At 38.3% G+C, this 208,123-nt stretch overlaps 1 protein-coding gene and 1 long non-coding RNA gene across 2 annotated transcripts; one reads left to right on the plus strand and one right to left on the minus strand.

Moving 5' to 3' along the window:
- Positions 1-3,981: 3,981 nt before the first annotated feature.
- LOC130427737 (uncharacterized) lies at positions 3,982-16,656 on the plus strand. Its single transcript, XR_008907342.1, has 3 exons — positions 3,982-4,084; positions 12,637-12,814; positions 15,955-16,656. It is a non-coding gene; the product is annotated as an uncharacterized LOC130427737 (long non-coding RNA).
- A 22,134-nt stretch (positions 16,657-38,790) lies between these two features.
- Positions 38,791-197,861, minus strand: ncam2 (neural cell adhesion molecule 2). Its single transcript, XM_056755379.1, has 18 exons — positions 197,596-197,861; positions 93,671-93,745; positions 87,161-87,367; positions 83,189-83,332; positions 82,528-82,654; positions 79,246-79,253; positions 77,303-77,420; positions 74,172-74,332; positions 70,942-71,087; positions 68,509-68,659; positions 66,896-67,083; positions 66,147-66,243; positions 60,800-60,973; positions 59,462-59,581; positions 59,193-59,314; positions 52,464-52,638; positions 42,621-42,828; positions 38,791-40,870 (listed from the first exon to the last, which is right to left on the minus strand). Exons 1-18 carry the CDS (start codon positions 197,645-197,647, stop codon positions 40,756-40,758), a joined length of 2,388 nt encoding a protein of 795 aa, XP_056611357.1. The 5' UTR covers positions 197,648-197,861; the 3' UTR covers positions 38,791-40,755.
- Between the last annotated feature and the right edge of the window lie 10,262 nt (positions 197,862-208,123).

Genomic DNA, 208,123 nt, shown 5'->3' on the forward strand with positions numbered 1-208,123 from the left:
AGCTATCTAGGGCTTTATTTAGTAGTCAGTTAAACTTCAAAAACAAATTATTTAGATATCAAAAAATATAGGACTATTCAAAACACTTTATTTTATGATCTACAGTGAATACAGCTTCCTTACCAATTATTTACTAATGTTTACTTTTGAACTTCCGAATTGGATGTAAATGGACACTTCCTTTTTTTATTGAGGTCAACAATTCAACTCTACCTAAGTGTACCAAAGTAAAGCGACGTTACACGAATATCAGTCTAAGAACAATTAAGAAAGATTTTGTTCTTACAAAAGGTTAAAGGTTACAGTTAATAGTACTTATAATACAGATAGTATAAGTACAATAATATCTTCGATTTAAAAAAGACAGTACAGCCCTGAGATGACAGAAGTTGACAGAAAGCACAGGTTCCCAAACTTTCAGGCCGCGAACCCCAAAATGACAGTGCCGGCTATTCGAGACTCCCACTATCCGTGGAGGAGGCTAAAGCATACAAATACATTTAGTAATACATAAACCATGAGCTATTATTACAGATGGTCAAATTTCAACAAACTGAGTGATTCTAGTGCTGATGGTTTTCGTCTTTAAGCAAACGCCGGTCTCTTTTCGTGGTTGAGGATGATGGCCTTTCTGTCTACGGCGCTCTCCGCTGGCCTCCCTGCGTTGTCCTTGGTGGATTAACCAAAGTTTAATTTCGACAAATAATCGAGTGGGAGCAGATTCCAAAGCATGATGGCTTTTTTTTTGCATGGTTCTAACTTAAATACTATTTTTATGTTGTGTTACACTTATTGATTAAATACCCTATTCCTAATAAAAAAAGATTTCTGGAAATCATCTTGCAACCCCACCCTCGTGGCCTTGAGACCCCCCGGGGGATCCGACTCCTACTTTGGGAACCCCTGGTTTAAAGCAGATTCACTAGGGAATACAATAAAATGCAGGTGGTTTTATCTAATCTCTTAACTTGCCAGAGTGAAATATGACAACAATCATAACAGGCATTCAGGGTTTTTTTCCGATTGAAAGGTTAGGTTGTAAAATGAAAGGTATTTACTGTTAAATTTTTTTGGACAAGGAATATAGTTAATATTTGACAACAGTGAATTTTTGTTGGCATGTACAATAAATGATTAACGTGGGACAGTCAAAATATTCACACGTCAGTTGAAACATTTTTTGTGAATCGAATGTACAGTTTTGCCTCAAGCTATTTACGAACAGTTAATCGATAAAATAGTTTGGATTTTCTTGGAATAGTTTGGTGCCAAGTGGTCCAGTGGACTGTGCGCACCTACATGTTGAGCAGCAGCACTTTGAATCCTTGCTCATGGTCCTATCCCGGCTTCCGATTCCCTTTCTCTCATCCCATAATTTCCTGTCAAACTTTCCTATCCATATAAAAAAATATTTTGGATTTCTAAAACACACAACGACAGATTTTGACCAGGCAAAAGACTAAACATCTCAACAGAAAGTTCTGGAAAACATAATTTGTCCTTGAGGGAGGAGAAAAACATTTCATTTGGAAAGTCCCACGCTGACGTCAGTGGAACAAAACATGGTCATGTGATGTCATGTATGCTGGTTTAACACCATAATGAAATGCAACATTGGCAAAATAGTACACAGTCATGTATTTGATATATTCTCAAAAACATTTTTTAATCAAACATACAATGTTTTCATCTATTTTTCGTAGAGCTACTATTAAATAGTTTATCTATGATATAATGTGAACACTAAGGAATTAGGTGAAAGGTGAACTTTCTTTAAAAAAAGTGTTGGACAATTGTTTGCTTTAAACAAATCCCTTTAAACCTCTCAATAGAGTCATACAACATTTAAATGTAATCTTGCAGTTCGTTAAAGGGATAGATCCCTCAAAAATGAGAAGCTTTTTCTCACTGTTCTTATACTAAAACTCCTAGAGAATAATACCAATAATGCAGTGACAAAAATGATTATACAAAGTGTGATTTTGTTTTGAAAGAATAATTGATGATTGCTTCAACCTATTGTTTATGACCCCAAAATACCTCAAACTTGATGTTGAAATAGAGTGGAAAATAAACTGCCATTTACATCGTAAGGTGAAACTCCCGGAGATTACATGAGACTAAAGTATTCAGGAAGTTAATAGAGCGAGACAGAAAAACAGGACATGCAAAACCACAGCATAATTTGGCACAGTGATTATGAGCTTGAGAGGTATCTGTAAAACAAGCTGTGTAACATTTCATGTGACAGATGCTCTTTTTTGAGAGTTTCTAAACTCAAATGCTAATAAATAGGTTAAGGTTAAAACTGTGAAGCATGATAGCCTATCTGCTTATCCCACACTACAAAACATAACAAAATAATAACAAATATATTATGTGCATTCTGCAATAGTTTTGGAAACTCGTAGCTCTAGATTACAAGGTCATCAAAAATGAGTTTTTTTTCTAAAAGTAAAATCAATTTTGTTTCATTGTGTGCATGGCAGATGTTGAAAGATTGGTCGGATTTTCTAAACTGTAGGTGAATGGCTGCATCATATACATATAACGAAACAATGGATGAGGCCTCTCAGAATTTGACTGTCATGTAAATTAAGTGAATAACACCCATGTCCATATATCCTATATGTTTTCCGTACATCACTGTTGTTTAGATGTTCACTCTCCTCTTCCTCGGTTCGCCTCTAAGGGTCTCTCTAAGACCTTGAAATCTGTTTTCTAAACCCACCACTCAAATCAAGGGGGGAAATAAAGGCATCGTATGTTTGGACGAACAAAAAACACTTTCATGATTGATTTCTTTTTTTAAATGAACAAAGTGACAAATCGCTACCCTTTAAAAGATCATATTAGAGTGAGGCTGTTTCATTAAAAATAATATAAAAATCCGAGATGCACATTGAGTGATGATCAAATAAAACCCTAATGCAAGTTTCCGTTAAAAGTAAGCATTACATCATGCCTCTTAAGTTTTTAAATGAAATAGTGATGGTTACAATATAATGTGAGACATCTGTGAACACAATAGGACATGTTTACGCATCGCCTGACATCACTTTAAAGAAAATTCCAAAGAAGATTTAGAAAGAAGACATTTCATCATTTGTTAACCTATTGATTGACAGTTCCACTATATAATTTCTTTACGGTTAAATAAAGTGTTCATTTCTATTTAATTAAATTGTCCTTTCAAAATATATTTTTTAACATTTTCATAAGGTTTTACTCTAAACTGAAATTACTAACAATACAGTCAAAGTTTCATTTCTGTCAGTTTATGTTTATATAAACAAGTCAGATTTGGTTCAGATTGTGTAGAAATACAATAATGAAATATTGTGAAATTAATTAATGCTCACTTTCATTATACTTTTGTTATTTCAGAGTGCATTTCTCATTTTCATCTGTTGTTGTGCTTTATAATATCATCATACTTTAACATACTTTAAAGGGATACTCCACCCCAAAAATGTATATTTTGTATAAATTTCTTTGTTCTGTTGAACCCAAAGAAGTATATTTGGAAAAATGTTAGCAACTGACATTTCTGGGACATCATTGACTACTATAGTTGGAAAAATACAAAGTAGTCAAAGGTTCCCTAGAATGGTTTTGCTTTCCTCAATTCTTCAAAATTCTCACTTTGTGTTCAACAGAACAGCATTATAAATATATATTTTATTTAGACTATGGTGTCAATGACAGAAATGTCAGTTGCTAACATTCTTCCAAATATATTCATAAGCACAAAAATTCCTGTAAGTATAATATTTTGACCACAATCAAACAATTCTTACGGTCAAGATTCCTAAAGACTTTGGAGTCTATGTGCCATAAAAGATTTGGCATTATTTGCCCAAACTACCTTCAGCTTCTAGCATTACACTCAAGTATGCCAGTTATCTGAGAAATCACATGAGTGTTGGTAGGTCCTTCTGGTTTTGCAGGTAATGGCTTGCCCTTTCTGGTATATACACCAGGGACCGTACATGGGAACCGCACCCGGCTGCCAATGTCTGGGATGCTTCTTGAGCGCTTAACATACAACACAGGAATGGACCTTGCTCTTTACGATCTATGTGTGAGTTGTTTTACAGCCTAATGAAAGAGACATTAATGAGTCCGTGTGAAGTTACTAGTGTCACTTCTTTCACACAAAACTTTCTGCTGTTTCTTTGCTTTTAGTGGTAAGAGTAAATGTCTTAAGTGTTTTATGAAGTGCCGATATTGAACTTACTACCTGGCAGAGATCTTTCAAATTACTAAGCACAGCTCTGTATTTTTATAGTTATGGTAGCAAAAGGTCTACCTGGCTGGATGGTTATCGGCCTCTCTTTAGAGGAGAAATGATGGGTGAAAACATTGTATTCTTGTGGAGAGAGCAAGCCTTTCCTATGTGAAGAACCAGGACCCAAGACAGTTTGATTGCCCACAGGTTAAATAGCAATTTATCTCAAAAGCTTCTCTCCAAATTTCTAAATAGACACGATTATTGACAAACTTTAAGAGTGTTGAAGTATGAAATAATTTGGATAGTACAGTTTAGACAATTTAGTCTGGGAAGAAGTTCATATTGAAATATGTATCTTTTGATTGCAGATTGTGGTGTCTGCTATGTGAAACTGGTTTTAAATGAATTTACTTTTTCATATAGGGAGATGTTTGTTGGAATTGAAAGTTGGAATGTTTTGGAATAATGCTTTTGTTTCTCGCAAATATTTACGTGACCCCTGTGAAAAGCTTTTACATTATGTGGGCTTTGGCATTCTTTGAGGAAATTCAGTCCTTCCCACATTTTTATGTGGTTTGGGCACAGGTTTGAAAGAATCAGATTGCATGGTGTTGAAGTATAAGGGCGAGACAAAATAAATATCTGCAGCGTCACACACTGCTGTGATTGTGTTTTGAGTTAAAGATGTTGACACAATATTGATCACAACAGAATCTTTGTAATATTGTAATTATTAAAGACTTTACCCTTTAAAAAATACTAATATAAACAATTTATCAACGTATTTTCTATTTTTCTACTTACTTTGTAGAATGGTACAGCCCCAGTGACAGCTTTTGTATCCTTTTTCAGTATCATTTCATTCTTATGTGAAGGCACGGATTAAGAATCCAAAGGCCCCTGCGCACAAGTGTCTTGTGGATCTCTGCCCCCCCCCCCCCATACACACACATGCGCACAAAAACTTTTGAATTATAGGGTACTATGTGTAGGAAACAGATCGGTTTTATACAGGATTACATTGACAGGTTACAAACTATGAACACAACCTTGAAGGACAATATCAACACCTGCACACATCCTTCATCATACAGGATTTACACCACATGATTGCAACAATGCTTTCCTGGACCAGCAGCAACAATATTAAGACATTTCCTTGCATAATGTAACTCACTGTCATATGCAAGCAGCACACACTACCACACCTCAGTCAATCAGATTCTTCCATAATTCGCACACAAACAAGCCGGATTCACAAAACTTCTCTGCACCTTTGTTCGTGCTCTGTATAATTCAGGTGTTTGTTTGTTCACTGCATTTGGGTGATAAATGTTATAAAAACGGTGGATATAACGTTGGATTTGGAGATCGTTTGAAACTGATATATGGCGCTAAAACATGCCGGACATAGCCGAATGCGGTGAGTGAAACTGGTGTCTGTGTTTTGTTGACAATGGGTGCGCACGTGATTTGGTTCAGCCTACCCCTCCCCCCGCACGCGCCGTATATGTTTTCGGAAAAAATCGTAAAGCTGTATCTATCTTTTATAAATGTGATCAAACTAAATACTCTTCGAAGATAGAATATGAGATTGGCAGAAACTCCGTGTGTTACGGCCGTTTTAAAGTAAATCTGTACATGTGTATGTTCACCTAGTTACAGTCATCCTCAATTGGAGGACCGCCGGACCTTAGCTTCATTCTACCATGACCGCGAGACATATACACATTTAAAACTTTTGACTATTTTCATTGAGCCTCTTTTACACAACGGAGAATCACATCAGACGCGCTCTAAAGAACAATAATGTAATTGATCGTTTGCCGCTCTATCCTCTCATATCTTTTCTAGCGACAAACGCGCTTCATTTTAACAATTTCCGCCCCGCTCGCGCTGCTTCTCTGCCGCCAAGGCGCGAACATGAAGAGCAGCAGACACGTGCTTATTAAACAACAGCATTACAGTTACGCAGAGCAGGTAAATGGACACACAGCAGTTCCCTTTCTGTCGGTCTCTCGACGTTGTGTCGAGAACGACAGATGGGGTTCGCCCTTGAGAACCAATCAACTCTGACTACTATAGAAAAAGGCCAATGAAATTTGGCGAATGCAATTTGCATGCCGGGCTCCGCCCCCGGAAATCCGGTATAAAAGGAGGCCGGCGTGCAGCATTCACTTACCTTTTGTTCTTCAGAGCCATCGCTCATGAGTACAACTCAGGATTCAATCCTCTACAACTACACGCTGGTGCTACGACGTGTTACAGCGGATCGTCCCTTCCTGCAGCGACCTTCCCCTGGGCGTCTCGGCGGTTCCGGAGGTGTTAGAGATTTTTTCTAAAAGTCCTTTTCAGGACTGACTGAGCATTCTCCAGCGCGGCATGTCCCGCTGTTCTCTTGGGTGCGGCACCCTCATCGAGGAGGGGGATGGACACGATCGCTGCATTAGGTGTCTGGGCGTCCAGCACACTGAAGCAGCGTTCGTTGACACATCTGCCTGCACTGCGGGCAGATTGTCATTCAGAAGTTGCGGTCACGGGTGGCTGTCTTCCTACGGGAACCAGCCACCATTTCGTCTGCTACCCGGGCTGTGACATCTGTGGCTACGGCCCCGATGACCACCCACGTTAGCAGCGTTAGTGATACGGGGAACTCTGCGAACGTAAACCCGCCAGCCAAGTGCTCACTGGCCGAACGCACCCCGATTCGCTCTTCTGAACGTTCCCCAACCGGCGGTGGCATACCGTCCGGATCCTCACGCACACACTCGGAAACGATGTGTGACGTAGATGAGATGTCGCTCGCAGCATCGGAGGGAGACTGGCATCCGACTCTGCCGAATCCAAACTCCACCCCCAGCGGTCGAGTTCAGGAGGAAGCAGAAGTGATGTCATCCGTGCTAACCCGGGGATGCGTGGTTCCCGAGGTCGGTGCGCGGTGCAAACCGCGCCCACCCCGGGTGCCATGTTTTTCCCGGAGGTGCATGAGGAGCTGTGTAAAACTTGGAACGCTCCACTCACGGACCGTTCCAGTGAAACCAGCTCCGGCTCCCTTACTTCCCTCGATGGTGAGGCAGCCAAGGACTGCGTCGAGATCCCCCGGGTGGAACGTCCGCCTGCGGTGCACCTGTGCCGCGGACGGCTACCACCTGGGGGGGGATCGACCACTCCTACCGTCCAAAGCACGTAAGACTTCGACATCACTGGTGTCGAAAGCTTGCGATGTTGCGGGCCAGGCTGCCTCCTCTCTCTATGCCTTGGCCATCCTGCAGGTCCGCCAGGCCAGGGCGTTGAGAGGGCTCCACGAGGGTAAGGCCGACCCGGGTATAATGCAGGATCTCCGTGCCACCGCTGACAGCGCTCTACGGGCGACTAAGGCGGCGGCACGGGCCCTGGGTCGGACGATGTCCACGGTAGTGGTCCAGGAGAGACACCCCCGGCTATACCTTGTGCAGAAGAGTGACAGCAAGGAAGTCCGCTTTCTTGATGCACTCATCTCGCAGGGTGGGTTGTTGGTAACACCGTCGAGGACTGCGCTCAGCAGTTTTTTGACGGCGAAGCAGACAGTGGCAATTAACCACATTTTTTTCACGCCGCGACTCGGCCGCCTACAGGCCTCCGAGATCTCACGTGACGTCTGCTTCCCTGCAACCCAGGACCCTTTCGACATCGGCTCCGGTTCCTGTGCCCCCACAGGCGGCACCCCGGAAGCAGAGGTCGAGGGGGAAACCTCCACCCCGTCAGCAACCTCCTCGTGAGAAGGGACACTGACGGGAAGACCCCAGGGAGAACAACATCGGGCCCGAACCTTCACAGCCACGGCTCTGATCGGTCGGTACGGGACGACTCCTGCCTCGTCACCAAAGCCGGGCCCTTGTTAGGGCTTGGCGCCCACTTACTCAGTGAGTTTTCTGTTCTCCCCGGGTTTACTTGCAGCCGATCGCACACTCCACTGGACTGTGCTCGGCGAACCGACCTCACACCCTGGCGAGGCGTGAGGTCGTACACATACGACAGCCGTCACCACTCTCAAACCGACAGTGCGTGCCGTTGTCCCGCCAGGCAGGTAAGCAGGCGGAGCAAAAACCTTCCCTCCGGGGACTCCCCGCGACATGGTTAGCTCCGCCAGCCGACGAACCACCCCCCGTGGGAATGATGAAGCAGACCGTCCCCTTGGTCACCCTGTCACAGTCCCTGGGAGCTCGAGAGCTGCCCACACTGTCTCGCTGGCTAATGAGGGCGGTCCGTCTTGGTTACTCGATCCAGTTCGCCAGAGACTCACCCAAGTTTCGGGGCATCATCTCTCCCTCTGTCAGAGGCAGGGACGCCTCCGTACTTCGGGTAGAGGTCACCACCCTTCTGGCAAAACAGGCATCGAGTTCGTCCCTCAAAACCAAGATGTTCAGTGGGTCACCACCCACACTTCATCGTTCCCAAGAAAGACGGCGGGTTGCCCCCAAAGGCTGCGTACCCTGAACAGAGCACCTTCACAAGCTGCCATTCAGGGTGCTCACACAGAGGCGCGTCCTGACATCTATGAGGTGTCAGGATTGGTTCGTGGCAATCGACCTGAAGGACGCTTACTTTCATGTCTCGATCCTCCTCGACACCGGCCGTTCCCACGGTTCGCGTGCGAGAGGCGGGCATATCAGTACAGAGTCCTCCCTTTCGGTCTGTCCCTGACCGCCCTTTCTCCCTGAGAGGAGGAAGGCGAGCGGGTACTAAACTATCTCAGCGACTGGCCTATCTTAGCACACTCGCGAGATCTGTTATGTACACAAAGGGACCTGGTGCTCCGGCACCTTGGTCGATTGGGACTCCAGGTCAACCAAGAGAGGGGCAAGCTCTCCCCAGTGCAGAGCATCCTCTTTCTCGGTATGGAACTCAGCTCTGTCACCATGTCGGCACACCTGTCCGCAGTTGTGCCCAACCAGTGTTGAACTGTCTGAAATGAACATTTTAGGCAGACAGCGGTCCCCCTGAAACAATTCAGAGGCTCCTGGGACACATGGCGTCCTCGCGGGTTAATACCCCTCGAGTTGATGCACATGACACCGCTCCAACACTGGTTTCAGAGTCGAGTTCCGAGGAGAGCGTGGCACACCGGCAGCAGGCGCATGGTGATGCCGCCCTGCTGCCGACGCACCATAACCCCTAGTCTTTATGACTTTTTCGACGGACTCAGGTCCCTTTGAGCAGGTTATGAGGCAGGTCGTGGTGACGACTGAAGTCTCCCTGCAGGGGTGCGGTGTAGTGTGCAACGAGCACGCAGGTGGGGTGTTGGACGAACCCCCGCCTGCGCTGGCATATCAATTGCCAAGAGTTGTGGGCTATGCTACTTGCACTGAGCAGGCTACGGCCTCTCGTGCGAGACATGCACGTGCTGTTCCGAGGACAGCACTATAGCTGTAGCGAATACAGATCGTCAGGGTGGCGTTCGCACACAGCAGCTAAACACAACTTGCTCGACGCCTCCTCCGGTGGAGTCAACAGGTGACTCGTTCCCTGCAGGCCACACACCCCGGGCAAACTGAACTAGACAGCCGACGTGCTTTCTCGCCAGTTTATGCCTCGTGGAGAGTGGCGACTCCACCCCCGTGCAGTCCAGCTCATTTGGAGGCTGTTCGGGTAGGCCCAGGTAAAACCTGTTCACCTCCCGTAACACCACCATTTGCCCGCTTGATAGTCCCTGCCCTCGGCACGGATATCCTTGCGCACAGCTGGCCGCGGGATGGGCGGAAGCACACCTTCCCCCCCCAGGAGCCTTCTTGTACAGACTCTGTGCAAGGTCAGGGAGCAGGAGCACCAAGTGTTATTGGTTACACCACACCGGTCTAACCGCACTTGGCCTCAGAGCCGATGCTCTGGACAGCGACTCCCCCTGAACCATTCCCCTGACAGAGGACCTGCTCTCTCAGGGGAAGGACACGTTCTGGCATCCCAGATCAGACCTCTGGAACACCCATGTCTGGTCTCTAGACGGGACGAGAAGATCCTAAGATGGCTACTCCCCCTATACGGCTGAGACCATCACCCAGGCTAGGGCCCCATCTACTAGGCGGTTACACGCCTCTAGACGGTGCCTCTTCTCGTCCTGGTGTCTTTCTCAACGAGAAAGACCCACTGAGGTGCTTGATCAGGATTGTGTTCCCCTCCTCACGAGACTGGAGACTAACATCTCCCTTCCACACTGAAAGTGTATGTAGTCGCTATTGCCACTCATCACGACTCAGTCGGTGGAAAGTTTCTAGGGCAACACGACCTGGTCACCAGGTTCCTAAGCAGCGAGAGGGCGGAATCCGCCTCATCTTCGCTCCATACCCTCTTGGGACCCTAAGTGGTCCTGGGGAGCCTCAGGGCCCCCCAAAGAGCCCCTCTGAGGTTCCGATCTTCCTCATAGAGTAAGACGGCCCTCCTGACGGCGCTCACTTCCTTCAACAGGGTAGGGGACCACCGAGCATCCTCCGTGTCCCTGGATTGCCTTAAACTCGGCCCTGGAAACTCTCACGTTATCTTGAGACCCAGGCCCGGATGCGTGCCCAAGAAGTTCCCACTACTCCCTCCGGGGCCAAGTGGTGAACTTGCAGGCGCTCCCCATAGGGGAGGAAGACCCAACCCGATTAGTGTTGTGTCCAGTACGTACTGGACCGCACGCAGAGCTCTGAAGCTCTGACCAGCTCCGTGTCTGTTGGAGGACAGCAGAAGGGGAAGGCTGTCTCCAAACAGAGGCTGGCGCACTGGGTCGTGGACGCCGTTACGACGGCATTCCGATCTCAGAATCTCCCATGCCCATTGGCAGTGAGGGCTCACTCCACACGGAGTTTAGCCACCTCCTGGACACTGGCAGAAGCGCCTCTCTAGCAGACATCTGTAGAGCTGCGGGTTGGGCTATGCCCAAACACCTTCGCAAGGGTTAACAACCTTCGCGTAAACCCGGTGTCAGCCCACGTCCTGCGTGGCGACATGTAGGACTGGCATCCGGGGGGGCGTATGCCTGCGAAAGCACCTTTCCACCCTCTAACAGGTTGGGTCAGTGTGCTATTTACCTTTTCTTCTTACCCGAACACATCGCTAAGAAACTGGTACCTCACCAGCCTCCCTTCTTACCCAGACACTGGTTAAGAATAGGCATTCCATCCATCACCAAACAAGCACCCCCTGGGGGCTGGCTGGGCAGAGCAGCCTTCCCCCTTAGGCCGGGATACCATGTGAGCTATCACAGATAGCTCTAACCGGACCTAGTGCTACCGGACGTCTGTAACACCCCCTCCGTGGGCTGTTCCGTCTGATGTATCCTCATGAGAATGGTTCCCACTCCTGGTAACCCATGAGCTTCCCCAGGTGGGCCTCCACCTCGCGGTTAACTACTCAGTCCGCACGTTCCATGCGTTCTCCTCCAAGGACGAGACCATACCTATATCCACCATATTCCTCCCCACGGGTAGGAGGTGGCCTCTGTAGCGCTTCTCTGATTAAGAGTCGCGCTTACCCGGTGTAAACTGATCTGGACGGCCTCTCGCCTATAGAGAGCTAAGGCCCCGTCCGTGAAAGTTACCGGTCAGGGCTGTACCCATCTTTCTCCAAGAAAGCTCTGGAACCCCCCGACCACCACACTGGAAGGTTACAGTCTCACGAAAGCTTCGAGATGACACGCCCAGGCTTGTTACCGTCGCTTCGCTAGAGATTGTGACGCGATACAGCGTTGTGGCGTTTTCCATAGGCAACCCCATCTGTCGTTCTCGACACAACGTCGAGAGACCGACAGAAAGGGAACGTCTTGGTTACGTATGTAACCTCAGTTCCCTGATGGAGGGAACGAGACGTTGTGTCCCTTATGCCACGAACACGTATCGTATTCTGCTGCAGTTTGAGAGGTCTCAGGCTCTTCAGAACAAAGGTAAGTGAATGCTGCACGCCGGCCTCCTTTTATACCGGATTTCCGGGGGCGGAGCCCGGCATGCAAATTGCATTCGCCAAATTTCATTGGCCTTTTTCTATAGTAGTCAGAGTTGATTGGTTCTCAAGGGCGAACCCCATCTGTCGTTCTCGACACAACGTCTCGTTCCCTCCATCAGGGAACTGAGGTTACATACGTAACCAAGACGTATCTGTCACTCTGTTAACTGTTTGATATATGTTTCCGACCTTTTAACCAGATTTGTGATATTCTATTAGCATTAGCATTAGCACCTGCTGTTATGCTGCATTACCCACATGTTTACAATAACGTGTTATTGCCCCACTACATAATTCTTATCTGCACTGGTTGGGTTACTATTAATGTTAAGGGCGCAGACTTGTCTACTCAGTATTTGCATTTATTTGCATATATTTGTTAATTATCTCAGTTTTAATGGTTCTCGGAATATGGTTGTATTTATGTTTCTTTGTTGTTCATTTAGAACATTATTACAGATCATTGCCTAGAAAAATTGGTGCAGATAACAACCCAAAGACAGAGAAATATCGTTGTGAAGAATCTCTTCTCCAATCACCGATTCTCTGACCGGAATCCTGTCCACATTTTGCCGCCTGAACCAGTGTAATATAAAGTGGTTGTGTAACTCTGCTACAAAGGTGGTAAGTAGCCTATATACATATATTACGACATCATGATATTTGTGTGTATGTAAACATTTTGCAATGTATGTAAATCCCTGTGGATGATCTAATAATGAAGGCTAAATATTGGTAAAGTATGGCGGTTAGACCAGATGGGATTTTTTAACTGGGGGTTCAAGCTGTCAGCAAATTATTTTATTTATTATTTATTGGGCTAATGGTTTGCACTAAAAAGCCACTGGAGGATTCTTATTTGATATTATGGATAAACAATAATGAAGGAAGCCTACCTGATTAACACTAGCAAACGCATGATCAAACTGTTATTTGTCTAGTATGCCAATCACACATCAAAACTTCATGCCTTACCTTCTGCAAAATATGTTTTATTTAAACATAAATCAGTAAATTTGCCTCTGTCAACTTATACAGTACATTGGGCTAGAGGAAATTGTTATGCCAGGACCTTAATATAGTCTTGCAAGTCCAGATAAAACATTGACGATAAATTGTTTGATTGAGCCAACCATTCTTTCTGTGTTAATTCGCTATTTGCCTCTGTCCACTCACCTAATTGCATAGTCATGCTCTACACGTTTAGCTATGTTTGCTAAGTGCAAAAGACTAGCTATACAAAAAAATAACAAAAGTAATCTGCCACATCTTGGAAAAGTCAACAGGCATAGGATACTTTCATTGTTTGGTTTTTTTTTGTCTCTTCATTGCAGTCAATTTTTTCAGACCAGAAAAATCATCAGAACAGTCATAGACGATGGCATTTGATCACAATGGTTACCGCTTGTACAGGCACAATTGAGTCAGCTTACAGCTCCTCATAGGACACACGGGGCGTGGTCAGGAGTCAGGGCAGGCTAGCAGCAGCACACAGAGAGCACAGAGAGAACGTAAACGTCGGTGGCAGCACCATCTTGTGTGTTTATTGACAACAGAACAGCATGTAGTGAGAACGTGGGTACAAAGTAATTGTGACCGGGACATTATTATCGTGTGTCAGCCTGTTTCTGCCCCGACCCGATTCTGAAGCAGTGACGGCAATATAATTATGGAGCAGGGGTCTGTTCGCGACCACTTACGGCGGCACGCGTCTATTTTTGCGGCGCTGTTCGCTCTCAATTAAAGCAACAGTGCATACTTTATGGACAAAATCAACATGGATTGACAGGAAAAAGTAACAATTTTACCTTTAAAGCATGTAAGTGGTGTATAATGTGTTTTTAACTGCAAATTAATGATTGAGGAAGTAATTTGCCATTGCAAACAATCCAAACAAACAGCAGGACAACAAGAACAACAACCAAACAGTATGCAGAAGGATATGCTTCTTAGCTTACTGTTCTTAGTTTCAGCGTGTTGGTTTTGTATCATTCTTCTTTCGACAATGGCACACTGCTAACTTTCTGTGTGTGTATTGACCCCTAGTGGACAGGTACACTTTTTTCGCACGTGCGCTGTTGTATGCGGTACGTCCGCGCGGTCTCAAAAAATTGGACGGGGTGTGATGAAAATTGCGTCTTGCGGATGGACGGACCATACTTCGGCCTTAATGTACATAGCAAAAAACCCTAATCAATTCTCAGTTTTACCGATGTTTGTTGCCTTTCGTAGGGACAGTGAGGGAGACGGATCGGGTCACTGAGGGGATCATGAGGGGATCATGTCCCCCTAGTCTCAGCCTCAGACATCATGCCCACAGACCGTTGGCTTAACTTTTCTGGAAACACTAAACATGACGCGCAACAAAACAAAACGTGATTGGTTGCTTTACCTGTCAGTCATATGGCCTCTTGGGCGGGCCTTGGCCAAAGAAAGCGGCGATAAGTTGCTTCAAGGTCTGATATTCCCACATAGCAACTGCTCAAAACAAATCATTCTGACAGGTAGTTTAATATTCCAAATAAATTAAATACATATCATCATTCAGTCATTTTTTTGCGTACTTTATTATAGTTACCTGTTTGGCCTTGGGTCAACCTTATGTAACTTTATCAGTTTACTGTAAACTATGTAAACTTGAGTCTGATGCCCTGGGGCTAGTGCAGCAAATCAAATGAGACACTTCCCTACAGACAGCATTAATGTATGTTATGCAAAATATTCTCAAAGGCCCTCTGTTCTAATGTGCTCACTTCACATTGTGGAATGTCTGCCGAAACTCAACAAAACAGAGTGATGACTTGCATTGCACTGGTCAGCTGATCAATCGCCTGTAAGGTTTTCAGAAGCATTATATAAGAGTGTAAATGTTTTGAGGAAGTTCGATTTGGGTAGTTAGATCTGATCACAAGAGATCAAGTTTCATAGGAAAGTCCTGGTGGTAAAAAAATCTTAAAAGACAATAAATAGGGGAACCAACAGGGACTGAAAGAGTATCAGCATGTATATAGCAGTATGATGAAGACAATAAGCCTCCTCATTGTGTTCATTAATAGGTTAAAGGTTATGTTTGCATCCTAACAACTCAATGACAGAAACATTCCCATCGGACACCTCATGTTTCATCTTGTCCATGTTATGTAAAATGACTCTTCTTCTTTCGTTACCTGAAATTAACTCACAATACATGTAGTCATAAGTCTTCAGAACAGTGACACAGTAGCCCTAATGAAATGTTATAAGCTTTTCAAAATAAATGTTGAAGTTTGTCTTATTTAAGGTATGACTCTTGTCCAACGGAGACTGTGGTACACAAAAGCCCCAATAGAGTTAACAATACTAAAGACTTCAGGCAGTGTGTCTGGAAAAAAGAAGAAAAACCTTTTATAGCAAGTCGTCAAAATGTTCGCAACATGTTATTGGTCTCAGCAGTTAAGTCACTGGGATCATGAATCTCAGGGCTTCGCATTAAAACTAGAAAGTGTTTTATAGGTTGCTGTAAGAAAGAAGTTATACGAAACAACTTTTTTGTAAGTGTAGCTCTGGCCCAACATTTTGATCTCAAGAGTATGCTTTGCCTATTCTTATCTGATTCAAAATGTCAAACCACTCCCTTTAAAAAGCATAGTTTGCTTCCTGATATTACTGACTTTGGTTATAACAAACTGTGTGTGTTTGGGAAATGCTTAATTGTAGCCTTTGTGATGGATGCTCAGCGAGGGTCTTTGCCATGCAGCCTGGGTAACCTTTTGCTCCATTTCCAGGAGGCCTTGAGAAAGAATCAGCAGTAGGCGTCGAATCGTGAGCTCTGTTTGATTTCCGACAACAGAAAACAGAACAACAACAAGTTTTGAGAGATTAACCCTGTCAAACACAGTTAGAGTGCAGGCCTGCTCTCATCTCTCTGCTTCTGTCCAATTACACAAGCATGCTCCTAATGCAGAGGGAACTAATGGAATTGTTGCGATGATGATGAATGGTGGATGGTGAGGAAGGACAGATGGGAACGTAATTACTAACGTTTGGGGATCCACCAAAAAGGCAAGTTCAAGGAACCATGGCAACATCATCCGTCATATGCTAGACAACCAATAGAAATCAGATCACTTTCCATTTTTATCCCTCAGTGTACTTTTATCTTTAAGTTGAAGGCGAAGTTTGTCATTTATGCAGCACTAGTGGCACTGAACAGAATTGCAGTTGCATGTTTTTTGAGCGACCAGACTGGGGAAGATACAGCCCTAAATGGGAAATTTTGTCAGCACCACTATCGTAAAAGATTTGAACAATAGCAATATTTAAGGTTGGCAGAATGAAACTTTTCTGGCCAAACTCTATGCCTGTCCATGCAGCCTTGCACAAACAGAGCAGGAGTGCAGCAGCAATAATATCCCCGCACATTGACATTGATCAATTTTCAAAACAGGGATATATCTCCCCAATGCACTATGAATGTGATATGAAAAATTAATATACTAAAGGGACATCATCTAATCTGGAGGATCCACACCTGTAAAAATCAGGATTCATACAGGATGAAATTAAAGTTTACCTGGTCGATGTTACCAGATGATGAGAAGTTGGGGATGGTGGTGTTTTTTTTTGAGAGTGGCATGATTAAAACATGTGAGTGCTATAAGAAGGCAACTAAAATGAGACACAGTCTGGTATGTGTTGTTTCACTATTGGTTGACACTGATAAACTGCACCTGATGTCGTAAACTGAGCAAGCTTGACTAACATGGCTTGCCAGAGCTGATGCTATATGCTTGATACTGATCTCCTTTGGCAAAGAAGTGACAACATGATGACATATTGGTCCTGTGTCAGCCACCGTAGTGCTTCGAAAGGGAAAGGGGACGCGGTGGAGTGAGCTGTTGGTAACAGAAACCAACAGGAAAGCTGTTGGTTGCTTCCCTGTAGCTTAGTGATAAGAGCACTGCGTTGTGGGTTCGATCCCAGGGGATTGCAAATACTTATGTATAAATGTATAGGATAATGCAATGTAAGTCGCTTTGGATAAAAGCGTCTGCCAAATCCGTAAATGTAAATTGCTAAATCTTAGACACTGGACCTTTAACACTGGCATAAATTTAGAGCGAACAACCACATGTTTGAAAAATCAATTCGATATCAGAACTTATTGTATGATACATAAAAGACATAGATTATGATTATTATTATTTATGCAAAATGATATATAATTGGCTTTCTGTCTTTTGTCTAAAAACCTTGATCGCAGCAACTAGCTAACATGTTGACTACTGACATAACAAACAAATGAACAAACAAAAACAATAACAAGCTTGGGTAAATATATGACCACTATGAATGTGTGTTTCCTGTTTCCATTCAAGATTTAGCAACAACATGTGATAGCTTTCAACAGCACAGTGAGATGTAACGAATACCGCAGCTGTAAAAACCTCTAAAAATACCCAGGAATTACAGAGATGACCTCAGATAATCCCTTGAAACTAGATTTGTATCACACCTTGAAAACGTATTTTCTTTGCCAAGATTTGCAGCCTTTTTCACCTCAACATTCTATTTAACGTCCACTGATTAAAAGTGTCTCCTAGCGCTGTTCAATCAGGACCAGGACACAGAAACACTGTCTGAATAACTTCTTGAGAAACTGTGTTTCAACCCCTAATCACAATTCAGCCTCCTTGTACTATAGACAGATTTGACTCACAAGGACTTATAAAAATCATTTAATTATTCGAAATCAATTGAAATCTGCGAGTGTTGTGCCGCAGCGTTGCCAAAATATGAAGAATTCTATCGGGAAATTATATAAAATTTATCTCATGCTTTTCAGATGTAGTTAAGACTTTCCGAAAAAAATTCTTGAAGTGCTTTTAAAACTCTTATAATATAATACGTATTACAGAATCTCATTTCAAAAATGTAAGTGTTTTGCGCTGTGGCACATTTTGCTAAATATTATGAATTTGTACGATCTCATTCATACATATTAGTATGATTGGCTATCGTGCCAGTGACGTTAGGGGCGGGGCTTCAGTATGTCTTTTTTGTGCGTTAATTTTTTTCACAAACCAGGGGCACGTTCATGCTCAAACGTGTGCGAAACGTTTTGCTATGGGTTTGAATGACGTGTTTCCTTGGAACGGTTTGCAATGGGGTTTGAGATATGCTTTCTCTTGTTTGGTGGGTGTGTCAAGATTGTCAACCCAATCAGCAGCAACATGCATATATTACCATATACGCAGTATTAAAGAGACAGCTTGCTGTAAAGTCGTTTCCAAATGTGTTCGCTTGCAGCTTAGTATACGCAACAATTGAAGATATTTGCAGACATGTACAGTATTTTGCAGTATTAAACACGTATTCATACCGAATTCAGGAAAGTCTTCAAAAAGAACACAAAGAACACCAATCTCATATCAATCTTGAGTGCCTATACAGTAGTATTGCATATGTCATATCTTCGAAGAAAATTTAGTTTGATCACATTTATAAAAGCGAGATACAGCTATATGATTTCAAGAAAAACAAGAGCTGCTAGAGGTGCGACTAGTGGGGAGAGTGGGATTATTTCGACATTGTTTATGCCAGTCGAATCAAACCTTGACCACACAAGTGGCCTTTCAGTGCTATAATGTAGCTGACCAATGAAATCGAAGCACAGACATTGAAGGGTTTGTAATTTGGGATAAAATCACGTCTTTTTTACTAGTAATCATGCGTCTAAACCGTGATCACCTCCATCAGATAAACATTCTCTTTGAGATTCATCAAAAGTGTCACAGTTCACAGTCATTGTAGCAACAGGTGCCTGTTGCATCACCATACATTCTTTTCTTTGGGTTTCACACCATTATTTGCACGCACATGTACGGACTGAATGCACTCGAAGGCACACTTTTTTTTTTAATCGGTCTTGGATGTTTCTTTTTTGCGCTCATTGATTATTATAGTTAACTAAAACCATTAAAACATTTCTGTTTATTGAAATCAAATCAAATTAAATATTATTATTTAACTGTAAATAATCAAAAATAAATTGATTTGAGGCACTAAATTATTAACGAAAATAAATATAAACTGATAAACTAATTAAAAGTTCTTATTAAACTATGCGACCTAAAATGGTTGAAATTGAGAACCCAACGGTTGATTCTGTCCACATTTTACACACATCCAGGGGATAAAAACATTCCAGAATTTATCTTTGAATAAAGATATTAAATGCTTGTTCGTGTTCTGTTTAAAACATCATGCCCATTATTTGAACTCCACAATTACCTCCGGGAAGATGTGAATGATAAAGTCATTCAGCAAAGTTGATAACAGAACAAGCGTACCTACAGTACTTATCTCAAAACATCAAGAAAACAACTGGCCTCTTGTGTTCTAATGGATTTATTTATATGCAAATTGTGGATTTGCAAATTGCTACAAAATGGTTTGTGAAAATATGCTGACCTGACATGTGCATGTTTTAACTTTCTGTTTCAAACGGTAATCTCTGAATGTACTTCAGGTTGATCACTTCCAGATGTATATGCATTATGGAATTTCAAAACATATCTTTCACTGGGATATTTCAACACCTAATACCATTTATTTAATCAGAATATGCCTATTGATGTCATATACAAAGATCACACAATAATAATCAACATCATAAAAGTAAATAAGCAAGAATATAAAAGCCAATGCGATCTATATTCTTGTGGCTACGAGGTTCACAAATCTGTAATTGTGGCAGTTTTGTTTATCTTTAGGGCCCTTTTTCTATTTCAGTACGTGGGGCTCCTGGCTTTGCAAATGCCAGTCAGTTTAAGGGGTGCTATTCCTTTAGGAGAGGTTGATGGGATTGTTCCCCTGCTTTGCACTGACCCTGAGGCTGAGGACGTTAGCACTGCAGTGCAGCCACATCCATCTCTGTCATTCCACTACTGAGAGCGCTCAGGGCAGCGAGAGCTCCAGGCTGTCAGGTTATAACTCCATACCTCAAACCTTAAATAGATCTCTATCTCACACAACCTCTCCCCATCTAAACAAGTCTAACCTCCCCTCACCTAGAAAGCCTTGTAGAATGTTGATGTTGATATTGATCGAGAACACTTCGTAATCTGTCCGTTTAAATCAGTTGCCTTTAGTCTAAACTCAAACTCGTAACTTTAGTCTTGTTATTATAGGGAATGGTTGAAAGCTGATGTTTGAATTGCAAAATGAAAGGGTCTATACAACGCTTTTTACAAAAGACCCAGTAGACCAGAACAACAACAAAAAAGAAAAACGTTGACATATTGAAACTTTTGGAGTCACAACTTTGCAGACTAATCCAAAAGGACCATCTTGAAATAGTACACAAGCAAATTTAGTTTTCTCTTTATTTGGTATTTAGATTTAGTTATTTATTTTGGTTTAACAACCGGCTGACTGTCTGTGCGTTATACCCAACTGTAGAGATAGCACTATTTTAATCTTGCTATAAGTGTAATGTTATAAACGGAATGCTAGTTTAAGGTATAATGAGGGTGGTCCATATCCGCTCTGTCTGACACAATTCCTTGTACACATCTAAATAGCCGCATGCAATGCATCACACCCACAATTCTGCTAAATGATTACTAACAAGAGCTTCTAATGTAGGCCGTCACCAGAGGAGAATGTGTGTTGTAAGCGAAAGTGTGATGCTACACACTTGATCATTTATCACTTACTGGCAAGTAAACATGTCACTTGAATACATTTTTGCAGAGACACATTGCCGTGAATGCAGGAGGTAGGCTACAATACAAGCCTGAAGTCATACAGATACACCATTCTGACCCCATTGATTGATACGAAACGATACTAAAACTCGGGTCCTTTCTTATGAAAAAAATGGGCAGGGGTGTAAGGATGTGTCTTGTCAGTTGGGATGGAGGTAAACTTTAAAGTTAAATTCATCCATCCAGCGGACTCCCAGTGAAAGAGAGGACCACTATTTCTAAAGTGGTCTAATCCTTCTCCCATGCCGCTAAAGGATAAAAGCAGAACGTATGATGAATGGGAAAAGCGCCCTTGTTGAAAATAAGCAGGTGACATAGAAAAGAATGATGGGAAAAGAGGTTACACACCATGGGTTCAGTGATGCATCAGGAACGTGGGAATATCTGTTCATGGCAGTGATGGTTAAGGGATGTGATGGCTAACTGATATCACAGCTAATGTGAACTTGTGACAGACAAGCACTTTTTACATAGTTTATATTTAAATGCGTGATACTAGGGGAAATTCCCAAATATGAATAACTTCTCTCTCAAGTGGTTTGTGTCTATAGTTTTAAATAACACTTCTTGTTTTACCTGTTGTTTCACTTCACATTGACATAGACAACAACAGTGTGCCCTTTTCACTCACCTAAATTTTTAATGCAAAACAATAGAAATAGCTCCTTCTAAGGTAATAAAAACATAATGCTTCATTATGTAGGGTCTTTATACACCTCTGAAGACATAGTTATTTATCTTATATTGCATTTCTGTCAACAGAATCCTCCAAAAAATTACACACTGGACCTTTAAATGTAACCTTTCACAGAATAATTGTTCTCTTTGAAGTAGACTCAAGCTGACATTTTTCATAGGTTATGTTTTTTAAATCGGGTTGAAATCAAACATCTTTAAGTTGTTTCATCAAGATTTTGTTTATTTATGATATATGAAAAAAAACAGAGGAGTGCGTGCTGTTGAGCAATGGATGGCTCTCATTTTCTCATAGGGAAATTTCCTTTTATGTGTAACTGAAAAGCAACAAGCAGGCTACAATAGTGTATCTTGCATAACAAGAAAGTCATGGTTCATGTGCCAAGATTTTGTGTGCAAACACGCAAACAAAATGTGACAGTGATTATAAAGCAACCGAAAAAAGGCACGAGAGCATTTTCAAGGTATGAGGCAAAACTATAGAACATGATCCACAAATGCTTCCTAGACCTGTTCTTGCTGTCCAATGTAAAACCAGCTGAATAAAAACCGGTTTATGAGAGAGCATCCAATAGGAAGAAGGCAGACACATTATTTTTTTCCTTCAGGAAGCCTATTTAAAATGGTTTAACTTGTTTGTTTTGCCACTTGCTCATGTTTAGGCTTTAAATGTGGTTTGGATGCACAGATCACATCACATAACTGATGTAATCTTTAGTGTAATATAAGACATTGGCTAGTAACGATCAAAGGGGGAACGGCTCCAATCTGAATCAAATCTGGAATTGCTTTTTGCCCTTGCTTGAAATTTTGTTGACCTACAACATCAAAGGACATAACACTACAGCAAGCTAATTCATCTCTGGAAAAAATCGACATCAACATGCTGCCGAAGAGCCCCCCCCAAAGAAAAACTAGAATAAAACTAGCCAAAAATAGATTAAACGCTTGCTCTCTCCAAGTTCTAGCCCAACACTCAGCTGTGTGCTTAATGAAAATCATTTTGGCAGATGTGCGGAAGACCCCCACAGACCACCAAACTCAAGGTCTGTTCGGACATAAGACCACACGTGCGGATGATAGAGCAGTAGATGCGTGCCAAACGTTAAGCAGTTGGCGATGACTTAGCCATAACTTGTCCCTGTTGAATATGTGTCACGGCACTGATGGCAGAAAGCCACTGCTCGCTGAAACTGTGTGTTCCTGCCTCATGGTATTATGCTCAATAACAATGCTCATTAATCCACTCAACAATTGAATGAGTTCTTGCCAAAAAACATGATACTTTTGATATTCAGTATACAGATACATGCTTTCTTTCTGCATGGAGGGAATGAATGCGTCATGATGGGATGTCCATTCACTTGAACTAAAGAAAAGAAACAAGCTCTCTGTAAAAGCCAAATAGACATGCAATGCTTTGATGTCTCACTCAAGAATGTTGCAAACCATTTAACTACATGCATTGTTTATACAGACAAACTGCAGTGTATAAAACACCCTGTTCCAGCCAAGAAGTCAACTCGGTTTTAGCGGCAACAACATAAGCAAACATTATTTAGGCCAAACTTAACTTTCAGTAGACCTCCGCAAAGAATCAATAATTATATTAATTAATACAATTAATATACTTTACAATACATTTTTTATATAAATGAATAGTAAATTAAATACAAAATCAGATGTTTCCCAGCCAATAGACAGACCGAAAGTTAACTTTGTGTCATGCATGTGCGTCTGATGAAACCATCTGTAATACCTAATAGGGCTGTCATGATAACCAATTTTCACTACACAATTATTGCGCCCCCAAAATCCTCATAACAAGATTATCTCTATATTTATCCAAATGTTTATAAAAAGAAATAAATGATGCCATCCGTGAAATTCATTTTTTGGGTGTTTTGTTCGTTTTTTGGTCAATAAATCACACTTAAAGGAGGCATGAATTAAAATCACAATTTTAACCAGAGCTTTTGTTAAATAAGAGGGAATCGTATTCATGCGAACATCACATAAGTGTCAGAACTGTTAACTTGCTACTGAGATTACATCTGTTATTGACACCATGCCCAGCGAACGAGGTTAAACACGGAGGTTAAAAACCACCTTCATAGAAAAATATCAACGACTACTTCTCTAGCCCCGCCCACTGGTTCGCGCATGACAGAACCCGTGGCGCGGAACCACATAAAGCGAGCAAGCAATAAACAAACATGCCATTAAACGTTAGCTAAATATTGTGCAATACCTGGTTCTGGAAGAATACAGTCGCAGCATAACCTTCCTTCGGATTCCGATATAAGAATGTGGGGTTAAAGTTTATTTTTACAGAATGGTGCAGCAATCTTATGGTAGTAAAACATTTTTGTTCTATGCGTCACTATTGTTTTGTTAGAGATCGCTTGATGTGCCCTGAGCACTATTCGCACGAAATTAGTATTACCTGGGGACCTCTAGTCATTTGTATTAGTGCATAGGTTGTCTGTGATCTTAAGCCCGTGCGAATCGCCATCTCTGGCATTTGGTGGGCTCATAAATAATTTTTCAAGGTTTAATACACTGTTTGCTAATAATTGAGGCTGATCTGAAGTGTTTTGGTATTATTTCAGGTGCTGGGAGGTATCCTTAAATCTCCCGTTTGTTAATTTATCAACAAAACTCTTGTATGATCATATATCATTAAACGCAATACAAGTATAGGATATACAAACTGTACGCAAACCCTTGCCATCACATCCTGGAAGTTAGTGAGTAAAATAATGCAGTGCGAATGCATCACATGAAATACTGATGTGGGGAGGTCATTTATAAATCACAGGAGGTCTTCAGATAATACTGATGCCCTGCGAAAACTGTGAATGGTGCTTATGTGTAATGTGGCCTCAGAACCTGGGTAGAAAATAGCCTATTACTTATTGATTTTGATGTTTTAGGATGTAACAACCCCGCAAACGTCATAAGTAGACCTCATGTTACAGTATAAAACAATAGCAAGCACAGATCATCACACCATGAAAATACATGTGAGTGAATGAAGGCAGAAAGCAAACGTTTTTAAGCATTTTAACTATTATGGAGAATTTTTTTAATAGGTGCTGAATAGTTTACGATATTACGATATGTATAGAATTAACATGATTTTGATAATTGTGTTTTTTTATATCCTGGATTATTGTCAATGCCGGTATATTGTGAAACCCCCAATTACTTATGTATTAAAAACTTGCTTGACTAGGACTAAGCACTGCAATATGATGCATTATCTTAAGAAAAGTAACCCCCTGTCTAAACAAATCTTGAGATAAGCACATGCACAGTTTAGTCAGAATTTGAGTAAAACTGAGTCCATTCTACAGGTGGAGATTTTGTGCACGTCGACCTCGATCCATATCTCAATCCAGCTTTTTGAAAAAATAAAAGGGGTGTAACATCATGAATGTGCAGTCAAATAAAAAACAACTGGGTCATGTTATCGGATCACGGCTTAGTATAATCCATGTAACAAAGCCTTCTCCAAATGGGCGTGACTATTTCGGATACTAATAAAGGGTTTTCTCGAATGGTCCGGGTAAGTGGAGCACAATTTCTTGCTCATCCATTGTTCTGCTTAATGGAGGTTATGAATAATATACCATTTCATGCTTTCAATTACCCATGCTGTTTTAAGAGGAATAAATGAGAATTTTAACTGCGACTTCATGATCGTTTCAGACTTTACCATATTTACACACTGTAATCACCTGTCAGTCTTCTGCCCTGTCGCCATGGAAACCAAGTCACCCACATGTCTGGTCACCGTGGATACTTGAGACAGTATGTGCTCAAGCGTTGTGCTTGGGGCTTAGGGAAAAACAGAAGCGAGATTTCAGAGCGGGTTTGTCCTTTACCGAGTTCATCAGATTTCTGAGGAGAACAAAGCAAATTTATATGTGACTGGGGCGTGAAACCTCTGGCCAGACTCATTTCCTAGAGGGATTGTGAATTGGATTAAAAGTTTAAATTTGTGTCAAATTTATTGCTGCAATTTTCATTAAAGCTAAATAACACTGCTTTGTTGTGGTATCAGTAAATTAACCTTCTGTCAGTTGGTTAACTTACCAATTTGTAAGGGTTACACTAACACACTGAATCTTTGTCAGGGCAAGACAGCAACAGACATGTGATTAGAGTAAGCATTTGTAAAAGTAAGGGTGGTTTTTCACTAGATAGTATAAGTGTGACTCCATTGAAACTTTCATGAGAGGGGAAAACTAGGGAAATTTCCAGGTTGTGTTGACCTTTCTGTTGTGTTCTGCAAAATTAAAACTCTTCCCTTTTCTTAAGTACATTTAAAATAGCGGACGAACTAAATGAAACAAAGTTTTAAAAATCTCAAAGAACCCCCCATTAAAAAGAGTCTAATATGATCAAACACAAAGTGCAGTTCAAGACTGTAAGCATCCTTAAAAACCTTAAAAACACACACCCATTGTTTACTTGGTAGAAAGACAGTGTTGTGCTTTACTATGGGAGAACAAATCTATGTCATAAATTTAAATTTCTCAAAGTCACCTGACATACATCATAAGTCACAACAAAGGCTGCAGCCCTCAAATTGTGTGAAATCAGATAAATATATTTTTTTTAAATACAAGATACTGAGCAACAATACACATGAATAAAGAAGAACAAAACCTTTAAAGTCACTTCCCTTATAATGGTACCACAACTGTGAACCACTATGTTCATTTTTATCCAAAAATGTCATGGGTTCTCATTGTTCTGTAAACACTATTTCAAGAAGCAAATTGTCTGTGATCTTCATGCTTTGTTAATAAATCCATGTGTATGAAGAGCAGCGTATTAACTTTAATGGCACGTTTCAACTTTCCCAAAGCTGCATTTATCCACACACATATATAGTTGATGTCCCTGATCATAGTTGTGCTAATTTACACCATCATTCTACACATTAACATCAGCCTGAATTAAGCCATAGAGAAATCTGTGATGGTTTAAATGTAAATGAAAGATGAGGAAAATCAATGAATCTAAAAGGCCTAATTTACTATTAGCACTCAAATAAGATTTGTTTTAAAGATTGCACTAGATTCTTCTGTCACCACAAAGTTAAGTCTGTCCTATTATTGATCAACCGTTTCAGAGAGGAAGAGCGAAAGCGAGAGAGCGAGAACATGCCTTTTCTAGCCCTGAGATCTGAATGAGAACATTTGCTGGATGAATAAAAAATGAGATATAACACATATCTTTCATATTACTGTGAATGATAAGAGGGTGCTAGAAAGCTCCTTGAAACCTGTGAAAGTCCTCTTGTAAAAGTAGATAGCCACATGCTACATCAACTGTTTAAAGAGACAATATCTTTTAAATATATTTGACCATGCCTACAAAAAGCAAAAACAGCATATATACAGCATTAGAGCATAACACACACTTAATACAGAAAAATGTCCTCGAAAACAAAAATAGTCTGCATACATACAGCCACTGAAAAAAGTGACCATTTCAAAGAACATTTTCAATTTTTTTTAATTTGATATTTATTGTTTTACTCCTAACTTCTAGCAATATTTCTCCCAAATAAAAATATTTTTTGCTTTTATTTGCAGAAAATGAAACCTGGAGAAACAGGTCAAAATAACAGAAAGATGCTCTGAATTTTTCAGACCTCAAATACTTGATTTTTTTACGTAATAACCTTGATTTTTATTACAGTTTTCATTTTTATTGTCATGCTTTCCTTCTTTCACATTACTGTTGGATGACTAGATTACCCTGAGGTTTGATTTTGTTCAACAGACACTGAACTGGAATGGCCACAATACATCTAGAAATGCTGATTAAATACAAATTTCTCTATAAAACTAAGTCTCTAATTTTTCCCGCTGTTGTGTGTTTGTAATATATATAAGAAAATAATAAGTAAAATATATATATTTAAAAGATGCTCACCTAGCTTTTAGCAGATATTTGAAAAAAGTAAACCAATTTATTTTCCACACAGCATTAGGTAAAAGAGACAAACCAGACCATTGGGTTAAATTAGGCAAAAAATGTTTGCATGTGACCTAACATTATGTTGAAACAACCCAGCATGGATTAATATATAAAGGTAATTTGCCCTTTTTGATCCAACCCTGGGCTGAATACAACACAGGATAGAATGAACATCTGTAGGATTTCTAATTTCACTTTAATTTTGCTTACCAATTTTACTCCCCAACATTCCAAATTATAGGCCTACATTGAAAACAGGACATTGGCTTTTTTTTGATCTGACACAAAAAAGCAAAAAGGTCCTTTCTGATTACAAGATCATGACTCATGGCATAAGTTAATGATGGAGGTCAGGGTGGCAAGAGTTCCCCGACAGCACTGTTTCTGCCCCACTACCCTTATTTCTTCTCTCTGCCTCTCTTTGAGTGGGTGTGTATAATTGCAAAATGTCAGCGGGAACGGCTGTAGCGGTGCTTTGGGTTTACAGCAAGGCGGCTGCCCAGACTTGGTACATTCAGAAACAGCTGGTGCCGTCCATCCAGCCCAGGCAAGAGCAGGTGGGCCTGTCACGACTGACCGCCCCATCCGTGACCCAGCCTCCACCATACGGCCCACAGCAGCCAGAACTGAGCCCATGCCAGAACCATGTCACTCAAAAAGATGAAAATAAAATGGAAGATTTGGTAGCCCAATGCACTGTAGAGGTGGAGCAGATGTTTCCTGTAGCTTCTGATGAGAAGGAAGGAGTCTGAACCTTTAACGTTCCCTAAGGTTTATGCTTTCCAAACAGACTTCAGGATGTAAAGGTTAAATCATATGCTGGAATACAAAAGTAGGAGAAAAACATAAGGATTTTGGTGTATTTGTAGACAAACAAACAAAATGCCCCCATTGACTTCCATTGCATGACTTAAAACCACTGAGACGTTTCTCAAAATATCTTAACTTGTGTAAATGAGTCATATACAGGTTTTGAATGACATGAGAGTGAATAAATGACAAAATTGTATTTTAGGGTGAACTATCCCTTTAAATAATATGATAAAGTTCCCATGCTCCAGAACCATCTTATAATCAAATGTTCAGGATGGATGCACTATACCATCATTTTATTGCTACTTCATTAAATAAAGTGCTACAAGTGCTTCATTACTGAACAGGTAGGGTTGTAAAATACTAGATGCATCTTGTATTAAGGGTGCCTAATCATGCGTAAAATAAGGCTCTCAATTGGCCACACTCTTAATAAAGTCTTAAGTAATGTATCAGTAATGGTCTCTAAAGCAGCCTCCTTGATTGATGTACACCATCCCCAAGAGTGTTCCAGATTAATGGATTTACTTCTGTCCAAATTGCTCTCAAGTGTCCCTGAACTGAACAAACTGCCTAGATGAGTGTCCACTCTCTCATCGGGACAAGACATAATTCGAACCATTTCACACACTGCCTAGATCACATCTGTGTTGAGAGATCTGAATGTCCGTGTACTTTCTGCCAGCCACAGAAAAACGTTTAGAGCAACGGTTATGACTGAGTTTAAAAGCATAATTGATGGAGTCTGGAACAGTGTTTGCAGCGTTTTATGAACTGAAAGCATCTTTCTGATGGAAGTGGAATAACAGTGATAACAGTGATAACATCAGATAAGATTATAAGCACCTTTCAGTTGTCAAAATGGACCCATCTAAGATGTATCCCTTTACAAGGCCGGGGACACAGTGTGCCTCTGGGTGTTAGTCAAAATGTTTATTGTGCAATCACCAGCAAACACACACACACCCATCCACACACACATACACACACACACACACGCACGCACGCACACACACACACACACACACACCCACACACACACACACACACACACACACACACACACACTTTTGCAGTGTAAAGAAACATACTTATGATTCTTTCATTTGTATTGGCTTTAGCCAACTAGTTAAACTAATTATGTAATAAACAGTTTTTTGATAGTTTTGTTGTAAACAACTGTCCTTGCAATCTTCAATCAAAATGTAAAAAATGTACTTCCCCTTTATAGCATTCGCAAAAAAATTTTTTACTAACCAAAGCCAACATAATTGATAGTCAATTTCCAATTAAATATGTAATGAAATATTATGTGTGTTAGTATTTAATTGAAAATCTGAAAAATGGCCTATAGTGCATTCCAGTCAATCATGTCAAAAGGCTAATTATAAAAAAAACAGTCAGGAAAACTGTAAGAATACTTTGAAGTTTGTTTTTACGTTTTCACATGAGGTGCCTCAATGCTAATCTCACTGGGGTCACGATGGGCATGATACAAAATAATGCAGATGTCCCATGTTCAACTTCAAGTGTTGTTGTAGACATTTATAGGAGGTTGGAATTTCAGATATCCCAGTTGAAACGCTGCATAAGGGCTCCTTCCCTGTAGTTTGACATGGTACTGGCAACATGTGAGGTGTGCTGGTATGCAAAAAACATGTGAAGGTATGCTAAAGATTGAAAAAAAAGAAGTACCAGCACTGTGAACCGATGCGTACTGGCCCACTTCAAGCACTGTGTGTAAAGTAATTTTGATGGTTTAATGCTCTTAAACCACAAGAAATGATGCGGCCACTCTTTTTCTTCTTTTAAGTGAACACACATGTGAAGTAGCAATTAAAGTGAATATATCTTTGTACTGTGTACTGTTCATTTGAGAGATGCATTTTTTTTTAAAGAATGCCACACAACATGTTGACAGCAGTCAGATGAATTTATGGGAACGTACTACACGCACAGCATTTTTCAACAGTAAATGATAAGGAAAGTATTTTAAATGTGATCAGCCTTCTTGTTTTGCTGTTTTAACTATAAAGTATCATATTTCTTTTAAATGCTCTCTTCAGCAAAATAGAACAGCAATCACTTCTGGGGTTTCACATATGTTACACTTGGTTTCCACTGGTCAAGCAATTATTTGTATTTACGGTTCTTAACTATAATGAAATAACATTTTATGTGAGAGACAAGAATGACATCAGTATGTGTGATACATCTGGGAGATTTTGTGTAATGAAAGTGTCTGGACATCTGCATGAAGCACACTTGAAACTAAAATTTCAAAACACGTCAGTTCTTTCCCACATTGGATTTTACAGGGAATTTATTGTTCCCATGCATTCAATAATGTTCCAAAATTAGTACATGTGACTCCAAAGACATCAATATTATCAGTATAAAGCGTCCTTCAGATGTCTACATACACTATAACTTTATCACACTTTACAATTACTCCGGGTCTTTGAAGCTTCCTGAGACATAAAGAGGATTCAAATGTTATAGCATTTTTTTACCTATCGTCTTGGTTCAGCAGCCAACAGAAAACATTTATGGCGAAACAGGTTTCATGCTATGACAGACCAACTATTTTAAGAAGCACATTAAGTGCAGAAGGAACACCATTTACTGTAAGGAAACAAAAGAAAATATTTTTTTATCATAGCTTCATACACAGTACACAGGTATGAGCACAACTTCTTCCCATCTCCCGTTTATTGATGTTCTCTGTTAAGATCAATGAGGGATGTTTCTTAGAAACCTCAGACAGTAGAAAAGGCTGAACCGTGCACCATGGAACACATCTAACCTCGCTAAAGGCCTCATTTATTTGATTTATTGACTGTGTCACTTAGAAAGTGGAAATGACAGAGTCTGGCAAGCAATTACCAGGCACAGAAAAGTACCATCATCCCAAACTGTATGAGCAAACCCTCACCCCAGGCTAAAGCTATAACCATAGCGCTTTAATACCAGACCTTTATCCTAAACATGTATCTCATAAATTTAATGCACAAGACTGCAAGTAATAACTTGCATATGGCCATAACGACCAACCGCAATTTCATCAGACTTTATTGGTTTTAAAATGCAATCTCCCGAATGACCCGAGTAGGAACCACCTGCGCTTATTACAAACCACTGCAACTGCAGTCACGTCACCGGTATCTTGCCCTGTAGGGAAGGCGACATGTGTTTCATAATCGCAAACACGATTGCGAGTCAGACAGCTTATATCGCTCGCAGTTTCCCTGCGCCATCACTCAGCCCGTGACTGCACCACACAGGCACAATCAGATCTAATTAACGTATGCAGATTTCTTCATTAAAAACAGGCAGTCGCTAATGAGCTGTTGTATTCCTGATAGCGGGGGGCGTCTGGATGCCCGCGAATGAGGACGACCTCTGAAATCCTCCTGGAATTCAGCTGTGAGCGCCCATTAGGGCCCGCGCGGGCCTCTAAACCACTGATGGCACCGGACGTACTGACTGCGTTTGCTGCTGCAACAAACGAGCCGGTGAATTATTATTGTCGTGTACTAGGTAGAATCCTTTGGGCCTAGGATATAAAACGGCCATTTAACACTTCAACACAAGTGAAAAATTGAATTGTAAATGTCATCTCAAAAAGCTACAAAATAGGTCGGAACACACCAAATCACTTGATCTCCGTAGGAAAATATCAGAAAATACCAGAAAACTAGCGACTAATTTGCGATGCACACTTGACATATTGTTCACGGAGCCCAGCAGGGATCTATATATTTGTGTTCTTTCATATCATCCGGCTCGTTTCGTGTTCCATGTATATTCATAAAGCCTGAAATCCACCATAAGGTTATTATCCATAAATGTCAGCCGATAATTAATTAGTGCTGTCTTCTTGCTGCTCCCCGTGTCTCATTAGCAAAGCATGGCCGACTAACTCCATTCATATTCATACCAAAAATATACAGGCCTGCTCTTTCTCTGTCAGAGAACAAGCACATTTCTGTGGTGACGCAAATAAGTGAAGGACAGATTTGGGTCTAGGGTGGACGTTTTCAATTTCTGCACTTGATGCCACTTTTGTGACCCTTAGGGTGTGCTCACATTTGCCATGTTTGGTTTGATTAAAACGAACTCGGGGGCAATTGCACTGTTTGTGCAGTTTATTTGTGTAAGTGCGATCGCAGCCGTCCTAACCCTGGTGCACACCAAACAAGCGGACCAAGACCGCTGAAAAGATGGGTTTCGGTCCACTTTTACACAAACTCTGGCACGGTTGGATTGAAATATGAACGCAACACAGACCAAAGGCATTGAACCGAACCCAAAAACAGGAAGTGATAACAAGATACGACCCAAAAATCAAGTGATTTGATAATAAAAAAGGAGTGTTTATTAGAACTGTGCTTGGTCCAGACCAAGATAACCGAGCTACAAATATGAATGCACCCTTAGAATGATAGTTCACCCAAAAAAATTGATATAATAATTTATTGTTTGTCATTTAAAAATCTGTATGAATTTGTTCAGCATGAAATCCTAAAACGAACATAATGATATATTTTGGAAACCGAAGAACGGTGTTACCCATTCACTTCTATTGTATGGACACAAAACCGATCAATGGGAACCGCCGTTGTTTGGTAAGCAACTTTCTTCAAACAGTCTTCTTTTGTGTTCTGCTGAAGAAGGAAAGCCATACAGGTTTTTAATGACAAGAGAGTGAGTAAATGATGAAAGAATTAAAAAATTTGGTTGAACAAGGCTATCCCTAGAAGTCATGACATATATCCAAGTGAAACAACTTCTGAAATGACAGAAAACTGTAGAGTGGGATATCATTTGTCTAGTGAGAACTGATTTGATTGTTGAAAGTTGCTTACAAAATGGAGGCAGATTTGAAGGGGCTTGTTCGACTTGATGCAGGGCCGCAAGATCTGATAGGCGGATGAGATCAAAGTACCGCAAGAACAATTCGAAACCAAACCTTTTTATGGTTTTTCTAATTGTTCTCGCTGTACTTTGATCTGCCTGTCGGATCATGCAGCGACGCATCAAATCGAACAAGCATAATATCTGTTTGCAGTCATTCAGTCAGTTGAAGCCTTCCACCATTCCTCGTGAATGGAAAGTAAGAGAGGTCGTTTCCAAGGAGGGAGGTAGGAAGTTACCGCTTTTGATGAGAGATGAGGTCACATAAATTAAAAAAAGAATGAAGTGCATAGATAGGCCAAGTCATTTATAAAAGACACAATAATATTTCACAAAAAACAGTTGTCAATTTCATGTTGATTTTCAAGTGTAACTGTTTGGATTGGAGAGGTTGGTTTTGTGTTTGAGTAATCATTGCTTTTGAATGGAACCAGAGGGACAATTAGGTACCAATTTTCCAGTCTTCAGCAAATTGATTGTTTAAGCTACTCTGGAGGTTTGCTCCATTAAGCCTGTATTAGACTCTCTGGTGTTTTCTAGTCCATGTCCCATGTTAATAAAAACGCAATCATTATTTTTTGCATATCGGACCTTCTGATTAGACTCTAGCAGTCCTGTTGCAATCAAACTATTAGACCCACTACACAAAACAGATAATTATGCAAATAAACCGGCGAACATGTGTTGACATAAATCTGATTGCTCGGTCTGATTAAGTGGGAGAGACTTTCATTATTTTCTGCCCTTCATGTTGATGAGATCATAGTGAGCTTCTGAATGCAATAGGTCCTGACGGACAGCTTACTTCAATCATGCACTCCATTAGCGCTTACCCCAGGGCTTGTGTTTAACGGACGCTTGCTGACATTTAGAGGGCACCTACCAGGCCTCAATGAAAAGACAGCATTCTCTTTGAGGTGTGACCTTTGAATATGAGGCAAATGTAAAAGCTCAGTGGACTCACCTCATTCATGAGACTGGACTTGAAAATGTAGCATTGCAAGTTTGTTCAGTCTTCGTCTCGATGGTTTTTAAAGGTGAGGGTTTTTAAATGCTCCACCAGGGATATTCAATCGCCAATATAAAGCAAGATACTACTCGAAGATGCACAAAGTTCTTTTACTTACAGTGTACGTGAGATGTACACATGAGTTCATCCAAAATGATGATATTTTGTGGAATGCTGGTAACCAAACAACATCGTAACCCATTTACTTCCATTTTATGAACACAAAACCACTGAGACATTTCTCAAATTATCTTCTTTTGTATTCCACAGAAGCAACGACATGAGAGTAAAAAAATTATTGGGTCGAACTTTGGTAGCATCAGTTTCTTTAATACATAGTCAGAAGGAGAGTGTGAGCCGTACAAACACAATGCGAGGGATGAGAGAGAGAGGCAGAGAGGAAGAGAAGAACATCCCAATCTGTTTGTGAAAGCTGTGTTCTTGTTCCTGGCTAAAACGCTCATCCTGGCAGCCTGTGAGGCATTAACCGAGCACAGCCCTTGACACGCCTCTCCATCTCTTTAATAATTAAGCATTTATCTCAGTGTGTCCCTAAGGCGCACCTTATCACAGGTGAGAGGGGCGCCAAACAACCCACGGCATCATGGGAGATTCTGAGAGTGGATAGATTAGGAAGGAGGAGCACCTGCCAACAGGCTTACTGCAGGATTTACTCATTGAAGTCTGCAAGGACTCTTGCAACGCTTCACATGCCCACCACTTTCAAAATACGCGTGGCACTTTCGCGTGATAGCACAAGAGTTTGTTGTACCTCATGCACAATTATAAGCATGCAATGACAAAATGTTTCATTAACAAGAGCATGCAAACTTGTGTGTTCAAAATGTTATATTTTATCTACTGTATGTACTGTTACTTACATCTTGAACATAATTATTGCTTCACATTTAGATTAACATATATGAATTTGACAGACGCTTTTAAGACGACTTACATTTCATTTTACTATACATTTGTATTTGAGTATGTGCAATTCCTGGGATCCAACCCATTGACATTTCTAGTCTCATGCTTTAACCACTAAGCTACAGGAAAGCTTCGGATATCATGTTTAAGTTAATTTTTTCTTTCAGTTGTGACATGTTTTATCATTCACAGTAATCCTCACTGACAATAATAAGCCATTCTGTCATACTATTGCTAAAACAGAACAAACCACTTGCTTATTAAGATGTCTTTATGGTGTCATTTACAGTTTTTCTCGATTGCTAACACACAACACATGAAACAATTCACCATTTTGTGACAGCTAAAAACACATTCTCAGAACATTACACCAACTTGTACAAACCCCACACACAAACAGCCTCAATTTGCAAAGGTTTGACCATGTTCCCATTCAGAAAACACACAATAGAATGAACTGAAGGGTCAAGATGAATACTCAAATAGCACACATTTGTCCATCAGTAAACATTCAGTAGCAAAACTGATGACACAACAATCAGATAACAGGTAATTGTGCATCCTAGAATCATCTACTGGGCTTTATACTACTGTTTTGTTTCCATTATCTTCTCTGTAAGTCGCTTTGGATAGAAGCAACTTCTAAATGCCTGAATGTAAATGTTACTTGTGCAGTTGTGTACTGTATTGTGTTGCATGACCAGTTCTTACTGTTCTTTGGTTTTTATTAACTTTTTAGAGCTAGGGCTTGTGTGTCATATCTGGCGGAAATGTTAGTTTTGTGTGAATGGTTTTGAGAAGAGAGCTTCATTTTGACCTGAAAATAGGATTTTTGTGGGAATTGTGTGAGATAGATTTGTGCTGTTTTGAGAATACGAGTCATAATTTCAAGAAATGTGTTTAAGCAATCGAGAAAATCTGTAATGGCCATTCAACAGTCAACACTAGCTCATAGCAAATTGTAAATATGTTATATTTAGGAAATTGCTGGCTAATTTGTTTGAATTTGTACAATCTCACTAATTTGCTTTGTGTTTTTGCTTTTTTGTGTTTTGGTCTGGACCTTTATCCTCTCTTTAACTACTAATTGCAAATTTCAGAATTCCTAAAAAATCAGAACCCCCTTCAATAGTTATGTATTTCATTTAAGATCGGGTTTAGCCTTCCATAAATGTTAAGAGTCGATGCTACACACCCAAAAAGGAACAATGTTTCAGCATTTACTCATGTCATTTTAAACCTTTCTGACTTTCTTTCTTCCACACAAAACAATAGAAGATACGAAGAACGTAGCTAACCAGACAACATTGGACCCTATTGACTTCCATTGAATGGACACAAAACCAATGAGACATTTCTCTAAATATCTTCTTTTGTGTTCCACAGAAAAAGAGTTTTGAACCAGATTAATTTAAAAATGTAATTATATATTTTTTACTTAATTTCAAACATAATTATGTAAAGTATCACTTTATTGGGCTAATCAGATCCGGCAAGGCCGTAATTAAAGCTAAAAAAATCATTTTAGACATCAGAAGCACACAGGGCTATGTCCAAACTGTTATGAAGAACTCTACCGAGGCATGTCTGAGACTGAAACACATTAATAATAGAGGCAATAACAACAGCATCAGCTAAAATGAAACGCAGTCCAAATAAACACGATAATCTCGCTATAATGCCCCTGCTGCCAGAAATGAGTTGACAGTTGTCTTGAAATTAACAGAAACAATTTGAGGGGATGTCAAACTTTAATGCTGCAGGATTAGTGTAGGGCCACAGAAAAGCATTCCAAATGATGCCATTGTGAGTCCATCAACTCCTGTCTAAAAGGATATCAGTGGAAATGACACGGCCTAACTATTTAAATCAAATGACTCATTTCCATGTTTGCATTAAAAAAGTTTAAGCGGAAAAGCATTGCAATCTTAAGGGATTCTGTTTTTAATGATAAAAATATAAATGATAAATAATAATTAAAAATACACCATATTGTTGTTGTCCTTCCGAAACCTCAGAAGTCCAAATACAAGTAATTTTGTATTCAAGTTTTCAAGTAATGGAAAACACACTGTACTTTTTAAATCATTAAATAAGTTGACAAGTACTTTTTTTATTGCTTAGATAATTGCAAAAATCAAGTGAAATACATAAGGGTAACTAATATTAATGATATATTACCAAAAAAATATGAAATATGGAGAGACAAGGTTTCAGATGGCCAACAGCGATTTTGTTTTTGTCCCTACAATACCACAAACCATGCTGCTTTTCAGTTTTCATTCTTTACATCGAGTCAAGAGGTCAGTGCGTGACATTTACATTCTCCATTTGTCAAAGGTTTTTCGCTGCGCAAAGTCAAACTTGAGCTTTGGTACGCAGTGAAAATCCCGAAGCATGGCATCTAATGTGAACACAATTTAAGACTCACGTATAACTTCCCCTTTAAACCAGTTTTCAGTTTCATTACAATAGTGAAAGGAGATGGTTTGAGTCCATGAAGCTGCCCATAAACTTCCTCATCCGGCTTGCTTCCGGCCCATTCCAAGAATCCTGGCAGAGGTCATATACAGTTCTCGGCTGTGCGATACCAATGACCCGCTAGGTCCCAGGATGTGGTATTTAACTAACCTCTGAATTGACAAGCACATCACACTAAAGCATAGAGAGGAAAAAGTAACTAACTTTCCCAAATTAACCATAAAGTGTCACATATGCCCTTGCACAGGGCTGGCTGCATATCAAAGGTGCCTTGGGCTGAACTTCATTATATCCACTCATTAATCAAACCAGACCCATTTAGGAAAAGCCTGAGAGGGTTGTGTGAACCATTAAGATGGAACGTGTATTCTGCACCCTGAAAACTGTTCTCAGTTGGGCTGCTATTATCCACTACGCTCTCCCTTCACCTTGATTACAGACCATTTGTGTTCAGCGGATACACTAAACCAAGGACACTAATGCCTGGGTGACTCTTTGGTCCTTCCCAGTACTAACACTTTGAGGTGCGGCACAGATTTCTTTCAATCACTGTGAGATATGCCTTCTTGTGCTCTCTGTTTTAGACATCGACTGCTGGACAAAGACAGGAATCCACTGGACAAACTACATCTCTCTTAGAACACATTGAGTTTTGTTGCTAAGCAATCTGCATTACATGACATGTAAAATATAGGACACACAAATATTGTCTTAAATATGCATTTTAATTAGATATGACTATTTTTACTTAAATAATTTATGGAATGTAATAAGTTTTGCTTCTAATTTACATATCCCTCACTTCATCCACCATCTCCTAAGGATACATGAAATTCTGGCAGAGAATTTGGCCCGGCGAAGGTTTCTTTAATTAGGCTGCCTACCTTTTGAGACAGCCGTCAAATCATAAATATGCCTGAGCTGCTTAAAAATCCCTTGACTTTCATGACTTGGTATTGAAACACAGCCAATGACTCGAAACTTGAAAAGCGTCTGCTTTGCTTTAAAAAAAGCCCAAATGCCTTAGACTTTTATATTGGGACACTTTTATTTACAGAAGAAAAATTACACTGGATTACAAGATTTCCACATTCTTACATACAGCTGGGTTTATGGAGCGCTCCCTTTAGACTGTTGAAAAGAAATGGGCAACATTCCACAATGTTCTATTGCGCCGAGTGTGGACAGCCGGATGTGTACGAAACACGATGATGAAATAATGCAAACATTGCTGAGCCGATTGGAAAAAATTGCTTGTCCAAAGTGACAATGTTATGTTGCACAGTAAGCTAAAAACATGGTATTCATTCTCAAACTTTGACAGGTAAAATTAGAGTGTATCTTTAGCCGTAACACATCTTTATTGCATTACTGCCAAACAAACAGTACGGATCTCTGATCTACTGCATAACACAATCCGTCTAAACAGGCTGTATTTGACGCATTTGAGTCTATGTAAAGTTAGGCATGGCTCCATCCAAATTGTTGCACAATATATTTGGATTGATGATAAAGTATACCTCTTTTCTTATGCAGATGTGCAGTATGAATATATTTCTTGCCAAACTACAACAGTTTAGCATTGTCCTTTGACCTTTGATTCATTGACAACAACCACAAAGACAATTTACACAGTTGCCTCAAACATGTTGAATTTAACCGTCTATTTTCTTGGTACCTGGAGCACAGCTATTTGCTTTTGTTTTTTCCAGCTTATGAATTTGTCAGCTCCTCAGCTCCCATGTCCTCATGGGATAGCGAAATGTTCATCAGAATATTAGCGGATGCACCGCAACAACCCTTTGTACTCATTTCATGTACTACTCTTCCTCATGACTTCCCTTAGCTCTCAATGCATCAGCGGTCATATAACGTACATCTCTGAAAAAATTTGCCTGTTTTGTTGTGGATAAACATAATTTGTATTCAGTCATGTGCGACACGAAGACGGAACTTTGAACGATTCATTATTTTTTCCATCTTGTTAAATGTTCCAAAGAAATTATAACGAGTATATTTACACTGTTGCACTTCAATAGGTATTTTCATATTTCCATAATCCTTTGTATCAATACTTGGCAACCTCAACTTTCCCTACACGTCACTGTTTATCGTTCTATACGCCATGCTCGCACACACAGCCATAACAAAACACACGTTCAGATGCACGCAATCACACAAGCTTTCATAAATAAACACGCACTTTAAACAACAAAAGAGCCTTTCTCATGATATCTTGACAGATGGCACATGATGGTCCTTTGATTTTAATTAAAGTATCGAAAACATGAACGTTTTTTAAGCCACATAAACACCTGAAATCTGTGAGATGTTATCATTCTGTTGAAGGCCAAAGATTGTGTCTCGATACTTGACTCCCCCAACCCACCCACTGACCTTATTCAGTTTGGGGTCATGTGTCTCTGATTTTATCTCAGCTACTGAGCAGTCAGTCATTTCTGATCTGTCACATTTGGGTGAGAGGGGCCTTGGTAAAAGGCTAGAAATGAAACACATTACACTTACCCACAACGACAACACAGAGACCGCAAAAAAAGTTGTGTGGTATGATGCATTCTCTTTGCATGAAAAGCTATGTATATGCGCAACCACGCCACGGCTGAACTCCAAAGAAAGTGAATAAGAGACCGAGAGATAAAGACAGCGTAGACTCAACCTCTTCAAGTAACAAAGAATCAAACAGTAAAGCAACCGCAAAGCCTCGAAATAAACAGAAACAAGCGAGAACAAGCACAAATAAACAGGAGCTTGTCTGGTGGGCGACAATCTCCCCAAAAAATGTTTCACAAAGCAGTTATCGTGTGGCCTCTTCTGATTCTCCGACAAAGAGTCTCTAACAAAGGATCTTACAATTGGTTGGCGTGTTCTTGCTTGTATTCTTGTTAGTTTGCTTGCTATTGGTCTCAGGGTGGCACATTTTGTATGTTCTTAAAGTGTGCGACAGGGCTCCATTATGCTTTACTGTCCCCCTGTGTCATGTGAAGGCTGTTGTCGCCGTGAATCTTGATCTCGATCGTGTCCGCCTTCAAGTTCTCCTTGCCGTTTTCCTCTTTCAGAGGCAATTTCCTGCGGGGAGGTAAACAAAGATGACGGCGTGCATGGCTGTTAGTTTGACAGAATGCACATTTCAGTCAAAAGCACATTCGGCATAAACAACAGGTAGGGTGTTGTGTGGGTCCCTTGAGTTAAACCAGGCACTTAATGTCACACTGGGTTTATAAATTTGAGCTACATTTGTGTGACCCATAAGGCCCTGCGAACGTTCGAGCGCATCTCACTGTGGATTATCTTAAAGCCCTCAGAATGGCCCTTCATCACAGAACATGGCGCTGGAACTGCCTCTCTTCACAGGGATCATCATCACTCTAATAAGGTTATTACAGTCTCGACTCGGGCCATTGGGAAGACATGGGGAGCATATCGGAAACCAGCTATGCCTTATTGTGTGGTACAGTGGTACATCAAAAGCGCCGAACAAAGCAATGCTGCTTGGACAATCTTAGCTTTGGATATCTTTGAACTTTATGCCCAATAAACCTAGCAGGATTTATCTTATTGTGGCTTGGAAGGACTCACACTGGAAGTGTAGAATTAGAGATCAGTCAGGCGAGGCAAAGTATAAACTTGGAGCCTGAACTATGTCAGAAACGCTGACAAAAAAACTAGATTGCGTGAGACTAATGGGTCACCAGGGTTCAGTGCTATCAGATTACTTACAGTTACATAAAGCGATCTGATATCATAGGTACTAATTTGACAAACATGCCTCTAGAATAAATAATATTCTACTGTTGCCCTGTCACGCCCACATCTTTTTATTAGCTTGTTTGTTTCAGGCCGACTTGGAGAGTTTTGCAGCGCTTTAAAGTTGCAGTATGAGTAATCACTTGTGTTGTTTTCAATCATTTAAATCAATGTTTTTCAAGTATTTTTAGAATAGGCCTATCTAACATGTCAAATCAGAATATCTAATTTCTATAGTCAACACTCCCTCTAATGTTTTCTGATGCATGCATATGGGCTGCGACAAACATACACATAATAGCTTATTTTGATTAATGTAAATATTTCTTTGAAAATCATAAAGCTTTAAGACGCAACTCAATCAGAGTCTATTGCAGCTTTGTGGAAAAAACTATTATAAAATATAAGAAAAAGGTTAACATTTTAAGTGCACTGTTCATATAAAAAATTTGTAGTCCAATTCATAAGCAAAGCCACATCTTTAGCTTGTGTTTATGAGATTTCTGAGATGTTTTTGGGGCAGTTTCCCGGACAAGGATTATCTTAAATGAGGACTAGCCTTAGTTAAATTGGGATATTTAAGTCATTTAAAAAACATATTTTACAAACAACTTTAAAATCCTGCATCTTAAGACAAAACAAATGCACTCATGTATTTTAAGTTATGTCAGTGCAAGTTGTTTTCAATCAAGACACCTCTAAACATTTAAGTAAGTCTATGACAAGGCTTAAGCTCTGTCTGGGAAACCGCCCCATAGTGTTTGGAATGTGATTTAGAAAACGTGCATGTGCAAGTTTTAACCACATTAGAAAACATTTAGGGAACAATTTAAATTATTAAATGATTTATTAAATTATATTTTAAATAATACATATTAAAATGATATGAAACATTTACAAATTAATATAAATGCTTATATTTGTAAATCATTTAAATGTTTAAAATAAAACAATCTTTTTCTTCTAATTTTAAAAGAATATTACTGCACATAAATTGTGTTCCACATTTTGAGAGCAACTGATGATAGAAACACAGATAACAAATGTGACCTGACACCGGATGGATACTCACAGGTATGCAGCCTTGCCCTCCTCCAGCTCTTTGCTCTTGCCGCTTGTGGCCGTCTTTTTACTGCAGAGTTTGCGAGTGATGCACATGAGCAGGCCGCACTGGCGCAAGAAGAAGCAGCTGACGTCCACGAGCACAAGCAGCAGCAGCAGGCCAGCTAACCCGAGCCCAACCACTGCACCCAGGCCCAGGCCGCTGAACAGCGAATCTGCTGAGACACGATGCACACATAACCATCACTTAAGGGCCCTGGCAACACATGGCACATAGTTTCTGAAGCCCTTTATTGGAGATATACACACAACAAATTGCACTTTTGTGCATACACAATAGATTGCATGGATTACGTTCAATTGCCACACTACATTTAAACTGGGTTAATGTTTTTAAGCCCTGAAAAAATGCCAGTTTTAACATCTGCTTCTTTGCAGGGCTGATGCTGAAGTTGAATGGTTTACTTTGCTTCATTTAATACTTATTTGCTTTGTTGTGCACTCTCAGACACTTTTGCTTAGTGTCTGAGGGGAACTATTGACCTCAAAAATGTTGTCGAATGACAGAACATGCATTACCAGGAGTGATGAAAGAATTATTTTTATACCGTCGTAATTTTTCTTTAGATTTAAGAAAGCCAGTGCAGATTTATGTTGCGTCATTTTCACATATGAACAAACAGGTCGCAAGTGCAATGCATGCAGTGCTCCAATGTTTTTAACCTCATAAATATGCAAATAAGAACCTTAACCCAGGGTTTACAAAAACAAGTACAGCGCAAAATGTCAAAACCTGTCTACCCAGGATTAATTACTAACCCAGGATAAGATATAAGGGGAGTGGTACAATGACCCTGAAAAACAATTTCAAGTGTGAAAATCTCAAAAGGATCAAAATTAACCATAGAGCGGATATAATGCTGATCTATTTGTTTTCTTTGCGTTTTCAGATTATAACATAATAAAAACATTATACAACATCACCTTTAAATAAACCAATAAGCACAAAAACAACCTCCTCAGGCTCTAATTAATGAAAAAAATCTCTTCTGCACGCGCAAATGTTCTGTTCTTTGAAACAGCAGCCTTGAGTTAGAAGCTTCGAGTGCTTCAATGCAATGTTTTGTCATTGCCGAAAGCCTCCGGTTGTCAGAACATTTGAAATGATGATCAGAAGTGCGAAAGCATTTAAAGAAAAGTCAATTCAAGCGTTCACGAGAGATGACTCGCGGACGACGTGCGCTAAATAGAACTAGCTCATGCGGTTTAAGTTTGCATTAAGAACTTCAAGGTGATGCAACTTCGGTGACCTTATTTAAACTGGAATGGCAGAGGCTTTGCATGGGGATATGAGGCTGTCTGGGAAGACATTCAGAAAGAAACATCCATTTTAAAGGAACATTATGGGCAATGGCGTCGCCCAAAACACATCAATCACAGACGCTGTTGAAAGTAGCACCGCTATTTGAAAACCATCCCAGAAGTCTCTGGTTTGATCTGGATGTAGTGACAAGGTATGTAAGTGGAAAAAGCCCATCTTGCATATGTAAGACAGGCAATACTAAACACACCAGACTGAGCGACATTAAAATCCTTGAAACGATTTGGCAGTCAGTTTATACATGAGGGATATTCAATGACCTCAGATGTATAGATCCCAGTTATGGTTTCATATTTTGATGCATGGGCCAACACATCTATTTTTCGCCATTCCTTCTCCATGAACTTCTTGAGAAATGGCTCTTCACTCCTATAGCTGCTTTGTTGTTGATTTATAACATCATTAGAAGCTCAATTTAGCATCTCGTTAATATCACTTATCCTGAAGTTCCACAAATGGGCGTGATCCATCCGCATCCGAGTTCAACGCACTCAATTAATTAGGTCTGAACGGTGATTGAGACTCAGCAATGAGGAGCAATAACTCAAGCTCGATTGATTCTGTCCGGACTGTAGACTCATTCTGAGGGGAGGTCTGTGGGTGGTTCCTAGCAGATGACTGACAGGGTAATGAAGCTTATAATCACGTGCGAGGCTTTAATGGCTGTGTCACGCTGATACATGACTGAGCGAAGTTTCAACAGATATCATCGCCCAGTTTGAAAATACTTTTGCATAGGGAAAAAGTTAAACGGCGAGACGTAAATACGGAAATTGTGTTGTCATTGTCATTTCTAACCTGTATGGCTTTCTTTATTCTGCAGAACACAAAAGAAGATATTTTGAAGAATCTTGGTAACCAAAAACTGTTGGTCCCCATTCACTTCTATTTCTATACACAAAACCATTGCAAATCAATGGGCACCAACGGTTTCCGATGTTCTTTAAAATGTCTTGTGTTGTGTTCTGCAGAAGAAAGAAAGTCATCCATGTTTGAAATAACAAAAGGTTGAGTAAAGGAGGACAGAAGTTTAGATTTTTGGTGAACTATCCCTTTAAACAGACCCTTTTTATGGCACACATGCCACTTCAGATTCTGTGTCCGTTCCGCTTGTGAAGATTATAGGCTTCAGATTATAATTAAATCCCATGAAACTGATACCCTTAAAGCATGCATAACCCTGCGATCCGTTTTGCCAAACAAATTTGCTATTCAATAAAATATCATAAAGGTTTCAGCTTTATCCAAGTTGTAGTCATTTTTATGTACGAAAGCATTTTATAAGAAGCTAATGGTTAGAAAAAGTGACCATGAACCTCAAATATCACTTTTATAGCTTTCCGTGTGGTATTTAGTGGATATATTAAGCTGACCATTGACAGTTCGGTCCTCAATACTGATCAAGCCATAAAACCCAAAGAACCTATCATAAAATAAGATCGGTGCGAAAAACTTCTTCCCGGAGGCTTGAGGTAATTTAAAGCTTTGGTTGTTATAAAAAAGTGCTGAGTTTTAAGACTCATCCCCACCCAATGCTGCCCCATCAACCCTTACACTATCTACACAGAGGTCACATACGAAGCGTGACTCCATAATGACGCTTTAAAGACTGTGACGCTCATTAAGACGCTATCCTTGAGGGGCAGAAGTAACCCTCTGGCCGTTAGACGGTTAATAGAGCGATGGTCATTATCAGTGGCAAAGATGTCTTTGCACCGCATGAGGTTGGACCGATGGGTCAGAACAAATTAAATGGGTGTCAAGTGGCACCAATTAGACGTCACTTTTCTATACTTCTAGCAGAATTACCCTATGATGCGACTGTGCTTCCGGCCAAATGAACAGTTGTGTATCTTTTCACTCTTATTTGTGAGACACTCGAGAACCAAAATAAATGTAATGTTGTTGACATTCAACCTCAAAGCATAAGTTATGATTTAAGAGCTGCTCTCGAGACGCAGCAGACGTGTGAACATTATGGCTTTGGAGAACTGGGAATGTAGTGCATGAGTCATACAGTACAGACGACTTTTAAGGTGCGTTTGTAGTGCTATAAAGCTCAGCAGCACATGGTCACTTTGTACAGATAAAATACAAGTATGGAACATGTGGAATAATAAATAATGACAACATTTTTATATTCACGTCAACCAAAAAGAAAAACAAGGTGTTTATACGAACACCATCTCTGCAATGCTGCTGGTCTTTAACCGCAAAATCTTCTGTGATTTATGACGTTTGGATTTACAATGAATGGTCGCACTTGGGCTAGATGGCCGGATCTGAAGAAAAAAAGCGTATTTATGAGCAGTGTGATCAGCTGTTATGGACAGCAGTAAAACAACAGGTCCATTTTCATTTACCGGAATCTTTTCCAGCTGGAACAATCAACAAGGAGCCACAGAAATCTTATAAGAGGTGGTTGCCACATTAGGAAATTAAACTCTTAATGGACTGGGCTTTAGACCCTTTCTTTTAACGAGAACAATATTGAAGTTTTTGACATGCTCATAAATGAAATGCAATGTTCTATTAAGGTGTAATGAAAGATCGGAAGAGGCAAGTACAGGTGATTAAGATTAATAGTCTCAGTCTACGAGACTCTAATAAATTCTCAAATTGACATATTAGATGATAGAGCCTTCATAACCATGAAGCCAAGATTTGAGATCTTAACGTCTTAATTTGGTGTGCTGTTAGGGTATTAAAACTTCTCGTTATTTTTATAATTAAAATTATGAAAATGTACCACTTATAAAAGGTGCATCAAAATGTATCATTCCAAAATATTACGAGATTATAGAATATGTTGTGATTCTGGGCAGTTGACTTCAAGTTTCTTTTTAGCTAGCGAAACTCATTATACCAAAGTGTTGTTGGGTCATTTTAAGGAAAGCACAACTGCTTTTACCCTTTAAAATTCCCAGAAAAGAGAACATGACAGTCAGATATTTTGTTCTTCATATTTTAACTTCCGATTAGTCTGAAAACAGCTATTACATGGCTCGATGATGCTTGATTTTTCTCATGTGGCAAGTAGCCGTGTAATAAGATGGATAATGTCCCACAGCAGGCTGTTATCGCGAAATAACAACATTCATGTTTATACTTCCTGAATTATTAAATTGCTTTATATTGCCTAATTATTACATTGCTTTACTTGTCAATAATTCAATCTGGCCAGTTTCGCTTACACTGTTGCATAATGATACAGCACAGTAAAGGTCAGTCCAATTCTTAACAATGATCTGTAAATTATGGTGGCATATTGCTGCCACGTATCTTACATTTCTTCCACTCAATTATGTCATTTAAACAAGATAATATGTTTACGATTGTTTAAACGAGAATTTGTGTAATTTAAACAAAGTAATTTTCTTGTAATAAAGGGATAATATGACGTCTAATAATAATTACACGTTAACCTTTTTTTAACCTGTTTTTAAAATTGTATTTAACACATTGTCCCTCGCATGGAGGATTAAATTAAATTTTGATCTAATCTGTGCACTAAAGATTCAATTTTGTGCATAATTAATATAACTTTCTAGTTAAATATGTATTATACAAAATATCACGATTAATAAAACTTAACACAGCACTGTACATCAGCATCAGACACTTTTATTCAGATACTAAAGTAAATGACATTAATAACCAAAGACTTCAACACAATGTAAAGGATTCAAAGCAGATATTTATTGAAGGAGATGAATAAATATTATCTTTAAGCTTATTATTCTTGTTTTACCACAAATTTTTAGCAGGATGTCCATTTTTTTATTTTTACAACTATCAAAAGCTTCTTAGTCATGCTCGCAAACATAAGGTAATAAAGATGTTGTTTAATATGATATAGTATCTTGGTAAAACTGGAAAAATATGCAGTTTACACAAGAAAATTATTTAGTTTTAATGGCATATTATCTGGTTAAATGAGATATTATCTTGTTTTAACGATATAGTTGAGTGGAAAAAGTACAAATGTCTGGTCTTTTTTTAACACTCTTGTCCTACATTATTTAACTTATTGATACAAAAAATAATAAAAAAGAGGCCGTCAACTCACAGCAAAGTAGTTTATTCTGACAAAGACCGCCACATTGATGTAGAAATGAACTCATTTACAGTGACCCACTTTGGGTCTAATTAGATTATAAAACATTATCCTGGACATCACAGACGGGGTCAGAAATATGTTAATGTAGTATCAGAATTTTACAATCTGCTATGTAGATCTCATTTTTGGACCTCAAAATGATAACACTTAACAATGAGGTTTATTTCATTGACAGTACGTACATGCTGTGGGTATCATGAACTAACAATAAACAATCTTTATTTTTTGCAGCATTTATTTATCTTGTTTTATTTATAAATATACTATAGCGCATTGTTAATTCCTATTTGTTCAAAATACATGTGATATGTTAAAAAAAAATACACAAAGCTAGTGAATCTTATTCTAACCACACTGTGTTAACTAAACAATAAATAAGCCTCACTCAATTTACTACACCCTTCTGGGTCATGAGCAGAAGTCCATTCGCATTTTTTTACACACAACTTATGTGACTTCACATCTGTACAAAGACATGTAATGAATAGCTGTTAGTTTAATAGACTCTTCATATATATTTCACCTTCTCAACGGCGACATTAAACAATTACTCTTCGTCACAAATGGCTGACAATTCAAGTTACTCAATTTCGTATCTCATCAACAATGAAAAAAAAACTATTAAGTCAAAATTTCCCCGCCAGAGGTGGTGCTGAATAAAAATTAAGTTGCATTATATTTTGAATCAGCGGGAGAGAGAAAAGCCTGTTTTATTTTTTTCCTGTGATGGGTAACAGGAGGTACAGCAGGCCCGTCTGATTTATGATACCGCTGTTTAAAAGTCATATCAATTTGAAATCCTACTTGACTCCATTTAATGAGTGCTGTGTTGTATAGCTCTGTGTGTGCGCATCAGCAACATCATTAAATGCATTCTCTCAAGCGATACAACTGCTGACATTTCCCATTGTGATAATAAACCAAAACAAAAGAGCCCGCAGAAACAAGCGGCAGTGGGATGAACACAGAAGACGGAATAGCCCTCACGCCAGTGGCTTACTGTGACTTTGTAAACACCAGCAAATGATAAACATACCACTAAGAGTCTGAATGCTATTGTAACAAGAAACACAAATTAGCCACTTTTAAAAAAATGTGCATGACCATTTGACAAAAAAAGCAGACTTGTTTTGGCAAGGACACATAAGATCAGTATAGAAGTACAGGAGTTCGGTCAAAGTCATATGGGTTTCGGGAACACCACCGGAGTCTGGCAAGAGGCAATGAACTGGCGTGGCTAAGAGTCAGCGATTGGCCCCCACTGCATGAAACCCACCGGGCCGGGGACAGACACAAACTCAGTCGTTTAGCTGATTCCAGGCATGATGAAGATGGAGGAATGTCAACAGACACATAAGCACAGCAAGAGTGACAGTGCAGCTCCAAAGACGGTCATTGTATGGATGGGCTGTGCAGGGAGATGTCCACGTCCAGCTGATGGGGGCTCACAACACTGATCTGCAATGGGATGGAGGGGGGGAGTGGGAAGGAAGAGGGAAAGACATACAGTAGGTGTGTGGAGCCAGCACACGGTATAGGATTAATTCTTAAATGAATTATAAATAAATTATTTATACTGATTTGGAACAACTTGAGGGTGAGTAAAAGACATTCATTTTTTGGTGAACTGTTCCTTTAAAAATATTTTTTAAACTTCAAATAAAAATATTTATTCTTATATCTATTCTGCCTTGGTTGCTGATGGGTCCACACAACTGAAATAGGTTTTGCTCAGCATAAGCCAAATAAATGAAAGGGAACATTGGGAGAAAAATAAGACAAGTGATACACAAGTTTATACACAATAACACAACAGTGGATGAACAGAAACGATGAGTGCAGGGGTGACAATGAGATAAAACACATTATTGTGGCGCAAGTCATGAAATAAACAGAAGTGAATTAGAGAATAATGTCATCGGATGAAAGAATGACACAATTAAATGAACCAAGCAAACATTTCCAGTATCCATGTAAAGTAGGTTTGTTGTGATAGAAAAGATTGGGGGCATTTATAGGCGCGGAGAAAAGGAAGTTTAGTGGCAGTTCGTTGCAAAACAAAAAGCCCAGCGATTTCAATGTGGCCGAGGATGCATTGCATTATTCATTAGTTGGGATTTGGTGAGCAGGATTGTTTAGAGTGAAACAATGAAGACGAAGCACAATAGAATTATAAATAAGAGCGTGGGCCGGTGGGAGAGAAGGAGTGCGGGTAGAGAGTGAGAGAGAGAGGATAAGAAGGAGGTGGGAGAGAATATACAAATGTCATCCGATTAACAGTGTAAATCCAAGCTCCTGTCATGTTAGACATACACATTCAGTTGCACACCTATGCATGTACTGACACTTCTAATAATATTTCACATATACTTAGACCCGTTTGGACAAAATTCAAATATCATCCTTCAATATTATGGCCATTTTTGGCCCTTTTCGGAACATAAGCTGACAGGTAGAATCAGGCTTTCTGGAATGTAGCAAAAAGCATGAAGCAAAAATCATATGTAGAGGCTTGTCATGAACATAGTCTGTCTGTTTTAAAATCATGAGCTCTAGTGAGCTTTAGACAGTATTGCATGATTCCTTTGCAGTGAAGACAATCCCACAATGCGCTCAAATCCATTAAAATACAAGTGGAAAAAAATGACAATTATAAATATATTTCTTCCCACAACTAAAACTGATTCATTCATGAATATTGGTTCTCTAATGACATATAGCTGTAATGACCCAATTTAAATCCTATATTTTTATACACATCTTTTGAAAACTATATTTATTTTGTGTGAAACACACTAATGATATAACATCCTAAACCACATGTCAGGTTTTTTCAGCATTTCAGCATGCACCAAACTGCGGCCTAAATCAATTCCCCCATCAGGTAGAAAAGACATTTGAGGAAACGTCCCGTGGCTGTTAGTTTAAATAGACGCTAAGAGGAACAGACAAACTTTCTTGTCTGTTTACCGTTGCGATAGATTAAATGGCTGTAATTTGAGTGTTATTTTAAGCCAATAACAAATGCAAGTTCTAACTCGTTTTTGGCTTGAAAATGAAACCTGTCTCCGTCCTGGGATGCCATCCACAAACAGAGGTAATAAGAGTAGACAAGCAATCGACCGACCTCTTAAAAATGCGTTCCCGCTTGCTCTCCATAGCATCAGAAAAGAGTGCTTCTGTATTACTGATGGGAAACGTGAACCACTCATGTGGATCTGTGCTGCCTGTTTCTTATGGTTTGTTGATACCCTCCATCACTTTTCTCAGTAATGTTCTTGAACGTGAGTGTCCAGCAAACTATCCTTGATATAGCTAATGTCATGTCCATCTCAAGTGTCTCTAATGCTCCCCTTGGGACGCAGAAACTCATTTGTTATTTCTTTAAAAAACATTTAACATATCTAAAAGCATCAAGGAAACCACAGTTATGTGTTTGGTAGTCTCAGCTTGTTGTGGGGACATTACCACGCCTCTAAACATGGCACTGCATAAAACGAAACCTGATTGGTTGCTTTACCTTTTAGTCATATGGCCTCATGGGGGGGCCTTGGCCACAAAAAGCGGCGATATGTTCCAGACCCTCAGTGTGAAAGTATGACTACGCGAGACTATGTCTGTAGTACAACTCAGAGTCCTTAATGGTTCAAGGAATAATTTAAAATTCTTGTAATATTTCACTGCCAACAAAATCAATCTGATATAAGTTGAATTCATGTCTTAAAGGGATAGTGCCCCCAAAAATGAAAATTCAACAGGTGGTACAACAGCGGTACCCATTCACATCTATTGTATGGACACAAAACCAATGCAAGCCAATGGGTACAGCCGTTGTTCAGATACCAACATTCTTTCAACATATCATCTTTTGTGTTCTGCAGAAAAAAAAGACATGCAGGTTTAAAATGACAAAAGGGTGAGAAAATGATAACAAAATTTTCAGTTATGGGAGAACTTTCCCTTTAAAGTATGCAAAAAAGTAATAAAACAAAAGACTCCCAGGCAAGCGTTCGATGAATTCGAACTTAAAATTAAAAAACGAAATATATTTATAATTTAGTAGTCAAATTGATTATAAACATTTGAAAGGATTACAGCGTGTTATGCATGTTTGATCGTGAATCCGAGACATGTGAGCAGGGTACACGAGCAGGAGTACGTGAGCTCCACCGAGTACAGGAGCCTGGCATGTGTGCTGAAGTATGTAATTATGACAGGAGAGATATAATTTCTGCTATAGATACTGTGAGTGGTTGATGAAGTGCTGTAGGTAATAAGACTTAATTTGTCGCATGATACTGAGCTAACCGAAAACGACCCATACTTTGCATGTGTTGTGGAAGTGCGTGTACCTGTAATATCAGGTTTCTGAGGCATGGAGAATTTCACGAAGGTGGGTTCAGACAATCCTTTGACGTTGCGAGCCGTGATCTCGACTTCATACTGAGTGTTCCACTGGAGCGGCTGAAGCAGAAAGAAATCGTTTGCGCCTGGAACCAGTTTCGTCATCCATTGCTCTTCCTTATCCTGTAGAAAACCATAGGTGTTGTTAAGCTTTCATGTGCAAATGTACACAAGAAAACACACACACACTAGGATATAAACTGACTATGCTTTAGGGCACATGACTCATATTAAAAAGTAATTCTCATTAAACTTTGATGACAGTATGAATAGTTTAAATGATTGCATTTGAGTATTTGTGGGCTTGATTCATAAGTGGTGAATGTAACTGAAAATTCCTTTATCATTTATCACCTAAATTTCATTCCATTTCATGCCCATATTTCCATTTGCTGATGAAGAACACAAAGGAATACAATTGTTAACCAAACAACATTGGCCCCCATTGACTACCATTGTAAAATATTTCTCAAAATATCTTTTTTTGTGTTGCATAGAAGAAGTCAAAAAGTCATACAGGTTTGGAATCACAAGAGGGTGAATAAATGATGATAGAATTTTCATTTGTTTTGGTGAAGTGTTCCTTTATATGCTCTCTGCACCTCATCAAGCGATTTCTTTTAATCACATCTGCAGATGTTCAACTCCTAGTCATATTTTATACTTCTCTCTTATTGTCTGCTCATATTTATATCAGGATGAATCTATGTTAAACCCAGCGATAAAGCCACTGCATGCCTTTTCGCGCCCAAATCCTTCAAAACTGTGACAGGAAGAAATTGAATAATATCATTTTTTATAAAAGTGGCCTGAGAGGCCATCTGCTCCTTCAGAGATACTCACAAGAAAGAGATTATTTTTGCTGATTCCAAAACTTTTTCTTAGCACCCATATAGCGGAAAAATACTCCGCAATAAAATAAAATAAAATCCAATGAGTTTGTGTGTAACAAAGTGTGTGTGTCTGTGCAGTCTGTTCCACCGGCTGGAGTTTTCAGACTAAGCCCACACAGGCTGCCTTCAAAAGCCCATTGCTTTTATATTTTGACATTTTTAAAAACGCCTCGGCTCTTTAAAGGCTAAATAGTTGAATGTGCTTTTCATATGTTGACAGTCCCTAGGCGTCCTGTGACTGTCTCCGCAGGCTGTGACATATCCATTCCCCTGTTCTCACCTTCCCGCGCAAAGGGTATCAGAGAGAACGTAAATGAGACGGGGAGAGATAAAAGAGAAAAGAGGGGGCATGTACAAATGAGTGAGGGGGGGAGATGCTGGCGGACCCTATTAGATCTGTGGAGGAAGCCTGGCATCACAAACAGAGTGAGACAGTCAGAAATGAAGTAAATGAGGAAACATTGCAACCCATGAGGGGAAAAACAAACAGGGATTGTGAGAGAAAGCGAAGGACCCAGATGCTCTGTAGGGCTGCGGTGGATGTGTGGACATGCTAGTGTGGTATCACTCAGCAACCTCTCACATCCTGTAAACAAACCGCACAGATCGTGCGAGACTGCGGTGCCGTGGCAACCCGCCCGATGCATTACACGGGGCTTTTTAGACTACGGATACCCTCAAGGGGATTAGTGTTCGCTCCAAGAGATTTATTTGAAGTCTTGTTGACAATTCGTCTAATATTATGCCGCTACCAAATATTTACCCTACACAATTAAAGGGACAGCATGAAGACCCTGATGTACAATGTTTTGGCAGAAGACAGAAGAATGTTTGTATGCAGACCGTGACGTACTGCTGTAATTTCGGTTTATTAAAACACACATAAGATTGAATTAGAACCTCAAACTCTCTGTATTCAAAGCAAACATGTTGCCACTTGAGTCACAAATCAACTGATGCCTTTAAGGGACAGTTTGCTGAAAATTCAGTCATCATTAACTTGCCCTCGTGTTATTTCAAACCTGTATGACTTACACAAAAATAATTTGAAGAATATTTGAAACCGAATAACAACGGTACCCATTTATTTCTATTGTATGGACAAAAAACCAACGCAAGTCAAAGGATACTGCCGATGTTTGGTTACCAACATTCTTCAAAATATCTTATTTTGTGTTCTGCAGAAGAAAGAAAATCAAACAGATTTGAAATGACAAGAGGGTGAGTAAATGTTGACAAAAAATATCATTTTTGAGTAACCTATCACTTCAAGTGAGAAGTGATAGTGAAATAACAAAACAAGCATTAAATTATTCTTTCATAGTGTTTGATTACTTTTATAACGTATATGTCTTGTTATGCCAAGATCTAGAATAAAATGTTCAGTACGAAACTGTAGTTGTGAGTGGGGACCTTCACATTTTGTGGACAATATGCGAGCCTTGAAGTCACAAAGATTGAGATTCATTGCTTTAACATATAATCCTAAACAGCTCCCTTGAAATAAGATAAGATCAATTGATAAAATCATAAATAAATCTGATGCAACTGGACATGCTATTGAAAAGAAAGTAAACAAATGCACTCCTTGGCATGTCATGACAACAGTTTGTGCTTGCCAAAACTTGTTTTGACACCACTATCCCCATACCACATAACAACATGCACGTTTGTTTTGCCTTTAAAGTGTTAAAGGTCATTGAAAGGAAAGGATGCATTGGAACAATTCTGATTCACTAGAGAACCTCTAACAGGCATTTTTCCAACTAAAACCCGAATTTGGACTTCACATTTACAGTGTCTTTATTCACATTTTGCTATGTTGCTGCCTTATCTTAAACTACGTTAAATTATTTATTTACACGAATCTACACTCCATGGACAATAATGTCAAAATAAAAACAGATTTGTGACTTAGAGCTTTGCAAATAATAAAAAAAAAAAAAAAATACATTGCATTACTATTCATACAATTAACTCAGTAGTTGGTTAAAGCACATTTACAGTCTCAAATCCTTTACACATCTGCATTTGGCAATTTTCTGCCATTCTTCTCTTCTGATCCTCTCGAACGTTCTCCGTTTGAATGGAGATCATCAGTAGACAGACATGTTCAGGATTACTCAGAGATGTTCAGTTGTGTTCAAGCACTAGCTGTGCCACTTGTCATGTGGAGAATGAACCTTCTGTCCTGTCCGAGGTTGTAAATGTTCTGGGCTGGGTTTTCATCATCATTATTTCTGTATTTGTGACGTTAAGCTTGTCTGACAAATGCCCCAGTCCCTGTAGCTGACAGACACCCCCACATCATGATGCTGTTTCCACCAAGCTTTACTGTTGAGATGGTATTGTACAGGTGTTGAGCAGTGCCTGGTTTTCTCCAGACATGAAGCATGAATCTGAGATTCATCAGACCAGAGAATCTTTTTTCTGACAATTTGAAAGATTTGTTGAAAGGTACGTTTCTGCATATTTAAGTCTTCATGTGTCTTCACTGAGCAAAGGCTTGAGTCTGGCCACCCACCAATAAAGCCCAGATTGGAGGAGTGATTGTCATCATGCTTCTGTGAACCTTCAATACAGCAGATGTTTTTTTCAGGGACTTCCCCAGATCTGTGTCTTACAATCCTGTCTCAGAGGTCTACTCGCAGTTCTTTTGACCTCATGTCTTGTTTTTTCTTTTGATATGCATTTTCAGCTGTTGCACTTTATATTGTGAGGTATGTGCCGCTCCAAATCATATCAATTCAATTGAATTTGCCACAGGTTATCTCAACTTGAGGTGTAGAAACATCAACAAGCAAAATTAATGCTTCTGAGCTCAATTTCAGGTGTCCCAGAAAAGGGTATGAATACATAATTTACCTATTTAAGATTAATTTTTTTTATAAATCTGCAAAGTTGTCATAAATAAGTGTTTTGTTTTTGTCATTAATCTGCATGGAGTGTAGATTAATGTTCTTTTTTTATTTAAAGTGGATTAAAATAAGGCAGCAACATACAAAATGTGAATAAAATGAATATTTTTGAAAGGCACTGTAAATGAAAGGTGAAATACAGAAAAGAAATTCCTCACAAGCATTGAACTTTCTAAAGGCAGGTCAGTTAACTGCACACACAAACCTCCTTCTCCCATCCACACCACCATCAGTTCCACAGCGTTCATCTCAACACAACGGATCAGTAACAGCATCTCACGTAAGCATCAGTTAACCATATTTTTATGTTCAGCGCAGCTGGTGCTGGTGCATACACAAGGGAGACGTTTCTTCTGTGCTCATTATCGAAACCGTCGCCCACTCTTCTCCACATGTTTATCGCAATAACACCCCTCTACATTTTTGCTCAATATCAGATTGCACACTTATAAACAACAAAACCACAGGATACTGTATAATACTGTTTTTCTCCAGCTAGTTAATGAATAAGGACAATTTTGTTGCAAAGTGCTGATTTGCTGGAAATTGACCCTTCAAAAACCCCCGCCCTCCTTCGACAAGTTTTTGGTTTTAGCCATGCGCTTCCAATATAAATTTGGGCACTCCCTGGGGAAATTGTGAAGAATTTCTGAACAAAATGACACACTGATTTCAGACAGAAAGGTCTGTAATATGCATTTGAGGGATACATTTAGGATTTGAGATAACTGTTATTATACCTATATTTGCGTCCCCACCAGCAGACGTTAACGTTATCGTCGTTGTGTTGATTTTACTCTCGTGATGCAGCAGGCTACAACTGTCACACAAATCGATGTATAGCTAACCTAAATGTGTAATGACAATATTAGAGAGACAGTAACTTCGGGTAGTGTTTTGAGTGTTTTGTCTTTGTGAAACGAAGTTAAACTTTTATATATGAGTTCAGTACAGAAAAGAATAACAGTCCATCTGTGTCGTAATCTCTATTTGTGTTAAATATAACAAACACAGTACAGCTGTTATTTTAAAGGGGTCATATGGCACGAATACGTGTTTTTTTGTGTCTTTGGTGTGTTATAAGTTGCCCATGCATGTATTAGACACGTAAAATTGCAAAAATTAAATATATATATATAGTTGGATGCACCGATCCTACTTTTTCCTTTCCGATCCGATTCCGATACCTGAATTCTGTGTATCGGCCGATACCGATTCTGATCCGATACTAGCATTGTTTTTCATGATCAAAGTAGACTTGCATATTTTAACTTTTATTGCCAGAGGTGGATAGTTAAGAATGTTTACTTTCAAGTACATTTTAAAATATATGTACTTTATCAGAGAGCTTTGGACAAAAAATACTTTCCTACAGTATGAAGCAGAGCATATTTACTCCACTACAGTCCATACATTTTTTTTTTTTTTTTACTTTAAATCCATGAGTACATTAAAATCTACCATTTTCCTTCACTTAAGTATTTTTACTTAAAAGTATGATTTTTTTAAATGTTATTTAGTGCTTTATTTAACTTAAAAATACATACAAAACAAAATGTGGTCTCATTAAGCACAGATACTTACAAAATGTTTAACAAATAAATCTCTGTTTATTGCACAAAGCTATCACAATATAAAAGTCTCCAAACTCGCTCATGCACATCCTGGACACAAAATGATGCGCTTAATACATTCGCTTCTACGTTATTTAAAGTCATGCGCATTGGACGCAGAATGATGCGCTTAATGCACCCGCTTCACTCACGAGCATCCCGGATAGTGATGATCCTGATGTCGCGGGGATCTTTGCTTCCCAAGTTCAAAACAGTTATAACACAAAGAGAAGAGATATGTTATGTGTTTAAATCATAGTACTTTGCATCCATCCTAAAGTAAAAAAAAAGAGGTATAGTGTATGAATGACGCATAACATAGACCGCTTCCAGTGCTTGAATCTAATAACGTTACACTCAGCGAGTACAGTCTCCGGCTAAATGCATTTTAAACAAAACCACAGTCTACTATCTAGTGATTAGGAAGAATATTAAAAACTTTGGAAAGAGTAACGTCCTGACTGTTCCCGGACACACGCATGTTGGATTGAGATTGACAGATGACCGCACCAGCGGAGGTCAGAGTTTTTTAATTATGTTATATTGGTTTCAAAGCTATCAAAATACATGACAACGAATACAGTGCATGACACAGTTTATGGTAATTTCCTGATAGATAGTCCCTTATGAAGCTTTAGAGTAACTTCCACGGGTATCGCAACGGATCGGACTGAAGAGAACCCGTCAGTCCGATACCCGATCCAGCAAAAAACATCCGGATCGGCCCCAATTCCGATCCAGAGTATCGGATCGGTGCATCACAACTTGTGATGTGAAATCCGCCATTTTCCTTCATTTAAAATGATATTTAAAAGCTATAACTTAGTTATCGTTTATCGTTACAGTGTGAACGTTTATTATAGCAGGGTTTGTTTTCGGCCAAAATGGTGGTCAGCCACGGGCACATAATATCAGCGTTACGATTGGTCAGATCGCTTGTCAATCAAACCGTTTAATCTAATTAAAATAAACAAAATAATATTTTCATCATTTTTTTTTTAAAACCTGGGACAATATCTCACTTTAGCCTAACTATAATCAAGCACTAAGATATATAGTTTTGTGCACAACAAGATTTTAAAATCAAAATGAATGTAAAAACACACAATAAGATAATTTACACTCTCTAAGTTAAAATTAAAAGGTGTTTGAAAACATTACCTTTAATTAAATTGATATGAATAACTCTTTTCACGAAACAGAACGTTTGAATGCCTCTTGCAGTAAAGATCAGTCCACTCCATTTAACTTACTGTTTTATATTTGACAATGTACTCCAGAATGGGCATTCCTCCATCGTCCTGCTTGACCAGACCCAGACGATATGCTTTCCCCACCCCTCGCTGGCCCTGAACTGACGGTGGACTGGGCTCTCCTGAATTTAAAAAGAAAACGTCATGAATGATCCACTCATAATTCAACGATTACCATACTTTTGATGGCAAATTATTATGCACAATTGAAACTGCTGAAGATCTTTTTAAAGCAACATCACACAAAGGTCAGAGAGCAGGAGACTCACTGATGGGCAGGGTTTGAAAGCTTTCCGTTCGGCTGAACTCCCCTTGACCTTTCCCGTTCACCGCGGCTACCTGCAACTCATATGTCGTGTTGGGCTCAAGGTTTGTGAGCAAAACTATTGCTGCGGGAAAAAGACAGAGACATAGAAAGAGTGAGAATAAAGGCTGAAAAAACACTACAAAAAGGACTTTTTTAAAGGTTTTAATGGAAAAGGCTAATAGTTCATAATGGTATTTTAATGGGAACCATTTTAATGTCTATGATGGTTTCTTTATTTTTTTTGCAGGACACTGCTGTTTAACACGATTTGTAACTGCCTGTTTTATACATCACAAACCAATCACATCACACAGTTGACCGATTGGATCAGGTACTGTAGTCCGAGCTAGTGCAACTAAGTGGAGGCGGGGACTAATTTGCATACACTTATACTTAATGAAGAAAAGGTAGTAGTTATACATTTGCATTTACATTAATGCATTTGGCAGATGTTTTTATCCAAAGCGACTTACATTGCAATATCCTATACATTTATACATAGGTATGTGAGATTTATGGCTATTTACTGTAGGTATGCAGAAATTATTTTATAGGAAAAAGAAAGTTAAATAAATTATATAACAACTTCCTACAGGGGAAAAGAGATAGGGGGTTCTAATAAGCATATAAACATCAATACCGAGCTGGTCTCCTAAATTATGTACAACGTGTCAAATTGTTGCTTTTATCATTCATGCTCTTGGCCACAGAATTTTCAGCATTATGCATACTAACGTGGAGTCCTTCAAAGAGTCTAAATTGCTTATCTGCTTATCTACAGTAATCTGTCCTTAAAGTTTCTGCCAAACCTTCTGGGTGTTGTGGGTAAAAAAAGCACGTTAAAGCACTTTAAATTCAGGTTGTACTAGAGTTGAATGTACCAGAGCTCATCTCACACTTTTACTCTGGTCCTTGAAGGCAGCTGTAAACTTTAGGCAGCTCTACTTGTAGTCGTGTGTTTTATGCCAGCGTATTATGAATGATGGCTCAGGTAACACAGTACAGAAAGAGAAAATATCTTCACCTTGATCTATTTCCAACGGCTAATATTCAAAGTTAATACATTTTAATTTCAATTTACTGCATAAACATACAAATAATACCCCACAAAGATTGGTCTGGAGTATTTTTCAGAAACAAGGCATCCGTATTGAGGCACTGAATCCTTTACTACACAAACTAAAAGCCAACAAAAAAAGAGCTAATCTGTAGGCAGAAACAATTGTATAATCTACAAGTCATTATGCAGTTTTACACAAGAATTGATGAAACGGAGAAGTGAAACAACTTTTGTACTTACTCTGTGTCCCCTGTGACTTCACATCCTTCCAGTCATGTGAGCTGATGTCTTTGTATTTGACGAGGTAGTGACTGATGGGTACGCCCCCGTGGGAGTCCGGCTTTATGAAGGTAACCGTGGCCACGCGCTGGGCCACAGAACTCAAGCGCACAGAGTAAGGGTTCGTGGGAACATCTGCGGTGGAGAAATGATGGGTTAGGGTAAGAGAGGATAACAAATGCCTATTTATAGGTTGAGGCCGTAGACTCTGAAGGCTTCAAAGAGGGTGGTTGTGTGTCTTTCTGAAGGGGAGATGGTTGTTTGGTGATGGGCACGAGCACATAGAGCTGCTTTCAGCATCTAACAAACCAAACTCCCTTAACATCAGAGACTTTAAATTCTATAATCCCTGCACTGTTTGCCTGTGACACCATTTTTTACATGTAAAACATGTCAGATGAAGCTTTACAAAGAGGTTTGAGTATACAGAATAAACATGATAACAAAATAGCAAATCAATAAGATCAATTGGGGTTAAGCCTTTCGGTTTTATACATCCTTAAAAAAGGAAAATGACTACGTATAAATCACAAATTCTCAAAGGTATTATAATATAAAACATAAATGTTCAAAAACAACAAAAATATTAATAATAAAATAAATTCTTTAGTGACAATAATTAAAATAAATAATTCCTACTGGAAATAATTATTAGCATAAGCTGTAAACTACAGACGTTAATTTGAAATTATTTAACAGGTGCAATCCATAACCTTTTCTCTCTACTGCAATCTCGGTTTGAAACATAAAATTGGAGTATTTTATGTGTATTGAAAGTAAGGAATGTTTTGAAAACTGATTTTTATGTACTTGTTCAATACTTTATTTATAATTATCTGCATATTTCTCCATGGTGGTTTTAAATACAGTAAAATGTGTCATATGTAGCATTTGACTCTTACTGGGAGCAGAAAACCTGTTCAAGTTAAACAATGTTCACCCAAAGACATTTTATATTAGTCCCACTTAAGGTGCTAGAAAATGAATGCATCTTTCTCAGCGGTGTTCAATGTGTTGATGTAATTTCCACTGAAACAGGAAGTTCATATCGAGTGGTTTATCCCTCTTTAAAAATAGCCTAAAATCTGACAAAATAGTTGATAAGAAGTCCAGAAAGAAAAAAGTAGGGTGATTCATACATCTATAAAAATATCTGATCCGTACTGGTGGAAGTGAGAAGCTGTATAGACGCATGCATGCGTTTGTGGATAAAACTGGTACACATCCGAAACAATAGAGTGCCTGTAGATTATTTCTGATAACAAGCAAAAGAAAACGAAAAGATCCGTTACTTGGCTTAACTTGCCTCTCCAATATTTTGTATTAGTTTTCTCGATTGCTTAAGCTCTAAAATTGATATGGATGGCACAATATTTCAAACCATTCACTCAGTTCTCAAAAAACTGACACATTTCTCAAAACATTTTACATATTTCTCTTGTTTTCACTCACATGTCAATTACTTTAATGATTTCTGCAAAACCCCTAACAAAAACATATTTATGTAGCAAAAGTTTAATCATGTTCTTATTCAGAAAACACAAACACATATTATTGCTCCTCTCTGACATGTTGCTTATTGCTCCCTGAACTCTCTTTAAGTCGCTTTGGATAAAATCGTCTGCTAAAGGACTAAATGTTAATGTAATATAATGAACTGAAGTGCCATGTTGTAAACTCAAATAGCAGACATTTATCCATCAGTAAACATTCAGTAGCATACTTGATGACACACCAATCAGAATCTCAGGATAATATCAATAGGATCACAAGTGATGGTGCTATGAAATTGCTTCCTAGAATTATCTAAAGGGCTTTATACTATTTACAGGAAACATGCTGTACAAAATAATAACAACACACAGTAACAGAAATTACAGTAATCAGAGAAAACAAATCTTATTTATGCAGTTTTACTGTCTTTGTGTTGCATGATCAGTTCATATTGTTCTATGGATTTTTAATTTTTCTTGTCTTGTAAGAATCGTCTACTTCCTCTACTTTCATCTAAGATTACTTTACAGCAGTGTATTTATTTTCATTCGGCTCATTGTTGCATTTTGCTTTATCTTCACTCTTTTATGTTGTATATATTGTAACAAACACCAAGCTGTTAAATTTTTCTTGAATCCCAATAAGAGGTTTTAGTAACAGTGTTTTGAATTTATCTCACCAGTGTCTAAGACTATATTGTAGTGCAAGTGTTTTTGAGGGCTTGTGTGTCATGTCTGGGGGAAAAGTTTGGTTTCGAGAGGAGAGCTTCATTTTGACCTGAAAATAGGATGTTGAGGAAATTGGGTGAGAAGTTTTGGATCTGTGAATAGAGTTTGGAGAGAAGGGGGCATCATTTCTAGAAATGTATTGAAGTAATTGAGAAAAACTGTAAGACAATAGAGTGCTCAACCGGTAGTTGTCAATGTCCCATATGGTTTCTTTAAATGGGAAGAAGTTACATGAACCATTCAACAAATAGTTTTATTATTAGCAAGACCGATAAACAAACACAGAGCGTAAGTTATCTTCCATCCAGGCGCGTTTTAATGTTTTGGAGCACAATAGTTATAGTACATAAATATTCTTAAAATACGAAAAATATAAAATACTTCCATTTGTATTTCATGAGGATTAACACTCAAATATTCATGAATGACTGTTTGGAAAGGACTGAAATTTCCTCAACAGTAGTTTTCATGCAGGCCTCCTTATAAAAAAACAAGAATAATAGCAAATGTCTTAAGGCAACAGAAAATATGATTCAGCCAATCTGATATAAAAACATGTAGCATCCTGTTTATGCTTCAGCCTTATGGAGGTAGCAAGGAAGGTTTCATACTTCCACTGCCACCTCTCCTACTTTGCTGTTTTGCCCAGCTAAGTGAGAGAGAACACACCCTGCTCTGAATAACAAGCACCCGGCTCTTCCAGTGAGAGAATCAATGCTGCTGATAGACAGAGAAACATTGAGTGAAACCAGGTTAGGCAACAGGAAAACCTCATTCGGTAGGGAAATAAATTAGGTGTGTTTCACAGAAGACCAGGAACAGAATGTACCAGAGAGAGGGTGAGAGAGTGAATGGGTGGGATGTTTGAGATAGTGTCATAATCAATGTCAATAGTGATTTATAAAAGAGAGATTATATCAAAGCCACATACACAAACATGTATATAAAATAATTGCAATGGGTTCTTCTGTAACACTGTATTTTACGGTGCCCATGTTACACATGTTACATGGATTTACTATGGTATTTACTTTAAGATGATGCATAATTACATGTAACTAACCCTGAATCAATCCTAACCCTATAGTAAGTACATGTAGTTAATATGTATTACGCAGTACTTGAATGTATAATTACACTGTAACACAGGCACTGTAAAATAAAGTATAACCGGTTTGTTAATTCACAACATCAGCTTTATTTTTAGCCTCTGTATAATTTGATTGGACATTAGTAACAACTTGTGTATGCTCCCACGCTGCAATATGTAACGTTTTCCAGTTAAAAATAAACAAAAACGAGTTATTGAGAAAGTACATAAAATATAAGTGCTCATAGCTGTAAATTTTAACGGTAAGGTTAATAATGATAATGATTCATAAACTGTCAGGTACAAGTTCATGGGACACATTTCACTTCAACCCACGTAAAGATAAGTTAAAGTAATAGTTTACCCAAAAATAAACATTCTGTCATGTTTTACTTACCTCTTCTCACTTAAAACCTATATGACTTTCTTCTGCGGAACACAAAAAAATATTTTAAAGAATGTTGTTAACTGGCCCTCTTTCACTTGCATTGGTTTTGTGTCTGTACAATAGAAGTGAATGAGGACCAATGCTGTTTAGTTAACAACTTTCTTCAAAATACTTTCTTTTGTGTTCTGCGGAAGAAAGAAAGTCATAAAGGTTTGAAACGACAAGATGGTGAGATAACGAAGAAAGAATTTTGGGTAAACTTTTGCTTTCGAGAACCTGCATGTTTATGTTTCAAACAGAGATGGCAAATATAGATGGTTTAAGAAATATGTAACATTAATGCAAATGACATTCGTGCAAAGTGAGTTTTGTTTCTTAATCAGATTGAACAAGCAGCATTTCAAGACAGTTGATAGACTTAAAACAGCACTGAGATGCTTTACAGTGTTTATATAACTTCTCTTGTCTGTGTTTGTTGTTGATGTGGAAAAATGGGATATGGAACTCATTGCAGCTCTTTTTCAGGGTGCGACAAGGACCCTGTTTGTTTGTAAACAATAATTTTATCTATACTTCATTGCTTTTTAGTAAGTGACAAACACACCAACAAGTCACGCACACTATACAACAGCAACAATAAGCAACAATTCTCATGATGTACATAATCTGTTAAAGCTCTACTCCTGTAAGCCTTTTTGCTCTTCAAAGCTTGAGTAACTTGGTTCTTTGAAAGCAAAGCATGTTTACTGGCAACTGCGCCTGTCGGTGTACAGTCTGATACAAAAGTCAGTTATCTGAGGGGATTACATGAGAATAGGCTTTGACAAAGCGAGACGGGTCGGGACTTCTAATGTGGTTTAAAATCTATGCGGGCCATAAAACAGCGGTTCTCAAACTGGGAGACCCAAGATGGATCCAGGGAGGCCACAGATTGTGTGGCATTTTATAAAATATAGAAATTCATCATACATTTTATGCAATCAAACATTATAAAGCTAAGATCACCAACAAAAATAATTAATGTCCCAGCAAAAATGATTTTGGTTTAATTTAAAAAAAGAAATTGGGGGGCAGTCAATGGTGGCCAAGAACTGTTTGGTTACAAGCATTCTTCCAAACATATTTTGCTGTGTTCATCAGAACAAAAAATGTATACAGATTGGGAACAACTTGTTGAGTAAATGATGTCTCGGAATTTTTCAACCGGTTGAACGATTTCTTTAAAGGCGAAGTACTACATGTGGCACCTTCTGGGATTTACCATGGTTAATTATTCCTGCCCTTAAACTCACATCATTGGTTGAAAAGGAGACATTACAAACATCACAATCATAGAGGGATGTTTTTTGATCGACCAACGTTTTTTCAGGCAATCTGTTTGAATCACCAACTTTTAGTATGTAGAACAGGAATAGCAGAAACTATTTCAACATAAAAAAACACCACCCTTTTTTTTGGCACGTATTTAATTATAGTGCTCTAAAATCACACCACCATGACAGATCACATCAATAACAGGAAATCACACGATCCAAAATCCCAATCTTTGAATGTAATCGTATTGATCAAATTATTTGTTGAACTATTCACCTAAGGGTAAACACTTACCCGCCTGAGCCAAGATAAACTCCTGAAAGCGCATGCCGATGTTATTCCTAGCTGTGCAGTTGTAACGGCCAAAATCTCTATCCGACATGGGAGTAACCTGTGAATGAAAATTATACGTAATTTTTATAAGCATGCTTTTCACGTCTGTTGTGACACTTCTAATCTAGTGTGCTTTTGTGCTATCTATTGTTCTCTTCATGTTCTTTTGATTCTTGCTGTGGTACACATGGCATGTTGTTGGTCTAGTACGGATAAGATCATTAAACAAACAACTCAGGCTGATGATTACATGATGATGGCTTTAATAGGCTCACCCTCAGATGTTATTAAAGAAATAGTTCATTCAAGGTCAGATCTTTTTTGTGTTCACAAAACTGAAGGATTAATTTATATCTCAGACGGGCGACGGGTGACTCAATGATCCGGTCACAGGCGGATCTCAAATGAACAGCTCAATGGAGAGGAAGATTGTCAGTGAAGAATGACTTAATTACTGACCTTGTTTTTCAAGCAAAGCTATCGTAAGACATCAGAATCTATCAACATTATTGTATGACATCATCATCTATCAAAGCTATTATGTGAACGATCAAACTCGAAATATATTGCACAACCTATACAGAGCATTTTTATGAATTCCTTTTGAAGCTTTTAAGCTCCAGTCACCATTGCATGGAAAAGATGACCGAATCCACTGCATCGTCATCATCACTTTAAGCGTTACTGAATGAGTCATTGAAGTAGTGTACCTCCAAAAGTGACCTGCCGGGGGTGCTATGTACACGCATGTTTCCCACGCCCTCGCTGGGTATGGTCAGCTTGTCCCGTCTCCACAGCATGGTGGCCGGAGGGTTAGACATGACATCACAGCTGATGTTGACCCGGTTCCCCTCCCACGAGAAAAATATAGTGTGGTTGGTCTGGAACTTTGGTGCATCTGTGAAAGAACGGTAAAGAAATACTCAATAACGCCACGCCGAGCACTGCTAACATTCATCCATCAAAACCTCATTCGAGATTAGCTGCCTGAAGCCTAAATTAAATTCTAGCATGTACCAACCAACACAAGTTTCCACGCACACACACAAACCACGAGCTCCATCATGCGAGTGCACTTGCACCTGGGTTTAAATGGGCTCCAAATCAAACAGAATCTGAGGCATGGCCACTTCTTGAGGCTCACCTCAACGCTGCAAACCACAGCCCCCTCTTCTCCCACTGCGTACTCGTTGGCGGTGGAAGATTTCATTTGCCAGTATGTAAGAAAAACGCAATAAGGGAGTCACAGAATGTGAGAGAGAGACTGGTATGGGGAAATGCTGCATTATATGTGATTTTTTGGTTTTACACCCACACACAGTGACACAGAAAATCACACCCATTTCTTCCGTTAAAGAGATTGATGCAGCTCACAGTGTCAGATCGGTGACGGATCGAGACTGAATGAATGGGAATATAAGCAAACCTGCTGGGTGGTTCGTTCCAGAGCACCCGCTAATAAGGAACTGTATACTGTATCTACCCTGCTGCTGCCACTTCTTCATTATCACAATGCCCAACCACACCAAAACCAGATATCTAGATATGCTAATGAGATGATGCATGTTTGCATTTCAAATGAGTGGTGTGATACGATAGGAAATAATCTTTAGGGTCACAGAAGAGAATGAGCTACATTTTGGAAAAAGGTTCCATCTAATGTTTGCGCAAGTTGTACTCGAAGGAAGGTTGACAGATTTGTTCTGATAAAGACATGGACAGCAGGGTAAAAATATTATTTTTAGAATGCCACAGATGAAATGCAACTATTGTAATCATACAGTATAAAAGCATACAATTACTTGGTTGAGATCAACCAGATGATTTGCCTTGTTCTGTCCACACTTGTGTGGTATATGAGGGCCACTTGCAAATTTTATCATGAAGTGACGACATTTCATTTTTAAAAACAGTTCCTTTTCTGTCGCATGGGGTGGTACCCTAAGGATCCCTTTCGTGCCTTTGCAGGTATACAAAGGATAATAAAACCTTATACCTTTGTACTTTTTGAGTACATTATACCTTTAAGGTTACACAATTTTTTATACCCTAATATTTAATGAGTACAAAATCGGTTCTTAGGGTACAACAATGTACCCACAAAAAGGTACAACCTTCTATGTGTTGTATACCCATGAAGGTACAAAAAGGAACCTTTGAGGGGACCACCCCAGCGCGGGAGAAGGTAAAGTTTAAAATATTTCGTAGTTCATGGCAACATAAGTATGTCTAATGTCTCATGATGATGAACACTTTATGTACTGTATTAAGATGCTTTTTGATGTCCAGTGTTTTGCTCTTAAAGCAATTTTACATCACTTACATTCGATATCCAGGAACATGCTCTTCTGATGCCCTCCAATCCTGCTGAGAGCCTCACAGTCAAACCGGCCCCAGTCAGACAGTTTGACTCCCACAATAGTCAGCATGGATTCGCCATAACGTCCGCGTACCTCCACACGACCGTCTGGACTCTGAAAATCACACCACACAAAATTATTTCAATAAAGATAGACTTTAATGATAACTGTCCCGTAATTAAGTAGAAAAACAACCTAAACTCATATTTAACATTAAAAATAATTCACAGATTAAAGACAAATGAGCTTTTGATTCACAGTAGTGAAGGGTGCACAGACGGGTTTGACTCTTACACACCTTAATATCTACAAATAAATGACTTCATACTAATTACTAAAACACGTATGACGACTAACACACCTAGCACACAATAAGGCAGCCTACAATCTTTTGAAGATTTGTTAAATCAGGTACCGGCTAGTTTCTTTACGTATTCAAGTGCAATGACTCATCCCATAAGATTTAAGTAGTCACTTCCTTGTGTTTTTGAACCACTGGCGAAAAAGGTCAATCTCTGAGATGTCTGATGCGTGTTCCTGAAGCGTCCAAAAACGGACCTCAAACTGTTTAACCATCGTAAAGGCAAACAAGTCCACCAGACATAACACGCACTCTCGTTTCAGCGGCACGCAGCATCGCTCAGATGTAAATCAGCTCTCTTTCTGGTTGCCCTCTGAAGCGTACGCTGCATAATGAGGAGCAGAGAGACGTGTGGCAGAGTCACTTTTGATTAGTGAGCAGTAGTATGGCTAACAAGAGGCACTGCATGATGACTGTTCTGAGAGCTGTCTTCTAGCCTCGACACCCCGCTCATCATCCAAACTGACCGAAATCCTAGCCTCTGATCTCCACCCTCACACTGGCACATGCACCGAGGTAGCCGAAACCAATTTCAGTCGCTCCTTACTTTCCTGCAAAAATCAGTCCATAGCTCAAGCTGGTTTTCGAAACCATGTTTTGTACTGTACGTACCTTTAACATTTTCTTCTGCATATAAATGGCTCTAAAGTGAGACATTGTCGCAGCTGTCAAATGGTCCCTTTAGACTCTTCACTAAAATCCTTCGGTACTGAACAAGTGCCCATTTTGAACTCTTTTACTTTAACTGTCGGGAGTAAAAGGGAGGGGAGGAAAGAGGCTCCCAACGCAATTGTTTTGCAACTTTTGAATTCAGAGCACAGGTCCTGTCGCTACTCCTTGTAATTGTAAGAGACTAACTCTCCCCAACCTAACCTCCGCATTCCCACACCTCTGAAAGAGCAGCTTAAATCAAACTCATTTTGTTCATATTGAGTGGCGGCAAGCATCGCTGCTCTCCAACACCTCTTTGTATGAATCCTTTTTCATTTCCAAGCCACGCAGGCTATTCTAATCGCTACCCGAGCAGCCCTTGCTAGATTGACTGTGATGGGGAGTCTTTCACAGTTCCTCCCTGGAGCCGGCCTCCGTTTGCCTCTATTGTTGACGCCAACAACCCTCCTTTCATGGCATTCTAATGATCTTTGACAGTTTCTCTTCCCATCATCTTTTCCGCCTGGTGGCTGCAATCGCATTTGCCGCATTCGCATTCACCGCAGACGCCAGTAAAAACTGCGAGGCATTATTGGAGCACAGAAAACCTTCTTCAGCGCACAACTTGTACACAGATTGAGCCTGCCTCAGGGCTGTGTCTCCCCATGCGAGTCTATTATATCCTCTAATGTCCAGGACTATTATAGTGGGCGTGAGCAAAGACCAAACGTCACACATCTGGCACTTAATGTGCTGGTAAAATGCTACATTGCCTACTGACTGAAGGAAATGGGGTCTGAAATACATGCCCGAAGAGAACACACGGGCGCATGGAAATTTGCATGTGCCAGGACAAAAATTGAAAAGAAACGTTGAACCAAATGATTTTCATAACGTTCCTGTGATGGTTCCTGAATATCTGGATGTTTCTTTGAAGCGGACGGAAATAATGGTGAGTCGTGAGCTTGTAGTCTGAAATGAATGTGATAAGAGGAGAAACTGGTTTGGTGGAAGATAACAAAATGAAAACAGAAATAGAAAACAAATTCCAATCCCACATCATTTCCATCGTGCTGCCCATGCTGGTCACAAACAACAGAGCTGTCTGATTTGTGAATTAATTACTTCTTCGAGTCTAAAGTCACTTCATCCAAAAATGAAAATGTCTCATGCACTCACCCCAATATCATTCCAACCCTGTATGATGTTATTTTGTTTCCAATAAAATATAAGTTCACATTTTTCAATTGTTATGCAGGTTCTTTCACCGAAGAAAGTCATACGGTTTGAAATGACATAAAGGTGAGTAAATGCTGACAGAATTCTCATTTTTTAATACAACTACTACAATTTTTTTATGATTCCTATCCCTAGAGAACGGTACCTTATCTCCATCTGAAAAGCTGTGTCCGTCACTCGCTCTCCTCCAGGAGATTTCAGGTAAGGGTTCACCTTCAGCCTTGCAGGAGATCATGGCGGCGCTGCCCTCTACAGCTGTCACGTTCCTTAGCTTAGTAATGTGGGGCTGGACTAAAAGAGAGAACAGAAGAGGAATAAGACAGAGTCAAAAGAGACAAACAGATGACATGAAGAGGAGGACATTTAGTGAGAACTCTAAAAGGATTTAGTCTTAAAGTTTCAGCTAAAATCATATCAAAAACTATAAAATTAACACAATTTCATCACAGCTTACGCATTTTCAATATGATTTCATCACTAAAGTTCTACAAACGTTAAAAATGGAAATCGCACGCTGTGACAGTATGTACTGCATTTGAGATGTACCTACCCATCGACCGTTAAAACAGTACATTTTAAATAGTATGAGTGAAAGGACTGTGAATCCATTTCGGACATACTGCATCCACAGTTATTGTCATGTGACCCGTATGCTCTTATGACATATTAAAAACAACCTGTACGTTCATGTTGATAAAAACATACATTAAACACAATACATTATTTAATAGGTACTTACATTTGAAAATGGACATCTGCCTTAAAGCTTTCCGCTTGTTTTATTTGAAATAATTTAGAATTTTGACTGTTGCTTAGCTCTCGTGGTATTATGGGATTGAGAAGTGTCTATACGATGCACACTCACAAATCTCAGCAGAAGCTGTAGACCACCCGGGTATTTCTCGCCGGGTATTTAAAAATAACTCATGACTCGTTCTCGCCTATTATATAGTATGGAAGTAGCCACTTTCGGATACAGCGATAGTCAGTATGATATTGTGCAACACAATCTCACATTATTTGTCATTATTTTACGAGATAGCTAATAGAGATAAATTTGCATAAGGATGGTTACGTTTAGAGGTGATGTTAGGGCTTCAGTATTGCCTTTTTCTAAGCCGAATACTTCTTTTGTACGAATTCATACAGGGTGGCGGCCTCATAAAATAGTTATGAATCGCTGTGAGATCAGTCTGAATATTGTCTTTCTAGACAAACAAACATGCATCAAAATGTACCCACAAACATGAAAGAGAGGATTGTTATTAGAGACTTCAACAAAGCTATTTATTTATTTTTGACTGCAGACATTCACTGACTTGACTGTAGCAGTACTACAGACTTTCTCAGAATTCTCACCACACTTGGATAAATATTCAGTAAATATCCAGCTGAACTTTGCGTCAACAACATCCGTCCAATCTGACAATCAAAAATCCTTCATGTGTAGCCAACTGTTCGAAAAACATCATCATATAGCAGAAAAGCTGGGCTTTTACTGTCTGTCTGGGGTTCAAAAACATAACCATACATTGACAGGCGCATTGCTGAATCTAACAGGCTCCCACTGGTAAATAAACATTAGAAAACTGCAGGGGTTGAGCAGCATAAAGAATACTTAAGATTCCCATCATAAATCTGTGATAAGGCTTGTGTTGTGTGGCAGTGCTCATTAGTGCAATAACTGATGTAAAACAACAGCTCCCTGCAGGCGAAGAGTTGACACCAATACTGCTTTTAACCTGATAAATATACATTAGAAAATGCTGTCCCACAGGGCGGACAATAATAGCAGATACATAAAAGAGTCTGAAACAGTGTTATCAGCATAATCTCTTTCTCTTGCTGTGTTGACAGTAGGCTACTTTGGGAATGATCAAACAAAGAATACATTTAGAATCGGGAATAATCCTAATGGCACATTAAAAGTTTGCATCTGGATAAATAGGTACTATAGGATTTATTTGCATAAAAATAAGGCTTCGTTTTTTTTCTTTTGTAAACAGAAAATCCCCAGAGCGAGCGGTTTTCTTTTCTCTGTTTACAGAACAGTATACTGTACTTTTTTATTCTATTAAAACTGAAAGCTTGGGTGGGACATTTCGAAGGGCTCGTTCGTAATTTTAACATGAATAAATACAGGCATTAGTTACATTGGAGGTAAAATAGGGAGGGGGATCTCAGTTTAGGGAACACTGTGCAAGATAAGTCGTTCATATTTCTGATCTGTTTCCAAAAAAGAAACTGCCAAAAATGGTCAAAAACGACGTGGGACAAAAGCCTCAAAATTTGTATTTAATGTAACCTCTTTAAAAGCAAAACTGATAGCAAACATTACTTAACTCAGTCCATGTTTTTCAACTGATGTCAAAGACAATTTGGGAATTTTTTAGCAGGATTTTTTAATTCGGCTTGTGGAAAAACCCACAAACATATCATCAGACCACAAAACAGCCTTGAGATAAATCGTGATGACATAATCCAGCTTTTGAACCTTGGGATGCCACTGATTAAAACCGAAAACTATTTTTATTAGAACACAGGAGATGCAGGAAATTCTCCATAGGGAAAACCCAGAGCAGGTCTGACTCTGTTAGCTGTCAAAGGTCATAAAGGAAAGTTACAACTCCCATTCCAACCATGCTTTGCAAAACAAAACTCCCATCCAATAACAGGGGCTCATTTAAATGAGCTCTTTGAAGAATACTCTTCGCTTGTGCATGGAAAGGATTCTGATGACTACAGAATAAATCTCCATACATTTACATGAGCAGACAAGGCGCTATCTGAATAATCGCTGGAAATGTTGGCAGCTTCATGAAAATCGCAATCAAAATTCTCTGCCATAAAGGGTGTGTGACCTATTCTCATGTAATTTAGGAGGTCTGTTTATAGAAGAGAAGCAGGCCGGACTGGGAAAAATGATGAAAGTCAAGGGATGTAACTGTCAATCAAATTGTTCTCCTCGAAAATGAGTTCCTCTCTTGCACCATCTGCTTTTTATTATATTCAATTTAAGGAATGACTATTTTTATACAGAAAAGACACATGAAGCTTTTAAAAAAATAGTCTTATGTACTGGAATAAAAATAACAATATACATTTACAGGTTTGAAGGGGTTTAGAAGGTAAACGAAAAAATATACTTTTGTTTTTGTTTTGTTTTTGATTAATTCCTTCATCTTATGCCCAGGAGCCAGAAATGCTGAATTTGTTTGTTTGTTCAGATTAATAAATAATCACTAGCATAAAGGTGTTCAGACAGCCCCATCATTTTATATCTAATTTGCCAGACCAATAAACAGTTATTGTGACAGGAAAAATCCCACTCAATGAATAAGGGGTTACGTTACCCAATAAAAAAAGAGTTCTCACCAAAAACTTTGAGGAACAGTTCATGCTCAACTTCTCCCGCCTTATTAGAGGCCTTGCAGGTGTAGGATCCCCCGTCGTTCTGCTGAATGTTTCGAACGGTGAGCGTCGTACCCCGAGCTCTCATTACGTACCGCTCCGATTCCTCGAGCTGCACTCCCTTCCTGACAGACCACACATGTACAACATAAATCAACACAAAAAACCCTAAATTCTCAGAATAGTGCTGCAACACAAGAAAAGCTACCCAGCGAACCAATAAAAAGATTCAGGATGCAAAAACATGCCAGAAAAATACATTTCTTTTTTTATTATAGAAAGCAATACAACATTTTAGAACAGGCGATGCTATAGCAAAGGTAGCCAGTGTAGGTGGAGACAGAATAATCAAATATTTTTCCAGGAGATTACAGCGGGGCTTCAGACTGTCATAATATTGGAAGAACGGGAAAGAGCGGAAATGAAATCTATTTAAAGCGGAGAGACCTGTGCGGATACAGGAAATGTGGAGAAGGGAATCAAATCTCAGACTCTGGGTCTGTACAGAAAGTCAGCGGAGAGAAAAACAGACGGATGTTCCATTCTGGTAGCTACTTACAACAAAATTGTTGCAATCGAGCAGATGCTTCGTCGGCCGGAGGACATTACATCACACTAATTGTAGTGACACTAATTGTAGACAAGTTTCGCTGGTGCATTGCTCAAGGGCACAGCGGTAATTTTGCAGGTTTGTGATCTCTGTAACATTCAAAGTTGATTCTCCGTAAATGGAATTTATCTTATAACGTAAATGTATATAATTATAAAGGGTCAATATTTGTGTTAAAAATTTATACAATTATCAACAATACAAAATGTACAGCCGCGGAAAACATTAAGAGACCATTCCAAATGTTAATTTAATCAGCATTTCTGGATGTATTGTGGCCATTCCAGTCCAGTGTCTGTTGAATTTGAACAAAATCAAACCTCAGGAGTGACAAAGTCATCCAACAGCAATGTGAAAGACCTCACAGCATGGCAAGACATTTATAACATTTTATACATTTGTTGGTAACACTTTTGATGACATAAGTCAGCTTAGTGAATGTTAATTTCAATGATTACTATTACTTACTGAACTAAAAAAAACAAAAAAATACTGTTGTATTTAATATTGTTAACAAAGATTCTTAAATGCTTTAGAAATGTTGTGCATTGTTAGTTCATATTAGCTAACGCATTAAATAGTGTTAACAAACAAAACATCAATGTAAAGAATTAAGGGTCATTCACATTATAACAATAATGATAACTATAAAAAAATGGGTTTTAAAAATCATTCTTCATTTAGCAGAATAGCAGAGTTCACATCACGTAATGACAAAGATACATAGAACGATATTGTTGGGATCACTTTCAGAAAGTTTTTTTTCCAGTTTCCAATTTCCAAACTGTTAATATTGACTATTGCAATGCTGGTTTTATGTCTGTAAGATATAAGTGTTTGGAATGCGATGTCTTTACGTTGAAAGATTTTGAACTGTTGCTAAAAACAAGAATAAATATTACTGTAGTATTGCTTAACAGTGAATATGGACTTGTTTTCTTTGCAGCATTTGAGATCTGAACTTTTTGGGGGAGAGAAATATTGTTAGTAGTTCACAGATTGATACAAAAACATACGTTTACCTAAACATTACCTATAATTTTTTATTTTCTGTGGCTGTTTCTACAAAAATTTGAAAAGTAATTGAATACGGGTCTTAAGTAAATATCAAAAAGGTGTAGCCTTACATCTATAGCATAAGTGGTAAACAACATTAGTACCGTTTCAAAAGAGTCTATATTAAAGGTCTTTAGCTCCACTCATATGCATTGTCTATTTGTTTATTCGTTTACTGCAATTTTATCCACAACACTTTCAACTCACTCCACAATTCTTTCTGGTACCCGCAATCACACAGACAAAAAGAAATGAGATTAAACTATCAGGTTTTAGGCAGGGTAATCTAATTGTTGGTGCTATTGTCATGTGCCAATGTATCAGTGAGTGGTTTGGTTATGCTCATTCATTAAAGGTCAACGCGTGAAAATGCTCGGCAGGGATCGCTTACATCTCGTTTATTCTCATCCGAGCCGGAGGTAATTACAGTGATTGTGAGGCTGTAATCAACACATTGGGCTGCTGTCACTCAAAACTCGTGAGGTACCAAAGGAATAAACGTGTTCGTTCAATTATCAAAGCCTATTCTTGGCTGAGCAACCCTTCTGCCCCTTTTATCTCTTCCTTTTTGTGTGTGGCACTTTACCTTGTCAAAACTCGTAAAAACATCTGTTTTCATTTGCATTCATTTCAATACTTTTTTTAAATCACTGTTTGGTTAAACAGGAAGAGCATCTGCGGTCAAGATAACATTTTATACACTTGTTGGTAACACTTCACAGTAAAGGCTCTGTTTAATGATATTAGTCAGCATAGTAAATGTTCTTTCAATTACTATTACTTACTAAACTTCAATATCAAAAAATATTGCTGTATTTAATATAAACAGAGATTATTAAATGCTGTTGTGCATTGTTAATTCATATTAGCTTATGCATTAAATAGTGTTAACAAACACAACCTTGTTGTAAAGAATAAATAAAATTATAAATTTTATTATAAAAATCCACATTACAACTATAACGAGACAGAGAACGATATTGTTGGGATCACTTTCAGAATGATTTTTTCAAGTTTCCAAACAGTTTCTGGCAGATAATGTTTGCTATTGATGATCACAATGCGTTTTTTATGTCTGTAAGAAATAAATGTTTGGAATGCGGTGTGTTTACGGCAGGACATTAGATTTGTAACGCTTGTATAAGTCTGTGCAAGCTGGCAAATCATATGCCTTACATCACAGACCCGAGCAAACCTTCATTCTTCAGAGAGCATCCATCCTTTGCTATCATATTTTGGAGAAAAGACGTTTGTTCGGGAATGAAAACGAAAGCAGCAGGTCATCTACAGTACATTAATAATGTTATTGTTCACTGGTGTGGACGCAAATATGGTTATAGTTATCATTATAATGTGAACGGCCCTTTACTCATTTGTATACATGTGTGTGTATGTTGTATTAAGAAAGACAGAGATCGGTTTGTCATACCTGTACCAGGTGACATCAGGTTCAGGGGAGCCGTAGGCCCGGCAGGTAAACGTTACAGATTCTCCGTAGTCTGCAGTGGCATTGAAGGATTGTTGTGGTACAGTGACGACTGGTGAAACTGTTTGAGAAAAACAAGAATGTTTGGATTTTTATCACCTCTGAATTATGCAAACACTCATTACACTTTCGACGACAAGAAATGGCAAGCTTTTATCGAACTTATTTTAAATGTTTTAAGTGCGATCCCTTGTGGGGTTTCACTACGTTTTTTAAATCTTAGCAATTCTCATTTAAAGCGACGTTTTATTCATTTACACTATGTTCTAATTTACACTTCTTCGGGACTGATGATTGTTAGCACTATGTGAGGTAAACTGGGGCATGAATGCTATTTTCTTTTCCCATTTTTCTCTCCTAGCATACTGTAAATTTACATAAAATATTGGAGTTTTATAGTGTATGCAAAAGTTGCAACAACAAGGCAAAGCAGCTGACAGAATTTACTTTTTGTTCGCACATGCCTGTGGCTACAACATAAACACTTTTCAAAGTGCTTCATCACAAGCCGGAGAAATAATGAATAAATACATAAGCTGCCCACAATTTCCCAATCAATATATCCAGTGCAGTTCACTTAATTATAAAGCCAAAGGTCAATGAAGACAGACGCAGAGGTCAAACAACAGGTCAACGCGGATGACATCAGACAAACTTACTCTAACAATCTCATAAAAACATAGATTTTTTTTGCAACACTGAATTTATATTCATGAGTAAATAGGCTTATCTTTTCCCAAGACTGTTTCCAGCTGAAGTTTAGGGTGCTATAAATGTGTGTGCGTAGGTATAAAAGTTCTTTATGTGCACTCCAATGTCAAACACAGCTAGTTTCCTTTAGCACAGTCTCACAGTCGACTATTGGAATGTGGGATTTTTTATATTTCCTTTCTCCTCAGAGAACTGTAAGGTGATAAAGTAATTTCAAACTGAACCTAACTCAATTTTGACTCATTCAGAAATTACTTTGCAATACCCTTCAGAATGAGGTAATTCACCTGGGAGGTGAACAGCTTTCAAACAGTTTCAATGATAGGCAGCAGTGTTCTTCGGCAAATTTCCTACGCCAATTTTTAAATACAGCATTTTGTTCTCGTTTTCCAGTTTTCTGTTTTGCGGGATGGATGAAGCCTTTCTGTCTGAAACGGGCATCATTTTGAATTACGGCTGGTTTAAAGACATAACACAATTTAATGGAGTGTGCGCCAGGGTAAAAAGATTAGATTAAATGAATGTTTTATTCATGGTCACTTTCAGCCTGACTTGGCAGTATATTAACAACCAACACATCTCTTATATCCTCTATTAAACGTCATAAATGCACTCACTATTTGCTTAAGTCATCACACATTATGGGTCATTCATTAGTTAAACTCAAATGGCTGACAGTCAGGATGGAATTAATGTCACCGTTCTTTTGACATTTATCATTAATCCATCATTCTGGACATACCTGTGACATTTATAACTCAATGACACAATTCACTCCTGCAAGGGCACTTTAGTTCAAACTAAAGTGTGTTTTATGTTAGTGTCATTGTAGTCAAGGTTCAATCTCGACCTTCACACAATGGAACAAACACAGTAAAAACATGCTTTCTTCCTCTAGTTCAATTGGCAAAACATGGTGCTAGTAATGCCAAGGTCATGTGTTGGATTCCCCAAGTCATAAAAAATGTATACCGTGAATTAACTGTATGACGTTGGATAAAGCATCTGCCAAATGTGAAAATGTAAATCTGGAGGAGGGTTAAACAGCCGTAACCTTGGAAACAGTTCTACAATTCAGCTAGACATAATGATGTGTGAGTAGGCAGGGCACTACAGAATGACCCGTTTCTACAAATATATACACAAAAGCTTAAATTTAACATTTCACGCGTTACTATTGTTCCTACAATGCGACTATGACTCACAGACACAACACATCACTAAGCTGTCATGCACTAAAAAAGGTTTCCAACGAGATTATCATTGACTTTCTTGCCAATCGATGCTTATTTTCCAAAGGCAGTAATCTAATTCAACCTATTCGGAGATACGCATGCTCAACTGAAACAGCTCCGTTAATGTGCGACACCATTGGGTATTAAGACATCAAATCAGACCAGCTTACCACCCGAAATAGACTGTATTGACCTTTAGCATCAACTCCAAGCATTCAATGACTAAATCATTCAGAAGAAATTGCAAGGTGCAAGAAGTGGTTCTTTTGAAGGGAAGTCAAAAACAGGATCGACACAAGACAAAAAAGCAAACTCTGTAGGAAAAGGTATTGAGAAATGTAACGTCTTAAACAGTCTCCTGCCTTTTAGGAGACAAACACCCCATTTTAAAATCTTGACTGACACACTGTACACATAAATAAAGAACTACTTTTAAAACATTTTATCACACATAGGTGTAAGAAGACAAGACTGATGTCCCAATAAATAATAAAACCCTTTCTTATATCTTATTACTGTATTTATTCATATGGAGTACAAAATGAATGTAAAGTAAAGCTCTGCCGTTCCAGATTTTCGCACACACTGCTAGTACAAAATATGTGACGTGGCCATCTCAAAGTGTCCACACTATTCAGCTAACAGCACACGTTCGAGCAACTTTGAAATGATCAGAACCTTTTCTGGAGGACAAAGACAGTAATTTAGTATTCAATTTCTAACAGTAGTGACCGTGAGCTTCTGAGCAGCCCCACAGAGTGGCATTTATTTCATGTCGGGCTCTGATATGTGTCGTCATGTCGGCTAAAGTATCGGTCACGACTCATTGAGTACTGTGATTGGGTCAGGAATGGAAAATTTGAAGCTAAAGAGACACCCCTTTGTGTTCCATATTATCATATTAGACAAGTACACACAAGAAGGGTGATGTCATTGGCCTGTTTCTTCCAATCGGACCACCCATAGGGTAAATGTCATTGAGATAACAAGATACATGGAGCTTTTGTGTCAAAGACCGGACTTTAAATTTGTCATGCGGAGGATTTTATTTGGCATATGACTCAATACGATTGTCACTTTGTCTTCTATAATCTTTAGGGCTTTTTAAAGGGGTGTTTAAACGCTGTTTCGTGGATTCTGACATCTTTACAATGTTAAATGTGCTGGCTTTTCACACTAAACTTGTCAAATGGACGTATTTCATAGTATTTCTGTACTCAATACACTCCCCCAATAGGTTTCGTGGTGGATGTTATATAAACGGTGGATATAACGCTTGATTTGCAGATTGTTTGAAACTGATAGATGGAGCAGTCCGAGCGCTAAAAGATGGCGTATATGATCTTGAAGTCATATGCCTTTATTTTGTTGGGAATCAGCGAGTAAGTGCATAATGTAAACAACACAAACTTTTAGTGAATCAATGCGATGATGTATTGTGTGCTCGTGATCACACTCCTAGGAGGTCGTATTTTTCCGGAAATCGTACAGATGTATCTCATACTCGTCTCATACTGTATCTCATATATCTTTTATGAATGTGATAAAAACTAAATACTCTTCGAAGATAAAAAGTATATAATAATACTCTAAAGGTACTCAAGATTAATGTGAGATTGGCAGAAACTGCGAGTTTAACCGGAACATTAAAAATTTGATGATGCTGTTAGTGTTGATTTGTCTGAAAAAATTCAGTAAACATGTACTGATGTTAAAAAACTGATTAAGCTTCTTTCACATTGCAACACATAAGGAAGAAGTGTTGATCCAATTTTGACTTCAATGAAATCAAAAGAATGCAAAAAAATTGTTTGGTTGAATCGCTCAGTCCAGTTCAGAAAACTGACATGAATAAAATCAGTCATGGTAATCAAAATTGCATAAAATAAAATAGCATAGGGTATTAATAAAATAGCAATAAGATAGTATAAAATGATTGTAATAAAAATGTGTATATATTATTGCAGTAAATACAGACTAGTAAAGACTATATATCTCCATATTAGGGCTGTTCAATGATTAATCACAATTTATTGAATAAAAAGTTTGTGTATACATATAATACATATTTGTGCGCTGGGCATATTTATTTTGTATTAATAAACACATACATATATATATGTTATATATATAGGAAATATTTGCATGTATGTATTATTATTTATATGAGGGCTGTGAAGCAATTACATTTTTTTAATCTAATTAATTACCTGATGTTGCGATTAATTAATCTTATTAATTGCAACTTAATCACACGCCAAAATAAAATTTAAAGCAATAATAAATCCTTACAGAAAGTAGCTTCAAATGTTCAGAAGCTAAAACAGCCATAATTTTGTTCTTTTTTAGAAAACTGAATTATTATAAGTAAAGAACAAAACCGTTTGGTTACTAACATTCTCAAGAAATATCTTCCTTTTACCCAAAGAAGTAGTAATTCAAGTTTAAAATGACATAAGGGTGTAAATAAGCTGATTTTTTGGGGGTCAAACATTCACCAATTTTCGTATTGTTTTTATTTTACTTTTTTATTTTAATACTGTTAAAAATCTTTGAAGAATTAACAACTGCCAGTAGGGGGCGGTAAATGGCATGAATTTATTAGATCCACTGAATTTGTGTAGGAATGTGTGATTGCATAATAAAATTAATATGAGACAAAAGCTCATTCAGGGTTATTTTTGCACAGATATCTTTCATTTTAGGTTCTTTCTGACAGTATTCTGGATGTTATATATCTCGCAGTAAGTTGCCTGCATCATATAAGTCACCAGTGTAAGATGACCAACTCATGTCTGTGGTGGGGCGGGTGTGTTAAATGCAGTAAAATTGTGTTAATTTTCCATAAATCTTTAATTATAATTAATGTGTTAAATGCACCGCCCTAAATTATAAATACTTATAATATATTAAATATACTTAAATCATATTAACATTTTTTTATTTTTCATAAATATAAACATGGATGTTTAGGAATTGATACAAAACTAATATACACAGTGCAGAGACTTATATTATGTAAATACACTTTTATTCTGGATGCGGTTAATTGTGATTAATGGTTGAAGCAGTTCATAATTGACAGACCAAGACTAAACATATTACACATACATACCATATTACCACACCACACAACTATTGCGATTCATTCCATTCATGCTGAACTTCTCTCTGGCTGCCACTGCCAAATAAACCTGACTGCTTTCCAAACTCACCATTTACAACCAAATGATGTCCCGGAAGTCGATCTCTCCCCTGGCTTCAACTCTGGCCTCACATCGATATATTCCTTCATCTGCTTTAGTCACTCTTTGGATTTGCAAATTGTTGTTCTGCAAGAGCTGAAACTCTGGAGGGCCGAAGATTTGATGATGTTAATGACAGTCTCCTTTAAAGCATCTATATTTATCACTGGCTGAAATCACATTCACATGAAACACACATGGCGACCGAGCAACTCGCTTGTTAACATTTGTCAACACAATGCTGTGATGTTAAACGCAGCATCTGACACTGAAAAACAGAGTTTCAAGAGCCTTTAGTTTCTTTACAAGGGCCAGGTGGTCTATAAACAGTCTATAAATCGTTTGCCTTAAATCTGGCAATGTCACAACAAGAATAAATACTTGGAATAAATTTGGCATGTTTTCTGCTGATAGAGCATATATATTACAACAAATATAACGTAAGCAGAGCCTGTGTCTTTATCAGTATAGAAATAAAGCTAATTTAGTTGAAATGTTGTTTATAATTCATGAAAAAAAAAACTGTTCAGATACAGTTTAGAGAAAAATTAACATATTATCAGCAGATATAAACATGAATGTATTAAAATAAACATTAAAGCCTTCTGAAGCTATTTAGTTTAGCCATGATTACTTACTCTCACTATCTTCCATGATCTCCATGTTGTTATAATACCAGGCGACCACAGGCACAGGGGAGCTGGTGACATCACAGACCACTTCAGCCACATCGCCTTGTCGAAATTCTTGAGGAGACTGCACGTCCCTGAATGTCAGCTTCTCTGTAAAATGGCAAAGAGAGCGACAATGTGAAATGCTACTAGGCGATATAGATGATCCTTACTGCATATTTATGGGCATAACAGACATTATTTTCATCTTAGTGTGCTTCCTAAGAAAATGTTATTTAGACTGGGCTGCTCAAAGACACCATAATGTCACGTTTAATAATCTGCTTTGCAAACATTAGACGCACCTCTCCAAACAATAACATCCTTTTCTGTACCCTTTTAACTGAATTTATTCATAGGCCTAGTAAACACTCAAAGGATATTAATAACATATATTGTGCGTCTATAACAATAAAATTAAAACCAGTCGAAAAAACACCCTTTTATATATACCATAAAATAATTTTGAAATATAATATAGTTTTGAACAATAATCTCACTTACTAATAGTAAGAATGTGCACAAAGCGAATACCATAACTATGTTATTGTAATTTACATTAGAGAATTTAAGTCTTATTTAAGTTACTTCAAAAAGGCAGTAATGTCTTAACAAGGCAGGTTGCAAAGTTGAGTAAAAGTATTCAGTTGATTTTAATGGAAGTCGACTGTCATGCTTTCAAGGTGGATTGTGGGATTGACAGCAGTGCTGAAAAGCTTTCCTGTAGATCAGTGGTAAGAGCATTGCGTTAACAAAGCAAGGTCGTGGGTTCGATTCCAGGGGATTGCAGATACTTAGAAAACAAAATGTAAGTCGCTTTGGATAAAAGTGTCTGCCAAATGCATAAATGTAAATGTAAAAGCTTACACACAGAAACACTACGGCACTCAGGCTTTGCGAAAAGCATTGAAAAGGTATTTCGCTGAAGTGGAAACAAACAGTAAGATTCTCTATTTCCAGAAATCTCAAGTGTGGTGAAGGTGTTGAAGTGAATGTAAAGCGAGTTATTTGTGCTTTACCGAACATATGTCGCACATTCAAGATATAACGATTGACTAAGATTAGACCTTATATTTTACATTAACACTATTAGTGTGCTGTTTGTACACTAGAGGGAGCAAAGTAGTACGTTTTTCAGTAAAAAAATGCATGACATCTAAATATCTTTAAGTTTTTAATTAAAAACAAAAAATATCAGACTTCACCTCACATTCCAATGAGCCACCAATACACAACAAATTAAACAGAGGTTGGGTTGAAAAATGGGTATTGAAATTTTTTTTTATAAATCGTTACAACAGATTAAAATAACTCTTCAGGATGGGCTGTATGTTGCAAGCAAGGAGTGCAGAAGGACTTTAAATCCATGCAGTCTGAAGATGAAAACAGATAACACGAGGGCTTTGGAGGCCCATTTTAAGTCTCCAGAGAGGAATTACCGAGGAAAAAATCAATAAAAACAAGGGAAATGTCAACATCCACAACAGCTAATCATAAATCATGCGAGTTCCAGATCACTCCTGATCATTCGCAGTCACAAAGCAGAGATTGAATAGAAATAATCCGTCAAATCACATTGTGACACACCAGTACCATATTCAGTTTGTGTGGGAAGCTGCTGTAAACAGCTGTGTGTAGCACTGCAGTAGATGAGGAGATGTCTTCAGAGGGTTGGTAGATCCCGCACACTCTCATCAGCCCGCCGGCTCTGCGTATTGATCAGTGAGTCGTGTCTGTTTACACATGGCTCCCACTGCTCTAAATACAACTTTTAATGGAACAGAGAAATGCCAAGTCTGGTACAAAGTCAACCAGAGAGATGCAATCTCATGAAATATCTCCTGAAAGTTTCGCAAAGTACACTAATTATACGCACTGCGGATTCAAATATGATTCCCGTACGTTGAATTTGATGAACGTTTTATGTAGCCTTGTGATACCCGTGCATATAAAGTTGAGCACGATTTTTTTATAGCCTTCTTCATGCATTTCATGCAAGCGGTCTGCAAACCACATAGAGCTCATCGTTTTGTTTTACTTCGTATACTACAGATTCTCTAGTGTTTTAAGTTGATTTAAAAACAAAAAAAATATGTTACTTAGATAGAAAGGCTATTTCACTAATAATATTTTTGGCATATTTGTCACCTTGTGTTCCCTACACTAGCTTTTTAAGCTATACACCCTTCATCGGTGCTCTCTGAAGTCCACACGTCTCTGTGGCTTTCTCACTCTCTCATTCACGCTGGTTGCTCTCTGTGATATGGTAGCAGCTGTCTGCTTATTGAGGAAATCACATTTAGCTTTACATCAACAGATTTGTCGAACATCTTGGAATGGAAGGCGTCCATTCATTGTGAGGTTTTCCTTTTAAAGGCTTTCGGGCATCATCTATTCAAAGGGGAAATCAAAACAGCTCTTTCCATGGCAACATTTCCAATGCAAGCAAATGGTGAAAGGGTTCTTTTTGTGCGAGCACACATAATGTCCTTTGCTATGTAATGGATTCCCAAATAGTTCTGCCAAGATGTCTTTCCATTGTAATTTGCAGCAATATACAGTACTTTTGCATTGTTTTTATAGCCGGGCTTGTAACAGCATGCTTCCCTGTAATATGCCGGATAAATCACAATTTAAATGTATGATAATTTGATGTAAAAGTTTGCATTGAATCTAAACTCTAAGAAGCAATGAGGACAGACGGAGGGTTACTGAATCGTGTTTTTTCCTGAAGATGAATTGAGCTGCAATTTTTGTTTGATATCTTGATTTGAGGGAAGGCTGAAATTGGAAAGTGTGTTATTGGAGACATTTGGAGGAAACGGAGATGATCATGTGTGTTTTTGTAGCTGACGACCCATTTCAAGACAAACATTTTGTCAGAACACATAGTGGTACGAAACAAAAAAAATGTGTAATTGAAATGCAAACTGTCACATCTTGATTGGACCACATGAAAAGCCTGCTTCATATTTTCTCTGCTCAAAAAGGCTTATTCGTAAAATTGAGATAAAGAAGACAATTATCTAGGCATTCCTAAATTTCAGCAGTGCCAGGAATGGCGCTACTCATGGGACAATCTCTGAACTAACAGGTTTCCCAGCACAGATGCGAGTCTGGGCTCTGACATTGATAGGGTGTTGGAATAGTACAGCATCCTGCAGTGCAGGGACTCCAGGCCTGCTGGGAAGACTTATTTGCTAGGTGGATGCTGTATGCCGAGTGCCTCATAATTTCCTGTCATCTACCATATAGTATTCTCAAAAGAACTTGCTACAAATTACAGTATGTGTACAATATATATAATCTGACCTAAGGGGAACTGTGCTCAACAAATTAATTAATAAGATGTAAAGAGGTTTGGATGCATGCAATATTAGTATTTAGCAATTGAAATAAACTTTTTTATTAAAAGGCACTATTTCTTACCTAAAGTTATGCTTTAGGACATATTTAATGTTTTTTTTAAACAAATTGATTCATTAAACATTTCTTAATCAAAACCATTATTGCTGCTACTTGTAATATAATCATCAATATCATTTACTAAATTATTAAGTTAAATATGTAAAACATACAATTACACAAAAATGCCCGCTAGGATATTATAGTGAATTGGCCTTTTGATACAATATGTACAATTATAAAGATCTTTACTGTTATACTCTGTTACTTGTTTGATGTAATTGCTTTATACTATATATGTTTTGGCATCTGTGGCAGTGCTTTCTGTGTAGTTAAGTTAATATAGATGGTAAAGTTAACTTCCGGTATGTGTTTGGTTAAAATATAACTATTTATTTAGTGTTTATATTAAAATGCTATTCTAATCAATTACATGAAAACGAATCAACAGTTATTGACACTACATCTATTTTAGACTGGGATGACAGAAATATGTACGGAAAGTTTGTTTCTTTTTGTGTGTTCAATACTCACGGTAGATCTCCAGCACCACTGTGGCCTCTTGCACATGGCCCTGTGCATCGCTGGCCTGGCATCTGTAAATGCCAGCATCTTCAATTTTGGCATTATAGAGCGTGAGTCTGGAGCGAATGCCTTCATTGTGCAGGGCCACCCGCTGAGATGGGACCATCCGCTCCCCCTGCGGGTTATACCAGTCCAAATTCACAGGCTCTCCGATCACTACAAGCAAGGACAGATACACAATTATGTTATCATTATGACAGACAAAAACTCCCCTTCTGACATTGATAGGCAGTCACAGGTAGCCTCGCCTAAATGCATGCTATTGGTTGAGACTGCTACATTCAGCCAGACTTCAGTTCTGCACATTCTCAACCAATGGCTTTGAGTGTAGGGCTGTACTTACCTGTTTGGCCAAGCAATGGAAGACGAAGACAGTGTTTAATGAATTAGTCATTTTTTTGGCAATTCGCCTATTTAACAATATGGCCACAGAGACTGGAAGTAGATACAATTTTTTTTTACTATCGAACTGCTGCCATAGCCATTCATTCATTCATCCAGCTTGTTTGTTTGCTCACAGCCATTCAGTTTATTTACCTAAAGCCACACATGCATTTGTTGTCCGAATTGTTCATGGTTTACTGGGAGTAAAAATAGGTAAAACATACATAACAAAAACATTTTTTTGAGCGATTTATTTATTATCAAGGTCTGATATATGTTAGACAAATCAGCATAAAGGGTGAGCTACATGCCTAACTTCTTCTAGTCTCCGCAACTGTTCTGTGATGTACGGAGCTAGAGCATTGACCTGACAAGCGTTCAGCCTACTTCCGGTTTAACACGTCACGCTGTGATTAAGGTCTATTATTTTTGGTTCGGCTAGCTGCACAAAATTACACATTTTCACTCTTCAGCCGCTGCTAGTGACATACACCCTCTCTGCCTCTCAAATACACACAATGCAATAAACAAAACACGTCATGTGCTGTGCCCTGCAGAGATTGGCTCCCCAAAACCATACATGGTACCTAGGTGCTTGACGCTGTAAATCCTGCGCTGCTGGAAGGTCATAAAAAGTATCAGCATGGTGCAGCATTTCTCTGCTCAAGACATCAATCAGTGGCACAACAGGGGCCTTTGGCTGCACTGTGGGGAAGCGTGAGGCTGCGGCTGTGGTCAGACAGGCATGCCAGAGTATGCAACAGGACCGAGCTGCAGCTCCACCACCACGCAAGCGATGCTGAGAGCAGCGGGGTGATATCAGTGAAGGAGCAGAGGCTGATCTGTGAGCTGTTGAAGGGGTCAAGGAGAGCTCACAGCAGCCTAATCTCAGGCTGCTAAGATGATGTTGGACCATGGATGGGTAAAGCCTGCTTTATACATGACGTATCCACACGAGCATGAGAATGCTCACACAGAAAACGATGCCATGCTGCGGAGCCTCTGAATTTTTGTAACTGAATTTGAGTTACAAAATCTAAGGTTGAATCTTGGGCTGAATCTAAAGGAAGGTTGACTGAGCAAGTGAATGTCTCAGAGGAAAAGAACTACTGGAAATATTGTTGGATGCTTTCTGCATGTGAAAGCTCTTAAATGGTATTTAGCTAGAAACGTATGGAATGTTGGTCCCTCACCAAACACCTAAATGCTTATGAAATCAAAGGATCTATTTATATATTTAAAGCTCAACACATGCAAATCATTTTAGATTGAATCCCTGAAAAATGAACGTGGTGACACTGCGATCAAAACATAGTATTGGGTTTTAAAGCATCTTATTTTTTAAAGATTTATTTTTGGCCGTTTGGCCTCTGTTGGACAGACAGTAATTTTGGAGAGGACAGGAAGCGAAGTGGATGGAAGAGCACGAACCACTCGACCATCGGCTCCGACTTTGTTAAGCATCTTAACCATGGCCGTAGCCAGCTATGAGGTCACCAGACCTCTGTAATTTTTCATATTGAAAAATAAAATGTGAAGCTCTGAATGAATAATCAGCAGCTTAAAACTCTTCTGAGTGTCTGGGTTACACGCATATATTTCAGTCTATACAGTTGTTTATTGTCCGTGGTGTAAAATATGGATTAATTTCAATTGATGCGGTGAGAGTGTTGTGAGTGAGTGTGCGTATGCAATCTTCAGACTGCATACCCATAATGACACACTTGCATAATGTTTTTCGACGCATTATCTCACAGCATGCCATTGTCAACTTCAGTCTTATAAAATAAATTCCCAAAATCAAAATGGTTGACAGTGAAAATGCTGGATGGCTAGTGTAAACCTGACCCCCAGGAATGGATTATTGACCAGGCCAATGGGGCCAAGGCTTCAAGGTTGCGCCATCAAGTTTGGTACAAAAACCCAACTACAATGAAAACAAAAGTTTATCTATATTTGATAAATGGGTCCCTTCACCTATACAAGGCTCTGTGGATACCCTGTGAGAAATGAAACGATAAACAAATCACAGCAACACAGTTTTTTATGTTACTTTAATTTATTAGATTAAATTAAATTTATTAAAAAAATTAAATTACAGCACATTTAAATTGCATTTTCTGAATCCTTCGCTTGATGACATTTACAGACATGTGTCAAAGAGGCATTTTATATAAAAAAATTGTATACATGTTATGCATTAAATATGTGTATATTTGACAGTTAATTTAAGACATAGGTTTCATACTCAATTGTAGATTTTTTGCTGTATAGCTAATATTAGACTTCTATTATACCTGTACAGATTATTCTTTGCGTAGTGCAGGCACAGAGCGAGAACAGTTTTAATATTCATTGAAACCTTAATTTTTACTTTCTATAACTCTGAATGCGCAGTTAAGGGAAGGAACGGGACCGTTTTTGACATGTAAAAGTATATACAATTTAGTGCATAGCAAAACTGTATGCATGCACTCGACCATACTAAGGCAAAACTGAAGTTGCCGTTGTTGCATAGGCGACGCTGTGATCATGAACTGTAACAAGCATCAAAATACATCTCTTCTTTGCATTTAAGTATTTTTTATATGTTATGTTTACGATATACTTATTTATTAATTAAGTGAAGTATCTTTTATTTAATTGGATTCATGCAGTGGAGTTTCACTAAACTCCGCCCTCTCCCGATGAGTTGTGGGTAATACCAATCGCTAAAGTCGGCATGAAATGGAAGAAGGTGAAACGACTTCTGAAATGAGAAAAAAATGTAGGGCGGGACTTGATTACATCCACTGACAACTGATTGGATCGTTGCAATCTGTCAGTCATTGCAGCCCCCCTAGCGTCATTCCTCGTGAACAGAAATGAAGAGGGGTCATTTGAGAGGGGGAGGAGGTTAAGGTTTATTAAAGATTACAAGTTCAATTTTTAATTATGATGTGCACGGATAAATAATTTATAATAAATACTTCACCTCTGTGTAAAATAGTTAATATGATCATTTTTAATTTCATACCGACTGTAAAGGAGACATGAACTGGCCTAATATATTGTTTTATACTGTTATATGAGGTCTACTTATGACATTTGTGTGGTTTTTACATTCAAAAACATCAAAATCAGTAAGTAATAGGTTATTTTCTACTCTGTAAGACATGTATTATTACGTTACACTTTCGCCCTATTCACACAGGATTAGTATTATCTGGGGACCTCGTGGGATTTAAAAAAGGACCTCCCCACATCTGTATCTGTAAGTCTGTGATTTTACTCAAATTTACTTATTTCCCAGATGTGATGGCAAAGCTTTACGTATAGTTTATATAGCCTATAGTTGTATGGTGTTTAATGATTTATGACTATACCTGACAGCATTTTAGACCCATGATTGTGAACCAGACAGAAGATCACCGCTTTACATTACTTTACAAATTACAGACATGGGCGATTCGCACTTGATTAAGATCACATTATTAAAAATGACAAGAGGTCCCAAGGTAAAACTAATCACTTGTGAATAGGGCTATCAGGGCATATTAAGTCTCTAACAAAGCAATAGTGCTAATAGTACAAAAATGTGTTTACGGACATAAGATGACTGCACCATTCCTGTCGGATCTAATATTGACGGCACAGCACTGCTTTTTAATTTTAGTCTCTCCGCAAACCCAGCATCGACCTGTGCCTTGTTCATAAAGGAATCTGTGGTGAAATGAAGCGAACAAACGCTCTACAAACCACGCTTTACTAATATCGGAATCCGAAGGAAGGTTAAGCAGTGACTGTGTACTACTACAACCAGGTACTGACTGCACAGTATTACGCGATCTTTAACGGCCTGTTTACTGCTTGCTCGCTCTATCTGGTTCCGTGCAACTTGTGTTACTTCAATACTGTCATGCGTGAACCAGTGGGCGGGGCTAGAGAAGTAGTCATTGATATTCTTTTGTGGAGGCGGTGTTCAACCTATCTTTAGGTGCCTTCCAGGACCTGGTGTTCACTAGGCCTGGTGTCAATAACAGTTGTAATTTCAGTAACAAGGGTGTTTAAATTCTGACACTTACAGGATGTTCGCTTGAATACGATTCCCTCTTATAGAACAAAACCTTGGGTTAAAATTGATGTCTTAATTCATGACCCCTTTAAGTGTCCATGGATTCACACTTCCAATTTTCACTGGAAACATTAGACCTTCCGGATACTTTGAGAATACCCTTTTCAGCATACTATGATTTTGGAAACATTAATTTGGGTTGGATAGTTTGTGAATTGGGACAAAGCAAATGTCCCTGTGACAGCATATTTTATATTAATTCACCAAGTTGGTTGGCAATTACAAACAGTGTTGTTAGGAAAATGAACTACATTACTTTGCAACAGAATTGTTTATTCCTATAATTATTATTAAAATATTATCAATATTGGCACTTTTACCATATTGATGCTGCTGGTGTTTCACAAAAGCAATAAGCCTCACTATCCATGCATTACAGTAATTTTATTATGGCCTCTAGTGGCTTTTTGCTTCAATGGACATATGTATTGAGTGTTTATATTAGCAATAGTATATGGAAGTTAATGTGCCTATTAACACGCCTTTTGCGCTCTTTCTAGCTGTTTTTAAGGGTAACGGCACCTTATGGTAGAACCTGCTAAATTACTAAAAACTGGCACAGATTTCAAATCAGCATTATGATGCTTCTATAGCGTGCTTTAAAATCCAGGATTAACCAAGTTTACAATCCTTAGCTTATAGCTGCAGAACCATACCAAAATGAAAGCACATTTAATCTGTGCCAGATATAAAACGATTTGGAGATCTGAAAATTGGAAATTCCACACGCACACCCCCACAGTCCCTGAGGCTATTTCTGAAGTTGTTTTTAAAGGGTGGCACACCGTTTGCAGCGTCGTTGACCTGGACGTCTGCAGGGCATGTGAGCCACAGCCTGATAACAGTGTGCTAATCACCAGCAATCTGGCTGTCGTCCAGCAGGGGTCAGCATGCATCATCCTGTTTAAAGCATACTGTCAGGTAACGCCTGGAGCTTAAGAAGCAGAGCCCTACAACCTGACTACACCAGTTCAGCCATGTGGAAAAAAACAACACCACAGAGCCTGCCTGACATAATCTCCCCCTCCACAAATGGATATCCATAATCATTTCCAACAGCACACCGTCTATGTACAACTTTGCCTGCAGTGTGTAAGAGGAGTAAGGCTTAACAATGCAAAGAGCTGCTGTTTACACTTTACTGGTGTTAAATGATAAGCAACTGCATGGAGCCAAAGCCAGTTCTTAGGGCGCACTAACACACAAAATGCATACAATAACAAACTTTTCCTGTTAATGAGCTCGGTCTTGGTTTTTAATATCACTTATGGAGGGAGACGCAAGATATCTTTTAATGGGAATCAGTTCCCACCAAATACACAATACATCATCAATATTTATAGGGATACTTCAACCAAAAATGAAAATTCTGTCATCATTTACTCACATCTGTATACATTTCTTTGTTCTGATGAACACAGAATCTATCTGGAAGAATCCTTTTAACCAGACAGATTTTGCCCCCAATTGACTGCTGTAGTAGGAAAAAATACAGTGGTTGTCAAAAGTGACCCAAAACTGCTTGCTGATCTACATTATTCTAATGAACAAAATCAATGATAAAGTCATTTTTCCTACGATGGGAGTAAATGGGCGGGGGGCAAGATCTGTTTGGTTAAAAGCATTCTTCCAAATATCTTTCTCTGTGTTCACCAGAACGATTTTAACGAAATTTATACAGATTATGATGACGGAATTTTCAATTTTGGGTGAAGTATCACTTTTATCTTACAAAAAACAATTATCAAGATTAAACGTATCTTCCCTTTTGCATAAATCACATTAAAAATGTGTTTTTCACACTGGTTTAGCAAATGCACATGTGCAGTGTCAAGTAAACACCCGATAAGATCTAGAAGGTGAGAAGGTGAGACTTGATCTTTACAGCCATAAGAATCTCATTCGTATTTCTACAGCAGTTAGTATCATCTTTTTCTGTGAAGTAATGCAAGAGGTCTGACCTGTGCATGTGAAGAACTTGGACTCGCCGACGCTGAGCTCCACTTTTTTTAGGGAGATTGACACCTGGAGGACACCTGGAAAACAAAGAAAAAAAAGACACAGTGAGAGACATCAGGGGAGGCAATCTGAAATTCAGAACAGGGACACCGAGTACAACAAGACTGCTTCACATGTTCCTTCCACAGAAATCACACCAAACCACAGGCAGCACAAAAAAACAGCTTTGCAAATAGAAGAGATGATAGGGTACAGGGAGACTTCTATAAGGCTCCACCTTCCAATCACTTCAATCAGGCTAGCCAGCCTGGAACATAACACCTGGTGAAAAAAAATGAAAAGGACACAAAACAGACAAAACTTTGATCTGTATTTCTGTTTTTCTTATACAGTACATGAACTGATCTTGCATTGCATTCACAAAGAAGGAAATGCAGACGTTGATAGTGTAATTTAAGCCCCTGAATCAAATGAATAATTCAACTCAGAAGTATGCAATTTGCAATTTTATAAACCACAACATGGAGGATTACATAAGTTCTGCAAGCTGCGTAACAAGATGGGAATGAATAGCATCACTATACATGCAGACCTGAACTGGCTTTTAAAGGTGCTTTAATTTTTATTTTAGATCATTTAATGGTTGTGCAGGGTGATACGATGGTTCACACGAATACTGGTGTGTATTTAAAAAAAATATTTATATACCGCAATATCGGTGTATGTAGCCTAAACAACGTGCGGAAAGCGGCGCAGAGCTACAATGTTTCAGTGGGGTCCCTTTTCACTGTTGCACTGTGACCAGCCATTCACACAGAATGTGTCTTTCTAGGCCGTGGCACTACTGTGTCACTGTCATAATTATTCTATAGAAACATATGCTAAACGGAGGCGTTTGGATGTTCGCATGCGTCTCGTGCATGAGCGGTAATGTTACATAATCAGTTCGCGTCGCATCGCATGTGAATCCACCATAACACAGGTGTAGCAATTGCAAGGTCGCACAACGTTATATTAAGTACACTCACAAGCAAACATATTTAAAAATCGATCGTGTTTCCCTCATACCTGCTCAATATAAGCATATAACATGATGTGCTTTTAGTTTCAACTGTTTCTCTGTATGCTATAATGAGAAATAAGGGTAAGCAGAGGAAGGAGGATTGACAGCGTGATGCGATCGCTTACCTCTCACATATCTAATCTAAGCCACAAAATATGATTTCAGGAAATCATGAAGCCATTGTGACTATATAAAACACAGCAGACATCACATGCATGTTTTAATTGTACATTTTTTACTTTTTTGTATTCTACTATTTAGGCAGACCATGGTATTAATTTTTGGGTGGGTTCTTAGAGCTCCTAACTCTTGAAGTTGGGAGCACCAGTGCTAACAAGGAAAAAAAGGCAATTTCGAACCCCGTCCTTTATTTAATTGCTTAAATATTATGTATGCAAGTAACATTTGCAAGCTATTCAGATTTTAAAGAAGTCTAAAGTTTGCAGTTATAACAGGGGAAGGGGATTGTTAACATTGTGTAGTTCCAAGTTGTTTGCAAAATTTTCACATTTAAAAGGTTCTGTATTTTGACTGCAACTGTCATTTATCCTGATTCCTTCATTCCATCATAAGTGCCACCTCTTTATAAACAGTATTATTTTGTGGGACTTGTATAATACTAGTGTATTATTCTACAATATTCACTCACCATGACAGTATAAATGGGCATTTTAAGTCAATCAACTGCCGTATTTCCTCTCTCAATCAGTAGAAAATGTGATTTAAAGAATACCGTCATGCACTGGGAAACTGGTATAAATCCGGAGAATAGCGTTTACATTAATTTATGGTCAAACCACTCAGCGCTAATCTAAGGGCAGAAATGCAAAACAGTATACATATCTTCAGAGGTGTACAAAGAGCTTATATAATGAAGCGTTATAGTTTTATTACCTTAGAATATGCTATTTCTATCTACATACACCGCGGGTCCCCTTGAATGGAATTCGACATATTGGTTCTACAGTAGCCCCGAATGGACAAACTGCTCTACAGAGCGCGTTTCATAAATATGTTATCTCCTTTGGCAAAGAAGAAAAACATGACAACATCTTAGTGCTGTGTCAACCACTGAAGTGCTAAGAAAGTGATGAGTGGAGCCTTTGGTTGCAATTCGCAATCTCACCACTAGATGCTGCAAATTTCATACACTGGACTTCAAAAAATGCACAAAGTGCGTCTGACCTTTGGGAAATGTTCGGTTACAAAATTATTTAATCATCATTCACAAAAGAGTTTTTAAATAAAATTCAGTTTACTACCCACTTTCCACAAAAAACACAATGGCACAAGCAAATAACATTGACTTTTGTGAATTAAGTAAAATATACAATTAGTCTTATTTGCAAAATAGAGGAATGTTAGCAATGGCATTGTTTTTAAATGACTGATGACTCAATCATTTGAATCATTGCAAAACAGCAGTTCATTTAACACCTTTTTACACTGAAGTGTGTATATGTGACATGTTTTGCATTGAAATACATAGTACAAGTAGCACTATTAATGTCTTCTCAATGCAAAGCATCACTCCAACATCAGATTTAAGAGATTCGGTTATGAACATGTGCATTACACCCACTCTTCATATGCTCTTCTACCTGCAGAGCCAATCATATGGAGAAGACAGCGGGTGGTTCCTTGTTAAAGCCGTCTGTGGATCTGTGGCTCATGTGAGGGTAGCAGAGCAAATATGACCGAGAGAACATGGGTGAGCGAATGAACATGAAGGTGTCAAATGGCCAAAACTTCAGCTGTAGATGTCCATCCGAGAAGATAAGGACTTTTACACATTGGCCTGTGGCAGTCAAGAGCAATCAGGACATGCAGGCGCCCATTTTTACATTTCCAAAGCACACACATACAGAAACACACACTCACAGGGGAAGCAATGGCATCTGGCATAATGATTAATTACAGCACAGTGGGGCTGGAGCGAGTCTTCTGGATGGAGACAAGTCTGAGGGTATGTAAGCTGCTGCCCATAGCAACCGGAATATAATTACTCCTCAAGACTACATATAAAAAACAAGCCCTCTCATTAACTTTTTTCTAATTATTGTACTGTTCAAACAATGCTGCATATTCAGTGCATAAGCTAATGAATACAATGACTGTAATGTAAAAATAATCAAAAACGTGTGTTTTTAAAGCATGTTAGTTTCCAGTTATAAGCAGGATGTTTGGATATCACGTCCATTAAACATTGCCACGTGAGCACAAAGGACCTTTGGCAAAGTCTGCGTGCTATACTTAATCGGACTCGCACTCCTGGAACACATTTCCATATATTTGATTTCTCCTGAAGCAGAATTCACCTCAAGAAATGCATGCGTCAAAGAAAATGCACAACACTCAAACAAAAGCATTCATCTGGTAAAGTTTGTACACACACTAAAATACAAAGACAACTATAAGACAAACCCCGTCATAAATGACAGAGGTGAATCATGTCTACCTTAATTATATAAACATCTACATTGTAGATGCTATTTATACGCTCTTAGACATCAGGTCGTTCTGAAAGACTCTTAACTTCCTGTTAAATCTTAAGATCTGTTGGCTTGATCAGGAATAGGTTTGGGATATCTTTGACAGCTTCCCTCCAGGACTGAGACTAAACGTAATTAAAGCAATTAATTACTTCACGCCCACGCGAGACTCTGATTAAACCTTACTGTCTGTCAGCCAAATAATCTCATTAAACTGATATGAATCAACATTGGATTCAAAAATAAAGAACATCAGTTTTGCTCTCGAATTCGAAAGCTGAGATAAGGAAGAGAAAAACAAAGAGGACACGGACGTGTCAGCGCACAAATAGGGATGATTCAAAGTGCTGCTATTACATGGATCTGTTTTATGCAGTCGAACGCGCGTTTTTCGCGTATGTCTCTGTGACACGCAGGCGGAAATCAGAAAAGCGCAGGAGTTGCGAGATGAGGTGCCAAAGCAATTAGATGCGCAAACCCACAGCCAGCACATGCTGTGCCAAAGTAAATATGCAATGTCCAAAAATATCGACACCTGCCAACATATAAAAGAGTATCCAAGATAGAGCAGAAATGTGTGTTAATGACAGCTAAAAGCATGATGAATAGTGCAATGTGAATGAATGTTAATCACATGACCAATGAAAAACACAAATCAATGAAGGCCTGAAGTGCAGACAAAACAGCTTTGCTGTAATTTTGTAGTGCCTTTCCATTCTGAACAAAGTGTTCTGTGTAGGCACAGTAAGTTAGCGGCAATTAAGCAGGCAGCAGTGTAAAGCCCCTGGGCTACATCAGCCACTTATCCATCCACTATGAGCTCTAGATCAGTGGTTCTCAAACTGGGGGCCACAAGATGGATCCAGGGGAGGAACAGATTTTGTGGCATTTTAGGAAAGATAGAAATTTCTTATTCATTTGATGCAATCAAACATCCGTAAAACTGGTCTAGTGGGTTAAACCACTGAACTGGTAAATCAATGGTTGCTGGTTCGATCCCAGCAGCCACCACCAGTGTGTCCTTGAGCAAGACACTTTACTCCACGTTGCTCCAGGGGGATTGTCCCTGTAATAAGTGCACTGTAAGTCGCTTTGGATAAAAGCGTCTGCCAAATGTCTAAAATGTAAATGTAAAATAAGCCCATTGACCAAAATAATTGATGTTCCAGCATTGTATACCCGAATAGGCTTTGGTTCAATATTATTAATAAGTTTAATATAATATCACTTTATTTTGGGGGCCGTACCACGAAAAGGTTTGAGAACATTTATATTTACATTTAGTCAATTAGCAGACGCTTTTATCCAAAGCGACTTACAAGTTGTGTTAACAATGGAAGCAATTGGGTCAAACATAAGGACAACAAAAAGCATAAGAGCAATAAAAGCATGTCTCACAAAGCCTACCACAGTGGAGGCTTTGTGAGACATGTTTTTATTGCTCTTATGCTTTTTGTTGTCCTTATGTTTGACCCAATTGACCCAATACAGAGCCAAGTTTAGTTAATATAAGCTTAAATAAGTTTGCTATTTTTTATTTTTATAATGTAGAAAGATCATTCAGTCAGGTGCAGACGGAAGAGATGTTTTCAGCCGATTCTTAAAGATGGCGACAGAATCTGCTGATCTTGTAGCAAAAATGTGGAACCACTGCTCTAGATCTCCTACCACTATAGAGATAAATCTGCATTGAATGAATTCCTTCTAAAGAATTATTGACTGAGTCAACCCTATATGAATCAGGCTCTTATTCACAAAATGTCATATGTGTGTACAGGTGGAGCCTCCATTGTGGGATCCAGATGTCCCCACAAAGAGTGAACCTAAAAAGCACTTATACTGATGGGACAAGCCGACAGTACCCATGGTACCCCATAAACATACTAAATTATGATGTAAAATTATAAAAATAAGGGTTACGTTTAAGGGGATGGTTCACCCAAAAATGAAAATTCTGTCATCACATAACACTTGCATTCAAAACTGTATGACTTTCTTTCTTCAACAGAACACAAAATAAGATATTTAAAAGAATGTCGGCACCCGTTCACTTCTATTGTTCGGACACAAAACCAAATAGATCTCTGTCTGTCTGTCTTTCTATCTATCTATCTATCTATTTATGTATCTATCTCGAGATGGTTGTTATGTTTATTTATGTTTATTTTGTGTGTACAAGTGCAGCTTCTATGGCACATACACAACCAAGCACTAAACATGTGTTTTTAAATACATGAATACATATTTCCCCATGAGTGACTAGTTAACATTAAACGAAATTACTTTAAAAGAACATTTTGCAAAAATGACTTCCCAATGCTTGCTGTGAACCCACACCAATGCACTCTATTAACACCATACAACTTGTTAATTGGGAGCAACAGTCAATCACTTCAAGTTACTGACTTTATTCAAATAGATGAAATATACGTAGGTTTGTAAGATTCTTTTCACGTAAGCATTCCTCTTTTAGTGGTTACCGCTTCTTCAGAAACTGACCTTGTCCATCTCCTCTGAATTCACTTCTTGATGGTATAGACAGCATTTGCAAAGCCGTCTCTCCCCTGACATAAAACTAGATTCTACCACAGAGCTAAATTAAGTGCTAGAGAGAGAATGCCAACATTGGCCTCTCTCTTCCACCTGTCACTTCCTGTGCATTCCCTTCACCTGAAATGTCACGGTAATGACTGGTGAAAGATCTTTTTCTGTCCTCTCTGCCTGCTTACGACTCTCTCAGGGGAAATGATCAAGGTGGAGACTGCTGATAACCCAAAAAATAACCAACCAACCAAAGTTACTCTGGCTGAACACAGACTGGATGGACCACATGAGGAACCAAAATAGAATCTTAAGGATATATTCCGATAAAAAGGCTCAAGCTCTTGAGAAACTCCTATAAATAGAGTAAAAGTAGAAATGAGCATGAACTTCTTCTCTTGGAGAAGATGGCTGACTTTCTTAAATAAAGCAGACAATGCGCTTTTGTGTACTGTACGGTGGGGGACGAGTCTTATCTGCTCCAACTCAAATGGATGCAAATACTGCGACTAATAAAGATATGGATGGTAGGAGCTTCTTTTATGTTAAACAACCTAAACCCACGCCACACTAAAAAAAAAAACATCCCCATTGTAGATTGCAATGGCCAAATGAGCTTATTCAGACTAGCTATTAACTTTAAAATCCATTGTTTTTTCTATTTGGCTATTTTCTATTTCTAAAATGGTATGATTTTAATGCATTTGCCCTCCCCTTCCCAAACAAGTCTGACAAGAGCATGATGGGTAGTGTTTACTAACGTTCTGGACTGAATTCAGATTCAAATGAGATTGTATGTGAAATAGAGACACATGTTGGAAATGTTAATTGTTTTTCTTCTCCCTGCTGTCCGGGTCCTGCTGTGTTAATTAAATGCGAAGACATTTCTGCTTATATTGTGTAATGAGATGTGCTGTTCTTCTCTCTGTGATATTAATCTGACAGCAGACTAAACATGAAGAGAAAGAGGAAAAAAACAGAAAACATAAAACGGATAAAATTATAAACTTTTTTACCATGGTCTCAGGAGCATGCACAGAGTTACTGTGTACCCGTCACAATATAACGCAAGGTGTTAGATTAGGCGAGATTTACAGGATGGGAATGGTTAAATAGGAACCTGGGAGTGTTAACTATACTACATCCTGTTAAAGCGCTGCTACTTATTTCACTTGCCAAGAGGTTAGCCAAAAAGAAAGTCATTTACAAGTCTTATAGGTTCTCTGTGTGAATTTTAGCGGCATCTAGCGGTGAGGTTGCGAATTGCAACCACGGCTCACTTCAGCGCTCACCCCTCTCTTTCAAGGCACTATGGTCACGGTGGCTGACACAGCACTAAGATGTCGTCACGTTTTTGCTTCTTTGCCGAATGAGATAACATACCTTTTATATTGTGTTTACGAAATGCTCTCTGTAGAGCAGTTAGTCTGTTTAAGGCTGCTGTAGAAACAACATGGCCAATTCAATGGAAGGGGACCTGAGGTGTAGGTAGATAGAAATAGCTCAATCTAATGTAATATAAACATAACGCTTCATAATGTAAGGTCTTTATACACATCTGTAGACATAGTTATATGTATATTTTATTGCATTTCTGTCAAAAGATCTTTGTCCTTAATCTTACATCCTACTACTCCTTTAAAGATACAGTGCCAAAACTATCCTGTTTTACTCTATAGGTTAACAAGAGGGTGGAAAATGTGAGGTCATGTAGAGTAAAACTAAATTATGGATGTATGACTGGAACAAGAGACCCTAAACATTTAGCATTTAAATAGGCCTTAAAGAGAATATAAATATATAAAAGTCTATTTGTAACCTCCTCCATCACTTTTAGTCATGTTGACCTAAAACAGTACATAAAACTGAATTTACATGTAATATAATGATTGTATTTAATTTTTTATTGATATGCTAATATCGGTGTTTAATATAATATTAATATGCCATTCCCTAGATTTCACTTTCGACTCACTTATTTAGTTTAACAAAACACGTCTGTTTTTGCTTAACATCACATTTTTTCCTCTTATTGCAAATTCCAGCTCATAATATATGTTCTGGCTTAAAACCCCTACATTTAAATGGACAAAAGGAATTCTTTGGAGCATTTATTTTTTTCAAAGAGCTCCGAATAGATTGACTTAAGCCGGCTCCTCTGCAGACAGACTGTTGATGTCTCTCACTGTCTTCAATACTGTCAGCTTGTGCCAGAAGGACTGTGCAATTTGTCATCCCCAAACAAACAGAGCGATATGCTCACCACGCTTGTGTAGCACTGACACAAATAAATACATTTCACTCTTCAATCTTCTTTCCGACACCCCGCTGACAGTCTATCGTTTCAACCCTCCACAAAAATGAAACCTGTCACTACGATACATTCCTTTATCCCCTTCACGTTTGTGAGCACAACTCACTTTGCTGTCCACTGTGCCTGCAAAACATCATATTGAGATCATGCTGACCAAAGTTGTGATTTTCAAATTTTCAAGTGTGGCTCCAAAGTTATCAAAGATGAAAAATATAAATATCATACCGAAACAGCAGCTCTCTTGTAAAATGGTGTCCAAACTTCAGCCCAAAAATGTATTCACTCTCATGTTGTTCAAAACCTGTGTATGATTTTCTTATGTGGAACCATTTGAGAAAAGTCTAAACAATGGAAGTCAATGGGGACCAGTGTTGTTTGGTTAGCATGGTTAGATATAGTCCAAAGTTTTCTTTGCCTTCACACTGTATTCACATTAACCTCTGGTCCACTTTAGTCTGGCCTTTCTAGGGTTTCAATTTCTACATTGAGGCCACTGAAAACACCACATTAACTTCACACTTGCGTGCAGTATGTGTAGTTTACTACAGAGAATCGAGCACTGCCCTTCGGAAGCCCACCGTGCAAGCAGACTTAATTTAATTAATTGCAGTCTTTTGTGGTTTAACAATCGCACCTTGCCCTATCGCATATATCATATTTTGTTCAAATTAATTATGCACCCCTACTTCCTGCCCATACAGAAGGGCCTGAGAGGACCCCTGAAGACCCCTGCAATCAGCGCCGTGGCTAACCGATAAAAAAAATAATCGTGCGAGTGCTTTCTTCTTTGCAACGGTAATTGAACAGTTTGTAGAACATCAAAAAGGAAAGGATGTAAACAAAGCGGCAGCGTGCCGACACTCCCGACAGATCCATTGCTATGTCACCCGCGTTCCCCATGCTGGGATACTGTCAGTAAATATTAATAAGCCACTACATCAACCGAGGGTGGTCCCCTGTCACCAGATTAGCATAATCAGTGCAGTTAAAATGGCCGCCCTCCTCTGAGCAGGGGGAGGATAATGAAGCTGATTGATTGTGCCCTCGTACTGCCTGTGATGTACGGCAAAGTCACTAGATCCCGCGCTGTCGCTGCGTGATTTGTGGGGCAGGGACTCATGGGGTACGAAAGAGGCCCCTCGGGGGACGAGTGCGATGCCAATCATCCCGGACACTGATTGGATGGAACGCAGACCACCCGGTGTTCGGGCTCGGGTTACGTGGAATGTTTGTTTTGGTATAAACTGATTGCCACAGTTTGATTTCAGTGCACACCAGTCAACCAATCAGATGAGAGCACACCTCGGAGACGGCTAAGGAACGGTCATCAACAGAGATGAGATCATCATCACGAAAGGATCAACTCAGATTAGGCATGGAAAACTCGATTAGTGTGTTATTCCTGTATAAATTACTTCCTTAATCATATTTAAAGTTCAACAGCTGTTTTTTAACATTAAATGCATGGAGGTAGATTTACTTCAGACACCGCTGTGAGGTTGGCCAACAGGATGTGATGCAATGCTTTACTCACCGTTTCTGGTTTTAATAATAATGAACCATGTGTTTAAACGCATTTAAACATTGATTAGGGCTGTTATAAATACTTTAAATACTATTTATACTATTATATAAACTAAAGTTTGTAATATTACCTTAACACACAGCTCAAGGTACATGACATTAAAAAATGACAGCCGGAAAAAAAAAAAAACGTCAAAACATGTACAGGATGTACTGTATACTTCTGCTTCCGCTGTCCTTGTTTTGTTTATATTTAAATGGAATTTAATGGAGCAAAGAGTTTTCACAGCTTTAGGTGAAATAATAAAACAGTGGGATACTTTCCTCACCATTGCTGCTAAATACCTATCTTATTGCAAGACGTTCCACTACACCAGCCAAGTGTTTCTGAGATAGTATATAACAGACGAAGCCCTTGTAATATTTGTCTGAAGCAACAGGGGGCCATTAGGATCTGATAACTGCATTCACAGGCACAGTTGTAATACAGGAAAGGGTCCAGATGGCGAGACAAGGGTTTGATGTTTGCTCTTCTGGTACATCTGCATCAGGAGAAGGCAACAGGGTCTGACTCGGTTAAAAAAGAAATGCTATTCAGAATGTTTATTTATACTGTATATACTGACAGATACTGTATACATTCACAGTCGTCATTAGATTTGAACAAGTTATGGAATATTAAAATGTTTGACTTCAACCCCAAAGCATAGTTGGCAAAAACTTGTTCCGATAAAGCTTAATTTTTCTTTATCTTAACTACAAGTGTATTGACAGGATGTAGTTACAGAACTATTGATGACAGTGTAAGAATCTTTTATTGAAAACCGATATTTGATGATCACTTTGGTATTGGGGGTGGTCGCTTTTTGGAGGCCCCTTACTGTCTATGACAGTGATGTTTCCTGTACTTTGGACCTGAGATTTTTTGACAGTATGTTAGCTATTATAAAAATCCCCAGTAACCTTTTCAAATATAATAAAAGCGTAAACAAAAAACCTCAGAGGGTGGATACACAGACAGAGAGAAACAAAGACACACAGATCTCCATCTTTCAATTCCATTTTTTCAAGGAACTCCTGACTTTTAAAGGACATCCCAGACATCATTCCAGGAGAGATGTATCAACATTCAGACGTGATATGAAATAGAACATACAGCGTTATCTTAGTGGCATAATTACCCTCTCAGAGAAGCCTCTCCAGGAGTGACCTCGGCCTTTGTGTGTAAAAAAAATACAAACTCATCTTCATCACTTTATTGACTCTGTGCTGCTGGGCCTGCGCTCCCCTCCACACAAAGGACAGTGTTTGTTTGATCGCAATATCTTCACCTGAAAACACCTGCCCAGCAACAGCGGCACACACCATGAAAATACTCGCAATCTGGGATGTGTCCAGAGTTTACTATAGTGCAGTGAGATATTGTGGTATTTATGGGCGATGGAATTGCCTCTTTAGATCTTTTTTTATGGGACCAGAGACTGTTGAAGTAAATGTTAGTCACTCCTTCCTCATAATCTTGAGGATTTAATAAAATCCTCAGATCATCACTGCAGACAACCAAGCCAAATGTTACTGTTACTGGTTATATGAGCTAACCAGGCAGAAATAAGAAAGCATGATATGCTGCCAATCAAATGGCATGATTTAATACAAGTAACTCATGTAAGGATGCATCTCTGAGACAAAAACAGGGATTTGAGTGTCCTAGAAACTTGTAATGAAGTGGCGGGGCTGTCAGGAGACAACTCTCAACAGCTGCTTCCTTTGTTATGATCCGACGAATTTGAGAAGCATATGAATATTCAATTACATCCTTCTTAATGCAAAATACAATTAAGTGGTGTTAAATTTGCATGATGAAATGGCTGAACAACATACAGTTACGGGGTAAAAATCAAGGAGAAAAAACAGATGCTTTTTGCATTAATATGTAATGAATAAAACCAACCAGAGGTGGCACCTTTGAGCAAATTTACTTTGGAAAACTTGCATGCAAAACTGATGCTAACAGTTTAAAAGGAGGAAACAAGTATAGGGGCCAATAGGAAATTTTCAAAGCAATTATGTAGGATCATGTGTCAAAATATGTCATAAAAATAATCACGCCACAAATATCCTTTTCACCCTCTCTTGAATCAAATATTTAATAATTTGCTTTATGCAGTATGTTGACCAAAAAGTTATCTAAAAAAGAGGTCCAGAAACAATTTAGGGCTACAATTCATAAAAATCTTTGTCAAAATCCTGATTAAACATTCTAATGCGCAGACAAACAATACGAGGTCAAATGCCTCAAAAAGGGAACGCGGTGAAATGAGGCTAAAAAAAGACAAATATTCTCAGATTATTATATCAATACATCCATTAGTACCTCCACGGCATTAAAATGGCCTCTTAAACAACTCTCTTTTGAAGACAAGTTAGACACTATTATAGTCACGTCCGCGTAAGTGTCACTTATCGCTCTAAAGGGCTACTTGACAGAGTAATACACCAGACTGTTACAAAATGTCTCTTTAACACCATACGCAATCCACTATGGAGGTGAATAACTGAAAAGACTCAGCACCCTAAATAGACTTTGAAGCCGTAAATGGATGCTTGGCTTACACGACGCGAGTGCGGTTTTGGGCCAGCGTTCAGGACGAACGGTCAATCCATCAGGCTAATAGAGAGAGAGGCGAACGAAGGAGAGAGGCTTGTGTGAGTCTGATGGCGCTCCAGGACGCTGATGTACAGCGGCGCGTGACGCGCAAGGCCGGCTCCATCTATCTTCCTTTGTCGCTGGATGGAAAAAAAGCTCTTTCCAGATAATTTTCTGTCATAAGGATTTTGGAGTACAAGTATGCTGGAACTAAATTAAAGTGATGTATGATGGAACAAAGAAGAAACTACGGGGGCTGTCCAAAAACACCCTGTGCACATGCATACAGAATGAAAATTAGCAATGATTAATATATTCCACGAGTTAAAGCGTCCAACCGAGTAGCATCGGGATGGTCATGTGATCTCAATATGGTGTCCCTCTACGAGGTGACCGAGTAAAATAAAATATTCTTTTCTATGCCTCTGCCAGGACTGAAGGCTTCATCAGTGTCTATCATTTCTCATGTTTTTCAAAGGAATCAATTATTTCTAAGAGCTATAATCTGTAACTTGTAATTTAAATAAAGAAGCAAAATCCATTTTTGAGCAAGTGCATAAAAAATGTCTCTAATTCACAATGGTAAGCTTATAATTAACCTAGAAAGTCAGTTTGACGTCATTCGACTTCAACCCACATTAAAGTAAGTATGTAAAGTAATCTGCAATTTTATGCTTCAAACAGAGATAAAACATAATGGAGAGGAAGAAGTTAAATATTACAATTTTCATATTCAAACATTTTAAGGAAACAAATATAGACTATACATATCATTTGAACAAAGCATGTCTTAATATCTGTACAAAGCACACAAAACATAAATACATAGCTACTGCTTGCAGAAGAAAAAAAAGGCTTTTGGTTGCCCTGCAGATCACAAATAAAAAACAAGTATCGACACTGAAGGAGAGACTGCATGAGACCCATAGACAGCACTGAGATACCGTGACAGTTTCATTCCTCTGTTTTATTAACCGCTTCAGCCTCCCTCTCCGAGACGGATATTAGCAGTAAAACCTCCGTTATCTCTGCTACGACGCCTCTTTTATTTACCATCTCTCAGTCCACACTGTCAGGGAACGAAGGCGAGCGCAGGACCCGGTCTGCGCTGAATCACGACACAGACAGGCAGATCTCACTTCTGACACCTGTTTCGATCAGGCCGCCCAGAAACGCATTTAAAGATTGCTGGGAAGCAAACGAGGATTGAATCATGAAGAGTTTCTTTAGATCACATCCTCAGCTACAGCTTTCAACCAAAACTTATTTATAACACATCCCCCATGGGAAACCGAACCGTGCTGTGAAACCCCCAGAACAGGTGTGTTGGTTTAATAAAGCGGGGTGTGTGAGAATTAGAGACTCATGAATCAAACGGATCTAGCATTCCAGATGCAAGAAAGAGCAGTGTAATGCGGTGGCAACAAGCCATGTGTGCCTGCAGTAATGTTTGCCTTCTGTAGATGCGATGTGTTTTTTTATGAGTCGACTATTCACCCAGGATTAGGGGTTGGGATTCGAGCTGGTGAGTCAACATGTCCCTTATAAAACTGATTTATGATACGCTGCAGTATCAGTCCTTGTTTTTGCGGACAAGTTCAATGCTGTTTTGCCAAAAAGAATGTCCATGCAGCTTAAATTATGCTAGTGAGGAAAAACATGAATATTTATATTTATGGATTCATACATTTTGGATGGCCTCGTTGTGTGAACAATTTCCTGTAAGTTCAATGTGGTTTTTTAATATAAAGGTGGTTAATTCAAAAATACTACGAAAAAGCAGAGGGTTATAGTGTTTTTAATGACAGAATATAGTTCATTTTGCAAGACCTAAACAACGGTTCAGAAGCACTTCCTGTTTCAGTCTTTTTAGATCCTTTACAAGAAACTACATTAGAACAAAATACCATGCATTTAAACTGATTCAAAATTTAAAATCTTTGAAAGGAAAAGTTCACTTTATAATTGAAATGTTATGATAATTCACATACCCACATGTTATAAAAGTCTTCCGTGTGTTTATTTCTTCTGTCGAAAACAAATCGATGCTTATGAGGAAAGCTTTCCAGGGTTCAGGGGTCTCTACATGTCACCAGCCGATCGATGCGTGTGTCTAAACCATTGCTGTTTACGTCTTGCAAAATGGTCTTAAAAATGTTCCTGAGATTTTCAAGAATTTTTATACTACAGGGTCTCTGGGTTGCGTAAAAGCCTAAGAGAGGACTCAAAATCTGCTAAACAAACTCTTAAAATCTCAGATGGCAGCAGTTTTACTTATCATTCAAAATTTTGGCCCTTGTAGATTATCAAACAAAGTTGAGGATGCACAGCTACACTAGTTTGTGGACTGATGAATTTTCCTCCTGCTGTCGTCATGGACAGAACAAGTGCGGCACAGAACAGCCCCGATCCCTCGTGGTGCTGCCTCAACATTCCCTAAGCAATGCACAAACATTTAGGCAAACTACACAAATAAGCCAGCTGTGACAGAACATTAATACGATGCCTGGCAGGGGAATATAAAGCACCACGAGAGAGTAGTACTGATAAGACCTTATGTTTATGACATAATTACACCCCATAGTGTCCCTGGCTAATAATTATGAGTTGTGAAACCAACAACTCTCACCAATGGGTAATTAATAATTACAACAGGCTCATTCCCTGTGGCAACCCCTGTCCCTCTTCATCATTGTGAATTATGGATTACGACCTGTGGGGAATTGTTTAGGGAAAGAAAAAATCTCAAATATATGTGGATCAAAGACAGGGAGCGTTGAACCAGTCTTAGCCATGTGAATGGACCACCCACAATCCTTTGCAAACCCTCTGATGTATATTGAAAATCGGAAAAGATGATCCATATAGTAAGCACTAACCTAATTTCTACAAGCAAGGACACACAGATTTTGTTTAATGTACTTTACATCTGTACATATCTTTATTTAACAGTGTATTTTCTATATAATTCGTTCTTCATATTACATTAATATTGATCAGATTACTTAACATGTCAAACAAACGGATCGTCCTAGCAGCAACAAATGGGTGGTTCTTGGCCATTTAAAGCAGGAGAGCTTTGGCAAAAAAGGTCTGGCTACCTGAAACTGAATTGAAACAAACAGTGAAGAAAAAAGGGCCAGCAAACTGTGAATGAATAGAAAAGAAGTTTAAAAAAACGAAAGAAAACAGATTTCTGTTCGTGGATAAGGTGAAAGAAAACTTCGTCTGTGAAAGGCAAAAAGTTGTCTAAAATGCCAAGCAAGGCTTCAATAATAGATAAGTCTCAGACTTTACCTTCCAAAGGAATAAAAAGCATGCATTTTTGATACAACCCCAAAACAGGCCTCTTGAGATAGTCCATAACACATCATGTTTAATAGGTGCCACTTCTCAAGGCATTTAACAGCTCAGGCGTCAATTATTCATGCCAATCCTTAATACCGCGATCTCCCCGCACGGTTCCGCACATCTCTGAATAAATGACATTCTCTGGAAGATTTTCCATGAAGCGCTTTGGAATGGAACCTTATTACAACCCAGACACTTAAAGTGAATCTGCAATTGGCAACTCAAACTACAGTCCCTTTAAATGCCAGAGTTTACTTCCTTAAATTCAAGCTGTTAACCTGTTTTGCCCTCCTGTGACTATACACTCTACCCAAAATGCATTGATCATCACAGGGATGGGACCTGCGCTGCCAGTACTGCCAAATGGGAAAGAATGAATGAAAAGAGGTTAAATAATAACTGAATCGATTTTGAATTTAATGAAAATGTGCCGTATCAGCAGAGCCGTGCCAGGTCTGGGCCGGTACAATGAGTCTCGACTTCCTCTTTGCTGTAATGTATGGTATGCTAACAAATAGCTCCACCAGGGTAGGCCATCTAAAGAGACAAAATTGCTGAGTCAGATGCAGAAAAGCAGTTATCAACCTAACGTTACACACAGGGTTGCATTTTGTCATGAATGAAAGTCAGTTTGTCTCCAAGTGAGCTCTTGGTCAATCTGCCAAGCTTGACTCCTTCGAAACTCTATGAGGTGCAGCTAAGCTACTGTAACTGTGCTAAGCGAGGTGTACTTGAGCTGAGGGGCGGCATGATTTTTGGTTTCGTGCTGAGCAACACACATAACTATGAGTCAAAGCTGCTGTGTGGTGGAAGAGGAACGCTGTCTCTGAATTTCACCATAAAGCTGAACAAACGCTCCTACAGGGCACAAAAAGAAAGCGAGAGTAAACTGCGGGGAAAAAATGTATTGTAAAACTTCTAGAGGCACTTGTCAAAAAAGGCTGCTAGTTATGACAATAGTGAGAGCTGAGTCTGCAGTTTGCGAAGGCTTTTTTACTGTTTTTGTGCAAATGCAGCTTAATGCAATTCGATGCTTATGATGTTTTGCAAGGAATGAGAAACATATGAAGAACCACGATGTAGTAAATATTCCTAGAGCCTACAGTTCAAATTTTACTGTTAGAAAACAAACATTAATTTTAGAGATAATCAATCACATGCCTAAAAAAAGTTAAAGGAACCGTTCATCCAAAGATGGATTTTTTTTCTTCACTAACACATTCTCAAGTTGAGTAAACTTCTTTGTTCTCTTTGTTTCACTTTGACACAGTGAAAGATATGTGGAAGAATGGGCACCATTGACTGTCATATTTTTGACTTCTTCAATTGTAATTTTTCCTACTATATTAGTCCATGGTCAACTGTTTGGTTGCAAGCGATCTTTTAAATATCTTTCTCAGTGTTCATCAGAACAAAGAAGTTTACTCAACTTGAGAATGTGTAAATAAAGATTTTTTAAGATCAACAAACTGAGGCATTTGCAACGAGAGGCAAATAACTCATTAGCAAAGAAAACAGAGTGCCTTTACAAATAACTCTCTCGTATTACAGTCTGAAATTATGTCAGAGTTTTCTCTCTGCATACAAAAGAACTATCTAAGCCTTCCACCCAATCTCCAGCAGATCTGAGAAGCCTGCAGGGCTTTATGCAAATACAGAGGTGTAGATTACAATGCAAACGCATTCTAAATCAATCTCCTGCTCTTATTGTGGAATCAAAGAACTAAAGGAAAGTGACACTCAAAGGAGAAAATGAATCAAACCACATCACTAACGTTTAAAAAATGTCTTCAAACCTTCTACAGAAATGCAAACCACAAAGATCTGGCAAATAAAAAAAGCAATAACTCAGAACCCTTATTTGCTAATGTTTAAACGGCTCACCCTCTCTTTCTCTCCATTAGATCCTGGATTATCTCATATCTGAGGGGCCGGCGGGAGGAAACAAGGTGAATGCAACTCTTGCATTGATCCAGCCACATTTTAATCTGCCCGACTGCACTCTCGTAACCTCATCACATTGCTCAGCCCTCCCACACTCCCAGAATTGCAGGTTTACTTGCCCTATTATTGAGCAGTAATTGAGGCTTTGACCCTGTGGTGAAGGAGACTATGTAACTTTGTAGTGACAGTTTCTGGGCACTCGTTTATTAAGGCCCCTTCAAAAGAGACTTTGTTGGCATTGAACTCTCAATCCAAAGAAATGGACATTTACAACATTAATTAAATTACAGTATGATCTGTAACATAGATTTACTTGAAAGGAATGTTTCTGGGATGCCTAAAACAATGTATGCTCTATAGACTGCATTTGTTGGATTATGTTCACAAGAAAAATAGGTATATTCACCCTAAGAAAATATTAAAATGATATTTCAAAATGATTTTCTTCTTACTATTCATAGGTAGTGTTTAGGTAAAATCATCGTTTTTGTTTCATTCTATGAACTACTTATAAAATTTCTATATATATATATGTATATAAGTAAAGATATTGTTTCAATTTGCATGTATTTGCAGAAAATGCAATGTGGAGAAACAGGTCAGTCAAAAAGAAGATGCTCTGTATTTTAATAAATTGTAATACAATATTTAGAATTATTTTATTAATATTTATTTATTATTGTGATAACCTGTGTTTTTATCACAGTTTTTATTGTCATGCTATCAGTCTTTCACATAGCTGTTGGATGACTTTGTGTCACTCCTGAGGTTTGAGTTTGTTATATTGTCTACAGACACTGAACTGGAATGGCCACAATACAAGATACACATTGTTACTTTTATCTGAAATGAAATGAGTGTTTCTTTGAATTCTAAAACAAAATAAAATCTTAATTGGAAAGGGTTCCTGCCCCAATCATTTTAACTTTTTATCTCTTTAGTGGTTCAACCTATTAAAGTCACACATGTCAGCGATTCTGTCAGGCCTCCCCGCAAGCCGCCACAGCCAGTAGATGTCATAACATGTGCCTATCTATCTGAAAGGTCTCTGCGAGCGACTCGCTGTATGGCCACATGCTTGACTGCATCAGCGGTGCCAGTGGCAGGCTTGGTTGGGTTAGAGGACACTGAGAGGTTTAGTTGTCTGTGTGCTTGACTGGGCCTTCTGTGAACTTTCAGTATAAGGAAGGATCAACTTGTTATCTGTCCAGCAGTGTGGCAGGATGCTGAAAGGCCATACGAAGCCGAGTCCCGAAAAATACAGTCGAGGCACCTTATCTGTGCAATTTAAAAACAGCGATGACATTGTGTGTAACATTCTTTTATGGCCTTTTTAAAACCGTTTAGCAAACATGATGTTTTTTAATCAAGACAAAGATTTCCCTAGTCTTCAACCTTCTTAGACATCATACAATCCAATGTAGCTAAATCCAAATCTGTCCTAAAAAACTGAAATACACCGTTTCATGAATACATGACAATATAACTCAAATGCTGTAAAAAGCTGCGAAGCAAGTGAATTCACTTGTGATAGATGTGGATGATGGCTGGGGAGGACAGATGGACTTCCAATGAGCTTTTCTAATCAAAGGCCGAGAAAAAGTCAGTGAGAGCAAGAGATATTTAGAAAGAAAGAGAGAGAGGGAGAGCAGATTGGAGAGCAGGGCCTAGTAGCAGATGGGCAATCTGCATACACATCATCACAGGAGCCAGAGCTAAAAAAATGGCTTCTTTTGCTTTCAGTGTGTTTACCTGAATCTGTGTATGAGTGTCTGTAAAATAAACAGAGATGAAGAGGTAGGCCGAAATAGATATACATTCAGAGTAAGGGGGGGGGGGTTAAATATAAACAGGTATTTTCTGAAAACAGAGGATAAGGACCCTTGACATTCTATATATATAACTGAGCTTGTGTGCGGTACGCGTCACTTTAATGGATGTGTGGGTCTATTGCCCTCAACTGACTGCATTTGTTATTCAGACAGCCGCTGTACTTATAGAACAATGAACAGGATAAACAGAGCCATGCTTTAACTTCTCAATCTATTAAAGAAAATTCCAGAGCATGTCCACACACACACGAAAACAAGCACAGTGTTCAAGAGCTTTCGCTTAGCCTAACACACACACATGTATGCGTTATTATCTCAGTCCATAGTTGTAATGAGTTGTATACTGTACAAACTGTATATTTTATCACCTACCCCTAACCCAATCCCTAAACCTAAAGATGGTAGAAAACGATTTACGCTTTTGTGCCCGTGGGGACCTCAATTTTGGTCCGCACAGTGACACGAGTTCTCATGAGTTGGTGTGCATTCAGGTTAAGGTCCCCATTAACATATAAAAACCAAGTCCAAACACACACTCCCATAATAAAATACAAGGAAAGGCCTTCAGTGTATTGAAAACCAAGGCTCACTCATACACAGCTTTTTCAAACTGTTTTATAAATAGAAGCGATGAAGTAAAAAGTATCTTGCATGGAGCCGAGATCTAGCACAATGGCCATAACCTACATGTGCTGTGGTGGTACTGTACTTGTTTTGATGTTAGGCAGTGATAATTTTTTTTCTTCTGAAATATACCTTTATAGAGAAGCATGGTAATACAATGCAACATGCTCACAAAACTTCAAAAATTAACTAAATAAACTGCAATTTATGATACATTTAAACAATATCATACTTCTATTTCTCTTTTTTTCAGTTGTTTGTCAATTAGGGCAGTTCTCCAAGCAATAAATCATTTATTCACAACCAAGCAAGCCAGCCACACAAACAAGCCGGCAAACAGGTTCTGCGTCTCACAGAAAAGGCGGCACTGCTCTCATTTCATTTGCTTGTTCAATTGTTTTTCTCACACTGGATTGGGCTATTATGGGCTCTGTTTAGCGTGCCGGCTATTCAACGGCAAGAACAAATTCAGATGCAAATATCAATATGGGATATTCTACCTCAGCCTCTCTATCATTATCTTCCATTGCATTCATGTCTGTCCAAAAAAGGGGATTATTAATATACAGCTAATCTGTTTCTCACAGTGTGAAATAAGGCTGCTGGTGCCTTCGCCAAGTTTACATGCTGATTGTGCTTCTCCGCCCCCGTGTCAACTTAAATTAGCATAAAATCCCATTTCTCTGATGCAGCCTTAACGCGCCAAATCCATTCACTGCTGCCGCTGCGATACCGCAGCCTGACGGAAGGGAGTGAATGGAGGGAGGGGAAGAAGCGGAGAATTGAACCAGCTCTTCTTACGCCCCATTTCACACCCAGCTTGTCCCATAAACACAAACAATACTTTAAGGAAAAAATATGATTTTGGCTCATAAACGCATTCTTCATAATTTAAGGTGAATTGAGTAAGGTACTGTGTGTGAGAGATACAGGCAGAGCTTGCTTGGGTAATAGAAAAAGAAGTGTTTTAAAAAGGGAAGTGTATCATGAAATACGAGAACAAACAGAGTAGCTACTCTGTTAAAATGACTAAACAAAATTCCTCAAATCATACCACTGGTTTAAGTTGACTTCATAGGGAAATGTGTTACCTCAATTTCAGATTCTTCCCACGTCAGGTTTGGATGCTTCGATCATGGAACCTGGCATATCTCTGATCACCAATCAGAAATCTCTGCTGCCAGTCTCACTAAACTCAAGCCTGAGCAGAATACCCAATCACCCTTCTCTCCACATTTGATATTCCACTCTATGCATGTGTGCCTGGTATCTCCTGGCATCTTTCTCAGTGTCTGTCTTTATCCTGCCATCTCGCTCTCATTCTCTGCTTCATAAAGAACAGAGCTGGTAAACTGATCCCATGAACCTGTCATTACAAGGCTTATCAGCTATTTCTTTTGTACTCCCTGTATGACTTCTCAGTCAGACACCTGAATGGTTGTCACGACTTTGTTTGTAAGCTATTATAAACTGATTTTACTTTAATAGCAAAGCCCCTTGCTTGGATGCAGTGATGCTGTTCATGGTTGTACTGTACAGTTAGTTGTTCAATTCTCTCTGGCCAAAATAGTGCTGACATTCAATATAACAGCACTGTGGACTGTGTCTGTTGGTATCATTATGCTTCTATGTGCTCACAGGCTTCAAGACCTTAGACATGTACTGTACAAGCAGTGCGGAAGTAAAATATGCAACAGACTAGGATGATTTTGCCCTGAGCAAAGAGTGCAGCATCAGCAATTCCTCTCGCTCCAGGATCGCTCTGAGCTAAGTTTCTTTCACCTGGGAGTGGGACATGAATGTTGTGTGCGAAATGAAAAACTTGGAATGGAGTTGGAGTGGTATAAAATGCTTCAAGTGGGAAGGAGAATAACAAATTAGCAGAATAAAGTTTTAAATTAAATTCATTAATAATAACCTGCCCGGTGAACGCATAAAATAAAACATTTTATAGCCTTAATGCAAACTTTCTATACATACACAAGGTCCATTTGTAAAGCATCATACGTAAATACAAAAAATACAAACACTTAAAAGAGCCACGAGCAGGCCATCTATATACACAATATCTAAACATTCTGAAATTAAGATTTACTTTAGAAGCAGCGTGAATTTAGCTATTAACTCTTGTTTATGACACAAGATGACGTTTATGCTTAAAACAAGCAAAAACATGCCAGTACGAGAAAAAACTATTTAGTACTTAAAACGTTTTATATTAATTTTTATTTTGAGCCCAATTTTTGCATATACAGTACTCCTGCTAGTTTTAGGCATGTCGATTTTTTCCAGCAAATAACATTTATTAAGTACACTCAAAAAACGTCAAAAAAACGAATGCAGTTGTTCGGTTAAACTAACTTAAAAAAAGTTTATACTTGACCGAAACAACAGGTCAAAACAACCCATCATTTTTGGTTGAATCACCAAGCACATGTTCATTTTTAACTCAACATGCTGGGTTTGGAACTTTTGTACCCAACGCTGGGTTGAAAATAACCCAACATTTTTTTATGTAAAGTAATTCTGCTTCAGAAATAAATCATAATTCAAGAATTTGTACTGCAAAGCAATACTAAGCAAGAAATTTATTTTTTACAGAGAACCTTTTAGCTGCAAGAACAGAAAGGTCACAATACCTGTTGCTCCATGACAAAGTGTTTAAAATAAACATTTTGAAAGTGAGTAGAACATAATCTACGTTTCTATATTTCTACATGTGTGGCTAGTTCCTACTTTTTAAAAACTGGCCTATTTCTGAGCTGATGTAGATTTGTTGAGGTTGAATGCAGATTAATCACAATGAAGGAAAGCTCTCATTTGTCCTTTTGACAGTGGCCTCATTGCATTTCTCTCTCCGGAACGCTTCCGTAAGCCTGTTTGTCTGATAAATCACTGTAAATGAACGTAGATGTGCCGTTACAGCTGTTTTCAACCTCTCTAAACAACAGTTATTGCTTAAACCTCTGAACAAAACCTCTATCCAGAGATAACCGCTTAATAAAGTTTGTTTCATTCTTTAGCAAATTACAGTCTGTTCCTTCAGCGAATCCTCTTGATATACTGAACACAATTTCAGGTAATGCATCACAGAGAGAGAGAGCGACGTGTCAGCGTTCTTCAGCGCTTTGTTTGTCTCTGTAATGGCACTATTGTTTTGTTAACATTGTTTAGCTTCTTATGGGAAACCTTTGTTTTTAACATGCTTGGATTGTTTTCAATTAAAGACAGAAATAGTATCTTTTCCTCAAACTTTAGTCATAATTTTACTACAAAAAGTAACATGGCAAAATATTTAAACAATGGAAGCCGAACTTGGATACAAACCATTAGGCTGAAAAAGATAAAGAGAACTGTAGTTTGAGAGATGTGGAACTTTCTTTAAAAAACTAGCTGTCATAAAGCCTGATAATGGCCTCTCAAGAGAAAGCAGCAACACTCCCTCCTGCATGTAACTTAAATGAGAAGACAAATGAGTGTGGTTATACCCACCCTGTTAACCTCCATCTCTGTGGCAGAGAGCAGATAAGAGCCAGGCAAAACACACTCTTTCTCTGCTTCATCCACACTCCGCTTACACAATACAGTGCTTATCGAAAAGTTGTTCTAAAGCCATAACAAAAGACGGTTGCCACAATGCCTTATACTCCACAGAAGGCAGTCATCATTATGTCCCTTCATTCTAATGATTTTCAATAAAAGTTTGTGGCACTTTAACAAGAATTCATGATAGGACACTGCAACGAAGATTAGCTCAATTTTATAAAATTCTGTGCCATTATCCCCATAACGATTTTGAGTTCCCCGAAAAAAACATCTGAGAGTTTTCTGATAAGTGCATTTTCACAATACAATTTTTAATGTCAGAGCTCAGTTCATTTCATTGCAATGAAAGGTGTTTACCAAACTTGTCTGTGTACCAAGAAAGCACAAACAGGTATGCTTGAGAGTGTCAGGGGTATCATTTACGTAGACTTGATCTACCATTCAAATGTTTAGGAACAACTGACTGCTATGTTTACTAGATCATAGAAAATAAAATCATTACTATTATTAATATAAATCATAATGAGTTTGTTTGAAGATAATTTTGCCCACAAAATTTAACAGTGCCAACTTACAGTATGTCTCAAAAATAAGTATTTATTATTAATAATATAATTGATTATCAAAAATATTAATCATTTAAAAGTATAATGGTTAAAACTATTATTACTCTTATTATTATTTTTATTAATAATAAAAAATAATAGTAGCCTAATACAAACCTTTTTGCAAGAGATGCCAAATACAGGCTTAAATAAGAACCCCTTCAATGCCTTTTAAAGCAAGTGAGACTAGTAAATAAAACTAAAACAAGTAAATAACTAAGTAAATGAGTATGTCCAAAATATACTCAGTTACTCATTCTTGCCCATTTTCTTTCTCAATTTGCTAAGCAATTTCCTTTGTGAGCAACATAATCAAAATCTTGTTTCACTTTAACTTCTAGTAAAAATAAGTACAGTAAAAAGTGATGCGAGCAACACTTTGGCTCCTTCTCCTCAGTAGCTGTTACCTAGCTACACTGAACAAAAATCTCTGCTAGTACACACTGTTATATTGACGACGCAAATCTACCAGGGTCCAGAGCCAAATAATAATGTGCGAAAAGACCTGCGGGGGCAGTACGAAGGGGGTGGAATCGAACTCTGGTTCCAACCAAGCAATCGAGCCAAATGTTAAAACAGCCTAAGAGCTTTTGCATCCACTGCAGAATGTTTTCCATAAAGTTCTGTAGCATTTTCCAAATCACCTGCATGAAACTCTAGCTCATGGCGGGTGAGGTTAAAGGTTTAGAACTCAAAGGATTTGAAGAAGTGGAGGATACAAAAAGTTTTGACCGGAGAATCCTCTCTAAAAATGTCCCTGATTAGAAAGAGGCTCTCTGACCCTACTGCTCCTGTCTGAAATATGATTATTAGGACGCTCTGCTCCTGCTTCGTAACCTCTTCGCAATCCCTGTCAATCTCAGGGTCACGGTGACAACCACGCATCATGACTCCCCTGATGGGAAACACGACCTCTGGCATGCAGTGGACAGGTGGAGATCGACTCGACATGAGTATGATGAGAGCTTCCATCGCTCTTGAAGTGTAAAATCACCAAGGCCCTCTCAAGGCTCTGGAAAATGGTGCTCACGCTGGCATTTAGGTGGAACTGTAAGTGGCACAAGGCAGTAACTGCGGAGTCCATGCGGCTCATAAACATCCATCAGGCTCAGTTACATTAATTGAAAAATCTTAAAAAGTTAAAAAAGGCACTCAAAGGTGTGTTTTATGAAGTGAACTTCACATAAGAACAAGAACTCAGATTAAGTGATTTTAAACAATGTCTCGCGCTTCAAGGATTTTAGTTTTGTACACTACAAATTTGATTAAATAAATGCAAGTCTGGTTGAATGTTTTAACATGATTTGCATAACACGATTGACTGATTTACTGCCAGGGGGACTGTCAGTAAAGATAAAGTTGTTCCAAAGATTTAAAAAGTTGCCTGTGGAAAGTTTTTACATGTGTATATTATTTTTTATATAGATCATTGTGTAAAGTGATCTGTTTTAGTCAAAGTGAACTATTTGTCAGATATGGTGACCCATACCCGAAATGTGACCTCTACATTTAACCCATCCAGTGAGTAGTGAACACACGCACAGCAAGCCGTGAACAAACGTACACCCGGAGCAGTGGGCTGCTATCACCGCACCACCCAGGGAGCAAGTGTGGGTAAGGTGCCGGCCCTGAGAAGCCAAACTTCTGGTCACGAGTCCGACTCTCTAACCATTAGGCCACGATTGCCCTTAGTTTAACTGTTGCAAATCAGACACTATATTTTGAAGAACGTTGGTAACTGAACAACGTCGGTACCCATTGACTTGCATTACTTTTGTGTCTCTAAAATAAAAGTAAATGGGTACCGCCATTGTTCGGTTACCTACAATCTTCCAAATGAATTCTTACATTCACATTCACACGTATTCAGTTGGCCGGCGCTTTTATCCAAAGCCGACTTATAATCAGGAGACAATATAAACATTTTGTCAACACGCTAAACAGTACCGTTAGTTTACAAGGCCATGCTTGTAGAAGGATTAAAGCTGGAGTAAGCAAAAGAGAGAATGAACAAGAATATATTCATATTTTTTGACAGACAGACAGACAGATAGACAGTCTAAATGCGGAACAGGTATGTTTTGAGCTGTTTTTTTGAAAGTTGTGATGGATGCTGCAGTTCGGGTGGAGGCTGGCAGTTCATTCCACTACAGGGGAACCGAATGAGTAAAGACTGATTTGGAGCCTCACTGTGATGGAACAACCAGGCATAACTCATTTTCTGACCGAAGATAACGGGAGGGGATGTAGACCTAGACCACTGAGTTAATTTGCCATTATCATTCTGAAGGCCAGTGTCAGAGATTTAAAGTGGCCATTCCCTGTGTTCAATTTCAACCTTTAGTTAGTGTGTAATGTTGCTGTTAGAGCATAAACAATATCTGCTAAATGATTAAGCTCAAAGTTCAATGCCAATCGAGATAATGTCTTTAATAGAATTCGCTTTTCATGGAATACAGAGAACGGATGGAAACGGATTACGCCAAAAAAGGGGCGAGGCCTTTCTCAGAGAAGAGGAAGAGCCGCTGGAGTAGTGTTTGGTTATCAAAGATTGTATACATTTGACTGAGCTGCACAGTTAATTACTTTTACTTTCATCACAGTCCCACAGCTGGTAATAAGAATTCAGCTACACACATTCTAAGATAACCAACGGTCAAATAACAGCTTCCATGACTTTAACATTGGCTGTGAAGGCTGATCTATGTAACGGAATGATATTATGTGTGTGCATACCTCTAAAACACTTCTAGGAAACGTCTTTTGAAGTCCTGCTTTCAAATGTCTCCTAGTCAATCTGCTTGTTTCATTATCCAACTAAGGTCCAATATAAAAAGGCAAAACTAATGCTTCTGATATAAGTGTTAATGTAATTAATGTAATTGTTGACCCTATTAGTCCGGTGTCATTTCCCTCGCCATAGTATGAAAAAATGTGATCTCCAACAAAGATGGATGTTTGCGGCTGCACTAGCAGACCTCCCTTTCACTTCAATTGATCTGCATATGTTTACTTATGAAGTGAAGTTGACGCCATTGTTACAGTTTATTTCTAAAAGCCAAAGCTTATAAATACACGTTCACTGAGAGGGGGACCGACCACCGATCACAACAGCCTGAGATATGGTATGGGTGGGACACATTCACACACTCTATACTGGGAACCAATCACTCACATTTACGCTTCAATCACTTACATTTACGCTTTTATCCAAAGCAACTTATATTGCATTGTATTATACATTTTCTTAGTTTTTCTATGTGCAATCCCCTGGGCTCGAACCCATGACCTTGGAATTGCTAGTGCCATACTATAACCACTGAGCCACAGGAAAGCTGCCCTCGATCACCACAAACCTGGTCAGCTTTACTAATCGGAGCGTTTCAGAAGGAGGGATTATTTATAGCAAAGAAACATAAACATAGACGGCAGGGTTATGAAAATATGGATATGACTGTCATGTCGGTTTGCTTCCTGCCCTCCAGGGTAGATATTTATTGTTCCTGAATGCAGTATATTCATCACAGTGGAAAACAGAGATAAGGCATGTGCACCTTCACGGAGAACACACAATATACACTAAGGCATGACTAAAATGACTGAAGTGAGAATTTTTTGTAATTTTGCAGGTGGTCATGCTGATAACAATCCTTTTGTCATACCTTAAGCTTAATATGAAGCGTGAAACATGAGAGTTTCAACTGAACTAGCTCTGTCACTAAGGGAAAAAAATAAAATATTTAAAAGTCAGGACTATTTAGACATCCTATTTAGGCAAACGACAGAAAAAATATTAAATTCCCTTTCTAATATATATGAATACCAAGAGTTACCATATTAACAAGGCCGAGAACTGAAATGCAAACAAGAATTACACCTTGCCCTGTCTTTAGTTAGTTAGTCTTGATATTTTATGTGCTTACACAAATTAGAGCCGCTAGATATGAATTACAGCATTTCATTTTTCCCTCTTTGAACACACTGCCTAATGGACCAAATAAATTGAAACAAAGCAATTATTACCCCAAATGGCAAAGAAGTAGCCCATCATGCAGTGATGTAATGTATTCGAACAAACAGACATCTTTATCATTTCAATGAAAACCATTAATCAAGTTTTGTATTTTTTCCATTAGTCCAGTTCACATTCAACACAATTCACGTCCATCAGTCAGCCTTGTAAAATCCATTACAGCGAGTAGACGAAAAAATAAAATCTGGCCTTGTTTGTAACATGCAAATCAATATTTAATTTCAGTAAAGTTCAGTGGTGGACAGAACACTTTATCTTGATAGGTGATTCAGGACTAACATATCCCTTTTCCAACATATCCTTAACCATATTTGTATGTGTTAGCTACAGTGCTGCAGAGATAAATAAATACATCTGCAGTAAACTCACAAACTCAGGGGGGAAGAAGAATAACATGTCCTCGCTAAAATCAATTTTATTTGCATACTTCATGCTACTTTTGTCATGATCCTGTCCACCTACTAGCTGTTTCTCTTGTCCTGGCTGATGGGATTATGACTGTCCCATGTCTTGTGTCTGTGTTGGAAGCCTATGGCCACTGTTTGTGTCTTTGTGCCATGTGCTCTCCTGTCTGTTGTCTTAGCCCTGCCCACTTGTTTCCTGATTTAAAATCCTGTCAATAGTTTACGTTTCAATTCTGTTTTCCCCCTTGAGAGATTTTGAGTTGAATCATGTTTCTTCATTCCGTTTCAATAAATGAGTTTTCTGCATCTGGGTTCTGTTTCATGCACATCCTGACAACTTATTTGCTTGATTCACTAAACTATTCATAGACTTCTGTAGCTGCTTCTAAAAACGTTCCTTAAAGCAGCTACGCTTTTAAAGTTTCTGTTAAAGCCTGGTGACCAAATTACATGTCCAAACTTTTATACACTCTTAAAAAAATAAAGGTGCTTCATGATGCCATAGAATAACCTTTTTTTTGTCTAAATGATTCCATAAAGAGTTTTTAACATCTGAAGAACCTTTCTGTTTCACAAAAGGTTCTATGTGGCATAAGAGGTCCTTCAGCAAATTCTTAGGGGATAAAAACACAACGCTTCATTATGTAAGGTCTTTAAACACCTCTGAAGACATAGTTATGTATATTTTATTGCATTTCTGTCAATAGATCCTCCAAAAAATTGCAAACAGCACCATTCATTAAAACATGAAATTAAGACATTCAAAAACAACGTTTAACGTCATAAAGAAAAAAAGTAATTTTGCAGAAGTCAAGGAAGACATCAGCTAGATCTTGGAAGCAACAAAAAAAAAATATTTGAAGAGAATACATCCCAAAACCTATCAGCTTTGTCTGTAAATACCTTAAGCCAAACAGGAAAGGCTGGAAAAGTAGAGAGAGAGGACTCCGCAAGTGGTATGACAGCAGACAGACAGGCTGATGGAGATTAGGCTGTCAGAAAGGCAGACCGTGAGTGTACTGTAGCGTCACACATACCTCACTGCCTACTGACAGCTACACGTCTGCGTGTATGGGTCGTAAGAACGGAACACTGCAATTTCCCTCTGCTTTTCCCTTTTCCTCCAGGCAATTATGCACCGAGGGCTTCCCATTGCAGCTGGGTTTCCCATTGCGTTTTCCCTCTTCCATGCTTCAATCCGGCACATTGCCATAGTCAAATCGCTTGTCTTTGCAGGTGCGGTAAACAATCTGCTTTCGCATCAACACCACGAATGAAACATTTACCTGTAGGGGTAAACTGTGTACTGTTGTTAATTATTCTGCCAACTGTTGTGTTATGTTTCTGGTGCCAAAACTTTTGAAAATGAAAAGTTTTAGTTTGTTTAACAGGTTGTCTTTGGAGACGCCTGTGGCAATAAATGATACATCGAATCATCATTTGTGAGCTAACAAACATCTACTGTGAATATCATGTTAAAACATGTAGGGAGAACTATATGTGTGCTTTTGAGAAAACAAATGACATTAAGAGCTTCTTCAGTTAAACTGAAACCCAAACCCATAAAAGCACTAAAAATTAAAATATTCATTTATAACATTTCCAATTTTTCATACCAGCTTTACACCCGAAACATGGAGAACAAATGCAATTTGGAGTTATTGTTACACCTTTTTTGTGACAGTGGAACCCAAAAAAAGCACTCAATTCAAAAAGCTCGAAATATTAATATTTCTCTCACATCTGGAAAGCAGATTCTTTGCAGTGCACCTGAATGTACACCTATTTATAAAGTGATTCTCCATTATTTGATGAATTACTGCTGCCAAGATACAACAATGTATACAAACATTGAACAAACGTGTCTTATTACCTGCTTTTCTAAAGGGGTCATGAAGGTGCAATGTTATTTGCAAGTCTAATTTATATGCAAAGAAGGCGTGCTTGAGAAATTACAATTATTCAATGTAAATATGCAGGACACGGTTCTGTACTAGGACAGATAGCACCTGGTAAAGATGGGTTGTGGGTGGATAATGAATAAGACGATTTTTGTGCTAAACCACCAACTGTTCAGTGGGCTGCTTTTGGCTAAAATAAGCTGAAATTTGTACGTTATGCCTATAGTCAAAAATCTGGTCAAAGCAGATGTTCCTAAACTATCATACTAACTCTAAATTATTTGTTCTGGACAAAAGGAGGATGCTTTTGTCCTTGGGCCTCATTTCAACATTTCCTAAACTGAGTGAGTCCATTGTTGGTTAGGTACCTTTACAATAGGATTAGTCTAAATGTTTTCAAGATTTTGGATTTGGAGTTTCTATTCTTTCTGTACTCTTCATTATCAGTCCAAGTCATTCCACACGTACGAAATTATGTTGGCAGAGTTATAATTTATCTACAAAAGCAATTCCAAACATTTCACAATACATTTTCTGATTAAAATATGTTTAATATCAATAATGGTAGTCAATAGTGCCCCAGAACTGTATAGTTTTTCACATTCTTTAAAATATTTTTCTTTTTAAACAAAGAATTCTGAGGGTGAGTAAATGATGACAGAATTTTCATTTCATTGAACCTATCGCTTTAAATCATATTAGATACAATTTGTTGGCCTACTTCAGTCTTTTCTCGATAACCATGAACGAGTGTATCAAAAGGCCCTGTGTTTAAACAACATATTTTACAACATGGTCTAAAAATAAATATTTTAATTTTAATTGCAGATCGATTGTTTGGAGACACGGGTGATATTGTTCTGTCTCATCACAGATATACTTCTGAGATTGATGACTGGCTGCAGCTGCTCCGTTCACAGTTTTATGGTATGGATGTGAGTGTGGTGGATGTTTGTATGTGCAGTGGTGCTGTAGTATTGATCCATTGGTGGTTGATATACAGCGGTTATCACATTCTATCAGAACACAAGCTCCTCTCATTTCTCAGGCCCACAGAATCCTGCTCGCAGGACAGTTTATATCCCCAGCCATACACAGAGTTATGCCTAACCTGTCTTCTGATATTCCTCCCCCACTTATTCTCTCTCAGCATAGATGTTTCTTTCTGCTTTATCTTCTCATTTCTTCACCTCTTCGACCCATTCAGACTCTTTGCACTACATCTTCTGATGTCCAGAAGACTAATTTTGAAGAAACGATTTCACACATGGCTGACGAATCAGAAGAACTTCATGCCCTCCAATAATTGCCTGTATCACAATTCATACACTTTCACATTAGAGTCACAAACCGTAAGTGTTTCGTAAAAAGGTGTACGTTTTAGTGCATAATAGTAAGACACGCAATTTCCGTAGAACTGGGACACACTGTTTAACTAGTTAACCTCAGATACCAATTGAGAAACAGATTACAGTGTTATATAGTACACTGTAACACTTAATATAAAATATTAATAAAATGTATTATAGCTTCACTTTCCGCTATGACAATATTTTTTATTTCAAACTGAAACGTAACTGTCAAGAATCCTCAGTTTTCTTCACTGTGCTAACACTTGTGAGCAATAATAGCTCAATACAGCATGCAGGGATTCATACCAGAAATAGCATATACCACACAGACTTTGTTTATTAATACGATGCATTAATTTTTATGTACGACTTGGGACATACTCTTAATTTTTGTACAATATGTAAAATAGGTTGCAGTTATTCACAGTTATTCTATCACAGATATCCTCAAAGCAACTTTAGAAGCCAAATGGGGGCCTGGAAAGGCACTACAGGCACTACTGGTGATGAGGTGCACCTGGTGCTTATTGGGCATCATTGCCATCACCATAAATCCATTAAAGTTTCACTTGTTCAAGCCATCTGGCCTACACCATTGGACCTGCTCCACCTATGAAAGTTAGAGCCACAAATTTGCTGGATGATACAACAGCACAGAAATTACCTTAAGAGTCTTTTTTTTTTTTAAACAGAGCTAATGTTTGCAACTATATTCTGCAATGTGGATTTCACTGTGAACATATTGTTGCGATATCTGTTGCCTTAAAAAAATTAATAAATAATAATTTTGGTCAAATTCTTCTTTAATTTCGTTTATTTTGTGCTTTCTCTTTTATTTCACTGAAAATATGAGTGCAAAAGTGCTACTATTTACAATATTATCATAGAAGTGATATTAACACAGCATTGATAATGGTGGTTTTTAATCTAATGGTTATTTTCAATACTGTCAGAACACTTTTTTTATTATGTTATTACAATGTAAAAAAATTCACCAATTTCAGCTGCCTTAAATTTTGTAAGAGTAAGTAGTATTAGATCATGAAAATGACTTTTCATGCAGTGTGTTATGTTGCCGTGTATGAAAGTAAGCAGTCTGCCAAGTCTGAAGGTGAATGAATAACAAAGTTATTGGCTTTTAAAAAAGGGAGTCGACTCTGAATCACGCGAATGAGACGTGACCTAGTCCGAGTCTCTAACTGCCGGGTATCTACGTCACTAGACAGCACGTTTTGCTGGGACTACCGTGAAAACTTTACTCTCCTTCCCCAAACAACTAACAACTATCCTTGAAAGAGGGGGCAATACCAACTTTATTTGGATCTCCAAGCTCCACCGAATCACAACCTGTAAGTGTGACTATTTATTTATCTTGTCATTATCTTGTCTTAACTTCAAGAAATATTTGTGTACCTTATGTCTGTGTTTAGCTAATGGATATAACACTAACACACAACGTTAACATGTACCGTTATTTCTGGGGTATTACAGTTTGTTTATCTAACTATGAACTCGGCTAATTTAAGTCATCAATCTATTAACATATGTCTATTATCTACTATCGTCGTCGGATGTTTCTTCGTCAGACTCCGGCTCAATCTGGTAAGGTAAAATCCCGCCATCTCTATCTATACACTGTATATAATATCCAACCACATGTAAACTGTAATCCAGTTATGATGATAGGCGTTCCATTTGCGTCACCATCTGACCAATCTAATGACACTAGGCTAGCGGATAGGAGGGGATAAGAAGGATGAATCGCGGAACGAATCATTTGAGAGTCAGACAAGAAGTATGGTAAGAATAACTACCTATTATTACGACATAATCGTGTTTTTACACCTTGTATGTACATACACTTGTTGTTGGAAACTCCATAAACCAAAGTAGGACCTCAAAAATCCAATGTTACTTACTCTTTAAGTTAAATCAAATAAGCCAATTGAACTTAATTATATTGAACTGACTTAAAAAAAAGGAGTTGTACAGAAAGTCCAAGCAAGAACGAAAGAAAGCTTCCAAAAGTGCATTTCCATCCATACACTGTGTCAAACACTCATACACTGCTTCAAACATCCTCATAAACTGCTTCAAAGGTTCTTCGATCCAGTAGAAGAACATTGTAGTTCCATATAGAACCTTTTTAACGTCTTAAGAACCTTTCTGTTTTACAAAATGTCCTTTTGAGCAAAAAAGGTTATTCAGAATATAAATAAGTAACAAAGAGATGGCTCTTTAAAGAAGCTTTGAATAAATGGTTCTTTGTGGAACCAAAAAGGATTGTTCTATGGCATCGCTGTGAAGAACCTTTTAAGCACCTTCATATTCAAAGTGTCAAACAATTGCAAATTCTAGTCTATTCTATAAAAACCATATGAACAACTACCTTTTTTGAAAATCTACCTCCACAGACACCACATTGGCTGTAACTTAATAAGCAACATCTCAGCTTCTGTTCATAAGAACCATTAAATGACCGCGAGTGAGGGTGTAATCCTGTCGTCTTGTGTGGTAGTTAAATGAGATGTATCTAGATGGTGTGCCGTGTGTGGAGATCAGGCCTGGTTTAAAAGGGCAAAGCCACAGGTGTAATTGTATTTCTGGGAACAGGAAATGAGTGTGATTATGGCCCCCCGCTTAAGTGACTGGGTCAGCTTGGGAGGAGCTGCGTCTGTATGTGAGGGTTTAATTGCCTTTCAAGCCAATTTACCAGTGCAGTCATTTAGCAGTAAATACAGGAGGTACGTCACTAATAAAGCACTTTCATGTAGGAAGGTCAAAGAGCTGAATACCCCAGGGCATCCGTCTGAAAAGCGGGCGCTCTGGGGCCACCCACCCATGGACTCACACCTATGCATAAAAAGCCACTTTACCTGATCTGTAATTTACATTATTCCCTGCAGGAGGTGAAGAGAAACCGCACGCTCGTCCTGTAACAGAACTAATGAGTTTAACAAAAAAGTCCCCGTTGTCCTTACTATAGCAGTTCAGAGAATTTAATAATTCAGCTGCACACAGGTTTTCATCTTCATCACGTTGACTAATGATATACAAAAGTAGATGAGATTGGCTGCGTCGTATAAGGACACATCCTTATAAAATACAGATATTTCTCTATAATGTGCATTCATCTCCACATTGCATACAGGGGAGTCACTGACCCTCCTGCTATAATCAGTCAGCTAGAAAACAGTGCACGGAAAATAGAGGGAATTCAGCATCTATTCAACAAGCAGAGGGATCTGCCTTCTCACCTAATGAAAAAGAGCTAAATAAAGGACCGAGGCGTGCGAGAGACATTTTCTGAGATACAGAACGAGCATTGGAGATTTTCAGGGAAATGGTTTTATGATACATTAAGTCTACTGTTGGCAATTCCATTTTCCCTATGATCTAATATATTTCCAATACAAATAGGATATTCAATGAGACAAAGACCTGACTGTCTATTACTGTAGATATTGAGTAGATGCTAAATTAAATTTAAAGGAATAGGTCTGCCAAAAATCATTTATCCACCCTCATGTCAGTTCAAACATGTTTGTCTTTATTCTTCTGCAGAACACAAGAGAACATATGTTAAATAATGTAAGTAATAAAAAACACTGGCCCCCATTGAAGTTCATTGAATGGATACAAAACCACCATTTTTCTAAATATCTTCTTTTGGGTCCTAGGGGTGTCAAGGGGTAAACTATGCCTATAATTCTTAAAGTACTTTCACAATATGCAGTTTTAAAGCAGCTTTACAGAAAACATAAAAAGTGGGCCGTTATAAAACAGAATTCCAGTGGCCGGAGCAATTCTGATATGTAAATATCCTACTCTATAGGGGGAAAAACTTCCGTCGTCCTTCCAATATGTGACGTTAGATCATCGGAGGTCTTGAACTGTAGCACAGTGCAAGCAAAAGATACACTACTAAATGAATAGACATTTACACACGGCATTAAGATATGACTGAAGAATATGCTTTTTCTTGGATTTACCTTTTATTTTACCTCAACAAAACCTGCTTCTCAACCACTAGACACTTATCATTTCTATGATTCATACACATACACACACTCATACATACATACACATAAACATGTTCTGCCGACTGCGATGGTGCGCCTTTCATATAGAATAAAAAGACACAAACAATTATAAAACTGTGTCATCAGGGTCTTTAATAAAAACGTAACTCTTTCAAATGGACTATTCAGTGCTATTTTTTATATGGAGAACCTTCCTACCTGCAAACAGGTAGAATCAATAGAAGGGCACTGTTGAGAAAGGACTAATGTATTGACTGTACGCACTCCTACACCAGCAGCCAGCTGAAGGTTGTTCCAGATGATTAAATACAAGAAGGACAAATTCTTTTCATTAGTGATTACAATTACACGGTACCTGCAGTCATCAACAGTAAAACATAGATCAACAGCAAATAGATAGACCAACAGTTAAAAACATACAATATTTTCATTTAATCGGCCTTTATAGATGTATTGTGGCCATTCAAGTACTGTTGAATGTTGAATTTCAACATCATCAAATCTCAGGAGCGACAAAATCACCAAACAGCAATGTAAAAGACTGACATCATGACAAGATACATGAAAACTATAATATAAATTGAGGTTATCTCCTAAAAAATAATTGTAAACCTTACAATACAAGTACAAATATTGCTTGTACATGTTTTCTTTGCAGTATTTGGGTTCCGATAAAATACAGAGCGTCTTATCTGTAATTTTGACATGTTTCTCCGGATTTCATTTCCTGCAAATACATGCTGATATAACAATATTTTTATTTGAAAGAAGTATTGTTAATACTATACAGACTGAAACAAATTTTATTCACATACCTTAAATAGTAAATGAGAAAAAACTGAAATTGTCTCTTATTATATATTATATATACTATAGAACACCAGCCAGCCATCCTTTCTTCTCAATAAAAACAGATTCTCATCCGATGGGATTCTAATATACCGCACTGCCAACTGTTCTTTAAGTCTCTTTGTATGTTTAGCGGCTCATATTAATAAAAAGTCAGCTCGCATATAATGGACTCACAGACATTCCAACCTGTGACAATCTGGTCAACCTCAGGACAAGTTATCCGTGCGCAGACATTGGTAATCACACAGAGTCAGTTTTGGAGGATTTTTGTGTCATTAAAGGACTGCAAATATCTTACAAAAACCACAAGCCAAATAGATCAATAATGTTGCTTTCAGCTCCTGCTCGGATCAGCTCTCCTTATTGAGCCAGAACGAGTAAACACGGTCAGTCTCAAGTGAACATCAGCTCTCATCCAGATTGTGTGGAAAGGGACAGAACACTGCACAAAACTGATGACAAGAGCATAGAAAAGAAAATGCAAGAAATGAGACCTCAGAAAACAGATTTCCCAAGAGTGATCAAAGAGAGATGAACAAGTGAAGGGAAGTGAGAGATAATAAAAAGTAGAAGGAAACACAAACTGAGCTCCTGTGGGAGGTCATTCACAGCATCAGAAAATGGTTATCAGTATTGTACACAATTTGGTTGTAAACAAACAACGGCACTGAAAGAAATGCACCAGAGATTTATATTAGTTTTAGTATTTGTTAGCTGACATGAGAAACGTACAATTTTCCATTTAACTATTCCTTTAAGAGTATATTTGGTTGACCTATGCTGTATGTTCAAGAACCGAAATGTACAACTACCCATGTCAACAATCATCTTGTCATTGTAAAACTGTACGTCTGACACACAGGCAGCTATTGTTAGGCCTAGCTGCTCATCAATAATGTTATGGCTGTCGGATGCTCTCAAACATCATCCTTTCTGCTGCTGTATACACAGATAAATGGGAAGATCACACCTGTTGTCTCTCTTATATAATGACTGGTATCACTGCATGAGACAGTTTTGGAGACAAAGGCATCGATGACAGACGGATCACGTTCTTTTGCAGATATTGTTAACACAAAAAGATATCATGTACCTTAAAGATGTATAGTACTGTATATAGGCGAAGTTGAATCAAGTCCTTGGAGAGTTTTGTAAGGATGATGAATAGAAGCAGGGTGCTGTGTGAGTGTGTGTGGGTGTGTTCAGAGCAATTAAATCTCTTTTTCCCACTGTAGTGTCATTCCAAGGCCAAAACTTTCTTCTTGATTCAATCTCACTGATAATGCGTCATTAGTTGAGCGCCTTAAGGTGATCAACAGCAGCTATTAAAATACATTCTAACACTATGTACGCATGATAAATAGTTGTTTTATGCTTGCAGGGATTTACATCGGAGCTTACAGTGATTTCGTCATTGAACCGGACTGGGGTTACGGTCAGTGCACTTTCTCAATAGCATGCTATCGATTACCACAGGAAGTAATTACCACTTATCCCTCAGTTCCTATAAACAAATAGGAAACATTCTTATAGTACATGCATGGCACTATGAAGCGTGGTATATTAAACCTGCTATTAACATCTCACACTTTTTTCTGAGCATCAACGTCTGCTTGGTCGCTTAAATGACTAGTGAACTAAGTGGTCTTAAGGAGGCCCTGGATACAAGTGTGGTTTCAGGTTTAAATAAAAATCATGAAATATGGAGGGGCTTGGTTTCAAAAGACCACTCATAACCTGGATACAGAAGGACGTAACGCAGTATATTTAAATCATATAAATCAACGCTGGCCAAAACTTCATTGAAAGTCATTGAAATTACTTTCCCCCCACGTTCCCCCCCGGACTCCAATTCCCACAATTCCCTGCACGTACATCTGACATTGTTGATTTCACCCTCATCTGTTTCCCATTTCACTCATTATCTGGACACTATTTAGTTCCAGTCTTCTGCCTCTGTTTATGGTCGGTTGTTAATGTCTTTTGTTAAAGTTCTTGATGTTCCCTGCTCTAGTTGTGTTCTAGGAAGATTTAAACCTTTTTTCTTACCCATTTGAGTGTACGTCGTCGTCTGCAACCTCCGATCTGAAGGATTTGGTGAAACCAATAAATAAATAATAAAATATTACGAAGTTTTAACAATAAATACTGACTTGCAATTGGGTTATACTAAATGAAAAAAAGAGCAAAAATATAATGATAATAAGAATCATGATTATGAATAATTTATAATAATTGTAAATAATAATGATAACCATGATTATTAATTTTATGTAACCCTAATTAATAATAATAATAACAACAATGATTAAAGTATGTGTTGTTTATAGTTATTATTATTATTAGATGTTTTTGTAATATTTTTATAGTTGTTATTATACATCCATCCATCCATCCATTTTCTACCGCTTATCCGAACTACCTAGGGTCACGGGGAGCCTGCGCCTATCTCAGGAGTCATCGGGCATCAAGGCAGGATACACCCTGGATGGAGTGCCAACCCATCGCAGGGCACACACACTCACTCATTCACTCACGCACTCACACCCTACGGACAATTTTTCCAGAGATGCCAATCAACCTACCATGCATGTCTTTGGACCAGGGGAGGAAACCGGAGTACCCGGAGGAAACCCCCGAGGCACGGGGAGAACATGCAAACTCCACACACACAAGTCGGAAGCGGGAATCGAACCCCCAACCCTGGAGGTGTGAGGCGAACGTGCTAACCACTAAGCCACCGTGCCCCCTCGTTATTATACATATTTATATATAAAATATTAATACAAATACATAATGTAGTAGTAGTAGTAGTAGTAGTACATAACATGAGTGTTGCTCTAAGGACCATGTGGTTCCTTTACCCAGTTCTAACAGTATGAATCTACACCTCTGTAATGTTATGCTAATCCTCATACTGGCCTCCTAACGCACAGCAGCGTTCGGGGTGCATGGGAAATGGAACAGAAGAAATAAAGAGGAATAAAACTTGTAATCCAGTAACAGGATTAAGGACTGCAGAGAATCCAAACACACAAGAAGATGGAAGGGTGGGAGGCCTGGCATTTGGCACTATTAATGTTTAAAGAGCATTGCAGAAAACCTAGTGAAGAGTGTGAAGTGAGCATAACTGATAGCATTTAGACTGCATTCCCTGCAAATATCCAAAGTCTATTTAAAACGTTCATTGACGCCGATGCTGCATTCAGATATGATATGATTTCAGTTGTCCTTTGTAGTCCACATTACTGGGTTATCATTTCTTTCTACAAAGGGCTGTTTGAAGATTTGACCTCTGGGGTATGATCAACAAAGAGATCTGTTATCTGTGAAGTTCTGCCGTTATCTTCTGCGGTGCGTCTGTTCTCTTTTACTTTTATTTCTGACAGAATAAACGCAAATTTAGAATCAATATTTGAAGTCAATCATCATTTTTCTTTCTCTAGCTCAGGGTTGGTACCAGAATTCCTTTAATGAAAACATGACCTTGAAGAAAAATGTATACGAACCTGACAGACATTTTACTAAACACCAATAATGTACAAAATGTTTACCATACTGTGGTTAAAAGAATGTAATTGCATTTTATCGGAGGCCAGGCTTAAAATGCAAGACTGATTTTTATACAACATTTAGCTGGGGGTCTCCACTCCATCTCTCTATCCATCCTCGCTGTAGCTTTTTAAAACACCCCTTTGCTAAACAAATTGAAAAAAACCTGACATAGTAAAAAGAAAAAAGCATAGCCAATCCAGATCAAAGGCATGCTTTGTAATCTGACATGCATCAGTATAATCATGTATTTTGGATAGTCAAGCGAAGGGCCTATTGAAAAAAATCGTCAAAGAAATCTAAAGTGTGGTATTATAACGTGACACCAACCCAGCAGGAAGACATGTCGGCAAGTCGAAACACTGAAATTATATCTGTCACACGAGGTGTAGTTTAACATATCAGTTTGTCAAAAATTGTTGCAGCATGTCAATAAAGGTTGTCTGGAGAATTGTGGAGACATCAGAAGATCATAGCTCGGAGGGCGTTTCGCACAGCAGGGAGAGTCAACTCCCAAATAACATGAAATACATGACAAAGACGAGTGTGAAAACATACTTGGATGGCATGTTGATTGCTTGACACCTGCTGTGTTTAATACTTTGAAATGTTATTCTAGCTTTTTTGGGCATTTGTGTCTCATACCGTCAGTGATGTTCAGCCTTGAATGGTAAAACAACAGTCTTACACTGAAAGCTAATGGGTTCAGAATGCATACTGTGTAATAGAGATTGGCAAATGATGAAGGGGATAGAAAGATATTCTCTCTCTCATGCACACACACACACACACACACACACAGCCTTGAGGTTCTATTGATTTATACAAGTATATCTGCTTCCTTGCCTTCTTAGGATTGAACTCTCTTCACAACATTGGCTTACAAGAGCCATTTCTACTAATACAGCTCTGTGTGTATGTGTTTGTTAGTACAGGTTTGTCTACACGTGCGAAGGCCAAACTAAAATGAAAGTTTGCTTGGTCGCTTAAATGTCTAATGAACTAAGTGGTCTTAAGGAGGCCCTGGATACAAGTGTGGTTTCAGGTTTACCTGACCCCTTCAGATGTGTTTACATGAAAACATTTTATCATTTCAACCACTAGATGAAAGAATGGAACAGAATGCAGGGGTCTCGAGTTGTGTTTTGAAAAGCGGGTCTATTTTTTACTTGACAAGCTATCTTAAAAATGTAAAACCTCCGGCATAAACCAGGATGTGATTCCAAACCTTATTCTTTGACAAACAGTTTTCTTGCTTTTAACCATTAAGCTCACAAAATGTTGCTGTAGAAATCTAAAAAAATGAGATTATCATTTGGTTTTTGTTTAGATTTACATTTAGCACATGCACAAGTTGACAACAAGCACTTTTTAATGATTTTATTGGTTAGATATTTGCAAAAACCCAGCGACAAACATAAAGGGTGACTAATAAAAGTGATTTTACAATATAATAATATTAATAATATTACAATATACTGAATAAGTATTAAAGTAAGAAATTGCTGCTTTTCATGAAAAATATAAACCCTTGATTTCTTTTGGGCAAATGCATACATAATATCTCCAGTATATTGCCATATATTTTGTTTCATAAGGGTAAGCATTTTCCTGTAACTCTATCGATAGACTATTGCATACACAACACAAAGATCATGGGTTTGATGTAAACAATTTAAATGTTTTTGTTAGAACAAAAGTATAAAATATTCAATCTCACTAAATACTCCGTTGACGACCCATTCCATTGTTGTCCACAACATCTAAAATGCTCACAAATTTGTCAAATCATGTTTCACTTTAAAGCTAATATTGTCAATGAGGTTCATTGGTGGGGTACCATCAAAATCATCACCATTGATGTACAATATATCCTCACTAGATGTATTGTATAGTAAGGTTTTGTGTGTATGTGACAGCAAGTGCACCAGCACTTCTATATTGTTACACTATCCAAGACAACTGTCACACACACCTACCACAAGTCATCTAAAGTGTGTGCGCGCCTGCTGTGTTGAAGGTAGGGGGAAGCAAAGATAGATCTGGTGACAAGAACAAAAAAGTAAATCCATTTACCACTTCTATTTATCACCCAGTGAGCCATGGAAACCCGCTGAGATTACATGCGAAACTACTGACACACACACACACACAACACATCCCAAAACAACACACGTAGTGCACAGCAGGAACGCCGCGAGTTCTCGCGAGGAGGGGAGAGCGAACGGCAAAATTCCAAATAAATAGCACACAGATGCGCTTCAAAAGCAAACGTTCACAACAGTCCATACGATGGCGGGTGAGTGTATCCACTTGTTAACAAATGAAGAGGTTCTCGCTAGAAACAGCAGAGGTTAATTTGCCGTCTCAACCGATTGCTGATAAATTGATTTAGGGCATGAGTGAGTTTTAATCTGTTTCTCATGAAAAGCTTGAATTGCTTCATGAAGTGTTTAAAGGGTCATTTCGATAAAGGGTACAGCTCAGTCCAACGGTGCTGTGCTGAGAATAAATTATCAGAGATGTGCATAAATTTTCTGACACGTACAGAAGCTGACAGAACAACAAAGATAGGGGCTGACATATGTCAGGATTTGGCACTTTTCATTCAACCCTATTAAAAATGCACACTTTTCATGACTTGGTACAAAATGTATGCAACACTAAAGCTGTGTCGATAAGGACATAGAAACTCACATGACATGTGCATTATGTGAACTGAATATGTAAACGGATGCGTATGTTTCTTGAGGTTTTTTATTAAACTGAACTACACCCCCAAGCACACTATTCGCTGCAGGATGTCGCATCACTCTCAGCACTCGTCTTACGCTGCCTCATATACTTAAAACCAAGCGGCTCACGGCGCAAATCCAGCTGCTGATTTACAGCGCAATTACTGCGCCCACTCTTGTTTCTGAAACCTCCGTGGCACTCCCCTGCTGTCAATCTTCCAGCAGCATCCTGGCCCACCTCCAACCCCTTAAGCCAGATACCTTTTTTATTAAATCCCGCTCTCATCCCCTCTCTCTACCCCGTATGCTTGTTTATTCTGATATCCCAAAGAGAGTCACAAATTAACTTCTGGATAGACAGGCCACTGCTGCCTTCAAAGCATAGATGGAGATAAAGTCATTGATGCATTCCCCATCGCAGGCATCATGCTGAGCCTGCAGTTCACCCTCTCAGGAATATCTATGGACTGAGTTTCACACACAGAGTTCAATCCTCCCTCCAGCTTTAAGCATCTTAACGGCACAAGCGTGGAGAGGATTAGATGTTCGGATGCCGGCGGATAAATGGATCTGTGAGTCGGGACGTGGCCCACGGTGGTCCATCTGCTCGGAGAGGATAGGATACGTGCTAACGCAGGTACACCTGTTGAGACCACTTTTAGAGTCCCAGTGAGGTACCAACGAACATGACCTTGAAGTAATGGCTTCAGGGAATTGATACATTAGCGGGCTGAGGAGTGATGTGCGTTCTTCTATTTTCTAATCTGCAGTAATACAGCCTTGCAGGGGAAAAGAAGAGTCTACTGGAAAACAGAATGCATAAAGTCATAAATCAAAGAGATCAGGTCCCAAATACAAATGAGGCAACGCATTGAGGCCACGTGTGAGAGAGGGGAGAGGTAGACGTCTAGTGATAAATGAGAAGAGGGCGACGAGGAAGATACAATGAGCCCGCTAAAATACATGAATGATGGAGTTAACAGAGTGAAACCAGTCCAATGGCTTGTGAAACGAACGGGTTGCGAAAGAAGAACAGAGGTCAAAGATACAGAGAGAAGCTGCGGGACGAGTCGAATACACTCATTTTCAAAACGTTTAGTTGCTTTAATGTCAGAAGCAAAAAGGTTATATTTGCACTTTTCGATAAAAAAAAACCTTGTTCGCATGGATGCAAAACAGTAGTTGAAAGTTTAAATTTTATATTTGTCTGTGCTGTAATGAAATGCAGTGCAAAGCTCAGTCTTGTTCAACGCTTAGAGGTGAATACAGTTCTGCAAACACCATTTCTGCACACATCTGAAGAGGCATTTAGATGTATTAACACAGATGTTTGATGCTTTTTTGATGCATTTAGATAGCATATACAGCCACTGAAAAAATATGAGAACACTCCAAATGTGCCTATAATCAGCATTTCTACATGTATTGAGGCCATTCTAGTCCAGCATCTGTTGAATTCCAACAAAAACAAACATCAGGAGCAACAAAGTCACCCGGCAGCAATGTACAAGAGTGAGAGTATGACCAGACACATGAAAGAAAAAAATCACTTTTGAACTGATCCTAAATAGATGTAAAAACATTACTATCGTATTAATTAAAAATAGATTAACTCGTTTTCTTTGCAGTATTCAAGATCTGCAAACATTGCATCTTTTTTTATATTCTGACCATTTGTCCAGTTTAAGTTTTCAGCAAATTTATGCAAATAAAAAAAAAAATGATTTAAGAATTTGTGCAAAATATTGTCACAAATTATAATTTAACTTAACCACATAGGGCTGTATATAGTAGATTCATAAAATATTTGGAGCGGTTTCTTATTTTTTTATGGCTGGTACATTATTTATCAATAAATCAAAAAGTAATTTTATTTCTTATTCTGTCTCTTTTGCATCAACAAAAACTATTTTACCTAACACATACCTATACATGGTGATTAAAATGAAAGTAACTGTACAGTGGTATCTTCATTTTTTCAAAGGCTGTAACTAAAAAAATGAACGATGAAATAATACAGGAATAATATTGTTGTTTTTTACTTCATGTTTACACATTTACACCTGGACACCTTTTTGCTCCTAAAATCTAATGCCCATAGCTCTCATTTCTCTTGTAGGTCAGCAGTATCACAGACACACTTTAAAATCACCATGCTACTCCCCAACACAGTTGAGATACTCTACGGACCACTCTCTGAGTCTGCACCAATCATTATACAAATAAAAAGAGTTCAGAGCCCTGAATAGATCAGCTCATTTCTGTCACTTTGCATCTGCTAAGCCACCCACTTTCAGGGTAGAGGGTTGACTGCACCGTTTTGGGATGATTTCAGTCTCTTAAAACAACGTAAACCACCCACATTAAAAATGAAAGCTTAGATGACACACCTGCACTAGCAAGAAGACAAAAGGTATTGCTAAGCATCTATTCCCTCAAAGAGCCACTCAAAACGTAACACGAACAGTACAAAAACTGCTGATGTTTCCATAAAAACTCAATATGCTTAAAAACTCAACGCTGACCAAACCTCCTCAGACCCTACGATTCACGCTAACAGCAAAACACTGGCTGAGGGCTTTTTCTACTAAACTTGAATAAGATCCAAAAGCAGTCGGCCCACTTCACACCAACGCGATGACCCTGTTACCAGGCACTCAAAAACTGGCAGAGTCAGAGCGGAACAGGCCTGCTCCCATCGCTCACCTACACAGTAACCTCTCGCAGGGGTCCGTTCTCACAGCCAGACTCAGACTTAATCTCTTCCAATCTTCACATGAGGTCTCCCATGCTGCCTGGCGCCCTCAGAGGATCAAGTTCTCCGAATGGGAAATTAGACAGATGCTAAAGTTGAACCGCTCTGGTGTGAAAGTGGTCTTTAGTGGAAGCGAATGATTGAGAGAAAGCTGACCAAAGGATCGAGAAGAAGGACATTAAATGAGAATGAGAAGTGCATTGATAAATTAATTGTAATCTGTGTAAATTATTAAAAGCTCAGATCACTTAAAAATAAAATGTTTTCATGTACATAATCAACTGTTGTGTCCAAGTTGAATTACTTGAAGAAAAAGGGAAAAGTGTGAATTTCTTGGCAACTAAAAAAGTATAATAGAAGGTTAGCAGGAACTGAGGCTTTTGACAGAATTAAAAGTGGCCCAAACAACTATTCTAAAGCTATCGTATAACCAAGCACACAAATTAGGAAATATATTCCACTTTTATGATACTTTTTATTGTTTTGACCCAACTTAATTCTTTTCTCTTTCATTGCAGTGTCAGAATATTCAAAGTACATCAAGCAAGCGTGAGTTAATGATGAAATTACTTTTTTTTAGCGAATTTCAATGTTTTTAAGAGTAAGTAACATTGGATTTTTAAGGTCCTACTTTGGTTTATGGAGTTTTCAACAACAAGTGTATGTACATACAAGTTGTAAAAACACTAGTACGTTGTAATAATAGACAGTTATTCTTACCATACTTCTTGTCTGATTCTCAAATGATTCGTTCTGCGATCTGTCTAATCCCCTCCTATCCGAAAGGCTAGTGTCATGTGATTGGTCAGATGATGTAGTCTGTTGTGATTGGTCAAATGTTTTCAGCATGTGCCGCAAATGGAACACCAATCATCATTACGGGAGTCTGCTTTCATTGGTCAAACGCGTTCTTCATGTGTCGCAAGTGGAACATCTATCATCATTACAGTTTACAGGTGGTTGGATGTTATATTACAGTGCCTAGATAGAGATGGCTGGATTTTACCTTACAAGTTTGAGCCGGAGTCTGACGAGAGAAACATCCGACGACGATAGTAGATATAACATAATAGATTGAACACTTAAATTAGCCGAGTTCATAGATAGATAAACAAACTGTAATACCCCAGAAATACTCAGAAGTTCTTCCTTTGGTAGTTTAAATAAGACGGACTTAGTTTCACAACGTAGAACTCAGGTTCTAGACATGATGCACAATCATCACGAACGAGCGACAGTGTTTGGGGAGGAGAGTAAAGTTTTTGCGGCAGTCCAAGCAAAATGTAGGCGGGGACTATATCTGGTGACGTAGATACACGGCGCATAGACTCGGACTAAGTCATGTCTTGTTTGCGTGATTCAGAGTCGACTCCCTTTTTTACAAGCCAATAACTTTTTTATTCATTAACCTTCGGACTTACAACTTGGCAGACTGCTTCCTTTTAAACACGGCAACATAATACATTGCCTGAAATGTAATTTTCATGATTGAATGTAAAAAAATCTTTAAAAACTGGCATTGCCATAAAGAACTCTTATTACCAGTGCTCACATCCGCAAATCTACAGAACTGCACAACAGTCTTTAACACTGTTTCAGTAAAAGAGCGGCTGAAAAACAACCTTCCAAGGGACCGCAGCAGCAAACTGCGATTTTTCTCAAAGCATACCCAATTTGATCAGCATCCATTCCTCACAGGGTCTATAATGTAATGAAATTCATAGCGTAACATCTTTCATAATGTTTCACGTACCCCCATAATGTCGCCATTTACCAATGTTTCTGTCTTTCTAACACAAAACCACATGGAGATATTTATGCACAAAATACACAAATGGATTTCTAATGCAGTCAAAGTGTTGCGCAAGTCACCCAAGTAATTCATCCAACACTACAGTCTTCCCTCTGGAATCTGTAATTCGACTTTAATCACTTTAACTGCCATTTTATCTCAGGAAATCAAATTCGCTTGCCTTGTAGAAGAATCCTCCCTCAGTCTCTCTGCGAAATTAGGGAACAATCAAATCAAGCTCAAATGAATCCTCAAGTAAGCCTTCTCCTCCTCTACTAATGTCTTCATTCATTTTCAATGAATGGCTCACTTACTTCCAAAAGACAATGAAGACAAACTAGGAAAAGACTTCTCGTGATTCAAATGAGGCTGTAACAAGAAACAAAATATTGAAGCATTTCTTTGATAAGCTCCAGGGGTTTGTTAAGAAAATGCGTGTGTGTTCTTAGAATATATTTGTTAATGTGATACCTACAAAAAAGTTAGAAAATTTACAGATGAAATGTATAACAGAGTTGTTTCTTCAAGGAAGCGATGAACCCGAACTTTTACGATTTTTGCTGTTTCCCTTGAAAACAAGACTTTAATAATCTTTACATGTGTATCTTCTACCACAATAGGATCTTAACAATGTCTCCAACAATGACTCTGGTACAACAGTGAAGCTTGCATTTCAAAGTCTGAGATTTTAATCTCAACTCATGTATTTCCTTTAAAAATCCAGCAAAGATAAAACTACCAGGGCTTTAACCCTGTTTAATGTTATTTTTAAAGGTCCATCATTTTTGAGTGTAATTTTTTGAAGGATCTATTGACAGAAATGCAATAAAATATACATAACTATGTCTAGAGACGGGGGGCACGGTGGCTTAGTGGTTAGCACGTTCGCCTCACACCTCCAGGGTTGGGGGTTCGATTCCCGCTTCCGACTTGTGTGTGTGGAGTTTGCATGTTCTCCCTGTGCCTCGGGGGTTTCCTCCGGGTACTCCGGTTTCCTCCCCTGGTCCAAAGACATGCATGGTAGGTTGATTGGCATCTCTGGAAAAATTGTCCGTAGGGTGTGAGTGCGTGAGTGAATGAGCGAGTGTGTGTGCCCTGCGATGGGTTGGCACTCCATCCAGGGTGTATCCTGCCTTGATGCCCAATGACTCCTGAGATAGGCGCAGGATCCCTGTGACCCGAGGTAGTTCGGATAAGCGGTAGAAAATGGATGGATGGATGGATGTCTAGAGACGTGTAAAGACAGCTTCAGGGTGTCATGGAGTGGCTCGCTGTCCACTGCGCACCACATGACGACTGGGGTCCCTCAGGGATCGGTGCTTGGACCGTTGCGTTTTTCCATCTACACGACATACTTGGGACCCATCATACAGGCACACGGCTTCTTGTATGACTGTTATAATGACGACACCCAGATTTACATCTTGTTTCACCCAGACGATACCACTGTAGCAGCTCGCATTACAGCCTGCCTAAAAGACACCTCAGCTTGGTTGAAAGAGCATCAACTCCTGCTGAAACCTGCCAAGACAGAACTACTTGTGTTTCCAGCACACCCCACGGTGCAACACGATATCACCATCCAACTTGGAGTCTGTGACTCCCCTTTTTATCTCTCTCAGCTGGCTACCGGTTAAAGCCCGTATCAGATTCAAGTACAGGACTATTACTGCATCTGCACCGGCATACTTTCACACCCTCCAGCACCCCATCAAGAACCCAGCATTCAGCAAACAAGCAGCATCTTATATTGCGTTATCAAAAAGGCAGTAAATCGCTTTCCCGCTCATTCTCCATCACAACCCCTTCCTGGTGGAACATTCTTCCTAACTCAGCCTGGTCAACCAAATATCTCACAACATTAAAAAAACAACTTAAAACCCAAATCTTCGATGAATACTTGACAGACAAATGAATAAATCAATAAACTAACCCTCTCTCTTTCTCCCAAACAGGGATTGGTCTGGCTTTTGTTGAAACTAGTAACTTTGTATTAGCACCCATTTTATTATTGCTCCTGTATGACATATCACCTATTGCTTCCTGAACTCTCTGTAAGTCGCTTTGGATAAAAGCTTCTGCTAAATGTAAATGTTAAGTTTTTTTATTTAGAACCTGACATACACCATGGGTCCATTTATATAGCATTCGCGAAAACGTGACGACATCTTAACCCTGTGTCAGCCACCGTAATGCTTTAAAAGGGAGGAGGGAGTTATGCAGTGAGTCGTTGGTTGCAATTTTGCAACCTCACCACTAGATGCCGCTAAGTTTCATGCTGGACCTGAAACCCATCGTAGGGTCAGATATAAATACAGTGTCCACTTTGATTTCATAGCTCCTTTACTGTTTCAGTTTTTCTATACAAGTCAGAGGCTTCAAACCTTTCTTAGGAGGAAATTGTGACTTTCCTTAAGACCACCTTAAAGTATTCGCTGTTATGAACTCTAGGAAAATAATCTGTGCAATAACATGGCCTTCTTGGCTAAGAGCAGCTTTTAGTTAGATACCAGAGGATTTTAAGGGAGATAAGATGTTCTGTTCTTTTGTTAAATTGGAGGGTTGGCACTTTAATGAAAGGGGAGGGCACAGATATATAGTGGTGTTTTTCGTTCTAAAAAAAGTGTGCTTGTATTAAAACCAGAAAAATAATCTCTATTTCCTGTAATACCGTATGGTAATGTCATTCTCTTTTTTGCTGTTTGGCCATCTCTCTGGTGCCAGACAAGTGACATGTTATTTGACAACAAACTGTGTGATGACTGAAAATAGGCACATTCATGACTCCAGAAGCTCCAGGCCAAATAGTAAGCAGGTCACACTGAAGCGAGATCATACATTTACCGACACAGACAGCATGGAGAAATTACGTATCTTCAACACTTATAGGGCAGACAGCACTTAAGAGCCCATCTTAAGGTCTGCATGACTTCCAAAGAAAATACTTTTAAACAAATAGAACACATTTTCACAAAATAACTTCCTGGAGTAGTCTGAAATCTGTTCGTAAATTTCCCATTTATTTCACTCTTCTGCTTTCACACTATCTAATCAAACGCAAAGAACGTTTCAGCCACTACAGATGCTCCGTGTATCCGCTCCACAACCCTTCTATTTTGTACTCCCTCTCTGAAATCGTTCACGGGCGGCGGAGGTCCGCAGACGTTCTTCGTCTGGCGCAGTGGGCACTCTGTGTGCCTGATATGGGAGCACATGAGGGTGTGTTTCTGTGGCAGGTCAGGCAGAAATGGTAATGACTGCATTATACTCAGAGCTCTTCACACATGGAGGCCGCGTTTTCCATTTCAGGAGCCTGATGGGTAGTCAAAGGAGGTGGCCACTTGGGCAGGGAGCATCTGCTCTGTGCCTGATCATCAACTCAACTACTGATGGGAGGATGGGAGGAAGAGACAGAAAAACAAAGGGACAAACAACATGAAATGAGCTCAGAAGAGAGAAAAAGGACCAGATCAAATCCACAAAGAGGCACGGGGATGGTACATGGGTGAAATTCTTGCATCTGGCAAAACTTCAATGTTGAATCGGGAAGGACGGAAGATTAACAGTGAGGCAGGTTTGCTATCATACTGAAGCAGAGTTTAAGAAAAATGGTCTGTCAGATTAAAGCAACTCTTAGTTCTGTACCTGATCAAATTTGACATCACTAGCCAGGTCTCGATGAGGAACGTGCGCAGACATAACAATTCTTCCCGTGAGCTTTTTTTAATCAAGAAATGAATAAACATTTAGCTCTCATTTCTGTTGTTGTGTGGCCTCCTCTCGCTTGTCAACAACAGACAAAGGTTGTGTGCCATTCAGAAGACTTTATATTGCAATTTGATTACTGAATTTAGCTATCAAACAGGACACAGAATAGTTATTTATAGCAGCATTAAAATAGAAAAAATATATAACTTAGTTGTTAAATGTCATTGCACTTAAATTTTTAAATATTAATACATACATACATATGGTTGACACACTACCTATGAAAAATGGCAATAAATTATTATTAATCATAATATTTACAATATGTAATAATTGTTTTTAATTATTCATCATAATAATAAATATTTAAATATAAAATATTTGTAATATTGAATATAACAGTAATAATAATAATTATTAATGACTCATCATTATTATTAATAATTATGGTTTGTTTAATATCAGCGTTAATAATATTAATACATATATAAAGTATTTAGTATCATTAACATCAACAACAATAATACTAATAACAACAACAACTATAATTATGATAATTTTATTATTAAAAGGTATTACGTTTTCATATATTTTTATAGTATAATAATTATTATTTATCCTTATGTTAAATTAATTAACTTGTCCTATTGTAGAAGACATTTCAGTTCATTGTCCCGAAAGCTCAACCCAAAATCTTTGAATTGGAGCCAAAACAGAGAAACTTTCATTAAACAAACAAATTTCAATTCAGTTCATAATTATTTATAAAATCCCAATTCAACATCCTGTGAAACATGGCCACGTCTATTCAAATTCCAACTCATACACTTAAAACAAGTAAATGTTTAGTCTAAACTAACAATGTCAATCACATTATCACTATTTTGTGTAATTCTGAGCTTGCAGTTATAAAAATAGCCAATGGCTTTCAGAAAAGGTAAAGATGCTGGCATCTTTGAGTTGCTCTTTTAAGTTAATGTCACCTTGAATAACCTTGTGATTTGTTTAGAGCCTCTGGGCCAGCGCTGCCTACAGGACATTGATAAGTCCACCCATTGCATGTCCTCTGTCCGTTTCTGTTCAGAAAAACAGCACACACACAAGAACCAAAGCATACACAAACACTTCAAATGTTTCTCAGTATTTCATGATGCTGGCTGCTGACTATTACTGACGAGCACATGGACCTCTTGGAATCTAAACCTCCAGCAAAATGAAACTATTGTTGAGCACAATTAATTTGACCTCCATCATACAATGATCTTCACAGCTCCAAAACAGTTGATTCCCACTTTTTCCTTTTAAAAACATCTACCACTTAGTGCACTATATTATACAACTCTGCCTGTTCTGTCTGTGTCTAATCTCACATCTCTGTGCTAGCAATGCATTTTAATTTTCTGAGACATTCTGAAACTTTGTATTGCAAAACCTGTAATTTTACCCTCTTTAGGATCCCTCTTGGATGAATCGCTTCTGTTTTGTAGCTTTCCAATTTGGATAAAATAATGTGCCAAAAGAATCAAATTATCTGTTTAACAGCACAAGCAGACATGTGAATCTTAATCGTAGTACATACCTCTTAAAATGTTGGGTTATTTCATTCCAGCATTGGGTAAAATATGTAAAAAACAAACTGTTGGGCTAGATTAATTTAGCAAATGGTTTATATTTGAACCAACTAAAACAACCCAGCATAATTTATAATCCAATAGTTGGGTTAGTCTATTTTTGACCCAACTATGTGTTCAAAGATCCCAACATTTTTAAGTATATTTTTAAAAAGTGACTGATGCAGATAGGATAACCCATTTCTATCTATGACAAAGATACATTTCTACATTTATTTTATTCCACCAGATACTGTATCACCAACAATGTGACATCCTAAAGTTAAATGTTTTGAGGTGTGGTATTCATGTTGTGCAATAAATGATTAATGAAATGAGAGTCTTATCAACAACACAATATATTTATTGTAAATAAAAATGCCTATGACATATACATTTATGTTGATATTTATTTTGTTCTCAAACCTTAAAATTTAGGATCTACAAAACTGTTATCTGAACTACTGGCCTTGATAATGCTTGGTATCAAATAAAAAAATCGTATCATCCATCCATTTTCACAATATCAGCAGGAAACATTTTAGTTGTGTTTTTCAGTACATAAAGCTATTTCCTCTAGTTCTCACACCTTCCTTTTGCTACACACAAATCACACCATCCTCTCATATTTGATTTCCACCTGCAGCCACATTTCTCACACCTGTTGTTTTCTCCTCATTAGAAATCTTTCCTTATTTAATTCATATTTTTAGCTTCATACGCACGCGCAAACATAAGGCATTTGTCAGGCATTGTGAGGTCTCCATTTCTACAACCAGTTTAAAAAGCAAAATATTCAAAACAGCTCCGAGGGGGTTCTTTCCCCAGCTTTGCGAACAGAAGCTAACGTGAGTCAAGAGAGAATGTTAAAGTATGGATTAAGAAAGTGGGAGTGAGGTATGGAAATACAAATATCTTTCTTCACTCAAAGGCTTCCAAATCTTAAGGCTAACGGTCAGGAGGCGTGCGGAAAATGTCAACATTGATTTGTTTTGAGAAGAGAAATGTCAGAAAGTCACGCTGCCAGTGAAATAGAAATTTCCAAATGAGTTTGCCTAGCGAGAAAGAGCTGCACACATCACTCTCACATCACTCGCATAACATTCAATTTCAGTCAGGCAACACAGACATAGATACATTTTTATTACTTTTAACCGTTTGATTTTTTCGGATGATAAGGATGTTTATCAATACCAAAAAAATTGGATTCGATTTGCAGAGCTCCAGAGTAAAACCCGATTAATAATAATAGCTGGTTCTCAGTATTTGGTTGAGGAGATTGTTAGTGTAACTGCACAAATGCTTCCGGCTCTTATGAATGTGTTCTGAAGAAGCAATATTCCTATAAAAAGAATTATTTTTTGAGATCCCACTTTGGTCCTACAGAGATGATCATATGGTGATTATGTTCCTGGAAATCTATGCAAAGCTAGTTTGTGTATCCACGGGGAAGACCTCAGCCTCCACAATATTGACTCTTCTTCAAAATTCACTGACCTGCAAGAAACCGCAAACCAAGAGTTGTAAAGCAGAAGCGCAGGATCAATCGCATTATATTTACATTAATGCATTTAGTAGGTGCTTTAATCCAAAGGGACTTGAAGTGCATTAAAGGTCTGAAGTTTACATGTGACCTAAAAAATACCTGTGACCTTGGTGTTGGTACCCAAGTTCTATGCTTTTATCATATAAGTGAGGTTTACATCACTTGCAAAACCTATTATACTGTATGGATGAAACCTTTTTGCATTATTTAAAGTAGTTTTGTGTTTATAAAGATGTTCTTGAATTCACTGACAGGCATAGATGGGCTTCGCTTTAAGCACCGTTTACTGCATTTATTAGGCCCGTATTAAGAGTTGTGACAGTTATTTAATGAAGAGGAGAGTGAGCGTGTTCAGGTGCTGCTGATGTCGGCTATGCCAAGCACAGGTTTAATTGGATCAGATCAAATGATGGGCTAAAATAAAAGCCTGGTTTAATTAGCCGTCTGAGCAAGAGCAGTGCAGCCTCTCTCATGTTTCATTAAAGCGAACCGGGCCCAGTCAATGACACACGAGTGCCAGTCTGACCAATAGATTACACCTAGAAGAGAGCACACTCACAGGAAACATCACACATTACAATGCTTTTACCATATAACATGCTGTAGCTGTTGCCTTGTGTATTGATTCAGAGTAGAGCTGAATCTACGCTTGAAGCGTTGGGTTCTTTTGAAGTTCTGACTTTTGAAACGTGAAATAAAAATAGAACTGTTTAACGCAATATATTAGAATCCAAATTGTAACCCAAAGGAGAATGTTATTGCTCAGAAGGTGTTCATAGCTCAGCAGGCTTAATGAAGTTGTGTTTCATTCAAGTGTCAAATTAATGACACTGCCTCAGACGTTTCTCAGAGAATGTCTTAAAAATACTGAAGATGCAAATGAGGCAACTGCTGCCACAGAAATTTGGTTAAACAAGCTCATACTAAAATCTTTAAAGCAGATTACAATAAGGTTTTGTTCTTTAAAGTAAGTACGTTAGTATGTTAATGTTAGTTAAATGCATTAGCTTAGTGCTAACATAAACTAACAATAAGGCATATCGTTTTTTAGCAATATTAATCCTTGTTAATCTAAATTTGTTGTGTCTAACTTTTCATTTTAATTTACAGTGCATTAACTAATGTTAACAGTTAACTTTTGCTTTTAAAAATGCATTAGTAAGTTGTAAAATTAACATAAACTACGATTAATACATATTACACCGGACACGGCGCGGCTTGTTCTAATGGGATTGTTGCACCACATCCGGTGTGGACAAAACGTAAAATTATAAGGTGTTCTAATGTGTTCTAATATCTCTTGTCGCATCCCGACTCAATAAAACATATCATAATAAGGAAAATCAAGACCAAACAAAATACTTTGTAATAGAGATACATGGGTGTTCTTTTTTTAGTAGCATAGTTTTAATTGAATGCGTAACTGCAATATCAAAATACTTTATAGTAAAATATCAAAGCCATAATTGACTGTGCAACCCACATTTTAAAAAAACCTGGTTTAGGAAAGTACTTCTCCTATCGGCATATTTGGCAAAAAACAATATTAAAAGCAGATAATGAATATGTTTTGAAGATGGCTGGTTCCTTGATTTACCAATCGTTGAATATAAGGACATCTGACTTTCCAGAGTTTGATGGACGAACACACACCAGAGGACCCTTATCAAGCCCACCAAAGCTAGCTCATAAACCTGGCCGACAGTCACGCTGATAACGCAACTGCAAAATTTCTCTAGATGGTGAAAATGCAGCCGCTGGAAAATAAAACTAGCAAAAGTCTACTCTCGCCCTCTGTATATTGTGACTATCAAAAGCGTTCTTTGAAGATTTTTGTGGAAGAGGGGGGAAAGGGATTTAGTAGGGTGCGAAGCACACTAGAAGATGAACTAGGTTTATCATTTTCAAAACACCTGTGAGCACTTCTTAAACCAACATTAGGTAAAGCCAACATAAACTAAAAATATCAGTCACACAACATTGGGCAAAGCACGCATGCACACACACACACACACGCACGAACACAAGGCATATGGGATTAGCCTTTAACCGGCAGGGATGCATGACAAGCGTAAATGTAAAGACTATGAAGGTATGACATTACATTAAATATCATTGAAACTTGCAATCTGTTCTATTAAACGCATTTTAAATTAGCCTCATGTAAAGAAACAAACACAAAACAGTAAGCTATATTCTTCCAGAACCCAAAATGGCACAATGCACTTCTCAGATAGGAAGATTATGACGAGGATCTCTGTAAATGGCAGTTATTTGCAGGTCTGTCTGCTGTGCACATCAAAGGGATAGATCACCCAAAAAAGAAAATTATTTTACTAATTCTTATGTCATTCCAAAATTATAGGAATGTCTCAGTTTGTTTCTAAACAATGGAAGTCAATGGGATCCGATGTTGTTTGGTTGTCAATATACTTCAAACTATCGTCTTTTGTGTTTGACGAAAAAAAAGTCATACATGTTTGGAATGACATTATAGTGATTAAAATATGAAATAATTGTTAGTATAGTGTGAACAGTCCCTTTAAAGGTCCAGTGTATGAAATTTGGCGTCATCTAGCGGTGAGGTTTCGAATAGCAACAAATGGCTCACTCCAGGTCCTAGGACCTTAATACCGTATAAGCAATTGACTTGACTATACTTCTGTAAAGGGCCACTCAAATTGGCAGGCCCCCAGAGAGAGGCACGGTCGATTCAATGGGTTGTATAGTTTCAAGGTTCTTAAAACCAACTGAAAAACATCTTTTCATTCTAAGGAATGCTGAATACTCAAATGGCCAAAACACATATTTTCAATGTTTTATCGCTACGAAGATACACAAAGTAAAACTCTTTGAACAGTCCGTATTAAGCTAAAGTACACTAGATCGCTTTCGATCGAGGTTTTTATAAACACCAGTCTTTTGAACACATACAGCCTGTTGCATAAATAAATTCTGAAGCCACATCTTAAAAGGTGTATTTTGAGAGTCGTCTAAGGTCCTAAAACATTTCTTTAAGTACTTCCAGACCTCCATTTCTTCAGCCCTTTCTGTTCACTTCTCTCCTTCTCTTTCATTACAGCATCAGAGCTGTCTTTCTGTCTGCATGGCTGTCATCCAGCCAAACGTATCTGTGCCCTCCTGTCTTGCCTGTCTCAGTGTATTCCCATTAGAGAGCAGGTTGAAGGGAGCATGGCAGGTGCGAGTGCATCCAGCCTGCATGTTTTTTTATTTCCTGTCGGGCTGTCTGCATGGCCGTCTGTCTGTCTGAATGGGGTAGGACTGTCACAATAAAATAAAAAATAAATATCAGGAGTCAATAACGCTACCAGTGAAATATGATAATATCAATTGTGTCGCACCGTAATACTAATTTCACACACAGCACCACAGTGAAAACTAGCACTCATTTCTAAGTAAATAATATTTGATGTCCTTAAGCAATTATTAAAGTAAACACTCAGCTATGAAATAAGCTAAAAACAAGCTGCTTCAGGTGTTCAACAGCATTATTATTTAAATAAATCATTTAGAGATTAAATCAAACATTTTAAAGTATTAAAATGTGAAATGAAACACTGGTATAATCTCTACTGCATGAATTAGATATAATACATTAATACTTGAAGCTACTTAAGTAATCCAGCTAAGAGCAGTGAGTGGTTTTCTGTTTTTCTTGTCAATATTATTGTTTGATTAATATTAATGTCATATTAGATAGTGGCGAGTAAACTGAATTTACGCAGCAACTCTTATTCTCAGAACAAATTTATTTATTTGATCAGGTGGTACAGCACTCAGAAAGCACAGGGACATATTTGAGTTTGTACTTTGTTAAGCAACTCTACAGAATGACTGCCATCTTTTCATTTTAGCATCAACTTGGTACTAAAGTACCGTCTAGCCGTCCCTAGTCTGTGGACAACCCCTATCTCGTCTACCCAAAGCACCAAGGTGGTGCAATACACCACAAAGAAAAATTCCCACAACAGAATGGAGGAAGAGTAGAGCAAACAGCACAACAGTGAGTAAACCAATTATTTTCTGACATGGGGTGAAACTTTAATAAAGAAAAGCCAATGGGGACAGGAAGTGCTAATTATGTGTCACTCCCTCAGACCACACAATCCTCTGTCTGGCTGTGTGTTTTGTTTACTCAAATCCTTCAAACTAAGAGAAATAAAGCACAAAATAGAGATTTTTTTTCGAAGTAGCATATATGTGTGTAACAATACATTGACTTCAATACATTAAATACATGACCAACAATATGACGTAAATATGATGTATAAATGCAACACTTACAAAAAATAGACCAACATTTTTCGCCATGACTTTTAAAACATTTTCAAAAACAGAGTCGAAAAATTACTTTTAGTTGAATAATTTCGGCAAATGTCATTTTGTAATAGTTTTTCTATCAACATAAACTTATGTCGTGACGCAACAACCAAGCAATATTGATAGCAGGCAAAAAAACAAACACAGAAAACTTTTTCTCTTCGGATAGACATTTTTTTTTGATGTATAAATAAATATTGTATTGCTAAGAGAATCGATATCATAACATATTGTAAAGAAACATTTGATTTACAGCGCTCGAAAACCTTTCAACAGACTCCACTTGTGCATAAATGCATGAGAAAAAGATTTCTGGACCCATGACCGAAAGTAAGTAAGTATTCGGTCAATGTTACACCACAACAGAACAGTGCCCTTCAGCACATGCTCTTATTCTCCTGCATATGCCTCTGTCTCAACTTGACTTTGTCGGCAGGACCTGAATCATATGAGAGTAAGAACTCCTTTATGACTATAACACTGCCACAACTCTCAGAGTGAATTCTGCATCACAAACAGTAACAGTATAAACAGGCCCAGGGTGCAAGGATGTGATAGTTGTTCCCTACCGATCAGATGTGCTGCTTGTTTTGAATGTCACACAATGCCTGCTTGTTTCGGGCGCAGATAGTGTGAGAGAGTTTTGGCGAAGGGCGATACTAACAGCCTGTTCTCTCAGTGTCGCAGTTACAAACAGAGCTCCGGTGACTCGTGCATGCGTGGCCTGACTCCATCAGTGACCTGAGCCGGCACTCTGCATTACAGCTCGCATCCGCCATACTGCCTCGCCGCAATAAAAGCAACAAGCATATGTGTGAAGATTTGCTGGCCACTACTTTACAGCTCGGCTAATGTCGCTTTTACAAATGCACTTGCACTCGCTTGGGAACACAAACAAACAACACGGATCTGTCTGATATATGCAGAGTCAGTAAACATAGAGTTAGTCCTAACATGCAGAGCATACAATAGAACGCATTTAAGATTTATAATGGTTTTAATGGTTTTATAGGGATTTGTGATGGCTTTAAAGGGCCGCTAATCCAGGTGTTTTCTACAATGTAAAAATAGTCAGTGGTATCCCTAGAATGTCTCTGAAAAGTTTCAGCTCAAAAAACATCACGTCTTTCATTACAATATGTTGAACATGGCCATTTGGTACCGTTTTTGTGTGTGTCTCTGTAAATGCAAATGAGCTTCTACTCCCCTCCCCGTATGCAAAATATGAGGTAGAACGCTTACACATGTGCTTTGGATGACATCAAGACAAGCAATATGTCGAAAAGCCCCATTACGTTTGTAAAGCCTTGTCCAACCAAAACCATACACTAACTGCAATAAAAATCACCTTAATGCCTTGTTCATAAATACGAATTAAATGGAAAAGACAAATACATAGATAGAACAACATATGCTGACCATTTGCTGGATGAAATGTTGGCCATTGTTGATTAATCATGTGCATGCATATCACTAACAGACATAAACACGGATATCGGCGTAAACATGCATTCAAAGTACTTGTATATGACAGACAGGTATGTTCCAGACCAATGTGTCACATTGACTCACGGTCAGCGTCGTTCGAATGCCTCGGCGAAGACCTTTCCAATGAGTTCTCTAAGTCTTTCCGGACCGGAGATACGGATCGATGAATGTTGGTTTGTCGACCCGAAAAAAGCGAATTCTTCCCGAACGCTAAATCTTCATTGTCCCGCCAGGGACTTTCGATCATTAATAATTCCAGCCCCCAAGGTTGCAGCGGGACGAACCAGGGCTCGTCGGAAAGGTCTCCTCCCGGCCTCCTTTTATTTTCCATTTTACAATAAACAACAGCACACATTTGTTGTTTCTCAGAGATTTTTGTCACTGGGTAGTGGCTACATCTGTTCTTGCCTGAAATTGGTTGGCAGTGTGTCTCTGGCGGAAGGTGGAACTGCACGTTCATAATGCAGAGTCTGTGAGCAGTCGGGCAGGCGTAAACAATGTGACATTAGATTGATAGGAGAATGTCAACAGCCTTATTTGTGTCACTGTTGTGGTTTAAAGGAGATAACAAAAAGTAGAATATATGGATTTGTATAATTAAAGGGTGTTTCTGCACTCATGCTGGCGACTCAATTTCTGGTAGATAAACATTTAAAAGTGCATTTTCTGACTTAGCGGCCCTTTAATGGAAACTATTAAATACAACACGTTTAATATTGTTGTGTTTCAATTAATCGTGTATTAATCAAATTGTAAGTTTATCGTGAATATGTGGTTTACCAACCAACTCAAGCCATATTTACAAATACAACAAAGGTGGCACATTTATTTGTATTGACACAGACGTTTCAACACTGCTCCAATGTGGTATTAATACATTTATTCTTTATAAATTTTTTAGGAAACTAAATTAGGAAATAAAGCCAACACAGCATCAGGACTACCTTTGACTAAGGTAGGTCAGAGCAGGCATAATTTAGTCTGGTTTATATGCAGCTTCACACAGAATTTTGAGCAGGCACGAAGCAACCTGAACTCTCTACTGTGCGAGAGCTACAGCAAACCAGTGTCTTTTTTCTTTAAGGAGACTTCTGGTGCTAATTTTGCAAAGAGATTTTTAATGGGGAGAGCTGATTAATGATTAACTTTGTCCGTGTACACGCGCGCACGTTTTCGCGATCACATTGTGTAATGCACACATTTAATGCTTTGCTCCAAATCCTTATTAAATGTGCACAATTACAAAGGCATTAAATGGAATGAAATAAAGCAAGGAAGAGCTCATTAGTTTAAGAGCTTGTGATTGAAGTGAGCATAAAATAGAAATTATTCCTGAGTTTAAATCAGAAAGCTAATTAAAAACTCTAATGAGTGTTTTTGTAATTATGGTAGAATCTGTCTTTCTCGCTCTTTCATTCTTAACCACTCATGCCCACCGTACCCCTCACCTCTAGCTGTCTCTTCATCATTAGATAGACAGACTCAAAGCCAGGGTCGAGAAAGAAAGAGACTGTCTGAGACTTCATAAACAACTTTATCACAACCACATAACTTGAATTAAAAAGTAATTATAAGTAAACATATATAAATATATATATATTTTTACTATAGCTAAAACATTGGAGACATTATGTATGTAAACAGTTATTTCTGATGCAACGTGCATGAAACAGGTTGTTAAAATATGAATTTTGTGGCAAATATAAAAGTATAAAATATAAAACTTCACAAAAAGGTGCTATTTGTTAACAATTAGTTGATGCATTAGCTAACATGAACTAACAATGAACAATTCGTCAACATCTTCAGCATTCAAAAAATAGTGAAATAATAAATTGTTCATTGTAACTATAATGTTAGCTAATGCATTATCTAATATTAACTAATAGCACCTTATTGTAAAGTGATACCTAAAAGGGCTTCTTCTAAGAACATTTTTTGGTTCTGTGCATTAGAAAAAAAACCCACACAAAACACGGGAGAATTCTGACATTTTTATGAACAAATGTCTTATCCACCTTATCACAAATTATGCATTATGTTTGATAACATTCTGTGGTGGAAATTAAGGTTATGGAAGTGACATTTTAAACATCTGTGGAATAAAATGCCAGATTGTATCTTGTGGAGGCCTATTTCAAAGCTAACATCTAAAACATAAAATTAAATCATAGCTTCACTCTTTTTGCATAATTTGAAAAAACGAAGGCTGATTGGAAATGACGATAGTTTGATATTATACAAAACACTGACTTTTAAAGATAGAATATTAGGGGCTGAATTGTTGGTTATGGTTGGAACGTCAAAACAGATTTAGATCATTTTCATTCAATATTAAATAGGTTTAAGCTTGATTCCATTTTATTTATGATGGTTTATTATGTTTTTCAATAACTTCAGTTACTGAAAATCTAGGTTTGGAACAAGGTTAATAAAACACAATTTACGCAAAAACATTTTAAATAAATAAAATTGCATTTATTAAGAAACAGAAGTTAAAGTTTCCACACCAGGGACCCTTAAGAAACCAAAAAGAAAACAATCCTTGAAACATAAAAATGCTCAGAGCTTCATGAACTGCCATAAACAGATGAAATACACAAAAAAGCATAAGAAGTGTAATTAATGGAGCCTCATACTCCTAATGCAAGAGATCTACAGTGCCTAAAATGCAATACTTTTATGGCTGCTGTAGAAGAGAGAGAGTATAAAAGAGACACCCAGCAATGGAGGAGAGATGATTTCTCTGCAACTCCATCTTCAGATAAATGAAACATGGCATAATGTAATAATATTTTCATTTAAATAAGAAACAGAACAGCCAGATCATTCTCTCTTGTTCTGCGGGTAGGAAGAGAATGAAGAGTAGAGAGAAGAGATTGGAGCTGTCAGGGCCGAACGCCATGATTTGGAAGAACTATCAGCTCGGCTGCGGCTGTCATATTTCTCTTGGACTGGTGAAGGACATGAGCACACACACAAAAACAGAGAGCTAAAAAGCGAAGAGATTGTCTATCATGACATCACAACTTATACAGTATTAGGCCTACTGCTGGAGAAAATGTGACAAAGACACAGGGGCATGAACAAGACAACAGAAAGCAGTGCATGATGGGAACCTAAACAGTACTCATGCCATCCCATTGGTAGAGATAATGTGAAAGCATTTAAGAGATACCAACTAATTATTTGGATATAACACAACAAAACATCACAGTAAATCTTTTTTTCATCTCAACTGTGCTATTGTAATAGGTTTGATTCCCAGGGGACACATACATTGATAAAATACGTTTTTTTTGGATAAAAGCGACCGAATGCATACATGTCAATGTCTGATTTTCTTGTGCCATGTAGTATGAAGTCACATCCAGCATTAATTAATTTTAAAGTTTAAAGGGTACGTTCACCTTAAAATAAAAATTCTGTCCTTCATCATTAACTCAGCCTCTTGTTATATCAAACCTGTATGACTTTCTTTCCTCTCCAAAACACAAACAAAGATCTTTTAAAAGATGTTGGTAAACAAAAACCATTGGTCCCCATTCACTTATAGTGTATGGCCATAAAACCAGTGCAGGTCAATGTGGACCAACGGTTTTCTGTGACCAACATTCTTCATCAAGGATAAATGATGACAGAATTGTCATTTTGGGGTGAACTATTCATTTATCTACTGCTGTAAAATATCCTTGTAACAGTAACTAGTAGCCAGGAAAACGCTATCAATTCCCCCCCAAAATATTTTATAGTGGACACAGCAAGGGCAAGAAAGTTAAGGGAAGGCCAAGAAAGAACAAACAGAAAAAAGTTCATAGTTAGTCTGAAAACATCAATGAAACCAGCACCCTTTCATCTGCAAGTTTCGCTTTGACGCTAAACGGTTCTGACAGGTCCCTTAAGCACCGGACCACAACCATCCCGACAATGACCTCCCGTTCACCTCCGAAAGTAGCAGGCGCCGCATACCGACCCACCGATGAACCGCACACACAAAACGGCCTCTTTGTATAAGCCGGTTAGAGCAGATGACAGAGTGCGGTTTGCCCAGCTTTCATCTCAATGCCAGGCATGACTGAACAATAAAAAAGACTGATGTACGTGGCTGAAGGAAGATAATGTGCCGTAATGACAAACGCGCGGACAACACCTGCCACCACAGTCGGGAGTATCTGACTACGCATGGAATCTTCTAGAAACAGGAAGGGCGTTGGGCTGTTGCGGATTGATTGTGGAAAAACGGATTTGGCTTGTGGGTTGCCATTGACAAGGGCTGCCAAGATGAGACATCCTAAAAATGGCTTTGCTAATAAATAGAATGTAAATTCTTTGGCATGTACAGGTGGATCAGATGGGAACAGTTCAATCACAATTCATATTTGTAGTCTTTTTTTGTAAAAAGGGGCTGCAAATGTAACTGCACATAAACAATAATCTAGCATTTATTCCACTCCCTGTGGTTGGAAATGAGACTTGAAATCAAGCACCAATACACAAAAGTGATGAATTCTTCAATTAGAGGGAGTGGGAGTTTGTTTGAAGTATAAATCCATCAATGTATTCCAGCAAATTTCATCAGGGATATCGAATGCAAACTGCATTGCTGAGAATAAAAATGGATGCATCGGCTGCATTTGGCATTTCTGTTGTCTTGAAAGCCACTTGTTTACTCATCCGGGGGCCGAGTACGTTTATCAAAAAGCTTGTGGTGTTAAAGCCAGCTCTGGAACAAAGCTCTGGGGAGGATTCGTATCACAGTTAACAAATATATGTTAGAATATATCAGCACACATTTGCAACCGTCCTGCTTCTATTACAAACATATAGCATGGTGGAAGTTTTAATCATGAGGTGAAAAAAAAATGTCAAGATTTTTACAAATTACAATAATAATAAGGATGTGTTTTTTGGATGGAAAAAATCTGTAACATTCCTATCATTTTAAACATCAGTCATTTTTTACACATTCATAAACATGAATCATCTTTTCTCACCTTGTTGTAAATGAGCAAAGGGACTACATTACATTATTTACGTTCACTTAAAGGAGCAGTTCTTGATTTACAGCGGTCACTAGCGTTGTATTATAGATTTGCCACGAATTGCTCGGTCCAAACGATGGTGGCCACCACAGTACAAAAGATGTCATATGCCTAGCTTCCTTTATAGCTCACCCCTCTCTCTCTCGTCTTAAGGGCACAGGGAGTAATTACCGTATGCTTTGACCTAATAATATTAAATCACAACTATAATGACATTACAATACTAACATACCAAGATATGTTGTTGTAATATTAGATCTGTGACAGAGCAGTTTTGAGTGTCATTGTTTATTTGGAACCACTTTAATATTGTACTCGTCCAGATAACGTTACTTGATAGTGAGAGCGAGTTGGAGCTGAAACTGGAGAGCGAGCAAGAGCCCTTATTACTCTTTTACTCAATGATGAATAAACGTTCAGTTAATCCGCTGTTCACATGCGTTCCGAACCGGAGAGCACGATCCGTACAAAATAGTTTCTGAAGAAATAGTTTAGTATATTATATTGCATTTCCTTCAATAGATCCTCCTAAAAAGGCTGTATCGTTCCTTTAAAAATTGGTTAAAAAACAGACCACAGTCTACATTCAAAATAATTTCTGCTCACAACCCACCATGTATGCAAAGCACAACACAACATGACAATTCAAAACACAAATGGAATTTATGAACAGATTTATAACCACATAACAAATTTCTGATTTATTAATTGATATAAGGATTATTCTGGTTATCTCTCAATATTCATAGCGAGCGTAGCAAGCAAAACACAGGCCATTGTTTGGCATCTTGTGACTGGATCAAAAACAGACTAATGCATATAATTTTGTGTCCACAGGACATGATAAAATTATTCCCAGCTGCTATTGTTCTACAGCACAGCGATGAAGCAAAACAACCCACACCCCCTTCTGAGCGAAGACGCATAAACCAGGTGCAGACTGAACCATTGGTGAAGAAAAATAGCCAAACAGAAAAATAGCCCACAAACTTAATAGAGCATCTGATGCATTTTGCATACTAAAATGTAGCTTCAAAATGGTCTGATGTGCAGCTAAAACAATGTTGTGATTGGCTGGCTGTATTCAGATTCAGGTTGCGGATTTTTATTCATATGCTGAAAATATCCTGAAATTCTAAAATCTTATATTATGAATGCAACTATGGTGCCTTACACCAGTGGTTCCCAAACTTTTTCGTTGTGAGGCCCCTTTTGTGTTGAGCGCATTGCTTTGCGGCCCACCAAATAAAGCCTTATAATCTTCATTATAGAATTTTAATTAAACCAAAAACTTTTTCAGTAATACAATGCTGGAACATCTATTCTTTTGGTTGGTGGTCTTATTTTTCTGATGTTCGGTTGCAAAAAATCTATTATGAATTTTCTATATTTTATAAAATGCCCTAAAATCTGTGCCTCCCCTGGATCCATCTTGGACGACCTCCAGTTTGAAAACCAGTGCCTTACACAAGCCAGATAAAGTAATTTTTCACTTTAAAGAGATAGTTCACCCAAAAACGAAAACTCTGTCATCATTTACTCACCCTCAGATTGATCCAAACCTGTATAAGTTTTTTATTTGTCCTGCAAAACACAAAAGAAGATATTTGAAAAAATGTCAGTAAACAAACAAATATCATCCCCCAATGACTCCCATAGTTTTATTTTCCCTACTATGGCAGTAAATGGTAAATGAGATCTGTTTGGTTTCTGTCATTCTTCCAAATATGTTTCTTTGTGTTCAGAAGATCAAATTAATGAATACAGGTTTGGAACATAAATTATGACAGAATATAAATTTTTGGGGTGAACTATCCCTTTAACTATTGTACAATTTAATACATTTACTTCCCTCTAAAATTCACATACAAAAGCAAACTGTCCGTAGTTTTATCCGTCTCTCAGACAGCCACTTCCTATAGCGTGCAAGCTATTGGTCAGAACAAGATCCAATCCTGTAAGCATTTGTATCAAAGACTGCATGAGGATTAGCAAACACAAGACACCAGTGGGCAAAACCGACTGATACCAAGTGACACAGCGCTTGGTAAACTTTGAAAAGCCAGACAGCAAAACCCCACGTAGTGGCCAACATCGGCAGACACAGAGCTGCAATCACCCACAGAGAGAGTCAGAGCTCTGTCTGCTTCCAGAAGTTATTCTTGACATGATGCTCCTATCAAGGCACAGCTTATTGTAAATGAAGTCACACTGTAGCTTGCCTCAGTTCCTCATAACAACAGATCTTGATTTATGCTACCGCTCTCGTTTCCTTATGAAGACGTATGAGAGGCAGTTTAAGGTTCTCATGTCATCATCATGTCAGTCTGTTGTCGGAAAATAATTTTTCACCTAACGCACCCTACATGACTAGGAAAACATCGGCTCACGCTGCATCGCTCCTCGGGCAGAGTGGTGTACTTTGTCTTTATTGGCTAAGAGTAGGATACTTGTCCTGGCAATTTAAAAAAGCAATTTGTTCTTTTCCCCCCATCTTGCATTTACACGGTTTCGGCGTGTGCTCGGGCACGTAACTAAACGCACATGAATTGCAGGCGACACAGATGAAAATGTCAACAAGGTCCTGAGGAGGCAGGAGGGCGACCCAGAGAAGGAAGGATGTCGACACGCTCTTGCGCATTATATCAGGACGTCAAAGAGCATCATTCCACCTCAAACCTTAATCTCTAAAGGGCGGATTTACCCTAGTTCAGGAGCCGTGTGACGCACAGAGAACCTGATGGTGTGTAGCAAAACTAGCAATGCAGCCCTGACAGATGTTTGATAGGCCCACGCTGACATGAAGGGCCTTATTCTAGATGCTTAAAACTGCAAGGATGCGTTTTCTCATTTAAAGGTTAAGGTTAGGGATATGGCCTTGCTCATTTAAAACCATCTGCTCAGTTGATTTCAAAACAGACTTCCAGCACTCTATTCCCCAAACTTATTTTTTTATTAATAGTGACCCTACTCATGGAAGAGTATAACCGGCTACAAAGAGTAAAATGCTCCCTTAGGAGACCTAAGAAGGCCATTAGCAGACAGGCAGGAGAGAAAAGGCCATACGAGAAGATGGCATTACAAGATAAGAGGAACAGGGGAGATGATCAGCGACCAAACTTGTGACAGGCAGGCAACAAAGACGAGGAAATGACAAGCTTGTCTTCCTGCCCTTGAGCTAACTGGAAATAGCAATTACCCACGCAGCGATATGATTAGCATCCAGCGGAGAGCAGGGATCCACACAAACTTTGTACTCAAGCAGCGAGGGAGATTGCCTGGATTGCTTTCTTGTCTGCAGCATGCAGTTAGGCCCACCTAAAAAGATTCAGGGTGATATGAATGGCAGCAGAAAGTAGCTAGTGGGAACGGGTCCCAAAAACTGTCAATTATACTGCTCTGTTTATTCCATTATTTATATATATTTTTTCTTTCTTGAGTCAATATTTTGTCTCTTTAGCATTAATTATTGTAAAGCATTTTTGGGCTAAGCCTTGCACATTACTTTATTGTGGATTTTGTACCCATCCCTCAACGTGAATCTATTTAAATTCTGCCAATATAGACGGAGAGAAAAATGTAGGCTTCAGCAAACCTCAAATCTCATAGCGAGCAATCAATGTAGGCTAAATAAGAGGAAATAAGTTGGAATAACTTCACCAAAGAGGGTCAAAAACAATCATAATCAAAACACTAAAGTGCTTTTTGCCGAAGGATACACACAGGTCAAATATTCCCACAGGGGATAGAATTAGTCAACAGATTAAAATGTCCGGTAAAATAAAAACCTGCCAAAAGGTGCATTTTGAGATAAGACAACAGGACTATGTACTGCTGGACAAGTACTGCCCTACTATCTAATGAAACAATATTATATTTAAAACAACATAATAAAACTATATAATATATAGTAATATATATAATAAGTATTTTTGTGGGATTCCGTACGTTTAGGCATCAAAATTTCCTAGTAACAGTTATAAAAAGTCATGGGTTTGATTCTCAAGAAAAACACATGCTGATCAAATGCCAAAAGGCATCATAAATGATATTTAGAATGTGAACTCATCAAAACACACACATAGATAAATTAATACACAGTACTCACACACATATTTACACACCGAGACCTTAAGTTGGTTTTAAAACAGATCATACAAGTGTTACGTGATTCCACCTGCAAGTAAAAGCACGCAGTCACACACACCCATGCATGCAGACGAGAGATTACGCAGGCGAGGCTAGGAAGGCTGATCGGTGACTGTGCATACCTCCACAGCATTAGCATACTGGCAGCAGGCATTCCCACATCATCTGTTAATTCACAAGCAGAATTCAGACGGGTTTTGGAGTCAGAGAGGCGTGGAGAAACTCTATGCAACGAGAGTCCAAAGAAGCTTAACTAAAATATGTTAAAAGATCAGTGCTCATCTGATGTCAGACTGGTGGCGTATACATTAAAATCCATTATTAACATACTGACAAACAACTGTGACTCGATCTACAAGTTGTCCTAAAATCTACCATCACACTTCAAAGTTTTCTGTTAAAGCACTGGGTCACAATCGTATTTTTCTACAGCCTAATGTCAGACAGGAACATGCGTTTTCACAAAGTTATGTTCGCGCAGGCCTCCGGCACAGAAGGCACATGTTTATATGGGGATCATCCTGCAGGGATTGTAATTCAGGAGTAGCTAGAGGAAACAGCCATTTGTCTTGCCAATGTAAGAATCACTGCAGACTGGCAGAGTGCATGGCTCAACCGCCTGCCAAAAGAGAGATTCCTACAGTAACTTGTGTGCTCGTCTGGTCTCTGCAGTCCCTGGCATTGGCATAATGCTTCACCAAGAGAGGCATAAGGAAGATCTTACTGGCAGCCGAGACGCCTAATGTGAAATTTGGTTTTCGGCATCTACGCCAGACTGTCAGCATTAATAAGTATCGTCTCATTTGTAGTTTCCAAAGCTTCAAAATTCTAGGATACACATATCCAACACATTATACTCTATAACTTTCACCATTTGTAATGCGTTATTTATATACAAAACAAGGCTGCTTGCACATTGTCAAGTCACTTGACTTAAACATTAATTTCTTTAATAATAAAAAAAAACGTACTGAAAAATACTTTTGATCATTTTGGATTATTTCAACAAAATAAAGGGAAAAAGCATAAAAAAAAGAGTTTTCTTTTCTATTCCATTCCATTCAAAAAGTTACATCTCTGTAATTCCAGCTTACTATTATTCTACAAGGTGAAAAAACAAAGGAGTAAGCGACCATAAATATTTCAAGGATAGAGTACATTTCATGACACTGGTCTGCAACTGCTGCCCCAGATATGTGTCATCCCCCTGTTTCTTATGATTCTTTATAAACTACGTCGAGCATATATCGACAGAAATCAATACACCCAGAGCAAAAGTTTAAAAGCGAAGTCATTCTAAGAGTGTGTCGCTGAAACCACTCGAGTCGAGTTGCACAGCAAACATCAATTTGTTGAGTAAACATCCTTGGTGTCAGGGGCGCATTGGCAAAAGCGTCACATTATCTGTCCTCTCAGTATTAACCTAATAACAAGCCTTTTGTGGACCCTCCAATCCTCCAAGAGACCTACTTTGTTCAGCTCAGAACCTAATGAAGCTTACAGCTGACTCCATAACTTCCAACAACCTCAGGATGAAAACCACACAAAAATGCAGCCCATCCAATCTACACTAGACAAAGGGTGCCATCCTGACAGGAAGACTTTAATGTCTTCTTCCCCCACTAATGTCTACATCACGGATCCGATCGGGGCTGTTCTTGTGCTAGCACTGATGTTTTATCTCTGCACAAAGCCAGGATAAAGAGACGGTAAAAGGTGAGCAAATCATCAGATATGGGGGCTGATATCGCTGACGGAGTGCAGCGAAAGAGCCATCATTCCCCTGATCCTCTTTAAACAATCCCGGCAGACAGCGCAAAGTCCTTTAACTTCTCCGTCCAGTTTAGACCTGGGCAACAGTAGACAAGAGGCCATAAAAAAGCCTCTTAGCCCCTGTAATGGGCAATCTTTGGGGATAAAAGGTAACCTCTCTGACTCCCATCATGCAGACTACCGCTCACAGCCAGTAAATTTTGCACCACCGATACACTGCGGCCAATTCAATTATGGGTGCCAGCCGTTCAAATAAAGTATTAAAGTGTCGAGTAGAATGAGGATGTTTTGCTTTATGGGGTGATTAGTCGTTGTCCTTTACATCCAAGGATGTCCCTGTTTTCTGCTAATCTCTGTTGGCTCTGTTGGGCGTCTGCTGAGTCGGCTGTCCGTAAACTGACCGCAAGGCCATTGGACTGGTTTTAATTTACGTATCAAAACTAGAGGTTTGGTAAACTGAAAATTTTTCACCATTTAGAGATTTTAAAAACATTGAAAATACAACCAAATCACACCCTTTGGAGTTTAAATGTAAGTACTGTAAAGCAAAAACACTGCCTTAATGCTCACCAATTACTGTCCTAATATATCAATCAATACAACAATCTACGAATGGTTACAAAAGGAGCCAGAGCACAAATTACATTGTGTCTATAGTCGACCACAGATTTTCTATAAATTCTGACGACTGTCCAACACCGTAGGCAAAACATCTCATACCCCTCAGGGTTTTTCCTGGCTCAAAATGAAGCGGAGGTGGTGCTCTCCTGATCTTGTCCACACAGGAAGGCCTACAGTACCTTAAAGTGGCTTAACCAAAGTGCCTTAGATCAATTAAAAGTTCTAAAAAAATTAGATGAACATGACAATTATTACCGTAAAGTGGCTTAATCAAAGTGCCTTAGATAAATTAAAAGTTCTAATAAAATTAGATGAACATGACAATTATTACGTTATATAAAACATTTATTTTATTCAACCAAACAGAAAGCTTTTTATTAACACTTTCAACTAACTATTTAGCCCACAAAATCCAAATGAATTAACTAGTCTTACTAAATGAGCAAAGCTCATTTACATCTTCCATTCTCTATGGCTCACTTTAAGTGATTCAATGATCTCTAGACCAAAAGTTTAAATGAATCGGTTCAAATGAGTCAATGTGCGGTCATACTGGCGAACTCGCTGTGTACAGTTTACGCTTTTTCAATGATCCAACTGCACAGCAAAATACATTAAAATGATGTACGTCATGTTAATTTAAGAAATTTCAAGAAATTAAACGTACTTGGATACAAAACAAACAGCCTTGACAGAGCGAGCTCTTGTTCTGCAACTCTTTTAGCGCGTACTAGAGTGTACTGATAACAAAACAGCGCCTGCATTGAGGCATATTGCCGCAACTGCAGTTACAATTGACAGTCGGTTAAATGCCCGCAGCATTTCTTGTGAAGACACACGACATAATTATGGCGAGAGTCTGAGGGGGCACGACATTTGATGGAGGCGGCCGCCTTCATTTTCTCTATGCAGGAAAAATCCTGCCTCTACAACTATTACTAATTAGATGTCAAAACAGCCCTAGGAGGTCTGAGGGGGAAAAAACTGCAACTGATAATCACTTTACACCACCACTGGCTCAAGGGGCTGGTAACAGCTTGCAGTCCATTCGAGCATATCTTAGTGAATACGAATAAACATACACCAGGAAAAAAACTGATAGGAATAATTAAGGAAGCACTGAAGGAAGACTTTTATCTTAGATTCTGCAAAATTAGACTAGTTAATCACACTGGACTAGTGTAATTAACCACATCCATAACACTAGTGAGGCTTTCCTGCTGGAGAAAGAAAAACACCATCAACTATTTACACTTTGATGTCCGGTATGCAGGCATAGTTCAGCCAAAACTGAAAATTCTGTCATTGTTTAGGTGTCCCAACTTGTTTAAATCTCATTGTTCTGCTAGAAACAGAAAGATATTTGGAAGAATGTTTGTAAGCAAAATGTTCTGGGGCACTACATAACGATACTTATACAAGCTATGAACATGTGTGAGTAAATGATGACAGAATTTTTATTTTTGGGGTGAATTATCCTTTCAAATCTTTAAATTCAAGAACCAATCTTTAGATTACAGTAACCTTTAAAAAAGACTAAACACAAGGCATGAAACTAAACGTCACATAACAATAGACAGTTAAAGAACACTTACACCAACCTTTGCCATATGACATTTAACACAGAACAAGCGTAGATATCTTGATAAAACTATTACAGGGTTGGGAAATTGTCTACAGGACTCATACATTCAATTTTAATATTGCTTCATATAATCACATTCCACTTTATGTTTCAATACCGAAACATTTAGGATCTTGGAGCTACAATGACTACAGCCAGCTGCGGAAACGGAACAAAGAACTTTAAAAAGGGTGCTTTAAAACAGAAGGCTATTAGCTTATCCAACATTTTCTGCTCTGCTTCCTAATGCAAGTTTGATAATAACGTTTTATCTTGAACTTTCCTGGTTAAGCACCCCAGCAAAGCTCCACAGTCTTGAATTGTGGGTTAGCTCATAATTTAGCAGCATGTGGTCGCACACTTGATTAGCTGTGAGCTAATCGAGAACGAACTGCTGCACTAATATTTAAATCCTACAATGAAAACGGAGAAATGAAAATGAAGTTTTCTTTGCCCAACACTTGGGCCGGAGTCCAGGAGGCAGTTAGGGGCCATTATCAGTGTTTCACCTGAGTGGAGGTCTTTCTGAGCGGGATTCATTTAGCTGAAACAGTCTTTCAATTACTGAATTAGAAATTTGCATATGTCCATTTTCTTTGTGATCAATGGTGAGTTCCTGTAAATCTGAAAAAAATCTGAAAAAATGAAAGTTTTTATAGAAGGGTTGTGACGATATTAGATTTATTCTACACGGTTATCCTGACTGAAAGAATTCACAACAGTGATTGGTGATAAAAAAATGTAAACAATTGCTCATCTTCATCTTTATCTTTAACTTTATTTTGTGGCTTTTTATTTTTTGACCAATGAATCACAGGCAGAATACAGATTAAAATGTCATATTACGTTTTTTGTAATTTTAACAAAATTATTAATATCACGAATATTGTCAATACCAGTATATTGTTCCAGCCTACTTCAAAATGCACATTACAAATAATAAAATAACTTTATTTTTTCAAACCACAAAGGAACATATAGCCTGAATAGACTCAAGTTAGACATATTTGCAACACTTTGCAATTAACCTCAAATGCTTTAACATCTCGCCTTGTCTTAAGTCTACCACGTTTATTCACACTCATTATGTATTAACACAACCGTTGTTCAGATATTTTAACCGTGCAACATCGGAGGTGTGATGTTCTACACTATACTGCTATAGCGATTCTCATTCATAACTCACAAACCTGCTCCATTGCAATGACTGTGTTGTGGCTCAATGTCTCAATTTTACATTAAAATGTTCTATAACAATAGCAACGTTTGTTATTTATTTTCAAATCTATATTACAATGCAACCTTGAGAAATGATATAACGCAGTGTTATAAGACAGGAGTGCAGATGTAAACCCTGGGGGATATCCTACAGACAGAGGTTTACACTACTTGTATCTTTTCTTTGCTTTATTTAACCTTGATCATATTTGATCATATTTCAATTTAGGTTGAAAAACAAGTATTCTATTAATTGGGGGCGGGGCATAAGAGGGGGCGGGGCATGTCCCTCATGGTGACAATGAAGATTTGAATTACAACACTGATACGAACATTTTCACTGAGTAAATAATTAAGTCAACACTGTTAGATTACTAAAAATTCACCATCAATGTTTTTAAAAATACAGTTAACATTTAAAAGAAATATCAGCACGGTGAAGCCTCACCTCTGCCCTGTCGCATTTCTGTCTGTCAGTGTCTGACGGTAAAGTCTCTTATGCTTGTCTGACTTGTCTGTCTGATAGTAGTGGTGTCATCTCATTGTGTCCAAATATAGCCTACTGGTGCGGAGCAGGGCAAGTTGCTTTTGCCATGTTACATCGCGCCGCTCGCGTGGGGTGTAGACAGAGTGTAAGATGATAACGAATCAAACTTGCCCTGTACATTTTGCACTTGATTGCATTTTCCACAAGTTTATTAAAATGAAACCACAAATCAGGCATCACTGTGCGCTTTTAATCTGCCCTTCTGTGCTCTGGACTTGACTCTGGACCACAAACTATCGCAATTTTATTGAATACATTTTTTTCCCCCCGTGCAGTCCATTACAAATCATAATTTATTCTTAAAAACACTGTGTATAACACACATAGGCGCGTAACTCTCTGTCAACCTGCCTAATACAGCTGCAAAATGTGACCCAGCACATTAAGCTTCAGTTGTGAACGTACGGTCATATGGCAGAGAACAAAGCCATGCCTTTAAAACAGCTAATTACAGTAATGAGCTCTTTTCCCAATAAACGCCACGAAAAGAGCAACAGTTTCAACTCTCTAATTACATAGCTGTAATGCAGATTTCATGTACACACCAATGACCTTAAACAAGCTCTTTCCACTAAATATGGAGAACTCAGCCATTAGCATTTTAAATAAAGCCCTTTAAATATTCATTTGAGTATTGATGGGTACTTTAAGCACTTGAATTTTTTCACATTCTTATTGGCTGAGCCATTGTTAAAACTAAAGATGTGCACAGCTGAGTACTCAATTCTTCATCAACTAGTAATATAATTTAAACATTTACATTTAAATGTAGTCATTTGATCCAAAGCCACTTACAAATGAGGTAAACAATAGAAGCAATTGGAACAACCTAAGGACATCAAAAAGCATAAGTGCAGTAAAAACTGGTCCCATAGCCTACCACAGTAGGAAACATAAGTCAGAACTAATCGGTCAGGTTATGAAGGAAGAGATGTGTTTTCAGCCGATTCTTAAAGATGGCTGCAGAATCTGCTGATCTTGTAGCAGCGGGTAGATCATTCCACAAATGTGGAACAGATCCAGAGAAGGTACGTAAGAGTACTTTTTCCCCTATTTGGGATTAAACAATATTAACGTTACTCAAAAGGCAGGGCTAGTAGACACATCCATCCAAGTATGGCAATATTTATTGCTATATTTGGCTCTCATTAGAGTTGAGCGTTTTGCAAAGTGTGAGAAATATTCATTTTACAAACACGTGATACCGATTTTCCCTTACTTTTATGTTTAACTTATCAATTATTGTGCGTTAGAGCGCTGGAGTACAAAATGACTGGAAATGTCTTTTCCATTGTCGAAAAGCACATGTCTAGTAATTTACTTCTACTTGTGCGTCTCTTACTCAGCCCTGCTTTATACCTGGACCACATTATTGATTTCTTCCATTGGATGATTAATCTTTATTACTGCTCACGCTCCTCTGATCCAGTCTCTTGTGCCAGGATTAAAGGGAGGATAAAAAGTGTCCCGCTAAGCTTGGCCGAATCCTCAACTGCATCCCTACAAGCCCGGGTAAGTGCCAGTCAGATTGCATTCCATATCTGGAGCTTTGTGATCGAACATGTGTCGCTGTCAACTTTCCTGTTTTGTTTGCTAACGTTTCTGGATGGCAAAGAGGTTCAGAGGAAGTTCATACCCAGTCACTGCAAGTTTATGTCACACTTGACCCATCAAACCTCTCCACATGGGCAATATCCACACACTGACAGGAAAAGGAAGAGGATCTTATAACCCATATAATTGAGCAAAATCCCAGTAGATCTCACACCTCTCATACAGCATCAGCATGAACTATGAGAGAAACCGCCAAAAGCCAAACAATTAATGCGGAGACCTTATGAAATCCTCAACACAATAATAAATACCTAAGGCTGAGCACAAACCTTGTAACAATTTTTAACATTTTTCTCTATATCGCCATCTCTGCTTGAAACATAAAACTCATCTAAATGGGTTGAAGTCAAATAATGTCATACTGACATTGTTGTGAATCGAGGTTAGGTAAGGTGAACACAGCTTTTTTAAATACTAGCTCAATAACAAAAGTTTGAGATAATAATTATAAAGAAATATCTGGATTCTTCAAAATATCTTTAAATTCTTGGGTTTTAATTGAAAAACATCCTCGTCAGCCTTAACATTAGACATGACCAAAACTCAGTCTTGCATTTTTATCTTCCCACTTATTTTAAAATGCTAAAGAAACACAACTTTTGCCTCAGTGTACAATTTGATATTATAATGACCATCCATTTGAGAAGCTTTGCAAGGCTCATGACTGTATATTAATTAAGAGTTTTGCATGAACAACAACGGTCCAGGCTTGTGTGTTCTGCCAACAAATTCCCCAAGTCTCCAAGTTTTTGCAGAATAAGCTGCTATATGCTAATATTGTAATAATTATATTGTAATTTATGGTGAGAAAGTTCAAAGGTTTGGCTTGTGAAGCTGTCTTAATTACAGAACATAATTACATCACTAAATAGATTTAACACTGTCTAAATGACCATGCAAGAAAACTTAATCCGTAAGACAACTAAGAAAAACATTCAAGATTTTACTAAAATCTCACCCATCCCAATCGTCACCCACATCTAGAATATGAAAGACCCAACGATAATGGCATACATTGAGCCGTAGTTTAGAATTTGATGCACAAGAGCTTGATTTTCCTATAACAGAATTTAGAAAAGACGAGATGTCGCAAACGTTTGCAATTTATAGCCCTGCGCTGTGTTGCGGCTACAATGAGTCTACACCCTTCCAAGTCCTTGAACCAACCACCCCTGGTCATGGAACTGTCATTTCACGGGCCTATCAGGTTCACCGACACCCTCTCAACGCCACAGATGATTCACAGTCTTGTCTTTTTCCCTACAACTCTTGCAGGCCTTTATCCTTTTCTGTTGGTGATTATGATGAAGGGTTTCACTGGGAATTGTCGATTTGGTCCTTCATCAGGGTCATCTCGTCCATCAGTCACACCCTTCATTCTTCCACAAAGAGGGTTGGCAGCGGATGAGTATAGCGTCTAAAGGTTGGAGAGCTGTAAATTTGCTGCAGATGGGTTATAGGAGTTTGAGCAGGATTTATGTGCCCATGAGTGCGCAGGGTAACATGAACAATTCTATAAGCTACAAACTCTTACCACCTCCAGCTTCACACCAGTGTTAAGGGGTAAATATCCAACACAATAGGCAGTCGTGGCCTAATGGTTAGAGACTCGTGTCCATAAGGTTGCCGGTTCGATTCTCAGGGCCGGCGGGTAACAACTGAGGAGCCCCTGAGCATGGCACCTTACCCCTACTTGAGCAAGTCACAGCTCCCCGGGCGCTGCAGTGATACCTGCCCACTGCTCCGGGTGTACGTGTGTCACCACTTGCTATGCGTGTGTTCAATACTCTCTGGATGGGTTAAAAAGCAGAGGTCACATTTCGGGTATGGGTCACCATACCTGACAAAAAGGTCACTTTCACAGTCTCACAGGAATCTATAATCTATTTATTTGTGTTTACTGACATGAATGTAGCCCTTTTTGTGTCAGTCAACACGGCTTATTTTGTGTCACCCAGCACAACTTTTAATCTAACGTATTATAAAACGTGGTATCTTTCATATGTTTAAATATTTATAAACGCAATATGGGAATTCATACCTATTTAACAAGTTGGCTCATTCGTGTGAATTCCTATTCTCTACGATCTCATTGGTATGTTTTGACTTATCCCCTGTGACGTTAGGTTTAGGGGCGGGGTTAGGGGAGCCATTTATCGTCGTTTTGCCCCCTTGTGAAACCTGTGCTTTTAGCTTAATTTGCCTTAGCTGTGATTTTAGGATTTGAAAGTCGTGCTGAGTGACACGAAAAGAAAGTCGGTGCTGAGTGACATTATAAAAGGTTGTACTCACTTACACGAATAAATGGGAATATTCGTTTCCATGAACACGCATTAATAGATTCCAAGTTTCGTGGCTGCCACGAAACTGCCTTGAGACTGGGTTGAAATATCTAAAAGTAGCAATGTATTTATATTTGTGTTTACTGTAAGATTAAGTTTAATGCCTCCACCATGTCAATCCATTTTTGTTCTAATTTGTTCTGATTGCAGTAATAGTTACACAGATATAGCTGCATATATTTTCTCTTTAAATGTTTTCAATGCATGACACTTTGCTGTATATCAGCCTCCTTCAATTTTTCATTATCTCTGTTACTTCACTGGAGAAAAGATTGGTTGTTTTCTCGGTTCCTTTAAGAAGGACATAATACCTGCTGTGTGTCCAGCTGTAAATACCAGTTCCTCTCAAGGTCTGCTCACTGCACCGTAATAAAAGAGAGACGGGCTGTCTTAGAAAGGAGGCGTTTTACAAACGGAAAGTCCTCTGGATCAAGATGCTGAATCGATCTGATGATAGAGTTAAGCGTCTCAGGCATTTGAAACACCATTAAAACATTTTGAGGCTTGGTGTAATGCATAATGGATAAAACGAGCATGTTTTTGCAGACAAACAGTTAATACAATGCTGACAAGAAGTAGGGGTTTCTGCACATGGTCAAGTTTGAATTTAGATCATCGCTATCTATTCTCTCTCACCACCTCTTTAAGTGTTGTGAGACAAAAATAATTCAGAAGTTTTATATTTTACCTAAAATATTGTATAACTGTTATAAGCTTGTCAGACTACAGGCCTGGTAATTTCTATACTTACCGTATACAGTATCTACCTAAATTGAAAGAAAAAGATGTGGGTAGTTGACAAATAAACGGGGCCTATGGTGTAACAGCAAAAAATTGAAAAGAGAGATTTATCTTATTTATTTTATATTATAAATATAAATTATTTTAAAATAATATATTATAAACAGTTTGTTTACTTCATTTTTGCTGTGTCACACGGTACCATAGACCACATGGTACGGTTTTAGTCAGCTTCCCAGATATCTTAGTATTTCTATCACAGTTCTAAATGATACTACTTTAAGACATCACAATATTTAAAATTGTATCACACTGAAACAAAGATATTGATATAATACTGTATCACCGATTTCCACACAGTTTCTTTCAATAATAAAAGGCGTGTATAATTAAAATAAATATATTACATCATATTTGAGTTTCCACAAAACAAATGTCAGATGAAAAATACGGAACTAGACCTATAAAAAAGAGACCAAATCACAGCACATCACTTCAGAGACCAACACATAGAACAGAAGTGTCTGCAACCCTCCTGGGGCATTTTCTTTCCATTTCCCAACACTGCGTAATAGAGAGCAAAGGGGAAAAAACAACACACAGTTACTATGTTGGCTTTCACATTTCCCAAGTGTATCACACGTATATTCCCATAGGGCATGTGTTTTTTTATTTTTTATTTCTTTGAGCCTGGCTCTATTCGCATACGTAGAAGTCCCCAAAATTAAACGAATCAATTTCTTCTACAAAGACTATGAAATGGCGGTTAGACTTCATATAGAATGAAAAGTCCTTCTAAAAGGTTTGGTTCAAAGGGAACTCGTTTCATAAGTAGCTTTGAAGTAATGACATTCAAAAAAGGCATAATGTTTCATTCAAAGGAGATAATTTGTGTGGTAAAAGCACAGCTGAATGCCGCTGGTCAGCTTCTGTGATGTTCGGTGGGGATTAGTGCTGTGATTCAAGAACAGTTGCAGAAATATCTGAGCATTATCTGAACTATTAGGTGTATGCCCCAGAAGATTTGAAGAAAAGGAATCACACATTTTTTATTTGAATTTAATCTTAACAGCGCAACTCAAAATAAATAGAAGGTTCATGTAGAAAAATCGATTTTATTACAGAACACCTTGTTATTTAGTTAACATACTCAATGAAAGTTATGAAATAAGAAGTTTGTTTAAGAAAAAGCATGTGTAATTAAGGCAAGAAAGAATATTTTGGATATTCAAAGTATACGGGCATTTGGAAACCAAAAAGGTACCCGGTTGCCAAGTAAATGCAAATATTTGAGCAAGGATTAGGGAAATCTAATGTATTTTTTTAAATATAATAATTCTGCTGTTGCTGTGAAAAAACTACTCACTTTTTCACAGAATAAAGAGAACTTCCCAACATAATATGCCTTTTTATATACAACAGATGCTATGAAATGTCTTAATGCGCTTTATGAATGCACAAAAAAACATTGTACTGGAAGGAAAATTCTTCAGAAAAATTAATGGCCAAATTAAAGCTGCAATAAAATCTCTGTGTTAGTTATTCACAATGTTGATTTATTTTATACCACCAACAAAAAACAGAATACATCATAAACCGAAAAATATTACCCAGTGTACAGTAGGCCTATGTCTCATTACATGCACCACTTCAGCATGCACTTTTACTAAAGCACGCCAGGGCCATTTCTGAAAGATCTTTGACATACTAAAAGGTTAAACAGTTTTTTCGTCCTTTTTGTAGATCATAAATCAATGCCATCAATTTCTGTGTCAATGTCACCAGTTCCTTCTAAACAGGGGCCAGTCATCCATGAGGCCCGTTCCGTCAGAAAAGAGGTAAAAACCTCAAGGGTAAAGCCATTATTAAAGTGTTCTGGCCTCAAAGCAGTGCAAGTCAACTGCCACCTGTCCACCTCACAGGTACACATCATCCATTAAACTTATCACTATCTTTCAATTCTCCATTGAGCCCCGCGGACATACGCTACAATATTTCCTTTCTGTCAGGTTACAAGCGATCGAGACAGGGTCATAAACCTATTGCCACCCATGAACGAAGCCACAGAACACAATGGGAAGAGAAAGGGGAGAAATGAAAGAGGGAGCGACAAATACAGATGAACGCAGAGGCGCAGAACAAAAGCGCCAAAAGGCACTTCAAATGCCAGGGAAGAAGTAATCGGGACAAAGCAGACAGCAAGAAAAAAGTGCCGTTTGACATTCTTCATCACTCTGCCAGTGATTGGGCATAATTATGGTTGGCGGAGTGAGCTTCTTCGGCAAATGCTGTCAACCTCCAGACAAAGGATGGCAGGACTTAAAAAACAATGAAAGCCATTCATGGGCAGGCCCATTACCAGCCGAGAGATGGCTCCTCAATGGCCCAATGTACTGCTCTATCAAACACAGCACTGGACCTCAGTAGAAAACACATCAGTCAAAGCGGGAATGTAAGGAATAAGGAATAAATTCATTGCAGTCTCACAATGAAGGCTTATTTTGTTGTGTGAATTTGAATGACTCTAATAAACTGAGATCTGTGTGCTGGATAAGAACATAAAGATGATCTTTATCCTTAAAAAACACTTTGAAAGAATTGCGATTGGTTACATTTGTTCCCAACCTCGGACTGGGTTTCGGATAAATAACCCAAAAGTAAATAAATGTAAATAAATTCCCATTTTATTGCAAATATGCCCCTGTTTTTAAATTTAATTACATAAAGACCATGTTTGCAACAGATTTCAATGCCCCAAACCCAATAAATATTTTATAATCCGTGTTTGTTATCAAATGAAATATTCATCGTGGCAAGCCAAAAATACATATATTTTCAGTTTACAGCACCACAGTTTATGCAGCAAAAATACTGGCAGTATGAGAGCACAGCCTGTGCCTGTTAAAGCAGTCGTGCCCGGCTTACTCGCTTGAGTGTGCGGTGTGAAACAAGCACAAGACAGGACAAACAGAAACCATACAGCACGGACAAGACAAAAATCAGAGTCTGATCAAAGCTGGTGACTTCTAAGACAGAGTATGCTGAACCGCAGCACTGTGGTTAGCCACAGGCTGCTCTGGCCAGCCATATCAAATACTTTTAATCATGTAAATCTGAAAAGTTTCTGTGGTTTATAGATTATCTCAACACACTCACAGCACGACATGAAATGAGATGAGCTCGCACTCAAGTGAGAAAACAGACCACAAAAACCTTGCACTAAACATTTTTATATTAAAAAGAGGAGGAAAATAAGTGAATAAAAAAATGCTAAATTTAGCGGTTGTACTCCAATTATTGAATGCAAAATTTAAATAAAACCGCTAGCCTTTTCAACAGTCTTTATTCTAAAAAGTGCATGTGCATAACATGGACCAGCTATCTTATCTGAGCCAAAGCAGCACAATTTATATCACAGCTGTCAAGTTTTATTACTCATTTGGAGATTTTGTAAGCAAATAGAAGTTATACATTTATACGCACTACATACATAGTCATCTGCTGTCCTCGGTTTGACTCACCCCCTATACTGAAACATCCAAACAATATCCAATCATCCTTACCGCATTTGTCTCTGTTCATTAATGTGTGTGTTGATTATTCAATCAGTTAGAAGAGCATTTTTTTATCCAATCACATATTTAGCCCACTTCCATTGCAGTTCATCCATTTGCAGCGTGTAATCTGACTCTGACCTGACAAACAGGTACAGGCCAGGGAACAATTAACTTTTCATAAGGACGACCACCATGATGGTGAATGACATCCCAAAGTGAAGCTTATATCGATGTGTTTACACACCAGACAGACAAGAGCTTACATCTGGGGCTCATTTGGGACAGAATCCTGCGTGAGTTAAAGTTCTCATCAATGTTTTATGAAATCCAACTAATCTGTTCATCACGAATGATATCTCACATCTGCTCTCACTCAAACAAATGAGATTTTACTGGGCCAGGGTCAGCAGCACAAGAGAAACAACGTGATCAATTACAATAAATACAAAAAGTTCTTGTAAATCCTGAAAGTACTGATGCAAAAAATTTGTAGTTTCATTTTTTGACCACTTTGAAAACATTTGATTTATCTATTGCATAAACACAGCCATATAGAAAATCTGCTTTCACATAGCGACACAACCTGTCATTTAACACAGTATAATCAATCACATTTTTGCACAATGCTTTTTGTTTTAACGTCTGCTAAGTACAACATTACATATGTTGTACTTTAGGCTGTACATATCTCTAGAGTGACATCCAAGCATGCTCCCCGACAACATACGCAGTGACATTCCTTCATGCCGGGAGTTACGATCATAGCTTTTCATCCTTCATTTTCACCAGTCCCAGAAAACAGAGCGGTATTTAATTCCTCCGCAGTGAAAGAGGAACCTGGCTCCCATTAACAGAGTCCAAGAAGCATTACGGTTTTTACTGCAAGCTGCCTCGGAGATGAAAAGGATGAGGTTCAGTCTGTTGGGTTTAAAATACGAATTGGAATACCGGGTGGCGTTTATTACGTTTTTATAATTCTCAGATTGCAGTAAAACTCATCTTTTGCTGGATGCCATGTGGTTTGAAGGAGCGGGGCTCTAAATTACCCGACGGAAGCTGGCTCTTAGAACCACTGAGCCTAGTAATTAAACAGACCGCTGCATCTCTCTGTCCTAATGAGAATGACAGTACTGGAGATGGTTTGGACACCTCCGCATCCAAAGACAAATCCAACAATGTGCTTATGTTGTGCTGGCTCTGATGTTTGAAAGAGCTTGAATAACTCTTTATATTCAATCAATACTTATGACACTGAATTACAGTTCAGTAATATAATGATAAAGATGGATGCTTTGATTTGGTACCCAAACTTCTTTTTTTGCACAGTGAGCCTTTCCAAATTCTTGACACTTTTCCCGGTTTAGGCATTTTGCCATTTCGATTAGCTTAAGCCAGGCGTGCTAGCGTACAAGACAGAAGCTTTTAGCCGTGTCATGTTTTAGCGAGAAGTCCCAGATTGTAGCCAACTCGAAGTTGATGTTCTTCTGGATGGAAAATAATGCAGTATTTAAACCTTAAACTCATTTCAGAATGACTATAGCCTTGTTTTAACGGCACATTCACAACCAGGCAACCATGCAATTGTTAACCTTAAGATGGAAAATTCTAAGGTTTGCACTATAGTGGTAGGTCAGATGTCAAGATTTGGTGGTTAAAATATGCATCTTGTCGTGATTCTGCCTCATCATGTCATGTCTTGCTTGGTCTTGGTGGAGAATCATAGCAGGATCCCTTGTTTCATGTGAAGAGAGAAAGTTTTTTAATATTTTTGATCGCCACACTCTCTCTCCAGGTCTAAATGAGTAAATGTTTATCTAGTTTATGTCAGTTTGTATCAAGTGTTTTGTTAGTCTAGTTAGTAGTTTATTGTTCCTGCTGAGTCTGTTATTTTTATTCCCCTTGTCATTGTTGTTTTACCCCCGCATGGGTTTTTGTTTTGTGACTTGTTCACTATATTAAAAGTCATTGTTTCTCACCACCTCCTGCCTGCAATTGGGTTCTTTCCTTGTGATTCATGACACATGTGAGGTCTCAATATTTTAAAAGCATTTTTTGTTTTCAAAGCATATTTTTCGATTATTCAGTGAATTGTCACATCAATACTGGTCCATATTGCTCATAAATGGGCACATGAAAATTAAAATATAGTAACAAATTGATGTTCTATAAAGAGCAACCTCTTCTCCATTTGTTGGATATTGTTGCTTTTGGTTAGTACATTTTAATTTACTAAACTCCTCCTGCTGTCTCTCAATAACTCCCATCCTTTTTTGTCACATCCATAACGCATACATTTTTCCTCATTTGAAATAGAAACTTGTTCATAGACTGACATTTTTCTGATGTCTGGACTCCATCTTCAGGGGTTTATTAAAATATAAACAAATGGTTAAATATATTGGTAATAAATACATTCTATATTTATATTTCAAGTGTTGACTGAAAATGTCACACCAATAATGCTGGAATTGCTCAACCATCAGTTTTCATGTTACCATGTCAACCATACAAGTCATTCATTCACTTACCCCCAGGTAATTCCGACCATACACATACAAAAATGTTAGGCAGAATGTAAGAGCTCTTGTTATTTTTTCAATACACCAAAACAAGACTTTGATTTATACTGTCAAGCTACATAAGACACTAAAACGCACTGTGTGAGTTCATCACAAAACCAGCCAGTGTCAGAGCCAAAGCCTCACATGCACAGCTCACATACAGTATGGTAGCAGTATAGGTGACCAAAGATCAACTCAATATTATTGTCCTTATTCAGAGCTTAGCAGTATGAATCACCATCCACTTTCCATGTATGAAAAAGAAAAGCTTAGACATTCCACCTTCATCCTAAATCACGTGATTCACTCTGTCCCAACAACATCAATGTTTACAGGTGACAGCTCACCTTGTGTCATACCTCTTAACTAGCTCTCAAGAATTAGTCCTCTCTCTAATTCAGAACTGCACTCTAAATCAGATTTGTAACGAGTGTTAGCAGGCCTGTTGTTCCAGACAGACAGGAAAAGAGCTCACGCTAGCCTACATTATTAATCGTGTTTGTTCACATAGCTTTTCCACTCACTAAGCACATCTCTGAATTGAGCGAACCGGGCGGGCAGACAAACCTCCAGCCACTGCGTTTTTCTTCCTTCAGCCCTCGCTCTCTAATTAGGCGGCAGCACGGACAGCACCTGTCTGTGCGGAGCAGATGAGGCCATGGGCTTATGACCGCAGGTAATGGACATATGGAGGGTGGGACTGAGGACGAGGTGAACACTGGCAAAACAGCTGTGCCATCGGGATTAGTCAATAAATGTATGCAAGTGTATGTGAGCCAGTGTAAGTATGTGTAATTCAATTACAACTGATAAATTCATCACAAGCATCTTATGGTTAAAAGTATCTCACAGCTAGGTTGGCTGCTTGTGCTAAATTTGATGTTGCAACCTTTGCACATGGTATCCTACTTCATTTAGGTAATATGACATGATGGCATTTTAATATAAAACTATTCATTTGTGTTTAAATGAAGAAAGAAAATTATAAACATCTAATATGGCATAAGGGTTTAATACGTAATGAGATGGAGTGACACCAATTTTTTTGACCAAAAAGAGAATTTCTCTGTCTTGTCTGTATGTTTAAAGCAGGGCTAGACAACTGGCGGTCTTAACATTTCAATTAAATGGAGAGACTTTAACAACAGTGTGCTTTAAGAAATGCACGTCCTGACTACACCACATCTCTGAAAGTCCAAAAGGGTGCTACATTAAATACAAAAGTCATTTCCACGGCTCATAACGATGTATTGACGATGTCTCATGAAGCGATTTGTCTATCCAAGATACGTAATGTTGTTTACAACTTTATAATCCGCAATCCACAGCCACAGGCAGTTGTCTCAGATAAGGGAAAAAAATAGTTTTTTACCTCATTAACAATATATGATTTAAAGGCTAAATTCACAAAAAACAGGATCTACCCTTCTGAGTGCGTGAGGCACATGAATGCGATTGGATTCCCACGAAGAAGGGATAATAACTTTCAGCTTTTTGCACAGATCAATTGATTCGCTTTATAAGACGCCACTTTAACCTAACAAGGATAAGCCTACCTTTGTGCAGAATATATTAGCGTTTTTTACTTTTTTTGTTTTGACTTTCATTAATTGAACCAAATATCTTCAAAAATATCTTGAAAAAACAATGCCACCCACATCTTGGATGTACTGTTGGGATTGGGGGTGAGTAAATTAACAGCAATTTCATTTTTGGACAAACTAACGCATTAAGGAATATAAAAGACAATTAAACAGACAATATCCCTTTTAATCAAATAATATGAAAAGGCACAAATGCTGGATGCAATATTTCTGAGTATGTTTAAATATGTGACCTATAAGTAACAGTAACAAAAAGACTGTTGCAACCAAATATATGGTAAAAAACCCATCCTATTTATACTTTTGAAATCTGGCTCTCAAAGAAAAGTAGTTGAAGACCCCTGGTTTAAAGCAACAACTTCTCCAGTTGATGTCTATCTAACAATAACAACGGTGACTTAAACACACAGACAGAGAACCTACATGTTGCCTGATGCTTACCTGCAATATGACAAAAATACATTTCAGACTGATTATTAAGGGTGCATTTGCACAACAAAAAGGTTGAGAAATACATTTTGCTTTGCGGTTGCATAACCTTTCCGATTTAATTAATTATTTCTGCAGACAACTGCAAAATGTTCAAGGAAATTCAGAAAATTCACTTTTGGCTCTTGATTTGGGAGCAAAACATTAAAGGTGTCATACACCTCATTATATCTTTGCGAAAGAACCTGAGGTATCGTGACCTACGGAATTGCTTTATTCGAGAAGAGGGCGCCTTTGAAGCTGATTTGATCATTTGATCAGATTGTCATGGTAACAGAGATGGCATGAGATGGCATGTTGTTGGTAATCGCACTGACACTTGTGCCTATCGTGAGCATTAACAGAACAGAACAATTTCACACTCATCAACCGCATCAGTCAGGGCTACAATGCTGCCTTTGATGTCCCTAAAGAAAACCTTTTATATGTGACTTTTTTGGAGCTATATAAAAACACTTAAAAACCAAAGGGAAAACTCTAATTTCATTATAGAAGAGTCAATTATCATAACCTATAGGATAGAAAACAAGTGAGATCGTTGTAATATCTCTGTTTTCTCCTAGGCACCAATGCAGATGCTGGCTGAAAGGTGACTGTAACATCCTCTCTCGTCTGTCGGTCACACCCCCCCGCATCAGCCCTCTTCCCCAGATTCCCCTAGTCTCATTCCCCGGATATTTTACCCCATGGACTACACTCCCATGATCACTTGCACCAGGCACCTTGATTACACAAAGCACCTGCAACTCATCACCCAGGACTCCATATATTCAATTCTGTTTGTTTCATTGATTCTCAGGTCTAGTTGTTATCTTGCATACGCTAAATCAGATCCCTTATGCATTTTGATGCTGTTTTTTAACATAAATACATTTTTGTTACACAAGGATTTTTTATCTGTTTTTCACTGACTGTGGATTATACTTTATGGATTATACCTTGTGAATTTTGTCAGTTGTTTTTTTCACCGGTGGACCTTGATTAAACTGGTTAAACGTCGTTCTGTCTGGTGTGCATCATATTCATCAGAGTAGCCATCGTAGTGATACGAAAGGGAGGGGCAAGTGGTGGATTGAGCTGTTTGCTGCAATTCGCTACCGCACCGTTAGGTGCCGCTAAATAACGTACACTGGTCCCTTACTGGGATAGTTCGCCCAAAAATGAAAATTCGGTCATCATACAGTATGCTCACCCATAAGCTGTTTATAAACCTGTGTAAACGTATTTGTTTGGTTGAACACAAAGAAAGATATTTGGAAGAATGTTAACAACTAAGATTTCTGCGCTACGACTGACTTCCATAATACAAAATTTTTTGTTCAGTTGAAAATATGTTTTGAAAAATTTATGAAAACAAACAGTTCTGGGGCACCTTTGACTACCATTTACCCCAGAAATCTTGCTTATTACTAAATTTCCTTTTTTGTGTTTGACAGAACAATTGAAATTCATACAAGTTTGAAACAACTGGAGATTGGTTAATTCATAGAATTGACAGAAGTGTCATTTTTGGCCGAAGTCTCCACATTCTCAGTCTTCATAAATAGAAACTGCAATCTTAGGATATACTTTAGAAGATCTAAGTGTACTCAATTGTGCTATTCTGAGACACCATGAATAGAAGTACAAAAACAATATATTTTTAGTATATTGTCCAAAATGAATGTGTGACAACAGAGAACTTTATGGAAGTGTGCACTTTTTAACTTAACAAAACCTGCAATTTTGTGTTTTAAACAGACATGGCTATATAGAAACAACTCACTGACGGCTTCCGAATAAATTATTTTTAATATAACAAAACTATCTCTCTTCTCCAAGATTTATATCCACTTTAATCCCCACAATATCTCATCTAATTCTTACTTTTTGTAACCTTCATAAACTGAACACACCAACCCACCCACAAAAACTCTCCATAAGGTTACAAAAGTACTTACTGAAATATTTTGTTGGCCTTGCTTGGTAAGAAATTAATATTTGGGTTAATAGTTTGAAAGATATTCAACTAAAACACAGTTTATGCCAAATCTAAACGAGTGGGAGACATAAAAACGAAAAAGGATTTCACACCAGGCCATGTGTGGCTTTGGTATGAAAGCAACAGGTGATAAAATATCAATGTAATGTAAGCAAAGCACTCTTTAATGAAGACCCACTGTGCATAGAGTTACGAAACAGAGAAAATCACAGAGCAAAAAAATGTTGTGCATAAACCGGATAGATGGAGCACCTCATTTAAAGTCGTGTCCCCCGCAGCGAGAACATGAGGATGAGTGCACGGAGAATAGCTGTGTTTGAAAATGCTCTCTCATTTGTAGACCTTTAGCGTTAATACACACACTTGGGAGCTAAAGCCTGGCATTGTACGGTGTCTGTAATTTATTACGAATAGGAAGAATGCCTGATAACCCTTTTACCTCAGCTGCTGGTGTGCAATCATGTCCACCCACCAGCTTTTATCTCTATAGCCAATGGTCATGCTGAGGACCAGCTAGTTAATCCATATACATCAAATGTGGAAAACCAGCACAAGAGGAGTTTTATTTACACGTGCATTCCATCAGAGAAAGTGCAAGCACAGTTGTTATTAACATTTGGATGTTAACAAATGTAACTAATCTTCTATTCCAACTATGAGATGTTTAGCTCGAATGTCGATATATATTTCTCACCATAAATCTTCACATAAATTATAACAATTCTGGCTGCTTGAGTTGTCATCGTCCCCTTATCCCTGATGCCCACAAGAGAGTTTTATAAGATTACCAGCTTACATTAACATGAGAAAACTGTCAAGTGGTACAGATTTCAACAATCTACCAGCAACCTTACGCAGAAAAAATACCTGAGTTTGTGTGCCTCTGGCTCACGCAAAATATGTGCTTTGCAGTTTGATTGACAGGAAGCCACCCACATTTAACCCAAGTGCGCATCCCTAACCTTCAACGTCCCAGGATGATTTGCACATGAGCACATGAACGCATAAATACTGAGCAATGGCTATAACAAGGTGACCAGCAGGTGAAGTCTTAGTCATTGACAAATCTTTGAGGTGTGTATTGTTTACTCAACAACGGACCAGATGATCATGGGTTGGTCTGGAGCATTTAGCAAACAGCAATGTTCCCCTGTCTTTGAAAAACGACACCAAATGGGAACCCTGCACATACAAAATTGACGCCAAGGGGCGCTGACCGAGCGAGAGAGAACGGGTTGGATCATGATGTCACGAGCTTATGTTGTTAAGTTTGGCTTTGATGCATGAATTGATTTTGACATCAAATAATCTAGTGCAAATATAGATTAGAAAATAATTACCAATGAGGAGCAAATAGGCTCTAATCCAGATGAATGTAAAGGGAGAGATAAAGGGATTCGGCACAGGAGCTCAAATTAAGCAGATCATGAGCTAAAAATATCACAAAATATGTTTTCAGCGTTCATTTCGCAAACTTACTGGTTATCAGAAATGATTGGTTTAAAGCCGGAAATTGTGGATCTATTCTGCAAAACCAAACAGATGTGCAGAAATCTTCATTCAAGTTTCATAAATATATTTGCCCAATTGAACATCAGTTTTATTTTTGTATTTTATTTTATTAAATCTTACATAGTTAAATCTCAAGGATATTCGTTTTTTTCGGTTCAAAATGTTTAAAATTGTATTTTGATCACCGAAAGAGGAAGTTCTTCTGGAACAACATTGGACCAGCATTGTTACCGTCTTCTGCAATGGACTATTTATTCAACTGGCATAGGCAAGGAAACACTTTTTTACATTTAATCTATACCCATTACTCCATGGATTCTGAATATTTTTTACTGTACTGAGTAAAAAATATTCCCCAGAAGTAAATATGATGTCTATAGACCTATCTGCCAGCGAGATGTTAATTGACAGGTGCGAACATCTCTGATGTTCAGATACATTCCCACCCGTCTGCTGTTCACGCTCCACAACAGCACAAATCTATTTGCACGCACAGTGCAGACCCAGTAGAGCAGCGCCGGTGACAGTATCGCCAAGACCGAATAGTAGGGTCTCTTATGAAATCACAGCAACATCACATTTGTTTCCCTGCTGGCTATAATGAAAGAAACATTCTCAACCCCTCCTCTTTCGCACCTTTCTGCTAAATCCCTGCCACGCAAACTGAATGAACAATGGTGACGACAAAACAGCATGAATCTTCTGAACTTACTTATTTTGATTTGTTCTCTGAATAGAAAAACTTCTTCCGAGTTAATGGTCAAATTGATCTGACATCATTACACGGCTGGTAAGAATGCTTGATTCTTATTGGCCAGTTGTGAAATTTGCAGGTTCGTTATACCCACAACAACCTTTCAAAACTAATAACACACGGTAACGCGGCTGCAGCAAATCATTTTGACACTTTTTTTGGACAAATTAAATATGTCTTTTAATAACATATATGGCATTATATTTACAAATGATTAAACCAAATTTCCTGTTCATGACATTTGAACGTCATTTCTTACTTAAAAACCGTAAGTAAAATGCTTTTCCTCACAGAAGATCCACATTTGGTAAAAAATAGCTAATAAAATATTTCACATTTCATGTCCAGTTTTTTCTCATGTGGCAAGTAGCCGTGGAATAATCCGTATAATGTACAAGCAGCTGGCTGTTTGCGAAATAAGCCCCTTCAGTGTGATACAAGATCGCTTTAGAAAAAACGCTGCTAAATGACTAAATGTAAATGTATTTATGCGATAACAACTGGCTGCCTGCATGTACATTATCCCTTACAAAACTCCCAACGATATATACCGTCACACCCTTACAGAGATATTGAACCCAAAAATTTAAATTGAGTCATCATTTAATCACAGTCTAGTTGTTCCAAACCTGTAAACATTTCAATGTTCTGCTGAACACAAAGGAATATATTTGGAAGAATGTTAGTAACCAAACAGATCTCATCGCCCATTTACTGCCTTAGTAGGGAAAATAAATACGATGGGAATAAATGGGGGATGAGAGCTGTTTGGTTACTAACATTCTTCCAAAAATCCTCCTTTGTGTTTAGCAGTACAAATAAATGTATACAAGTTTGGAAAGATCTGAGGGTGAGTAAATGATGACAGAATTTAAATGATAGAAATGTTAACATCACAGAATCAAATAGAACAAGGTATGCTGTTTTGTTGCATGCACTCAACAAAACATTAAGACGCCCGACTGAAGTGCCATTAAACAAGCGGAAATCATTCTACATTTCGATTTTAACAAACAAGCCCAGAATTCTCATTTAGGTAATAATTAATTGCATTAAGGCTTTAATTAATTAACAGAAATCTCAGTTGGAGGGCAGAGCCCTGAGATTTGACTGAATGCTTTAATCAGTGCCAAAGTGGATCATAGGGAGAGAGAGAGCAATGTTTACTAATAGGGACTGGAAAACCACTCTCTCATTGAGCTGCCTTCAATTCACATGCATTCTGTTATATCTCCATCCCAAATACTGTTTTACGCCATCAGAGATATAAAACCGTCTCGCTTATGTATGCAAAATGAATACAAAACAAGAACTTTGGTAAAGACATGTTCTAATGCTTAGCACGTTTAGCTGTGTTGCTGATGCAGGGTGTGAGAGTTCATGCCTGGAATAATTTCTTAAAGGGATAGTTCCTCAAAAAATGAAAATTTCATCACACGCTTATAATTTCAAACCTGTATGACTTTCTTTGCACAAAATATTTTTTAAATAATGTTGGTAATCGAATAACAGTGCATTTACTTGTGGACACAAAACCATTCCCGACCAAAGTCAATGGCTGCAGCTGTTGTTTGGTAACCAAAATTCTTCAAAATGTATTTTTATTGTGTGTCTTGCAGAATAAAGTCATACAGGTTTGAAATGACATGAGGGTGAGTAAACGATGACATCATTTACATTTAACTATCCATTTAACTCTTTCTTTTCAATGGAAAAATAATTAGGAATAATGCTGTCAAACACTACAAAACACTAAAAGCACCAAACACTTCATACACAAGCTGCATACAGTATAATGCCTAAATCCACTAATTCAAACCCCATTCAGACATATCCTCATATGCGAGAACTGCTCGTGAACTAATTAGAGTCAAATCACGTCAAATAAAAATGAGCAAGCGAGGTTGAACGCGGAGAGAAAATAAATGAGCATGGGTGTCAGTGTGCACAGGATCTGGAGGCGTGTTCAGTATCGCTTCCGCATGAGTCATGTACACCACTTCCCACAGCAGTAACCACCACTAAACCAAGCCTGAAACTTTCCCCGTGCTACTGCCTGAAACTATTCACTTAGGAGTGAAGACTGCACCTCTGAAAACAAGCAAACAAGAAGCAGAGGAAGGTAAGAAAAATCCATCAACTACTCCAGCAGCAGGGGAAAGTCATCTCGGTCGTGCAGTAAAGCAACACACGCTCGCACATAAATACGCGCTCGCAGAGGAACGGCATATGGGAACGGGCTCAGGGATTGGGACTGAGCAGATGTGGATTTGATGGCTTTCGGTTGCTCAGTCTGGTGAAACTAGGAGAGGCTGTGCGGTGCCACAGTGTTGGTGTCAGCAACATGAGCTGCTGCAATATGCCTTGAGTCAAACATGAGCTTCGGACATATTGGCTGGAAGTACCCCCACGTCTTCAAGCCCTGCTTGGTTTGATTATAATGATGTGCATGCCTAGCTCTTAGATGAGGCTTTTAATACTTATTAGGGTGCATCTCGAACAGTCAGCATTATGCCGAAATGATCTATCCACACAGCTCGCCTTACGGGTGCTGGGTGTCAGAGTCCAATCAATGAGATACCCAATGGTGCATCATTTTTATTAGAGCAATTATAATGACCCTGATTATTTAACAATCTCCATATAATCACTTTCCTTATAATGTTGTTCCTTTCAACCTGTCTTTTTGTCTATCTATATCATAGTCATACCATTTCACACAAATTTTGTTGTGACCCCAATGTGGGACTCATTAAAGTTCTCCGATCAGTTCTTCTTGAATATTTAATATCAGATCCACTTTAACTAGAGGCAGATACTTTGCCACAAACTAATGAGGTGGATTCATCTCTGAGTTGTGTTCTGTGACACACAACACTGTTCTAGATGAAACCAATTTCCAAGGTTGTCTGATGAGCACTACTACCTGTTGTTCTCTTGTCTTTCTATTTCTGACCCTTTTGTGTCTGTTCTTTCTTTTGCTATCATGGTAATGGATCAAATAAAATGGTAAGTGACCACATCAATAGACAGCGTTTCACTGTCCTTAAAAAGAACATATTTTCACTGTCCTTCCAAAACCTTGGATGTACAAATTAGAGGGAAAAAACACTGTACATCATAAATAATTAAATTAAATTCTATTTTTAAGTTTTTAATACTTGTTATTGATTAGATACTTCCAAAGCCCAAAGTAGCAATATGCTGCAGAAAAATTAAGGCAACTCCAATACTATTTTCAGTTTTTCTAAATTTATTAATAATATGTATTTTTTTAAATAAATGTTTTTTGTTTCATTATGTGAACGAGTGACAACATTTCGCCCTAATTTCAAATAAAATTAATTTTCAGAAAATAGAAAAAAAAATGGGTAAAAATTACAAAAAATATGCAATGTTTGCAGACCTTGAATACTTACAATACAACTTCATATTCATGTTTAAACACAATACTAATAATTTACATAAATATACTAAAACTTTTATGCATCTTGGAATTCTCTGTCTTGTTAGATGCTATTGGGTAACTTTGTTGCTTCTGCTATAATTTTACAGACACTGGACTGAAATTGCCACAATACATTCAGAAATGCTGATTAAAGGAAAAACAGGAGATTTCTCTTAATTTTTAATACACATGTTTGATTTTAACAGCAAAATTACTCACATTTTCTTCCTTGGTGTAACACCATGCTTGTCCCATAGACATACTGTATCTCCCTTCTAACAAATGTTATTCCATCGGCAACCTTCCAATTTCCTCAAGACTTTCTTTCACACATTTGACACCTGCTAATATCTTACAATACCTGTGATTTCCACCCTTCGCAGCTGTTTTGATCTGTTCTAACAGCAAGGCCCCCTGTGGCACACTAACAAGCACCCTCCTGCTCTTAAAGATCAAGGGTCCTCCAATTTATTCCTGCCACTCCACATTTTCGGTCACCATCATTTCAAGCAACGATCCTACCACTGCCCTTTCTCTCCACATCGACCACTTTATTCCAGAGCTGGCCACTCTCTTCCCCCTAAGGTCTAGGCTGGTTCACTAACAAGTGCCTCACCCACCTCCGGGTTACCCACTTCCTCCATTCCCTGTGGCAACGTGACCCCTCTTTTTTTCTCCACACTGGCCAGCGAGGAGTGCTAACAGGTGCCCTACCCGACTAATTAACAGTGTGCGTCCCCGAGTGGCTTTGGGACGGCTCATTTCCACACGGTGGGAACCTTGTCTAATTGCATTTTCAGCAGACTGATTAAAACCAAGCCATAAATCACTTACTGCAGCTGACTTTCAATTGAGCCATCAGGCTCGGCCATGTGAGAACAACGCTGGTTTTCCACCCGGTACGGCGTTTGTCACAGCCGCAGACACAAAGCCTCTCGGAAATTGTCCTGTCGTGTAGAAGCTCTGATGTGGAGAGTTTTGTAGGGCTGCTTCCTTGAGATACTGCTACATTATACAAACCAAATATCATTATGTTGCCCACTTTGTAGATTTAATTAAAGAAGGATCCAGTGGAATTGATTCAGCTGAGAAATTTGTACTCAAGGACATAAATAGAAGAGAAAGTAGGAGACAGTCTGAAAAAAGTACCATCAGATAACGCTAACTCTTTACACAGCCGGTGTAATGAAGCAGGTCTGTCGATCTATTGTAAATGAGGAGAATGTCCCTAGTGCCTGTATGGACACACACACACGCAAACCACAAATACAACTCTCAACTACTTTGCTCCAGGAACTACATTTAGCAGTCGACAATAATTGTTGACTCTGGACACAGCACAAACATTTTTAGCTTACGAAAGTGAACAGTATCGTCTAAAAGTATTTTTTTAATAAATATTCATTACAGGCGGGGTGTCCGATTTTTAAGATCCTTTTATTCCTTTAAGATCTAACAAAGAAATGTATGTAATTCACCATACGAGGCCAAAAATATTGACAATAATTAATACATTTTCTTTCTGTTTTTCAAAATTTGTGACCAAGTCTGTGAAAAGCCAGCTATCATTTTTTTGTGATTTACCATTTTCTACATAAAGTCATCCTGCGTAATGTTAATAACATTCTGTGAAATAACCTTATAATCTTTAATATTGACTGATTTTAGGCCATGTCAGAGATTGAAATCATAGTGAAAACAATGCTTGAAATTTCAACTTTGATGCTTTTTCTCTCATAGATTATAAGACTTTAGCCTGGATTTCACAGACTGGGATTTGGTGGTTTCATGCCATTTGTCAATAAAAAAATTCATTGCGTGACACAAATTGTTATCAGCAAAAAAACATTTTCAAGACTTATTAGAATTATATCAAGAATCATATCAAGCAACCCATCCATGTTTCCAGCTATCATGTGTTTCCAAAGCAAAGATGTACTGTAGTAGTTAACCATTTACATCTAATTCGAAGTTGACACTTCAGTTTAGCCTTTCCCCACATCACACTTTAAATACTAGTTTGTGAAGTAGTACAACCCTGAGAAGAGAGTGAAAATCAAAGCCACTGCCAAAAGAGACCATCAGATAAACATCGTCAGGCTCTTCAAAACGCATCCTGAAACGCATCCAACATTACAAAAAGCATCCCAATTCCCACAGATACACAGATTCATGGCTACATTAATCATTAAACCAACAGCTGTCACATGATATGACTTATCCGTGCGGTAAATAATGATCCTCCATGTGCGGTGCTTCTTTGGTTCCTCCACAGACAGCCATGAACGCTTTCATCACATTGATGAAATGTTCTCAAGTTTTTCTGTGGCAGGAGTGCAAAACAGACCTTTAATCATTCATTTACCTCTCTCTGCAAATACATATCATATTTACTCCTTAAAAGCAGTATTGATGTTCATCTCGAATGTCATTGCTGCCGTTCTTAAGTTCGGGGCCACGCAAATATGTTTAGAGGTCACTTTCCAAAGTCAAACTGCATTACCGTTGATGCTGCACAAAGACCTTACTCTGGATATAATTACATTGCGTTTGAGAGTGTACGGTTCTTAGAATAACCTTGATGGCTCTGCTGCAAATATGAAGCATTTGAATCAAATCAAGTCTTATTTTTTTATTGTTCCTAAAGTACTGAATTTGTTTTCGAGGCTTCTTTGAATAAGCACCTGAGCCACTGTACGCATCATATTCGTCTATAGCAATAATGGTTGGATATAAGTTGATATAAAAACGAACAAATAACCTGCCCCAGTGTTCTTATTATTACCATTGATTGCGACACAACCCGTATCTGACCAAAACTAGCAGGAGCTCATTGTACAATATTTGAGGAGACATGTTTTCATAACGTATTCTTTTCATTGAATTCTACTTGTCTTCCTACTTCTATCATTCACTTACTTCTCCAGCCGATAGACTACCACCTCTTAAAAAGGTCAAGCAGTGCTTTTGAGTTTCAGGGGGATAATGCAAGCTGATTGCTGACACACTTTCCACAATGCCATTCTGTTTCAGAAATGATAAACGCTACAGGCACAAATCAAATATGCGGTTAGAAGCCAGATTTATTGAATATCTTTTTTTGCAATGTACTTAAACGTCACTCAGAGCAATACAAAAGAGTACAATTGCTAACTCAATTCCTATGTGCCTCTCAGGCACAAAATGAACGGGGACTGGTCATGTTATTATTATTATGCGGTCAGCATTTGTATCATCACGCGAACCGGTGAACTCATTCCAATGCTATTCATTGCCTCTCAAGGAGAATTCACTTCATTATACAACTACATTTACACTCATCTGATTGTGTCTGAATTGGTATAACCCTCACATACTGTAACTCTCTCATAGCTGTTAAGGATATGAACATTTTAGACCCAAACTTTACAGCCTCACACAAGCTCCACTCATTTTTTATTCTCTAACTTTTTATGGTCTCTATTCATCACTGTCTTCTCATCTACATGCAGTGTACACTTGTGAAGATGGTGTTTGCTGCCAACACAGTCCTACTGGGAAAGAATGTTGGACTGCTTTCCACTGATTCTTTTTCATCTTTTATCTGACCACTCGGACCAATTACCTGCAAAACATTGGTGGTCTCAGAACGAAATTCAGATCCAGTACGTAACTGCTTCAATAACCATTGAGCAAAACTCGACCATCTTGGACCACGTCCATAACACCCCTGCTAGATAGACAATCACTGGGCTAAAAAAAAATCAATACGGTTGTCATCTTTTGGACACTACTGCAATCTTGTCCCTGCACAAATAAAATTACAGACATATCAGATATCATGTTTATGAACTTGCACTTTGCTAAAAGTCTATTTCAACAAGTACTGGGTGTGATTTGCAAGATAATGTAACATGGTCTAATGCAAAAGGTTCAGCAAAGGTCAGCTTGACAATAAAGTTCACATATCAGAAACAAGCCTGCAAGTTTTCATAAGAGGCTAGATTTATGGGATGGAGTACTGGTGGGCATCTAAAGAACAATCAAGAAAGAACACCCATTAAAATGAGCATCATTTCACTAAGAGTGCAATTGCACTAGATTCTATGGGGCAGCATGCTGACTCTTAATACTTTTTAAATTGATTTTCATATAGAACTCCCACGGGGGGCAATTCCATTTCCATACAAGCTTGTGTGGCACTCTATTCACTCAATTAATCGCATAATACGATCAATTTCGGCGCTGAGAGAAGTCACACACCAGCGTTTTCTCATAAGAACAGCTTAATGTTTTAGCCTTTTTATAGCATAGCCCAAGTTCTATTACACTGCAATGTAAAATCACAGACAGCACAGCTAAAAAATATGTAAAGAGTAATGGCAGTATTTTCGATATCTCATCCCTGGAGCCACAGGAGGCCTGAGAGTAATACTGGAATTTTACAAGTTTGCCCAGAGCCGATGATATAGGAAACCATAGATCCCCATAATTGCCTTTGAGAGTGAATGGAAGGAGAATAGAATTCTCTAAGTAGAATTAACAACGGGCATTTCTTAAGACCTTGAGACAGGCATTATTGAAAGTGCAGAATAACACACTTGTACATAAACTGCTTTATTTTGATTTTAATATATACAAAAACATATTAAAAAAAATTAGTGACTAATTCTCACTATTAACTAGTTGCTTATTAGATGCCTATTTTTAGCATCTTGGCTGTTTATTAGTACTTATAAAGCACATATTTGACATGACCATATTTTACTTCCCTAATCCTACCTAAACCTAACAACAACCTTATTAACAATTAATAAGCAACAAATTAGTAGTTTACGGAGGCAAAAGCCAAACATTTTGGTCACCCTCTTGTAATTTCAGACCTGTATTACTTTGTTCTGTCGGTAACCGATGGAACATATTGACTTGCATTGGTGTGAATGAATACCGCCTTTGTTCGCTTAGAAACATCCTTTAAAATATCATGTTTTGTGTTCTGCAGAGGAAAGTTATAAAGGTTTGAAACGACAAGAGGTTGAGTAAATTAATTTCTATTTTTTACTTAAAGAATACCTAAGGCTCCAGATCCACCGCGGCATCTTTACGCTGCTGAAAATGCCGTCTGGGGGCGTTTGAACCTTTTTTTTTAAACCAGCGTTGGGTGCTACGATACACTGAGCATGAAAAAAACACTGAGCTTCGCCGTTGATACTGCGGAAATGAAAGACAGTTTTCAAAAAACGTGGCATTTCCGTTGGAAGCAATTGAAAAAACACTGTACGCTGGCTGAAATGCCTTGGTGGACACTTTTGAATAGAATTTTAAGCAAAATGAATGCGTGACAACATAGCACTTTAAGTACATTATGGAGGTGTATTTAGTGCACGTTTTTACCTGTGTCTTCTGTAAAATTTTGAGGCAATGAACACTAAGACACTTAAGTGAGAAAAGCTAACATCACGTGTTAACATCTCAGATGTGCCATATGGTTAAATCATTCGAGGGCTCCTCTCTATTATCTTTTCTTGACACACACACACACATGCACATTTTCATTCCACTCATGTTCCACAGCATCACACAGACACATCCACAGAGAGCATGTTACGGCTTTCTGATCAACCACTACACACAGCACATAATTCCAGGCCATACATCTATTAACGCTCTAATGTTAGCATTCGCTTGGAGATTTGGAGGAATCATTACAGTACTTAACACCTCAAAGGACTATGTCCACCGAGACCAGCAGTGCACACAATTTATCAACAGTAGCCTCAGTTGAAGTAGACTTACACAAAAACACTGCCATGAGCCAACCTTTAATAACAAAGAACGGCGAGCCAAGAGCTAGAGTGCTAATGGATATCAGCACAGCAAATTGCTCTCCCTCTCTGAAGACGATCCAACCAGCCGGTGTCATAAAAAAGTAAGCCATATAGAGCGCTAAGTCTTCTAAACCTTTTCGAGACTACCAAATCTCACCGCTTTATCCAAGCTATCCATGCAGAAGATGGATCCAACTGCAGCACATACTGTAACATAGCACTGAAATTCCTGAGAGAACACTAAGGTAAATTACACCTTAACTGCCATCACACACTCACTCTAACAAGCATATATCATCAAGAGATTTCAGTGATGATAAACTGATGAACAAGCCAAGGTTCAGTGGAGCTGTCAGTCACAGACACTTCACAGAAACAAGAGAAGCACTAATTAGCAAAGCTGGATGTGGGTATTCTAGGAAAGAGAGGCTCCAGGCAGACATCCTAGCATACAGTATGAGCTCATATTATATGCAGTTGACATACAGATTCTTTATAAAGTTACACAAGGTTTTGGGCAGATGCTAAACAAAAACAAATGTTTATTAGCCTACTTTAAAACAGTATGGTTTTGAGCAGGGTAGTTCTTTTACTTTACAACCACAATAACAATTACGTCCAAAATACCACTGTCACAAACATTCCTCAAAATAATTTTACTATACGGTATCCTTCAAACAATGTAAACGACATAAACCCTATATAATCTACAATCAATCTACCATATAATCTATATAGTCTTTACACATTCAACACATTCCAAAGCCTTTGTACCAAAATATGCATCGTGTATGTGACATCAACTTTTTATTTATTTGCTATGCATTGTTTTAGACAGTGCTACCCTGTTGAACAAGCTAGTGGGATGGTTTCCATTAGAAATACCAATGAGCCATCAGCTGTTTACCAAAAACATTATTAAATTCCTTTTTTGGACCTTATTGAATGGTGTTCTCATTAACCATTTGAATTTCTGCGGTGGTTTCTAATGTTTTCATCGCTGTGGTAATAACAAGCACTTCAATGTGACGTCAACGTACAAGGGCCGACTAGCCCTAAAATTCAGAGGCTAGTCGGCTAGCCTCTAAAACGTAAACAATGAGGCTCGCCTAGACCGGTCAAAGAACAATGTGTTGCTTGAGTGATAGGTGGCTCGTTGTTCAATTAAACAATTGACCACCAAATTCCGTTGCTTCTCCGAGCATCTCGCCACTCCTATGCATGGTGATCGCATCTCTAAACGGGTTAATCCACAGCGCTCTACCCCCACCTGCCGTCGAGCGGGAAGCACCAGCTGCAAGCGCCTTCACGCACACCGCCCTGCGCGAACTTTAACAGTTCATGATCAAGTTCAGATGAGTCAGTGGAGCAGTGTTTTCATCAACATACATCCACTGACGTGTTTATGTTTATCCCGCGATGGTGCTCATATCTCCCTTAAACGTGACTTTTATCTTTAGAATTCTGCATTTATCAAGCAAATATAATTTCAAGATTAATCATTTCAAATAACAGAAAGGAGGTTTTTATATCAATAAAATACGAAAATGTCCATAATACGCACGTATTTTATTTAAGTTAACCGTATTAAAGAGACTGCCATTTAATTCGCACTTCATATAAAAAAGTTACTTGAAATCAATATATATCGGAAGCTAGATCTCCTCCAATACACATCTACAAGCGTATGCAAGACTTCGCCGTCATTTCTCAAGCCCCACATAAGTCCATGATAACAAGTACAAATATAAATGCTTTGAGCTCGTAATAAAATCTAAGCTTAATCTATCAAAAGAAATGTTTTCTCCTAAAATACGTGCCCAAACTGCAAAGCATCGCACAACAAATCCGCCCCTACGTCCCCCTCATTCAGATAGACCCCTTCAACGCAATCGAAGTCTATTTTCTCACACTTCTCATTTTCACGTTCAGAATCGTCCGTGCATACCTTGACTGCCACCGACGAGCAATCCGAGGAAACAGATGACGGTCCGAATCATTTTCACCAGGTCCTGGTGGACAGCGGCCAGTGCTCGAACTGAGTTGAACGGACGCTGTTAAGGAGAAAAGCGGCACTCGTTCCCGGTTCTGTCTCTCCGTGCTTGTCAGTCGCTGGCGCGCACACGCTCGTTCGCTGCTTACTCGCTCACTGTCTGCCACAATCGGAATGTGTTGAAGAACAGAAAGGAGCAGCCTCAATGCACCACTCTTTCAAATGCGCCGAACCAGACCAACCTACCAGCAGCAGCGCATCCCGGCGGGTAGAAACCAATACCCATCATTAGTTCACTATTGATCGTTAAGCAGCACAAAAATCTGAGATTTTTCTTCATTTATCCCTAGAAGTGAAAAAATCTTGTTTGCTTTTGAAAATGTTGAAAACACACAAAAATTATGACGGAAAATGAATAAAAGTTCAATTAATTTAAATGTAAGCCAATTAGAGATTTCAACTCACAGGATGCTCACTGGAACCTTTTGAGATCATGGTGGGATAACTGGGATCTTCAGGTTTTACCCAAACTTGCATTCTGTTAAGAGGGAAAGGGATGCATCATTTTGGATTGCAATTTTTTACTTAAATCGTATCTTGATGATGAGTCTTAAACTTTGACTGAATTGTTCTTGAAAATGCATGATCAACTATTTACAGCACCCTCTCATTTCAGCAATAACAGAGATCAATGATATCAAATAACGGCAGCACATGTTTTTTTTTTCTGTAACAACATTGGTGTTAACTAATCCTTGCTTTCTGATTTGCAAGTATTACAGGCCGTAGGCATCGGTTAATGATTGTGTGTGACAAACATGAGACAAGAGCACATATATTTGGCCCAGAAAATCTACAAATTAAAATGTGTGGTATATAAGCTTTCACAGGGCTGGAGTGATTATTAAAACTAATTTATTACTTTCTGTTCATCTCAGTGTTTTGGTCAATTTCTCATGCCCTTTGTCTTCAACTCATTTTAGCAGAGGGTCTGATACCAGAATGGAATGTAAGGTAACTTAAAACTCCCCAGAGACTTCCAGTTTGGTCATTACTTCAACCCGCATTCATAAATCTGTTCCCTTAAGGTCCACTTTGTGTGAGGGGAAAATACAACATTTTCTTTTATGAAAAATTATGGTACAACCTAGAGTGAATACAAACACATTAGTTTCATTAACAAAAAATCCACTGCTCCGCTAAAACTGCTTTCCATATTAAGAAGACTGATTATGATTTATACTGCCAAGCTTCAAGAGTGATAAAGCGCCATAAAAATACTAAAAGAGTAGCCTATACAGTATTATTTGCCCTAAGGAAATGTCACAATTAACTCAGACCGAAGTGGCAGACCCAGTTAAATATGTCATAGCATGGCAATGTTCTGTACAGAGCACTGCAAACATATTTATTTTATTTTAATATCCCCGCTTTTAGTAAAATAATAATAAATATATATATATAACCCAATAGATCACTAATATTTAAAAACATACATTGACAAACAACTGGTGCACTAATCATTTTCGTAACCTGACAGCAAGAACCAATCAGATTAAGCAATTTACACACTAAAACAGGTGGCAAGAAAATTTGTGTGACCTTATATATTTTTTCACTTGCATAGTCTGCAGAGAGAATAAAATCGTGGAGTGGAAGAATAGTGTATTGTTAGGTAAAGCATGAATGTGGTTCTGTTTACCGGGAGCTTAGTGTTGTTTGTTTACCTAAAGAGATGTTGCAGGCACTGACATGGAAAGAGGCTGTTGCATTAGCATTGAAGAGGACAGAGCCATGGCATTATATACAAAACAGATAGAGATAGCAGCACCAATCTGAGAGTATAAATTTGGTCAAATATCAATTTCGTAACCAGTGAATAAAAATGGATTTTAAAGCTCATCTACAACATAATGTAATAAAAGCGAAGATCTACAATATTGCTAAGATATTAACCCAAGCTCTCATGTAACAAGTCTCAATAGGTGGAACACTTAAGTATTTTTGTTAATTTTTGCATTATTGCAATGCGGATTCAATACAGATTTTAAAAGGCTCGAAATTCCATTTCCACTAATATTGAATAAGTTCATTCTTATTGACCAGTGTCATTTTTTTGGTAACATTTTACATTAAGGATCTACGAATTATAAATGATTTTTTTACAGCATCAAGAATAAAAGAAAGTTATGATAAATGCAGACCATCATCTAACACCATGATAACAATATACTTTTTCTTATACTCATGTTGCAAGTTTTGCATCTTAGTCTGAACTGAGAAGACTATTCTCAGCTTTGACTGTATAAGAATGTTTAAAAAGTGACCTCAGGCTGCAGACGTCCCACACCAGTCAGCTGAATACCCATAGCCTTTTTAGCACCTAACCCAAGTTGAATGCATCTGATACAAATCTGTGTTCCACTTATTGTCATTCTGTTTCATAGATATTCTCTGATACAGTCATTTCAAGTGGTAAGTCTTTGTGAATTTTCAATGGTGTGACATTTTTATAAAAAACATGCCATTTACTGTTCTGAGTAATTGCAATTTGATCTTTCATCTTTAATCATTATACTCTCAAATTACAAAATAAAGAACACTATTCATTTTTAATTAAACACACTTGGCAATACTAGTTTTATTTTCATAATTACATTCATTATCTAATTAAAATGGACTGAGCCAACCGCAGGTTAGGACGTAGTAGTTTTAACAGTTGTTTTCTCAATAAGGTTATTATGCTAACAAAAGCTCCGTGATGAACAGCAAAGCCTCTCAATTTCAAGCTCTTCTGCCCCTGACAGACAAAACACTTTGTAACTCTCTAGATAACATCATTAATGATTATAAGTGAAATGAATACTTTGTCACAGGCAAATGCTCTGCATACAAGTCACATAAAAGGTGCTTTAAACAGGATGCTGAGGCTAACAGACAGCGTAGATATGAAATTTGTGACTCTCTCTCTCCCCCACTAACTGTGAGAGAGAGAGAAATAGAGAGAGTGGCTGATGATTAAGGCTTCCCACATATCACAGTCTACCTAAGAACTACTCTACCTGTGTTTGCCTGGAGCTCAGAACCATAAGACAGAATACAAGCTAGAACACCTTATACAAGCTGGACCTTACATTTCCCAAAACTCAAAGGAACAAAATCAAAATCATTGATTTAGATGGAAATTCCTTAAAATATCAAGATGGTGATACATTTTTATTTGTTAAGTATTAAAATGTCAAGAGAGTATTTTGATCAAGTATTCAAATGTCAAGAGAGTATTTTGATCAAGTATTAAAATGTCAAGAGAGTATTTTGATCAAGTATGAAAAGGGCAAGAGAGTAGGAGATGGGCTGAAAGTTCCAAATGTTGCAAAGTCTTTATTATATAGAACTCCATGTACTCGTTTCTGTAATACTGTAGCAAAACCGTTGAGAACCATTGAATTAAACAACACAGATTATATTACAATTATAACTATAAAGACATAAAATACTTTATTGTAAATTATATTTATGTAACACTGAAGTCATCATTCCTTAAAAATGGCAGAGGTGTAGAGTACTTGAGTATTTTTACTCAAGAATCTCTATCGGAGTGGGAACATTTTATTTCACTATATCATAAAGCATATATTATATTTTTTAACTCCACTTCATTTCAGAAAATATATTTTATGTGTTTTTAGCTTTAGTATGAAAGTACATTAAATATCTACTATACATTTTTGAGTCACTCCATCCAGGGTGTCTGCCTTGATGCCCGATGACTCCTGAGATAGGCGCAGGCTCCCCGTGACCCGAGGTAGTTCGGATAAGCGGTAGAAAATGGAATGGATGGACATTTTTGAGTAAAATACTTATTTAGAATTAAGACACTTTTTTTGTCTTTTTTTATGTAAAAACTGACATGTACAGTATGAATCAAATGCAGTTGAGTAAAAAGTTAATGTAGGCTATGCTTTATAATGTATGGAGCTAAAACAAAGTAAAAACACTCTGATAAAGTAAAGATACTTGATCCTCGAGAAAAAACACTTTGATTTCGAAAAATGGCGTTTCAGATTGTTTTATAACCACCGATATTCAAACTTTTTGAAATGTGACTTAAATTTTCAAGTACTAATTTGGACCTTTATAGCAATAGTGATTTCAAAGATCCACCTTTAGAAGCACTACATCTGCTTTTGGCTATTTCAAAGTGATAACAATATCCTTTCATGATATTTCCATCCACCATACAATATTTCCGTCCTGACAAGACCAACTGCTTTGTGACTTCTGTAGTACTCTTGCGTACTCTTAATGTGTTGCATAATTTCACACCACATTGCTTCTGTAAGACGTTGAACTCATTCTCAGCATGTCAGACGTCAACGGCCTCTCGTTCTAACGGCCGCAGCTCAGACGCACAGCCACAGAGCTGAGCCTGAAAAGGAGACACATTCATCAATAAGCCATTAGCAAGCCTGCACAGAGCATCTGCAGCCCAAAGCACCGTCTTATAGCCTCATTCACTGTCTATCCATTGATCCTAGCACGTGTTCAGAACATAAACGTTCTCGTAACAACAGTGACACGGAGCTGGTGAGTGGCCAGAAGTATGAACTCACTTTCGAATGATGTTTGCGAGAACCTTTTAGAACATATTTGGATTATTATTATTTTTTAAAATATGAAGTGTCCATTAAACACTCAGCTGAATGAACCAATTTGTAGTGACCTAGCTGTCACGTGGAAATCGAATGGCTACTTTTAAGACAGTATTCTGCATCACATGGACCACTATGTGCAAATCCATAAGAGTATGGGCATATGCATCTTGTAAGTGTTCATGCACCACACGCAAATAGGCAAACCAGCTTGAATGCATATAATCCTTTTGAGAATTGCTTTTGACACTTGTGATGTTTTATTCTGTGCAGATCTGACGTTTCAGGCTTAAAAGTATAATTTTAAAGTTACATTTTAGCACATATAATTAGAACTAATTAACTATGAAGGGCAAATAAAAAGATGTTGGCAGTGTAACACACCAATTATGGTGACATTTTCCCTCACAGAGATTGCTTTTAATTATCATACTCTTCCCTGTACCTTTCAAAAATGGAACCGCTGCAGCATGAGGCCGTTTTTATCAGCCACATTTTTACATTTTCTTTTGAATTCTCTCATCATTCTTGTCACTCACCACTTCTTCCCTCATAGAACGCTTGGGAATCTCTGCAGCCAAAATACAAGCCCACAAGATCTGACCATCTCTGTGGCGCAATCATTTTCCTACCTCGGTACGGATTACAATATCAGGTGAACAAATTTACATCCCTGGCCCTAAGATACTAACTAAAACAAATTTTAATTGGTGTACAAAGGTTGTTTGCTTCACACAGTCAGACATTATAGGCTTTGTAGACTGTGGTATTGTTTTTGGAGATGCTGTACTTAAAGTGCCATATACTGGAACAAACTAAATCGGCACACTTATAAAATTAAGCTGTATCTCTAAAATTGAAATATTCAAGATGTCATATTTTGTATGGATTTATAATTACTTTAATTGCAATTTTGATAGCACACATTATGAATGAGATTTGAGCTGCAGTGAAGGACATTTATTTAAGATGTAATTTCAGTCTGTTCCTCACAAAACCTTTGAAAAAAACTTGAAATATAGTTTGCAAATCCACATTTCTGATTAGAAATTTATTAACATAAAACATCTGTATGAAAAATAAATATTAAACTGTCCTTGTAAGACTCTAGATCCACAAAAGCTAAATGTCTAGACAATCTAAGGATAATAACTCGAAACTCAGAGTGAGACATTTAGACCTTGTAGTTTACATTTTTTCTTAAACTATAAAAGCACTAAATTAATTTTTTATACTGTTAAAATCTTATGCCCCAACCTCAGAATTACCTCAGTTCTTTACATTGATTCTCTGGCCAAACTTAATAAAATAACTGTACCTAATAAAAAAAATGCATTATAAACAGTGTGTCTTACTGTGCTCACTTAAAACGGCGTGGAAATAATGAAACATACCAAATTCTATAGGCTTATATGCTTAACAAATATAGTAATTTTCTTTCCAGAGATAGTACCATATTTCAGCTCGTTTTTAATACCCTGATTTAAAATGTGTTTTGTCCCTATTTCACCTTTCCATCTTTATTGATGATTAAGCTTCCGTCATGGGACTATCCCATCATGGTATATTTTGTAGAGCAAAATTACCATCCAATCCCAGTTCCCTATCATTTTTGGCAGTGGAGTTTGTTTTGCTTACCTGGCTGGGTTATCTGCACCAGTGGGGTACGTGTTTCGTAATAGACTCATCTCGACTTGTTGTGCAAAAGCAATGAAGGCAATGCTTTCCGTATGAACAGTGAATTACCTAATAAATGATTTAGGGCCCTATGATTTTCGCTTTGCGGAATGTGCGTATGGAGGCCATGCACCAAACTAAATTGACTGTATAACGTGGAATGTCTCGATTTTGACATATTTTAAATTAACTATTCAAAATTTGTGATATGAACCAATGTATTAAACTGCAGAAGAGAATTCAATGATATTTAAGTTGTATAGCACTTTTGTAGCAATTTTACAGTGTCAAGTTTGAAGTAATCTGTGTGTATATTTTACACAGAACTGTGATTAAAAATACCCACATATCCTAATAAAAATGCCACATTACATTGCTGACATTTCAATTGTCCATGTATTTCGGTGGTAGCTACATTGTGTGTTGCTTCATTCAAAGATGCAATTCAAAATATTGCAAAATGTTTGACATAAACAGTGTTTACATAATTATCATATTTGTACCATAGTTTTGACCTCTGTATGTCCCATATCCCATAAAATCCCATAATGTACAACAATTTCAGAATTTTGTGACACTTTAAATGATGGTCGTTGCGTTATAATCATATGGCTTCTATGTTCATTGATCTAGCTGTGGATCCTGCGTCGACCGTCATGATTATGAGAAGAACGTAGTTACGCATGCCTCACGCTATGTCTTTTTGGCCATTTTTCATCTCTCGAGCACAAGTTAGCATTCCCCCGCATAAGTTAACGTTCCCGACCCACGGCTGCAGCTGCACTTAGGTCAGTCCTGGAATGGAAGATGAAGAAAGAGGGAAGGCGAAGAGGAAGGCAGAGTCTATGGAACAGACTAAACGTAATCAAATACAGAAAACATGGAGAACGAGTGGAAAAGGGAATCTAGTTCTGCAAGACCTGTTTCAGGCAATGACACCAAAGCCTTCTGCCGGTCCTGTCAAAAATTATTTGTCTAAAATAAATAGCTGTATTCAATATGTTTGACTTGTGCATCATAATTTACTTCCAAATACGATAGTTTTGAGCTTCTGGTATGATAGTTGGACATTTCCAATCTGGCAACACTGGACAGAAACCTCAGAAGGGATACGAATCACAGCGACTTTGGGTGTGCAATGTTAGAAGTTGCTACTTCAAAGTTTCTTTTATAAGTCACTGTTTGTATGTGGTAGTCAAGAGCGTGGCTGTTTTTACCCTTTATTTTATATCACAAACTTACCACTTTTTTTAGCACAAACAGGCAGATTGCGTTTCCTCAAAGGTTGACTTTTGGATCTATGTGATGTCCAACTCTTTTTTGTTGTTGTTTTTTGAAGCCAGAGTTGCAAGGAATGATCTTTGTTTTGATGTTGAGCTGCAGAGTGATATTTATAAAAAGAACTAAGGAATGAGGAGACAGATATACAGGTGTCAGAGGATCTGATGTTGGTCAGTAAACACCTATAGCCCCTTTAAGCTGTGGTTAACAGACTTTTAGCAAAGTCAGCACTAGGAGATATTATGTTCTCTCCGAGGCTTGGTAAGATGGATGAATGACCAGCAATTTTACGCTCGCTGAATTAGACTTGAGATTCAGGCCCATCTTTTTCAATGAACCATTTATAATAGCAAAGGTATTGTCAGATCAAGTTAGATTTGCTGAGATCGTGTTTCCTCTCATCGTACAAAGCACAACCTCAAGCTTTTGCACAAAGGTAATTCTGTAATGATCCAAATTTTTTCTATTCACTAAAATGGAATATGCCATTTTATTAGCAGAGTATCTCAAAGTGATCTTAATTAGAGATTATACTCTGCTATTAAAGGGAAAAAGATTTGCAATGTTCTTTAATATAATCTGAAGTAAAAGGCTGTATTTTCTGTACCGAAATACAAAGCGGTGCTTGTCTCTGAAATGCCATGGAAATTTCGTGCATGTGTTAAAATGTCAGATGAATTCTGCATTGTCTTTAAAATGACACAGAAATACAATGTTCACCCAGACATACCACAGTATGAATGGTTTATCTCTCCTAATGTCACATTTAAAACATGCACGACAAGAAGTCCATTTAATGGCTTTTTTCAGATGATAAAGGCACCTGTCGTGTTTTTAAGATGTATTCTTAGTTTTTTTGCATAATCTTATTTTTTTTTATATATTAATATACAGAAATTTAAATCTAGATGACGAAGTGCATGATATTCATACTGCAGTTTACACATATCTTATTCAGGTCTTCAATTATTCAAGGGGCCAACGGCTTAGAGAGAAGGAGAGCTGACGTCATAGATCTGTATAGTTTATTATATAAATCTGAATGATGGAAAACTAACACAAATTAGCAGCAGGATCATTTGAAAAATATAGCAGTATGCTTCAAAATTCAAGTTGTACATCACACTGTAACAAAGAGACTCTTACAGGTGGAAAACTTCACAATTAGACAAAGCAAGAACCAGACAGAACTTTTTCTAATCTACAATAGCTTTTACTTAAATTGTCTAAATCCTGCTTCTTTTCATTTTTCAACAAAGTTTAAACCTTCAATGTGTGCTGTGTTTAAGATAACACAAAGAAGAACTATTAAAACAAGCATGTTACCCATAATTCGGAAATTATTTTCTTTTTTGTCATGTCTACATAATAGCAGTTTTTCATAATAGGGAACACAAGCGGTCATGTAGTGCCCTACTTTCTACCATTCCTGGTTATCCAGCCCCGCTCATGCGGCACGGCCGTCAGCCGTTGGATCATTTGATCCCTATGATTTGTAATTAACACAGAACCAGATGTTGCCATCTTAAATGCGTGGCATTAATGTGCTTAAGATGGATTTAGTAAATTACGAGCGTCAGCAAGCTTCCAGAGACCCAGACAAATTTCTTTGCGTGAAGTGATGAAGCTAAAAATGTCTCCTTCTGTCCATCTGTTGTTGAGGGTCATGGCCCTGCACTCATTGCCATTGCTAATGCTCTTAATTTTCACCAAGCGCTGCCTTTAAACTGTATTCATAGAAAGTTTAAAGGGCCAGAGGTCCTATGAGCCCGCAGCAGGAGGCAAGTCAGCCTGAAACCTCATCAATTAGAGATGCATCCAAATGGAAAACCAGCCGAGGGATATGTGCGGAGAGGGCAGGCAGCATCGCTGTAATCTTTTCTTGCTAAGAATGTCATTCATGTTGAAGGAAATACAAACAGTGTGCCAATGTTATAACCTTTGGTCAAATGTGTTTTAGAGGATTTTGACAGCAGAAATACATCATCTTTTGCATACTATTTATGGATGAAAAACTTGCTGTCAAGAAACTTTATGCGAGATTTAAAAAATCTGCATGTAGTGGGTGCAGAATTTTAAAGGAATGGTACACTCAAGAAGGAAAGTTTTGTTCTGTTTTACTCACCAAGGGGTTGCCAAGTCTGTGGTTTTACCTATGAATTGGGCAACTTTTATACTCACAGGTTGTTTTTCTTGTTAGTAGTTTAGAGGTAAAATGAAACAGAGTGTAATTTACATTGCTGGGCTACTGTACAGTGATTTTTAAGAAGAAACTGTGTCTAAAGAATAAAAGAGACTGTAAAAATATGTCTCTTAGGTCAAGGAGAAGCATATTTTGAGTTTTGGTATTTGGTCTGTCTGTCGTTGGGCTAGTTTTGGACTAGTTTTGATTGGCCATTGGACCAGTTTTGTTATGAAAATCTGGCAACCCTGACTCTCTTTTCTTCCTTGCATGCAGCACAAGATGAGATCTGAACAACCTCTGGACTTGTCCCCATTGGCTTTGTACAGTAGAGCTGCTAGAAACAGAAAGTCATACAGGTTTTGATAGTGAAATTATGAAAGGTTTGACTGTGATGTTAGTCAACCAGTTTCAATACCACAGCACAAACCCATTGGAGTATTATTTTGATTCAGTGACTTTGAAAGTACTTGTGTGTGGAGTTTGCATGTTCTCCCCGTGCCTCGGGGGTTTCCTCCGGGTACTCCGGTTTCCTCCCCTGGTCCAAAGACATGCATGGTAGGTTGATTGGCATCTCTGGAAAAATTGTCCGTAGGGTGTGAGTGCGTGAGTGAGTGAATGAGTGAGTGTGTTTGTGTGCCCTGCGATGGGTTGGCACTCCATCCAGGGTGTATCCTGCCTTGATGCCCGA

This window comes from Triplophysa dalaica, chromosome 8 (genome assembly GCF_015846415.1).
Source record: "Triplophysa dalaica isolate WHDGS20190420 chromosome 8, ASM1584641v1, whole genome shotgun sequence".
NCBI classification, from domain to species: domain Eukaryota; kingdom Metazoa; phylum Chordata; class Actinopteri; order Cypriniformes; family Nemacheilidae; genus Triplophysa; species Triplophysa dalaica.

Excerpts from the sequence above, each read along its gene's own strand:
- ncam2 (XM_056755379.1), bottom strand. The coding sequence starts at position 197,647 with ATGATTCGGACCGTCATCTGTTTCCTCGGATTGCTCGTCGGTGGCAGT. Across the intron at positions 93,746-197,595 it reads GCTCGTCGGTGGCAGTCAAG|GTGTCCTCCAGGTGTCAATC; the intron begins GTATGCACGGAC and ends TTTGTTTTCCAG. Across the intron at positions 74,333-77,302 it reads CCTGATGTCACCTGGTACAG|GAAGGGAGTGCAGCTCGAGG; the intron begins GTATGACAAACC and ends GTGGTCTGTCAG.